Raw genomic sequence first — 288,358 nt, 5'->3', positions numbered from 1 at the left:
TTTGCTGTCAAAGCTAAATTTCGTGGAGTTGTCAGTAAGCTGAAGGCCAAGGCTGCTGTTCTGAGTGGACTTGATGGGCTGTGGGCTGAAGGGAACTTCATGGACCTTAAGAAAGGCGAATGCAAAGTCCTGCACCTGGGATGTCATAGCTCCATGCAGGAATACAGGTTGTGGGCCAACTGACTAAAGGGGAGTCAGGCAGAAAAAGGCCATGAAGGTGCTGTAGACAAGCTCAGCACAAGCCAGCAATACAACTTTGCATCAAAACCAACAGCCTCTAGACCTGTATGAGGAAGAGCATATCCAGAAGGCTGAGAGGTGATTCTTCCCTGTATTCTGCTCCAGTGAGGGACTGAGAGTGCTTGGTCCAGATCTGGGTTCCCCAGTACAGAGGAGAAACTCTAACCACAGACGTATGGAAACACACTTTGAGCACAGGGTGCAGAGCACAGGACAGAGGAGGAGAGACTGAGAGAGTTGGGTTTCTTCAGCCATGAGAAAAGTCAGAAAGATCTTACTGCTGTCTGCAAGTAGCTAAAGGAACAGTGCAGAGCAGCCAGAGCCACTCTATTCTCAGAGACGCATAGTGGCAGTACAAGAGGCAGCATTCACAAGTAGAATCAATGGGAAATTTCAATGCAATATGGAGGGGAAAGAATATCACTCTAAGAGTGTTCAAATACTGGTGCAGACTGCTCTGAAAGGCTGCGAAGGTGCTCAGAGCCTGACTGAACACAGTTTTTACCACCTGCTCTACCTAAACTGCTTTGAGAAGGATGTTGGATCAGAAGACCTCTGAGGTCCCTTCCAACCTAATGATCCTAAAGTTCTTGAGTCTGATTACAGCAATCACTACAACTGTCCCCGAATCCCTCTTTTCCTTTGGATAAGAGTAAGGCTAGTGTGCAAGATGAAATTGGAGGTTAAATGAAGTTAAGCACAACATAGGACAGGGACTGTCTCTTCTCCAAAGACACCAGGGTCTCTTCTTCTATTCCAGATCAAAGCAAGTCAGTTCATTTAAAAATATGTGCACTTGATTTTTTTTTTTTCCCCCAGGAACAAAGAGGAATAGATGCCTTATACAGCACTGACACTGGTTTTGATGTAGCAATTATAACTTGATAAAAAAGTCTCAATCCTTGTCATTAAATTCACTGTGCCAGACCATACGGTTTACAACCTACCTCACACATGTGGGCATGAAAGACTGAAAAGGAATAAAGCTGAACTGGAAAGAAGTAAGAGAGGAAATATGTGAAGAAAAGGAGAAATCTCTCCACATGGAAGCACAAAGCAATTCAAAGCATGTGATGGAAACCAAAAAAATCACTGAAAATGTCCTGTAAAGCAATGGAACTCATGGAATTTATTACCATGTACAAATTTGAGGTCAAAATCTTAATGAGATCAAATCCTAAAAAAGATGGGATAACAATACCCAGAGTTTTGGTAGTTATACAACAGGTTTTGTACAGGGTATGAATCTTCACGTTGAATTTTCCAGCTAATTATCTTGAAATATGTAAAAATCAACGCCTACTGCAAAGTTTCTTCTTTCAGATGCAGCTGATGTTTAGCTTTACCTTGATCCTCCGTGACAGTACCCATATACCAAAGGAGACAGGACTGAGAGCAGAGCATGCTGGGAAACCAAATGATTCCTGTCACTTGGATTAGTATTTACATTCAAAATAAACCAGTTAACTCTTGGGAAGGAAAAAAAGAATGTGCAGTAAAGTAGCTACAGGATAGATTTTTCAATGGAATCTGAAAGCTCACAGATGCATAGCAGAAGCTGAAGATTTGGGCATTGATGGTGAAGGAAAAACTTAGCAATAACTATTGGCATAAATCAGTGGAAATGCATACCAGTAGTCGTTCTTCCTCTAGCCTGGGAGCACTGTCACCCAACACTACCAGGACAGGCCGGTTCCTTTAGGGGTTCCTTTGGTAGAATGAGGAATGTTTACAGAGCTGTAGTTAAAATTAGAGCTTTCTTGTTGCATAAAAGTTTTAGTTTTCAGCATAGCTTATTGTTATCTGTGATTTCTTGTAGTTAATGTAGTTTACTGCCACACAATTTCAAGAAATATCATGGCTTTGAGTTAAACAAAATTTCTAGTAATCAGTGGAGCCTTTGTACCACCTAGAGTCTTCAGTTACCCAGTCACTTGTCACCTGGACCCTCTGCAGATATGGTCAGATTTTTAATAACCCACAAGAGATATGATAAAAAACCTCCCTTTTTTTTTCTTTTTTTTTTTTTTTTTTTTTGCAACAGGAGCCATTAATAATGCTGACATGTGAAAAAAACCCAGCTTGTTGTAAAGGTACCTCTCTTTTAAAGACAGGAAAATACCTAATAGCAAAAATGCTCTGTGACATTATCCAAAGATATCTGCTAATGTAGGCGAAGTGACATACTTATCTAGATCCACTACCATTGTTACATTGATAAAAATGACCATCCCAATGCTCAGAACAATTAGAAACAAAGAAAGCTATGATTTCTTCTGCAAACTAAATTAAAGCTACTAATTTTTCTTCCATTTCTGACAACAGCTTTCTACACATGGTGATTGTGGTAATCACAGTAATCAGGTTAAAAAAAGGTATCGCACATCCTTATTTTAGGCAATATTCTGAAGACTTGTTTAGCCTGGAAGTGTGGCTGCTGTACACTCTTGGTAATTGCCATATCTGGAATTTCTGGATAAGATTCATTATATTTTTACACACCTTTACTGAGCTGAAGCACAGTAAGGGTTTACAGAGTTGGAAAGAGGAACAAAGAATGTAATTTTTTTGTTATTTAATTGGTGAATTACATAAAAGTGGGAGGTTGACAGTTCTAGATACATTCTGAGTCAGTTCACAATGATGTACGTAATACCTCCAACAAATGCTGCTCATGGCCACATCAGTAAATCCTAAGAAAAGAATATTTTTAATCCTCTGTATATTCATATATACATCATATTTAAGTACGCCAATACAATCATGCATTGGCAACTCATGCATCTGTTATTTGCTAAAAGTAGGCAACTATATTTACAGTATCAAAAGGCGTTGCAAACACAGTTAAATATATTGATTACAGACATGCAGACGTCCTGCAACTTCAGAATGCCATTCTGCCAAGGAAAGAAATAGATCACCATCTGCTATTTTATTTTCTGAACTTGATTTGCAATGATATTTTTATTATTGCATTATTAATGAAATTCCTATCCAACACATGATTTTTAGAAGGTGAAGGCTGCTATAAATTCTGAGAAATTGGAGATTTCATGAGGTAAACACTACCACTTCTTTCAATAAATAAAAATTATAGACAGAAGGTTTTCAAGGCATTTTGATGTGTATTCTGGTCTCATTTATATTAGCATTTTTTAATAAAAGTATAATTCAATCATAGGAGATAATTTATTTTAAAATGCTTGTAATTCAGGAGGGTTTATCTAGAAAGATAAAATCTCTATGACACCCAGAATATCAAAGAGGATTACATAAATCTGATTGTATTGAAATAATAATTACTGTTCTATTGCTGTAGAATAATGTTTAAGGAGGTATTGAATTGTAGTCATCTGCCTTAGAAGCCCCAGAAAACACATTGCATCAATACCAAAATCATTATCTAGGTTGAGAACTTTTCCTACTTTTTATTTGAACACCATAAAATGTCAAATAAAATAAAATTATATTGATGTTTAATTAACTTTAGAAGCCTAAGTATTAGGAAAAGAAAAACAACTCAAATTATGCAAGAGGTAGAAGCAATTGGATTACAATATAAGATATGTGTATATATCTTTATAAAAACATTCAAGACAATGTTTTCACTCCCATTTTAATATTTATTGGTTATTACCTATATATATTCATTCCAGTAAAATTTTCTCTATTTTTGCTGTATTTATTGTTGCTCTTGTCCATCATTCTTCAGAACTGCCCTTGCATTATTGGTCTGAGGCTCTGCACACAGAGCTGAACAATGGCAAGGACAATGGTTTGTCTGGCATGGAGGTGTCACTGGGGTTAAGGCCTTTGTCAAAACTGTTTCCACAAAGAAAAAAAGATGGGACATTGCCATAGGACACTCCCTTCTGAGGGGACAGAAGACCCCATAAGCAAACTGGACCTATCTCCTGGGAAAGTCTGCTGCCTCCCTGAGATGCATAGATGGGAAAGACATAATGGGAAACCTTCCTGCCCTGGCACAGCCCTCAGATTACTGTTGAGTGTTAGGTTTTTCAGGTTGGCAGTGATGAACAAGATGTCTGAGGGCAATCACAAGATACTTCACTGGCTTGAGACAAACATTTAAGGGATCAGAAGCAGAAGTAGTGTTCTCCTCTGTCCTTCCAGTTATAAGGAATGACAAGGGAAGAAACAAGAAGAGCCAAGAGATCAATACGTGGCTGTGCCTGGTAGAGTTTTGGGGTTTTTAATCATGGGCTGTTTTACAGGACATCAGGGCTGCTGGCAACAGGCAGGGTGCACCCTTCTCAAAGAGGGGGAGAGGATCTTTGCAAAGGAGTCAGCTCATTGAAAGAGCTTTAAATTAGATTTGAAGGGGGAAAGGGATTAGTCCAGGCTCACTAAGTGTGAGCTAGGGCATGACAGCAAAGCCATTTGGTCTGCCATGTCAGTGGTTTCAGGGGATGAAGATCCCTGTGGCAACAAAGACACAAGGCTTATTGATGCATTAGAAATCATGGAAGAGTCTGAGAATTGTCATGTAGGAATTAGAGCTTCTTCCCCCAAAAAGATGCTGGCATCAATACTGCAACTGCAGAGCATTTACACCAATGCACATGTGGACAAGAGACAGAAAGAGCTGGTAGCCTACGTGGTCATTCTTAACTGACATAACCAGTAGACCTCCTCCAAGATGATCTTGTACCACCCCCTCAAGCTGAAGAAGGAATTTCTCTTTTCCAAGAAATGCAAGTACTTAATATTAGATAATCAAGAGTCAGCACCATCTCTACTCTCCCTACTGTTTGAAAACCTATAGCAAGATTTTCAGATACTCTGGGACTTAGTCCTTAAGTTATTGTGAGGGACTGAGGAAGGGAGTGACTGAAAGTGCTGTTTGGATGTGAAAATGCTCAGACCAGGAAAGACAGACACATACTATCATGTACAAGCTCTAAGTACATGAGAAACTTTACAATTAAAATGTAAGCACCAGGGGTGCAAGTTCTGAGTTAGGAAGTAAATCCGCTTATTCTCCCCTTTGCATCCCCAGGGGTAAGGTGTGACAGCTGTGACAGTGTATCCCCTATCTATAAGAAGATTAAGGAAAAAAAGCTCTTCACTGCAGTGAAATTGTAGTCCTGGCAGTGCTGCAGTGATACTGCCCTATACCTCTCTGCATGCAGCCATACCTTGGCAGCATTACAGTCAGCACAGTTCAGTCTCAGTAGCTACACAGGACACAAGTATTTATAATGAAACTTTTATGAGGTCTCTTTATGTTTTTCCCTTAGAGCACCCTTCTTCCCGGCACAACAACAACAGAATATGAGCACAAACATGTAATTACAGTAATGACTGCTAGCAGTAAAAAAATGTTGCTGTCAGTTAGCTGCTCAGAAACTAAAGCTATTAACTATCCCTTGTTAGAGCTTATTCTGTCAAAGAAGAAGAGATCTCAGTCATAGTGATAGAAGCAGATGGTCAGGATTATATACCTGAAGGGGGAAGGGGAAGTGATCCATCTGTAAACTAACGATAGAAGGTGAAAGGGAAAAGATTTAGTTGTATGCACAAAGAATTCTGTGACAGGAGTGTAATTCAAGTTGATCCCTATAGGGGATTTCTGACACAAATGGAGAGAGGAGTCACATGGATGGTGTCACTTTGCAGTATTTACCACTGGGTTAATTTACATAACTCCATGCTGTGTTCTGTTAGTAGTGATACAGTCTTCTTCAGTATATGTACTGTAATCATTCTTTGCTTCAGTGTTATTGGTGTAGTAAATACCAAGTGAAATAAGTGCATCGGCTTAATTATATTGGTATTTTGGAAGGTTAAATTGAACCTAAGAAAATGTATCACTATCCAAATCAGAAGACAAAGTCATCCACTACATTTGCTCCAGTTTCAAGCACTGCAGCATTGCAGAAGACAGTAAGTCAGCAGCAGTAATCAAGAAATATTTTCCAATCAATTACTCCCGTAAACATGGTGTAACAATTAGCAACTGAATATATGATGCTTCTGTGAACCAGTTACTATAAAAAATTTACAGACATTAATATGAAGTAGAATGGTCTTAGCTGAGAGCCTAGAGCCTGAGGCTGAATTAGGACTAAGGTAAGTGTCCTTAAAGACTTCCTCAGGAGACAGTTTAGATTTAGTTGCAGTGCAATCAGGAACATAAAAATCACTTAAATCCACCACCACTTGATAATCGATGTGGAGCATGAAAAGCCTGAATCAATTTAAACAGCACCATAAAACTCTGGCTAGTACCAAACTTTACCCACAGATGAGACAGAGACCTGGGCCCCACAGGGTGATCCTTTCCACCTTTTAAATTGATGACATGATACCTAGCCATTTTGGGGCCAAATTAAATTATGTTCCATTGCAAACAATTCTTATGCATAATTGAAAGGTTAGGAGGCTGAGGACCATTCTTAATATGCCAGTTTTTGATAATAGTGCCTTTCTTTTTCTTTTATTCATGTAATAACACAAAAAAAACTTATATTCAAAATGAGCATGTGCCAAGTATTCAAATAAAATATTTCAACAATATTTTTTTAAATTAAAATGTTTCTTTTGTTGCAATGTTTCTTTTTTTTTTATTGAAATACCATTAAGCAAGTTCATTTATTAAAGGTACAATAAGATTCTACTGTGTGCTTAAATTGTAATAACTAGAATGGTAAAGCAAGGAATATGTGTGTGTTCATACATATATGTTTGACACTTTCATTCATTGTTATAGTATGCAGTATGTATTGTATAATAATATGTATACATGTCATATATATAAAAATCATATCTATAAGATAAATATTATATCAAAATAGAAAATTAAGTATATAAATGATATATATACAAAATTTAAATAATATAATAATTTTAAATATTTACCTGCATTTTAGTCTTAAATTTTGAATAGTTTACATCTGGTGTTTTGCTGGTAGCATTACCATTCAATTTAAACAATTCTGATATTTTCCTGGTGTTTATGCTACACTGTATTCACAAAGAGCAATCATATCCACTTTCAGACAATTTATGTAAAGTGAAACATGAAAAACTGTTTTAATCTCCACCTGCTAGATAGGGTCTTTGTTCCTTCCTATCTTAGTAACCATTGTCTTTGTCCAGAGTTTGATTTGTTTATAACATTGTAGATGAGATCTAACAAGCCTGAGTAAAATGACACTATTATTGTCCAGAAATTAATTGTTTTAGGATCTCTTTGGCTTTTCTTTTGTCCTCTTAGTCAACCAAATACATCCTGAACCAAATAAGATTACTGGATTTTTCATCAGTTCAAACTGATGAGGTCTTCTAATTTTAAAGAAACATGTATTAGCCATAACCATACAAATATTTTTTCTTCTATTCCTCCAATTATTATACCTATGATGATTCAGTTTCCCCACTATATAAACAGTGGTCCAAGTTTGTGGACCATTATCAGTTATCAGCATATTCCTAATATTTGCACCAGTATGTTAAGGAAAACTTTGGATAAAATCTGTAGCAAAATGAATCCTTGACAAACACCAAGCACCAAACTCTGCTCTATTCAATAAGACCTGATTTTGCTGTTGTCATTTCCAATACAGAAAAATTTCTGAATACCTATCTTTATGAAGTTGAGACAATTTTTTTCTGTATAGTGCCCTATGAAACTTATCACTGAACTACCAAGATATTAGACCTATTTCTTTGCCTAGGAAATGGCTTTTGAAAGGAATTTTGAAAAAGTGCATGAGGAAGACAGAATTTTATTAACAGGTCAATAAGCCAGAAATGAGAAACAACTTCCTACATAAAATTTCTAGAACAGCTGTTTCTGACCAATGGCAGCACTGTAGGGACATAGGGGCTGACAGGCCTTTATACAGTCCTGCACCACCAAAAATCATCTCTATTTATCAGAAGATATGTGATGGCATACTGCCTGGGTCTAGTAGAAAGGAAGAAAGGAAAAACATATCTGAGTCAGCCACAGTCTCTTATTCAAATGGATCTTTCAGTTTCTGTGCAAATTGTAATAATAATTAATGGATTCAGGCTTGAGAAGGGAAATCCTTCCTCTATATAATCAATGTCAGCTTCATTACAAACAGGTTAAGTCATAAAAAACACCTGTTTGAAAGCTGTCCAGGTTGATCTCAAAAGCTTTTCTAGTCATCCAGAAAAATTATAACACACTGAATGCTGACACTGTTTGTCATTTCAAAATATTTGGCAGTGTTAAGAAATGTGTAAAATCTCTTCTTACACATTGCACCTAGCTATAAGTAATTTTATCTCCTAATGGGCATTGGCCTTTCTCCTTTGCCCCATAATGTTTGAACAATGCCTTTAGATACTCCTTTAGTTGTCTATCCTTGATTTCCATTTTTATGTTCTTTTTTTGCATTGTATTCCTCCTCTGGTACTATCTTTTTATATTGATGCATGATAATTATTTTCTTTGGTTATATACTAAGCATGAATCGAACTAACAAGAAGAATGTCAAACTTAATAGGCAATAAAAATGTCATATTTGACCAGCACTCATTTTAATCAGACTAGCATTCATTTTATTATTTCCAGCACCTCTTTAAGCATCAGATGAAATCAAAATTCTCTAGTGATAAAAGTCTGCCTCAGTCACTGTTAAATGGGAGACAAGTGGTTAGAATAAGAATGAGTCAGTACCTCTGAAGAAGTTTGATTGATGGATCTTTGAAACCACAACAAAGAATACACAAATTCAGTTGAATCTGTCTACAAGATTGCACTTTAAAAGAGACTGAAACACTAGCAATTAGGAATATTCACATACAAACATGCCTGCACAATCATTTCCCAACATGCAGACAGATATAGTGCCAGATTCTAATTCTGAATAAACTTATAAGCTGAATCATGGGATTCAAGATTGTAGTTGTCCTAGGATTCAAGAGTGCTCTTTCTGAGTCAAAATCTTTCACGTATTTATTTGTTGAGTTGCTTTCAAATAACAAGGTAAGAGAGTGTATCAACACTCTTCAAGTCACATGTCATTTCGGTAATTTTCACTAGATCATTCTCCTTCCAAGCAGGAAAAAAAAAACGTGTTTCCTGGAAAAAAATGTATTTGCTTTTAGGTGAAAAGGGGTTGAGCTTCCAAGAAGGATAGAGTTGGATATCTGACCTAGAATGGTCTGAAGAGAGCATTCACTAACACAATATTTACACAAGAATCACCACTGCAATACACTGCTTATTAATGTGACAGTTCCAACACTGCAAGTAGTAGATCTTTTGGGGAAAATAGCCTTTGGCAAATAGCAATACAAATCAGATTGGTGGGGGGGTAATTTATGAAAATCACTAGTGTATCTGTCTTATATTTCAGAGATACTGAGCATGTTTCAAGATAGTGCTGGAGATACCATTGCCTCTCATAGAAAAAAGTACTGTAACTAACTTAAATAGATATCACTACACCTGTCATAAAGATGTAGGAAATTTAATTTTAGCTTGTTTCAACTATTCTTTTGCTTTAATTGAGTATTGATTTAATTGAATTCCCTCCCACAAACACAATCCAAATCCTCTTTTACTCAGTATGTTTAATAAGGCATACTGTTTCCTTGGTTTTCCTTAGATGTTAGTGGCACTTCAGCGGTTTACTTGTGCCAGACCTCTAGATACAGGAAAAAAAAGTTATGTGCCATGATAGTCACATAACTTCCAATTCATGTGAATTTTTTGTGTTGTGTCCAATAAGCACCTTGGAAGTGATCCTGAATTGTCCACTGGGCAGAATAGGAAGCCAGCTTGAGTGGTCAGATAAAGACCAGCCTTCTCCAGAACACTTTTTTATAAAGGCATTGATTTTGCTGCTTGGTAGGACGGGCTGTATGCAAGCAGAGAAGCACTATTCAGACATGTAACAGTTCTACTTATTCTTTTCCTAGGCTAGCCAGAGCATTCTTGGATCAATTTGTGCGAAGAAAATTATGTTTCTTTTCTCAATACAGCTATTGTTAGGGCGTCAGCTTCACACACCAGTAGTTTCCTGAATGAAGCAACAATTTTTTAATTTAAAGAGTCTCATCTCCTGCAAGGTGTGACATTTAGCTTTTGTTTTTAAACATTATTTTTAATGTATTTTTAAATGTAAAATTCAGTTTTATTTTAGTTGCAAAAGAATGCAAGCTTGTATGGGAAGCAACCAGAAAAACTCAAGATATTAGTTAGAAGATCTCATATAGTACTGAAAATCTCCCACAGTCCTTGCCAGCATCAATGGCTGTCACGCTGAGCTATTATGTGTACTTACTTATGACTTTGAACATAGATCGAGATTCACATAAACCTTATATGTAAGAGTTGCAGAACGATGACTGAACAATATGTCCTGGCATGTTTTCAGCCTGGATCTTTTGTGTGGCTCAGCAGGCCTTGCGAACAGAAAGGAAAGGATGTGAGTGAAAATGGATAACTCATCAGAACTGGAGAGTGAGCCTGTCAGCTTTCAGTCAGGGATATATTGACACTGTTTACTGAATTGTACTCAAGTAGTGGCTTCCTTTTAGAAACCTTTAGAAAGCACAAATTTCATTGATATTGGACAGAACTGGACTTCTTCACAGTAGTAAGAAAAGGGCAAAACAACAACATGAATTGATTTCAGCTCATGCTGGCACAATATATTGCACACTTAAGAAAATTAGTCCTGACATTAGACAAATGGCACCACACCAACATGGTTAGAAAATGATGTTCACAGTATGGTATTTGATTTTTGCCCACTGTTTTTAGTGCTGATTGTCTTCACTTCTTTGTCATTGTTCCAAGCCTTAGCAAAGTTACCTCATTTCTACAGTGAGAAAATGAAACTGCTTGAATAGTACAATATATGTCAAGTTTAAGGAAGGTGACAAAAACTCCTGGTGTCATTGAAGGGACACTGACAAGTCATCTTACTATTCTGTTAGTTACCAGCATAAATCCAGTCATCACTCTCCCCCCCGACTCTTCCATATTAAATAAAGGTGACCCTTTTTTTACCTTTGTTGCTGCACATCAAATGACAGACGATCAGAATGCAATCAGAAGCCCTTACTGCCCCAAAAATCAACCATTCAATGCTTAATGAAATGCTGTCATCTTTATCTATCACATTTATTAATATATATCACATTTATATATCACAAATGTGATATCTATATCACATTTATTAAACAATCACTTTGATCTTAGGCACTACCAGGTGTGAGCCCTTCGAATCTGTAAGCAAGGCAGTATTGGAAAATAAAAAAGGGGATAAACATAATAGTCTAGGGCTTGCCTATCTTCTGTCACAGCTTCTGCTGCTGAGGAGGAAGTCAAACATGCTTTATAGTTCAAATCACTTATCATATTGTTCTTTCTGGGCCACATCACTTTTGTCCCTCAAAACTTTCAAATGGTAAAAAAACTCTCTTAGCTTCTGTCAGTCTTCCTTCTTTAATGAAATGCACTCTGCTTTTGACAATGTTAAACTAGATAGAATCCAACTTTGGCCTTATAAGGTTCCTATGTCCTAGATTGCTCTTCATTCCAGAATCAATGTCATAAGGTGAAGTCAAATCACATATTTTACTTTCAGATTTTGTTGAGTTTTTTCCCTTCCACTACCCTTAGCTGTTGATTTCCTCCACTCACCACCTCACACAGAGGAATTTCTTGCAGCTCTCTAGTGGGGTGGAAATACGGTGGAAATTGCTCTGGTTTTGCCTTTAGCATAAGTCCTTTATCAGTCTTTCCACAATGCTGCTGCTCTGCTGCGGAAGTACTAAAGCCTAGGGCCCCTCTCCCTCTAGTGGAACACACATCACAGTCATAGCAGAATGTGATTAATATGACCACCAAGATATTTTCCTTTTAGTAAACATCAAATCTTTTACATTTGACTGCTCCATGTTTGCATCACTCCTAGAGAGGTTTTACCAAACCAGTTGGTAACAGGATCCACGTCTTTTCTTTTATGATCCAGTTTTCTCAGATTATCTGAGGGACTGGCAAGGAGGTTTACTTGAATGTCTACTTTAGGAAGACTCCTTTTTTAGAGGCTTCCTTTCCAAGTCAATCACCAGCAAACTGGATTCTCTCTTTTCTTGAAGAGCTGGCATGATTTCCATATGTAGGGCTGCATGAATCCTAACTAAGTTTGCTGCCTTTAGGGGATATGCACTTTCATAGGGAATTCAAAGGGGTTTCCACTAACACTGCTATTTTCATAGGTCAATACAAGCCTGTGCAATTGATTTTCTTGGTTTTTCTCCCCTGTCATAGTGCTGCTGCATTTTTAGGCAGCTTGTGAGTCATGGGAACAATTCACAGCAGATACCCTTTAGTTGTAAAGAATACATGGCCTGAAGGAAGTGCAGGAAGAGAAAAGCCTCAGGACCAGGAAAGTGCATAGTAGATTTATTTGAAATTCTGTTATTATCAAATCTGTAACATAACAGAGTGTCTATTAAAAATACAATCACAGAGCAATCTTAAGGCTTCAGCTGAATCATTTCCCAGTTGCACTTAAGCAGTGACTATGCAGGCACGATCAATTAGACTAATTTTAAAAAGTTATGAGAATTAATCAAAGTTCTTCTAAAGCTTGTTAGTTATAGGAAACATACACAGAGGATAAGGATGGAGACTGGGAACTGTGTTCATTGATAAAGCTAGAATAGAAAAATATACTTACTTGTAAGTGAATTTAATCAAAATAAAGAGTGAAGGAGAAAAATCAAATCCCCACTATGTCCATAACTAGGAACTTGTGAAGATGTAGTGATATCAGTGCAGTATTTTAGACAATCCCTAGATCCCTTTACAAGTAACAGAGGCTGAGAACATGCTACAGATAAATCATATTTATTAGTGTAGAAAACTTTCCAGTTTCTCAGTGTCAAGGTATATTCATCACACATGTCTATTTTAGTTTACAATTTTGCTCTTCTATTATTTACACACTTCTGCCCCCTTTTCCCATTGTCTGTTTCATCAAACCTAATTTATATTCTAAAATTCTTGGAAAAATATAATTTATTATTTGTATTAGTGTAAAAACCCATGCCAGCATATGAGATTGTTAACGTCTCATTCTCTTCAAAAATTTCCATGTCATATGGTACAAAAACAAATTAAAGTAAGACCAAGATTACAATCAGCCCCCCCTGAAGAAAAGCAGCAATTTACTTATGAACTTCTAAGGCTTCTGGGCCACAGAAATTGTTAGATAGGAAAAAAGCAGAGCTGCTAAGGAATTAATGTTCTCTTTTCCTGTTCACACAATCTTACTCAGTCTGCAGTTTGTAATGAGGCTTCTCCAAAATAAATATTTTGGAAAGGTTTGTACCTTGAATGTCTTTGTTCATGTCTTCTTAGCTTTCTCTGTACGTTGTGTTTGTTATATTTCAGATGCTGGTAACATTTCTAACCACATGTATGTGTACACAGCAATGTATAAATTCATTCAGTTTTTTCTTGATGAGTATCTTCTCTACTTATTTTTTTATTAGCTGTTCCCTCTTCTTCAGGGGTTAGTAATATTCCGTTTATCTACTCTACTGATGTTCTTTCCATCAAAACAGAAGACAAATGTAGTGATAATATAGTATTTACTTAAATTTAAAACTACCGATTTTAAGCTGAGAGTGAAACAATGACCCAAATGAAATCAATAAAACTTGACTCTTGCTGACTTCCTTAGTACCAGCATCTCATCTATAATTTCAAAAAGAAGCATGAGAAGTTAGGTACCATATCTTTAGAAGAGTGACAGAAGGATTTGAAAGCAGACTAAACAAATTTTACTGACCTATTTTTTCCCTTATATAGTATAGATGCAGGTGCAATTCTTAGTCATGGATTTGATGAAGATACTTCTGCTATAGACATATTTACAGATTCAAAATTATGCATGCAAGAAGATCTAGATATGCAGTGATATGCAAGGTCAATACACACATTTATTTTTAAATGAGTATTTACAAACCTGTCAAAACAACTCATTTGTTTACAGTACTTACTGACTTTTGTCATGTTTTACTGATTCTTAATCAAAAAAGTAATCTTTTCCTTTTCCTTTTCCTTTTCTTCTAATTATACAAACTAAAGGAGAGGGAGACCTAAACCAAAATTATTAACGTGTTCCATCTCCTTACTGTCACTAAGTTCTTGAAAGCTTTTTTTGTTCTGATAAACCTTGACAGGTGATCCACAGAATGCTACTAAACAAGCTAGGTCTTGAGGTAAAAGGCAAAAAAAGAAAAAAAGAAAATCAGTAATTGATGACTCGGTGATGACTTAGGAATTGCTAATTAAATTAGAGGATTATATTTCCTTCTTCATTATAACATTCTGATGATGTATCTTTACCTTCTGTACCAGGTTTTATATTTAATACACATGCAAGTGATTTAGAATGTGGCAAGAGGGAATACCAAGGCAGCTGAGTTTGTAATGTGATAGAACAGTTCTGTTAGAATCAGAAAGCAGCATGAAAAACCTTCAGAAGACATGAAAAACTGCAGTGAATCATAATGACAAATGAACATCCATACCAGTAAAAACAAACATTAGAGGTGAAACACTGAAATATTTTAACCACATTTAGGGCTTAAAGTAATGATTGCAGGTCAGGAAGTAGACGTGAATGTCATTGCACTCCAGTTAATTAAGATTTTCACCCAGTGTGCAGCAGTAATTGGAGGCAAATGAAATATTTAACAAGATTACTGAAGAATGGGATAAAAATAATTCCAAAATTGTTCTAATAAAATAATAGCAGTCAGTGTTTCACACTCAGTTGGACTGCCATCACTTAGTCTCATGATTAATGGAGCAGAAGAGAGTTTTCCACGAACACACAATGCAAACTAAAAAGAGTACATGACTGAATATTTAAATGAAAATTTTAAGTCTTTTCACTAATGAGAACAGAAGTTAACATTATAAAATATGCAAAGCTAGTATTTCTACAGAGAAGATCTATCAGAAATTTCTATTTGCTTTGTTTAGAATGCAAGAATATCAGTTAGTCATAGAAATGAAAAGTTGTATAGGAAAGAGAAATTCAATACAAAAACAATTTTCTGTACAATGGACAATCGCACTGTGAAATGCATGGTCAGTCAATAGTACTGAAGACATAAATTTTAGCAAGGATAAAAAAGTATTGGAAAGCCATGTGAGTAACACCAACATCAGGCAAGTGGCAGTGTCTCACTTAGCCCTTGCGAGTGTTTTCTTCTGGTAGGCTGTAAATGGAAATGTACAGGCAATCATAGCCTGTATAGGTTGTTTTCAGGCAATGGCAATAAATTCACATTTGAGGGGCTTGTGCTGGCTACTGGCAGAAAAAAGAAAAATAGCCAACACAAACCCCTATTCTTCTTCTAGTATGAGTTAACTACTTAGTGTGTTACAATGAACAAATCCATCCACAGAACATCTAAATCTGGGACCTTGTGCTGAATTGAAGCAGAGGAATTTGCCCTTGCACTTTCTTCTCTTTCCTGCTATCATCTCATGTCATCCTTCAGATCACTGGTACAAATATATAATCCCAGCCATTTCCATTCACAGTCCTTCCTCAAAGGTACATACTGTATCCCTTGGAAAAAAGGAGAGGTCACTGATCTCAGAAAAAGCACAGTTCTTCTGAAAACTCAGTTTGTGAATTTCACTAGCCTAGCAAGTTAAAGAACAACCTCAAACAGTAACTTACTCTGACTAAAATTTCACTATAAATTCACTTTATTCCATGTTTTAAAATAATGCAAATTTAGGACGAAATATTTTGATTACTGTAAAGGCACAACAACATTAATGCAATTTCCACTCTTCTCCTTTTACCAAGACTTGGGGTGGCCTGGATTTTTCATCTCTTTTTTAATCATCTTTTAGTACAAATCTTCCTATTTCAGTTTCCCCTGTTACTGGAGAAGAGCCAAATACAAACAGAATGTAGGACTGGCCAGCTGTCCACCAGGGCAATTTCCTTTCATGCTTTGCATACATGGGGTAACCCAGAGCAAATTGTTGAGTCAGGAGAATCCCTGTCTCCTGGGCTGTCCTGGGGGTGAGATAAAGTAACAGAAAAGACACTGGTGTGATCATCAGCTCTACTTAGAAACCATCCTGTTTCCACTGAAGTGCCACCAGAGCAGACATATTCCCACATCTGCATTTTTGGGCAGAAAAACACTCCCTCAGAGAGGAGCTGAGTGAAGCCAGAATCTGGACCTAAAACTAGGTCTATGTACAATCCATCATTGTAGCTTTTGAGTTTCAAAAACACTACAAAAAGTGTTATTCTGACAGAATTAAACTTTCAGCTAAGGGGACAAATCAACTGCTGACCAAAATGAATCAGAAAATAGATTAACTTCAGGGCTTAAGCATATGTCATTTCTAAGAAGTGTGCAAATGTGTGCATAAGTATGATTTACCCTGTAAGATACAATTGTTTTTTTTAAATGCATAAAATTATTTTTTCTGATCTATTTTATATTTGCACATGAATATTTATATCCGTTCTTAGGCACCAGATACCGCTGAACTCCCATACATTTGCTACTACTATTAATTGTTCCTTTTCTTTCTCTAAAGGTGCAGATTTTTGGTTTTGTTCCATCAAAAACCATACACAGACCAAAGTTTCAGCCTGAGAGGATCTGAAAGCTAACTCCTTATTACTTGTCACAAAGGATTCATATATATATATAAAAAAGAAATAATCTCTACTATTAGTTTGCCATTTCCTGCTGGATTCATGAGGAAAAAAGGTGAAACAAATTTTTGCTCCTTTTAAACAAAACCTAAATTCAAAATGTGAAATCTTCATGCCCTTACATTTCTCAGCAAACAAGACGCAATAAAAGAACTGATAAAGAAAATCAAACTACGGTGAAAACAAAGTGTTGACAGCTTCTCTAGTTTTAGTTCCATTGTATGTATTGCCTTGGTACTCAGCTGATTAAATAGCAATTTCAAGAAAAATTCAGCTTTCACTTTGATTAGACTTTTTAAGTACCTTTCTCACTATTTTGGCTGTGGTGAAAGGCTTAAGTCAAAAGGTACATAAATAAAATTACTCCTAAAAAGGAGTGCTATTGTAAAAAAAAAGTCTTTAAAGGTAATATTTTTTTTTCTCTTTTACCAGTTGCATGGGATTTGCATGGTTAAAGGAGATAGAGAAAGTCTGAAAAGTTTGAAAAAGTCTGCAGTTCTTACTTCTTACAGTTCTTCTTCTATCTGTACTTCAGGACAAGTACATAGGTCAGAAAGACAAAACAAACTCACTTTTTCATACATTTCATAGAACAAAAATGTAGTAACTGCATTACTTCTACTCTGAGAGGAAAACAAAGCTGAGTTGCAACTGTCCTTTAGCTTTGTCTCTAATGTAATAAAAAGCCTTGGATTATATCTGGGTTGTGCAGACTTAGCCTTCAAATTTCCACGGCTAGGCTATAAAAACAAAAAGCAAAACAAAAGCTTGCATGAATGAACAGGTGTTTTTTTGACCCTGGCTCGATGCCAGGCACCTACCAAAGCCACTATATCACTCTCCTCTACAACTGGACATGGGAGAGAAAATATAACAAAGGGTTCATGAGCCCAGATAGGACCAGGAGAGATCACTCACCAAATACCTCCATGGGCAAAATAGACTGGAACTGAGGATATTAATTGAATTTATTAACAGCAAAATCAGAGCAGGATAAAAAGAAGTAAAATAAATCTTATAATCACCCTCCCCCTACCCCTCTCTCCTTCCCAGGTCTACCTCAATGTCCCCAGCAGTGCAGGGAAATAGGGAATTGAGGTTATGGTCAGTTCATCACGAGTGACAGCCATCCATGACATACCTTTTATGTTATTCTTTCTCCCACAGAATAAACCATTTTGCTTTGACCCGATCACAAATGGCCACAACCTACAGAACTTCTTACAAAGAAAAATCAAAGGGTTTTTCTCAATTAAAAAAATTCCCCCCAGTGCTTAACGGCCTCCCTTTCACATTTTGTACTTCAACATCAGACTAGAATGGTGTCTCTGTTACAAGCCAAACAGTTTCTTTTGTAAATAACACTCATAAGAATTGTAAGTCACCAGAAATCAGTTCCATGACTGTAAATGCCTTTCCTCTAGGGTAATGTCACAGGGATGGGGAAATAGGTATGAGAGGAGGATGGGACAGGCTGTGGATGTAGATCTCTGACAGAGAGTTTCATATTTCTTTCATTTCTTGAAGAGTGGTCTCCAGTTCATATTTCATGGCTCCTGTATCAGACAATCATCTATTCCAGCAATGGAGAAAAGGTGACAATGTCCTTGTCTTTCATTTCAATGGGTCTCCAGCTTCAGGGGAGGCAGGCAGGAGACACTAATGTTGCAGGTCTGCAACTCAGCTGTCAAGCTGCACTCTTGCCATCTATGACCATCTTTCCAAATTTTAGTTACTCCTCTGTGATGTGGAGTTTTCAAATCAGCCATATGGAAGAATTTTTCTCCATAGGTTGTTAGGGACAGCCAACTTCTGGTTCACCTTTATGGTAAGACACAGCCTCTTTTTTCTGACCTGTTAGCTTCTTTAAAAATCTTCTTTGCATACATCCAGAAAAGGCTACACACTGGCTTGGAATGCCATGCTTGCTTTTTAGATGCCTCTGAAACATCAGTGTTTCTGGTGGGACAACACAAGGTAAAAAGAAAAAACCTCTGCAGCAAGCTAAAGGTATTTTGTTAAAATTATATTAAACTACACTGTACCTGCAATCAAGATTTTTTATTTCCTGGAAATTAAAAAGACAGAAAACCCCCAAATGCTTCCTTTGTTGTGACAACCTATTTCCTTGCTCATTGTTCATTACCTCTCTAATATAATCAGGCTCACAAATAAGGGAGGGTGAAATACTGTAAATAGTGTTTTGCCACGCATGACATGGGTGGGAGGAAGCAGATTTTACAAACAAATATCTTGAAGGACAGACTTCATTCCCTGGAACCTGAGTACACAGACGGTGCTGCTGGGAGGAGAAAGAAAACAAGTCACAGACAACACCAAGCAAGCACTACCAAAAATTAATGAAGCACCTGCTCAGACTGATACCAAATCCTTGAAATCCCCACATGGACTCTTGACTTTCAGGCACATCTCTCTGCTTGATTCAGTATAAGCATGGGCATACCTGATTCTATGAAAGCATCATTTACAGACAAACAGCCTTGTTCCCTGTGCAGATGAATGTAAAGACTGGAAAGGAATAAAAGCAGCACGAGTTTTTCAGGCAGCTGGTTCCTGCATTACTTCCTGAGAAATTTATAAATACTCTAGGCTTAGTTAGTATTGTAATTTTTTTTATATTGTACCTTATCTGACAATGTAAAATTCAATTTGTTTCTTGTTAACAGTCAGTGGAACTAATGTCAGGGCTCTGAACTGGTTTTTTTAACATATTTTAAGCTGTTTTGTTTCAGTAATTACTGTTTTCCATTCAGTTACAAGAAATGTAGCTATGTCAACATGTTCTATTAAGTATCCATGCAATCTACGCAAAACAACTGAAAGGTCATCAACTGAGAAAACACAAAGAGTTAACCTTAAATTTATGATTTTTTTGGAAGTAAATAATCCCTTATGCTGTTAATTAATATAGTCAAGTTCAATATGTTTGGGTATCAGTTTCCTTCCAACTTAGTACGAAGATGCATTGAGCCTTAGTTCTAAAGAGCAAGGTGTTCCCTGTGAACATTCTTTTTTTCATAGTTGTAGGGATCTACAGTAATCCTCTATAGTTTTCTGCCCCAAGACCACCTTTTTGTATTTGACATGAAAACACAACTGACACATCTATCTTGTCTGTCCTGCATACTATGTTTACATCCATTGCACCCAGAATTTTACTGGATTTTTACTGGCAGCTGCAAGCATCATAAATGGTAGTCCTATACTAGAAAGACATCTTTGCAAAATAAAGAAGAAAAAATATAGTTTGACTTGTAACAACCCCAAAGCTAGAGGTATGGAAGACAGCAGCTGCTACAGTCAGAAAGAGAAGGCAAATCATCTTACACTGCCGAAATTGGAATGACTCCCCATTATCCTAGAAAGCCTGTGGAAGTACTAGTCTGGTATATGAAGAGCCAGCAATTCCAGAATAAATTAAATAGGCAGAGTCTGACGTACATAAAACAAAACAGTGTCTAAATGTGGCAGACAAGAAGGGGTACATTTGGACTGAGACAGTGATTTTGGAGTGTAGGTTCTTCACAGAAAATCCTACTCTTAGTCTCTTCTTTTACCCCCTTTTGCTCTCCAAAGCAGTATTAAAGGTGCAGAACTTAATAGCCAGCATAAACAGAACAGATGATTGGGGATACAAGAATTAGAAAGTCACCCTAGGACATGAGCCTAAATTCAGCTCACCCATTTTATGCTATCGAGCATCGGGGTGGCTGTTCTCAGCAGGCATCTAGGGCAAGATTTCTTTCAAGATTCAGATCCCTACATTTAAGCATCCACTTTAGGTGTCTGCAGGTGCACTAGGCATATACATTTACCTTGTGTAGGACTTAATTCAGTTGGTGACACCTAAAACCATGTCCAGTCTACTTCCAGACCTTCAACTTTTACTCCAGAGTGTGCAGTTCCCCAAAGGACCAGTGTCTGCCTGCCTTTTCTCCTGGATCACCTAGATGTTTTCTCCTTCCTATCTCCTCAGCTTTCTCTCTACCTGCTCCTCAGGTCCAGTTTTGACAGGGCCCCACTACGTAAGAAGAGCTCAGACTTCTGAAGATATTGCTAAGGTATGAGGAAGAAGTGGGAGAACATCCATAGACCACAGCTCAAGGGAAAATCTGTGATCAGGAAACATATAGAGGCCTTAGCAAAACACCTGGGAGTCAGAAAATGACCAGTCAGAAGCAACAAGGATCAGGGCATTCAGTGAACACCAGAGGCCCACTCTTCCCTTCCTGGCTTATGATTCCTGATCAATGAAAACTCGTTGTCAGCTTAGTGGAGATGAAAAGCATTGTAGTGCCTACCCTAGGAACTCATTAGTCCTGACTATCTATTGCACATATTCAAGAAATAAAGAACTGCTTTATGCCTTTAAACATAGTACCTTGTACTATATTAATTGCATTAAACTCACTTGAACAAGTGAACACACTGAGGGAGCATTGTACAAACCATCCAAAACAGCCCTAGAAGACCCTGTGTTCAGGCTGATGTCCACATGGTAAAACCTCAGCGCAAGCAAAGAAACCTGGGCCGATATTCCACTAGATGTTGGCTGGACCTTCACTGACTAAAAAGGAGCTTAGATGCAGAGCACCTGTGCAGATGCTGAATTTCAGGTACCTGAATCTCACCCAGCTGTGGTGTCAGAGGCAGATTTACAGTGACAGGAAGTGACAGGGCCTCTTTTGGCCTTCCTTTATCAACCCTATTCTCCAGTCTCTAGATGTAGCCCCAGCATCATCCTGGTGCACCTGCAAAAAGGCAAAGGAAAAAGAGACAAATCCTGTGGCTACAGCAAGATGGGCAAAACCATTCTCTTCAGGTCTCTTGCTCCATGTCAGGAGATGGTTTATCCCAGTCACATGGCTTCAGCCTGCTGTTGTCATGACATTCACCATATCTTCACCAGGTCTGGGCTCAATCTCATTCTGAGCTCTGTCCCAAGGTGTTCCTGTTGTTTCATGTGTATCTGTTTCCAGGTATTGTAAAACAAAAAATTATAAAACCACTAAATGCTGATAATTTAAGTCACCTTGAAAGAAATCTATGCAGTATAAATTTAAGTAAGTCTTTATGCAAGGTCTTTGTTATCCAGCCATTGTTAAATTTTTATGCCAGAAAATCTGGCATAATCTTAATTTTCTTAAAGTATGTTTTTATTCCCAGAAGACAATAAAAATAGTGACTTTTAAAAGTGTTTTTTGATATACTATTGTCATTTTCTAAATGAGTAATTTCTGTTATCTGTTATCTCATCTGAACATGCTGGCAATTACCTTGTTATATTACTGCTTTCTATAATTTAATATTCAATTTGATTTTTGGACCAAAGCCACTCTCTATATCTGAGAAATCAATTTTTTATGGTCACTATTACTGATTTTCCTAACCTCTATCTGCAGCCTCTATCTGCAAGTCATTTTTTAATCAACTGAAGCACATACTGAGGGAGAAACTATCACTCAACAATCTTTTTTTTCTTACAGTAACTTGTCTCTAAACTTTTTCTACTTTCTCTGTCAGAAACATTACACTTTCTTCAAAGGTCTAATATCATAATTCTGTTTTTCTCTTCTCTCTCCCCTCCTTCCCACTCATAACTTGTAATTTGATCTGTGACAGCTTAAGGAAAAAAAACACATCTCATTTTAGTAACTTTCTGTCATTCTGTGTTTCGCTAAGTAGTTATGCAGAACTGAGATCCAAATACTCCCAAATTTGGAAAAAATCAGATTCACATTCAAATTGTTCTGCATTATGTTATAGAAAAATCCTTCAAAATCCTCTGTAACACAGAGTGCAAGTCAACACACTTTTAGGAAGAGCTTTATTTTTTCCTAAGCAAAAAAAAGATAGTTTTCTGGTAATAGCGACTAAGGGAGAATGTAAAAGAAGGACTAACATTTCTGGTCACAGAAATACCTATCAGAAAGAAATCCAGGTTTCATAATCACTGTTAAATCTACAGCTGAGACCAATGCTACTATCTCTTTATGTGTATTATTTGCTCTAGTATCCTCATGAGAACCAAGTCACCCTCCAGCACCACCTGCTGAGAGTGCTTTGATCATGCTGTATAGAAGATGACTTCAGGTTTTTTATGGAGTCATTTTCATCTACTCTGAATGTCTTTCCCCAGAATATCACCCCCTGCTACTTGGGTTATTATGTACTTGGTAACTGGCTTCTTTTGGGACATTTTTTTTTTTTCTGTGTTACCACAACTCACTGAGATCACACTGGTGACCCATGAATGCTGTCAGAGGCAGCTCATCTTTTGTACAAAACAAAACTAAGATGTTTCTTTCAAGACCTAGGCCCTAATACAACAGTGACCCATAAGTCAAGGGTGCAGCCCTCTCCAACACACTGCAGCTGAGACATTCAGTTAAAAGAATAAGTCCATTGCAAGGCACAGAGTTTAAAACTAGAAAGTATTTGTTTTGTCTAGAAATCTCTTGGTAGCACAGAAATGGAAGCAGAATGTTGCATTTTTCTAAGGTACAAACGAATGGTGTTAGGAAGTAATGATAGGAAAACAGCTCTCTCAACAGAAATACAAGAAATATCAATGACTCAACAGTGCCATTTTTCCATTACAGGAGTAAAGATGGAATTAAAGAATGGCAGGACAAAATTCTCCAGTGTTCTTCAAAGACAGAAGTTTGAAAGAATGAATTGTGCAAGACACAATGTTTCTGAAAGGTAGATGAATCTACAGTGGGCTTCGTGTCAGATCATAGTTGAAATTCTACAACATATCTCTTTCTCATAGGTGAATTCCAAGCTGTCTGAAAACAAAGATCAAGGTAAGCATATCGATTTTAACTGCAATGTCATTTACAGTCCTCTTACCAAAAACTAAATTTGACAGGAATCTATTTTGCACTACAATCAACTGTTATTGAGATTCCTTGAGACTTTTTTATGTGCATTTATTACATATATAAGAAATTTCAATTGCTCTTTCAAGTTCACTGCATACACACTCTATTTCAGTCATTGTGTATAGAATCAATCATTTGTAGATAAAACAAGCCCACATTAAAAAACTTTTACTTATATAGTATCCTTGATTTGTCTTAGATGAAGTAAATTAAATAAACTTTGAAGTCTCCCTCAACCAAGTTGCAAGCTGAAGAGAGAAAAGGACTAAAAAAGAACATATTTTTTCTAGTTTTGCTCCAAGTTAATGTTTGGGTTTGTCCTTATTTCTTATCCTCTTTTTTCCCTTCAAATTTCAAATTATTTGTTTGCCTCACCAGAGCCAAAGTGCTTTGATCCTTTAATAACTGAATTATTTTTCTGTGTTCCTTGTTTCTCTGCCAATCATTAATTCTTCTTGTTGTGAACAGACTGCTAAAAAATTCAGGTTTTGCACAGCATAGCAATGAGGTATAATATGCTTAGCTTTTACATCCAAGAGTTTGAAGACTTCCTGATTCATCGTATGAGCCAATGAACATGTTTATCTAATGCTTTGCAAAAAGAATAATCTTGCTCTGTCTGTTGTCATTGTTTCCCTTTTGACTATCATATTCACTTGAGTACCACTGTCAAACTGACTTCTGTCAAAGCTAATCAATTCCTTGGCGATAGTATCTTTAAAAGAAACACTGCCTCTCTCTGTCATGATGATAACAATAAACTTAAGAGCTGATCCTCTTAGTGTAAACTGCCAAATCTGAGTAACTGCTCCTCAAACTTGACATGCTGGGAACACCATATGTTTCAGTCCTGTCCTGGCAGGTCTCTGCAGTTACAAGTAGTTTTCAGTTTTGTACTAGATATTTAACTCTCTTTTCTGCCCCAGTCATCGGTTTGACATCTTTCCTTTTATAGCCCTTCATCACCATTCTAAGTCTCTCACCATCTTACATTTGCTTTTTCTGTTTTGGAAAATTCCCCAGTTTCTGTACTCCTTTCTGACTCCTTTCTCAAACATAGATTCCATTTCAGATATACATGGAAGTCTCCCAGTCTCTCCCAGTCTCTAAAACCACGAGACACACTGCCTACAAGAAACGCACGAGCTTCCTCTTCTGCACGTGGTTACCTTCCAGCTTCAATTTCTGCTCCACTGAAGATCCTGCTGTCTCCAGGACCCTTTCCAAAGTCAAACATCAGGACCCTTTCTTAACAACTTTCCTTTTTTTTCTACTCTTTTTTTTCAGATATCAATTGCCATTTTAGCCTTTACTTAAATTTTATTCTGATACATATATAAAGTGAGGCCTTTTTCATTCTGCATCCTCCCATGATTTCTTCAGCAGTCTTCAAGAAGGTAATTTTTCCTGAGAAGATTCTCAAGATTCCTAAGCTGGTAATTTCCCTTTTAAAAATCCATTTTATGATCAGTCACCTGAAGCAGACCTTCAAGGACCACGAACCATCCCTTTTATAGAGATGCAAAAGCCATACAGCATGTACTTGAAAATTTGGGATCTAATATTTTTACCTGAATTTGTTATGAATCAGCAGTTTCCTCAAGGAAATTTCTATAGTTTGGGAATATTTCCCATATAATAATTATTTTTTTAAAATTTGTAGTCCTAGATGAGGAAGTCTAGAAGAGAGGAAATTTTTCCTCCTGCTTGTGTATTAAGAAAGACAAAGTTATCATGGCTGATCAGAAAGTCATTGTTTGCTATTAAGACTGAAAAAGCTGTAAGAAAAGTGTGCTCTTAGGAAAATCAAGTTACAATAGTGAAAAAATAAATGAAGGCTAGCCTAAAGAAAGAAATGTCTTTGACTTAGGGCTAAGATTTTAGGGAACATAATGTTTGTATTAGGAAGAAAATCACAGCAAGACTTTGGTTAATTCCTAAAACTGAACACAAATTCTAATGTTAAAATAAAAGAGAACAAAGAGACCATGGAAATGTTTGACAGCTCAAGGACACAAAAGCTTTGTCCAAACATGAGTCAGCTGGTATGAAAACCCACCAGTGAGGTTGGAAGCAATATAACTGCTCATGTAGAATTTACTTGGAAATATAGCTAGGAAATTGCTGTGTTTAAATTGCTTAAAGAATTAATCTTTATGTATTTACAACACTTTTATGAATTAAAGCAATCATTTCAGACATGATGCTGCAGACATACAATTAGACTACTCTGATAAATACTATTCATACACAATGATCAACTGCAGAAAAAGTGCATCTCTCAGTATATCAATCTCCATACAATTACTGTTCCACCTTTTATGTAAAAGTAATAGAAAATATCTTGATAGGGAAAGGAGGGTGATAGGTTCTAGTTGAGTATTAGACATGACATTGTTTCGAATTATTGTTTCAGTGTTTATGATACAGCTTGAAAGAAATTGGCAGACTGAATCTGCCATGCAGCTCTGTCCCTTTTAATTCAAAATAGAGAATGCCTGATGAAAAAACTTACAGTTGTTCAAGGTATTTATCAAAACCTGGAGAGTCTGACATTTTTGGTATTTTTTAATGACAGTACTAATTACAACAATGTACTTACAGAAAAAAATCCTTGGCCAGATGCTGATCTCAGGTAGTCAAGCACAAGTCTGGAGTAATCTGATTGCTCTTGAGACCATGACTCCAGATTTATGCTCACATGCCTAACAGTTCAATCCAGTCCCAAGCTGTAGTAACTAGTAAATTCCTTCTGTTTAGGTTTTTTCCCCGTTTCTGTCCATGCCTTATGGTCTGGTGTATGAAGTCCAAAAGTATGGAGGTACTTTGATGTTTTAGATGATTATCTATTTTATTATTGAATGCACTGAAAAAGGACACATCATATAAAGAAAACAAAAAATTGTCTAAGTCAAAGATTTCATTCTTATCCTTTGGGCTTGACTTCAACAAGAACAGAAGAAGACCTAGTAAACTTTGGGAATATTTTTTTTTCTTAAAACATTTTTGAAATATGTTTATTCTGCTTCAAAGACCATTTTTTTAGTTTGATATTTTAAACCAAAACATTGAATCCAATATGACTGTCCAAATACTGGAAATTTTCTGTGCTGGTAGAGAATCAGTAGAGGCAGGAATCTGGTTGTAGTCCTGTTGTTTTACAGACTCATCCTGAGTGTGTAGCCAACATCCAGCTTGCTGTGCCTGCTGCCACAATACAAATAACAAACAAGCACGGCAAAAAGAGTATAGGAAGAGATTCTTTAACACAGAGTGATTCCTCCAAAACTCATTATTTTAATAATGAACACAGCCCATCCATGACAGGCACAAGACTGAGATTTTATGCAAATAGATTAATCAGTTCTGGAACCACTCTAGCCCTGAAAATCAAATTAACAACATCCATCATGAGACATAATACAATTGCAGCAGAAAGAAAGGAGGTGTTACCTCCTTTAATAGCTGAGAAGGTTAGAAATATAGTTTATGGTTGACAATGTCCTTCTATAATACCATAGAAACAGTTGCTATTGTTTAAGTACAGACATCAAGGTTTGAGTACAAGAAGTGCTAGACAAATGTGAAAAATAATACAATTGAATAATTTAAGAAATAGCAATATTGTACATCTCACACAGTTCATCATTGATTAAGCTATAAAACTGTGTGAACAGAGACACTGAAACATTACATTTATCTTCCTAAAGATGCATCAGCTGCAAAAACTATGATTTCTGATAGAAGCATTGTAGTGAATAATTTTAACTATTCAAAGTTAAAAAGTTTAAAAAAAAAAGTTTAACTCTTTAAAAGATGTCTCTTCAGGACCTACCTGTAAGGAAGAGAAAGCCTGAATGACTCCACTGTGGTGAATAGGGATTAGACAGGCAAACTTACTTTTGGTCAGCTTATCCTAGGGATCTGCCTTACCTGGGTAGAACGGCTGCAGTTAAACAAATTCATGACTTCTAGCTAGGAAAGGGTAATAATGTCTAATTTTAGTCTAACTTCAGGTTTATGCAAATACAGCAAGCCACATAGTTACAACACACAAAAAAAAGGGATGTGCTGCCTTTTTTAAAGGCTTTCACAGATGGATGTGTGGAGATCTCTGCCTTATAATGTAGTTCTACCAGCATCAACTGCCCGTTCTTGGCATCCATTCATTTCTTAAATATTATTTTTTTCTTTTATCCCTCACCATCTAGCTGTGTTTCTGACTGAAGCAAGTCTAAGACAGCAAATCTGCCAAAAGGCTCTAGGAATTAGACAGCCATCGAGTGGACAAGACTAGTGAACCAGCATGGAAGTAGCACAGATGAAAAGAAAAAAAAATAGAAGAAGAAAAGAAAAAACAACCCCTGCTTTTCTCTCAGACTAGCGAGCCAGTCATATTCAAACTACATTTGTGGGATGACTAATGCCAGAGCAGAAGACACCATGCCTAGGCTAGAAGAGGATGAGACTGTTCAGCCTCAGTGCAGACTTATGTCAGCTTAAACGGCCCAGAAAGACCAATCTGCCTCATCTTTGCATAGCCTTTAGGAAAAATGAGCTCAACTGCCATGTCCTAGAGAAAATCATTTTTCTGTGTATAATGTAATGCCTCATAAACCGACATAACCCTTTAGGAAACCACATCAGCTGTCCCTCAGCTTCCTTTTTGTCCTTCATGTGAATGAAGACAAAACTTCTCTGTAGCAGTGGTGAGAAAATTAATATTTGAAATATCCAAATTTACTTGTTTCCCTGTATTCCAAACGTTTTATTTGGTACCACTTGCGGGAGAAGGCGGGACGGAGGGAGGGAGACAAAGAAGCAAGCTAAGGAAACAGAAGCATGTTCAGCATATTCACTCAAACTATAGGAGGCAGATGCAATTTTTTTGTTTCCTGACAGGATCTGAAGCTGTGTCTCCTCAACAACGACCTAGCTACAACATTGTAATATCTATTCTAGAGAGGTTTGTTCACAGTCTCTCCCACTGATTCTGTTCCATCTTGTATGGACTATTTAAATATTCATTAAGCCAGTGAGAAGGAAAATTACTCAGTATTAAAGCACTTTCCTGAGCACTTTCCTGGAAGGTGACAAATCTTGGCTCAAGTCCATGTTTTGATTCAGAGCAGAATTAAGAATCAAGGTCTCTCTCAGGAATGTACTCTAAGCAGGTTGCACTTACTGTTTTTTTTTTTTATTGTCTTAGAGAATATTTAGCCTCTATAAAGTGGCAGAGAGTCAGTGGAAGGTGTTGTACACAGTAGCTAAGACATCCTGAAATCTGCAAATTTAAATCTCCAGGGGAGGGGGCTTGTGTGAACATGAGATGAAAAGGCCAATTTCTTCAGCTAGAGGGCATGCAACCACAGTGTAACCAGTTTTTCCTCAGTCACAAATTCAATTTTGCAATTATATCTATACATGCTGCTTTGCAGTTTATATCAGAGTTCAGCCCTCCAACAGAAAGCAGCAAGTAATTTTCTGATGGCAGTTGAGAAAACAAGAGGTCAGGCTGCAATGCTGTTACTCGAGTGTCCAAGATTTCACAAGAAAAAAGACTTAAATTTTATCTCGTGGTGTTTGAATTTCTGAGGAAATGAGTGGTAGAAGCAGTGCAAAGAAAAGGTCCCATTTCACTTAAAGGCCTATCAAGTGGAAAGGTTGTTAATAATCTGTTTCTGCTCATCTGCAGTAAATGTTAATACAGTGCTGCTGGTAAAAGCTGACTCTGTCTGCTATCAGCAAGTGTGAGGGCAAAACTGAAGACAACACATATGTTAGTCAGAGGCTATGGAGGGATAAAAGAGCAGATTACTTGCCATAGCTACCATGTCCCTGAAAGCTAAAAGAAGACCTTAGAAAAGAACCCCAGCATTTCAGCTCACGGAAGAAATGAGATCTGTTTTTTCCTCAGTATCTTCCTTCAGAAAAAAAGACAAAATTATAAGGAACAAGAATGCACTATTTTAGATGTTGATATTCTGAAACATCAAATATTTTATTTATTTAAGTTGCAGCAATTTTTTACTATTCTAAATGTCTATGATAGTCCTGACTGAAAAGTAATTTAGGATCCCTTAGAAATTATATATTTAAAAAAAAAAAAACAAGCCCACACAGACTCTCCCCCAGAAAACCAAACAAATACAAAACCACAAAAAAAATTATCCCTTGAAATTCTATTTATCTGAACAGTAAGTCACATTTCATAGCATTCAGCCAGATTACAGCAGAAGACCTGAGGGTAAGAATCTTTGCATTCTTCCCCTTGCCTCAGTGCATAAGCTTGGAAGGCAAGGAGTTCCACTATGTCAGCAGAGGGACACTGCAGCGCCAGCCTTACAGAGACAGAAGAAGGAAAATGAGGTCAGTTATGCAGAAAACATCACCATCGCCAGGTCTAGCACTGCCCACAGGGGATTCTGCCTCCACCCGAGCTCAAAGACACCCAGACAAACACAGCCTTCCTTCCAGCCTGCCTGTCCCACTGCCCCCCCAACCTCCTCCTCCAGCACCGCAACGTATTCTGTGCCCTGAAAAAAACCTTGCAGGACATCCCTGACTTGAGGTTGCTGCTTAAGTACTGACTGCTCCAGGGTCTTGACAATGAGAATCAAGAGGTGGGACAGCAATTTGACTGGTTTCTCAACCTGTGCATAAATTAGAGAAAAAAATTGCCTTTCATTGGTGTAGAAGGCTTTGCTTTCCTAGCTAGGTTTTTTTTATACTCGATGTTCATCACTTGGTGGTAGTTTTTAGGATTTTTGCCTGTGTTTTCAAGAAAACAAAAGCATTTCTGTATCATGCATTTTAAGATTTTTTTTTTGTTCAAGAACAGCATCTCTGAATGTAAGACCTGAATTTGCTCTCTCATATATTTCTCTTGAAGAAAAAACCTCTCTGTAAATTGGAATTGTATTTACTATATCAATGATATATGATAAAAAGATTCATTATTAAAAATAAATGTTTATTCCCATCAGTTGTAAGTTCAGAAACAGCAGATCTGATGAAATATTCCTTCAATCTACTGCACATGAGCAATAGTGTGCACCCATGGACACACAGATTATATATTGCTCAGACAAAGAGCCCAAAGTCTCTGGAATGCAGACAGCACACTGGCACGGGAGAGTTCCAATCCCTACACTAAGTGCAAGATGTGTGCTTTAAATGGCTATGCTTGCCTCATGAGTTACTTAGATTTTTCTTTCTTGATGCATAAAAAAAATTATTTTGTCATCAACAGACAGAGCCTGCAGTAAATGAGCATTACAGCAATTTTACTCTTTCTTGCTGACAGGAGGTCTCTACTGAAACCTTCTGAACTGTATTAATGAGTTGGAAAAGGATGATTTGCACTTCCAGTACTCCAGCATTTTACTACTGAAGTTCCACAGAGGCTGAATCTTGCTGAGGGTTCAAAAGTGTCCAGCTGCCAGCTGGAACCCTGCTAAATGCACACCATCAGAGCAAAGTTTTACAAAAGTTGCCTTAGAACATGAATGTGTTGCAGTGAGCTCCAAACATAAATTAAATTCAAGGCAATTTTTAATAATTTATGTAAATAGGAAAATAACATCTAGTTTTAGAAGTCCTTGTCTTGCTTAGGAAAATAAATTCAGGAGAAAAGGACACATCAAATTATAATTACAGCAACATGAATTTATTTCAATGAAATCTAACCCTAGTATTTTTCTGGCACTAAGTAAAGCAAGTTTTAACTTTAGGTATTCTCTTCATAAAGTAAGCTGAATGTCAGTGCATTAACCTAGGCTAAAGAATTAGTTTAAAAGAGCCCTGACAACCACATCTACAGCGACAGGTCATGAAGACCCATACAGATCATATTCAAGGGCAGAATGCAGTTTCTGAATTATTTTTAAATTACCTTAGAAGCTAGTCACCATATAGAGAACTCACAAAAAATGACAAGTTTGGCAAATTGTTGCAAAAGTTACCCCTCTATTTTATTCTGTAGCTTATGCAGTTATCATTTCTAAAGTTCCATACTATCTAAAGGTTTTTGAAGACATAGTCCATTAACTGCACAAAATAGACTTTTGTCAACATTTAAATATTATTCTCAACGTTTATAATTATAAATATAAACCATGATATATTAATCTGTATGTACCCACACAATTAAAAATAGAGATTTGGCTTTTGTTTTGTCAAATCACTGACAACTAAATGGCATGTGGATATGCAGAGATGAATAGGATGGGATTAATGAATTTATTTATTTATAATGCAGGGGTTTTAGTTACCAAAGCACATAACCATTCTTAAAAAATGGTTTAAAAACTCCAAATATGGACAAATATGACAATTTTGTTTTCTGTTGAGGAGCACAGACAACAGAGGCAGCATGCCTTGGAAGGCTTCACTAATTAATGAGAAGACATCATTCCATTATGTCCACTCTCAAGACCCCAGGAGCAGTAGCCATAGTAGCACCACATTCAAACTCTATTGGCCATGGAGCGCATGCAACCACATCTCCAGCAGCTTCAGCCTCCAGGGCATTTGAGGGAACAGACAGAACTGATCTGTGTAGCATCTGAAGGGTGCACTCTGCAACTGATTCTTCCTTTATCCATCAAAGGTCAAAATACTGTTGACAGAACAGAGAAAGGCTGAAGGGCTTCTGACTTTATCACAGAATTATAGAATAGTTTGGGTCAGAAGGGACCTTAAACATCATCTAGCTTCATCCCTCTTGGCACAGATAGGGACACCTGCCACTAACCCAGGTTGCTCAGTGCCCCAGCCAACCTGGCCTTGACCACTTCCAGCAATGGGAAAGCCACAGCATCTCTGGGCAACCTGTGCCAGTGCCTCACTTACCTCACAGTAAAGAATTTCTTCCTAATATCTCATCTAAACCAGTCCTCTTTGAATTTCTTATTCAGTACCCTACCACTACATGCCCGTGTAAAAAATCCCTCTCCAGCTTTTTTTTTTAGCCCCCTTCAGGTACTGGAAGGCTGCTGTATGTTTTCCCTGGAGTGTTTTCTTCTCCTGGTTGAACAGCCTGAACTTTCTCATCCTGTCTTTATGGGGAAGTGCTCCAGCCCTCTGATCATCTTCATGGCCCTCCACTCGCTTCAACAGGTCCTTGTCCTTACACTGGGGTCCCAGAACTGGAAGCAGCACTGGCCGTAGGATCTCACCACAGAGGAGTAGAGGGGCAGAATCCCCTCCTTCAATCAGCTGGCCACGCTGCTTTGGATGCAGCCCAGGAAAGCCCAGCTGGCTTTCCAAACTACAAATGCACATTGCTGGGTCATGTTGAGCTCATATTGATACTTACTTTTTATTAACCAGTGATATATTTCATAAGTACTTAATCTCATTTAGACTCTGATCATTTTTACTGTCATTATAACTGAGCCACTAAAGGCAAGCTTGCATGGCAGCTAACGTCAGCAGTAGTCATGGCAGCAGTGCACTTCCATTCCAGGAAGGGAGCCCGAATCACAGTTCAAGATACCAAGCAGAACAGTGAGGGTATGCTTAAATTCCTGACACTTGGAACTTGCCTGCTATACAGGGGAAAAGAAACCATATATGTTTGGCTCCCCTGTCAAGTAATCACAACCAAAGTACAGATATCAACTTTCTAAACTCTAAACTTGTTTCTGAAATGGAAATTTCATGGTTGTATGTTTTTTGTAGACATCTGTCTATAACTATCTACATTAGCTGCTAGATAGCCCCTGATACTACAAAAATAAAGGGTCTCAGAAAAATTAGGCCACTTTTTCCATGGTTTCAGCTTTATCAGCATCATAGTCTTTGCATTTTTCCATTTTCATACAAAAGCTTAGGAAAAAAGTTGACATTGTACTGGAATATACAAAATATATACAATGTGCAAAACACTTGAAGTAATCCCTTCTCTCTGATTCACATTAGAAAGGACTCATCTCTTTAATTTCAGGCATTGTTCTTCAAGAAAGTTGTGGACCAGCTGAGCAGAATCCTTAGAACAATGAAAGCTTGTAGGGTCATTTATAAAGAAATGTTTGTAGGGTCATTTAAATTAAAGCATGCCAAAGAGCCCTGCAACATTATTCAAATACATGAAAGGCTGCTGAAAGCAGAAATAAAATAATTAACCATGCCAGTGGTGGAGTGTGGAAGAAGTAATTGATTTGAATTAGCATGAATGATTATATTAAATACAAGCAAAAATTTTCTTATGTTAAGTGTGGAATCAACCTGGATAAGCTTTTGAGGCTCTGGCAATAGAGATTCTTGAGAACTGCTTAAACAAACATCTGACAAGAATGACCAAGACTCAGTCAATCTTGTCACAGAGCAGAAGAACCCACTGAGAGTCTCATGGGCTCCTTGCTGCTCCTGTGCTGTGGCGCCCATACAGATAAGAGTGTTCCTCCACACAGCAATTTTGGGAGGAAATGCAACCTCAGCTGTCATGTTTAAATTAATTTGTAATTGTTATATGTAGTTCTTCCTTCTCTGCTGGAAGACAAAGCTTGAAAACAACTTCGTATCTTTTCTGTATTGAAAAAAATCTGCGATCACAATCAATCGGAAAGAACCATAATATTTCATCTATTTATCTATTTTATATTTTAGAGTTTTTGATTCCTATCAGCTCACTTTTGACATCTCAAAGTTAGATAAGCACTATAAGGCTCCTTCTTTAAGATGCAAGACATCTCTTAAAGTGAATTCACCCGACTCTTACTGCCCAAATTAAACAAGGTGCTTTGTTTACTGTGTATGTCTGTCTCTTGGCAGCACAGGGAGCTTCATCAACTAAACAAGTATTTCTGTGGATTGCCAAGATAAGCCTCAAAGCAAATGAAGAGATTTTGAAAGGAAAAAATAGCAATCCTAAAGTGGAAATGGCAACCGCATCTCAATTCATATCACACTACTCATTAAATAGCACCAGAGTAAATGATCAAATCTGCTTTAGGGGTCATGCGGAGAGGGTACTGCTTCTTCCATATATCTAGTTATATTTGCAATGTTTTACAACTTGACAGGGATTGTTTGAAGGAGGTTGTGATGTTATGAGTCAGTACATTCAAATCAGATGGACTGTTAAAAGAGGAGCATCCAGAAGGCAGACATGCAAAACAATTTCTCTCTAAAACCAAGATATGATTGCTTCTTTAGCTCTGGGGCTGGATTCAAAAGGCTAACCCTCCAGCCATGGCACTCCATTGTCCTCTGCAGGATGTGGTACTTCCGTGTGACTTTGACTAGAAAACATTCCTGATTTCAACAAGGTTGACAAAGTCCTTTAAATTGCTTTCAACATTTCATAACAAAACTAAGCCAATGTACATTTGAATGTAAACACTAGTTTGAAGAAAAGTTCCAAATGGTAACGCTTATGGATTACAGGGAAATCTTAGGCCTGATACCAGTAAAGAGATTTCTAATTAGGCTCTATGAAGAAGGAAGACATACATTTATATTTGTTAGATTTTTATTATAGTGCTGTAATATTAGTTACCTTACTTTAATAGTAACCTCACGTTGAAGCTGAATACATAATTTTAAAAAAACAAATTAGTACAAGTTATGTTTTGCAGCGCAGATATTATTAAATCAAATTTCATTGTGTGAGAATGTGGGCACACACACAAATCAGTCTTTCACAAGTTATAACTGATGTTACACACAATATGCAATTAACATAATTACTTTCCCTAGGGCATGGAAAAATAAAATATATTTCCTAATTTTTCTTACTGCTTTGAAAAGTTATCATAAATACTGTTAAATAAAATTTAGTTTTGGTTTGGATGCTCTAATATTTTTTATGACATGAGCTCTAAATTAATTCCAAAATCAAAACACAAACCAGCAGGGAGCTGCAGCTGATAGGCAAAGATCTGCTCAGTGCATGACAAATTAATTAACAACATTTTAAGTGTGCCCCTGCCACTGGATACAGTGTTAAATAAAGGTCCCACCCAACATAAAGGTAGAACAGATGAAAACAACTTCACCATTTGGAAGGGTCAGTGGAAGAAATTAAGTGGCTGTAAATACAGATTGTATTCCAGTAATATGTATATCCTTGAAAAAAAGCATTTCTTTCCTTCATAAAGTCTGAAGATACTCAAAATTTCACTGGAAAAGATACTGGACAATCTGCTCTTTTTAACCCTTTGTGGGCAGACTGGATGAGCCCCACAGGTGCCTTCCTACCCCAGCCATACTGTCCTTATGCCATTCTGTGAACAGGCAGGTCAACCAAGAAAGCACAGACAGTTACTGCAATGTAATAACATGAGAAAACCTCTCCTTTTTCTGGAAAGTTCACTTTCCTTTGGAAAAATATCATTAATTTGCTCAGCTATACAGTACTATCACCCCAAATCTCATGCCTGCAGATAAACTAGTTGTCCCAGAGGGGATTAAATCACAAAGAACAAAACCCAACACATCACAGACAATCCTCTCAACACTACAAGAGAAATATATATACCTGAGAAAAATGAAAGTAGAATTCTCTTCCAGTTTTATTACCTCAAAAACTGATATCTGTTATAGCCTAACCATTCAAGATCCCTCTATAAAATAGGTGGGATTAAGGCATCTGTAGTGGATGATAACTTTACCAACTTAAAAAGGCTCTTAGGAGACTGATGACTTGTTTAAACTGAACACTTAAATTTTAGATAGCAGAGGTTATGAGACACGAATGTCATTGGGAGAGAAATTTGCACAGAAAACAATAATCTTAGGTGAATGTTAGAAATGTGGTGTTAGTTGGAGAGAAGCCAGTCAAACAGATATCTTATAATAGATTTTTTATGTGTTCAAACCTCCACACAGATTTATCATCTCTCTTCATAATTAATTAGACCTGAGTAATTCTTCTGCAACAGGCGTTTTTTTAATTGAGACTAAGTCCCTGCTTGGAGAAGTACACAGTAAGAATTCCCCAGGACAATACTTTTGCAGAGTTGGAGATGCATTTTCACCATTGTATTGTTGGAATGCTTCTGTTGCTGCTCACATGTGTTCAGAGCAACAGCACAGCCTGTGTGTTCCAAGGCAGACCTGGGCAGACACAGAAGAGCACGTGCCCGTCCCCAGGAAAGCTTTAGAGAGATCAAGAAGGATTTGCTGTGAGAGCATCTCCCCAGTACACGCTGCTCTATAACACTTCTCAAGGTACAGTACCTTCCTTGTGTGTTCAGTGATTTCCTCTGAACAGATCTGGACAGCCTCATGAAATGCATCAGGCTCCCTATCTCTTTGTTCCACCATCTAGCATCTCCTTTAAATGAATGTCCCTTTCCGCCCTCTTCCTGTCATTCTTTCCAGCTGTAAAGGCAGGTCCTTCCACCACTGTCAGCCTGCAGAATATTACCCTTAGGACAAAAGAAAACCTATGAAACCTGAAGACTTTCTCTGAGGAGTGACAGCAACACTACTAGGTCTGACTCATCATTCACAATTGTGGGGATCTGGGAAGAATTTACATGCATTTGGTTATGATATTTCTGCAAATTACTACCATGTTTGTAAGTAGAGTATCAGTATTAAAATTAAAAATATATTTCTTATGTCCATCATTTCTATGTGCTGTTCACTGGAGCAGTGCTTCTAGCCCCAAAGACTGCAGTTTGAGGAGAGTCCTGGTGGAGAGGGATGTAACACCTGTGACAGTGGTGCACAGGGGATCTCAAGGAAAGCACACTAAAAACTCAGAAGCAGTCTGCAATACAAAAGAAGACATGGAGGTGTCAGTGCTTTCATACCTTTTCCTGAGACAAGTCTTGAGAAGTTTTAAGCACACTGATTAGGGGCAACTATCTGGACCTCCAGTGCCTACCTCTACTTCCCTTGAGTGCTACATTGATTTTAAGGGCCACTGTAAAGGATTAAAAGTTCTATGTGTCAAGAGTACAACCTGACCCTGCTGCACTGCATTAACTAGCAATTACAGAACACAACACACTCAATGGACAAGCAACCAAAATGTAAGAGAAAGATTTGTCTGGGTGATAAAATTCAACATTCAAATCATGCTCCAGGGATCTCTGTGGGTCATAGTCTAATAAAATGGGAAAAGTCAGCTTCACCTTTTTTTCAGTCATGTTTTGCAGGTGCCTCACAGCAGGAATGGAGAGCAAAGACTCTGGTTCCTATTAGAAACCAATCCTAAATGCAGTCTTGTGGCTGGCAGTTCTTGGGCTACATGTCAGCTGCAGCAGCTGGGCAGGAACTGGAGCACAAGGCAATAAAGGATTGATGCTGAAGGAGAGTAGTTTGCTGTCATCCACCACTGTAAGAGACAGAGCCTTTTTTTCTGATGGGTATCATCAAAACTGAACAAAATCTTCCTCAGACCCCAGGCTTTTTTCCAGAGACGTGCAGGCAAAGAATCTAGTTGCACGCCCAGTTGGGCACCTAATACTCTATAAGTGAATTTCATGCACAATAAGTTTTGATTAGGATTTCAGCAGACGTGCACAGTGTAGTACCATTCCGAATAGATACAACAATGGGGAAAAAGGAAAAAGGACTGCTTAGAAAGGGCAGAGCCAGTGCTGATTTTTCTCCTGGCTTCTGCACAGCTTGTCTTGAATAGGAACCCCTCCAGGGAGGCTGTGAACTTGCAGTATCTCCCCAACAATGGGTGCTTTCAGGTGTGGGAAAGAGTAGAGAAGGAGGGACAGAGTGAAACTAGAATGGTACTGCAGATTCCTTCTTTCACTGTGGCACAGTGAAAATTGTTCCAGAGAGAAAATGATGATGAAAAATGGAAAGTCATTCCATACAGGATTTCTGCACTTGTGAAACTTCTATCAGTTCTACTTCATTCACAAAGTGAAACGAATCACCGTGGCAAAAATGAAATTAAACCATATCAGAGTCTAATTCTGCCACGCACCATGAGTCAGTATCCATTACACATGGCACTCCTTCCCTCTGATGGTGAATGGATGCAATAGGACTGTCTCACAGAATTACTTTCCCACTGCCCAGCAAATTCTCCACTGTATCACTGAAGCTCAGGTGGGCTCTCCAGAGGTTTAAACTACTTCTCATTGCTGCACAAAACACAACAAACTGCTCGTACCATTGAGAACTTTCACCCGTTACTTCCAGCACAGAGTTTCCATTTTCTCAGAAATGACCACATTTTCCTTTGGTGTAAATATTCTTATTTTAATATCTGACCAAAAGCAAGTACAAAAATCAGGACAATTGGGAAAATATTTTCAAATGAACATGCCTTTAAAATGGATGCGCTGTTGAAAATTTTTTTTTCCTTTTTTTTTTGGTGAAACAAAGATGTTCAAGACAAGGCATTCCAAGTAGCTCTTCCAATCTGATTGCTCTTCCAGGGATCTTTAAATATGCTTCTCCTGAACTGTTCTCTTGCAGTACTGCTGGACTGCACAATACTGACAACTACAATTTCTAATAAGTCAACTAGGGTTTTTAAAATCATATTGATTGCAATTAGATTGTTTTAGAAGAAATCATTGTAAAGTGCTATTTCTAAACAGTAGAGAATATATTTTAAATATTCTTGAGTACAAGTTGTGTTGATTTACCATTGGTTACTATACTTTGTAAAACAGTCATATCCTAAGGATTTTTAATTTCTTTTTCTCTCAAGTAACAAAATTGGTAATGTTACTTACGTAATGAGTTAAATATTTTATCACCCCTTACATTTTAAATATGTACAGCCTTATTTTAAAATATCATTCACTCTCCATTGGTATAATCTTTCTGCTTTGTATTTGCCTGCCAGCTATTCATTAGCACTGTCAAAATACCCAGGTACATTTAAGTGATTTGGAGTATTTAGTGATTTGGAGAACATTGCAATTTTCTGCATCTACCTGGAGGCATTCAAAATAGATGTGACTATCAGCAGTTACAAAACTCAGTCATCTGAAAACATGCCCATGGTTAGGAATACAAGGCCAAGTGTCACTTAGCAAATTTAGAAAAAATTACCATAGCTGGCTACTTCATGTTCATATAGCATACAATTTGCTGAACATAGATAAAAAGAGGTATTTGGAATGCAAAGCATTGGACTTCTTGGTTACAGTGAAAATCAAAGGTATATCCACAGAACTTCCGCTCACTCTCCCTCTACAATTCAGTGTTTTACCCTAGTCATGCAACATGAATTTGGCTTCATATAGAAAGGATTGTTAACATCACCCAGACTTTAAGCAGAATGAGATCCACATCTCAAAAGTGAGGCTCAGAAAAGCCCGGTGTCCTCTGTTTTAGTGCAGAAGTCTCTTGCTGCCTTCTGGCTCCAGCACTTCCAATGCAAAATCGACATCATGCAGACCAGCCTACATGGTAAAGCTTACAAAACTCTAACTTCCTGAAGCACTAAACTCACTCATAATGTTCCTCACTGAAATGTAATATAGGACCAAGCCTACTCCTTATGGTGTTGAGCCTAATTGCAGACGCTCCCCAAATGCTATGTGGCATCAGGAAAAATTGATGGCATTAAAATAGATCACAATAGAACTAGGTTGAGGGGAGAGGAAAACAGAAGGAAAACAGGCCTTTTTTGAAATTTGTATCTCATTGTAAACATGGCAGGGTGTGCCAGTATGCTGGGTAATACACAATGTGATCACATTAATTCTAATTTTTATTTTCATAATCTTTATATTCTTTGATGAATTTTTAGGCAGCTTAACTTTACTACTATGAATATTTCTTGGAAAACAACATAAAATAATATTTAATTTACAGTTCTTGTGGTAGACATTCTAGTCTGTTTTGAAAAGCGAAACAATAATTCCATCTTTATTATAAAACACAAAGAACACTTAACCACAACAAAACAGCATCGTATTTCAAGTGAGGAAAAGAAAAAAGATGCCTAATAAGTTGATAAGTACTTTTGAGCAATGAATTCCTTTTGAGCAATGAATATTTTTGAAGTGTTGCAATCCATTCAAAAATCTACTTTTAAACATGAATAAGTAAAACTCAGATATAGTCTTCAATAGAAATAATTTCTGAGCTCTCGCAGTAACCATTTCAACACATAATAGGCAATCACACTTCTGACATGAGGCTTTCTCCTGAAGTGTTTTGCTAATCAAGTTGCTGTCCTGCTGAGCATGGTGAGCATTAAGGCTATAACACACTTTCCACATGTCCTGAGAATGGGACCCTGCCTTATTCTCTAAACTAGGGCAAAGCCTATACATTTTGACAAAAGTCTGAGGATTTTGTTTCATTTGTTCTCTGTTCAAATAACGTCCTCCTTCAAAAGCAATCTTGGGAACTTCTTTGTTACTATACACAAGGGTAATACTCAGCATGGTTAAGGATGGCAAAACACACTTTTAAATTCTAGTTCATGATTTTGGGAAAATGCAAGGAACATTACGTTTTAACAACTTCCACTGAGTTAGTTGAATTAACAATGACTGAAGAGGCTTAGATATGAATCTAAATCAAATTTTATCTGGTAATAATGTGATGATTGTGGCAATGAAGAATGTGCTAGAAAGTTTGCTAATAAATGTAGAAATATTTCTTCAGAGAATCTTGAAAAATTTTTGTTTCATTAAAACCATTTCAGCATCCTTGATAAAAATATGACACTATCCTTACAACATTTTAATTTTCTTACTTATGTGATTTCTGCTTTGTCTGACCAGCCATAGACAAGATATACCAAAAAAAGATAATAGCATTCAAACTTAAAACCTGACGTTTACTTAGTTTAATTAAGTATAAAAAGCAAGTTATAGTTATTTAAATTTTCTGAAAGCTTGTGCATTGTATCTCACAAAAAAAAAACCTCTACTCTCCACAGGAAAAAAAAATCTAAAATACCTACCAATAACATGTGAACCCTTGTTGCAGTTCGTGGTTATTTCATTCAGTAATTGTTAAATGGTTCATACTGTAATCCTCCCACGTTTTATCCCCCAAGTTGGTCTATATCCCCCCCAGCTGATTTTTTCCCTAAGTTGTACCCTCCCTTAAAGCTGCTCCTCAACCTATTCCCCTACCTTTATTCTAGTCCTTTCCCTGCCTAACAATGCAACCCTGCCTCTTTTTCCTGAATGTTCCCTGCCACTCATCTCCTGGGCCAATCCCTGATTTAAACACCCACTTGAAAATCACCGAATCCACGACACTCCCATTGGCCCATGTGCCTTTTCCCTTCTCCTCCCCCTATCCCGATTGGTCCCACAGTGTTGATGTAATCCCCTTGCTCCACCCTTGAAATCCTTCTATTGGTTGATTTTCTGTATCCACCCCCTGTTTTGTGACTGTATTTAACCTCTTGTAGTGAGGTGCTTGGTGTTCTTTTTCCTTATCTCTTCATGGGGATTAGCTTTCTCTGTGGAGCCTCAAGACAAAAGAGCCTCAAGACAAAAGAGCCTCCTCCGTTGCCTCGTCCTTGCTGTGGCTATGGCAGCATGCACTGTAGAGCTTGCAGCTCTTCAGGTTCAGCTGTGGGCAAACCCCAGTCCCCAGGTGTTGCCCACTCCTGTCATGGCTACCAGAGTGTACAGAGCTAGCCCAAGTTCCAGTGGGCTACGCAAGCCCTCTGGGTTCATCTTGTGTTTAGTCCATGTTTATATGTTTGGCGTTTATGTCATGATAACATCAGAAAGATTCTGAGAACTTGCCCTTAATGAAAGAAAGATTTGAAGTATTGTTTTTGGGTTTTTTTTGTTTAGATTAAAGTTTGGGGATGGGACCGGGAATTGGAAGTAGATCATCTTTAAGGTCCCCTTTCAACCCAGACCATTGTATGGTTCTATGAATTTAGAAGCAGAAACAAATAATTTTGCTAAGCTTTTCTGATGGTGGTTGGATTTCGTTTATATCAGTAAATGTTCATTAAGCGCCTCTAAAATACAGTGGAACACATTTGTGTCGAGAGTTGGAGAGATAATTACACACTTTAAACACAAACTGCCAACACAGTGATAATTGCTTGCCTTCCCAGGTTTCCAGTCAGTGGTGGCAAGAATATATATTTACCAAATAATGGTATGTTACCTGGGATTTTCATTGGTTAATGTAATGGTTGGAGACATTGCTGTGAGTTTTGTTGTCCCCAGTTCATAACCTAAGGTTCTAAATAATAATCTATGGCAATTCTTTCAAAACAAGTATATGCTTTTGTAGATTGAGGGTGGAGGTTTGATGCCAGAGGAAAAAGGGTTCTCAGTGGCATTTACATAAAAAATGAGATTCACAGTTTCTTCTAATTATATACTTTATCAAAAGCTCTAGCTCCTCTTGGTAAAACCCGGCTTCATTTTCACATTGATGTCCCTCATCTCTGTTGCTGAATACAGCTTTTTCTCTCACAAATACAAATTCTAAATTAGGGTGAACATTCTTATCTGCACAAGGGAAATTAACATGCATCACAGTTTTCCAGTTTTTTTGGAAGCTAGCAAGGTCCCTGCTGAGTTGTGTAGGCTAAAGTGGCATATTTAGCCAATCAAAGGGAATTACAAAAGTCCAAATGCACCAACGCACTCTGATTCTTTCTGGAACAAGAGATTAACATTATATGCAATGCTTATTTGTGAATGCATATTTAGAAGAAAAGGGGTTTTGTCTTTATTTTAAAAGCTGTGTTGTATTCTGGGTCCCTAAAAGTTTGCCAAGACTAAATTGCCAAGTGAGTTTCTTAGAGGTTCACCTGTGAGTAGAGGGGTGAAGGACGCAGTTCAGTTGAGCTGATTGCTATCTTGTTACATTTTATTCAGGATTCTAAGATGCTCAGAAAGCTGATGCAATCCAAGGCCTTTGGGGTATTTGCATGTTACTGGAGCTGTAGGTACAAGAGTGTGGACAGTTGTATTTGGGCCAAGGTGTCGCAGGAGTTTAAACTATAGTGCGTGAAAAAGATCACTTTTGAACCCAAGAGTTAATAGACCCTCATGTAACAAGAACCACAATAATTATTCTAGGTCATGTATTTATTGCCATGCTAACAGATTCAAAATGTCCTTCTCTTGTTTTTGTTCAGAATTGCCTCTGGCACAAAATGACAGGTTCCTCAGAATGTGCAACCATTTCTCATTTGTTCTGGCTTTACGTTTGTCCCAAAACATCCCTATTTGGACCTAGAGGCTGCAGCTAATAAATTGGATGTTTTGCCCAAACCATTCTTCACCAGTTAAGTTAGGCAACAGTCAGGCTCCTAAAACATGGTGGCCCAGAGTGGCATATGTCTATACAGTTGGATGTTTAACTCACCAAAAGTGTGAAATGATCCAAAGCATCAAATGGAAATGTTGCTTGACCTGCGATAACTCCCAGACTAAGTCGGAAATTATTTGGTGAGACCATAGGTAGTGAGGCCAAAATTATGCTAAGGGCCTGTCTAAGCCCTGTTGCAGGAGGTGTAATCCTATCCAGTGCCTGGGAATTCCTGATTCAGGTACCATTCAATTTACTGGTACACAGGGTCAGACACATTTTCTGAAGGAATTAACGATATTTGCCCAATAGGCAACTGTCAAAATCCAGTTATTAAAAGGTTATTAGAAATGTCTCTGCCCAAATTAACGTGCAAACAAGACCATATGCCAATGTCAATAGTACTGTTTTTATTTGATTGTAAATATGAGAAAGAAAGGAAAAGAGAGAATGAGAGAAATAGGAAAGAGGTATTGGGACAGAAACAGACTGACAGAGACAGAATAAAGAGAGTATCGCTGCTCCATGGATCCCACTGGCATTCTAATGATCCACTCCACCTGGTCTTGCTGGTGGTGAAGGTCCCCCAAAAGCATAGAATCTTTTGGGTCAATATACGCTCAGCTAGGTGACAGTGTCCAGGTATGTCCCTCCGGGGGGTGAGTGGAGGCAGTCTCTTGAAACAGACTCAGGATCTGTTGCATTACCAGCAATCCTGTGGTGCAAGTCCTCTGGGGAGCACTCTGGGAGGTCTTTGATGGATTGTGACACCCCCCTCAGCTGCCTCTCACATGAATGTCCTGTGGAGGTGGCCTGTGGGGTTGGGGGTTCCACAGCTGGGCCAGTCTGTGTAAGGGAGTATGGGAGACCACTGCCTCTTACCAGAGGTTGCACCTGAAACCTCCTCCCCCCTCCTTGTTTCAGGAGCGGGTAGGTGTCTGTGTAAACCTGGCTTCTGTGGGCTGTGGTCTCTGTCACCCCAAATTTACCCAGAGGCGACTCTCAGCATGGCTGCTGAGTCTGGTTCTCTTGTAGATGCATTACTTACTCCCAGCCTTGTTTGGATTTTTCCTAGGCCTGGTGATTGAATAATAGGTTTCCATTTATCTAATCGAGTAGTTTGACTTGCAGTCCAAAATTCCAGTCAGGCATCCTTCAGGGAGGGATGGCCTTCTTTCTGCAGTTTAAGCCTTTACATCAATGTTTGAGGCATGAGCTAGTTCAGTCTCTGACAGCAACTCATCTGTGCAACTCATCTGCAGCTGGCCAAGCATATTTGGCCTTTTTGGTCTGTAGGAAAGAAAGGGCATCTTTTTTGGTCTGGTTTCTTCTTCAAGATGCGTTAGAGGAGAATATCAACTCTAAATCCTACTTTAAAAATGCTGAGCCAGCAGAAATGTAGCAGTAGAGGAATTTTGCTGAGTTTTATGTGGTCTGGAAGAATTCTGAGAAAAGGTAGTCTGGGTGTTATGATGAGCATACTTAGGTTAGGCAGTTGAGCAAGCTGAGTGGGGAGCTTCTGACACCTCACTTTCCAAGGAAAGGAAAGGCAAATGTACCCCCTTGACTGTTGAATGCACCAGCAGAATTCATTGGGAGTCTGCCCTGTACAAAGACACATTCTAATTATCTTCCGTGTAAAAGATCTCAGAGAATTGTGCTCTAGTGTGCTTGAGGGAAAAGAAACACTGAGTATGACACAACCTTTGGTACAGAGCACCTCAGTCAGGCTTTTATGTCTCACAGTTTTATGCTCTCAGCCAGCTGCCACCAGCATGGAAAATGCTTCTGGTGACTTTTTGCCAGAACCTCATGGCACAAAAATGCCATGGTAAATAAGTATGGCTCATCCACAGCCATGATCCATCTGCCATGGCTTTTGCAGAAATGCAGCCAATTCATTTCAGGCCTGAAATGAGCACTGATACCCACAAGTGCCAGGAGAGTGCTTAGGAACTGCTTTTCTCTCTTTTCTGTGATGCATGGACTTGAGCAAAAAATGAAAGATTCCCTCAAAACTGCCCTCCTGCTTCTAGCCATGCTGCCCCTGCACCTTGCAGCAAGAGGCAGTGAGTTCAGCACAGCATCTGAGCAAGTCATGGCTACCAGGGCCTGGCAAAACAAGAGCACAAGTAGCACAGCCAGGCTGGGAGCAGCATGGACAGCTGGGCAGCTGAGAAGCCTGAGCTTTCTCCAGTCAAAGTGTAACATTGCTGAAATGAAATGAAACCATAGGCACACATAAAAAGTGGTAAATAGACATACAGCTTTGAAATCACAGAAAAGGTGACAAGTTCTATCTCCAATAAGATGATTCACAACAGAAATTAGTACAGCAGTGGGACCAAGGAAAAATTAATTTTCAATATAGAAAAAAGCTATGATTTCTGAAGCAACTAGATGTAAAACAAAAGCTGATTAGTAACTTGAAAGGAGTGACTAATCAAACTGCCTGAAAATGAAACTGAGCTGACTTCAGAAGTGCAGAAATATAAGCATAACTGAGAATCTGCAGAATAGCTCAGAAGAGGAAAATATGTTTTAAATAAGCAAGGCAGTCCAAAATAATTTGAAAATCATGCCAGCAACTGCTTAATAATTTACATATTAAGTCAGAGAGAGTTGTTAGAAGAAGCTTTGCCTTCACCAAGCTCAAATGAAAAATAGATGTAACCCTTCTAGGACAGCACCGGTGTACCTTGTCCCACAGACCCTCTCTGCTCATTTTTCTGTAATTTGGAAAATAAGGGGACTGAGCATAGCAGGAGATTTGACCTTAAAAGAAATCAGGTTGGTCAAGCAGGACTTGCCTTTCTTTAACCCATGCTGGCTGAGTCTGATCCCCTGGTTGTCCTGCATGTGCTGTGTGATGGCACTCAACATGATCCTCTCCTAGACCTTCCCCAGCATTCAGGTCAGCCCTACAGACCTGTAGGTCGCTAAATCCTCCTTCTGAACCGTCTTGTAAATGGCCACTGTCATGATAAGTCTGTCAACTACGCTCCTAAAGAGACTAAAGTCTGCCCCCAAGAAGTCCAAGGCAACTGTCTGTTCTGCTATCCCCACTCCATATAATGGAAAAATCTCTTTTGATGACCACTAAGAGGCATTCAACCATCACAGCATCCACCAGTCCTTCTCTGTTTTCAAGCAGCAGGTCCAGCAGGGAACCTTCACAAGCTGGCTTCTTTTCCAGCTGTGACAGAAAATTATTCCCCACACACTCCAGGAACCTCCTGAACTGTTTCCTCTCTGCAGCCTTGTGTTTCCAGCAGACATCTGCAAAGTTCCCCATAAGAACAAGAATCAGGGGTTGTGAGACTTCTCCTGGCTGCTTATAAAATACTCATCCTAACTGCATAGTCAGACTCCTACCAGAATATCTGCCTAGTTACCCTTCCCCCTGATTCTTACCTATAAATGCTCAGTTCTATCTTCACCATCATTAAGCTCCAGACGGTACAGACACTCCCTAACACATGAGGCTGACCCACCACATCTTCTTCCTCAAGTGTCCTTTCTGAGGAGTTTATAGCCATCCATTGCAGCACTCCTGTTTTGTGAGTCATCCCACCATGTTTTCATCATGACAGCTGTGTCGCAGTTTTCCTGCTGTGCCATGACTTTCCACTCCTCGTCTGTTGCCCATGCTGCGTGCATTGGCGTAGATGCACTCAGCTGGGTGATTGATCCCACCACCTTTTTGGGTGGAGAAGCCCACACAGTTCCAATGAGACCATTCTCAGGTGTATCTGTGGCTTCTAACCCTTAAATAACTCTTGCAGCTTTGCTGCCACATGGATCTCCATTTCCAGTCTCCACTGAGACAGCAGAACCAAAGGGCCTCACCAGTGCTGTCCCTCACACACTGGTGTGCCACCCCAGGCTTATCTCTAGCAAGCCTGTTTTTTTTCCTCCTTCCCCCTTCAAATCTAGTTTAAAGGTCTTTTAATGAGGCCTGCTGACTGCTGTCTTTTTCCTTTGAGAGAGGGAGAATTCACTGTGAATCCCTGTGTTACATCCTTTGCTCCTTTACTCACCTTCTCCCCATCTTCTCTTCTTTCAATTCTCTCCAACTTTTTTATTTTTTCCTTCTACTTACTCCTGTCCTACCTGACATAATTACATCATTCATTCTAAAATTAATTTGTCATTAACATAGTTAATGCTTGCAACAGGGGCAGCTCTAATGTTTATAACACACAGAATCCTTAAAAGGAAATTTCTTCATGTCTGTTTGTTGTTTTTATGTGCCCACACCTATACCACAACAGAGGTTTAAAAGAACTATATTGTACAAAAGATCAGCATGACTTAGTCACAGCCAAAGTAATAGTAACAAGACAAGAAGCCCAGAAAAAACAGAAAAATTGCCTATTGCCATGAAAAAGACCATATTATTTTGCCCTGTGTGCCTTTCTGTGCTCAGTTTTGGCTGATACATGTCCAGCTCTGTTAGCTTGGGATGACCAGTGAGATCCCAGGGCATGCTGACCTTGCAAACACAAATGTTTAAGAATTAGGTAGCACATTTAAATGCTATTTGAAATGTGCACATCTGAGGAGATGAGCTACATGCTTTAACAAGTCTGTACCAGGTTTGCAATATCCCCTGTTGCATTATGCCACTATTGCATGTCACTATTGAGAAGGACAAAAAATGTGTCTCCATCTGCAAAAAACCCTGGTTTTGATTCAGTTTCCTCTCTGAATGGTGATCACCCAATGAGGTGATGCAGAAACAGTGAATTTCTAGCCCCAAATCTTGCTTTGTCAGCCAGCTTAAGGAGATCACATGAGATCAGTTACACAGGTCACATTTGGAAGTTATTCTTCCTAATTTTAAACAGAAATACTGATTTCTGTGTAACCTGAAGAAGGCATGTGGATCACAAAAGAAAAAAGAAAAAACCAAAACAAATCAAAAAAAAAACCAACCCTAAAGTAAGAGAATGCACCTGATGCTATCAAATGGAAAGTTAAAAACAAAAACTCAGCTTCCCTTGGAACAGATTCCTTGGAACATAGTGTTTTCATGGGACTGTGAAGAGAACAAAGAACCTCTTGTCTCCAGCGAGTCACCTTGTAACAATAGAGATGAGCGCAGCTAATCTTCAGTTTTTTTCTAAAAGCTCTCCGGGCCCTTGAAATGATTTGGCAGCTTCTGTGCTGTTCATCATGCCCAAATTACGAATATTCACAATGTGCTCTCACTGGATCCCTCACCCCTTTACTGAAGGATAGTTTTGCAGATGCATATTCCCTCTGTCTCATTGAGCTAATCTGTAAATAATGGTGGATTGTGCATTGGAAGTTTGCACCAGCACTAGTTACATGATTACTGTTTTGTGGCCAGTCATTCCCTCAGTGATTAACCATTCATCCAACCATGCACTGAACTGGCACAAGCAGGGGCTCTTCAAGTCCCTTGGAATACCCTAACAGACAGATAATGAGCAGAAAGGACAAAGAAAAGTAGAATATGAGATATCCATGGCATCTGTCATTTTTAATCAAGTTTATTCTTCTCTGTCAGAAACGCAGACACATGAAAACACAGACATGAGAGTCTCCCTCCTCCTTTCCTTTGATCTGCAGTAATGGTAATAATTAAACTGTGACTGTTTGTTCCTGGTTGAAGCTTTAGTTTATGGTTAATAACTGCAGTCTTCCTTTAAAAACATCAGAACAGGCTTTTCTCCATACGATATTTTTGTGCTCTGAAACACTCCTTACTCAGACCAAAGAGAAGCACTCAGAGAGACGAAAATACGGTATCTAAATGAGAGCTATTAGCAAACACCCAGTAGAAGCAGTGTCTGAAAGGCATGTGGCACAAAGTACATAAATTTGCAACTGCACAATACTCACAGAATTCCCCTCAAGTTAAAAGAAGGGAGGGTGCTCATAATTAGCAGGCACATTGCTTGGACTTATGTACCGATGTAATGAAACAATTTATGAAATCATAGGAGGATACAATCGAGGCCAACAATGTGTAATTATTCTTCTAAAATTAGAACACGAGGGAGAAAAAGGGTAAGCATAAGGCTGGACAGCTACTGAAATTGCTACGTCTAAACAAATAGTGATGCTAAAGGTCAATCTGAGTATGACAGTTGGCAGAAGTAAAAACAAAGAGCTTGTTGAGTAGCAATAGTTGTCACAGAACTTGTAGTCTATAAAAGGTTTATTCAAAAAATCTATTTCTTTTGTTTAAACAGGTTCTTGTGTCAGCTTTAATCTTTCTAATACATGAATAATGCTTTGAAGACTGTTGTTATTTTGCCAACAGCATCAAGGCTCTACAAGGACCTTTTCTATAACCAAATTTACATATGAACAAATGTGGCAAAAGTGTCAAATATGAGAGTTTCAGATGAAGGCTAGCATCCTATTGTCAATATTTTCATAGAAGAAACTTGGTGTTTTGAAGGACGTATAATTATTAATACAAGATTTAATGGAAGCACATTAGCCAAGTCAATATCAGGAGTAAAAATGTGGATGCCATCTACTACAGAAGAAAGACATGGATTTCCTGTAAGGCTAATAGCATCTGTCAGTTTAATGTAGGTCTCTCAGATACCCTACATCCTCTAAAATGTCACTGGATGTCTGTTTTTAGGCACTTGCATTTCTTGATCATGCTCAATTCTTTCCACATTAGTTCTCCACTCTGTAAAATCCATTTCAAAGTAAAACTTCTGTTTTAGTACCAGGATTCCCTCTACACTGGTAGGTTTTTCTGTTCTTAAAAGACACATGAAGTAAAACAAAAATGGAAGTTACCATGATCTCAGTAACTGTTCTCTCACAACAAAAACCACTCAATTTAGTTTTTATGAATCTGATCTGAAAAAGGAGAGAGATCAGTTGATCAAATACAGTACTTCCCATAGTTTTAAAAATTCAATTCTATAACAATCCAGCAGTAAATTTTGTCAATTAAAAAAAGTTCCAAAATGGTATAGAGACACAGAATTTTATTGTTTTTTTAATGGTGACACAAAAAAAACTATGACTCGTTCAAGTGATGCCTTTGGTGACATGAGCAGGTCATTGTCCAGACAGGTAACAAAAAATATATCAGCTATGTGAGTTGTAACAATTCAAGCCTTTCAATGAAGCCTGTAAACATTCATATAATTAAAATCCCATTGACTTCAAGATCCTTATATCAAGCATTTGGGCTAGTGCTTTGTTGATTCATTAGATGATAAAGTCATTTCAGTCAATGTTTTAGGGGAGCAACTACATCTGCTCAGGCAGACAGAATCAAGGTATGAAATATAACTAGAGATAACGATATAAAATAAAGCTAGAGACAGTGAAATGAGAAATAGTACATACATTTTTAAATTAAGGGTCATTATGCATCAGCATCAGAATATCTGTCTTTTACCTTTTTAAAGTCACCATGTCAAGATAGATGAAGTTTAAATTCCATTTAATTGTACTGCATTTTTAATGTTGCTCAAAATCTCATAAATCTTTCTGGTATTAATGCCTATATATTATATCCTTTGACACTGATATATTATAAGCCTATGCATTAAAATCTGTGCATTATATCCCTGGATTCAAAGTTCTTGGTTTAGTTCTGAATAATTCAAAGGCATCTCTTTAAAAAAAAAAACATATTTCATTACAATTTTATTGATAAATACTGCATGTTTCTGTTCTCAAAATTACATTGTTATATTAAGGTTTCAATTTAGTAATCTGTACTCACCAATGTAGAGGTATGTGAACCATTCAGAAAGTGTATGGAATCATCAGATCTCCAAGATTTTGTGAATACAAACTGTGCAGTTTGGCCTGTGATAAAATGGTGAACTTACAGGTAATGCACTCTGTCTACCTCTTAGTCCACAACAAACTGTAGTATTTTGCAAAAGCACTTTTTTCCTAGATTAATTGGTTTTTAATAAACCTCATGCACTGTAAATGCTGTAGCTATGGCTGCAAGTAAAGCTAGCACTAAACTGGTTTGCACTCATGTACCTCCAGCTGGAGTCATCTTACTATCAGTAAAAATAACATCCTGGAAATCTTGTACAGAATTTTATATTTCATTTGTCAGAATGGAAGTCCTCATTCTGCTTTCTGTTGGCATTGGACAATCTCTCTGATGACTTCCAAGTTGAACATCAGAAAATTATTCCATCCCTTACCCTGCATTATAAATTGTTAAACTTCTTTTATTTTTTATCCACTACTCCAGCATTGAAAAGTTATCTTTTCCCTTAGCCCTGTTCCCAAAACCCATTTCGGTGTGAAAAGAGCAGAAATATGCAGGAAAATGAAGGCGCAGCAGTTGCCACCTCCATAGCCTGTGCATGAAAAGAGCAAGACATGCATAGCCAGTTTGAATCAGATTTCAGTCTTATTTTCACTAGTATTTGCCTAATATTCTTGCATTGCACCCATCCCACACTAGTTATTGTGCTTATTGACACAATATGAAATGAACTGCCTTCACACCAACAAATAAATGTAACTCTGAACTAATGAGATCTAAAATGCTGCAAGTTTCCCAACACTGTATTTTTTTTTATGCATAGTGGTAAAATACACTCAACTCTGCAAAAACAGATAATGCCTCTAGAATAATAGCATGCCTGAATGCACCAAAACAGAAAAAGTGATGGAGCAATGGGAAAAGGGATGAACTACTCAGAAAAGGAAATTTGCAAACAGGGAAATAAATTAGCAGAAAGGGGAAAACAAAAAGAAAGAAAAGGAAGCATAAAAGGCTGCAGCGTAATTCAAAACTTTTAAGGTTAAATACATAATTTAATCAGGAGAAAGTTAAGGTTCATCACAACAATTTTTATTATTTATTTCTGTATATATTGTAGACTAGTATGGTAATAACTACACTATCTTACATAAGTTTTTATGGATCCTTATACTCTTATTTTTCTAACTCAATGGATCCAATCTCTTTGGATTTGAAAAGCAATAGTGAGCTCCGTAATTTTTTGTGGTCTGAGATCCTGAAACGTTTCTTTACTCAGTGATGTACTTTCAAAACTTTACTCCTATTAGTAGAGGACATATCCTGTATTGCCCTTTCCCAAGGGCTCCCAAAGCTGGAGAAATGAGCAGCTGAAGAGGCACAATGTCTGAGACTTCTCACTGTTATTTTCACCGACAAATGAATTTGCATGCTTTATCTGTTGCTTCCCTAAGCAAAGGGAAAAAACAAACCTTTCATCTTTTTCATCCAAAGCTCAAATACTACTAATAAAAAGTATATTTCTTCCTTTTATATCAACTTTTTTTCTCCCTATCATTGTTAACATTGACGATTTCGGGTAAATTTATTTAAACAAGAAAATTCTTTTCATGCAAATCAGGTCAGCAGCAGTGACTGGGACAGAAAATCAATAGGGGAAAGGAGCAATACTTTGACAAAGGGAAAAAAGAGATTGATAAATATTTTTGCTGCCACCTTCCTTGCTTGTTACTGTCCCACATCCAAGATAAAACAGAAAATTAAATTCTAGGCATCAGTTCCCATCTTATTTTCTTTAAAATATTTTGACATATTTATCACCTAGGAAATAATGGAAGGAAAATTAGGAATTAAAGGAAGAACAAAATTAGGAATTCAAAGAAGAAAAACAATTCTCCATCCTTTTTTTTTTTCGGCAGAATGATGGAAGAATATTACTGAAAATACTGAACAGCTCTGGCTACTTTATTTCACAAAATATATGTCTAGGCACTCACACTAGAAACATGCAGTTAGTATGACTGATAACTTTAAATATAGTTCTTGAAATTGTTCATCACTTTTCTCTTCCTGTTTCAGAACACAGCATAAAGAAAATATGCAGCAAATTACTTGCAACTTTTTTGTGGTTTTTTTTGTTTTTTTTGTTTTTTGGTTTTTTTTTTTACATATGGGCACATCTGTACTGCACTGGTCTGAATGAGTCTGTTTCAAATAAACATTTAAAGCTGTCACACAGATAGGGCCTCCCCTAGACAGACACAGGGTAGGTGGCTGCCTCTGGTAGTAGACTGCTTCAAGAAAGATTTTTCCTCATTATCCAGGTGCTGGTTCTGCTCTGCCTTCTCTATTACCTTCTCCCAGCTTCCCTAAACCATGCCATCAACATAACAGTTGATTTTGCTGCCATTTTATGATGAGGAAAAAGCCTTATCTTTGTCATCCTTGAGGTGACAGATTTCAAGTTTCCTCATACTTCTGAGAAGCTGTGGGTCAGGTCTGCCTCACCATGCCTACTTAAAACAGGAGCAATAAGCTCCCAGCACATAATATTTACAGTTGCAAAAATTCCTTGTGGAATCACTCTTACTCCTTTTATCAGTCTGGTGTAAAGTCAGTAAATACAGGGCCCATGAGTTCTTACACAGTTTTTTCTACAGAGAAAGCCAAATTCTGCCTAACAATAGTAGTAGAACAATCAATACAACAGAGATTGCACTCTTTATTTACATGTCAGTTGACTTACGAGGAGAAATATGAGGGTTAACGTCTCCAGAGATTAAGATCCAGATCAAAATTACTGATTACTTTTCATAAACATTGTGTTATTATTAAATATTTTGGTTTTTACAATTGTTTCACATTTGAATATGAATATCCTAATTTTGTGTTATTCTATTTTCCCTACATCATAGAAGAAGTGTTCCTTCAAATTACTGCTGCCATAGAAATGCTTTTAAAGGTATTTTGTTTTATAAACTCATTTCTTTTTCTGTATTTGATCACGTTCAGATTATTCAGGATTAATATCATTATAACACATCCAGAATATTCATTAATTTTGATTCTTGAACATCTGGCAATCTGGCAATAAAATTACTGAAAGCAAACAAGATTTGTTAGTTAGACTCTCAGACACAGGCATTCAAACAGAAGTGAAATCCAATAAATGCAAATTGAAAAGACTGCTGGCACTTTGAAACCAAAATTATCTTCTAACATAAAGTTAGTTTTAGAACCTGTAACTGCCTTTTCATTTCTAAACTCCTCCATGAGCTCTGGGGATTTTTACAGTAACTTTTATATGTTTTAAAATTCTGCCTTTGTTGCAACATGAAAGATCTACAGAAGCTGCAAATTAAAAACATGTTACTATCCATGTATGCAAGAAATTAGAGAAGATTGGTTGCAATTATAGAGACTCCAAGCAGAGTTTAAAGTATCAATAAAAGAACTATCACTTAATTACCTTAAAACTTGTCTTTACTTCTCATGGCAAATATGCTAATATAATTATGTGATTATGTGACATTTTAATTCAAACCCTTTGCTTTTGTTCAGTCCAATGATTGGAAATGATGAACAACTTAATTCGAGAGAAATGATCAATTTGTGATTTATGTCAAGTTCCATTTGAAGTTGAAATTGGAATTGCATGTTTACATTTAAAAGAATTTTTCTGTTGAGCAGGACAAATTTTAGACTTGAAACCAGTTTTCTAATTAGGAATGTATTCACTGTAATTACACAAAATCACAGAATTAACAAGGTTGGGAAAGACTTCTGAGATTATCAAGTCTCACCTATGACCCAGCAACACTTTATCAACTAGACCATGGCACTGAGGACCACATCCAGTCCTTCCTTAAACACTCCAGGGATGGTGACTCCACCATCTCCCTGGGTAGCCCATTCCAATGCCCAGTCACTGTTTATGTGAAGAAGTATAACTAATTTATTGTCATATATTTTTAATTCAAGATTTTAATTCAACTATGTACCACCTCTCTTTCCTCAATTCATTCATATTTTTAGAAATGTCTGCCATTCCAAGTAAGTTTTTGATGTTTTCAGAGCTGCAGCTTAATGCAATGCAGACCTCCTGCATGCCCCGCTCCCAAGCTCTTTGCCTGAAGTCAGCTGGAGCTAGACTTGTGCCAGAAGACCAGCCAGCATGGGGGCACTGTGGATGAGCAGTAAGCCTGGGTTCCTTTTGCCACAAACATTGCGTGAAAAGTTGAGGCTTTTATCATTGGCAGCTAATTATCATGGGCAGGTCATCTCATGATAAGTGACTTATTATGCCACAAACATCACAACCTGGCTCTCTGCAGACTCCTGCTCAGTGCTGAGCACAGCTACCTTCTTCCACTGCCAGCTACATCTGATGAACAGTATTGCCATGTTTTCTCAGAGCAGGTCCCTTGCCAATAAACCTTGAAGAGCAAGGCTGGCTCTGTGCCACAGCACAGACTGGCATTTGTATTCACGCTGTCCCCAGATCTGTTGGGGAAAATTGTGTGCAGGGAGGCCCATAAGCATCTCTGCAGAGTCAGTTTCCACTCTGCAAGGCTGGCGCTGACTTGAAACCAGAGCACCGAGCACATTCCGACAGTTCTGGGCAGAGTCCTATGGCTAAGGCTGTGCCACACACTCACATTGCTCCAGATTCCAGCAGGGTGCATTTGCTTGGATGCAATGCCAAGCTTACAGTGCTTCCTTGTGCTTGTCGGGAGCATGATGCAGAGATGCCCAAGTGACTTTTCAGGGGCAGCTTGCAGGACAGCGCAATACTGCAGCCCACCTGGCAGCTGTAGAGTAACCAACCTTCCTGTTACCCAGGGAATCCTGTCTCCCATGGAAGTGCAGAGATGACTACAGCAAGAACAACATGTTTTTAGTAAGCGTTTCGTGACTGAACTCTCTAACTTGTTATTTATGTCATAGAATCTGTAGGCTGGGAGACACCTATGGGTGGAAATCACCCATTCCAGCTCCTGTTCTAAGCAAGCCCAGCCCCCAAAACTGAACCCTGAGCAAACTGTATCATTGGATCTGCTTTTAAGACAGTCAGTGCACCGCTGTTTCAGTTGTCTTTCATTAAATACCTATGAATATTTATCATTTCAGGATATAGTCTTTGTGATTCAAATGACTCCTGCTCTATGTACATCTAAACAGAACCTTCTTACCCCAAACTCACTGGCTCATCCTTGTACAGCCAGTGAGCTCTGTTAGAATTCTTCACCTGTATTTATTCACAGCACAGTACACTGTCATCCTCAGAACAGGGCTTCAAACTCTGCAGATTCATACAGGTTGCTGGGGTGTCTGTACAGACAAGCGCTGACCTACACAGTTTCACAAGCCATGGTGCACATGAGCCAACATACAATGTACAGACAGCAGCATCTATGACATACCAGGAACACATTTTAGAGAAGAAGGTAAGAAATCTGGTAGTACTTTAACGCAGCACAGGAAGCAGCTAATCTACAAAAAAAATTACAACACAAAACAAAAAATTAACATGACAAATGAGCAGTGGTTTAGCTGTTAGTTCTTGTTTTGTAGCATGGCTTCCTACTAATATCAGAGCAGTAAATGCAAGAGTTTCTAAAGTGGATAAGGTTCTGAAGTTCTGGATGACACAAGCACATACACAAAATGTCTAATGGACTCTGTCTTGCATAAAGCCATATGCTTTTAATCAATATTTTTAATTATTCATGCTAGACCTAATATGTTTTAGAAATCTCAGTGAATTTTAGAAAAAAAAAAAAACTTTCTAGACACAGATTTAGGAGGACAAACACTCTCCAGATCAGCTTGAGAAACCTATGGCATTCTGTACAAATTGATCAATCAATACAAGGAATACATTGTTCAACGCAGAGAGAAAAGCAACCTACCTATTCCTTCAGAAATTAAATGCCTGTGAGATAGCAAAGAATGGCACTATTTTCACTCAGATTTATTTGTAATTGTGATGTCATTTCAGTTCACTTGTTCACTGCTTCCATTAAAACAGCTGCCAGTGTTTCTGAAAATCATACAGTGTCAGCTGACATCAAGGGCACAAAAACACTGCAGCAATCTCCTTGGTGTTTTCTTGTCAGTTGAATAAGGAGCAATTTCACTTCAAGGCCAAATTGATCCAAACAAATCAAGAATAATTTTCTCAGATGTCCTATGTCTTTGAAGCATTATTTCTTTCTCACAGCTGATGCACACATATGGATTGAGAGAATTGCTGGTGCCTTTCTTCGTTTTATGTAACTGTTCCCATATATGAAGGTTTTTCAGGGAGAGGGATGGAATGTCACATATTCTAGTCTGCACACAGTGGCACTCAAGAACAGGTTGATCAACCATTTGATGGCAACAATAGGAGCACTACCCCTGCTGTGGTCTGAGGCTGCCCATGGCTCATGGGTGGTGTTACGTGCCTCAGCAGGTGGTTGGCTGCATGCAGCAGCATTGTAAACTGTCTGCACACACTTCAGCATTTCTGTTGATCCCACAACTGAAGTACAGCAAAGGTATACTCAGTGAGGCCTTCAAAAAACATGTATGGTAATCTCCTGTATTTGTTATATGCTTGTAAGATAGGCGGCTCTAACTCATCTTATTTCTGTGTTCTGAGTACTCCAAAGAGCAGTTTATTCCAACTACCATTTGGCATAGCTGCTTGCTTAGCTTAAGTAGCAGAGCTTCATGTGTGAGCTTGGAGGTTCCCAGGTTCAGGCACTGAGATGCTTTGAGCACAGAATTTTTTACTTTGTTTGAGTTTGGGTCTGTTCAAGGACAAAGGAGAGACATTACTCTCAGGACACTGTGAATCAGACCTTTGTCTAAAATTTGGTATTTTTTGTGACAAAACTGAAGTTCTGTTACTCAAGCACCCTAGCAGAAAGACATTGAGACTAAAGCACTACTTTACTGTCTTACTTGAAGTACCTACAAAAAGGTGGTACAAGGCTTACTTGGCTGCTAAACTTTGCAACCCTCATTGAATTGAAAATGGAGATTTGCAGTGCAGCTGAAAAGCACAGGCTGCAATATTTCATAGTACCAGGCTGTAATTGAGCCAGGGCAATGAGGAGAAACAAAAACTCAGTTAGCACTCTGCTTTTCCCCACTGATAAATCAGCAGCAGATTTTGCCTATAAGTTGCTCAAGTATATGCATACTACAGCAGTGTCCAAAAAGAGCATATAAAAAGAGAATATAGGTACAGCATATGGTAGGAAATACCATATGAGTGTAGAAATAACCCAACAGAAAAAGGACATGTTTTTTGTTAAATTAGCTAAGAACTAAATCAGATGCTATTTAATCAGTAAGTGAGCAATCCAACTAAACCCTTTTTATTAGGTAATTAATGATGGGAGACTTTTAATCCTGCAGTCAAGTTCTACACAACATCTGAAACATGACTTGATTCTTCTCTGGTTTAGATGTATTACACTCAGGTCATGATGAACAAAGTAAAAACTTGGAGCAAGAAAATTTATTCTTGTTCTGATGTTGGTTTAGTGACTTTACCAAGGATACCATCCTCATGGGGCCAAACTCCAAATACATCTCATCCTTTACCCTTCAGAAATTCATATACGAAGGCCAACCTAAGGCTCAAAGAAAGAAACATAGGAGAGATCTAGGTCCTTTCCTGCTCTCTCTCACTTGTAACTCTCTCAGATATAACTCTTGAGACTTAGGCTTCTTTTCTCATTTTTCTTATCAGTACCTTTCCTTTTTAACAGTGATGCTAACCCAGGATTAGGTTAGTACAGACAACATGCTTGTACTTCTTACTTGTAGGTGCACTCCCAGTTCCTAGTTAAGTTCTACTGGAAGAGCTTAGCTTTCCTAGCACCCCTAGGTAGGTTACTGGAAAAATGTTTCAAACTAAAATTACCCCTGGAAGAATCTCTACATCTTAAATCAGCTTCTAAAATTAATTTCCAGAAATGCTGACAAACAAAACCTGAGAAACAGAGCTTTAGGCCAATTAAGTTGTTTTATTTTGTTACTGTTGACTTTGATTACTTTTTAAAATAAAATAGATTAAATTTGAATACATTTTTTAAATCAAATAATTTTTAAAGTTTAATTTTTATTATCAAAACAATGAGGCATCAAGAATTTGTGAACAAAAGTGAGAGAATGTCACTGAGCAATTACATTAAACTGAGCCCTTGCCCTGAAATGACTATGGGTTTGGCAATTTAAAATTTTCAACAGAAAGGCTTCATGAAAGATTTTTCTTGGGGGCTGTACTTTACACATTTTTGTAAGCATCCTTTCCTTTGATCCTTCCAAATAAGACGCTACCAACCTACTAGTCAACAGTAAAGTTTAAAAGCAGAAAAAAAATTTCACAGAATCACATAATGATAATCACATAATGAGTTGGAAGGATCCCACAATCATCAGGTCCAAATCCTGGCCCTGCACATCACCATTCCCAAGAGTGATCCCCAAAAGGCACATCCTCATGTGCCTGAGATCATTGTCCAAATGCTTTTTCAACTCTCTCAGGCTTGGTGCTGTGACCCCTTCCCTGGGGAGCCTGTTCCAATGCCCAACCACCCTCTGGGTGAAAAACCTTTCTCTAATATCCAACCTAAACCTTCCCTGACACAACTTCAGGCCATTCCCTTGGATCCTGTCACAGGGCACCACGGAGCAGAGATCAGTGCCTGCCCCTCCTTTTCCCCTTGTGAGGAAGTTGTAACTCCTCAGTCTCCTCCAGGCTGAACAGACCCAGTGCCCTCAGCCGCTCCTCACACGGCTTCCCCTCAAGGACTTTCACCATCTTTGTTGCCCTCCTTGGACACTCTCTAATAGTTAAATGTCTTTCTTACATTGTGGTGGAAGATGTCCAGAACTGTCCCCAGCACTCGAGGTGAGGCCACCCCAGTGCAGAGCAGAGCAGGACAATCCCCTCCCTTGCCCAGCTGGTCATGCTGTGCCTGATGCCCCCAGGACAGGGTTGGCCCTCCTGGCTGCCAGGTCACTGCTGGCTCATGTTCAATTTTCCACTGTCCCAGACCTCCAAGTCCCTTTCCACGGTGCTGCTTTCCAGTGCCTCATTCCTTGTCTGTCTGTACATCAAAGGTTGTCCATCCCAGGGCAGAATTCAGCACTTTCCCTTATTCATGCTGGATTGTAGTGTTATATTCAAAAAGGCATTGCAAAACCAGTCCAGGCCATAAAAAAAAAAATGGAAACCTAAATCAGAGGGTGAGGCTGCCTGGGAAGGGTGGTGTTATCTGTACATGCTGGTGTGGGCAAGGAACTAATGCACAGAAAGATTAAGGGCATTGTGCAGCAAAACCCTTAAGCACATGTATGAGTAATCCCACTGCTGCTCAGGATGGCATTACTGCCAAAGGAAGGTCTACATCCCTTTGTGTTAATTCAGGACCCTGTTGACCTTTCCAAGGTCACACAGTAAATCACAGTAAATCTGAGATAATTCCAGGATTTGGACTCGAGCATCTTGTTTTCTACCAGCAGGCCTTGAAAAGAAACCCAGTCCCTACTTTTCAAACCACATTTGTTGTGGTTTTGTTTATAGATAGATAGATAGATACATACATACATATATAAATATATATTCAAGAAATCAAACAAGCAATTACAAACTTCAATCTCCAATCCAGTATAGCTAAAATCTAACTGACATGAATTTATTAAATCAGTGAAAAAAATTAACAAGAAATAGTATAATCATGAAGATGAAGAGAAAAATTTGTAGGAACATAGATATGCAGACAATGTTTCATGAAATTGCCATGACCCACTTTCTGTGAGGTCATCATATAAGGAAGTCTTCAGACGAAATGGAAACATTTTATATTTATACTTATATATAAAAACAAGACTTTTCTGAATAAAGTTGAGAAGCTTCTTTCAGGAGAAGAGAATTTCAGAGTAATGTATCTTACGGGTACAGCCCCCAGCAGAGAATCATCAGGTTCTACAGGCCTGTTTTATAAGAAATAATATGTCACAAAATCAGACTTTGATATTGTGAAATGGACTTTGTTGTGTAAGATGTGATTGCTTAATTTTTATATTGAGCAAAGAAAATTACAGAGTTTTAACTGAACTTCATTAAGTTATCGTTCCTAAATATGTTGTTTTCTGATGAAGATATACTGCAATGCTTTTACCTTGGTTGCATCTGGTCATTTTCCATTAACAAGCCCATGCAAATTTAGAAGGGACTTCCATGTATTCAGCCTTCCTGAACAGCTTTTAAGAGTTTAAAAAATGACCATTGCCCCAAGTAATGGAGTCCCATGGACTGTACCAAGACCATTTGATGAAGACGGCTAGAGGAGAGGTACCAATTTAGATGAAGTCATGTAAAAGTCTTCGTTTTTCTTCTCTCATCTTACATCTTTATTTCAGACAAGAGAAGTTGCATAGGAGGTGAAGTTATTCCTGATCCCTTGTCACAACTCTCAAACCAAGGTTTAGATTCAAATGAAGTGATAAATAGATTTGTGATGGATAGAGGTTTGGTCATGAAGTGGAACTTGTTCAATTTCATTTCCAGGCTGACAGTGAAGGATTAAAAACTGTGAGAGAACTGGAAATATATTCATCCTGGAGAAGAGGAGACTGAGTTACAATTTCCTTGTGAAGGGAAGAGGAAAGGCAGGCACTGATCTCTTCTCTGTGGTGACCAGTGGCAGGATCCAAGGGAATGGCCTGAAATTGTATCAGGGAAGGTTTAGATTGGTCATTAGTAAAAGGTTCTTCTTAACCCCAGAGGGTGGTTGGGCACTGGAATGGGCTCCCCAGGGAAGGGGTCACAGCACTAAGCCTGAGAGAGTTGAAGAAGCATTTGGACAATGTTCTCAGCACATGGTGTGCCTCTTGGGAATGTCCTGTGAAGGGCTAAGAGCATGATAATCCTTGTGGGTCCCTTCCAAGCCAGTATATTCTATGATTCTCTGGTTCTGAGAAACAGTTACATAGATGATGTTACCAGAACAAACCAAGAACCATGAAAAGGATGTGACTCTGTAATTTGCCATAGCTTTACTTAACATAGTTTTAGGTCTCCAAGGCCAGTAACATGAAAAAAAAAATTCCTCCTTCAGGATATGAAGACTGTCATCTTAACAGCATAGAATGAGTGATTTAGAGAGCCCCATAGGCACAGCGCAGACAGCAGGCTGCAGAGAAAACCTTCTCCAGCAAATATTGCGCATAGTGGTAAAAGCTCTCAATTTGACTTATTCAAATAGCAAGGTTTCCAATTAGGCATGCTTAAGAGTTCCTACAAATCATGTGATTGCTCCATATGGCAGTCTGCCACTGATCTTCATTTGTGTATGCATACATTTTAGAATTATTATTGACCCTTATGCACTTTGGTTGACATCACCCATTCCTAATGATGTCAGGGACTTTCCACTGTAACACCTGGTTTACTAATATTTTTAATCTTGCAAAACTAAATTAGCAGAATTTTTCAGTCCAGATGTTTGCCTGGGCTCACACTTTAATGGAGAAATTCCAGAATATTTCAGCTAGGAAACCCATCCAGAAAAAAAATTTAAATGTTAAAAAGCTTTTATCCTTTCTTACAGAAGTTCCATTGGCCTCTGGCTCTGCAAAAAGACCATGACATTTTTCAGGGCTGAACTTTTTTAGCAAGAATAGGCCTTTTGCCGCTCTGCTGAAAATCACCCCACATGCCCTCAGTCAATACCTCTGCCAAGTCAGGGTCCGCTTAGTAAGTCCAATAGAAATTTGCCAACATTTCTGAGGTTTAAAAGCAAAAGTTTCTGAAGATGTGTCTTAATTCAGAGTGCTTGAAAGATCCCTGGAGCTAAAAGAAACGAGATCTTCTGCATTCAGACAAAGAAGACATTTCACTTTCTTTGTGAAACAACAAATTCACATCAAAGAGAGATGGAACATCTCATCCAAACAGAAACATCTCATCCAAACAGAACATTTCATTCAAACAAAAAAAAATCCTTGAATTTTGGCCAAACAGGAGTGAAAAGAGGTAACAACTTTTGCTTCTGCACTATTTCCCTTCCTCCTAGCTGTTCAATTTTCTGCAGGATACTTACTCTGAATTTTTAATGTAGTTGGAAAGACATGGGTTGCTATTGATCATCAGCCTAATCAATTCATACAATCTGAACATCAGCTTGCAATACTGTCAGAATTTTGTGAAGCTCTATTAAATTAATAATACACTTATTTAGAAAATATGGATACTGTGTAGCAGCAACCATCAGTCCCTGTAGATTTTCTTCTTGGCATCCTCTTTTTCCTCTTCTAAATGAAAATACTTTTGTTTACAGAAGTAGATTTCTAGCATATCATAAATAAACATATTTAAATCCTACCATCATCCAAGCAGCAGCTGGTCCTAAGAAGGCATGGGCTGTGGGATTTGAGTGCAAATCCAATTTACTTCAGTCTCCAGCGGCCGCTGCTCATGAACCTGAGCATAATTTGTCACAATTGGCAACTTTTACAGAAAGAAACTTGCAAGTTCCCCAGTACTATAAAGTATACATCTGCTTTCTGCAGGGGTAGAGGATGGAGAAAACCAGAACCAAATACAGTTTTCCAATTCCTTCTTTGGGATCCAGGCATAATATATTATCCTTATTAGAGTTTACTGGGAAACATGAGCAATAGGAAAACCACTGGTTTAAAGTCTGGCACCACATTATTTAGGTTTTGCTTGAGAGGAAGATTTAAAATAAACACTCAATTGCTGTGTTATTGAATAAATTACGATGGCTGAATATATCTGGAGAGGTTTTTGATGAACACTTGGAAACATCTATCCAATGTAAAATAGGAGAGTTTTTTTCCACAAAACAAAATAGTTTGCAGAACTGTCTGATTCCAAAGATGCTGGTAACCTAACTCAGCTATAACAGTTGTACTATAACAGTTGCACAAAGGTAACACAGGTGCATAGTAGTAAGTAAAATGAGCTGGTGATCATCTTCTCATGCTGAGGCCAATTGGAACGGCAGAGTTGATACCCTGCAACTAAACCTTTCTCCAACCCAGCACATGGTGGTTTCATCTACATGAGCAATTAAAAGCCCTACACCATTCCCCAATAAATGCCTAAATATCCTTTGTGAAGATATTAGAAGGCAAAAGACAAACCCAAACCAAGGAGCACCCTGACATGTCATCTGGATGGAGAATTTAATATCTACCTTGTAATCTTAATATAAAAACGAGCAAAAATCCTGATGAGGATTTGGATTGCTGAATAGTCTTTCTTTTTAATATTGTGATCTCTTTTCTAATGCAAGAGCCAGCTGTCCTCCATCAGGCACCAGGTGAAGGTCTCTGCAGTTACTCCCCAATGAGACAAGGACTTTATATGACAAGAGGAACTTGGGTAATCAACACTGGTCTTGATGCTTCAAGATATGGTTCACTGTCTACCTCTGTTTTTTGAAGCCTTAGTGTCAGGAAGCCCTTCCAAACTTATTGCTCCCAAAGGAGTTCTCGGAAATAATTTCCAGAGGAATAAACCAGCAAGAAAATTTTCTACTCTATGTCATATCTTCTTCCCAAAGAGCTTAATACAAGTAACAAGAGTGCACATCAGTTATGATCAGTTAGCCCAGATGTAGCAATGTCTAACACAACTTTTCCATGCACAAACATGACTCCATGCAGTATTTCCCCAGCAAAGGTCTCTGCTAGGTAGGTGTTTCTGTACCACTTCCCATTTCGTGGTGTAGATTTTTCCTGGAGATGGCAACTTAAGTACTGCTTCCTTGTGGGCACTGGCAGGACTACAGGGAAAAATAAAAAACTCTTAAGTCATTGAAGTTGACAGTATTTCTCCACCTGTGTAGAAGGCAATTTCAGCAATTGCTGATTGATTTTCAGGCAATTGCAGCAAGTAGCTTTGACCACTGAAATCAGGAGTGCAAGGACACAGGACTGAGGACAAGCATTGCAGAGAAAGTGGAAAAAGACTTTGCATGGGAGCGATAACACAGTCCCCTGCTGGGTAAGCTTCTTTATTCCCTTATCTAAGTTCAACTGCAATGTGACTGAAAGCAGGCCTGTTCTCTGCAGGCACAGTTTTAGCTCCAGCCTGCCTCTTGTGTGATCTGCCCTGTATCTGTCAGACGACTTGATTCCCCAGCACTATCCGTACGTACCCATTTGCTGTAGATTCCTGCTTTGAGAATCTTGCTCGTAGCACTGGCCTCTATGAAAAATCTCTAAGAAGTATTTTGGTTCTTTATTGGTTTTAATGAATGCTTAAAAAACATTGTTTATACATTTTTTTTCCTGATAAACCTTTTACAGGTTGGGGCAAACAGCTTGCAGTCTTGACATTCAAGCTATTAAAGAAAAATGTGAGTTACATGCTAGCATACATTTTATTGTGAAATATAGCTATACCATATTTTTCACAAATTCTGTCTTGTCTTTTTGAAAAGAAAGCACACAATGGGTAATTTTCAGGTTTCTTATCTGTCTCTAACTAGTCTCCAAACATTCACACAGTTGGTGAGAAATGTTATCTTTCAGAAGTATCAGCTTAAAAGGCTTTGGTCTGTTTTTCTTTGACTCTTCTTCATAAGATATTTAAGGAAAGAAACCAAATTTTACTCTCATTTAAAGCAGCTGGCATGATCCACAGTGAGCATAGAAATAATGTTAAAAATGTTTTAAAACCAGTTTTGGAAGTGCTTTTCTTTATTTTCTGATGTCTGTAATAAAGATTTTGGAGATTTTCCAGAAAGTTGTCTCTTGCCATTTAAGAAAAGGGATGCCATGGAGAGAAGAAAAAAATTAAGTCCTTTAAATATATATTGACCTATTGTAGACAAAATCCACTGCTATTTATTTGAGATATTTACTTCTCATTTATTTTATTTTTTCCACGCTCTCCTCTTACTCTTCATGCTTCAGAGAATCATCTATGAAACAGTGCTTTGATGTTACCCCAAGGAATTCATATACAGCTGTGCAGAAGTTGCCTTGTAGACACACCCCCTATAGACATAAATTTCCAAAGTAGAAGTCCTCCAAGAGAACATAATGAAACTGTTAAAGACTGCTAAGAAACAAAATAATTGTGAAATTCATTTCAAAACATGAGAAAATTTGATGAAACTTGAAAAATGTGAATATACACTATTTGACCATTGTCCTATTAGGCATTCCCAGGAAGTAAAAAACCCCACTGCTTTAGCACTCTTCTAAAACCTCTCTCTCATCATAGCCTGTAAAACTCCTCCTAAAGCTTCACAGCGAACTAAAAGAACAAATCTGTTCTTCCAGGGAGAAACACATTTGTGATTTATCTAGAAGTGCTTGACAATGGCTTATTTACACTTCATTATGTATTTGGATAAATTTAGTGTCTTCGGTAGATCATAATATTACAAGCTTTCAAATTTATGCATAGTCTAAGGTATTTTAATAGTTAAAATAAAGTTGTTAGTACAAATTAAGTCATGTATTTACTTAATTTACTTAAACAGAAATCCATGGTGCTTATTGTGTTATGATATGACCAATGAAGAGCTGCAACTCACATGAAGACTTCAGGAAGGTAAAAGTAGTACCAGCCTTCAAGAGAGATTGAAGACAAAGCATCATACTGTATTCATATCTTTTTTCTCTTAATATATAAGTTTAGAAGACATTGAGATGAATTATCAGTAAGTAAGCAAAAACTAATTGAGTTGTGTTTCTTAAACTGTGCAAAATGATGATGGATAAATCCTTCCAGGAAAAAATTATTAGTTCCTATGATAAAATTAAACGTACACTTACTACTATGTGGAGCATTTTTCTAGTGATCAAAGACAGTGATTAGAGAGCAAATATTGATAGAAGAGATATAAATGGATTTGATTGTTAAATAAAGTACTGATTCTGGAGGAAAACACTTTTTCAGCATATGAGTTCATCTTAGCTGAAATTTTTATTTGCTTCAGTAGAGATTAAAGGTAAACTTCACACTTGCAAAAGGCAAAGTTTTATTGGAAAGTAATTGTGGATCTGAGCAGTCACAATGTGCGCAGAAGTTTGTCATAATCAGATGTTGAACCTATTGCAGATTTGTTTACTAATGATATAGCAACGTGATGAAATTTTGCCTTCTTTCATGAAAGCATATGTCAAGTAGGTTGTCAGCACACACAAATGGTACATGGAGTTGGTATCATCTTGGTAGACAATGCTAAAGAATTGCTACAACTAATTTATTTCCCATTTTTCTGTTTGAATTATTTTTCCAAATGATTCGGCATATTGCTTTCTGCTCTGTGAAGTTTGACCTTTGAAACTCTGAGCATGAATATTGTTTGTTTGTAATTTTTTAAAATAAATTTAATCAAGTCTTGATCATTTACACTGTAATTACCACGTATTATTAGTTCTGAGAAAATTATTATTTTCATCTGAACAGAAATTGAGGGCAAAGTTCTTGCCTATAGAACATGTATTCTAAATTTTTTTTTCTTTGTTTTACTTTCTAGAAAACTCTTGAATACTGACATCATAAAGCCTTCTGAACATGTTGGCCAGATCAATGTTCTCCCTAATACCACGTATTTTTTCCTGCTTCTTGTAGGTGGGTATTTAAATGATTAATCTTTCTGTTTTCTAGTTTGTGCCTAATCTATTAGCATACTGATCTATGAACTTCTGATTATTTGGTTTAGAGATTATTTGCTTTCAAGGTGCCTGCCATTCTGAAGAAGAAAATGCTGTTTTGACATTAAGTGCCTCTTCTGTCTTCTCTCTTGTCTGTCTATGAATTCCTTATCAGAAAAGTTTTAGAAATTTCAAGTTATATTCAAGCAATGTTCAACCATTTAGTGATAGTTAATATAATCCCTTTTATGCTAACACAATACTAACCCCTGTTTAATGATCAAGTTTTTTAATGTTTGTAAGCAAGGAAATAAAAAATGTCTTCCCTTCAGGACCATCAAAACTTTGACTTTCCTGTGACATCTTGATTTTATTCTCTAGCACTCACAGGACATGGAGAATAGCTCCATAAAATCCTCAACTTTATGTCGTGTGCCATTAGGCTATTCAGAGGCAGAATCTTCTTTCTTCTATACACTTGCTCCTAACATAATGCAAGTACTAAAGTAAAGCTGTTTAGTTTTGTGTTAATAATTGTTTTTAACTGCTTATCCATAGGTTTAATTTTCCCCTTCACTAGACGGGTATATTCCGGTGAATGCACTCGTGTCAAACAGGAACCAGAAAAGAATAAAGTAAATTTTTTTTATCCTAAATGGAGGGGCGTTTGTATGCATATCATAAGCACAGGCAGAAGCAAGGGTGAGCTAAATTTGAGTAGAAAAAATGCAGTCTGTCGTAATTGGATCCAGGCAATTATAATATTGAAAACAAGAGTACAATGAAAATAATCAAATTTGTATTCCTTCTCTGCAGCAGTCTCACTGGTTTTGGATTCCAGAAGCATTGTTTATCTATGGTCTCCAAGGTGAACCACAATGCAGCTGCAGAATCACCTGACGGACAGCTTGCAATGCAGCAGCATCAATTGCTGGTCTGTTAAATGAGATGTTGTTTTACAGTAATGGAAAGAGGCTCAAAATAAAATAAAACAACACTACAGAGAGGAATAAAGACATGTTAAAGAGCTTCTTTGAATACACAATGGTTGTGGCCATCTGATAATAAACAAAAAAGGTCTTCCAGCCACAAAATTGAAACAGGTAGGTTTTATTAGAATGCTGATCAGCAGAGAAGAAAAATCTTATAATTACAACAGCAGATTTACAACACTGCACTACATATTAATTTAAACTACTATTGCTTGTATGAAGGACTTCAACTCATACGGGCAGGAAATCAGACGGTAAGTCTCCGGGCAGGAAATCTCTCTTGTTTTCAGAAAGGCATTTTCACATCTTTCCCAATAATGTGCAATGAATATAGGCTGAAGATGATAATTTTTTGTTTGTTTTTCTCCACCATATAGTCTGTTCTTTTGCAAGACATTATTACCAAGACATAATTGAAAGACATAATTCAATTTGCTGAGAGATCCAAAGATTGAGGCTTAATTTAAATGATACACAGGCAGAATGACTTTTGAATCTAGATGCTTATGATGTGACTATCCTGGGTCTGAGTTTCCCCTGCCTTGTCAGCACTTCAGTGCAGGCTCGTATTCAGCACACCCCCTGGCTTCAGGAGGTGGTACCCTCCATACCCTGAAAGCCTGGATCAATTGGTAAACCCTCATCTCTTCAGGAGAGGCTGCATTTTGTGGCTTAGCTGTACTGTTCTATAAACAAGGAAGCCATTAATAAGATAAAGAAGCTTCTTGAGGAAAATAAATTGTGATACCCAAGTTAAGAGAAGAAATTGAGATACGTGATAGAGTGGGACAGGAAATAGGGATGAATTCTCCCAGGAACAGGAAGTAGCAAGTAATGTTGAAAATAACAGTGACCTACCTTTCTTTTATTATTACTTTTTAACTGCAATAAGAAGGTAATGTGTAACTATCATGGACTTAGAAAGTATAATCAGTAGTTATAGTGAGACTCACTATTTTTAAGAGTATCTTGGAGCTGAAAACTGAAACAAGACCAACAAAATATTCTTTACCAGGAAAACTTTCTTGACTAAGGATTTTATGTCAGAAGAAGAATTGTCACATTCTCTCATTACAGTCATCATATTCATGCTTTCAAAGATCAAATATTTTTCACAATCATGAACATTTGAAAACTTTTTCACCTTTCACTGATGATTTTTGCTGCTTGTGAATACTTCTAGATGTGTCCTTGCCCCTCAGACATCTTTTCTGTTTCTAGTCACAGTCAGATATCTGTCTTCCTTTGGATCTGACATAGCATTTTTCTTCCACAATGTTACCAGATATTTATTATTTCCTATACCTGTATTTATTATACTGATTTATTTTTCTCCTGGAATAAAATCATTTTAGGAAGAACAATCAGGCAGTCATAAATTTTGCTTCTAGTTTGCTCGTTTATACTTTCATTTGATAATGCAGTTTGCTATTTGTAAGCAAGTAAGAACAGACATTGAAAAGGAAGGTTCTTGTAGCACCTAGGAGTACCTGCTAATTGGCTTGCTTCTTAGGATCCTATTTCTTAATCAGGACATTTGCACCTACTCTACCCCTCCTATGTGGGGGGGGGGGGCGAAATTTAATTTTTTTTAATAGAATTTTTACTATGCTGGGACAATGACAAAATTATCTCCTTTTGTAAAACTTCCCATTGGAAAGTCATGTCTGGCTACTTCCCAGGAAGCAGGGCTGCAGCACATGTAGCAGTTTCTCCAGAAGACAAATGTTGTGAATAATAAAGGCTTCTCCTTCATCCTCCTTTCCTTATCTTCTACATCCCAGCTGATGTCATATGGTAAGGAATAACCCTTTGGACAGTTTTGGTGAGCTGGCCTGCTTGTGTCCCCTCCCAGAATCTTGTCCACCCCCACCCCTTGATGGGGGGTGAAGGAAAGTTGGAGAAAGAGCTCTGATGCTGTGCCAGTACTGCTCAGAAGTAGCCCAAACACTATTGGGTTATCAACACCTTTCCAGTTATCAATGCAAAGCTTAGCACAGGGAGGGCTGCAAAGAGAAAATGAGCTTCAGCTCCCCCAGACCCAGTACAACCATCTTCAAAGCTCTCCACTGGACCCTCCCCAGAAGCTCCATGTCTCTCCTGTATTGAGGAGCATACTATGCTTGAAAAAATTATAAAACAAATTTTTGAAAATCACAGAATGCAAGATTGAAATACATTGTACATACGTAAAGCATTCAAACTCATGAAAAAAAACAGGGAAGAATTTTTTTAATTTACATTTCTTTGATTTTGCAATCTGAACAGCCCATTGCTGTATGATAGTACAGAAATTTATCTACTAGGTTTGATGAACAAGTCCAGTAACTGCAGGAGATAACTCTAGCAGTCACCTGACACATAACCCAACAAGCATAGTAGTATTTGCATTTGCAATTTATACAAACAGAGTTTTTGCTTCTGTCTAAATTTATTTTTTGAGCACAAAAATATCTGAAAGCATGACTTGGATATTCTAGAAGTACAGTAAAATTGTATGGTAATTTTGAAGGAGAATAGTAAATAGTCAAGCTATTGGGCAACCATTTGAGACAATATGTGCTAAATCATCTTGTCCATCCCAGCAGTGCTGCTTTTCAGTTCCTCCAACTGCTGCAGTTAACCTGCCCCTCCTCCCCTTCTACTGGTGAGTTTCTGGACATGGCAAGATATCACAATCCAGGATGTGAAATGTCCTTTATTTATGAGCATGTCAAGTAGTCATCCAAAAAAGCACAAGTATGTAAGTTTACCTCAGTACCTTTGCTGCCATTTGGAATGAAGAATGGCTGTGTATAATTGTTAGCAGTTATTTCAGATAATTCAATTTGTGAAAATGAGTATAATTTTCTTTCTGGCTCATGTTCTTTTTCACTGCTTCTCCTTCTTACAGGACTGTTCATTTCTCTAAAGGCAGTTCATTTCTGTAACTGAGAGACTTTAAAAACTGTCACAGACATAATTTTAATTACTTTAACAACATAAAAACGAGATCAATACATCACAGTAGGCAGAAATGTTGTCTAACCTTTGAGCTTGTCTTGACAACATTTAATGTCAGCATGCAGCTGGAGAAGGACCAAGCTCTGCTGCTTTTATTCACTCTTAGCAAATGCTGGGAGAGTCTTAATGAGGGTGAATGGTGTGTGTCCTCTAATGCAGAGGGTTAAATGCACACCACGATGCCTCACCTTTATAAGCAAAAACCTTTGATGGTTTCTTTACCTAATTAATGGTGTTTTTTCTGAGAAAATCACAAGTCGAAGAATCCCAGTCATCAGCAACAACAGCACAGCAGACCACAGACACCACCCTGCTGACAAGACAAGACTGGTGCTGATGGCAATACCTGCCACTGTGAATCCAAAAGTCAATTCCAAGCTCTTCAGGTGAAGTATATGCCACAGCTGTGAGCTGGCAGACTCAACCCCTGCCTAGGAAGGAAGTCGCACTCTCCATGGCTGGAAGATTAGCTGCCACAGTCCAAAACCTCTGAAAAAGCTCTGTCCAACCAGTCTTGTAGCTAAGCTGAGAGTTTGGAAGGAGGGAAAGGATACAAGAGCGAGCAGCACTTTGACAACAAAGAATTAGCCATCTGAACTGAGACAAAGTGCAAAGAAAAGATAGCACAACTCCTTCTCTAGGAACCACAGGGATGCAACATTTAATGGATATTTGGCCTAAATCCCCCACACTTTCACCCATATATACTACATTATCCCAACTTTTAGGGGAGCTCATAACTCCTATACCTATTTCCGTTTCTTAGAAGGAAAACAGTGTAATGAAATTCCTATTTGCAGATGAATATTTGCTTAAGTATTACAAAAAACCCCACGCTCCAAGGCTCAGAATGATGTAAAGCTACAGGAGGCTTATTTTGTCCCTTTAACAAAATTAATATAATTTTCAGCTCTTCTTGCGCTACATGCCAATTTCTTCTTTTTTTCATTGCTCAAATAATTTCCCAAATCAAAACTAGGACACAGATTGTTACAATGCTAAACATGTCAACATATTTCTGCAAAATTTACATTTCTAAGGCAAAACAAATCCTCATCATATCTAATTGTTTTGCAGAGCAAAAGATTCACTCTGAATCATTGCATCTACATAAAATATTCCTGAAATACAAATGAATTATTGTTGCAGGTTAGATTTTCTTAAAATTAATTACCAAAATACTTTAAGAAAAAAGACATATGGATATATTTTTTACCTCAAAGCAAGAGGATTTTGACTCGTTTCTAGGATTTCTTGACTCAAAAAGGATCCTTGGTAACTTGCAAGCCATTATGTGGAAGCCCCAGAGGTGCTCTGATGTAATGCTGTGCACACTCTCAACCATCTCCCAGATAGAAGAAAGGTCTGTATTTTCTTCTGGATATTCAACTGAATCATTTGGTTGTGTAATTAGTCAGGGTTTATTTGAATGACAGAAGTAGCCAAAAGTACTTATATTTACTGGATACTTCGTTCCAGCCATTTGGTTTTCACCTCTAACCAATGACACAGCGTGACTGTGGTTCCAGGAGGGAAGAAAAGATAAAAAGCACTTGTCAGTCATTTTGTTAATAATAACTCTGAGTTTTTATGCACATTTTTCTACATAAAATTTACCACATTGTCTTTATGAGATGATGATTGCTTCCCCTGCAGACATTTTTAGGTTTTTTGTGACACTACAGCAAGCTGTGCTGTGTCAGGCTCTTGTTTTAGCAGGGTCATCACCTGAAATTACTTCAGACAGAAATTATTCACTATCAGTTCTCAGTGATTCCAGGTTTTCAAATGTATTTTACTGGTATCATTTCTGCAGTACTCTGAGCAAGTCAAATATGAAAGTGTTTGTTTTTGCTTTTGTAATGCAGAAATATCAGGTTTTTACTCTCACTCAATGCATGTCCAAAGTCTTATACAATTAACAGACAGAAAACCGGTCACATATTTGTCAAAAGCTTTGATGGTTGAAGGTGAAATATATCTTGCAGTCATATAAATCTCCACGTACTCAGTTTTCACCAGTAATAACTATATGCACAATTACCTGTCACCTTCAACATCTGGCTGGAACAAGGATAAAAATACTTTACTGAGTGATATCAATTACCCTTAGTTTTTTTGTTTAACATGACTTAGCTTTTCCTTAATTCAATAGGGTGGAGACTTGATGCTTCCATTAAATAATGTAAAATCCATTCATGGAGACATTCTGGTTTGTTGATCCATCTTAAATCAGCATTTGCCTTCTTTGTTAGACCACATTTAGGGTGCAGAATTTGACAGCTTGAAAAACAAGACAGTGGAAAACAGTGTCTACGTTAGTTATCAAGAAGCATATGCCCAGTGGCTTCAAGACAGACACTAGGACAGAAAAAAACTACTTCAAAAACACCCACTGGAATGAAAGTTATTTGTCTTCTGCTTTTCATCAACGTTTTTTCCTTTCAGGCAATTTTTTAAAAGATGCTGTAAGCTCAAGTGACCTACTGAAAAGTTCTAAACCACCTTCAGCGGGAAGATTTGATCAGGCTCATGATTGACAGATGGTAACAAGTCTCAAAAGGATTTATGGAGCATGAGACCCTTTGGTCTCCAAGAGATCCTTATATTATGTCTAATGTGTCAAGGGTGCACAATCTAAGGCAGGAAAATCTTTGAAGATTTTAATAAAAACCTAAATTGGACCACTGAATGAATGAGCATGGACAACACTGCAAAGCAACAAGGAAAGAAAGAGCACACAGAAAGAACTTTTGTGTTCACTGCTCCAATGTCCAACTTACAACATTTTGCCTTTGCAGACGAATCTGCAGATGCTATGAAGATACACTCTAAATTTTATCACAGGACAGGAGCCACAGAGAGTGAAACTTAAAAGGGTGTGTTCCACTAATCCTGGATCTCTCCAGGCAGTAGATTCCTGAGGCTTCCCAGACCTGAAACAGGATGTGTAAGTATCCTCTTCACAAAGTGAGTCAGCTCTTTAACTCAATGTCTCCCTTTACCTATCTGCTTTTATTCATCTCATGTGTATGCAAGCTTTAGCTTTCTACTGATATCAAGCAGATATTGTCAAGCATTTTGTCTTTCTGAAGGGTGCAATAATACTAATTTGTTGACTCATGGAAACAATTTCCACCCTCACACTAAGGAAATTATTAAATGCTGCTACCCCACAATTCATGCAGAAGGCTCTCTTAAAGTCAGTAATTCTGGTAGATATCAAATACATTGTAGGTGGACATCTCACCTAACTTCAGTGCATGAGAATTAATATTTTTATTTGAAAATATCATGAATATGACATGGTACAACTTACCAGCAGTACAGTGTTCTACAGTGTACTGAGTGTAGTACAGTGTAGTACAGTGTACTACAGTCTTCACTGAGTATCAGAGACAGATTTCTTTGGTCTTCTGTCAGCAATTGTAAATACAAAACATGAGAATGTGAATCATGTTTTCTCTCTCTTCTTCCACTCTTATCAAGGATATATCTTTAGGATTTGATGCACTCTCACAGAGCAATTTCCTAGGGGCCAGAATCAAGAGGTAGGAAGTGGTCATCAACTCTTTGCATCTGCAGCCAATGAATCCTAGCCAACCTCCCAGTACAAAACCCATTAATTTTCAGCAAGGATTGAATTCCAAAGTGTCTAGAGAATTACAAAGAGGTGTTACCAGTACTACATTTTCTACAAGCGTTCCACTGATTTCTGTCTTTTTCCTAGCTCTCTCTTGCCAGATAGCATAGAAACTCTTTGTCCATGAGTAAAGAAAATACATAAACTGAGAACAGGTGGGTTTTTTAAATGAAAGAGGCAAAATCCCTGCAGATTTAATTTTTTTTTCTCTGTGTGCTGGTATCAAAGCATAAATATACAGGCAGAAAAGCATAATTATGTATGACTGTTTCAATCTTTTTAAAGGTCTTTGTTGCTTCCAAGGCAGTGATTTTTGTTAAAAGCTAGTGACTGAACTAGAAGCCAAAGGCCATGTAAACTGCTTATCTATTGATTAGCTAGTAGAAAATGCACAATTACAAAGACTGAATTGGTTTTGTAAGGAGGCACCTTGAGTTTAACAATAAATGTCAAGTGTAATTTGGGGCTAAAAACAGAGAATTGAATGGCTGCCTATAGACACAATCTGACAGCTGAAACACATTTTTCAAACCAGAGGGAGCCCAATAATAACTTATTCAGGCGAATATGACATTATCCAGAACAGAAATATGCTGGAAATTGTTCACTTTGTTTCTATATGCAAGTGTTTTCTGTACTTCACTGATAGTCACTGGCAAATAATGTGGCAAACCTCTCCTTTATTCATATTTCTGATTTTTTTTTTCTAGAATTGAAGTTATATTCCCTTCTTGATATTATGAAATGGTTCTTACTTTGCAATTGAAATATCCATAATATTACAGTACATCTTATTATACAGATATTTACTATATAAAATTACAGCAGCCAAAAATTAAGGCTTAGATGTGTATAATCTTTTTTCTTTAAAAGAGTTCATTTTTTTATATATGTTTCCAGTTTAATGGCTGATCAAAATAATTATGTTGCTAATTAATTTCAGAGGGCATCTACTCTTTATCTCCTGCCACATATTGTTTATTCCCATGTCTTTCCAGTCACCTCTGTCAAAATGGACAGATGTTCCTTCTGATTGATAAGTATTATGACACATACGTGCTATCCCTGTGGTCCTCATATTCCACAAATCATGTTGGAGCTGTACAACCTGTCTTATCCACTCTTGGTACTCTAAGTTAATATATCTGTAGCTTGGGGCTATGGGAATGGTTGTGACAGCTACAGGGCTAAGAAATACCACTTATAACTCAATAGAGCACATAATGTTATATGTTTTGACATGTCATTTTGCACTATTCTGTTATAATGAGACCGTTGAAAACTTAGGTAATCAGCTTTTGCTTGACCCTGTGTAAACCTCAACCATACATACCTTGATTTTGCCTTGTTGGAAGCGCTGCTTATGGCAGTTGCTTGTGTGGAAATTATGGCTGTTGCATGCCTGCACTAGTTCAGGTTTCCATTGTGAGAAAGAAATGCCTGGGTTTGGTAAGACACTTTACAAATACAAAGCATCATTTCAGGTACCTAGAAACCTCCTTGCCATTATTAGATGTTCAAGTACCTAATTTTTAATTTCAGCTCTGTTCAGTCTCAATGTCAATGTATCTCCCTCCATTATGAACTGAGGGACAGCCAACTGAAAACTCCTGTTTATCAGCTGGATGCAAAGCAAGAGAACTCTCACTTCCATCGCAGAGATTCATGCCACTAGTTACTTTCAGATCCTGTCTAGTCCTTTGCTATTTGCCCAGGTGACCCTTCACTTCCTCCCTCCCTCCCTCCCACCAGGTGCTGCTGGAACTGCCTGCTCCTACTGCAAGGCCCGGTCCTGCCTCTCCTGGAGGAAATGGTTAATAAGGTGATGGGAAATCAAGAGGCTGTGATAGGGCCAGTGCAGGTCGGAGGCAAAGTGACAGTTTCCAAAGCAGCATTTGTAAGCCTCCTGCTGCATTGCTTTACAGCTACAAGGTTGAAGTTGAAAAACTGGAACTATGGCCTCATCCTGCTCCATGACGAGGACTACAGAATGCCTTACAGCATCAGGAATTTTTCTCCTCTTGTGCTCAGGAGCCTAAAATTCCAGCATCCATGGACTTGGTTTGGAAGACATCAAGCACCCCTAGTCCTACCAAGTCCTTAAGAGCTGTGACCATTACCCTATCTCTCCTCAGATGTCCTTGTTAGTACAGATGGGCAAAATAAAAAGTTAGTTTTAAGAGCAAGCATGGAAGAAGGAAGAAGGATTCAGGGTTTAGCTGCTATAACTGCCCATCTCATGCCTCTTTTGCATGGTAATACTCTCTTATTTCTTTCTGATCTCAAGGCTAAAGGCAGAGATTTCAGAAGCAGCAGTAGAAGAAAATGATCTCCTGGAGGAGTCCAGCTACTGAATTTGTGCGGGCTCAAATCACGAATTGCTGTGGAAAGGCTATACAGCAACAAGGATAGGTGTAATAAAAGACATTTGCTAGGCTGATATTGATCACCACCATCATTCCTTCTTGCTTTTGTTTCTATTCAAATGAATTCTAGTAATTTCAAGCATATAGACTTGATTTCTCTCTGGATTTATTCTTTCTCCTTCCACTCAGATGGTTTTATTATGCAATAACACTGCAATGAGTGCTAGGTGGGAAGTAATGATTCATTTAATTATTTGTTTGGCTTTGATATAATAGCTTTCTAGAATTCGCTTTGGAACACAACATTTCTCAAGAGTCTTAGCAATTATTTTAAGATTGTAATCCAGCGGGTGCTCAGATGGGCTGGACTAGTAACAGATGAACTAGAGCTTGGAAATAATGAATAACCATTCCTATTGTTTAAACATTAAAAAAATATATAAGCAGCTCTTTCTGTCCTTCTACCCCTATGGAAAAAAATAAAGATCATTATTTATCTAAGTTAAAAGCAAAAAAAAAAAAGCTGAGTACATAAAATTTTAAAATCCTAGAATCATAGAATAATTTGAGTTAGAAGTGACCTTTAAAGGTTGTCTAGTCCAGTCTCCCTGCAATGACCAAAAAAGTAACAGGCTTTTCATATGTCAGCTCTTGATTTCAGTGTTAGAGCTGATTTTACATAGGAAGTTTCCATCGCAGTCTTTTGGAAGCAGCAGCAGAAAAGCACTGTGCCACTCCTGTGCAATTCTGACTAGAACTTTTAGCAGCCTCATGGCGAAGCTAGCAGAAAGGTGATAAAGCCCGCTGTGTTGAAACCATGAACAAAATGAAAAGCAGAATCCTTCTTACCTGGATTTCTAGTCCTTCCAGCAAGAAGCAGACAACCTCTTAAAATACAAAATAACAGCACTGCTCTTTGCAGAGCCAGCACTGCATCTTCCTGGGGTCATCCTTGGTTACTGTACTCACTGGGGTGTGAGAAACCCAATTGGGACCCAACTTCTTGTGGGGTTTCACCCCCGGATTGGGATGACCCCGAAAGATGGAAAAGTCCCTCCTCCAACCCGTGCCTTCGAAGAAAGACTCAGTAGTCTTCTGTTGTCCAGTCTCAAGGTTGTTTATTGTTGGTTATCTACAAGATTCTTCTCCCTGAGCTGCTGTGGCCCGTTCAGCAGCTCAGACAAAGGCACTCAGTCCTCCCAGGAGGCTGGTGCCATCTTTTATATCATATATTACGTACTACATGTTTATGCTTTTTCTCCAATACCTACTATCTATATTGAATGGTGACTTTCTACTCTAAACCAATCTGTGAGTGACAACATCACCAAAGACATGGAGGCTAGGAAGGAGAAAGAAAGAGGACAGGGCACACCCAAGTCCCTCCATCTTAGAACTCCTGACCCCCATGTACAAAACCTGGACCCCTGCGTACAAGGCTTAAAACCCCCCTGTACAGCACTCAAAAATCCTTCCTTTCACTTCGTGACTATCTCTACTATGCTATCTAAACTTGTGTGTGTGTGGCTTGTAATTCTTCATACAGAGTTAGTAACTTGCTCCATGGGCTAAGATCGAAACCCCAAGAGTGTCTTTGGCTGCATGCCAGGGTCTCAGAGCCCCCTGCCAGCGGCTCTGGCCATCCAGGACACCCAGAGGAGAATCCTGGGTTCCGACAACTTCTGATTGCCCATTTTGGCAAGGAGATCCCAGTCCCACTGTGTGTCAGATGTGAACATGTTAATATTCAGATGAATTGGCACAAAGTGCTGAGACTCTTTGCAGAGACAGTCATATGTGTGAGGTTTTTGCTGATAATTACTGTGGCAGGAGAACATCACACTAAAAATGTCCTTTTTAAAACATTTTTCATTTTTTGTTCATGATACTTAACACTTTATTTGCTTTGGAACAGTGAGGATGCCTCAGATCTCCTCAGAAGATCCCCAGACTCTCTCTCTATTCAAGACAGAAAGCAGACTGTATTGTATTACGCAAATACAATAAGCATTATTCAAAATTGAATTGTTAAAACAGATCCATATGTGGGTTTAGATACAAAGAAAACTGGTTTTTCCCAATAAAATAGCATGGATGATGGAAGCTATAACAATTTTAAAGTGGACTAAGAATCAATACACTTGAAAAATTATGTGCCAGAGAACAGGTAATAAAAAATGGTAATTTTGCTTGGGTATCTTTTTGACCAAGTACTGAAGTTTTAGAGACATAGGTTTGAAATAGCTTAAAATAGCTTTTAATTTAGAGTAAGTCAGATCTATATTCATTACATTTTCTTCAGTACAAGAGATCATTATTTTAAAAAGACTGCAATTGTTTTTCATTATGGAAAGAGAATAAGCTTCAGCAAGTGGAAAAGCTCTTGTGAACCCCAGGTAAAAGTCATGTCAGAATTTTTTATACAGGAACTATGAATATAATTGGTATTTGAAAGTGATAAAATAAGAGGGTAAAATTTTAAGAAGGTAAAATTATTCCACTCTCATCTGAAGAAAATAAATGTGTATAGGAGAAACACATGCAATATCTTTGAGGATAACCTACTCTAAGGAGTCAATTCTGTCAAGACCTTGTTATTCACAGTGTAGTACCTTGGTGAACATGAACGTTTTTTGCAGTTCCTGCTTGAAAATCTGTGTGGACTTTCACTACTTAAAGGACACTTGATGAAGCACTGGAAACAGAGGACCATCTCCTTCCTGTTGTGAACAATTTGATGTTTGGCTACAACAGAGGCAGAGATCTCCACACTGATTTTTTTTTTTTTTTTTAAACAAGGTTTGGAAGTGGAAGTAATAATTTTATGACACAAACTGGCATATTTTTTTGAAGTAAGGGTCTTTCAGCCTCACAATCCCTCCTTGAGGTCTTCATCACATTACAGCTTTCAGTTGAGTATGTGGTTATCAGTAATTTAAAAAACCCAAAACTCACAATACAGTTCTTTTTAAATTTCTTCACAGTTTACTAATAAAAAGTATAAAACTTGAATAAGCAGTATTATCAATATATTGCTTTTTAATTAGTTCTTTTGCCAAAGAATCATGCAAAACAATTTTTTAAAGAAGAAAAAAGTAGGTGAAGAATCTAAATGCAAAACTTGATAGTCCCTCTAGGGCATAAACTGTGATGTGAACTAAGCTGGACTTCACAGCTCTAAGAACACAAAACAACTCCAAAATGAAGGCTGAAGTAGTTGGTTCCCTTTGCATGGTGATACATTTGTTTAAGATAAGGGTACCACTCAGATTTGTAAACCTTATAAAAGCGTTTTAATTCTAAATAATCAATTTTATTTTTTAAACCTCCTATAAAAATATGTTTAAGAGAATCTGTTTTAATTAAAGAATTTAATTTAATTTTAAATTAAATTAAATTAATAATTTAATTTTCTCCAGGAAGAAAAATTAAAATAAATGCCTAAGTATTTCCATCAAAAAAGAAATGTATACTTAACATTTTAAAATTGATAAAATGGTTTTACAATGAAACATATTACAAATTCCTGTCTCAACCCATTCATTTAAATCATTTTCAGCTAGCAATATTTTCAATAAGTTCCATGGATCACACAAAGGCAATAACAGTACTTGATGAGACCTGTAGCCTTCACGTGAATAAAAGCAATAATATTGAAGAAAATCTGCTGTTGGTTTACCTAAACCTATTTACAAATTCTCCTTTAAGTACTTTTAATATAAACAATCCCATTTCCAGACAGACAGATCTCAGTCCATCCACCACTCCTCTGATGGGAGCAAAAGGCCACTAAAAGCCTTGGCCAATCTCAGGCCAGGAACTAAATCCACCTAACACAAATTGGAATAATATATAACATCTAGCCCAGCACCTCTCACTGCAGAACTGCGCAGAGCACTGCGCTCTGCAAGGCTGCCTCTTGAGACATTCCCTAGATCAGGCTTCCTTTTTTTGGGCATGAATATTAAACTGTTCTCTAGTTCTGAGAAGCAGCTCTGCAAAAACCACACCACTTCCACCCTGGACCTTAAACCAGAAAAACCCCACACTTAAATACATGCTTAAATGTCCTTATTTTAGGAAGATATCCTAGCAAGCATTTAACTACTTGCTCAAGATGTGTACAGACAACTAAAGGTTTCAGTATTTTCAGGGAATACCTGGAGCTGAAGTCAATAAGATCTAATCTGAAGAAGCTAAAGGTCCTTTTCATGATGAGTGGGTAAAATGATACGATAATGATATGATTTTGATATTGAATACTGCTGATCTTCCTCCAGTAGACAGCAGGGTCTTCTCTCCTGTGATGCTCTGATTCAGGTGATGATGATGGAGGCAAACTGTTCCATCCATTACCTAAATTTGCTCAGTCACAGGATGTGCCTTGTCAAGAAGGCACTTAGCTATAAGATGGCTGAACTAGGTGAAACTAATTTTTTTCCCTAAACAATGTGGGAAATGTGTACTTTCTATTTTCAGGTTTATCTGTTAAACTATGAAAGCCAGAGTAGCCAATCAAAACTCAGAGGTTATTAATTTTAAACTGTAATTATGCAGCCATGGGGGAGTAAGTATACAAAAGACTTTAAAACACTAATTAACTCTCGGAAGTAAAAAATGAAATGTGACTGAATGCACATTATAATAAATGCAGGATAAATTATACTGCAGTGACGTCTCAAACAAAAGACTCCTTTTTAAGTTAAAAAAAGGGGATTTCACATTTAACTGAACTCTCACTTTTTGAATACTAGGTTTGCAAAGGGAAATCAATATAGGGATATGTAAGCTAGTAGTGAAATGTCCAGAGATTTCTTTATTATTTTCTTCAGTTCAACACCCTCAAAATATCGTGAATCTTTCAGCTGACATAAGTTTACTCACCTCTCAATATCAACACGGGAAATTGTTTGGAGAATTTCAAGGTTTTCAGCTGCAGTAGAACAGCTCACCCTTATTCCTATTGTCTCATCTACCTACTCTGATCCCCACCTCCAACTACACCTGAATTTGACTGTTTTTTTAATTTTTTTTTATTGAAATAAAAGGCATTGCTCTGAACTCCACCTCCAACACCAAGAAAAATTTCCCTTTACAATAGTTCTCCCATTATTCATCATCCACTTTCCTATCTCCTGGTTATGGAGGTTTCAGTTTTTTACCATAGCATTCCTGCTTCAATCCATGCACCTATGAACAGCATCCAGGGAAAGAAGCAAGATAAACTACAGCAATTTGGAAATGTTTCTGACTTGCATTGATACTAAACACAGATTTTTAAAAAATTCTTATGACTCACAGCAACATCTGAATTCAATGTGAAAAGAACTTTAATTTAACCTAAACCACCAAAATTCAAGTCCTAGGAACCACAAAGCAGGACAAAAATTTAATATAATATAGTCTTCTGAACCACATAATTTTCCTATAAAATAGATATGTTTACTTTCTGGAGTGGTGTCAACATGAAATACTCATTGAACACTCAGATTGTATATGACAAACCATAAAGGCACTGAGAATTTTTTTTTTCATTTATGAGTTTCATTAGCATAGAATAAATAATATATATGAATTTGCATTGTCAATATGCAAATTCAAACATAGTTTCAGCCTGTTTGACACTGGTTTATATGTGTGTGTTATATATATATATATATATATATATATATATATATATATATATATATACATGTAGGTACTTTGTAATACACATACAGATACACCCTTAAGGTAAAAAAGTAGGGGGTTTTGATCAAATACCTCATCACTATAATTTTTTGAGAGGAGCATTACCTGCTTGGGAATTCTGCAGACAGTCCCAGAAAGCATTAAAAATTCTGGTACTGCACTATTTTACATGTTTTGGTAGAGAGGGGAGGCGAGGGGAGGGGAGGTAAACCTATGCTCAAATGCTGGAATATTTTGGAGACAAAATGATTTATCAAAATTATTAGTTTTTTTTAACTGGAAGGAGGTTTGAGGAAAAGAAAATTACAGATGTATTTCACATGTTTCTTATTAAAAGAAAAAGGCACCCAACTGGTATTTTTCCTATCAAAACCAATACTGCTTACTTTTCCATCTTTCAGACAGTTAAAGATTAAGAAGCTGAGTTGCACGGCCCTGCTGGACATCCAGGACATTATATTGTCAAGAGATATGAAGTCCACATTTTTTACCCTGCAGTGCTAATAAATAGGTTTTAAGCCATCCCTTGTGCATGACTGAACAATGTCCCCCTGTGCTAAGAGCAGCTTGTTTTGAAGGTAAAATTCCTTAGCTGAGGAACAATCAAGTTTCATTTTATAAAGACAAGGCAGATATTTAAAGAATTTATATAAGCAGATATTTAAAGCTTAGAGGCTTGGAGCATTAAATTTTTTCCAGCCAAGGTTCTGAGGTTTGTAGACAAAAGAGTGATGAAGTAGTTAACATATTAGAGGCATAAAAATTACAATTAATGACCTGATCCTGCAACTTAGTGTATATTTATTACACTGCCAATATTCACTGTATCTGTAGAGACAGAAGTAGTTATCAGGCCAAAATCATAAGTTGTTAATCTGTGTTCACAGATTATTTTAATGAACAGTCTTAAGATGAAAACACCGAGAATGAGGTTGAACCACAATGTAACAAAGATAGTCCAACAAGTCTAAAAAGAACAGCTCCTGTTAGCACAGGAAAAGTCAATCTGGATAGCTGATATTCCTATTTGTAGTTTTTAAAAGAACACCTGCTAACCCTCACTGGCTGCCAGGTGCCCACCAAAACCAAACCCCACTATCCTTCCCATCCTCAGCTGGTCAGAGAAGAGAAAATACAACAAAATGCTTGTGGATTGAAATAAGGATAGGAAGAGATCACTCCAGTTACTGCCACAGGCAAAACAGACTGGACTTGTTGAAAAATTAATTTACTACCAATAAAATCAGAGTAGGATAATGACAAATAAAACAAAACCTCAAAACATCATCTCCCCACCCCTCCCTTCTTCCCAGGCTCAACTTCACCCCTGAATTTGTTCTACCTCTTCACCAGGGAAAGAAGGAAACATGGGCAACAGGGGCTGTGGTCAGTTTTTCAGGTTGTCTCTTCCACTCCTCACATTCTTCTCCTGCTCCCCTGTGGATCCCTTCCACAGGGTGCAATCCTTGAGGAACAAACTGCTCCAGGGTGGGGTCCCCCATGGGGTCACAAGTCCTGCCAGCAAACCTGTTCCAGTGTGGGCTCCTCTCTCCATGAGTCTGCAGGTCCTGCCAAGAGCCTGCTCCAGTGCAGGCTTCCCACATGGTCACAGCATCTTTTGAGCATCCAACTGCTCTGGGATGAGACCCTCCAGGGGGATCTCTGCTCCACTGTGGACGTCTGTGGGCTGCAGAGGCACAGCTGCCTCACCACAATCTTCCCCATGGGCTGCCAAGGGATCTCTGCTCTGGCACCTGGAGCAGCTCCTTCCCTTCCTTCTGCACTGACTTCGGTGTCCACAGGCTGTTACACTCACATGCTCTTACTCCTCTCTCTTCTCCTTCTTGAATCTGTTATACCAGAGGCTCTGCCACCTTGGCCAGCAGCTTATCTTGGAGCCAGCTGGCGCTGGCGCTGGCTCCCCCAAGCATGGGGAAAACTTCTGGCAGATTCTTCTCTACAGAGGAGTCATTCCTGTAGCACCCCACTACCAAAAACATGCCACAAAAATCCAATACACACCCTGAGTCTCGTTTTTCCTGCTGAAATAAAGACCAGGCAACCCCCACAATCTTAGCTGATGGCATATTCATTATTGGAAGTGCTGATTAAAAAGGGAATGAACACAGCATTTGAAAGAGAAGATAAGATATAGCAAAACATAATTAAACCAGAAAAAAATAAAAAAGAGAAAAACAAAGAAAAACAACACCATGTTGAAAGGCTCTTCAAAATTGCCTTCAAAACTTCCTCCATTTTCTTTTATATTGTTCATTTAAATAGAGTAAGCTTAATTCTGTAATCCTGAAGTTCTCAAAAAATCTCTTCCCATACACCTATGCCCATTTTTGTCTCATAAAAGATCAGTTAAGATGAAAAACATGGCAGCATTGGGAAAAGAGCAGCAGAAGAGATGCTTCTCACAGTGCTAAAAAAGCTGCTAGGAATAAGGCAGTGAAGAAAGTGGACAGGAGTCAGCTGGGGAAAAGAAAGTCCAGCTAAAACCTGTAAGAGCAGAAAATAGAGGCTACACACTTAGGGCAGCTGCCATCTGAAAACATGAAAAATAAGCATTCTGTTGGCAAAAATTGAGCTTGAATTTCAGTTTCTTTTTAAGAGCTCCATTTTCCTTCCCTGACCCCTATTGTGGTACTGCAGGAACCCTAAAAAAAAAAGATAATGTCTTTTGAGTAGGATGGCAAAAATCAAGCTTAAGTTTGTTCAGATGATTTTAATTTTTGTACTTGCTTTATGTCTAAATGCAGAGTTCCAGCTGATGCACAACATCAAAACATCAATTGATATTTGCCATGCATATCTCTACACAGATTTATATTTAACATTTCTTTTTTTTTAACAGGAACACCATCAGTAACACAGTAACACAGTTCATTTGAAATATGCCCCTGCTACAGACATGATGTTATTTATGGGCCAATAACTTTTTCCAGTGTATCTTCTGCACAAGGCAACCCTCCCTGTCTCATGCCATGCAAGAGTGGAATGAAAGCTGTTAGCATCCTGACAGCAAAACACAAGGCTGTCACACCACTTTAAGAGGCATTTGTCTGGGCGAACAGCAAGCAACAAATTTCCATAAAGGCCTTCATAAAGCTAAACATTATGTTAAGAACCATAACTTTTAATTCAAAATAAAAATATCACAGACTATGCAATCTGTGTGCATTTTTAATTCGTCAAGGCTTACCAGCTCCTGCAGCTCCTTGGCATCATTACCAACTGCATCATGTCTCTGCAAGGGTGTGTGAGAAACTTCCCTTTGCCTTCTTCCACAGAGAGTTTTCAACTATTTAGCTTTCCCAACCTCCAGACTCACAGATTAGTTTGAAAATATGCCTCCTTCTGTTATTTGGCCTCTCACATACTGTTGCTTCTCTTGTCTCTCTCACTTCATGAAAGAAAATGTAATACCATATTCAATAATTTCACTTCACAGCCAACACCATATGAAGTATTCATAAACCCAGTACAAAATGTTTTGCATTGCATGGTTCTTCACATGTTCATGACCTTCTTTTCTCCTCTTGCAGAGCATAGTCAACTTTCCCAAATAAGGAGGATGGTGGGTCAAAGCCTTGTGCTTATTCAGTATGAAAATTTATATTTGACACCACTACTGCTGTGCTTTTAAACAAAGGTCGCCACAAGACATTCTCCAGAGAAAGGACTCTCAGCTTAGCTCTTCCCACTGCTGAGCCACTGAGATCATGCAATAGTCAGCATGAAAATATCTGGCAAATGGGATTGCAAACAGAACAATAAAAAAACTACATGAAAAAGCACAAGATAAATTTATGCTTGAAAACTCAAGTGTGCTAGTCCAGGAAGGGTATTGTTTTCAATTCAGTTTGAGATAGGTCATTTACAGATTGAATGAGTTTTAAAAGCTCATTCCTAAATAAGGGAATGTGAAGCGTTTTCCTCTGGGAAGAATGTGTATATGTCAGCATTCTACTTGATCCATTTTAATAGTCAGGGGAAAAAATACTGTATCAGTGGGTAAGGCAAGTAGAGGCTATAGCAGATAGCAGTAGTTAGTGAAGAGTGATTTTTCCTAAAAGTTGATGCAACACATCAATAAGAGATGGAAGACCCATGAAAGCATGTATACTGCTAGAATGTCTCATTAAAACACCCAACAAACCAACAAAACATTTCCCTAGCATCTTTTCAATATCTTCTTTTATTTAGCCTTTTATTATTGCAATTACTTTTTCATAAATAACTTTTTTAATTGTTTACATTTTATTAGTGAAAACCAAATGAGATTGGGAAAAAATACCTCAGCCTGTTTACCAAGAATCACCAGAAAAGATGTTGATAATTTATTTACTAGTGCAAACAAAAATATTTTGGCTTAAACTCAGATCTTATAAAACAGCTGTAAACAAACTGCAACATCAGTACTACATCAGATAGGTATTGCATTAAAAAGAACCTTTAAAATGTTGTGCAAATTAATAGTGTCATCTACATGGTAATAATGTTAGACATTATTCAGTTGTTGTTTTAAAGAGACATCTTTATTATGTCATGAAATCATAATATACATGGGTATGTGAATAAATTAATCTCAATTCACTGAAGGCACGCAGCTTTATATGGCATATTTATTCTAATATTTTTATGTATATATTTGCAATCGGTTATCACGATTGTTGGTCACCAGCGTTCTAAATTGGGCTTTATCCAGCTGCACAGTTTCAAAATATTATTTCTGAGTAGAAAATCTTCATTTTCTTATTTTGAAGTTCACTATTTAATATTCCAAGTACTGGTGCACAGAATATCAAAAAATGCAGCCTATAGGTCACATGGGCTGTGAGAAGCATTTGTATTCAGACACACACGATCACTTAGCTTTTCTGGCCAGCCTTCCAAGGCCATGATTTTCTTATGCAACTCCATGTTACATCCTAGCAATTAAACAGTCTTTAATGAACAAAACCTTCAGGCCCAGTCCATTAGCACCTGAATGACAACACATTCAAGCAGCAAAATCCTACATTTGCGCCTGGTAGATAATGCATTATTTTTCAGGCGTGCACACTCTTTGCCTCAAATGAAACAGAAAAAGTCTTTTTGTATGCAGGGAGCATTCAAAGCCAGGTGCATTGACAGTAACGTGTTATTTTCATCCACAGAGCTCAAAAACAATCCCATGCTCTTAGCTCTTGTTCTGTCACTGTACACCAGCCATCTCCTCACAGAAACAGTTTTCTTTCTGCAGCACAACTCAACAACAAAGTCCTGAACAAGAGCATATGAAGCACTTTTATCCTCCTGCAAACTTTCCAGACAGATGGAGCATTTGTGGCGAAGGATTATCATTCCTAAAATATGGTAACTACATTACCATATTTTGCAGATATGTTTTGTGGATGTTGGTGTATCCAACTTGGCAGCAAAAAAGGCTCCTGCCACAAGATTTTCACCATATGCTTCTTGATTGCTGTTGCTAGACAGGAAGGTAGAATACCACAAAACACCATGAAGCATAGTCATGTACCCTGATACTCATTTTCAGTTGCCTTATTGTGCTTGACTGTAAGTGCTTCAGCTCAAGGACTGGTTCATGGTTGTTTCAATTCATCCTGCCATTTGTTGCAGCAAGATCTGCTACGGAACAATAGAAAGCATCAGCTGCCTCAGCCATGCAACTTTAATCCATCTGGTTTTGTCTGCGTTTCATTAATGTCTCAATAAATGTCTCCAAATTCTCCCTTACTGCTGTAAACAGTGAAGCTATCTAATATATGAACACATGGTAAATGCTATAATGCTATGCAGTCTGAAATAACATGAAAATCAGTAGTGTGCCAAGTTACAGTGTACAGAGATGCCCTGCATGGTAATCTGCTCCAAATGTATTTGTTTTGAAAATTATGAAATTTGAAAAGACAAAAGCAAGATCTAAGGGCAAAATGGGATGTGAAAGCAATCTGGTCTGGTAGATGACATCCCTCTCATGGAAGGGGAATTTGGAACACTTCTTTAAGATTCCTTCCAATCCAGAGTATCTTACAATTCTGTGAAAGTGTCGACCACATTCTGAAACATGTTTACACTGAGAAAGATCCTGGGTCATTTAGCTAATTAAGCATGAATATTCAGCAAAGTGCTGTAGATAAGAAAATGACTGTAATTCCTGGATGCTTAAGCCAGCAAATACTAAGATTACTGAAAAAGCTGGTGTTTATCTCTGTAAAGAGCATTAGTGAGACCATCACTGGAATATTATGTCATGCTGTGCAGTACACAGTTTTAAAATTACTGAGTCACAAGTTAGAAGGGATTAAAAATGTTTTCAAAATAACTTGTAACCTGAAAAACCCATCTGTAAAAGTGTTAATAAGCTCTAATTAGTTTATTAATTAGATAGCTAATCTACAGCTTCTGTAAATACATGTAAGTAAAATATTCGTGGCTTTTAGCTCAGTAAGATAATAATGTATAATGAGATTCAGTAACCAGAAAACAATGAAATATGAAGTTCAGCCTCAGGTTTACATTTCAGCTGTGAGCCTAAGGAATCACTGGGAAAATACTAGGACAGAAGTGTACTCAGTCATTTTGTATTTCTGAGTTATACCTTTTTCAACATATGCCATATCTTAAGCAGAAATAATGCACAGTTTAGGAACTGTCACTAAATGAACATAACAGTCACCTTTTATTTTAAAATTCATAGAACTTTGAGTATTCCTCAAATCATATGGTTTGGGTTTTGGGTTTTTTTAAGGAAGGGAATCCCCAGGAAACATATCTTTATTTTCCAATACATTTCAAATGGATGTCATCTAGAACAGTATCTGATTGAATTTCTTAATTCTTCACAGCCTATTCAGAGCCTATCTGCCATATTCAGTATTCAAAGATTAGTTCCTAAAGACATAATAAGAGGCAGAAAACTCAGCATCAGGACTCACCAAAGACAGCCACAGACAACAGCGAGACCTGAAGCACATGGTGTAAAGCACTCACAGGCAGAGAGAGTTCCAGCAGACTGTTTCTAATTAAACAGTCTTTTATAATGCTCTAAAACACATATCTGCTTTGACCATCTGAGAATAAAATCTTCTGCTACTATGCACAGTTTGATTTTCAAAGCTTATTCTTATAAATTCTTCTCTGTACGGGGTAGCAGCTCTCAACAGCCACTCTGCTGCCTTCTTTCAAAATGCGCCTGCATGTCTGGGATGCTTACAAAAAGCTTGAGAACATTTAGGCTGCTAATGCTCTGTAAAAAATTTCTTTTCTTGCTGAGCTCTTTTGTCCTAATATACTATACTCTTCATTTATTATACCCCCATTTTACTCCAATGGTTGAATCATATACTTTTGGGGACAAGGATGGCCTTTTTCCTGAGTTCTGTACAGGCCTGGGCCAATAGAGCGCTAGGACCCACCTATGTTCACTAGCAGTAATTAAGAATTTAATACAGTTGATTGAAAAAACCCCTGCAGTTAGCAATAACTTGATATCTCCAAAACACTGAACTGCAGATATGAACTACAGGTCACTAGTTTATATTTACCACTGCTGCTGTCCTCAGCTACTAAGTGTCCTTTCACTCATGGTGCACACAGAATGTTTCAGGATTGAGAAATCTCCCTTCAGTTCTGGAAAGTGAGTCCAGCTAACAGCATCTACAACCTTAGATAGCTTCAAAAATTACTTTTTCCCAACAGTCAATTATTGTGCAATGTTTTCAAGTACTGATGTTTCCAGCAAGCTCAGGAGTCTTATCTTTGAAAGAATATCATCCACTAATTACCACATATAATAACTCAAAGCAAATTTACATAATTTCTACAATTACTCTTCACTTTTTGTCCTGTATACCATTGTATGTACACTCTGTATAGCTGCATGACTGCCCATATTCTGCACGTAGTGGGCCTCCCTTTTACTCAGTGAAAGGTTAACTTCCTTTTAACTCTTGTATTCAATCCATCATTTGTCTTTTGTTCTTTCTTGCACAAGGAACTTTGCTACAAATGCTAAGACAAATATCAGCACACCCATGCTGTGTTTTAACATTTGATTTAACCAGATTTGATATTGATAGGCACCATTTTGAAACTGTAGTCTGCATAGGAGAGGTGCACTAATGAAGCATGATTACAAAATGTGATTTAACATCGGTCTTGTTTTGCACAAATAGAGGGCACTTTAGCCTTCCTGTTAGTTTGTTCACAAGGAGCCTTCAGTAAGATGGGCGTGTCGTGATGAAGGTTTATCACAGATAAACTGAAAGGATACAGAAGTTTTCAAGGAGAAACAACACTCTACTCTTCTTTCTGCAGCAAATAACTGTAAATGTGGTTTGACTAACTTGATAGTGCTAGAATGACAGAGGAACTTATTTATTCCTGGTCAGCTAGGAAGAGTAGCAAAAAGCAATAATTCTGAGTTCAGTTAAAAAAAACAAAATTATTTGTATATTAGTGTACATTTCAAATAAATACTGAATTTACAATCAAAATTATATCTCTTGAGCTCTTCATCTTATTAATTCAGTTCTGGTACAAGTTTTAGGACCAAATTTTGAGAACCAAGACCATCCAGACCTTAAGTTTATGTCCAGAAAGATAATTTATGACATCAAATGGGCCTGACTTGGCATGTGTCTTTACCCAACTTTTCCCAGTGCATTAAAGTCAAAATCCTGTTATTTATATTCACATCCATCCTTTTCATCAATGGATAGTGGTACAAAGTCAAGACTGCTTTTAAAACTTCCTCTACAACTATTTTCCATAAGCTGTTCTATGAAAAGAGAAGAAAAAGTGGTAAACAAACAAAAAGCAAAACACAATTCTGCTACTTAGCACAGTCTAGATGAAATTACTTTCATAAATAATTCATTAAATCTCCAGTATTAAACAGGTTAAATCATTTTTATTTGATGGGTTTTAGTGCTATTAATCCTTCAGAACAAGAATTAGAAATTGAATAATCTCACATTATTTGTAACTGTGGTGGAGATATGTGGGGTTTTTTTAATGCAGTTATAAAGGAACTTTCTGAGTTGCAAATGTACTTTATTAAATTTCTAAGTATTATCATAGCTGGATGTGATGGGAAAATCTTTTTGCCCTGGCCATTTTAAGGACACTGCAAATTTCAATGAAGGAAGAATCATGGTTCTTTTTAAGCTTCATTCCCATATTTTTCTTCCTGCTAATTCTGAAATCAGGCATCACCTGGGCTACCTGCTGAGCTATCTATTCTTCCTATTGGGAAGTTAATTTCCATACAAACTTGGAAATCTATGATTCTCTCTATTCAAGTGAAATATTTTTCATTTCAATGCCAATTAAAAATCAGGTGGGAAAAATTACGTCTTTTAATCACAAATGTAAATCTTCGTGGTTTTGAACAAAGAAAAAAGTAGGCGTTTTTATTTTAGAATGAATTAAGGGTCTCTCTTCTCTTTTTTTTGAACACCCAAATATTTACAATTTATGGAATAGACTGAGAAGAAAATTATAGAATTGATTGGGAAGGTGTGGCCTCTTTTTTTTTTTTTTTCTCCAAGTAGCTTAAAAGTAGGGCCTTTCAGTCACCTGTAAGACTCATGTTCAAACACACATCTGCTCTTTTTTGATGGTATTCAAACATTATATCCAAGGAAAGCAACTTTACTAGCAGGTTTCCGTGTATTGCTCTGTAAATTCTTCACATTCCCTCTTCTTGACTCCAATACTTTTTATAGATAGTTTAATACACTGAATTAGAAAGGGAGTAGTAACTATTATATAGCTGGTAGAAACAAATGGGGCTTGGTTTGGGTTTTTTTTCTTACTGCAAACCCCAGTTTTTAGTCTGTGCCTCATTTACAATGCATTTTCTGCAAGAGAAATCATAGGTCAGACCACGAGGGATGACATGCTCACGATTTGTCTACGGAAAATTTGGTAAAAATAGGCTACAGAAGAATATTTGGTTAAAAAGTTGTGGAAAACACTGTCCGTTTCTGATTTTTCTGAAATATTTCTTCTTCTAAATGATCAGAAAAATCCAGTTCAAAATTCACATAGTTTTTCATTAAAATAATTTTTAATATCTTAGATAAACAAAATAGCCTTAAACTATTTATATCATGGATTAAAAGGCCACCCAGACATTTCTGGAAAAAAATACTTTGACAGTTGGAGCAAAACACTTACAAAGCTAGATTTTAAGAAATGTCTGTTTCACTGTCCTCAAATCGCAAGCTGTCTCAGTACTGGCTCTGATATCTGAAAATATCAGTGGGTTTTGGTTAAATTTTGCACCTGAAAAAACTTGTAAGGGTTTGCAGATGTCTGTCTTATATTCTGCTATAATTTTTTCTTGTTTGTTTTTCCTAGTAGGCCCATATTAAACACAACAAAAACAAGAAAAATTCCCAAATCTTGGTCAACATACCAAACTAGGAAAAGATTGCAGTGCACCTCCAGCTCAATTGTATAACCACACAGGCAACCAAAAATAATCGCTTCTATTTTTCTGGTGAAGTGTTGAAAGAGCTGCTATTTCGACCAGCATGAATTAGCAGGCAATATTTTAACTATCAAAGTGAACCCTAATTCAATCTCATGATAAACCTCAGACGTCAAATTGTTTTCAAGCTGCTAAAGCAGGCCTGTGAAGGCAGAATAACCCGAGGTAGTGAAATCCCTGAAATAGCCCCAAGCCTCCCTGTATGGCAAAATGGCACTGGGCAGACACAGTGACAGAGTTTCAGCTGGTGGTCCCAAAGAAGTACAGGTTTATCCCAGTGACACTTGGTTAAATGAATTTACTGTGTTTCATTAGCAAATGAACAATGCTTAAGCTCCCTTCGGCTGCATTGTCTCTGACTCCTGTTTGGTGGAAGAAGTCAGGGGAATACTTGTTGGAGTCCTGGGTATGTTGGAATTCAGGGATGTCTCTACTGGAGTCTGACATGGGCAGCCCCTGATGAGCTGAGGGACACAGTTCCCCACAATCTTCAGTGGAGTTGCCAAAACCCACCCCTGTTTTCTAGGTCGGTGTGACTTAAAAGCAAATTTTTTTTGCTATGGTAACACATTAGATGGAACACATAAGATATGCACACCCTTTTTAATAAAGAACACTTCCCAAAGAACAGAAGCAAGTGTAAGAAAATCAAAATGTAAGCAGTACCTGTTGAAATTATTTTAGAGAATCATTCAAGAGTGCCCAAAAAACCCACAGCAACTCACCAAGACAGCCAGCTGGCAAGCCCAAAACATTTCCAAAGCAAGAGCCAGACTGTAGCAGCTGCCAGCTGATCAGATGTTGTAGCTTTTGAGATACCATTTTCCATATAGAATCATATATTTATATCAACTCCATTACTATCTAAAACACTCTTATTGTTCTGAAAAATTGAGATTATGATGGAAAACTCATCAAGAAGAAATTTAGAGGCAAAATTAGACAGTCAATACTTAAATGGCAAAGTTACATTCCATATTCTAAGAATGCACTGGGATCAGAATCTTAGTTGACCACCTCTGTCTCAAATACTTCAAGGGATATAGTATATGAATAAACTTGAACCTTCAAAGAAGCAAAACCCTTTGCTCTACAGAAAGGCCTTGTACAGTATCCACACAGAGCTCTGCAGAAGTGACTTCAAGAGCTGGTCATGGAAGCCCACTGGAGTAGATCAGGTTATATATTCAAAAGGAAACACTGGTTGGATCAGCTCTTGGCCTTGAAACAGTATTATGGGACCATCTGAGAATGGGTGCTTGAAGGTGCAAAGTCAGGAGTCTCGTAAAAACACAGGCTCTCCCCTGTGTCCCAAGCTGAAGTCCAAATTATTCCTTGCTTTCACAAAGCCACCACCACTGCCTGAAGGAAAGAGAATGAATGAAAGATGACAACTCATGTTCTAAGAATGTTGTTCTAAAATCAGATCCCTGGACTCAGCAGTGACTCGTGGCCAAGGAGTTCCATGAACCTTTACAAGGGTAAAAATAGCAATACTTGCACATTGTTAATTATATTCAGTAAACTAACTTCTTTATACCCGCTGCTGTATATCACTGCAGTGGCTCACTGGGCATTTATTTCTAGGGTTCTAGGAGGTGTACTAAGGGGAAAAAATAGAAATAATGTAAAATACTTATCCTGTCTCTCGAGGTTGTGGAATTCAAATGGCCACATATTTTTTGATGCTGATTCTCTTTTATGGGCTATGATCAGGTACCAAGGAAGTTAGCTAAAACCATGATGTCTTCAAAAAAAGCATTACATGACATCTTGACTGAAACACTAGATGTGAACAGCTCTTCTTCAAAGCTTTTTTTAAAAATCTCAGCGCTCAAAGAAAACAAATTAAAAGCATTGCTCAAAGTTTAATAAAGACAATTCGGAGAATGTGCACTTAGCTTCCCAGGCACTTGAGTGTGCAGCACTGGACAGGATACAAACTCTTCAGCATAGGAATACAAAGAGGTGAAGAATATGAAAGAAAGATCCTATTTAATTGGACCAAAAGATTATTACCATTTTCTTGAATAGCTGGTGTTCCTGATAGTACCAGCTTAATTAGGCTCTAAGTAAATTCTGTCATGGACCATTACTAAGACAATTCCCTCCCAGCCTCAGCATACCCTGAAAATCTGGGCTTCCCATCTCCAGTGCATTTGGGAATGGCTCAAACTATCGCTTCATCATGGTCTATGATATTTTCAGCTCTTCACAATCTCCATGTGTACACAATTTAAAAACACATTTCTGAATTCAAGAGGATTTTCATTTTTTTCAAGATTGAGTGCAACCCAATCTTCTTATTTCTTCCCTTTCCACACCCAAGAGCTGTTACCTTAAGGAAAGAGAGCAAGTTACATAAGGAAGAAGAAAGGAATCTGATGTATTCCTACCTGTGTTTCTTGCAAGTCTTTGATCTACTTGTACAAAGACGAATATGCTGTTTTGGCTATCAGTATTGTCAGAGCCTACAGTGGAAGAGAGAGGGCTTGGAGAAAAAGGGGGGAATACTTCCTACAGGATTAATACTCATATCACAATATCTAGAAAGATAGCAATGTACTGGAATGGGTGCAGAGAAAGAAACAAAGAATTGGGGCAAATTATACTCCTCACAGAATGAAGAAGTCAAAAGACACCACATTAAATGCAAGCAGGTTCCCGTTCTCTTGAAGCAAACTTAATAAGTACATGTTTCAAATTATAGCTAGACTGCAAAATTACAAATTAATGATACACAGAAGAATTTGTTAAAGGGACATTATTAAAGCTGCCATTCAGCTGCTGGAATTCAGACATAGTGAATGACAGAACTGTCTGTAGAGACAGCATCATTTACCCGCCATCCTCTCTAGAAATATATAAACTACTGCAACATTTTTTTGCATAATCATACTCTGAGTGCAGACTGATCAAATCTCACAGAGTAACAGGTACACAAGGAGCTCACATCTCATTCTCCCCCACTGCAGCTCTACACCTCTCAGCACAAACTGTGATCTTGCTCTTGTCCTGTGACTTCACATTAGGCTCCCAGAGCACGAGAATCTGAGTCAGTCAGTCAGTCAGCCTGTGTGCTGCTCACAGATGAAGCACTGGGATAGGAGTTGTACCTGGTAGGTGATGTGCCACCAGGTGATTCACCACTGTCGTCCACTTCATGTCATAGTGTCCAGATTTACTGGATTGAGAACAGGGAGACGGAAAAAACATGAGGCTCATCATTCTTTCAGCCTGTCTGATTTGATGTGCCGAATGGACTGGGTTCAGTTAAGGGGCTTGCCTCTCTTCTGCACACTCTTAAAACATTTTTACAGAGGCAGTATATGATTATGAGTACTCTCTCACAATTCTTTCTACAGAGCTCCTCAATAGAATTTCTGAAGACTTCATGGGCCATCTTCCCAAAACACATCTTTGGAAAAGCTCAGTGGCATTAGCTGTGTATGGCTGAATCTGAGGCAGATGCTAAAATCAGTTTTCTCACACAATTCCCAGGCCTAGGATTCTGTCTCACTCAAGAGATGCCCAACCTCTTCTGTAAACAGGTTACTGATGTTCAACCCAGATCATTCTTTTAACTCTGCAATTCTAACTCTGCTCTCATCATTCTGTTTTTGAACAATTGAGTTCCGATTTCCTATTTATTCCACCTACTCCAATCCAAATAATAGGGTATCCATTGTTCCTCACCAAACTGTCACAGCAAAATCCAGTTTTTTTTTTCCTTTCTTTTCTTTCTATTTCATTACCAAATGCTTTCACCAGGTCCTTCTCCAGTTTTCTGACTCTCACCCAGTCTCTGTCTAACCACACTTTGAATTTATTCCATTTTCCCTTTCTGCTTTTCCTCTACTCCCCACAACAAGAAAAGATTACTTGTTCTTCTTCAAGAGACCACGCTTACCAGAAATCAATTAAGGGAAAGCTACTGAAACTTCTGTAGCCATGAGCTCAAGCATACGCAAGTAATTTCTAGCAGCAACAGTAATTCAGCATGGTTATTTCTGAGCTATGAGGCCCACATTGAATTATTCTATAGGAATGGGACAGGTGTAGCCTGAGCATCAGTTTGGGATCTGTCTGAGGAAAACCAGCTTGAAGAAAAATGGCATTTGAATTTCTTTGCCCATTTTAACTATGGAAATTTAAAAATTCTCTGCCTAGTACTCACTAGTTTCCGTTTTCACAGAGATTGAAAAAGGTTGCCCATGACAAAAACCCCACCAAAAAAAAATCTCCAAGCTGTAGTCACATTTCTCTTCACAGAGAAAAGCAAGGCACAATTCTTCCCAAGAATATTTCTGGGTTTCATATTCTCTGAACCTCAGAGAAAGAAAAAACAATTCTTGTCTCATTTACTGCTCCTGTGTTGTTCACAAGTGGAATGCATCATGGATGATTGTTTACCTGAAGGGAATTGATACTTGGATTCTGGTGTGAGTGTTTTGATTCACTGACCAATCGATCCCAGGAGTATCGGGCCTGTTGGCTGACAGTCACGAGATTCAGTGCAGTGGAGTGCAGTTGAGTGCTTGGCAGATTCAGTTTAGATGTAATGTAATATAGTGTAATATAGTATAGAATAATGTAGTATAATAAAGTAATTAATTAGCCTTCTGATAGGATGGAGTCTTCCTCATCATTCCTCCCTTCATCGGGGGCAAAAATATCTACTATACCAAGCAAAAAAATAAAAGACCTCACAACTTTTCAAACATCTTTGAAGACTAGGGACTTTTAAAGATATGATCTCAGAACATTATAGAATGGGAAAAAAAAAATCTTTCCCCTGATGGTACTACTGTTTGTGAGGAGCAAAGGAGAGACAACGATGTAAGGAAATGACTGAAAAAAAATTGCTGGATCACTTTGGCTGAAATTTTCCAAAAGAAATTTCAAACATGCAAAAATTTAAAAGCTGCATACCCATTAAGGCATCCTATTCCAAAAAGTTTCCAATTGCCACTTATTATAAGGAAATGCTGCAAAAGGATTTATGTAACTCTGCTTATGTATCTTTTAACTCCTGTGCTTCTGGGGAAATTAAATCATTTATTAGGAAAAAAAATATGTAACATTTTGCATACTGTGTTTACAATTTTAATTATAGAATAGAAAGTCTAGGTCTTTCTAGGTTCCACAAATACTGACCAGGAATGGTTAGCATGCAGTCATTCTTGATTTGGGACAAGAGGATGGGTTCATGCTTTCCTAACTTTTCTTTCAAACCTATTTTCTCAGATTAACATAACCCTTTTTTACAAGTCCTACACCTACACACTCTTAGAACTACAATTATGGGCATTCACATCATCAGTAGCCTAAAAAATCCCTTTTACATCAGCAACATATAAAGAGAAGCAGTAATTGCTTATGTTAACTGCTGCTAAATTTATCAAACTGAGTATTTTGCCTCTAGCCATTTTAGTTACAACAAGTCACACAAAGATAGCACAGAAGTTAAAACATTGGAGGGCTGTTGAGACTGCATTTCCATTAGCAAGAGGTAGAGGTGCCAATAGAAGCAGTTTTATAGGTAAAGCAATCAGTTCTGAGGACCTACTCTAGGTAGCAATACAAAAATATACATATTTTGGGTGTTTTACTATAGTCTAGCCCTAGTCTGGTCCCATGGACTGTTGGACTAGAGCAGGTGAGTTCCTGGATTGATTTTATCAGGAGGAATATAATTCATCTCTGGTGTCTCTAACTGAGACACTCACTTCAGAAAAGCATTCTTGCCCCAGACCAGGACCCTAATGTAGGCACATCCTGTCAATGAGGTTTATGAAGCTATAGTACAAACCAAGAGTGGCCTTTTTGAAATTTGTGTTGCAAAGGGAAGCCATCAAGATCCAAATCAGGACCCTGGAACAATATTACTGAGCTTTAAAGCTGAATTACAAATGCTTGCATAAAGGTTCATGTTTGCCTACAAGGGAAAGGGAGGCAAGACAGCATGAGGTCTCAGCAGGTGAATTAGAGATGATGCTCATTACCAATTGAAAGAATTGCCAGGAACTGTTACATTAGCTGGATAAGCTAGGTAGCCTGTAAATTCCTTGCAATCTTAGCTGAACAGATAGACTACAGGAAAAGAAAACTTGCTTTGCTTTTTGTTGGGGTCATGCAGGGCTAGATGCAGAGAATCTGTGTGGATTGTGTGACATGAGGAATTTGCAGACTCTTACAGAGTAGGCAGAAGTTACCAATTTCTAGATTCCCAGAAGTCCCTTTTATAGCTGAATTCTAAAAATTTAAGAGGGAACTCGATGTAAACATATGTATTGTTTTAGTTATAATGCCTTCAGGCCAAGTAATTCTTATCCAAATGAGGCATATAAATTAATTCATCTGATGAGCAAAGGAGATTCTTTGCTTATTTATCCGGTGTGGGTAAGGGGACCTGTGTGTGCATGAAATGGTTTGGGGAGTTGTTTGTTTGATTTAATGAGTAAAATTTCTGTGTTGAATTTTCTAGCATACATTAAATTTTAAGCAGATCATTATTTCTATGCAGAACCTCATTGAAGTATGCCCTTACAGACCTAACAAAGAAAAGCACACTATATGATTTCAGAGAGTTCTTCTGTCTGCTTTTGCATAGAATGAAATAAAATAATTAAAAATCCCATATCAAAACCTGTAATTTTATAAAACAGTATTCAGAAAATATGAAAAATATGGAGAAGATTCAGGTTTTTTCTCCATGACCAGGTTTTCTACCTTCCAGATTCAGCAAGCTAAGGCCAGTTCAGCAAAAAGAAATCAATTATTCCTCCAGATCTCAGGCTCAGTCTTATTTCTTTGGCATATTTCTTCTCTGCCACAAAGGTTTGAAAGATTTGTAAGGTAGGACCACATGAACCTCATGAAGATAAACAAGGCCAAGTGCAAAGTCCCTCACCTGAGTCCAGGCCATCTCAAGCAGAAGTACAGGTTGGGTGGAGAGGGGATTGAGAGCAACCCTGAGAAGAAGGACTTGGAGCTGTGGATGAACGAGAGCCTCAACATGACCTGGCAACAAGCATTTGCAGCCCAAAAGCCACCCATACCCTGGGCTGCATCACAAGAAGGGTGACCAGCAGGTTGAGAGAAGTGCTCCTATGACTTCACTCTCATGAGACCCTCATCTGGAGTCCTGCACCCAGCTGTGGATCCCCCAGATGGCAAATCTGTTTCTCTACTAAACATTGCCCAGCTTTTCAAATCATTTTTAAGTATGAGCTCCAAAGCTACACTTTAAACCAGAAGTTTAAATTAAAGGTTTCAGAAATGTAGGCAAAATGTTGCTTGCCTTTAGGAAATAGGCAAAATGTAGTTATGTGAAGGCTGATCACCTAAGCTGTCAAACTAGAAAAGAAAATCTGTCGCCACTAAGGAGAATAGGTTCATAGAAGTCAACCAAAGCCCGAGTGAAACAGAATGGTACAAACTATATTGTTTAAAAGCTTTCTGACAAAAGGGTCTCGGAAGCAGAGAGAGGTCTCTTGGTATGGTTCTAGGTCGGCATGACTCTAGTCTGAAGGATCCTCTGAGCAGAAGGAGATGTTTAATATTGGGGGCAGTTACAAATACATTCCATGTACATTCTAATAGGCTGTGACTGGTTATTCCTCATGAAACCAGTCATAAGGCACACTCCTGTGTGTAAACACAGACTGGGATTTACTGTGAACTCTGTCACCATAGTTACCATAACTATTCTTTCTCATCTCATTTTAGTAAAAATTATTTTCTTTTGTCTTTGTAACAGCCTTTCAGTCAAAAAGCAACAGAAAATAATGGGATTATTATCTTTGCAAGATACCATTTCTTGTTTCACACCTAAACCTCAATAACTACGGAGAACTCATCCTTTTGGGAACTTGTCAGGGTCTTGTATCTACTGCAAGATCTGTTTGGTGTATGAATTAGACAAGCAAAGTGTTACACAAAATGGCACAGTATAAACTTGCATTACATGAACACAGTTTAAGTAACCCTAAGATAGTCAGAAAGTGAAGAAGGCCTCACCGAGTAGAAGAAAGAGAAGATAAATGGATAACTGAATTATCCAAATGGGAACCTATTCAAATGGGAACTTATTCAGTAAGCAAAACAGTGCTTAATGCCTATTAGTCTGCTGGATCTCATTCCTATCCCATGGCAGATCCCATGGCTTCATTTTTCATTTCCTTTTGTTGTAACCTCTATATTCCCCACTTCCTTCCAAAACCTAACTTCTCCTAAACCTGTTGGCTCACCTACAGCCAACCTTTGCTCCCTCTCACCTCCCTCTACACCTTTAGGCTCAGCCACGTGCTCTCAGACACGATGATTGCACATATGCTTGTGATTTCTGCTTTGTTTGCAGGAGAGGTCAGCCACATGCTAGAAACCCTCAGCAGGACCCTGAACCACTGGATCCACTATTCCCAGTTGGCAGAGAGTGCTGCTGGAGTGCTTCAGGATGTGTCAGCAAGGGGCAATGGTCTGCACAGCACGGTATGAAGGGGAAGAAAACCTCTCCCTTTTCGAAGATTTCTTTAGCCTGGATTACTCCAGCACAGCTGGCAAAGCAATGGGGACTGAGTTAAGGCATGGGAATGGGATTGAAGCAGGACAAAAGGCAAGAACAAAGCCCCCTCAGTTGTTTTTGCTGCCAGAGACAGATGGAACTACCCATCTAACTCGCCTGGGTGTTGTTCTGGAGAATGGAGCAGTTACATCAGGATTGGGGTAGTGGCTGGAGAGAGCTACAGCCTGAGCTGCCCCCTCAGCTTTGTCAAGAGCATTCACAGGAAGGATATCTGGCTCCCAGAGCTGTGTGCCTCCTGTTCCAAGGAAAGGGCCTTACAGACACATAAGAATTTTGAAATGTATGGAAAAACCAGTCCTGAGGCCTGCCGGTTTCTGACACTACGCAGCCTTGCATTTTATATATCCAGAGAGAAAGTCCTGTCAGAAAGATTTGTTATAACAGGAGTTGTTTCGTGAGGAAGAACATGGAAGCCCCATTTGAAGCACTCTTCTTCCTTTTATCTTTGTCTCAAGTACACTGACATGAAATTAATCTCATCTGAGAGTTTAAAGGGCTTAATTCCATATTCTTTTGTGATTGTTAAAAGAAAGAAGCAGGAGGCAAATTTAACTACAATGTAAAGTTCAATTATTTCAATTACCACCTCCTGCCTAAGTGAAGTCTGTTCCTTCAAAGACATCTGCAATTTTACACTCATTTGCTCTTAAAATAGCATTAATTATGATAGTTTAACTGGAAATTCTAAAAGAACACATGAACAAATTAAATAATTACTTACATACATTAAAAAGTTGCATACATGTTTAATTTATAAATTAGTTATTTACCTTACATAATTAATCATGCAGCTAAGAATAATCCTTAACAAGTATCTCAAGAGTGTAAAATAAAATTTTGGTTCAGTTTAGAAGTCATATTAATATGGGATTCTACTCTGCAGGCCATTTCACAAAACAGAGTGAACAGATCTTAAGTAGCAGATACTTACAAAAAGCACAATAAAATGGAATAAATTGCAGGGGAAACCATCATATTATCACTTTAGTGCTTTTTCTGTACTGGGGAGGATAGGTGTTGGCAGTACTGTTTCTCTGTGTGGGAGCTTGCTACATTGTGGATCAATGAAATGACAGAACAAAGAGCAAACAAAAAAGACAGAAAAACCACAAGGCAAAGATAAGACAAGGAAAGATTTTTGCACAGTAGGAAAGGGAGTGAAGTGACTGTAAAGCTGACAGTGGTGCTCTAGGCAGCATCCCAGGGTGTCCACTGCAAAAAGTCTGCAAGGAAAAAAGATGCATGGAAAAAGACCCATAACAGAAAGAAAACAGGATTTCATCACATTTTCTGTAGTATTTGTCAGTCTCTATGCAAGGAATTTATTTCAGTTATGCCAAATGGTACTGAATAGACACCTTACATGAAGAAAACTTCAGTGTTGCAGGTACACAGGAATGAAGTGCACTTACTACTCTGGTTACAGACTGCCCTGTGCATGGTTGTTACTGAATTTAGTCAGAACTGCCACAAATGAGATCCATTTTAAATCCTTATCATATTTTGTGTCTAATCCTGGGAATTCTTTTCCGCTCCCAGAAAAGGCAGGTGCTGTAATTTTGCAGTGAATGACCAATAAAGTAATTTAAATTCTGCTTAGATTACCAGGTTCCATTCTACCTAACCTATGGCAACCACCCTCTACATATCCAGAGAGAAGTGGAATGAAAGATTCATAATACCCCACATGAACAATCTGAATATCAAAAATTTTATTACCAGACTTCAGCCAGAAAAGCTACAGTGGGCATTGATAACAAAACAGTGCAAGAATTTTTTATATCTCTGCTCTTTTTACTGGTCTACACAACAGAGATTGATACCAATTCTTTTCTGGGATCAAAGACACCCATACTTATTTTCAGACTACTTCTGTGCAACATACTTAGTGACTTCCCAACCCATGTGCAGACCTAAGGACACACTGATTCTGCATTATTACCTTGCAAGACTGAGTCAGAAAGACAAGAAAGAATCTGCTTTTTTTTTTTTTTTTTTTTTTAACTGTATTAATTGTCTGATTTAGATCTAAAGATGGAGTTTGTCCTGATTCTGCAGTGGTGAATATTAATGGCACCAGACCAATTGAAATTCTCTGGCCAACACTGACAGACCTGCTGTCCATCATTATTTTTTTCTATATTTTCATTATTATTAACATTTTACTAAGCACAATGGCTTTGGAATAAATCAAGCAAGACTCCATTTTCTTCATGAGGGAAAAGACAAATCTTTATTTATTCACATAACTTATTTAATACAGTTTTCACAGACCTCGTGTCCAACATCTGTTGGCTGGTGGTTTTCTTACTACTTCATTTATTGGTCAGAAGGTGATTTGTGTGTACATGCTAGCGTTCAGGTTGTTTACTTTTATTTTTTTTGTGGGTTCTCATGGATCAGATCCAATGTTTATGTAGGTGCACTTATTTTTCACCCAAGAATTAGTTGTTAAGTTAATGAACTATTCATACCAAGATTGTTTTCACATGGGAACTTGCAAGGTATTAGTTGCACTTAGAAGAAATGACAGGCTAGCTATTGATTTAACAGAGCAGGCCTGATTTTATGAGGCCTTTCTTTTATAATTTCTCTACGTGTCTGCAACACAATGGCATCATTCAGCAAATAATATTGCGTCAGATCCCAGCTGACTGCTCATCTCTAAAACAAAAGAGATGCAGAAGTGCACAATTTTATTGATCTTCTGTAGAAAAAATATCACAAGAATTTTTTCTGGAGTCACAGTGTCTGTGTTTAGTTACAACTCAGTAATTCTCTGTAGGACACATGTAAGCAGAGTATGGACTTTAAAGAGTGAGCACTGAATACTGTCAGAGACACCATGGGCAAAGAAACTGTACACACATAATAACATGAGTTAAAACAAAACAACAAGCATCTCTTCCCTCTTGTTTCAAGAAGTTAACTAGTAAAGGAGGAAGAAAATCTTAACCTTGGGGACTCGCTAAAGGCATATTTTCTCATTAGGAACTTGCTGAAAGAGGAGATTTAGTGTACCAGGGCCAGGGGCAGGAGATAACCCTTTCTGATTGAGAAGTGATTAATTTTTGATACAAAAAGTGGGTGGAAGCACGGTCAAAATTTTTGCTCCTCAGAGATGTTCTATCTGAATAATGAGATTACTAGATAATAAAAACTGCTGGCTACTTGTTCCTTTCCATCTCAAATTATTCAAGAAGTAAATCTGATAAACAATTGCTCCCACTATCTGACCTCTGATCCTGCAATCCTTCTCTCTGTGTCTCTGTATTCTACTTCGTCATTCCTTGGTTTTTCTCCTCAGCCATACATGTCACATTTGCTAAAATTCTCAAAGGGTAGCATGGAAAAATACCTAGACAAACAGCTGGAGTATATTTAAACCTCAAAAACTGCTATATTAAAAACATAATTCTTTTGTTCACTGAATTTTATATCCCTCTGCTTAATCAGACATTGGCAGAAAAAGAGAACGGTTCCCAGAAAAAGAAAGAAGCTAATACTTTATGCAAAAATATTTTTATACACATATAAGGTAAAATTTGGGGGAGGAAAAAATGCTTATCCCAAATCACCCTCATTCATTCTCCACAGTAGTAAAAATAGTTCCCTGTATGACCTCAGTCGTAGAATATAATTTAAATAGGTTTAATGCTAAAAGGGAGCTTGCACAAGTGGGGAAAAATTTTAGAAATTGATGGTAGTTTTATTTTCTGTTTTACTTTAAAGTTACAACCAGCATACCTCATGATGTCCTCAAGTGTGATCAAGAGCCTAGATGATCTTCACAGTCTGGACACAGGCCTCATGACAGTTCTGGAGTGCCTGTGACAGGAATCACCAAGTCTGGAGATAAAGCAACTAATCACTACAGTAGTCTAATATAGTGAGCATGAGCATATATGGTCATTCATAATACAAATAGAAAATACTGACATTACTCAGCACAACCCAAGTTATTTAATAAATTAAAAAAAAAAATCATTAAAAAATTGAACACTGCTGAAGATGGACCGGCCATAATTCTGCATATTGGATCCATGTTTCAAAGTCCCCATACAAATGCTAGGCCTTCCTCAGAAAAGAGAGCATTGAGTCTCATTTCCAGTTTTCTGGTGAATTCCAACCATTAGGCAGGTCTATACCAGATAGGCACCACATCTATGCTGTTAGAGAGTATTGACATAGAGTACGGTTATTATGTTCCAGGATTCCTACTCACTTCTAAGCTTTTAAAAAAGATGAGACATGAGATTCAAAGAACTCAAACACAGTATTTTGATATTAAATTTTTTGTATATTCTATATGCAGTGTTTGCATTCATCTAACTCAATTTGTGGCTTTTTGAGATTGTCCTAAAATAACCATAATTTCCTAACTGCTCAAATAGGGAACCTAGCCACCTGTTGATGCTGCTGGGCTCAAAACCTAGCTCTTAGGTACTGCAAAATTTAGGAGTAACTTCAGCAGGCAGAACAAATTTTAGACATAGTTCTTTTTTTTCTAGGTATTTTATCTACCAAATTTTGTATTAATATGTGATCACTAGCTAAAGAACAATCAGATACTAGGAAAATGAGGCCAAAAAATGCTTTAAATAAATATGTACATTTTTAATGAAAGCTGCAGCCTCACACACCTGTAATTCACCTGGCCTCATCTTTACTTTTTTATAATTCTTCATCATTCAAATGAGATTTTATGAAAATATCCATAATGATACTTTTCCTGATGACCTTTCTGTCAAGAGAGATGTTGACATTTTTAAAAGAAGCAGTTGCCCCTCAAAACAGCATCTCTTATTATGTCATTATAAAACAGGTAGATTTTCCCCCCCACTCACTTTCCATCTTAGTGAAAATATTTAATGTCCTTTATATCTAGGGGAGAAGCCTGGAGAAACACAGAGTTGTTTTTGGTTTTTTTTTTTATAATTGCCACTGAATTATTTTGCAACCAAATAGCAGATGCCTGATGAATGGTTTATCATGGCATGTTACAGGAAAGAGCATTACTTTGATCAAGTGTTCAGTTGCTTTACTAAGAATTTTTAGTAGACAGCAAAGGCTAAATAAAGGAAACATAAATAATACAGGTGTATGATGTACAGGTATTATTCTGTAAATGCAAACAGTACACATACACTACTGTCTTTTGACATGGCTTCATGCCTCCTAACCTAGTCCAGAACAGGAGAATAGGACCTAAGAAGGAAAAGTCATGCAGTCAGACATGTCATCCAAATGCATTACAGAAGAGAAGACTCCCTATATGTCCGTCTGTTCCTGGGTAAAACAATTAAGATGGGAAGCTAAGTAACAATAAATGGCAATTTATTGTTGCAATTGCAATTGCAATTGTATTTTCTATACAATTAGCTGTTCCTGTATTTCTGTCTGTAGGAAAAACCTCCAAGCTGTAATGTTTTTCACTGACCCCTTTTTTATATCCATCCAGTGTTATAATTTCTTCCAGCTTCTTTTTGTCTTTGCTATCACAGGCGTTCAGCATCTCCTTCAAGGCAAAGTAAAACTAAAATTCTAATTAAAGGTCAACACTGAAGTATTCTTGGTGGACAGATTAGGAAAAGAAGAAGAAACTAAAAATATTTTTTTTAATATTCTGCAGTACTTTCTCGTTCCATATGAAATTTCTCAGCTAAATGCAATTGTAAAAACACTTCAGCAGAGTATAAGAAAACAATGTTAATATTTTACGCTATAACTATTTCTAGATCTTATGACTTTCTACCAATACTTAAGCTCAGCTTTATGTTTACTGCAGGGAAGTCTTTGAAAGAAGCAGCTGTATGGAGCAATCCTGCCAGCCAGAAAAGCCGCACGGATTCCTGGCTAGGTAAAAACCACATGTTTGAACACAATTAAGTGGAAAGCTCCTTAGCCCAACAGGCTCTATCTGCCCATGGGACAGTGGCTTAAGAAAAGAATAGAAGGTGATTAAAGATTGATCCTTTCCTTAGAGGATTCTCCAGCTTCCTGAAAAGAGCATGTTGAGGGGCTGCTTCAGTCAGAAGTTGTAGATAAATTATCAAATTTTTCAGTTACTCCATAAATTCATCTGTTACCAAAACCTGTAAAGTATTTGATCTGCACAGCACCCCAATGCAGTAGATACCCAAGTTTAATTAAGTTTGAACGGCAGCTCTTCTTTCTGTTTATTTTGAGCATGGTGTCTGGTGGATTCACTGGATATCTTTTCCCACTTATTTGAAAAGTATTGTTTTTACAGTCTAGAGATCACCATGTTTTGTGTTTTCTCACAGCAACAATCCTGTACCTCTGACTATATCTTTATCCCTCATTGTTCCTTTTCTTTTATGTCTGGGGTGAGCAGAGTTTCACACAGCCTCTGCAGAGGGAGTATACCCTGTTACAACAAACCAAAACAGCAAAATTAATGCTTCATTTTTTTAAGCAACAATTTTCCTCATTCTAGCCCTCACCACAACTGATCTTAAGTATGAATTTCATGCATAAAGTGCACAATTAACATATTTTAAGACAGAGAAATACCTTCATAATGAAATAATAGACACTGAAATCTGCTTCCTTCCCTACCCTCCAAGTTGTAGAAATATACTTATGATTTTAAAGATTCTTGGTTTAACTATTAATTTCAGAATAAGGCGTTTGTGTTTCCTTATTTTTCAGTCAGCATCCTTTTCTAACTAATCCTGCAATGTCCCTAGCCAATCCAAGGTTATTGAAAGATACATTCTTTCCCAGTAGAAGAGTGGAATATTCTACACATAAGAATCTGCCTTTCAAGCAATAGCAAAAGGACAAGTTCTATTAAGTTGATCTAGGAGGAAAGATTCCTCATTCAAAGACACATTTCTTCAATAAGCACAAGTGGAACACAACAAAAAGTCAATTTCTTTTTCCAGCAGCTTTTTCTTGAAGTGAGAGTACCTTCATGTATAAATTCACCAAAAGAAAGAAAGGGACGCCATTAATCCTCAATAGCATGTGACACTTGACCTTCAATACAAATGTGTAAATTAACTGTTAATAAATATCTTCACACATTAACAAATTGAACAAAACTTCAAAAGCAAGTCAGTGATATAAATGAAATGGAAGATGTCTGGCTTTTTTATGAGATGAGAGGGATATGTGCCTCTCTGTTCTCTGGACAAAGTTAAACATATTCAACAGGAAGCTTTCAAACAATGCTGTATTAAATGCCAACTGCTATTACTTTCAAGTAGGTCCAGTTAAGTTCAGAATGCATTTGTATCTAGCAAAGAATAACATCACTTCTTCTGCTGTAAACCCTGACACAGAGTAGTTCACACATGAAAGGCAGAAACTCCTCCAGGTTGATCCTTCTTATCTAGAGCTCACAATTGGTAAATAATTCTGAGTGCAAGGACTTGGAAAAAAAATGACACAATGCCAGCATAAGAAACCACTGAGAACCTCCTCCCCTCTTAACATTTTTTTTAATATCTTTGGATAAAATAACTGTTGGAGAGAAATAAAACTATGCTTTTCCCATCTTGAGAGGATAACAGTAGGATTCTGTGATCACTAAGTGATCAATAAATTTATTACTCTTTTTCAATGAGCTTCCATGATTATGCAAATACCTGAAATTTGGCTTTTGTCATTTTAACACTCAGAATATCAATATGAATGTCTTCTAACATGCCCATGATTGCTTCAGAGTCAAATATATTTTATAATTGCATCATTAAATAACCATTTGAAAATAGTTCCTTCACATCTAACACAGATTAATTTATTACCAAATAATAAAACATGAGTCCTAATGAAACATAGTAATTCTATGTTATTGTCCTAGAACTGAAAAAATTGTAAGACACAGCCTATCTCATTTTTTCCTTTCTTTAGCTGCATCCCAGAACTAATTCCTCAGCAAATAGTTTCTCTGATGGCTTTGAAAAGATGTCCATGGCAGGGCTCAATCAAAAGGCATAAAATAACAAATTTGACATTACTGAGAAAAATAAATGCTAGTCCTAACTAGAAGATGAACGCCAATAGGGCTAAGCAAGTATAAAATGAAAACTCAAGCTTATTCTATGAAGAGGAAGACATAAAATTGATCCTTGTATAAAAAATGCAACCACCACTACTAAACAAGATGGTTACTCTGAATTTAGAAAATCTGAAAGTTTCTTTTACAGGTTTGCTTATCTGCCTTAGGCATTGGTTAGGTCCAGGCCATAGCAAATCACTTTGCCACTATCACTTTGTGATACTGAGTTTAGAAAAGGCCTTTCACTAGACAGTGACTTGGCTTATTTTTGTGCCAGCAAAGAGAAAGGGGAAAAATAATTATTAAAGTTAAGAATTTTCTCCAAAACTTCTAGCAATTGATGAGGTTACTGACCTAGGCTGGATGCTGATTAAGTGTTTCAGCACCATGGGATGAAAAGAGGCACGTGCAGGAGCTGTTCACCTCTAGGCTGATGTACCGCCCTGTACGGGCCAACATGAGCGCCGGCTGCCACTGAATGCTCTGGAATTTCTGTTCATGTGCAGGGCTTGTGTGACCACATGCAGCACCCTGTGTCCTCTCATGGGCTCCCAGGGCACAGGGAAAACATTAACACACTGCAGCAAGTTCAGTGAGAGCCACCAGGGTGGTCAAGGGCCAAAGCACAAGAGGCAATGAAAAATGACTGAGAGAAATTGACTTGTACAGCCCTAGGAAAAGAAGGCACAGAGGAAGTTTTTCAATGCTGGCCCTATATATGATCTGCATTATAAAGGCTTTCCAATATCAGTCAAAGGAATCTTTTTATAAAATATCTAAATTTTCCTTCTTTCATAAGAAAAACTTTAATTGACTTTGTGCTATGAATGACATCACTTTAAAATGCCAGCTGACAGGTCTACAAAAGCTAGTTATTTAAAGTAAATTTTAAGAGGTGTGAGTCAGCATTCAGAAACACACCTCATATGTCTGAAAAAACATTGGACGGTAGATTTTAGTTCTACAGCCTAACATTCATTTTCCCAGTTTATGTATTAAGTGCTAAGGTGTGTCTCTGTGTGTTTAAAGATAATTTTTTTGCCATCCAAAACGGCAAACCTGCAATCAACTTCAAATGTGGCACAAAATAAGTAGGCATTGGGTTAAATGATTTCTTTTTCTGAGGCAATTGCATACTGCTACAATTTTATCACATTTATGCATCACAGTCTCTACGTCCCTTCCATTTATTTCACAAACTTAAGTTCAGAAAAAAGACAATAATTTCCAAATGATCACTTCAACCAATCTAGAATCTCATAGAAGTAGTCCTTGCTACAACATAGATAAATGCCTCATCACCTTGGTCTTTCACAACACTCGAACATAAGAAATGCTAGACAGTGCTATTTCAGTGCTCAATTACATATCTGAGGATTTTGAAGTGTTGGCTCTGAAAAGAAAATAAGAAAGAAATAAGACAAACATGAACTAGAGTTGACAAATTTCTTCTTCCACAACATAGAGATTTTGCATGCAGCCCACAACATAATGTTGTCTTTCAAATTAAATTCCAATTGTGTTTCTTGTATTTATCAGAGTGAGTTAGAATTTACTTTCTTGGTTAAACACGGCAATTACATCAACAAAAACAACACTTTCCATATACAACTGCATAAAGGAATTTTACTCATAGAACCTTCGCTGTAAAATTATCAAATGGATTATTTTAAATGCAGTTCTCAAGCCACAAAATGTGGATAAGTACTTCACCCAACTCTCAGTTTTTCCAGAATGTGCAAATGCTTCCACTTACCTTGAATGTCTAAGAAATGTATAATGCAAAAAAATAAACAGCCTGAAGCCAAAAATTTTTCAAGGGCTTGAAACAATCTCAAAGATTGTTGAAATCATATCTACTCATGCTAGAATAGAAATATTTGCCTAATGAATTTTTCTTCAGTGGCATGAAAATAGTAGCTAGTGTATTTATATAACCCGTGTATATGTTATTGAGAGTCTCTGATTACAAGAAAAATATGCAGACTTTTTATAAATCTAACAGATGAGAGATTTCCCATAACACACTCAGATAAATTACTTCCAAGTCATATTATTCTTAAACATTCCAATATTTCAGACTAAATCCTTCTTCAACAGGAACAAAGCAACCCACTTGGACCAGTGTCTAAGCACTTCTTCAAAGCCTTAGTGCTTCTAGAGCTACTCCCCTGCTACAGTAAAACTGGGAAGTTGTTATAGGCATAGACATGATTCAGATGAAATGTAGTTCCAGAGTGTTACATCTCTGTGAGAAACTCAAGTGAAACCAGAGTGCAGCAAAGTCTTAATTCCTCTCTGGATGTGGCCTGTGAAATGCTAGAAATGCAAACAAATTTAATTAAATCAACGCAAATCCCCAGAAAAACAGATGGAACTGAGGCATTTACTTCCCAGACAGTTTCAAGAGAGGTAATTGGCCCACAAACCAACCTACAAGATAACAGTGGAAGGGAGATGGCACTGTTGGTGCTCCCTTAAGGAAGAGCAGTAAGCCAGGCCTTGCCTAAGACCTTGAAGTTCGCCAGGGCAATCAGACTCAAGGACAGTCATTTTAAAGTAGCAATAACAACATCCATGAAGTCTACTGAATGTATTTTACTTCAGCAAAGCGTCACACAGTTTCCAGAATGCTTCTGCCACACCATGGTTGAGGTCTCAGGTGTGAAATGACCTAGAATTATCTGTCTGGCCTCCACTTAGTGATTCAGGAGCTCACAGGTCTAGCAGAGGCACTGTGACACTGTGAATCCTTTGCTTAACTGTGAAAGAAGCCTTAGCTATTGGGTTTTGGTTTTTTGGGGTTTTTTTGTTGGTTCGGTTTTTTTAAAGTGGAGGCCCATAAACATAATTTAGGAGGTTCAGAAAATCCTGTGGACAATTAATCCCAGTTAAATAATTTGATCTCTCTTAATCCAAAAGTAAGATTCTTATTCTAGTCTTATGTAAACAAAATTAAAACAGTGCTTATCTTTTCTACAAATAAGTTATCACTCATGCTTCAGGAACTGCTGAAAAGATGATTCCTGATAATCCACTTTATGAGAGAAGGATACAGAGAGACTCTTCAAAGGTAGAAATTTGCTTTCGTTCCTTAGGAGGGAAACTTTCATATGAATTTTATTAAGAGAAGAAAGATTGCATGGAGAAACATCAATGACTAAAAAGCAGCAGGGAGGCCTACACAGTAAGAGAGGATGTCCCCAGAGCCCACTGGGGGGACACATTTCCAACACAGAAAAAGGAAATCTGTCATTGATTCCTTTATTTTGTTATTATTTTTGTTGAAAGTAGGAGATTTTTAAATACTAGAAAAATATTTAAGTTTAGCAGGCAATCATAACATCAGAGTACCATGAAATTTTTTATAGTAATTCACATAAAGTGTAGAATCATCTCATGATGAAAACAGAACTAACCAGCTAAAAGTTCCTTTGCTGGTGTTTTTATTCAGATTGTTAACCAAGACTTGAAGTTGTCTTGTCTGATACCTAGAGGGGAAAAAAAAAAAACCAAAAAAATCACACCACCAAAAAAAAAAACCCACCGCCAAAATACAAAACACAAGAAAAGTACTTCTCCCTTGCAAGAAAGAAAATCTATACCATTTTGAAGGCAGAGGTGTGATCAGCAGCTGTGCGCAAGAACAGCCTTCCAGTTTTGACCTGTTTGTGGTCCTTCTCCCACTACCATAAAAGCACAGTTTTTACACATTCATCCTCCCAGTACTGTCTTGAGAGAGGAAAGTTTTATGGAAATGAGCTAGACTGATCAACAAACTCCAGATCATCAAAGGCTTTAAAGTCTCTAACTCCCCCTCACTGCAGCCTTGGCGATCTGACCCAAGGACTCTGCTGAAGGTCGTTCAGTTGTCTGTAGATGAACACAGAATTCAATCCAGCTTTCTAAATTCCCAGAACACTGGTCTAATTACACTTCTCCAAATCCTACACTTCTCACAATCCTTATGCCTTAAATAGATTGCTGAGATGATTTTCCTGTATAAGCAGTACTCTGACTTCTTACATATAGATAGATCCTGTCACTTTAAAACTACACATCAGTTTTTCCAGTTGCAAAATTACAGGGGATGGGAGCTGGTTGGTTTTAGCTTGTTTCAATTAGCTTTGTTGTTGCATTGGTCCAGATTATTTCAATTAAAACCTCACTCAGCATTCCTATTCAGATGACAATTTTCTTTGTGTTTCATAAGGCGATATTTGCATGCATGTGAGGCAATTTTTTGAACACCTGCATTGCCTGCACCCACCCCAGCCTCTGCTGTGTACACCTCTTATTTCTTGTGTGCTCAGGTGGCCAAGTGTGCTGAGTTGCAGTCTCTGATTCGGTCATTAGATGTCCCTGCGTGCTTGGTAGGATTGTGCATGAGGTGCAGTCCCTGGTAAACAACACAAAGCTGAACTAGGTCAGTTCTGGGAAGTCTGCTTGCTGTATTTATGCTTGATACTATCCTGTTAACAGGTCTCCTCTTTAAGAAGGCCTGTTCTTTACCATTTTGAAGATGTAATCCAGCTGTTGACATTTCCAGAAATATCAACTAGCTAATCCCAGTTAAACAGCATTGTTCCTTCCATTCAGTAGGACAAGATGCTGTTGATTGTCCTTTAAGTTAGCTCTTGCAGTTTGTCCAGTTTAGACTAATAGCTTTACCAATGAAAATTAAAGGCCCAGTTGGCTGGTTCATGTGCCATATTTGTACTTTCCCTATCCCTCTCATTTGAGTCTGTGCCTTCGTACAGCTCTGGCATTTGCTCTCTACTCATCTTCCTTATGCAATATGCAGTCTCCAGAATAATTAAGTAATTTCTGTGGGGAAGAAAACCTTTTGGTTTTCTCATAAGTAGATTCTTTGGGGATGGAAGCCTGTTGATTTTCTCATAAGCTGTGGTTTCTCATTAGATGGGATTTCTGGACTCAGCAATTTTATAACCAATCCCCTCTCAAATTTAACTGCAAATTAGTTAAGCCTTAAAAAAATAAGCAATAAACCTTAAAATACAAACTCAGGCATAAAAAACTACACCCTGATTCCCTTGAGACTGTAAATAACTTCAACAGGAGCGCCTGCTGCACGGTTAAAGCAGAACAGTCCCGTTTGCATTACATCAAAAGAACTGATATTATCTGTTCTAGCAACAGAAGGAATGCATTTTTGTCATGCACTCAACAGGAATTTTCAGAATTGATCATCAGTATTTAAGTATCCATTCTGTATTTGTGGATGTGAAATAAGTCTCACAAAAACAGAGGTGAAAAGGTGCTTTTCTTCTCTATCAGGTGGCAAAATGAATGAGTGCTGAACAATATTGTAGTACTCCCTAGTGCTTCAGTAGCTGTCATTTAATTTCATGAAGTCCTTTCATATTATGAAGTGGAAATATACTCAGAAGCATCAGAACTCCCTGATTTTAAACATTTTTTCTCTGTAAATTTAACAAAAGCAACAACTGTAGAAACTTTTCTAATTGCTTTCCTATAGCACTGAAAGAAATTATGGCACTTTGATGGGAAGTTAATTTCTACAATTTAACAAATATGTGCATTCTTATTTTTCACTTGTACTGTTTTATGTATTGTGAACATGTAGGAAGGACTCTGTTGGTTTCCTCACCCTCAACAAGCACCTCAGTAAAAAGATTTTTAGTGAACCTTTTGCTGGTTTTTTCACTATTTTTATATTCTGTATAATATGACATAAGTATATATTATAAAAGAGGTTCTGAGAGAGTAAGTGTCATGATACATTCTCATTCTAAATTTGCACCACCATTTGTAAAGGTCAGATGCATTTTGATTCTTGTGCAAAAAATTTTAAGGCGTCTCTGAAATTACAACCTACTTTTACAATCTAGTCACGATCCAGAACAAATAAAAATTGTGAATCCCAAACAAATTGCTAGTTTGTCTTAGCATCCTATTTATACTATGTCTTGGCCACTTATTTATCATTCTAAGATTTCTACCTCTGTAAATCATAGCTGACAATCTAAAAAAATCGAATACATGTATTATGTTGAAGTGGAAAACTATAAACATAAGAAAGGAATGTACCCAGGGCTTCAGTCAGACAAACACATGCATGTAAAGCTACACTCTGCTCAAAAGTTGATTGTGTAGATTTTATGAAACTGATCATTTTACTTTAAGTCAATGATTTGGTAGAAATCAAGCCAAAAACATGATGGAATCAAGTCCTTTGCACACAAGTACACTTGGCAGACTTAGTTACAGGACCCTTCAGATTACAGCTCTCCATCTGTTGTGTGTTAATGGGAATTAGAATAAAGCTAATTTAGGAGCTGAAAGGCAATGCACTTTCACTAAAAAAGCACAAATCCAGTCTACTAAGACGGTTACAAGAAGACTCAGTAATGCAAATATAAGATCCTTATCTGCTCTTGCTGGATCTGTGCAATTTTCTGGAAGGAGAAGCTTTCTTCCCTTCCAGCAGAAGCTCTGTCTTCAGCCTCTGCAAGTTTTCAGAAGAACTGTCTGCACTCATATCTGAGCTCTATAGAAGAAAATTATTAAGTCCCATGTGGGACTTTTCAGTTAGTTTTACAAAACACTTAAACTGACAGTTATTCTACAGCACACTGTTCTTTGTGGAATGTAATATAATTTAATGAATGCAATAAAATTAAGCATGTAACATAATTCACAGCAATTTAAATTTATGTGCCATTAACTGCTTTCCTGGAGAAAAGCAAAATATAATTTGAAAACATTTCTCCTCCATTGTGAATAAAGACCCAATTTTGAAGTAATGATGATGCATTACAGAAACATTCCTGTACTTTTTTTAGGCTCTATGATATTGAATATGGAGCTCTGTATCTTTGCTTTTTGCTTCTCAATCATCCTCGTGGTGATAGCCAGTACTTTGTCTTACATAAAAGTATTATTTCTGCCCGGTATATCACTTATACTTAGGTCTAGGTGTATGCAATCAGCATTCTTCCTCACAGTGAATTCCATTTTTATCCAGTCTGCTCCCATGAGGTATGCAGTACACATGGCTCCAACACAGCTTCCACAAATCCAGTAGTGAAATGTCTTTATTCACCAATTTTCCCTATTTATTTGTTTTGCTGTGAAATTTGCTGGGTAAGCACTGTTTCCAGGGTACATCAGGAAACCAGTGTTAAAAGTCTTGCTGGCAGAATTCTAATGCATTTGAAATTTTTTAACATGGTACTTAAGCTATCCTACCTTCATTATCAGGAATGTTGTCACATATGTGATAAGACTTTGTTACTGCATTAGAAAATTGAATACTGATCAGAAGGTATTATATATGATAAATATTTGATCAGACTGTCATACTATAGCAGAACAGAAGCCAGTTTCTAAATTCAAAGAATTACATTATGTAATTACATGGAGTACACTAGCTCTCTTTCATAGCTGACGCAGGAATAGTGACAGTGGTCCTATTCATGGATTTGTAAAGTTTATGTAAGATCGAACTCAGTCCATCTCTGCATTCCTTTTTCCTGGTTTTGCAAAGTTCTAGGATATTTTAGGTAAAAATTATGTCTGTTTCCTGAGTTATTATATATAACATTATGTTCCATTGCTTTCTAGCATTTCTGTTTTTCTCATTGTTGCTATTAAATGTTTGCTACTACAGGATCTCCTACTTCTTCTCTGTCTCTGCTTCTTCTTATGATTCTTTTTATTTCATCACAATATCTGCATTCCAAATTCTTTTTACTTCGTAGGTTTGTTGGGGTTTCTACACTTGTTTGTATATTATGCTTCCGAATGAAGACCTGGTCATCATGAGGGATTTTTGCTGATCAAAGTGTGATTTTTTTCTAATCATTTCCATAACTCCAGGAACTCATTATTTTAATCTATGTAAATTAACTTCTCTTTTCTGACCTTCATGAGTCCAAATTTGTTTGGAAATTTTATCAATAGATAAGTTATACTTTATAGCACAGAGTTTAAAAAAAATATGCCATTTTTCTCAAAAGTGGGCACTGATGCCTTCATATACTAACAGTGTCAGATTTTCTGTGAAAGTGAGCATCTCACCCTTAAATTCTTTCTCTGGCATAAAAAATGTACCACATTCAGCACAAATCCTGAAACTACAGTCCTGGAAATACCAGCATGGGAAACTGCCCCTCTTGCCAGTTAGAAAGTCTAAATATCAACAATTTGTATTGCACCTGGCCCTATATATCTGACCTGAAACTCTGACCTGGAATTTGGATCATCCAGAGATATCCCACAAGCATATTCCTGAAAGCCCTTACTGCACACCAAAAGAAGTTGCTTCATAAGTACTGTTCTGTTTTAAAGTCAGCTGTCTAGCTTGTGTTACTACTAAGACACAACTATACCAGTTCAGGAATTTTAGCTTAATGATGTATTCTCTTGGATTGTTCCTAAGGTGTTGGATTTCCCAAAATAGTTAATACCTTCCAGCCAAAAACAGAGCACCAACTTCAGCACTAAGATATACAGACATTTTTTCATGAATGAAAGGGAGAAAATGGGGAAAATATATGGAAATAAATAAAGGAGTAATATTAATTTGATAACTAACATTACTAATTAATTACTAATTATTACTATCAAAAACTAATTTGATAGTCAAGGTAGGACAGAATACTGTTTTCAGTATTGATCATTGCTCTTTTAAGTTTAGACAGTAATATGCTTATCACTTTCTTTTAAGATAAAGCCAACATCCTATCAAAAGAATTGCTACAGCAAGACCATTTGACTGATGAATGCCTCAAAGGTATTTGAGCAAATGGGCCTCATGTAGAGCCTACAAATAATTTTCAGAGAAAACTCAGGTCCCAGGAAAGCAGGAACTTCTTCACATGTCATGACCACACTTACTCATGTGCACACTCAAGGGCAAGACAAGACAGCTTCTAAAATCCTGCATGGGCTCCCTGTGAGAGATGCTAAGCTGGGATTTCATGGATTCTGTGCATTAAATAAGGATGACCATGCATATTTTAAATTAGTTAATTAAATCACTGCTAAAAAGTTAATATGGAGCTTTGGAGTTCCTGGCTGCTTAATTTTTTTTTCCTTGTCTCTTTTCTGAGCAATGCTGAGTGTGTGCTGCTACAGCTTCAACATTAGCTGCACATAAACACAGATGGACTTTTGGAACTGCTACACAAGTCACAGAAGTTCTCAAAAATGCACATTCAAACTGAAAACAGAGGCATCTGTGGTAAATGGAGGAAGCACAGGACAGTGACATCTCTCCAAAGACACCATTCGTTTTCTTTCATACCAAGTTATTCAAGCTGTTTGAGCGGATAAGGTGGAGCTAACGCCGAGTCCTCACGTGTGAAGATAGGGTAAAGAGACTGTTTTAAAGTGCTGGTCTAGAAAATTCTCCTGGAACATCTCCATGGAATCTAGCAACCAGGAAATCATCTGAGCCCCAAAAAAACTTCCAGCCTGTTGAGAATGTGAGCAGTTTCACAAAAAATACCTTTTTGCAGAAGCAGAATCCCAAACAGATCTCAAACAGACAGCGGCAAAACAGCTCCCACCAACACCTTCGAGACATGGCACGATGACCTTCAAATATAGTGTGATAGTAGCATTTATTTGTTACTGGGGTGTTTATGAAAGTGGGGCTTGTACGATACACACACAACATCCCTATTCCATAACAGCTTCTTATCTAAATAGACAGGCAGATAAAAGCTAGAGAGAGGATTAAGAACACAAAAAGAGCAAGAGGAGTAAGAGCTAGCAAATGTCATATCAGCTCACCCACTTTTGTATATTTGTCCTTTGGGCAGAGTTTAATTAGCAAGGGATTACTTGACAAAAAGACAGAGGACAGGGGACATATATTAAAGATGGCCAGAGGGAGGAAGGAGAGGCGCACAGAAAGAGTCTGGAGTGAGGCTGAGCTCAGAGTCTGTAAGAAATGAAGCTCAGGGGTGCAGAAGGTGGCTGCATGGCACAGGGCAGCACTGTTCCTAACTGGAGCTGTAAAAAGCAGTCAGATGTCTATGTGTGAACTGTATGGGGACAGAGGCATTACTCTGTCTTGCCTCTAACAAGTGCATAGCTCAGAGGCAGCCCTGAATTGGTAATAAGGACACACAGCCAGCCAGAGTGTCTCACATAGGTATGAGGCTGTACAGAAAAGTTGCTGGTTTTAACTTCTTCTGTGCCAGAATCAGCCTTGAACTGGCTCCTCCAAAACCATTTTTCTGGCTGATCATCAGTGTGATGCAAAAAGCTGATGGATCCCAGAGGAGGCCTCTTCTCTGCTGTCTCAGACTAGAATGATGAGGAATCCCAGTTCACTGCTCAGTTATCTCAGGAGCAGGGTGAGAGGAACCCACATAACACATCCTCTTCCATCAGCATTGAGCAGAGCATCAAGCTTGGCTGACAAAAGAGCCTGGTTTCTGAAGCCTGCATCCTCCAGGGATGGCCCTCATTGCATTGAGGCATGAAGAAGCTGGGGCCATTGTGGAAACCTGAAGGTAGCAGTGGTGAATGAGAAATTGAAATTAAAAAGATGTCTGAAAAGGAGCTAACTAAACCCTCATGTTTACACAATCTGCTGGGAGGTAGAAATAGAGGATACACGGCAGTTGCTCATTTTTCCTAATAAAAGGTAAGCTATTTGGCCTTCTAAATTGTAATTCTCTGGTAAATTTTGAAGACAGGATGTACTTGTATATTGCTGTAGCCGTCATGCAGAGGGAAAGATGGAGGAACTGCCAGTGGATGGTGGTATTGTATAAGATAAAAAAAAGTAGCTTCTCACTTCTTACCTTGCCATTATCTACCAGGGATAGCTAATAAACACAACAATCTTTCACTTCACTCTTAGTTTTCAAAATAATATACCACAGTGGGCTGGAAAGCAACTTCAGGCTGAGACGCAGAGGAGATGAGAAAACTGCAGCAAGAAACAGAATGAAATTAGGAGATGGAATGAAATAGGAAGGTCAGAAAGCAGAGAAAGCAGATGGCAACATGGGGAAAAAAGACCACACGAGAGGCCAGATGGTGACCAGGGGAAAGAATCAAAAAATGGTACTTGGACAAATAATTGGCTCAGAAATGTGATTTTTAAAAATTGATACAAAATATCAATCAAAGACTGAGAATTTAGGGTTTATTCTGGACTGGAAGAGAAAGAAAATGGGATTTGTGTACAAAAGATTTTCTTCTCAGCTCCTCCCTTCCTGTCTACCATATGCCCCATTAGTGCATCTCAGAATGCAGGTTTTACACTGGAAGTAACTTAACCACAACTGATCCTATACTGCAAAAATATTTTTGAACTCCCATCCTATTACTTTGATCAATCCTTGCATTCATCCCTGGGAAAGGGTCATCTTTAATTGAGAATTTGTTTGTACAATGCTTTTTGAAATTTTTAAACCTATTGTAGAATCACAGAAAGAATGATGATAATAAAAATCTAAACAGGTTATTAACACCATTTCTAACCATACACAAAATTTTGCCTCATCACAGAATTCTGTTCCAGAAATGAAAAATTTCTATAATTTTTTTCTTCCTATTCAGACTAAATTTTTCCTTCTTCCTATTCAGACTAAATTTTTTCTTCCTATTCAGACTAAATTTTTCCTTCTTTGAAGTGTAATTCAGCTTCATAGACTTCTAGTTGTACACAGAATAATTCTTCCTGCTCTGTGTGTATTATATTTGTGTATGAATATATTTGCCACATCAAAGAATCTCTTTGAAAATACTATTTGGAGCTGAATGTGTCTTACAGAGCCCCTGCAGTAATCTGAAGTGCTGCTCACTATGAGAGTGTCATAGAATGGCTGAGTGAGCAAGAGGCCTGTGCTGATCACACTGTCCAACCCCCAGGAAGACCAGGGTCAGCTAGAACAGTCTGCTCAGCTGTTTTTCCAAGAATGTAGACATTACAGCCTCACTGGAGACCACTGTCCCAGTGCTCAATCATTCTTATATTTAAAAAAGTCTGTTCAAATAGATTTTTTTTTAATATTTCAGTTTGTACCCATTGCCTCATGTCCTTTCACTTGGCAACACTGAGGATCCTGGTTCTGCCTCTTTACTCCCTCTCGTCAGGTATTTTTAAATGTTGTTAAGATTCCCCCCTGAGTCATCTCTTCTGAAAACTAAACAATCCCAGCTGTATTCAGCATGCAGAGTAATACATGTATAATGCATTTGGCCTTGTAGAATAGTACCCTGAAACTGCAAACACTTCCAGACATACAAATCTGCAAGAAGGGGGGAAAAAAAGCCTGGAAGTGAGAGGTAGCTGACATCTTCATAGAAAAACAAGGTCACAACCTTATTAAATTATACATAACAACTTCTCAAGCTGCTTAATGAAAGTGAAGAGGCAATTTTGAAGTATGAGAACAACTTTACAATAACTACTTTTGGAAACAATAAAAATACACCCATCCTCACATAAAATAGCCAAGAAATATTCAAAATTTTTCTATTTGAAAGGACACCAACTAAGAACTCATCTAATTGATATTTCCCCTAAAGCTTTTCAATACCAAAATGAGAAAGAGCAACTGAGTAATAAAACCAAGAACTATAGCATGGTTTTAAAGAGAAAGTGTTTCCATACCCTTATTTTGCATCACCTACATTTCCAAAAATGCATCTACAAGATGCAGATAAAGCCCTGTTGGCTCAGAGCCCTTCAGAAATAATGGAAAATTATAATAATAATCATAATCATCATAATAATTATAAAATTCACTTAACAGTGCAAGATGAGGTAACATGGGATACAAGGAACAAAGCGTGATATGAGTAATGGCAGTGTCACACTGTTATAATGTTATAATGTTATAATAGATAAACCATAAGGGAGTTTATTGGTGGTAAGAACAACATCAAAATTAATTTTGTGAGAATCCATGGAGGGAATCAGCAGCAACAGTACTGGGAAAACCAGCTTGTGCACATACACAGGATCCATTATGTAAACAATGATAAGCATGATACTGTCGGGCACACAGGATTCCATCAAAAGCATAAAACAATCTTGTCAGACGAGAGAGAGGTCAATACTTGTACAGTTGACAGATGACCTGCTTCCCAAAGCAACTCTGTCAGAAGAGGTTTTTCACAGCATTTCTCTGAGTTCAAACACAGTAGATTACTAAAAGCAAGTGAAGCAAAAACTCCAACAGTATACATAATAGTAGTGTTTAAATTATTTAAAAATTTCCAAGCCTTGCCACATCTAATTAAAGGCAATCTCCACACTATTTCCTACTTTCCTATATTTTGTTTAAAAATATTGGAATTAAATTTTTATATTGACTTCTGCTGGACTATGAATTATGACAGCCACTAACTTTGTTGATGACATATAAATCAGGAAGTTTCGGGTCAGGTCCTTAGGGGGCCTGCTGACTGTCACCTGTCCGTTTTAGGAAACAATAGCAACACTCATCCCCTCCTGAAAAAGAAGAGTAAGAAACTCTGAAGTAAACAATATTTACTGTTTCCACAGTAAAGATAAATTTCCATACATTTGCATAAATTTTTATCTCTCTAGGTAGGTTTTTAATTTCTCTCCCTCTAACCACAGCTTCAGTGGCACAGAGCCCTGGAGCACACATTAGGGTTTTTTGCAAGACCTTTCCAGAAACTCCTGCCTACTAGATCAGTCTTGTACACAGGAAATACAGGCATTTCATACTTCACTCTCACATGGTAAATGTAGGAAGTAAAGCCCTGATGAACAAATGCAGACGCTGTGGATGACAAGCAATAGCTACAAACTGTGAAAGAAAAACATGAGCACTGCTAGGCTAAGCAGGAAAGAGGAGCTATTATCTTACACTCAAAGAGGGAAAAACTAAGCTAGCATAAAGATACAAGCACATGTGGTACTTTAGACATCTCTTTCCTTACCTTCTCTTTCACTGCTAAACATCTATTACCATTAAAAGAAACTGAGCTACCAGCTTTCCTCATCTGTTTAGAGAAAATATATGGTGAAAGATCCCATCTCTGCAGGCTTTCTTCACATAAAGAGATGTCTTGGATAGCTTCATTTTTTTAAAGCTGATGACTACAATGTTCAATTTAATTTGCTACCCTACTGAGGACAGATTTGTGACCAGTAAATCTGCCAGTTACTCTATCAGCTACATCTAGAAAGATCCTTTCCCAGCATCAAGAGAAAAGCAACGTGCCAAGCATAGGAAGAAACATGTTTCAGCTCCTTATGACTCCCTAGGATAGAAGCTTAAGGCAGCCCCATGAGTAACAGAAGGTTGTGTATTGGTATGCAAGCAGGTGAATGATAATCTCATTGGGCAGATGTGCTGTAGTCTTTATCTCCATTGACTGAAAGCTGGTGGTCAGCTTGCTGTTTTGTCAAGTACTAGAAAAAACAAATCATTTTAATTCCATTTGGATGTCAGAAAATGCCAAAGTCATAGCACTATCAACATGAGCATCATTTGTTTATCAGTGATCATCTTAAAGCAGGCTGAGGTATTTTCCTCATAATTATGCTGAATTGCTCAATTACTACTGTGCTTTTTTCATACCCTTGTCTCCCTTGTCACACTAAACAATGTCTAAGTATATTAATCCTTTTAAGAGTGTACAGTCTAAAAAAGTCTCAGAAGAAAGCAGAGGTAATGGGGTCAAGCAGTTCTGAGAGATATATTGACTGATAATTCATTGTGTAAATGTAGGCACATGATACTTTTTCCTGTTCTAAGTGATAAGGGGTTCTAGGATTTCACAAAGGTGATAGCAACAGCATAACAGCAAAGATTCTTGAAGGCCCCAGAGAAACCTGGAGATATTTTTTGATTGCAGAAGTAGTCTAGGGTTATGTCCATGAAAGGCGATGGAGAGCTGCATTCATGCATCATGTGCTTCAATTTTGTGTTCAGACAAGAATTCCACCATGGTCTCTGCAACTGCAGAACAGCAGGTCATCAGGCTTCTTGTTTTGGAGGAGAGAGGTGTCACAGAAAATAGACAAGTTTGCTTTCAGCCTGAGCAGTAAGCTAGATTTTAATGGAAAGCTAGTCTGATTTAGGGACTACAGCTCAGTGCCTGCAGGTAGTCATGGATGAGATCAAACACTCCATTAATCTACTGTCTCATCTGTGTTTATGACAAATAAATGGATAAAGAAATAACATAAAGAACAGGAAAGCAAAAGTGACCTAGTTCCCAGCTTGCCTTCAGTGCATTTGACTGACTTTGCAGAATCTAATTTTTGTTGCAACTGGAAGAGCTTGTGTATCCCATTCCCAGATCGTTTTACTGTTCAAAAATGTCTCAAAATCCTTCTCATTCTTAAAGGAAGAAAAAATTTATAATGTCATAATTAAATTGGAAATTATTTTGTCTCAGCAAACTGCCAAGACGAAAAATATAAAAGCTCAGGAAAAAAGCAGGCAATAGATGCCTGAAAATGAAATTTGGTATCTTCTTCTTCTTTCTTCAATTTTACAAGAAAAACTGAGACATTTAATAATTCTCTCAACATTTATGTCATTTATCTTTCAGGCCAAAGATTTCAAGGCTTGGTAATATTTCCTTATAGGGAAACCCTTCCATTCTTCTGATAACTTCCACCACCATCTCATTCAAATTTCTAGTCTTACTAGGCAATATTGCTGTTGCAGGACAAGAGTATGACACAACATTTCATTTTTTAAAAGCTTTTGTTTCCATTTTATCCCTGCAGATCAGGATGCTGAGACACAAGGCTTGATTTGGCCGAATTCAATAGCAGAGAAGGGACCAGAAGAATCAGGGTTTCCTCATTTTTGCAACCAAAGGAAACAGATATAGTTGTATTTAAACAGCATATCAGTGATTATTCTAGGTATGTGCAGCAATGCACTCACATCACCAGTAACAAGTTGAATTTAACCCATTTGTAAGTACTTGTTCTGGGTGAATGGATATTTTGGCTTCCAGTTTTGTCCTTCCCATGTCTTGGCCGTATATTTGTAATGCACTGTTGAGTTTCAGTAGAATGTTTTAATCACCTTTTAAACAATATATAATTATTGTTGACAGCAAACCAACTAGAAGAAACACTTCTAGATTAATTAACAGTGACCTATAATTAAACCTTGCAGTACTTAGAGATGGAGTGGTCCCTAGATAATATTGCTTTAGTTTTAATGAGTGTTTATCATTCTTGTTTGCTTCCCCTGTGGCAGTTATCAAGGTTAGTTACAAAATTTCTTAATTAAATGTAACTACATAGAAGGTACTGTCTTAGCAGAAAACAGCTTGAAATATTCATAATTTAAGTATAATCTCAAAGTGTGCAAACTCTGCCCTACAAATTTTTAATCATAGTTTGCCTATAGAGCTGAATCTTTTCCTTAAGTCATATCTTGACACTAAAAACAGTGCCGTATTTTAGGATTTTTTCTTGTTCCTTTATCTCTGAAAGATAAGAATGTGTTATTAAATGTCTGCCTTCTCCAACATGTGAATGGCTCAAAAATACACTTTTATATTAAAGCTTTGATACAGGATTTCTGATTCCTGGCTCAGGCTTCACTAACCAGTTTCTAGAGTAATTAAGTAAATCTCTTTATTGCACATTTTCAAAATGTAGTCTGACAAATTAGATTCTTAATGGAATTAAAGGATCACATTCCCACAAATTCCATATGGAGTTTGGTACCCAGAGTGCTCTGAGGAAATAATCTCCCTTTCACCAATTCCAGATTCTCAGATGACACCAGAAATGGCAGATTCCACCACCCTGAGAAAAATTCTCTTTGCTTCCAATTGTTGCAGATTGAAAACTGAAGTAACTAAAAATAAGGTAACATATGGAGGGAGCTTCATCTACCAAATAGAACACCAATATAAATGTTTGCTAAAGATTACCTGGTTCACACAGGTAATACTTCTATGATTTCACTATATACAATATGATTATTATATGTAAAACTTGTGAAGACAAGTATTGGTACTGTTAAAGAATGATCCTCATTTAATAATACATTTTTCTTCAGTAGAAATCCTAATCATCTCCACTGTTGCTTTGCAGTGTGCTACTGTCAAGGTATTCTAAATTTGTTTTGTTGGACCAACAGAACAATGTGCATGGAAGTTTATACACTAAAAAAAGGTAAATCTTATGTGGACCCAGCCCAGTCTGCACAGTAGCTGGTCTGAGTAGTTAAAATCAGGCAATCTTGGAAAGGGAGGGAGGTTACTATTGTTTAAATCCTAAGTAAAAATAGAATACTGATTGGGTTCAAATGAAGGTTGTTCTTAAAGTAACTTGTGCTTACAGATTCTTGCTGCCAGTCAAGATACTTCCACTGTTAAAGCTCTTGGACAAAAATTTTTAAGGGGGAGGGACCACTAGAAATGCCTAGCTGGTAGCATTTTCAGGTGTAATGCAACAGTAAAAAAGGTATTGGAAAATAAAAGGGTAAGTATGGAACACTTACACTTGCCAATATGTAACCAGAATAGTTATCTGTGAAACTGGAGCAGAGCTGTTTGAACAGTGTATTCAGCTGCTGCCGATTCTTGGCCTAGTTAGAGCTGTGTGCTTGAAACAGCATTTCCCACCACTTTCTCTTTTCCTCCCACCATGCAGCACTTTCCCTGCCCCAGTCACAGTTTGGCATCAGATTGTGCCAGCTCTGAACATTGCTGCAAATTACTGCTGAGTCATCACTTCACCCCTGTCACAGAACATCATCATCACTGCTCCAACAGGAATATTGCAACAGGAACTCTGTGATACAAGAAGGGAGAGAGGATAGCAAGACATGGGCGGTGGAAGAGCCCATGAGCGTTCTTTCAGGAAAAAGCTGTCTTAGGGAAGTTCCCTGGGGGTTTATGGTCACTGGTTTGGAAAAGCACCATTATCTCTCCCCGTGCTCACATGCCATACCTCCAGAATGCCCAAAGGATCAACGCTCCAAGGCAATGGGAACTAGAAGAGACTTCCGTTGTTTATCATGGTGCTGTTGAAGTCTCCTGGGGTTGACAGATGCCACTCCAGAAGGTTAATAAGATGAAGAAAGCTCTTCCAGCTGGACCGTAAGAGGGATTATGTCTGAGCAGCAGATAAACAGATTATTCCAGAAACAGACACTGCTTTTTTTTAAAACTTCGTCACTCTTGTCTTACCACTCCAGTTCCCCAGGCTAGAAGTGTGGGCGTCGGAGGGGTTCGCCCAGCTCTTGCACTCTGGCACCTGTTGCACTCTGCCCAGTTGCAATTCAATGCAGTCCAAGGCTGGAGACACCTGAAAAATAAAGACATTTGGGGATTTTAGTTCTCTAAGAAAACAGAATTCTTCTGCTTTACCAAAATATTCTTGTTTCCTGCATGACTGGTCTTGAAAACTGTGAATGATCAATAGACAGCATGCATTTGAAAACTGGATTAATATTTTTGATCATTTGCCTTGCTCTCCAAGTTCAGGGAAGCAGAGGTAAGTTCATATAATAATATATAAGGTTTAAATGAATTTTACATTGTGTATATTGAGAAACAAAATATTTGCAAGATCAAGGGCTTTCATACTACAGAATTTTTAATTTAGAATGTGGTGTTTTGACAATACTACTAGAGACACTATGGTTGCTGATACTGCTATAAAGCTGAAAAAGGAAATATTTGCATTATTTCTTATGTGTGTTTTGCAAGTTTTACAATATCTATAAGAGATGCAATTTAGCTTCATTTTACCTGAACAGGTTATGAAAAAAATATTATCTGTGAGATAAATATATGGAAAGTTAAAAAAGACTGAAAGATCATCTCACTGTTGATGTAGTTAAAGATGGTCTTTAATCACTGAAATGAAGAGAAGGTAGCAAAATATATCTGCATTTACTAGTGAAGACATTTATTCTGATTGTTAAAAACAGCTTCAAAAACTTCTACATGGACAAATTCTGGAAGACTACACCGTACTGGCAAATATACAAAAATGGCAATACCAGTGGAGATTAATGTAATAACTGTAAAATTATTTTCAAGAAAACAGAAATACAGGGAACTGCTCTGTACTTAGTACATCAGCTAACTCTTGCTCTATTTACAAACATTTAAAAGTTCACAACATTTATAAAGCTACTTCAACAACAAAAAAGAAAAGACGGTGATGTGATTTTCCCTGGTTAGTCCCATATTCAAAAGATTTAGAGCTTTGGGGAGTGTATTTAATTTTGGAGGAGATTTCTCATTAAATGTTCCATCTATGCTTTGATATTTGCATAATTGAATTAAAAGCTAACATTACAACTGCTATGTGTGCTCAAGTCAATGACCTTCTATTTTTATGTCAGGCCTGTTAATTAAATGCAAAGAATGTAAAATTATAAAAGATAAGTCTCTTTAATGTTATCTAAATATTTGTTAGGGAGACAGTATGGAATATAGTCTGCTATCAATACTAATTGGAAAATTTTATTTACACATTTGGGTTTTTTAAAGAAACTCCTGCTTTTCTTAAAGAAATACAGACCACAGTTCTTGTATCTCAGTTAAATGATGTAAATCTTCTCTAGTGGACAGTTAAAGAACTGAAAAAATCCTTGGGATAATAGATAGTTGGCACTAGACTTATGTTTTGTGGCTCTTTAATTTTACTTTTAGATTCTATGCAAATAGTTTCATTTAATCACTAATGATATTTTGGAAATGTGGCAAAAAAAGAGAGAATGATGATATTTCATGTCTGACAAGAAAACAAGTTTAATCAAGCTGTGTTGTTTTTGCAAGTCGTGCATGCTCGATGGCATTGTTGCAGCCCCTGTTTATAATTACAACATAGAAAGCAACAGTGGTAATAGTGGCGTCACATAGTTTCACCAGTTGCAAATTGTGATTGTATGTTACAATACACTTTCCATAAAAGACCAGCAAAATGGTGGGTGACTATCTTGACAGAGAGGAATACTAAATAACTAGAAATATTCCTTGCCACCAGTTCTCTAAAGTGCAGGTGGTATGCATAAATGTATATTAACAACTTTTTTTTACATTTAGTCATGTCATGCCATACATAATATTTTTAAACTATTTTATTTCAAATATATGCACACAGATCTCAAAACACTTTATGACTGTGTTAAGAAACTTCTTTTTCAGAGCAGAGATGCTTCCAGAGCTGTTATTTTATGACTGAGCATTAGGGTCAGATACTTATAAAAAATATTTTTTAAAAGTATATAGGCTCTCCCAGTAGTCTGAACATTTGCATGAATCACTCAATAGGGCTCCTAATATGCGTATTTTGAGACCTTTACAGTCACTCAAATTTGCAGTACATGTAAACTGTGACAGATTAGGAAATAAGAGACTAAGATATACAACAGCCCCATCTTAAACAAAAAAAAAAAAATAGAGATCACTTCTAAATATTTAAAGGGTTAGTAATTTGATTTTTTCCTCATGAAAAACTAAAATTCAAATTATTTTCTCACATTTATATTTAACAAAAGGCGGGTTAAGAAATATGGAGCTTGCCTAGTAGTGTTTTTTTGTCCTTCCTCCCTGTCCTTATTTAAGGACCCATAGAGTCCTTCCCCCATCCATTTGGAGGCTCTCCAGGAGCACCTCCAGTTCCACAGTAAATAAAAGGAAACTGTAGAGAGCAAAATAAGAGTTACAGTACTTAACTTCGGCCATAATTTTGCCACTGTCCTGACAAAAATTGTGTCTAGCAATGGAAAGGGAAAGTGAGAGGGATTAAAACTTTTTGACAGCGAAAAGTCTGTGCACTGAAATCTGAATAGTAAACCACTGAACAGCCAGACTAAATTCCAAAAGGGAGAGGAGTTCTGAACTCTCAAAACTATGCCTTGATGCTGAGTACATCCTATTACTTGATGCTGAGAACACAGAGGGCCAGAGCGTGTTCAAGACTGTTTTTTGGCATTTTTATTCAGCAAGCAAATAGCTGCTATTTACTCAGCCATTCCTTAGGACACAAAGGCTTTGTGCATGCTCTATGAAATCATTTTAATTCATTCTGACTCACCCCTTTCCACTAGGCTGTTCTAATTCTGCAATAAATGTTTCAGATCTTCATTACTATAATTGCCGTCAAAAAAAAAAAAAAAAAAAGAAAAAGGGTTTAAGAAAATTTGTGCCAAAGGAAAAGGAAAATCAAGGAATATAAAGCTTCAAACAAACAAAGAAAACAAGATATATCTGCTTTTTGCACTAGGATTTTCTTCTACTCTCATCCATAAAATAAGAATTACCATGTTAAAGTTGGCTTTCCTGGTTGGGCTTATAAACTTATGACAAGGCTTTTCCTTTTTTCTCTCCTTTGTCAAACAAATGTAACACTGCACTATATATGGGACTTGATCTTTTCTGTTTTCTGGCTAAAAGCCAAACTGTAATATAAATACTAGACCATTGTCACTGAATCCTAAAGATTAATTCCAGGAATAGTCACACCTGTGCCATAGGGATTGGTGAACTGCATGTGAATGAATAGCAAGATATGGGAGATTTTTCTCAGAAAACACCCGTGGACAAGATGATCAATATTAATGATCAAGTTTTTCTCCTTCTACAGGACATTAAGTTACAGGCTACAATAAAATAATTGGGAGTCCTAACCTACTAGATAATCCAGATTTTTCATGTTCATTTCTCAGCTAATTTTGGAGTCTTTGTGGTTTAAGCAGCACACTAAGTGACGTGGCCAACATCCATCACGTAGCAAACATGGTTTTCTTTCCAGAAGAGAGTTTTTCTTCCACAAAGGAAAATTCTATATGCATTCTACTGCATTTTGATGCTTTGAAATATTTTAAATATGTTTTCATTCTTTTTTTACCTCTGTCCAGCCTAGTCCCTTTGGGATTAAAATGAGTCTTCTGATCATTTTCTGTCACATAATTCTTCCATGTTAATCAGAAATTAGGTGCAGTATCTTGTCCATTCCATGAGGTTTGTACTTTGTAAGCCCAACTGTGTTTCAATTTCTTCCCCTTCCGAGTGTGTGATATTGAATAACACTCTTCTTAAAAAGAAAGAAATATCTATCTGCTTTCCTATACGTGTCTGTTGGCATTTAGTCACCATCAGCTGCTATTTACTAGAGAATTCAGAACAGTAACCTGTCTGAAAAACATAAGATTAACAATCATCCTGGGAGTACCCTGACACCCGCCACAGCGTAGGTGTGTTTATATACCCTTACATAATTGTAGCATGCCTTATCATTGTAGGCAAGCACACCACCAGTTTCACCCTCACCTGCTCTGACAGAGTAACACTATCGTCCTCGTTTCACAAAAGCATGAGGGCCTGAGGTGTGACACACAAACTGAAGTCCTGGCTTGTAAGAGGCATTGCAGTCATAAAGCAGGACAGCAGCAGAGGTTGCTGGGCTGATTCTCAGAGCACCTGCCTGGTTACACAGACATCTGCAAAGCAGTAGGACCCCAGCTCACAGCTACATAGCTAATTGTATGTAGGCCACCATGCTTGTCTTTCCATTGGTGAGATTCTACTGGCTTCTAAAGTGCTGCTTCAGTGCAAAGCCAAAATTACCTTCTTCCTGGCCGCTCAAATGTTTCAATACCTCCCTGAGACTTTACCCAACTTTATATTGACAATCTTGGTACCCCTGTTACCTGAAATACTGGTTTTAGTGGCTGTGTTGCAGATATACCTTTCTCACGTATTATTCAGCACAGATCATAGAAACCCCAGCAGTTTCAGGCAGGAAATGGCAATGCACTCCTCTTTAATTTTGTGATTAAATGGTGATGGCACAAAATAAGGACATTTCTATTCAAGTTCTTCCTTTCCCCTTCTCCTTCAAAACTAGATGAATAAGTCATCTTACTTAGGTCAAGAATTGGATTAGGTGTCCTCCAAACCAAACTTGGTCTATGCAGCTTGATGCATAACTAAGTAAAGTGCAGTCATGCTTTGTTGAAATGAGGTGGAGTCACTTAGCCAGAGACTGTAGATTGTACTGCAGAATGAGTGACACCAAACAAACAAGTGAGGAAAATCAACCAGTTCCAATTACACAAGCTGAAGTAAAGAGATGACACTGGTGCTTCTGGCACCTTTTCATGCACCAGACATCCTAATTGTTATCATATGTGAATACAGTTACCTCAAAAACCCATTCTGCACTGCAACCCTTTGACTCATCAAAACTGTTGAAATGTTGACATACGTGGCAAAGCATCACTGGAACTTGAACTTAGGCTGTCTCATTGACTTTCTCAGAGAAGACTGTACCTCTTGAGAATGACTAATCAGAAAATTAAGAGCAGAGATGCTCAGTTGAGCGTTTTATCACTGCCAATTGGATGCATCCCTCCAAGAACTACTTAAACATTTAAGGCATTTTCTTGTGTCCTTTGATATCATATCCACATCAATTAATAGAACAGCCTTTCAGGTCAAATGCTTCTAAGCTGGACAAAGAAATCTAAATAGATACATGTTTCATACATGAGCATTAAAACCAGTCACTCTTCAATGCTGTTTCTAGTCCAGGTTCTGGACTTGAAGCAGACTGTTGCAAGATTCACAATCTGGCAATGAAAGCATAGAAGGCCTTTGATATTTTTTATAAATTCCAGCAGCAGAAGTGAGCACAGCTGATGAATAAAAATTTTCACCTTTCTATCGGAAAGAGAATGTAAAGATTTCTACCTTTAATGAAACATATTACATCTATGAATACATGAGTTTCTTACTATGTTGTTGTCAGGTTGCAAGAAAAAGTGTCAAAATCATATATTGACTCAAAGATTTCAGCATGTTCAATATTTGTGGTGTGTAGAGACAGCATTTATTGAATGTGCCTTCCTCATTAGTATATGACAACTATATTCACAAAAGCAGGAAAATCTTACCAGTTGCATGTTATGCTTTCTATTCTCATCTATAATAGGTAGATAATTTGCTACAATTATTTTCCCATGAATTGTATAATTATTATAATTCAAAGAAGTTACTAAATTATCAGCTCAAGAGAGAGAGAGATTAAACTGTTTGTCTGTTATAAGGATGAATTTCATTTAAATGGTTCCAAATTCTTTGTTTCTTCCTGAAGTTGGTTTTCAAGTCTATTTCTCCATTTGGCATAGAAAACCACACAGATATGTATGAGCAGAGGAGGGCAACAGCTGAGGAATTCTGATATCTATTTCAGTTTCCTAGTGTTACTGACTTGCAGAAATTAAATTCTCCACACTTACTGAAATCCAAGAGCACATTAGCTGATGACAGTCATGATCTTTGGTACCAAAATGTATATCCAGGTTAATTTGAAGGTTCTGAAAAAGAATCATTGCCTAATGCCATCTCCTAGCTTTGAACATAAAACCATTAAAACAAAAAATTTTGGAATTTTCATTAAAATTTGAATATTTACTAATGACATTGTTTATATCATTTATTTCAGAATAATTTATCACGTTCTTCTCCAGATTTATTTCCATACATGTTCTGAGGTGTAGCTTGTTTCATTATAACCAAGCATTTAGTACTTTTAACATAAGGATTACAGTAGGAATGTATCACAAGATTCGTGGGAGACTTACCTTATTAGAGCACTGTTGACAGTACCAGATTCTTCACCTTTCATAGACATTTAAGGAAGCATTATCATGTGTTTCTGACAAGAAGCAGGATTTATGAAAACCCACCATTTTCCCAGATTCTTGAGAAGGAAACCCCTTGGTATATATCTAATTTTAAAAATTAACATAGCCTTTAAAAGGTTGAAACTTATAGAACTTGCCTCTTAAGCAGAAGCCTGGAACTCCTCTCCTGTGTCATAGACACCTTGAGTACAACTTCTGAATATGTCAAGGTGGTGTTTTGTCATGCTGAACCCGAGCAAGAGATACAGGGATCAGACATATTTTGTCTTTTGTATAAAGTCTCCATAGCACAAGCAGAGCCTGGCGCCTCCCTGACATGTAAAGGTGATACTGAGTCTTGCATAATATGAGATATTGGTAGGTACAGGAAGGGTTCTATAGTGCTGAGTGTGTAGCCATCATCTTTGTGGTTCTTGTACAGGAAGTTCATAAGTGAATTTTAGCCAGCTAGACACATGATCTGCCAAACTCGAGGCCTGGACCTGTCCCCCATAGATACAGAATTGCCAAAATTAGAGATTCAGGCCTCATTCCGCAGGAAATGCTACTGTTTAGTCACACTTAAAAATGGAATTTACAAAGCCAGCGTACAAACAGGAATTACCAAGATCATCGTTGTCCATATTCATTCTGAGAAATTAAAATTATTTACTTTTAATATATATGTCTTAGCCCACTTTCCTTTCTTGGAAATGGAGGCATTCTCGGCCACAATTCCTCTTCTACTGGAGCTAAGCATCAGTGTCAGCAGCTTATCTTTCAGCAAAACTTCCCCAGAGTAGTGGACACTGCCCTCTTGCTCAGCAGTTCACTGGCAAAGTGCACTAAACTTGAAATGAGATCCAAAGTGAGTTCCCCCCTGTGCCTCAGGTACCCCAGTTACAGACCAGGTAAACCCCACCAGGATGCAACAATCATCATGGCTGAGTCCCTCAGTAATTCCTTTCCAAGTTCTCTCCCTGTGTGCATTAAAAACATTCCAATAACATATTGGACATGTTGGAAGATAAGTTCATGCAAGCCATATAACCTTGGGTTTAAGGGCATTGAGCTCTCAGACAAGACCTGAGCACGTTAAATATTAGCATTAATTTTCCTAGTATGGAATTCCATACCCTAAACTTTTCAAAACCATGAGTCTTTATGGTTGTGAAAACACACTTGGAAATGCAAAGCAAGCACAAAGTAGCAGTATCTGACAAAGCACTGGCAAAGCAGCCCTGAACATCAGCAAGAGTAAAACCTCCACTTTCACATCTGCGTGGGAAGATAGAGATTGCTGCACAAAGGATGCAGGCAGCATTTGTTGATAAAGCCTTGCCATATTTTAATTTGTCCCTGCTCACCTAAGCCCCTTCAAATCCATTTAGACTCTTCCCAAGGAAAAAGGAGGGAAAAAAAAACATGGAAAAAAAGATTTTAAAAGGAATATGAGGAGAGGACATGTCATGGGCACGCTGTGTGCCACTGGCTAGTGCCATTAGCAGGTGGGATCATCACTGCTGCCATGAGGAGGGAGCCTCTAGGTGAAGAGTCCAGGTATTACCTCCATGTACTTTCTATGCTCCATCTGGTGTTTACATTGATCAGCTGACTAAGAAATCTTGAGATCAACTTTTCAGGACTAGTCGTTAAAAGCACCAGCCGTGCTTCTGTTACTGGCTCGATTATCAGCAAAACGTTGGCCCCACTATAAATTTAACCTCAACATGTCTATGGATCTTTGCTGAATTAACCTTCCTCGTAAGCTTTCCCCATGGTATTTCAACATTTCCCTTTACATAAGCCTGGTCTTTTAATCGTTATTTTATTGTGCAGGCAATATGTGTCATCAATCAAGCATTCCTCTCTAGCCTAAGAAGATCCACTGATTTTTCAGACTAATCTGCTTTTTCACACATTTCAAACCTTTTGATTATTTTAATGATGAATTATTCAGACTTCAACAACTTTGTCACCTTGAATTTTGCTATCAAATCCTTAGCTACCATATTTGTAGTTCTTCTCTTAGTATTCAATGGCATCTAAATTTTCTCAGGTCAAATAAAAATAAATGTTTACCTGCAAAATAATGTTGTAGATAAATGTTCCTACCCAGAGATCATCTACATTGCTGAAAAATGCAGTTTTTCAACTCCAATTCCAACTACCAATTCTAAAATTTGAGGCCTTCCAAACCTAGTACTATTAACAGAGAGAAATTAATAAAGCTATATAGAGAAGCATCCACTCCATTTACACAAAAAAGATATGAATAAGGTCCTCTTGCTCCTATGTTTATAAAAGCAAATTTAAAAAAACAACCAAAGCTGACCAATTTTCCAAAGAACTTTAAACTCTTTTTCTCTAGAATCCATTTCAAGAGTGATGTACTTTTCCTTTTTTGACATGCAGATTATTAAGAACATACAGGAACTTTTGAAATCTGCTCCTCCTGCCTTCTTGTTTTAGTTAGGGTATAAATTTGAAAATGCAGGTCTCAAGAGACGCAGAGAAGAGGCCTGGCCTAATTTCAAGAATTTCAATTTTTCAATATGTGAAATGAATACTGTTTATCTGCCTGAAACCAAAACCTGAAGAGCAGTACTATGCACATGAGAAATTGGTATGGATATCAAAGCACTTTGATTAGATCCCATATGAATTAGATTGCTGTATCATATTTGGAAAATTGCTTCATGGTGTTTTGAAAAAATTTTGTTATACTTGTCTAAGTTCAGGACTAGATGTCAGGAACTCCAGAATTTAATAACAGATGACAGTGATTCTGTAGATAACCTTGGTAAAACTGGCTCAGTATTTTTCTGGAAGTATGTTACCTGGAAAATTTGGACATGGTGTAGATTCTTTCATGTGAGAATAAAGGAGAGTTAGACCTTTGTTTAAGGCATCTTGGAGATTAGCTGGAGTAAAGCATTATCAGACTTCTACAGTTATCTGTCCTTCTGCCCTAGAACTATCAAAGAAAACTAAAAAACTTAAACATATCTTTTAAAAGTAAAACTGAGACAGTCACCTCTGTGAAACAACAGGGTTAAATAATAAAAAGTCAAATTGGACAGGGTATATTTGCACTAAAAACTGAATATTTTAATTGCATGTGCTTGTATAAAAAATTAGAAAAAAATTACAGATTTTATTTAGTTTAAGAAAAGTTAACCAACCTAGTGGTTTTTGGATTATTTAGATGATCAAATGATGTACCTGCAAAATTTGCATCACTTCAGTGTGTTCAATTACTATGTTGCATAGCAAAAAAGAAAAGGAATCAGATAATATCTGATGGATTGGATTCAATGGATTCAATTTCATATTGGCAATAGCATGTGACTTTTTGATTTTTTTTTTCAACCCAGGGCACTGAAATCAAAGCATCTGAAAAGGTATAAATGGAGGCATATTTAATAAAGTGCATGGATGAAACATCTGTGAGACTTAGGTAAAAATTTCTCAGTTCAGAATTTCCCCAGTCACAGTGGAAAACACAGATCTGAAGAATTATGAGGAAATGTTTATGCCAGAAGGCATGTTTTTATCCATTCACAATCAGCAAATATTAGGAAATTCATAGTGGATAATCATGTGGAGAGAAAGGCTGACTTTTTTTCCAATTCAAATTTTGTTTTAGTAAAAAAATTATTTCAAATAATTATGATAATAAAAGTTATTCTAGTAAGAGAAAATTACTAACCACATGATAGAAAGTAAATTAAACCTATTGCCATAGATATACTTTAGAAACTGATCCTGAAAAAAAAAACACAAACAAAAAAAAAGCAAAAAGAAAGAAAACAAAATTGAAGGGAAAGAATGAAAAGAAAAATAACTTTAAAAATTTATAATCACACTAATTAGGGTGGCAGAACAGTGCAAACCAAAAGCAGAAAACAACTGATCACTTCTCAGAATGAAAAGCCCAAAAAGGGACCCTAACACGGAGACTTAAAAATCATTACAACAATCATTTGAGAAGAATCTCGTTTGTCAGTTTTATGAATAGTATAATTCTTAATTCAAGTTAAAGACTTAGAGATAAATCCTGAAGAAGAAGCAAATCCTTCAAGAAAGGCCTCTGCTCCATACAAAAGCTATCAAAGAGCTTAGTGACAAAATCCTCTGCCCCAGTTGGTCGGGCTGCCTGGGCAGCTGGTCTATCTCAGTTAATACACCTTGTGAAAGGTAACAGACTTACAACTTGCTACTTTCCGTGTGGATTTCTGATTCTCTCTACTAGAGGATTTCAGTTATTTGAATGTAACATTCAAATAACGCTGTGTCTGAGCTGACTCAGTGTTTGGCCACTTGGGGATTCTGTTGAACCCAACATGTTTCCAGAGGGAAAATTCATTTTATGCAGTTTATGATTCGTGACCTGACATTAATGTGGGAATATTACTTCCATTTCATTTCATGTCAAACATTATATGACTGCATCATCATTTTAAATTACCTTGCAACAATTAGGCAGTTTTAGGTCTGCAGGTCACTGTTCCTAGCATGTATTAAAAATAATAACATTGACCTATTGCCTTTGTTTAACTTCCTTTCTTTCAGACAGTATTCATCACAATCAAGCAGTTGACTCTTTTTATTTCAGAGTAGCACCTATCTCAAAATATAGATGTTACTACTATGATTTCTACACAGTAAACAATGGATATTCCTTTGGAATTAAATAAGAATTGAGACATATATAGATATACATATATATGTACACATAGTAGAATGTTCTCTATTCTTCATTTCATATACTGCTCTTTTTATAAAAGTATGTTTTTCAATTATTTTTCTCTTATCATTTATCTGCCCATTTTTCTTTAAACATTTAATTAACACTACTCCAAAGTGTCAAGATAATGTGTTTTTAACCTTCCTTATTTTCTTTTAATTTGCCTAAGAACGGGATAATTAGTATTTGTTATATGCAGCATGACACTTCTTTCTCCAGAAAATTGATAATTTTTTACTCTTATTTTTCTTGCTAGTGCTACTCCTACTGAACTTACTCTTTTTAACCCTATTATTTCCCCTTATTCTTCCATTAGAATCTTTAGAACCATTTTTCAAAGTAATTTTTTCACTTGATTCATCAAGATTAAGGAACACACATACCTTGATTAAAGCTTTCCAATTCTTTCAAATTGTCTTCTGTTCTGCTTATATTTTTCTTTATTTTTCATCTGTAATTACTTTAATGACAGCAAAAAAGGGTATTTCCAAATTTGCTTTACATCTTTATTAACATGTATACAAAATTTTGGAAGATAACCTAAAAGATACTCATTTCTCCTGTCACATGATCCTGCAAAAGGTTATATTTCAGCTCATTTAAATCTGTAGTTTATACACTGTTTTTAGCATTAACTTTTTCATATTAAATTTAGCTGCTATTCATGTAGTACTGCAACACAAATACTTAGGAAGTGGAACCAGATGAGTCCTGAATTTTTGTGATGGAGATTCCTATGCTTGAGGTTATCTTGACAGCCTGGAAGAAGCTTTTCCATTTTTCAGAACTGAGTAGCTTCATAAGTAAAATTTAATCCTAGGTCTTTAATTCCTAGTTACTGATTTCATTTTTTTTTTTTCTATTGTAATTGTTGCACTTTGCCAGGAACATTTAAAATTGTATTAAAATATGATGCCAGAGCATTCACAATACCTATCATCCAGTTGCAAAGAAACAATCAAAGTCTCTTCTGGTTAATTCTTCAGTTTATGTGAGGGAAGGATAGAGGAGTGCACTGTGGAGTAAAAGAGACTGGAAACAGGTCTTTCTTTTCCCAAAGGCAATAAAACTCCTGCTCAACTTCTGAAAGTTTCAGGGCCTAGTTCTTGGGATAGCTTCAAGGTTATGAACCTGATTTGAAGGGAGATGTTCCTTGAAGCCCAAAGGAAAGATAAGATTTTAAAGACTTAAGGTACACTATTTCTCATTTTACTTATCTGCTAGTGTAGACATTACTTATCACCGAACTGTAAATTTCCCTACAGGGCGATATGCTCACAAATGAGATGCTGTAGTACAAAGTTCAAGCACTTGAAAGACACTAAGTCTTTCGTGGATCTAATCCAAAGTCACTTTTGAAAACAGGATTTAGAGCTTCTGAAACTTTTACCCTGTGTGTCCTGGGGTCACGTGTTGAAATACAAGGAAATTAGTTGCCAAGTCACTTGAGCAACAGTTCCCCTGAGTGGTCAGAGGCTGCTTCTCCTCAGCACAATTATTCAATCACTGCATTGACTACTAATGTCGCAAAAAGAATTCTCAAGTTCATGTCCATTTTCAAGACATGAACTTGCATCGAATACCTACTGCCAAGGCAAAGTATGTTTATGTACTTTCTTGGTTTTTTATTTTTTTACAGAAATCCCTGATAAAATAAACCGTGCTGAAGCCAAACATCTTGCAGTCACCTCAGGGTCAGACAAAACAGAAAGAACAACAAAGCGGTCCAGGATATCGACCATAAGGCGGATATTTGACATGGCAAAACACCGAACAAAGAGGTCATCCTTTTTCTCAACTGGTGTGAAAGTTTGCCCACAAGAATCAGTGAAGCAGATTTTAGCCAGTCACCAAGCTTACTATAGATTAAGAGGTAAGATGATTATTGTAGTATGTACTTCCTCCTTCAAATTCTTTCCTTTAATTGAGGAAACACAGTAATTTTCCAGAATCTTGCTCTTCACTTTTAGGCAGTGTATGTGCTATTGACTTTATGCTTTATATTTACATAGATAATCAAATCTTACATGTGCATTGGCAGGGTTCAAGATAGACAGTTACCAGAAGAAATAAAACAGTGCACTCAAAGGACTAATGAGCTCAGAGTAATAGCACAGTGTTCTAGCATGGCTGAACATGAAGAATAAATTGTGCTTGCATTAGTGTTGAAAGAAGCACCACCTTTCTCAAAAGAGCATCATTGCTACGGAAAATCAATAGCACCAGTTTAAGACAAGTATTGGAATCACTAAATGGTCATTGCCCAATTGTGGTGGTGTATCTGTAGTTATATTAAGTCTATGGCAGTGTTAGCATACAATGAACACTGAGATAATTGCTAGCAAGTCATGAAAAAAACGTATGGAAGAAGAAATACTTGAGACATTTTAAAAATAAGAGTTTCCCAACCAGGTCAGTCACTTCCTAGCTTTTTTTTTGAAAGCCTATCAAATTATCAAACTACCATTCCATTTTTTGGTGAAATTTTCTCTCTCTCTTCCTTCATCTAGCCCTCCCAATCTTTTATCCTGTAGCTGTTCTATTTTGTATTTGAAAAATGCGTGTATTTGCACTGCAGCTGGACGGTCCAAAGCTAATTCTAAAACCTAGTCAGCATTTCTGGGATACAAGTATCTAAGGCAACATCTACTCCCTAAATCACCTTTCCCTATCTATTTTTTCTGCTTTATCAGACACCATCCATTCACATTCATCTGTGTAACATGGCTGCTCCTCAGCTCTATTTTGGGGAACCAACTTGTTCCCTCTGAAATGAGACCTGGAGGTAAAGCTTCAAAAATTTCACTCCAGCAACCACTTGCTATAGGCAGCATGGGAGAACTACACTAATGTCTGTAGCTATTCCTATAGATATAAAAATATTTGATGTCCATTGTAGCATCCAATGGGCATTGGACAGAAATCTGAAATGCATCACAGAGGCTGATCCAAAAAGCATTTCTTAAATAGAAATTAATTCTCAAAGTCCTTGAAACTCCCTGGTTACATCTCAGATTGGGCTGAAAACAAGCTATCCTGAGACAGACAGATATCATTAATCTGAACTCAATAAACTATAACTATGACCCTTTCATTTAAAATAATGAATATGACAGTACTACCAGCTCTTTGGAGAGCAGCACATCAGCTGAGATACTGGACTTTATAAGTCTTGTAGTGCAAGAAGGTTTAAACTTAAATACTCCTTTTCCCCAGCAGTGTCCTACACTTACAACATTTTCTAAGCGCCATGCAGTTCTTCAACTGAAACTAGAGTACTTCCCAAAAAGCAAGCAACAAAACACACTCTGCAGCTGAATAATTTGTACACTTATTCATAAAAAGGTGTTTCTGCTCCCTTGAACAGTTACATATTTTCCATTACAATGTCTTCCATCAAAACCTCAAAAAAATTTCCTTCAAGGAAAGACCAGAACTTCTGGTAAAGACTTCTGCCCTCCCAGTTGAGCATGTTAATTTATCTGACAAAACTGATAAATGTAAACAAAAAAGAGCCACACTTGAAAATGTGGTGATACAAGAATCATCCTTGAATCTGTAACCACAGTACAATCTTTCATGTAAAGGCAATCTGGTAGCCATGCTGGAGCCTGAGAGCCTGTACCCATCTGGGACAGTCTTCATTTTGTTTTGCTTTCGATATATACTTTCAGGTTCTTTTATGTGTCTAAAGCCTAGGAGATGACCTCCTCCCCTTCAAGTTCCACGACACATTTGTAACTGAAAAAGCACTGTGGATCATATCAGTCCTCTAGAGAATTTTTCTGCAAGAAAATTTAGATAATTTTATTCTTTTTTCCATAGATATGTATTCTGTGCTTCCAGGGATGAGCACACAACACAAAACAGCTCAGATGTAGGAGCTCAGACAGTTGCTGTGGGATACTTCAGCCTCCTGTGACCTTATAGCAACTCTGAAGTAACACATCATAGCTTAGGTCACCATGAGGACAGCCCCTTATGTGGGGCAAACTGGGAGAACACACTACAATGCCTCCTCAACTGGTCATGTGTCACGTTTATCTGGTAACTGGATTACTTGTCATCAGATGGTGTATCTTTATTCAGCAGTAACTGCTCAGAAAAACAAATACCAGAGAGTTGCAAGAAAAAGGAGCTAGAAAGTAGCTTTAATTGCTAGCTCATAATAAATAAATCTCTTCAAAAGATAGCCTGTTCCTTTTTAATAACCTGACCACATCTGCTCCACATGCAGCTGCTCTACTGGGAGGGCAGGTCGTTCCTGAGGTATTATTGAGGGGCCCTAACACAGCTAGGTGAGTACATCCCTACAGCAAGTTTAGAGTAAACTTACTGCACTGATTTCAGAGACACCCATATTTTAGATAATGCAGATAATGAACTCACTCTAAGCCAAAGCAGGTATCAAGTACTGAAAATAAATGTCTCATCTCACAGTAATGAGCTTTGCAAAGTGCTAAAGGCAACAGCTTTTAAATTACCAGCAAGTTTTGGTTAAAATGGTCTTTCTGATAAGTTTGAAAATCCCCTTCTCTAAAAGAATTTTTAAACAACATTTTGAAGAAGTGTGTTCCTTCATCTTGAGTGATAATGTGTAAATGCCAAATCACTGTTAAAAGGCCTTCAAGTTTTCTATTTGGTACAAAGCATCTATCCCCAGCCCCTTTCTTCTTACTCAGTCTGCCAGGAAGCTGTGTGGGAAGCCTTTCGTATTTTTCTGGATCGGATTCCTGACACTTCTGAATATCAGAACTGGGTTACTGCCTGTCAGAGAGAAACCTTTTGCATATTCGACATTGGGAAAAACTTCAGCAATTCCCAAGAGCACCTGGAAATAATTCAACGGGTAAGGACTACTGACATCTGTTTAGAAACTGGGAGAGACTTCCAAGTCCCTCCCCACCTGCTTATTTAAGGGCAAAGTATTGCTCAGGAAAAAGAGGGGGCATGTCTTAGAAGGAAAACATAAAAGTGTAGTAAACAAAAGAGCTATCAGGCTCAATGGTTGGATACAGCCACTAGTAAAATGCTGTTTTTCTTAATCTTTTTGCAGCGAGTAAAACATAGAACCTTCCAGGAAAGGTAAGTAGCACAAGTAGAACCTTGCCACTTGATGTTACTGCCTCCTTTGTAAAGATATGTGTAGAAGTGTGTGGATGCGAGCAGATATTCAGATAGCACTGTGGCGTATTTGTGTGTGCTGTGAGAGATGTGTATACTGGATATATCATAGGACATAGTAATTAAATCACAAATAATGGATATGGCCCAATGGCTGAGTTACCTGTGCATTTCAAGTCACCCCTGAATGTTTTCTCAGACTAATGTGAGTATGAAACCCTGACAAAGACTTTGCATTAGGCTAGTGTGGATTGGCAGTGTGACAAAACTTACTGTAATTCTCAAAAGGAAAGTCAGCTTCATAAAAGTTTAGCTGAGAGGCCACTTTAAACAATGACATGAAAACTCTGTGCCTTCATTTTAGATTTCTCCTGTATTTTTATACATCATGACAGCATTAATTGATGTGATACTTTATTCTGTAAACTCTTTGGAAAAAGTATGCTCCTGGCAATGCTCGGAAGTTGGAGAATGGCAGGATTAAAGCTACCATACTGAACTCTGGTTCTCTGTATAATACTACAGCGCAGCCAGACAAATCATTGTCCAGAACTTCTGATTGATGGGTTTGTTGGTTTTTTTCTTTACGTTTTCTCTCACTTTCCAAAGATTTTCAGGCAAATAATCTTTTTTCCATTCAGAGGTTACACTGTCTCCTGATCACAGAGGTCTTACGTATCTTAATTCATTCTGACATGGGAGATCTGACATATTTTTAATAATGTAGGGCCTAATTGAACTCCCCTGGAAGTCCAAAGAGAGGCCTTTTCATTCATCCTGGTGCAAGCAGCAGCAGCAAGGCATTAAGCCAAGCGACTGATCTCAGAGTTCTTAGGTTCTCTGTGAACAGTACTGTTTTCCCTAGACACAACACTGAAGGTGAATTTAATTCCATGAAATTTCTTGTATTTTAGCTGGAAATACAGACAGCAATAATTATGCCTGGTTGGACTTCATATTTACTACTTTGTAGCCTAGAAAATATTTTGTATCTTCTGTAGATGTCATGTCGAGAAATCAGTCTCCATGTATAGATACAACACAAAACTAGTTAACATTGTGAAAACATTACAAATAATACTTTAGTTCTCACCACACAAGATATCCAGAGGACATGGTAAATCAGTTGTCATTCATTCATGTCCTTTATTTATGTTATTAAACATCTATGTTGTTCCTGTAACTCAGGACACCTTTTTTGTCTATGCTGGAAGCTTTATGCTGTCTCAGTTAACACCACACTACACATTTGTAGTGCCCTTATTTCTTTCATTCATACCAGTTTTCACAAATACTCCATCTCTATGCACTGTAGAAAATTTGAGGAATTCTACTTTACCCCCCAGTTTCAGGAGACCAAAATCTCAAAGTATCCCTTAGAAGATTCTTATCTAAGAACCTTAATTTTCCCAAAAGCTACAAATTAATAATAATTTTGTTTTAAGGCTATAGAATAATTTCTAGTCCAAGTAAAAGAATCTTTATTACATCTATTTATTTTAAAATGTACTTAGAGATAGATACTATTGCTGTTTTCCAAGCAAGCTAACAGTAGCTATTAAAAGTGTATCCATCACCACATGACTGCAAAACTTAAACCAGAAAGTAATTATCAACAAACCAAACTAAATCCTGTGATACATCATACCCACTATATTCTTACTTAAGTTTTTAGCTGTCCTCCTTGGGGACCATGGTAGGCATTAACCTATGAATATTACATCCAGAAGCAAACACCAGCATTCCTACACTTCAAAATAATCTGGATTCAGGAATCTGATTTGATACTATAATTATTTGGAAGCATTCTTATGGTATTATTATGCAGGCTGACAACTGAAAAATAAGCCCACCCACTATTTTCTTACACCACACCATATGAAACACACCTGAAACCTGAAATTTTCATTGGCTCTAAAATTAGAAGAATCCCAAAGCCCTCACTGAACTACCTTGATAGGATGAGAAACAGCAAAGAAGACAAAGGCTGATTTAAGTGATGTACAAGAAGCCTTTCTTCCATTTTAGACAGTGGTCAACCCTTCAATGACTTCCAAGAGTAAAAAAAACAGACCCAGTGCAGTGATTTAATCTCTGTGATCCCATCCCTCTGGTGGCATTGATAAAATCTGTCCCAAAACCTCATGAGCAGATTCATGACAGGATTGGGAGTCCTGCTGTTCCACTGCCTGTTTAATCAGGTCACAAAATGTTACATTAGAGATAATTTCTCTCATTTAAACTATGCTTAATATAGGAATCATTTCTATATGTTTTTAGTTTTTCACACTTTTGTCATTGCTGGTACCATATGCAGATAATTAAATCGCTCATTTCTATTTGATTGCTAGGAAAGATGAAATATCAGCAGAGAAAACAGGAGGCAAAAAGGTGGAAGACATTCCCTCCATTTCTACAGGTAAAATCAAATCTGCTTGTTCTGTGCCTGCCTGTTAAATAAAATTGCTAAGGCAAATGATTCTTAGGTCTTAAAAGGCTATAATTTAATGAATGTTGTAGAATGCTTCTACAACAGTTCAGTGGAGTGAAAATGTTTAAGCAAAATAATCTTTGAGAAGAAATTTTTTTATCTCTTTACAACATATTTTCTACTCAAATGTTGCATTCAAAGTTTGTCTTCAAATGTATGCATTTACCTAGTTTCAAACTTAGATAATACAGCGTTAATTTTTCTTCAGTTGAAAAATACCACATAGAATGTCAACTGCTGCATTTTGTTAGCCAAAATAAGCAAAAAAGGCAAATAAATACTGACAAGCAAGAAAGTCAGAGTGGTGCCAAGACAATAAATTGATCTGATTATTACAATTAGGCCTGTTGTGTTCTTTAAAATAATGTTAGCAATTCATGCAGTGATAAAAACCTGTAAATGTGATCATTTTGGTTCAAGGAGAAACCATCCTGAACATATATTCTTATGAAATATAATGAAATCTTATTAGGAAGGACTTCCAGCATGATAATTTGGCCTCTAGGTGGAAAACCCTGTCAACATCTCTTGTTACCCTAAATTGAGCCCTAAAGAAAAGTGGCTGTCATAGGGACAAAGATCTCAACTGGCAAAATTAAGCCTAGACACTTGGTGATATATGATGTGGCATGACAGGAACTGACCAAATATTATTAACTCACACAATTTCATTGCTCATAGCCAGTGCCATTTTTGCCTTTAGTCACACACATGCCACACTACTAATGTTTGACCTGGAAGAAAGGCTGTCCATTGTATAAAATGCAGCAGCTTTACCCACACCCTAAGTCATGGCCACCTTCCATTGGCACAGGCTTGTGCTCAAGCACACCCTCCTGAGGGAAAGCTGCTCCAGTGAGCTGACACCTGACCAACACACAAAGGGGAAGGCTTTTGATGTGCAAGCCGTTCTTTCCTGACTTTTCTTTCTTTCCCCCCTGCAGGCTCTCCTGGCACACCCCTCTCTCCGTACGCACCTAATGGGACATTGCTCAATGAAATTTTCAATGACACAAAGACTCCTGTGAAGGTGAGGGCAGCCTGTGTTCCTACCCACTTTTTCACTTACCTTTTCCTTTTGAGCTTAGCTAACAGGAAAGAGGGAGAAACCTTATAAACGGTGCTTAAAAACGAGTGCTCCCCTCTGTTTCAGCTAGCAGGACTGAAGGGGTTTATTAGCATCTGTTATATACTGGAGTAGGGCATGATGGTTTTTGAGTACATAGTAAAAAGTACAAAAGCATCGCAAACAGCTTTTAGGCTGTCTTCATTCTTTTGAGTAGGGGCCTGTTGCCTATTTTGCGCTGTTTTGTAACGTTGCTCTTCCTTAAATAATGCCAAAAAAGAATACCTACTGGGCTTGCCATGACACAGGAGATAAGACTGGGCCTTGCTTGCCTTTTTCTGCCCAGCCAGCTGCCAGAGAGTCCTCCACTGCTGTCTCCCCAGAGCAGTCGTGCATCAGGGCACTGGGGGCTGCCCCTCTGCCCACTAACAGCACCTGCTGGAAGAGGCACCCCTGAGAGAGGGGAGGGGTGCTGAGAAGGGCTGTTGTTTTCCCTGTCCTGGCTGCTGTGGTCTCAGCACAGATGTGTGGCCTCACAGTGGAGGGATAAGCTACAAATACTGTCGGGAAACAGCATACAAAGTACGACAACTTTTAATAGCAGCAAAGTCAACTGCATAAAAAAGGTGTATCATGGGTAGGGATAATTCCATTTTATTACCAGCAAAAAACCAAATGCAAACCTCTGAACATGAAACAGCTCTGTGACTTTATGATGATGGAACTAAGACTTGGTAACAGTCTCTGTGCAAGAAAGGCTTGATTCTCTTTGTCTTCATTTATGTATATCAAAGGCAACTCTCAAGTTACCTCTCAAGTAATAGAAACTTGTTTGCAAAGACAGAAGAATTAAGCCAACAAATATACCTAGGAACTTTCACCTTTTGTGGAATGTAGTTCAGAAAGTTATTTTGGGGATGGGCTTAAACAGGAACATTTCTACCTATTAAATACTGAATTGTGAGGGGGAAAAATATCTTTTAGTTTTATTTCTTCTCCTTTTGTCCTTGTCTTTTCTTTTCCAGGAGCTGGGAACAAATGCAGTCCCTGAACTGCCTGTGGAGCAAATGGTGGAATTCAGTGTGACTCTCACTGATCAGGAGTACACAGCTGAACTTAGTGACCCCAACTCCCCAGAGTACAAACAACTAGCTGCCAAATTTCAGCTACAGGTAGGGATGCTTAGTGAATGAAAAAATTGTCGACTTTGTACCTTGGCTGAGATTCATACTATGAAATTATCTCCAATAGCTTTAGTATGTACTGCCCTCACTTTAAACAGGTCATTCCTGTTTTCTCAAGACCTTCACATTTCCTTCATGTGTAGTATCTGCTTATCCCCATATTTAAGCCATCTGTTCAGCCAGCAAGCTAACAAGCCAACATCTTTGACATCAGTAGAAGCCTCAGATAATGAATGAACAAAATAACTTTAGGAATTTTGTTCAGACTTAATCAGGAATTCATGGGCAGCACTTTGTCATAATTTAATTTCTACAATAAACCTAATGAGAAAAATAATATAAAAGTTAAAAGTAATTAGCTACTGTTGTCTGAACTATTCTTCAAAGGACATACACTCACTGTGCATTACCATGGTTTATGTAAGAATTGGAACATCTGTCGTATTTTCATACAGTTAATAATATTAACTGAATGTTCAGCTATCAGTTTAACTGATAGCAGTTAATGACTTTAGGTTCCCAAAAGGTTTTCTTAGTAAAATTAACTAAAGCCTCTTATCAGTTTCATGAGCATTCCTTAGTGGAAGCTATTTCATTTTCTTGGTTCGGTTCCAGATATGTGTAGAAAAATGGTGAAGGATGCATTGGCAGAGCTGGCAAAACATGGTTTCTCTGAAGATTTTCAGTATTACCTTCAGACAGAAGAGCCTGCAGACATTGTGTAGTACACATGCAATGCCTCTTCTATTCAAAACCTTGTAATTGTACTATTGTTAACATTAGAATTTAGAATGTATTGTTATTCTGTTTGTACAAGACAGTCAAAACTGTTTAATTTCTAAATGATTTATCAGACAATCTAAACCCATCCGCAGCTGCTTAATATTACTAAATAATTAACAATTTACAGGTGACTTGAATCACAAAATTATTAATGAACCAAAACTACTGAAAATGAGAAAACCATTTTATTAATGTTGTTTTACTTGCTGTGTTATGAAATAGATTATCACTCGTTTGCATAATTATATTACTAAGAAAAGCAATATTAACAGGTAATACAACAAGTATACGCAAAGGAAATATTGTGTTTAAGCTGAGCAACAATGATACCAAAAAGAGCACAGCTGAGACTGTTTCCTAAAGCTCTTTCTGAAATACGAAAAATATTTTCTAGGTAGTCATCTTGTGGTTGCCTTTCAGTCATAGATCTTATGCTGATTTTTTTTTTTTATGTTTTTCTATAGATGAAAAAAATATTTGAGAAACTTCCAGGATTCAAAGAAATCCGCGTCTTAGGATTCAAGTAAGTAAGAAAATGGGGCTCTCTTTTTTGTTGGCTCCTAGGGTTCTCCTCTTCCTTCTTGTCCTCAAAAAGGAAGAGACCTGTAGAACAGTGGGCTGTGTATTGCTGTAAACAGAAAGCAATTTTATGGGAATATCATAGGGACAATATGACAGGAGTTGCAGACCCATTCCAGGTGAGACTATGAGGTTTTGAAGTAGCAAAAGTAGCTTTGATTCCCCTGAAGTTTGAAGGACACAATAAGTTCTTTGAATTGTTTGTTAACAAGCCTGTATTAAGGACTTTATAAAATTACAAGATAAAGAGAGTTAGTAGCGTGATTATTTAGATGACAACTGTTTTGTTGCCCTTCATAAGTCCCCGCGTAGGTGCCTTGGCAAGAGAGGGTTGCAGGAGGATACGTGTTCAGACATATAAAGCTTTTTCAGTAGTTCTTTCTCAGGCCTTTGAAACAATTGAAAAAGTTTCACTTTTTCATTAAATTTGTGTTTGTCTTGCCATTTCTTTTCATTTTAGCTTCCTTGTGTGTTTACTACTAACACAACCGCTTGTGTACTTTTTCAATAGAGAATCTATAGGGGAGGGGGAGGACATTGCATAAAGAGTCAAATGAAAAACAAATAACTAATACTAAGAAACTGCAAAAAGCAAAAAAAGAGCAGGGAAAAAAGACAAATTTATGCAATCTTATGGCACAGCATCAGGAACACTCAGTACTTCTAGCAATATTTAATACATGTTGGAAGAACACTCATATGGCAATGCAATTTTAGACAAGAACATCCTTCTTCTTAGTATTTCTCTCTGCAAAAATTGCTGGGGAAAAGGAAAGAGAAGAGCAAAATAGCCTGAAAATTAGTTCCTTATATTTTTATATTGAAATTAATAAAACAAAAAGCTGCCTACTGCAGTGCAAGCAGAGAAAATCTATAGTAGCATCTCACAGTTGCAACTTGCAATACCTAACCTCATTTAGTTGTGGCTCCAGGAGGTCTGGGATCCATTTTGGTGTCATATCTTGGACTTAGCTGGTATGAAAGAACATTCATCAGTGTGGAAAAATTGGATTGATTCCCATTATCCAGTAATTTAGTCAGCTTTGGGAGTTACAGATCAGCAAAGATGGGTGGTGCTGTCCCTTCTCCCTTCGCCATAGTGCTACATATTTTAGCAGCATTTCCCACAAGGCAGTGAAGAAAGACAACATCATAGGTGTGTTGGAGAACTCACCAGGGAAAATAACTGAGCTTTATATGTAGAAGGTCAACATGGGAATGTCTTCCAGAGGTAATGAATGGTTCAAGTTACCCCTGTGACCACAGTCTGAGTAGACATCATGGGTGGCAACTGTGATCATAGAAAGTACTGCCACGAGTGCCCATTGCCACCACAGAGTTCAGCAGTGACAGGGCTCAGACTGCAACATTTAATGACAGAAATAGGAAAGCTGATATTTCAGAGTGCCATGGTAAAGTAAAATTCCTGTTTCCCCATGCAAACCGCAGTGACTCCCATTGTTTGGAAGGGAAAAAGTGAATTGATGGAGGGTAGACTAGCAGTTTCACACAGAGATAAAAATTATAGATGATACATAGAAGATAAGATAAATTGTCAAAAGATGGCTGTGATGTGTGTGACAACGATTTACCAGTAAACATGAATCCTTGTTTTTCTTTCTTTTGCAATTCTTTCTCACATTCTTTATTCTGCGATGAAATGAAGACAGAAGAAGGAGAAAGATGGGTAATCTTTCTGTCATTCATAATTGTTTTATAGACTAATTATAATAATTATGATTATTAATAATTTTATTATGTACATAGATAAATCAGTAAATGTCCTTATCTTGATATGACAAAGTGAATTGGTTGTGTTCCACCTAAGTACAAAATCTGTGCTATAAAGTGTCAGGGATATCTTTAACTTTAATCTGAATGTTTCATGTAATCAAACTTTGTCAGGAGGTCTCTGAAGAAAAGAAAATGTTTGGCCTAAGAAAATTCACATTTATATGACTAAAGATTTATACCAACTGTATACTGAAAGTGAAAAATAACTAGGAAAACTTTATATTCGAATTTTCATTTTTGATCTGCTGTTTTCCAGCTGTATTCCCATGTACACAATATTTCCAATAAGTATGTAGAATTTGATTTGTTATCTCCATTATCAAGCCAGATAGAATAGCAAAGAGACCAGTTAGTAGCTTGATAAAATGCAGGGAGATTTTCACTGATAATACAAACAGCTACAGAGTCTATTGTTGTTGCTGCTTAAAAGTGCTACTGGGGAATAATTTGTCTAGCAGTTTCCCAGAATTTCCCTTTCGCTCATGCTTTAAAAGGAAGAATTTCCTAATGTGTTTCCTGAATTCTTGCAATGTCATATAAATGCAAATATATAGCACACACTAGATAAAAGTGAAATTCTTCTCTCTATTGTTGTTTGACATTGTAAAAAAAAGTAACATAGTGGAATAGAAATGTTTACAATGTACTCACTATTTTTCATTTAATTAGGTGAATTTAACATGTACAAAAAATGATGTATTAAAAGTGGTGAATATTTGAGACTTCTGTTAAACATGAACGTCTAGGGAGAAGCCATACACACCCATTTGCACCAGGAAAAGCTAACTCCCACTGTGAAAAAGTGATTTGCTGGCCACATTAACTGGCTGTTCTTTGAAAAAGAGCAAAAATATTTTCTCTTGTGATAAGATTTTTGCTCATCTGCAGTTTTATGAACTATCTAATCCCTTTTCATAGGTTCGTGAATAATTGATGTGTGATTATGGGTTCTAATAACCCCAGCATGCCTTCATAGCTATTTGAATCAGTAGTCAAGGACTTCAGACTATACTACCAGTTCTACAGATTTTTGACTAGTCAGATTAAATTAGATTATGTTAGAAGGTTTTTGCAATTATCTTTAATGTGGGAATTTTTATTAAAAGTTATGCATGGGAAAAAAAAGGAGTTAGGTGAAGGAAAAGTAATTTGAAGGTGACAGTCTCATTAGAAAGAAGTACAGTTGCATTACTCTAACAGAATATGTTACGGCTGCAGATTTGTTTGTGTGGAAAATCACTTCTCAGCCAGTGACTGATTTTGCTGCTCTGGGCACTTTCACCTTTCCCCCTTGCAGATCCAGCAGCACAGTAGCACGATACGTGGTGAACTTTGAGAGAGATAGTTCAGAAACCAAAGGCACAGCAGATGACATCTCAACTATTGGATCTAATAAAGTGGAAAGCGAAAAAATACCAATTTCTCCAGTTGAAGAGAGAGAAATATCAGCAACCAAACTGACAGTAACAGACCTTCAGCAGCTGGTTGCCACTGCACTCCATGAAGACCAGTCCCTGCCAGTGGACCTTGGAACACTGCAGTTTACTGATGGTCAGTAAAGCAGGTGGCAGGTGCCAGGCATAAGCCTGAATCTTGCCTTCCCAAACTGATGCAATTTCAGTAAGGTGTCCTTTGCTTCTCTAACAGATTATTTTCATCTGACATAGTCCATTCTTCTTGGTGTTGAAATAAGTTAAGCTTTGTAGTAAAGTGTGTCTTTGTACAGCCTAACTTGCAACCATATTAGATTTTTTTTTCTTGTTTTTTTTTGTTTTGTTTTGGTTTGGTTTTGTGCACTAAGATCATTAAGAAGAGAAAAATAAAATAAATACTATGAGTATTCACTGTATCATTTTAACTTCCAGTATGGACACTCTTCTTTCTTTAACAAGAAAAAAAAAAAGTGAGATCTGCCTCTAACATCAGATTAGCTTTCTGAAAGCTTTATCTTGGTTGTAAGCAAGCCATCTAACCTTTCAGCAACATCAGAGAGATCAGCACCTTAAACAACATTTGATCCCAAGATAAAATCAGTAAAGATGTGTTTCACTCACACTTTGAAACACAGAGGGAGTGTAGAAGACAAGCTGGGTGTGAAAACCTCCAGCAGAAGCTGAAGGTCTGCACCCTGTTCAGTAACCCAGCTAATAAATATCCCTTTCTAGGTCATCAATCATCTTTGCAAAGCTAGCAGTCTGCTTTTTGAGAGATGTGTTAAAAAGGGGGGGAAATAATTTGAAATAATTTTTCATATGCATATTTACTGAAACAACCTCAAAACCCATGCCGAATTTAAGCTACAGTGTTTCATTTGCAAACAGCAGCATTTCCTACCAAAAAAAGTTATTCAGTTGAACTAATACTTCCTGTAAGAGTAAAGCGTCATATTTTAATGTGGAGGAAAAGTCCAAGAAAAAATTTATATAGAACACTTCAGTAATAAATATTTTAATCCATTTTCTCCCAGTAGTTAATTCTAATAACCAATTTTAGAAAAACAGTTTGCATGCAATTACTTTTAAGATCTCCTCTGAGAGGTGAAAGGAGAAACTTGAGCACCAAAGCCAAAACACCGACATTAACAATGGTGTGGACTCGGGGTAAAACCGGAATGACTTGAGGCTTAATGAACACAATGTAATGAGTCATTTTAGTCCATGTGGTTTAAACTGAGGGATTCACACTTCAGATGATTTTAAGCATTCCTCCATGGTTCAGCTCTCTGCAGACCTATTCCATTTATGCTAAATAAAGCATATGAAGAAAAGTGCATATAAAGTTTGGTTTTCTTCATAATTGCCTTTTTGAATGGGAATTGATGCTTTTTTTGTCTGTAGATGGATTTTTAAAAGCAATTTTTTGATGGAGAACATTTTAGTACTGGTTTTTTTTTGATTGAGTTTATGTGTTTTGATCAGTTTTCAATGTGCTGGTGCTGAAGTATTCTGTGTTCTCTCTCTCTCTCTCTTTCTAATGATTTTGATTTTCTTTGCAGAAACTATTGTACCACCTAGTGATTTAGACAATGATATCCAAGGCGTGGTCACTATTCCTCTGGCAGGCCCTGATTTGGTAGGTTCATAACTTTTTTCATGTTTATTTATTTCTTCACGGGAAAAGAAATTAAACAGTGTTAGGAGGTACATAAACATACAAAAAGTTTCTTCTGCTGGAATAACATATGATGTGCCTTTTGTACATTGTGTAAGGATGTATGTTGTGTTGTTTTACTGCAACAGTGATACTGTTTGGAGCATTTACAGGTGAATATTACTGCTTGATTACACTTTCCAGATTTAATTACAAAGTAAACAGTGTCTCATCAGTTCAGTAGGACATCTTAATGACAGAAAGAGAGCAGTTTACAGGGATAGTAAAGGTCATTTTTCTTTGATCACTTTTAAAATTACAGGAACTGTGATCAGGATCAGATGCACATGTCAAATGTTTTACACATCCTACGACTTCGTAGCAGCCTTCCTGTATCTGAAGGGGGCCTGCAGGGAAGCTGGAGAGGGGCTGCCAGACAGACAGTCAGGATCCTTACTAACAGGACAAGGACAATGGGTTCAAACTGAAAGACGGGAAATTTAAGTTAGATGTGCAGTAGATGTTCTTTACTGTGAGGATGGTGAGACACTGGAACAGGGTGCCTGGGGAGGTTAAGGATGCCCTGGCAGTGTTCCAGGACAGGTTGGATGTGGCATTGAGCAATGTGGTCTAGTGGCAGATGTCATTTACCATGGCAGGGGGGGTTGTGACTAGATGAGCTCTCAGGCCACTTCCAACCCAACCCATAATATGATTCCATGTTGACTTAGCTATTTGCTAGCTCATGTGGCTAAAGATTATTGTTTTTTTAGCAATGAAACTCAAACATAATAATAAAAGCTGCTTTTAAAAACTTTTTAGGAGGAACTCCCACTAGGTTATCCCAGTCCAGCAACAGTGGATCAAAGAGGAGATGTATTTGTTGATGAATTTACAACTGAAAGCCCTGCTCTTAGTGAGGAAATCAGCATCCCTGAAGAATTTAATAATTTTATTACATCTGAACCTGATTTTCCTACCAAACCCTCCAGAGAACCATTTCAGGACAGATATCCATACACCCAAGTTATTGCCACCGACCACCCAAGTTTCACAGTGCCTTTCAGTGCTCCGGGTAGCACCAGCAGTCCTCCAAAATCAGAGGATTCCTATTTGCCTCCCCCAGCAGATGACTCTGCTGGCAAAGACTTGCTCACGGATGGCTATGAGTCTCCAGTGGAGCTGCCCACCGCAGGGAGTTTCACCACACCCCATCTCCTGCCCGCTGGAGAGGTGGACAGGGAAGCTGAAGAGGAGCAAGAACTGACTGACATAGCAGAACCTCCTTTCAAGGAAGTCGACCAAGACAGCCTGTCTGGACAAGGTAAGGCATGTGAGATTTTTGCATAAGAGAGAGTAGGAGAGGTGCAGTTGTTGTGACACATGTAGTCACATGTCAGAGCAGTAACCATTCCTTTCCATTGTGACATAAAATTCTCCCTCACAACCAAAGGTGAAAAATGTACATTTCTGATGGTGTCTTCAGCAAAATCCTAATGCACCTTAGTTCAAGGTCGTCAAACCCAACAACAATTGCCGAAGGATATGGAACACTTTGTACAGAGTATTATGGCAAAATTTCAAAAAGGCAGAGCAAAAAGGCATGTCAGGGGAAAAAAAAAAAAAAGGAAGTTCTAGATTAACATTAAAAAAAATGGTACTTAGGACATGGAAAGTAAATTAATTGTGGCTCTACTGCCAGTTGTGGATGATAGCAGAGAGAGTAACATAACATAATTTCTTCCAAGCAAAGAGTACCATGGATCAGAAAAGCGTATATATCCACAGGTCTGATTAATGTGAAATATTTTTTAAATTTCTGTTTTCTCTATTTGCTTATTCCATTTTATCCATGCAGTAGTTGTGGAGGCACCCATCTACATGAGGAAAAATACAAAATAAAAGAAAAAAAGTATATATATCATATGTGGAGAAAAGTCTGGATAATACAGCCTTTCAAATGAAATATACATGATGGACACATTTCCCACAGCTGACCCTGCAAACTAAAGAAAGTTCAGACAAAGATAGTGGGGTCAGCTTTAGGGCACAGACAATTTAGGCTTTTCCCCCAGAATAGCAAAATATCTGTAAGGTTACTGCTTCCATCACCTCCACCAGCAGCTACAAAGCCATAGAAGCCACTGTGTGCAGGTAACTGAATTATGCAGAGCAGGAGCCTCCACTGGCAAAGCAGGAATAGCCATGATTAGGAGGATCTGTCCCCGCTCTTGTCTGCTCCCTCTCCAATGCTGCTCCCTGGCCTGGCCTTGCCATCTCAGTGTTAGCTCAGTAAACTTAAATTTTATTTACACTTCAAAGCCTGTGCTTCCTGTGTAAGATGCAAGAGGTCGCTACAGGCACAAGGAAGGAATTGGTTCTTGGATGAATATTCATATGTGCCTTGTCTCGGATTTTTGACTGACTCTCTCAAAAGAAGAGCAGAGGGCAGGTAAGCACATCATGGGAGTCAGCAGGATTCTTTGATGTCCCCACACAGTCTCTAAACAATACTAAAAGAATATACAGAGGAAAACAAATAAAAAGCAAATCCAGGGCAAAGCTTCAGGGCATTAGCTCACACAACAACACTCAGCACTCTCAGTGTTTCTGTATGTCTAAGAACATGCTCAAAGCCTGTACGTTTGCTCCCTGCTGCAGGAAAGTTCCCTGTTCCCATAGGAGGTTCTACTCTGTTCCCAGCTCAACCAGCTCCCTCCTTGCCCGGGCCTTGGCCTTTCATGTCCCGCCTGTACTCTAGAAGTCTCTTGAAGTGAGAAGAGTGAGCCCTTCTCCTCCTTTCAGTATGTTCTTCCTAATCCAGCATGTCCAAAGCCAGCAGGAAGGGACCTTCATCCCTGCTGCCTGGCCACATCCTGTAAGGCAAACAGGCAGTTTGCAGAGCTGATTGGAAACACTCCCTGCATGGTGATAACATCCTTCATAATCCTTCACAATGAGCCTGCCTTGCAGAAGCGTGGGAGTGGGGAATGTCCGCTCATCCTACAGCCCGTAGGATTGTTTGTCTGGATCAATGTTTTAGAGAGTAGAGGATGTCAAAGGTGCCACTTGGGAGCACACAACCATCATCTCCTGACTGGGAAGAGTGCAGCGCTTTTCATGGTCATGTTGTAGCATGGTAGTTAATGCACTGAATATAAACATCCCATTCTACAATCTTGCCTTTATAAACAGACTTTGGAAATGAGATAAAAACAAATATGTTATGATTAGCAGAGTGACTTAAAGTTTAGAAAAATCACTTCTTACAAGAATCAGTTGTCAAATGTTCCTGAAAATAATGTTTATGATGAAAAGTCTTACATACAACTGTTTTCAAATGCATGCTGAGAAGTCTTGTAGTGCTACTGATAAAAGCATAGCATAGCTTCAAATAACATTCATTATAACTGTGGAAAAGTGTTACATTTGCAGGGAAAGGAAAGTCATGCATTTTTCATTCTATTCACTCATTGCATTGCAGACTTGATGTCATAAAAACTGCATAAAGTCACATATCTTAAACATCTCTTGCCTATGAGCTCCAAATGACTGAAGGGAAGAAGCAGAGGATCTTTCACTCACTTGCACTGACCCCTTAAGAAATTATTTGCTCCATATTTAGGTTAGAACCTGTCAAGCTGCAAAATAGAACAAAATCTAGAGCTGTAAAAAAAAGCCTACCCCAAAATAAGGCATTCTATCTTGTTTCACCTTGTTGAACAAAAGTTATGTCTGAAACAAGCACCGGAGTATAAGAATGCCATCATTATTTCTGCAGCTGAGTAGCAGGAGAAAAAAATAATTGTTCCCTGTCTAAAAAGTAGGGATGCTGTGTTAGCAATGACTCAAAGCTGCAGCTATTATATTTTCTTAAAAGCTTATAGTACACAAAGCATACTGCATGCCTAACAGTCAGGAGAGCTGTTGAAAACCTATTTATTGAGTTTTTAAAATGTATACTCTTTACTCTTTAAAACTTTTTCCCTCTTTAAAGCCTTTTTCAATTCTGGCAGTCCTGTGTGTATGATATTTCCTGGAGTCTTTTATTTCCTGATATAGTGTGTATTTCATGGGAACCGATGGAATTCAATCTGGAAATTCAGGTTTTATTAAAGTCAGCAGTGTTAGTACTATTAATTTTAATATGGCAAGCAGAACCTACCTGGTACAGAATATTTCACACTTTGTTCCTGGCTGCATTTCATAGCTGCTTTTCTCAGTAACGTTAAAGAAGAAAAAAAAAATGTTTAGACTGTTTTTGGTGTGACATGGCAGGAACTACTCAGACAGCGCTGTATAAGGTTGGACAGAGGATTAGGGTCTAAACAGTTGTCTGAAATTCTACTGCATTAGTCTTCAGCCATTTCCCCACTCTACTGTCCAGAAGATGGAGCACATTTTCTTCATCATATGTTTAGACATCTAAATTCACTGTTCTTTACCATGAAAGGAAAAGCTGGCTACCAAAAAATAACATAGTCTGAGGTTCTTTTAGGTATTAGGTCTGTTTCAGAGATGGGCTTTATTGCATTGGCTGTCACATATGTGCGCTGGGAGCTGAACATCACTACAGACTCCTGAATATGGAATGTCTACATCCTACACCAACTACTTTAACTGGGCCTGCCTGAGGTCACTGAGCAAGTAATAAAAAATTCTTTCACATCTTTTAAAAAGATAAACAGCCTCAGCCTCACACACATACATACAGGCAAAGTTCTGCATACAACACCTAGAGAAAGCTGAGCAGAAACAGGTGAGAGTTGTCCTTTGAAGCCATGGAAGAATGGGAATTGTCAGGTGTGGGCAGCCAGTGGGAGGGATGAGCCAGGAGGAGGCATAGGGCCCCTTTCAGACAGTGCTGTGGTGGTGCAGTTCTGCACAGTGAAGTTGTCTGTGGACAGCCAACAGCAGGCCAGTGGGGATTAGAGCCCCATTCTGGCCACAGGGTGATGGCAGCTGCTCCACCTCTTGCACTAGTCCAGAAACAGCAGGAAGATGCCAAGCTGTCCTTAAAGTAAGCCTAGTGTTCTGAGATTTTACTACAGAATTAGAAGAAAGCCTGTGGTACAAGTTTCCATATTTCTTATTGAAAAGTTCTGAAATGTCTGCATAAGATGTCACTATTTCAACATCTGACACCTCAGAAAGGTTTTTCTTTGCTGTAGCACCTTCAAAATATTGTCTATTTCTATTTTCCATTTACAGTCAGTGCAAAAAAAAAAAGCTTTTTCCCCCCTACTGTCTGAGATGATACCTGATCACTTTTCTCTAGCATTCTTCTTTTTTCTTTGTATTTTTCTCCTTCTGCAGTTAAAAGTCATTAACATTTCTTCTGTACAGGTAAATTTCTTCTCTTTGCAGTACTCCTGCTACTGTCTAAAACAGTATGACAATTCAAAAGGGAAGCAATTTATGTAATGTATTAGACAGATGTTATTTCAAAAACCAAGAAAATTTCAGCAGTAAAACAAACAATAATATTTCACTTCCTAAACAGTAAGAAATTTAATTTGAATGTGTTTTAATTGTCGTCACTAACAAGATGTACAGTCCAGGTAAATGTTTATCCCAAAATCCTGGCCATCATGGAGGCGGCATTATTTCTGGAGAAGTTATTGCAAAACAAAACAAAGCTAGCAGTAAAATCCTTCAACTACTCAGATGTACTGCATCTCAGTTTGAGGAGCCTGGGTCATCCTCAGGCTTTCAAGGACTCTGAGAGACAAAGACTCAGGTTTTTTTTCTGTGAGAAGAAACCACTGATAAGGAGTACATGATGGTCACATCTCTGTATGTGTAACTGATAAAAGCCTCATTAATTATTGCCATAATTAAACTCATGTTCACACAAACCTGCTGTGAGTTTTCCCATTAATATTATCCTGCTACCCAACAGTTAATTAGGTGGCATACTCAGTCTAATTTCCAAGTAATGTCTAGGGAAAAATCTCAGAGTTTTGCATATTTGTGGATTTTTTCCACCTCTGGTTCAACCTCAGCTGCCCAAGCACTGTCTTTGCTTAGCACAGCTTTCTATTTGGCATAAGCAGCATTGTCACAGAAAAGAAAGCCCCGTTGTTTCTTGCAAGAACCCCTCCGGATGTTCCCAGGATTGGAATTCACCCATTGGTTGTGCCAGGAATGCTCACCATTTTTTTCACATCGATGGATATAGAGGGTAAGAGCTTTTCTGTTCTCTTGACTATTTTTTATGTTTTCCTTATGTTTTCTTGGATCATAAACTGACAGGATTTTCTTGACATTTTTCCCCATCAGCTTCTCTCTCTGCCCTTCTACTTGTCTCTTGCTGCTTCAGATATGCAGAGTGTTTTTTGTGAAGGTTGCCTGATGTTTGGAGAAGTGATCAGGTAGGTCTAGCAATGTCATTTTCTCAAGCACCTTATACAATATTCAGTAGTCTGAAGGCTGTCTATAAATTGAAGGTGAGGGTGAATAGAAGATTTCCAGCAGGCCCGTATTAGGATATGTTGGACTGAAGGAAATGTTTTGATCAGTTAGAACTGCCTACTCACAGTATTCCTGAGGGGTCCTAAACATATTAAAATAAGTTATTAGCATCTGGTCAGAATTTAAGGACAGCATTCTGCCCAGCTGTCTCTATGCTGGGAACAGCAGGAGCAATTGGAATAGAACAAAATCTACATCACGTCTTCAAAACACACTTAGAAATGCTGAAATGAAATGACTAATCCAAGCGAAAAAGTTTGAGAGAAAGTGAACACTATCTATTTTTCCAATTTAACACATGAGTTGTTTAAATTATTAAGCTATCCAACCACTTCTGTTTTACTTTAAGGCTAAGCTTGTCTTCCCTCAAATATTATTCCTTATTCATGACCCCCCAAATACACAACACAAATGAACCAAAACAAGTGATAACTTTCTTTAAACTCAACTGGTAATTCCAATAATTCATTGAAATGACTGTGTGAAGTACTGAAAACAATTTATATTGCTGCTAAGAAAATTTGCTTACCCAGATGCAAATCTTCTCGTAAAATGAAAAAGTGTATAATAATGTATAATAATGAAAAAATGTAACACCCTGTTGTGCACCTATGAAAATAGCAGGAAGACAGACCTCAGTGCTCCACCACTTGTTCAGTCACACTTTGTAGTCAAGCCTACAAACCATCCATAAATCTTCCTCTTTGTTACAGTGCATGAAGGAGCTCTCCCTCCAGGAGGGATATATATGTGTTGCTGCCTGTGGTTCAATTCCACTTTGTTCCAGAAAATTAATTTTCTTTAGAACTAATAGGCTAAAAACTTGAGGCAGTTTACAGTTTTTAGACATAACTGCATTCATTCTAATTGTTTAATAAAGGCAAATATAAAGGGCAGAAATAAGTTCAGAATTTGAAGGGCCGGTATCACAAATACTTTTAAATGTGTATTTTAAATATATTATCATCCTGAATACGATTAATTTAAGACCCCTGGTCTTTGCAGCAATATAACCAGAAGGATCTTTTAAAACAAATAATACAGACTTCTGTGCTGGTAGTGTAAGGTTAACATTTGTCATGTCATAAATGAGTGAAACTAATGAAGCTTACATGCCATGTAGTCCAGTTGGAACAAATATTAGGCAAAGTGGCACTACTGAGACTAACATGCCCTAAATAATGCATTTCCCTCACTTATTAAAAATCCTTGGTCTTGCTACAAATGCTGGGTTTGAAAAAAAATTGTGTTATGATCAAATGGTACTAAAACTTTGACTTTCTAAATTATTTATCTCCCTTCTTTGGAGAATTCAATATTCTCCAGCATAGGAGAGTCCACTTGACCTCAGACTGGAAATTTTTTTAGTCTGTTCCTTGTTAGAGAAAAACTCATGCCTCCTGCATTGGACTATTATAAACAAGTTGTAACTTGGGTGCTCTGAATAATCTTTGCTGCATCATCTGCTCCATATCCCAAAGGAATTTTGTATCTCTGTCTATAGACAGGGCTTGGCCATCCAACTTTCATCTTCTCAGCCATCTTGAGATGCCTTACATAGATAGCACTGATGCTAATATCAATTTAAACTGCTAGTTAGTCAGTTTGAAAAACACTATAGTGTTTACAACTAACAAACAAAAATACATAAAAATCTTATATTGAGTCATATTTGCAATAATGTTTGTAATAAATTTAATGTGATTCATGTTTATCAATATTTACAACTTAAACTGCTGTCAGGGGTGTCACAGACTTTTTGGTTTTAATTGCAAATGCAAGTAATTTCTGACTTTAGCTTGAGGATAACATGCAATTTTTCTCCCATAAGTCCTTAACATTTCTTTCTCAATTAAACTTTCTATGAAGTTCTGTAGAGGAAAAAACTAAACTCAATTTCAAGCAATGACATCCAGGTGTAAATTAGAAGGACACCGAAATTTCACTTTCCTTCTGTAGAACAGTAAGATCATTACATGCATCAGTAAGAACATGATTAAGCCAAGCCTGGATGCAAAATATTTCATTTCTTCTTCATTTTACTGTATTTACATGTTTGGCCTTCTCTTTCATTCTTCCCCAGTTGGTAGACTTTTTAAAATTAAATTATTGTAGTGTACAATATTTGTAGAATAGTGGTGCCAATAACAGAGTTTTACAGTCAAAATTTTATACACAGTCAAACATTCCTCAATAACCATCTTTATTGCCATGCAGTTTGGAATAATGGGCTTTCAAGCAGCGCTGGAGCAGGGAATTGCTGGCACAGAAAAGCCTGCTGGGGTTCACTGAAAAAACAAAAAGTATTATTTGTGAATGGCATTTTCATAGCTGAGGATTTCAGTTCCTAAGGTCCATCTTCCCATAGCAATTACCATAGTTTTAATTTATCTTTCTAGAGGTTGAAAGGAATGAAGTTGGGAAAATATTTTAACACATTTCAGTCCTCTCTCCTAAATATATATGTAGCCTAGAGCAGTGGCTAAAGCCCTTGTTAAACTTGTCTTAAATAATTAAAATAAGCTCAAAGTTCCATTCTCATCCCTATTTTATACCATCTATATCTACACCTAGCTGTCCCTTTATCTTCTTCACCATTACAGAATCAGACACTGACACTTCAAAGTGAAACACCAAAATTATGCTGAATAAATCTTGAAAAACTTTATAATATGCCTACATGATACTGCAAAGCTTGAATAATAATGATAAAACAAAGTAGTGTGGCTTGAGGAGGATGCATGCCTGGAAGCATCAAGGCAGATTATTTCAATGGGGATACGTGGCAGGGCAGAAGAGAAGAGAACAGAGTCAACACCAGCTGCATTTACAAAAAGTAATTATTTTTTTTTCCCCCTGCTGGTTAAAATGAGGTTTTTTCCTCCTGTTAACAATTCCTTTAAAACCATTGGGCTGAAGGTTAGTGTTAGTAACACTTACAGGGAGTGATGAGAGTATTTTATGGACAGCTCACTTGTTTGTTTGTTTTTTTTTTTCTATTTTTAGTTTCCCAATGTACCTGTAAGTTCTGTGAGCAGTTTAAGTAACAGTGTTTCATCTTTGTGTTGTCACTGCTACTCAACAACAATTGGAAAAGTTAAATGAAGCTCGCATACCTTACTCCAGAAATGTTATATGAGAACAATCCCAAATATTAATTTAACTGTGTTTTTTTGAAAAACTAGCTTATGGCATAAGACTTCTGCACCCCAGTGTTATGTGAAGGTCTCTTGAGGGATTGCACACAAACCTGGGGCCAATGGCTGTAAGGAAAATTGTACTGCACTTTGGGTTTAACATTCAGCATCCTGCCTGCCCCCTGACAACAGTGCTCTGGCTGGCCTGGGCTGCTCAGGTCCACAATCCAAGCATGATGGACGCATTTAACAAGCCAAGTCTGCAGTAAGGCATCTGGCCCAAAGCCCTTTTCAATAGCTGTAAGATTAAAATGTAATCCTACCATGAAACATAAAGCCAGAAGGATCTTCCCACTTAAATATCTCCTTCTATCTCTCTCTCACACAGAGTTACATTATCCAATTCAAAACTTTGAGAAGAATCAGACTACATACATCCAAGGGACAATTTAGAAGACCAAAACACTCCTCATTCTGTAACTTTCATTCCATGAACTGTTTTCTCATACACGTGACTACACAGTACAAGGGGGGGAAAAAGTATGTTCAGTGTTTTCATTTTTCTTGGCGAATCTTGAAGTGCTCATCTGATAATGAAATTTCAAGAGAATCACTGGTTTTAAATTTCTAATATCATGTTTTTCTTTTCTGTTTTAGGTCCTTGGTCAACACATTACTTGAATTGTATCATGTAACTTCTATTTTGTTTTTTGTTTTTATCATTTTGTAATCTAATAAACTTTGATCCCACAAAACTGTTGGATGGTCCCATCCTCTACAAAAATTTGCTCTGATTTTTTCCTGTTGCACAGTGGAGAAAAATAGAGAAAAGGGGCAGAAATTTGGGGTGCGCTTCAAGTTCTGAAGGATAAGCATTGTTACTTGTCAGAATGTACCTGTACTGAAAATTCTGTGTGAGTTGAGTAAGACTGGCTGACTTGCACCGGTGAAATGTTTATGGACAGTCAGACTGTAGCAAGCTGCATCATTCTGCTGCTCTCAGGCAGACTTGGCCACTGTGAGGGAAAAGTTGGAGAGCAATAAAAGCAGTCAGGGCTTGGCTTTTTTCTTAATGGTTTGCTCTTAATCTTTATGCATTGGAACAAGTGAAGAGTTCTTTGCTTTTTATTTCTTCAGTCATTGCAGAAGTAAATAATACTACTGACCTCCCAGAAAGAATTCATGTAAAGATCCCAATGAGATGAGGGCAATGTCATAACACATCCCAAATCAAACACAGTCTGTGGCCTTTCACAAATTACTTAGCTAAGCAGGAAAGTCAGTAAGACAGGGTTGTCTGGTACTGAACTGAAGGTTGGCCTTGATATCTATGTGGAGATAGCTAAAGAATCATCCTTCATTCATAATGAACATAGACAGGATTAGTAAGCTTTGGTTGCTCAATGCCCTGAATTCTGTAGCGGTTTAGATTTTCAGATCTTGATTTCACAAATTCTATCTTACTCTTTAAGTTTTAGTGTCAGGTAGAAGTGGATAGTCCTGAGAATAACAAGAGAAGATTACCATTACTAAGCAGTATTTTATTAAGATAGAAAATACTCATCTTGAGACATCATGTGAGAATGACATTTACCTTTGATGCTGAGAACATTGATAATGAAGCACAACTGCAAGGTATGGAAATTTTCAAAATAAGACGTAGGCTTCTATAAGTTACACAGAACACCACAGTAATGGAGTGGGTAGCAGAGCTAGAGCCGCGCTCTCAGGCTGTCCTATGAAAAGTTAGACCAGTCAAGAGCTCCAGTGTGTATGCTAAGGAAAAAAGTTAAAAGAGAGAAGAGTTTTAAGGACTGGAGGATGGAGGAGAGATGGTGTGCATTCCCAGTGAACTCAGGCTCTCTGGAGTCAGAGGAGAAAGAGTTCTGTAGATTTAATGGACACTGAACCTTGCTTCTGGAGGATCCATACAGACAGACAGAATGACAGCCTTAGATCACTGGGGCTCTTTTGGCTTGGCTTTACAGTTAGAAAGATGTAATCAGTAATCTTGTGTTGGGAGACACTTGTTGTGACACATTAAGTTAATGATCCTCTTCTCTTAATTCTCTTAATCCTCATATTACTTGCAACCTAGTTTAAAATTAAAGGCCTCAAACATAAATTCAGCACTTTGTCTGTCTACAGCAGTCCTGTGTCCGGGGACTTAGTGATATTTCAGGCACCAACAAAATATGTAAATCTGAATGCAGCTACTTTCTGTATCCATCTGGTATTGGCATCAGCAAAGCTGCACACAAGGTGATTCTTACTCTGTATTATGAACCAGTCTCTTAACTGCACACTTTTCCCTTCTTTGGTTATTTCTTTCAGCGAGCAAGTATGCAAATATATACATGAACATCGTAGCACTGTAACTTTCATATACAGAACATGTACAGAATAGCCACCAGTGGACTTGGAAAATACGTCAGCGCTTATTATGCTCATGAATGAAAGGAAATGCCAGGACCTCTTAAAATACAACATTCTGGGCCTGCTCATTAATGCAAACCCACTAGGAAAATGTCTCATGACAATTTGACCTTTCCCTAACAATTACTCCTTATTCATGTTCAGTTAGAAGGGTTTCCCTCATTTAAGAAAATATGAGGACCAACTAATCAGATACCTAAAATAAAGTTGTTGAAATGGCATTTGATTTTTTTCTGATAAGTCAAATCTATGTATTTCATTCCTTGAGTAGGGAAAAAATGCCTACATGGAAAACTCCTTTTACAAAGATTTAATATAGCATGGGCATACGAAACTGCCTCTTAATTTAGTGTTTTCATGTCTTTGCCAAGGGGTGTTTAATTTTTGTTATAACATTCTCGGTACAATACTGTCCTGCCTTGGCTATGCAGTACAAAAAAAAAACATCTGGGGAGTTCAGCAAACAACTTTGTGGGAGGATAAGATGTGGCTGAAATTTGAGTTGCACTTTTTATTGCAGACATCAGCTTTTCATTCCATTGTATTGTTTAACCTTCAATGCAGTTACTCTGGGAGTATATTTGATTTCATTGACTTATTTTGTGCCCTCAGTAGATTCCCTACACCTGAATGATAGTTCTGTAGACTAAACTTCATGCTGAATGAAGTATGCTGAGATTGAGTGTCTAAATCTTGAGTGTCTAAATTGAGTGTCTAAATCCGAGTTTGTATTTGTAGAGGTTTTATAACATAATTGTCTTCTGGCATGAAAATCTCATCTACAAAGCAAATTGGTGACGTTTTTACAAATAATTCCTTTGTGATGAACAATGTAAGTGTATTTTGTGTTCTGTTGCAAAATTTTATACATATTTTTATGCACATATGGATTCACAGATTCTTAGAATAAGTTTGATTGGGAGGGACCTTTAAAGGCCATCTAGTTCAACCCCTTTACAATAAACAGGAACATCTTCATCTAGATTAGGTTGCCCAGAGTCCCATTCAATCTGACCTTCAACATTTCCAAGGTTGCAGCATCCACCACCTCTCTGGGCAACATGTTCCAATGTTTCACCAATCTCATAATAAAAAAAGTGTTTTCATTACATCTAGTCTGAAAATCAATATATATTGATGTTATATATAAACTCAACATTTTAAATGCAAAGGGTTGGGATTTTGTTTTTCATTTCACTGACTAGCAGGTCAAGGGAGGTAATTCAGTTCTGAACTCCACTCTTGTCACAACCTACCTGGAGTACTCTGTTCAGCTCTGGCCCCCCAACACAAAAAAGACCATGGTTTCCAGAGGAGGGACATGAAGATGGTCAGCGGGCAGGAGCCCCTCTCCTATGGAGACAGGATAACAGAGCTGGGCTTGTTGAGCCTAGAGAAGAGAAAGCTCTGAGGAGAGACTTACTGTGCATTCCAGTACCTAAAGAAGGTATACAAGTTGGACAGGGATCCTTCACAAAGTCATGTAGAGACAGGACCAGGGAGAATGGCTCTAAACAGAATGAGTGTAGATTTAGGTAAGATGTTAGGAAGAAATTCTTTACTGTGAGGGTGGTGAGGCACTGGAAGAGGTTACCCAGGCAAGTTGTGAATGCGCCATCCCTGGAAGTTCAAGAACAGGTGGGATGTAGCCTTGAGCAAGCTGGTGTAGTAGAAGGTGTACCTCCCCATGGCAGGACTAGACAATGTTTAGGTTCCTTTCCAACCCAAACCATTCTTTGATTTTATAAAATGTCTAGGTCTTCTCTGTTTCATCCATAGTTCCTAACTTCTTAGGATTGAATTTTATCAAAGCCTTGTGTAGACAGAGGAAAATCGTGGTAAAACCAGCTGCAAATCATTGTGCTGCTGATTTCAACATGTCACTTGTGTAGGCAAGTCTTGCAGCAGAAACACGACACCTGTTAGACAAAGAACAGGTCAGTGACCCCTGGGTTTGGGACTGGTGCCGCTGTAGGTGAGCCCATTTACCAACAGGGACCAACACAAACTGTTGGGTCACTTGCTGTCTGTCTCTTTCAGCTGGGGACACAGTGATTGCTAAGAACTGGCAGCTTATGAAAACAGGTGATTGATGCTCAGAGATCATCTTGGTATGCCCTCAAGGCCTTTTAAGTTACTTTGCATGTAATAAGAGGATGCCAGAAGACCTTTATAGTCTATGTATAGACCATATGTATATATATACACAGCTATATGCCAGGCATGCAATAGATATATGACTGTGTATTTCTGATTCAAATTTGCTGCAATTTCAAAGCCATTTCAGTACATCTTTCTCCTGTAGTTATCTTTCTAAAATATAATCTGCCTAACAAATGCCATCACAATGGTGTGTGCTCGAGTGTGTGCTCTCATGCTGAGAGAGATGTCTGTGGAGCTGCAGGCTCATCCCATCAGTAGATCATCCTGCATTAATGCCTCAGGCACTAATGCTAGCAAAGCTGTTCTGAGTTCTCTTAACTGATAAGTGACTCTCACTCCTTATCAGCATAACAAGTAATAGCAAGAGCTTTGTAAACAGAGAACATCACTAGGCTTTGCTTTTTTAATCTGTCCATATCCTTAATCATACAAGAAACATGAGGACATAGCAAGAGAAGAACATCTAAACTTCTATTGAAATGAGGTGGCAGGACAATTGCCACCTCATTCGGTCAATGATATTCCCAATGCAAAGCTTTGCTCTCCTTTCATATTTTCATTGGCCACTGTGAGAAAATTAGGATGTAGGGAAAGGAAGAGTTGATCAGTGAGAGAAAATTTTCTTTCATTACTGCTGATAAGTGATTTTTGCCTGAAGGGGGCTGCTAAAAGTTCCATGTGAAGAATGGTATAGCACTGGAAAAGGACAAAGGCACCAATTTGGGTAGGTGGCTTGGTGGAGGACATCATTTATTGTGAAGTCATTGTGGCCAGGTAGCTGCAAGCCAAATTTAGAGTCACATTTCTGACACTTTAGATTTGGATTTCAGCTACAGTTATCACATATCTTAGATCCACGCCAAGCCCTGATGGGAATATCATAAAAATTCTGCTTCAGGCGCAGTAGATGGCTTCTTAAGGTTTGAATATTTTTTCATTGCTGCGGTTGTCTTTTGGGTAAATTGACACAGTTTGCATCTGGAGGGACTGTATTGTTTTTGTAATCACATTTTATGATTACTGGCAAATAATAGCATTAACTTTTCACAGAGGGAAGCAGAATGACTCTGGCATACAAGTGTTCCAAGCAGAGAGCTCAGAGCTCCAATATCCCCTTTCAGACAATGTAAACTGACAGTGTGATTATGTACCTTCAGAACAAGAGTGTGCTGTAGAGGTTCAGGAAAGACTTGCCAAGCATAACTATTAAACATAGAACCTGCAGAAATCCCATCACTCAAACATGTGTATGAGGTATTTTGTTCCAGAAGACCTTCTTGGTAATGGCGTTAACATTTTCATATTTAGATAAAGTTAAACATTGTTTAAAATATTTCAGTGGAAATATCATATACATGTTTTTTTTCTGTGCTTGATGTTTTTTTATGCTTGCTTTTCAGCATAGCTAATTTGGTTTTATCGTGTTTTCCTGCAGCAGTTAAGATCATGGAAGAACCAGAATCATCAGGTGATGACATTTTTGTTACAGCCAGCACTTATGAAGAAGGATTGCCTTTCTTTACTGGTCCAAGCGATGTCTCTACCGTGCAGCCTGGAGCTGTCATGACAGATGTGCTGCCACCAATAGCACCGCTGCCTGCAGCCACCAGCCCATCCTACAGCCCCTCGGAGATCATTGAGCAGTCCCTTGAGTTACCAGGTTCCGCAGCGCCAGCCCCTGAGGGCGTTCCTGTGGATAGCACCGGGATGGGTGTGCAGGACATCGCTGCCGAGCTGGACCAGATCGGCGCGGCGAGCACGGCCACGCTGGACGAGGGGGAGCAGGGCAGTGGCTACATCCCAGTGCTCACCACAGAGCCTGCAGAAACCACCCCAGCGCCGGTGCTCAAGTATGTCACTACCAGCTCCATGACCACTGCAGCCAAAGGCAAAGAGCTTGTGGTTTTCTTCAGCCTGAGGGTAACCAACATGCACTTCTCTGATGACCTCTTCAACAGGAGCTCGTCAGAATACAAAGCACTGGAGCAACAGTTCCTGCAATTGGTGGGTGAAAATCAACTTGAACTGCAGGTGTGCTAGTTGGGTACAGTTTAAAGGAATACACTGAAGTGCACAGTATTTTAACAATACTAAACCCTACTACAGCTCAGTCTGATCAGCTGTATTTTAAAGGATCCATAAGCCTGGGATGCTCTTAGAGTCTGAAGACAGGGTTTATGAAGTCAGTGATGAAAGATTTTATTTGATGAAGAGAACCCAGATATATACCTAGCATGTAATTTATTTGGCTTTTTCTTAGATCCACGTCAACAGTATAGCGGTGCTGATTATATCTTAGACTTGTGTTTGCTTGCTGCATTTAAAAATAGGCTTTTAAAAATATATCATAGCATAGACTGTGATTAGATATGGATTTTCTCTGTTGGTACAATAGGGCACAGGTCAGCTCAGCTATAACATGCCTATTATACTATGCCCTAACCTGCCTGGATTGAATGTTTGAAAATAATTAAAGTTGGCTTTTGAGTGAGGTAATTTTTTTCTCTTCCAGATGAATACACTTCTCAGCTGCTATGCATTTCATTACAGGGGGAAATTGCTGCCCATCCATCTCAATACATTATTGAGAAAAGAGCAGAAATCCAGAAGAAGATACTGTTCTAAACAGAAAAGTTAATTTGTTCATGGAGCTTAACAATTGTATGAAACTCAGGGAAATAAATCTGTGATGTGTGTACTTGATAATGAAAATTGACTATAAGAGAAATTAATAGCAGGTAGACACTGACAGTAAGTTAAAATAAAGGCAATTTTTTGTTTTGCAGTTACTTCCATACCTTCAGTCCAACCTTACAGGTTTTAAGCACTTGGAAATTCTCAACTTCAGGAACGGAAGTGTGATTGTGAACAGCAAAATGAAATTTGCCAAGACAGTGCCATACAATATCACAGAAGCAGTACACTGTGTTTTGGAAGATTTCTGTGATGCTGCAGCCCAACACCTCAATTTGGAGATTGACAGCTATTCCCTGGATATTGAGCCAGGTAAGACTGCTTACTAATGTATCTGCTAAATCAAAACTAAGCAGACAGTCTTTTTTCAGACTGTTACAACTTCAGAAGTATGACTGTCTTGAAAATAACCGCATTAGCAATATCCTCCCAGTGATAGGGGAGGATAAAAAAGATGTTGCAAATTCTCTGCAGGTGTATTTTCGTACTGTAGTGAAAAGCTGGGTGGAGCTGTTGGGCTGTGCATGCTCACCAGCTGCTTTTCAGAGACAGAGTGATCTCTAGAATAAATTCTGGGTGAAGACAGGTATAAGAAATGCTCATGTGCAGTTTGCAGGTATGACATGCAGGTCTTGCACTGGAGTATGGAAACATAATTTCTGATGATTATTGCAATGTTGTAAGCAAACCATGGTTTAGAGCATCATTAGATCTTTTTTTAAAGGGATACAGCATTCAAAACAAAAGGAGACAATGTTTAGGAATAATTGGATTCTACAGATACTCACTAATTGGAGCATGACTTTATGTAGTAGTCCATAGATTTGTAATTCTAGAATCCCTCTGGATTTATATCTTTCAAATAAGTTTGTAGTCTTTATTAAACAGTAGAAAGTCAGTAACTACACATCTGGACGTTATTCTTACATCAAAAACTTAGAGTTTTCAAAAACTACACTATTTTATAAAATTGAAGTCTGAATCTATTTTCAGGCTCTGGTAAACATTTCAGGGTTGAATTTAATTTCATTGTCATAGAGAAGAGCAATAGCAAAGGTATGCAGATGTCTCAAGGAACTTTGGTTAAGCTGTCTTTTTATGTACAGATCTTTTTATGTCAATTCTGGAACAAAAATCCATTTACAATTTAGTTTCTAGCTAGTTTTCATTTTACATACGTCTCTGTGGCCACTAAAAGCATAGGTAGCTTGTGGTAAAGAAAGCTAACAAAATCACACTATTCTACCCTTCAAAGAAACCATGGTAAACTGATGTTTGATTAATAAAGCATCAAATTATTTAATTATAAAGAGTGAACTTTGGGCTGCCATATGTTCCCTGCTTTGGTAATAAATTTTCAATAAATAAAAATTGAAATAAGAAAGATTCTAAAATGCAAATTCAGAAAAATTTTTAAATCTTTCATCTTCATCTGATATGCTTTACTGATGTGGTATTTCGACACTAATTCAAGAAAACAGAGAGTTCATTACAGAGAGTTTGTGGAGAGAGCTGTTTTTTCGAGGCTTATAAGCTTATAAAGTAGCATAGAGTCAAAATAGAAGAAATTGTGTTTACAAAGCCAGTATATTCCAGTACAGGTGTATCAAAGCCTGATACATTTTAATTTCAGAAAACAAACAAACAAACAAACAAAAAACCCAGCCTGTGTATCAAGTTAAGGTAATATAAGCAAATTCCTCTTTACTGTGAAACTGAGAGCCATCTAGTGGTAATGATGGTCTACCGAAGTGAAACATGGGTGGGAACTGACAGTCCAAAATTTACATCAAGAGTCAGTAGCTGCAAAGAGCTGACTGCACTGGTCATAAATAATACCTTAAAGAAGGACTTTTCAAAATACCTGCACGAAATATTTCATTAGTACTTAATAATTGATAATTAATAAATAATAATTAATTTTTACAATTGATTTTTAATTTTTTCATTCATAATTAATTTCTGTGGAAACAGAACATATAACAAAGTATGCAGGCATGTGTTAAGGAAGATGAAATTTTATCACAAGAACTCAGCACAGCCAAATGCTCAAGCCAAGCTCTACTTGTTGTTGGAGTTTACCTGTGCTCACACTCCCAGTCCAGGAGCAAAGGACATATCAAGCCAACATGCACATTGCATATAGCAAAGGAAAATGGTGCACACTAAAACCCACTAGTCAAAAATTCAAAACAGGAAATTGCCATAAAATTATTGAGGGATTATAAATGATCAGCTCTGATAGATTTGTTTCTACCACTGAAGCATATCCCAGTGTGTATCTGGGATTTCCAGCACTCCTATAACAAATGCAATCCTCATTTTTCATTTAAATTAGTATTACTGAGCATCTGGTGTATAGAGCATGAATGGCTGCAGAAGAAAACTCTCATCCCAGTTGCAAGCTGCAATATCCAGTACAAACCTTCCCTTTAAACTACATAATTATAAAGGGCTGCAGAGCCCAGCTCATAGCTGTATATCTGCTCTAATTTCCTTCTCTGCTCTCTTTTCCTAGTTTTGCTCACCTTTTTCTTCTTTTCCTTTCTGGTTTCTGGTTTCATACATATTTCTGGGGCTGTTTGTTGGCAAGAACAGGATTTGAATCCCCTGATCTGCTTCTCACCTTTTGCCTTCTAAGGTTTGTGCCCCATGGTACACAGGAAACAGACTCCATGAGACAGGACAGGTGGATGCAGCCCTCCTCCTCACCACCCCATCAGTACAAGTTGGGTTGACAGAGAATGGGAAAGGAGAAGTAGACTTGTGTAACAGCTGTCTCTGATTTGGGCCTTCCCATGAACATCAGCAGGGTCCTTTTCCCTTAATCTCACAGAGGCATCCCTAACTAATATTTAAAAAACAAAAAAACCAAGCAGGCCTTCCCAGTGTTAACATACCACAAAACAAAAGAACTTACACCAAAAAAAACCCCAAAAACCCCAACAAACGAACAAACAAACAAAACCCAAAACAACAACAGCAACAACAGCACAAACAAGAAAATCCCAAACAAAACTAAACAAACAAAAAACCACCCACACACGACAACCCAACACGACAAAGCCTGTAAGCATATTCTTTGGAATATGACAGTATTTCTACATTGTAGGTCTTACTTAGCATTGTGCAATATTCAATAATCTAATTCCATCCCTCTGTCATGTCCTAAATTATGTGTTTAAGAACACATAATTAGAGTTGTAAATTATTTCTCTCACGTAAGGATGTAGCACAGGATCCATGAGTGTGATGATAGCAGTCACAGCAAAAACAGGGTAAAAACATCCAAATGTGAAAATCCTTGTCAGTGAGATGAAAATAAACTCATTGTTTAACAGTGATGGGGTAAATCAGTGCAGATGTCAACATGAACTGGCTGTGTCCTGTACAGGAAGAGGCTGTGTGTCCTTCCATGCTGGACGACATCCTCCTGTCAGCACGCCCAAGTGGCAGGCCTGTAAGCACCAGCTGTTTTCTGTTTTCTCTGGCTGCCACAAGCCCTGCCGAGGCCCTTTGGGGTAATGCTTCAGTTAATGATTTGCCCATCCTTTACAGCTGATCAGGCAGACCCCTGCAAATTCATGGCTTGTGACAAGTTTTCCGAGTGCGTACTGAACGAGTGGACGAAAGAGGCCGACTGCCTTTGCAAGCCCGGCTATGCCAGCCAGGATGGGCTGCCCTGCCGGAGCCTGTGCGAGCTGCAGCCCCAACTCTGCGTCAACGGTGGCAAATGTGAGCTGGTGCCAGGGAGAGGAGCTGTCTGCAGGTAAATAGATTGATGAATTCTGTTAACAGCCCCATAAACCATGCTAATAAGCCAAAAGCTCGACATTCAGATGCTGTAAGTCACGCTGCAAATACCCTTCTGAAGTATAAATAGTCTCACCATGGATAAATCCATTTCTGCCTGTTAGTATACACAGAACATTATGATCTAGTTATTTTTAAAGATGCTTCAGAAATTTATTGGAAATTCAGCATCATTGGCAGTGATGACACACACAAAGGCATGCATTCATTTCAGATTTCCAAACACATTTTGGAAAAAATGAAATAACACATTCACAGTTTTGCTACTGATTCCATTGTAGCGTTTTAAGAAGTTACATTTTTGTGAGATATATTAAAAAGGAAATCTTTATTCATACAGAGTGTGATTCCAGACTACCCAATAAAGCACATGAAGGCTGAAGCTGTTTTCAGGGATTTCTGGGAAAGACTTGAAGATTAGCAGCTCTTCCTTACTGCAAATATATTTCTTAAGGATTTTTAAATGGAATTATCTTAAGTCAATACTGAGAACTACACAGTACTTGAACATACTCTCTTTTCCAAAGTATCAAATTTCTTCTTGTTGTAAGACTAGACAAGACAATTCAAAGCATTGTGTGAAACTGTGTACCAGACTGGCCCACAGTAGCTGACCAGCCATGTACGTAAGCAAGAATCAAGTTACAATTCTTGCATTTGTTTATTTTCTCTCAATACTTTGACTAGATTAACAATACATCTTTTACCTTACTCTGGATTAACATCAAAAATTAAGACCACAGGACAAATTACTCAAATTATTCACTGTAACAACCCAGCTACCAAAATGAATGTTCTTCAATGGGCATCACAGGAATTATATTGAATTCACCACAGTTACTGCCAAATTCCTGACTTTCAGAGTCACAGTACAGCAGCTGCAGCATTTAGTACTGGAAATCAGCCTGTGACCTAGAAAGGTCCTCTTCAAAAGTTTGCTGAGGTAGCAAGGGGTCTGACCTACTCCTCCAAGACTGATGCACTAAGGAAAATAACTCCTCATCCAGAAAAACCCTGAATGTACACATATAACCAAACCATCATGCGGAATTATGAAAGTGCTAAAAATTATAAATTAAATTTTTTGTGAATTATAGCAAGTCACAAATTCCCACCAGTGTCAGACTGACTGCTTGTGCAAACTTGTACTGTCAGAGAGAAAAATATGGCCTACTATTTGCCCTTGCACTCCATGTAAATTCACTTTCCCCTTTACTTAAAAGAGGAGTAGAGTCCTGCTATTTGTTGTAGAACTCTTATTTCAGACTTACTCCCCAAAGTGAAATCACCTGTAAACAGAATATAAGCTTCAAAGTTGTCTTCAGACATTACCTTAAAACATACCTGAACTTCTAAAGTTCTAAACCAGAAATGTTACCTATGGAGTTAGAAATTTGTCAAAGATATTTTAAATGAATTATTTCCTTAAAATTTGTAGGTCGGCATGGAATATGTCAGTGTCTTTTTATTTAAAACTCACTCTTGAATGTAAAAATATTATCTTTCCCTATCATCAGTCACATTATTTTCATGTAGACACATAATTATTTGTAGTGGAAATAATGAGTTCATATTGCATTGCAGATTTTCCTTTCTTTTTGTTTAAAATACTCCAGTATTTTTTGCCTTGAAGTTCTGTACATTTTTTCTCTTCCTTTCCTTATTTTAGATGTCCTGTACGTAGACACCAGCTTTACCAAGGACAGCGCTGTGCAAAATTTGGTCCAGAACCCACACAACCCTTCATTTCTAAACCTCTCATTCTTGGCTTAGGAAGCCTTGGTTTTCTTTTCATCATTTTAATTATTAAGATAAGAAGAAAATGCAAAAGAAACTCTAATTTGCAGTAAGCTGCTCACAATCTTTTCCTTCACATTTCAAAATATTCCTTTTGTTTCTTTTGCAATTTAAAATCTTACCTAAACAAAAATGTTCTGCATTGTAGAAGTCCTACTCTCAGCAGCTGCAGTTCAGAAAATGCTGTAAGGATTAATCCTGCTTTCGAACACGATGAATCCCTATCTAGCTTTTGTCACACGGCTTGCAGTGTAAGTGCTTGTCTCAGTTCCTCAGAGATCCTTGATCATGAAGCATTACATGAACTTGAAAACACAATTCAGCCTGGAGGTAAACTGCATGGAAATCCCTTTCTCACCCCTAAACAAACAGCCCCACCTGAAATAACAGGTCCACTTTCATATATTAACTCCACAACTAAATCAAACTTGAAGCTACTCTTTTGCTTGGCAATTCCAGAACTGAAAGTACTAATGCATTCATTGCTTTCCACATTTACTGCAATGTAGGTTTCATAACAGGACTGTAGAACTGCTTTTCTTACAGCTCTCTTGCATGGCTCTGGCAGTCTATCCTAGCTGACTGCTTTTAGTCATTTAGTGAAATAATTAGTGGTTTGGTTTTTTTACTCTTGTAGGTCACCAGATGAGTTTACAAAACCAAGATTGACAAGTTAGTCTCCGGAATTCTTCGTTTCCAGCATCAGCTAGACAAAACCAAGGTTTGTGACTATTTTCAAGAACCTTAAAAATCTGTTGTGTCCCGTTGTTAATGTCACCAGGGAGCCTCTTTGTAGTAATTGCATACAAAGAAAAGCTCAGATTTTTTTGATGCTTGATATGACAACTACATTTTCTTCTTAAATGTTTTTATGCAACAAAGTTCTATTTCGTATAACCATGTGGTAATGTGGCAGTCACTGGAACATGTGAAGGAAGAAGAAATACCTGAAATGACAAATTAACACAAAATGCAATCCAAAGGAGAGGTTTTAATAGCACTACTAGTTCACTTAAAATCTAAGACCACTCCCTCTGGTTAAGCTACATAGAGTTTGACAAGTAGGAATTCTAATTTGAGCAGAATACTGCTCGATATCTCAAGTATTATTTCAAGTTCTGCAGCTTGAAACCCCTTGTATCTTTGTGGGGGAAAAAAAAGACAGAAAGGAGAAAAGCTGAATCAAAACTTCCTCCAAAACTGGCAGACTATTTCTGATGAATCTGAGTATGTCCTCTTGATAGGTACAAAAAAAAAGCTTTTACTTTGCCATTTTTCGTTTTTCTGAATTACAGCCCAAACAGGAATAAAAAGGTTCTGCTATAGCTGTTAGCACCCATTGTTATTGTGGGCAATATCAGTACAGGAGTGCCCTTGGCACTAGCTGGACATTTTGGAAGACAGGATATCTACTACATAAATCTTGGGCTCCTAATGTTTGCTGTTACGTAAATAAAGGAACAAGCAAAGGTACCATCTAGAAAGATTTATTGTCACTGATCTTCATCATTCCCAGGTCTGGTCCCTTCAAGTACAGTTACAGACTGAGATGAAAATGGGGGGACTGGAATGCAAAGATAGAGATGGACAAAGGTAGAGATGGACAAAGCAGCAGGGAGTAGCAGTTTGGAAAAGCTCAAGAATGAACTCGCTTCACTGGTCATAAAAGCATGAGCACAGATGTTTGCAATTAGTATTTTACACCCACCTTAAAAGAAATGTGCCTGTGGGCAATTGTAGACCAATAAACTTTCGTAATAGCTAAACTACTTAAAATTTCTACATAGAAAAGAATTAATATTTTATTAAAGTAATAAAATGGTGCATCTGTGAAAGAAAACACGGTCTGTGTCATCTAGACCATACTTGAATTGCCAAAAGTACATTGACAGAGCTCTTCTCAAGATCTAGTTAAGTAAATTAATTTACTGAGAAATGGGTTATAAAAAAACTAGGTGGCTATTTTTCACTGTTACTTAAGTTCACAGTGAATGTTTACATCACCCTTAGATGCAACGTATTTTTAATGATTTGAAAAAACTCAATGGCAGAAGAAAATGAAAGTAGAACACCTTTCATTAGCTGAAATTAAGAGGAGCACTTTGATTTAGCAGTCTATAAAACTCCTTCGGGTCTAAATTTTTTTAAATAGAATATGGCACTTGAACTGAATTTTCAGGATGCGGCTGTCTAGAGCTTGTAGGCCAAATTGAGAATTCAGTATTTAAATTCTGTAATGACAGCAGTGACAGCTTTTTAGGACATATTATCAAGAGTAAATACAGCTCTGTATTTATAAAGGCATATATGAAAATAGGCATAAAGTTCCAGTAGAAGCCAAAATAACCTTCAAATCCTTCCCAAATATGAAAAATGTCTCCAGTTTAGTTATAGAATCACTGCATGGAAAATTATTGCAAAACTTACTTATCATAGGGGATTTTGATTGGGTGGAATTTTACCCAATAAGTCACTCATGAACTAACAACCTTTAACATCTGCAGGGATGGTGCATCCACTACTTCTTTGGATAGTCTCTTCCATTGCCTCACCACCCTCACAGTTTAGAATTCCTTCCTTACATCTAATCTAAATCTCCTTCCCTTTAAAGCCATTTCCTCTTTTCCTATCACTTCCTGCCCTTGCAAAAAGTCTCTCTCCCTCTTTCTTGGGCCCCCTTAGGTACTGAAAGGCCACTAGAAGGTCTCCCAAGAGTCTTCTCTTCTCGAAGCTCGATTCTTACGATGAACTACAATTATCTTACCAGATTTTAGTGTGACCTTGCCTATTAGCTATTAGATAAATAATACACTGTCAAATTCAACAATACTTTTCAAATGTCTCATGCGACTTTCTCTTATAGGTGTTCAAGAGAGAAGGTCCGCATTATTCAAGACTGGACTTCAGGATGAGTATGAAAAAAAAATAAAGGATTCCTAAAGATACAGTATTTTGGCTCTAAAATCAGTGCACATTAAAAAATTAGTTTTACTGAAGGCAAACAAATTACCAAGTTGAGCAGCTCTTGAGCACATCTAAAATGCCTGGTAGGAAGTCCCCACTATTAAGAAGCATGCATTAAGCTTCTGGTGCTTACACATCTTAACTGTTTTATTTAAGAGCTGAGTGCTAGAAACAGATTTTGCTGAGATGTGACATTTTTCAATATTGTATGTTACAACCATTCTGGTAAAAATGTCAATGGAGTTTCAGTGCATATTTATATCTTTCTATTAACCTTCCTTACACACACTGATGCAAATGGTGAATGGAAATTAGAGCTGTCATTGACCAAAGGCCACATTAAAAGCATTTGGGAACTTCTTCATTCCCTCCCTGAATGCTCACATGGCAAATCACACAGGAGTTGGATTTAATTTTTCAAGGGTTTCTATGAACATCAGATTCCTATTTTTCTGTTAGTAAACACATCATTTTTACATACCTACATATACATTTAACTGTTTAATTCTGGTGACAGTGAAACTATCAGGTTATCCTAAGACTTCAAACTTTTTGCTGAGGTTCAATATGTGGAGTTTCATCATTTCAGAACATGAGATTTATATTCACAAGCACCCTCCTGGTAGTGAGCAGATTAGAATTGCACATGAGAACCTACACTTTAGAGTCAGTATCCACACAAATAATTTTGAGAGGTTACTGTTCATTTTCATAGGAGAAATCCAAGCAGAGAACAGGTGGCCATTAAGTATTTTATAGGCTTATTAATTTATGCACTATGAATACACAATCCTGATTCAAGTACAAGCATTATGTTATCTTGAGTATCTTTTTCTTGAGTATATATCTTTATTTATATTCTTCACCAGTGTTGTATTCAGGCACTAGTTTGCTGCTTGGTGCACACCAGAAGTCGTACTTACAGCTCAAACTGAGCTTCTACAAAGTTCATGACTATCCTGGATGACAACCCCTCATCCAGATGTGAAACTTCTGTGTATCCAGGACAGCAGCTGACTTTGGTGACAATTCTTACTTCGTGCCGTGCAGTTCACACAGCAAAGACTGTACTTTGGTTTCCCTTCTCAAGTCCGCTCAAAAGAACTGTTTACGAATTCCAAACAACTGCACGGGTTTGCCTGCAAAAAAACCACCCGAACTGGTCACTGCGTGCGGATCAAGGCAGCGCACCAAGAACACAAGGTTGAGTTTCTACAGCTGAAATAGTGTTTTTACTTACTTTATTTAAATAGGAAAGAAAAATAAAGAAGAAACCTAAGATGTGTTTTTACACAGTAACACTTCAGAATAAAATTACTTTAAAAGTACTTTTTGCAAGGAACTGGAAGTCATCCTTGCCTACAAATGTTAGCTTTTCACTATTGCTCATGTAAGCTAAGAATGCATTAAGAATGCTGATAGCATTCCATTTTTTTCCATTACAAATGTATTTTTGTATGTGTTTAGCGTATTTCAACTTATACTAGTTATCATTAGCCAGATTTAAAAATAAGTAATTTTAAAATGTGTATTTTAATGATGATTATTCATGATTGTATTTATCACTCTCAACTATTAATTACCAAATATATTTGCTGGACGTAAACCTTTTGTATTTCAATAAAACATAATAAAATTATTTACTTCAAAATTTCACAGGGAATTGAAGTGGTACCTAATATTACACTAAAGCTCATCATGTTACTTTAAAACTGATGTAAAGTTACAGTTGGTGATAAAAGCCATAAGGAAACTGAAACAAAATTACATTTCCTAGATAAAGTATGAATTACTTGAATCTTTTTTAATTAAAAAACTACCACTGTGATTTGGCCCTTAAGATGAGAAAGTTCCCTAAGACTCTAAGGGGAACACAATCAAACGAAACCCCCACAAAAGCAATACCACATCTCCATCCCAAACTTAAAGCTTCCCCCACAGCACACACATTCCAAGCAGCAGAGTTGGTGTCACCAGTCACTGACTGACACAATCTAAAATTAAAAGGCTGCAAAGCACATAGTATAGCAAATGATAGATATATTGGAAGCGATAGCAATAAATGTTTTTAAAAAGTATTGAAAGTAAAAAGATACTTGTTTCAATAAATACTGAGTAATGAAGTATGAGATTTAAGATAACAAAATCAGAATTTTCTAATATAAGAATGTTATTTTGGAGGAACATTTACCTTAGAAAGTAAAGACAAAATCTTTACCAGAATAAAGCTTTAAAAAATAGGTTTAAGCACCAGAATTATCTCATAGAAAAACAGCAGACAGAACCAGCAAAGGAATATTTTTATCTTTCTCATAACTTAATCAACCCTTATGCTTTAACTCTTAAAAGACAAAACAGTAAGAAGATACAAGCAAGATTTCACCATGGAATGTGTTTATTTTTTGTTTTTAATTTTCAGTACAGTATTAAGAGGTCATTTAAATACTTTGTAAAGATATTTGAAGAAAAACCCAGAGGATTCAACTAGGTAAAGAAAAACACAATCTTATCAGTGGATAAAAGACAAGTATTGAATGACTTTAGGATCTTCAGAGTAGCATTCTCAAGAAAATGCATATTCCTGAGTCACCTAGTCAGGAATGGGGCTTAGTGCGCTTATTCTCTTCCTATCCTTTGTTTTGTGGAACATTTTAGGCAGATCTCAACTATAATGGACAGCTTCACTGACAGGCAGGAAGAATTTTTTTTTTTAATGAAACACACAGAGAACCAAGCCAATGTGCTTTAGAAACCTCTATAATTTTCTCTATAATTATAGGCCAGATAGGCATCAGGTCATTACTACAGTCCTAATATCAACCCTCTCTCCTCCTTTTATATTTCCTCTCCAAATTAAAAAAACTATACTTATCTGACACAGTATAAGGGACCATGGAAACAAATGGTAGGCAGTTAAATATTGCCAGACATGTAAAAAAAATAAAATAATCTGAAACTAATTGAAAATTAATTTTGTTTCACAAAAAGATAAGTAAAACTAAGAGCAGAAGCTGCTTTTGGTGTGGAGTGAAAAAAAAGGGGGGAAAAAAGCAGCCTGCTACTGTGCAAACTGGAATACCCTGATTCCTGGAATGCATTCCCTCAGGCATACTTCTGGAGCAATGCTGGGAGGTGGGAACATCTCATTTAAGATGTCCAGCCACCACACCATCTTCCACTATTTCAAAGTCCATTTTATTTTCATGATACCTCATATTTGTTAGTCATTTAGTAAAGAAAAATTTCCATACACCCCATTCTGATAAATAAATTTTCTTTCCAATGCCAGTCAAGGAAATCCTGACATAAGTAAAGGAACAGAGTGGGAAAATTCAGTTAATTTCAGTGATTTTTTTTTAAGTTCCCTGCAGGTATGTTTACACACATACATACTAACATATTTAAGCACATATATGTGTATATACCTACATACACGTAAGCATTTGAGGTTCTTTGCTTACAATATTCAGTCTCATAAGATCCATGGATTTTTAAAGATATATACACTGAGATGGAATGTGTAAGTCAAGCAGCTAAACCCAGACAGGAACAGACACAAGTCAGGTCAGTGATTTTTCTTCCTTGGATTGCATGAATGAGCACAGTTTCTTGCAGTGCTAAGTGTTTGGGGACTGGAAGCTGTCACATTTTGGTTCCAATGCAGTAATACATTAAACCAATAATCTAAATTTCATAAACTGCACCTTTAAACTCACACAACATTGTACAGGTTTGCACACGACTTTCCAGCCAGCAGCCACCTCTCCTTTCATCTTCCAGACAAAAATGACTATTTCAGTGAAGAATTCGGATAAAATGAAAACAATTTTCTCATATGCAATCACATGACCAGGAAGGAGGGTGGGTCTACAGCAGAAGCTGAGATTCCCTGACGCCGTGGGTGTGTAGAGAGTTAAATACCACTTGAATATCTCCGCATTATTTCCATAAGGAGTGCATTTGTAACAACAAGCAGAGTGGGGCAGGCAACCACAGTCAAAGGTCAGCAAGGAGCTTTCTCTGTGCTACAGAACCACCCCTCTTGAAAATTAAGTATATTTACACATTTAAAAATGAAAGTTTCCAAGAGGTTTCATGCTCAGTAAGGAGTGCAGAAATTATTTCATACTGAATAATTTCAGTATGAAATTATTTCATACTGAAAGGAAATTGTCAATTAAAAAGGGAAAAAATTCATTTTTAAATCAGGCTGTGTAACTGGACATCAAGCTACTTATATTTTGGATTTGTGTTAGAGAGATAACAAATGGTCATGTTTAATTTGTTGAAATAATAGCCAGCAAGGTAAAGCAATGTTACATAAGTGAAAGAGATCCATCCTAAAACTGTATGAAATTAATGACTCCCACCCACAAAAACTCCCCAAACAAATAGCTTAATAAGGGAACTGTTACAAGCAATGAAACTTGATAGAGATTATACAGCTCAGCATCCAAATCACTATGATATTCCAGTACACTAAAAATTGTAGCTATTTCATCAGCACATAGTATTGAGATACATTATGTTATTGGACCAATTTTTTACACAGTCTAACAAAAGGTACAGACCTTGTATATCTTGTTACAATTAAAATAAAGAGGATTTCTGAGACACAGGCCTCAATATTCAGTTAAGTTATACTGCCAGCAAAAAGCTGAACATATTTCCCTTAATGCTATCCTTAATCTTATATACCTTCAGATACAAAGCTTGGACAATTTTGTGTAATATGTTGAAATTACACTACCTGGCTAAACAAACTGTCCAAGAATTGCTAATAGAAATGTGGTCAGAAAAATAAAGTCTAAAGCAGACTTGTACTAAAAAGAAAGAAAAAAAATCTACAAGAGAAGTGGTATAAGCCCTAAAGAGCAGTACATTCTTTGAGGACCTCCAATACTATATTATTTTGACGTATATGAATGCTTTTCTAGGAATGTACAGAAAACCGTTTCTCTTAAACCAAGACAGAGAATGAATTAAACAGGGGTTTATAGGTCTCAAGTTCAGGAGGATTTCCCATCAGGTTCTGGAAAAACAAAAATCATTAAATACAGACACTAACCAGTTTGCAAATCAGAACATAAAATGTTTCAGATTATATAAAAGTATACTCCAACTTCTCCATAACAGAAGTCAAAGCTAAGGCCTCACAATTCCAGTTATTAGAAACAGCATATTCTCTTTACTAGGCCACCACTCGAAGCCAGCTACTCAGTGTTTTAAAGAAGGAATCATAAAAAGGTGGTTGCAGTGCAGTTCTTTGCAATATGTACCCAAGTACAGACAGATTGCTTAAAAGTGTTAAGAGTTATAACAGAAACTGTTAAAGAAAATGCAACATATAAACAAAATGCAGCAAACTACACTGACTGAAGTTTCTTCAGGGTCCTCATACCTAGTAAAGTTCACTACACAAATTAAACATCATGAAGTACAAATTAACAAACCACATGATTAATAAAATCTGTTCACTTTATATTAAACATCTCTACTCTGATTACAGAACGTTTAGGCCCTCTGTAGCACAGAGGAACTCTTCCCTTTGTATCGCGGGCAAGGTTCTCATCTCGAACACTCCTTGGCCGACTGCCCAGTTATTTCAACAGGTTCTGCAGCATCGCCGTAGCGTAGGTAGGGCGAGCTTGTCTGCTTGCAATTGCGTTTTGGAGATACTGGATGCCTCCACAGCGTTCCCAAATTTCTTCAAACTGTCTCGGTAAAATTTCAGCACCTCGCTTTCGGGTTAAGCCAGTCTCTTCAAGATTAAGCTCACACATATCCATATCATCCTTACCTGAAATGGTAAAGGAAGAAAGAAAACACATTTGACATCATTCAAAGGTCCCATCAATAAAGATTAGATCCTTGTTAATTTAATTTCCTCTCTGTAGATCTGGTTTGCTGGTAGACTTCATAGCTTACAAAGAAGTCCTCAGATACAGGCATTTTTCAGTATCCTGGTTTTTGTTACACAGAGAACACTAAAACAGCATGAGAATAAACTAGTATCAGATGCTGCAATTGACAAAGCTGTACTTAAACAGCAAGCAAAAAGGAATAAAGGGAAGAAGCTGAAAGATGATAATCTCAATATATTCTTCTGAAACCCATTACAGGATGACAACCACATTTGGATTACATACACCTTCAGTTTCAGGCCACTTCACAGTGAACTGCTTTACTTACAGTTAAATGTAGCAAAGCAACTAAGAATTACAGACTTTGGATCAAGTAGCTAATCGCTCAGCCTAACATCCAGAACAAACAGTGCTTACCAAATGGGACCAACATAGGCAATCCAATGAAATTATATGTGTAGCTCACAAACTAAATTGTAATCTTATTTTTAACAGGTACTCACGACAGCAGTGCTACTTTTAGCTATGGGCTTTGGCACTGAACAGCAACAGTTGGTATAAGGAATTCTACTTAAAATAATTTGCAGAAAACAAACTTTTGCTGCTAGTAAAGCATAATCCTGTAGTGAAACAAATTAGCTATGGCCTTTCCTCAGTCTCTAAGTTAAATACAAAATCTCAAAACACAGACGTGTAAGCAGCATTTCTCCAGTGTTTTCTCCCACATTCCTTACCCTCCAGAAAAGGAAGATACATTTCACAACCAGATAAATCTCTACCTATCCATTGCAACATTTATTTTTAATTTTTAAGATTAGAAAGCTATTTTCCCATACTCTGTAGCATAAATAGGGTAAAAGCATCAGCTTGCTATTAGCCCCATACTATGGAAAGACAATGTAACATATGCATAAATTGTTTTGATACAAACTCCTTGTAATTCTTTATAGCTAACTAAAAAACAGTATAATCATGAGTAGACCTTTCCCAGATAAATTGTGATATTTTATCTTCACACTGTCTCCAGTTCAATGAATAATCTGAGGACTTGTAATAATAAAACCCTTTTACTTTGATTTCCCACTCGACTTCCCAAATTGAAGTATGTGTACAAGTAAAACACAGGACCAGTCTCATGTCCTAATGATATTCTGAAACATTTGGCCACCATCAACAGCAGTCCCGAGTCTTCAAATTCTGCCCAGATAAGAACTGCAGATGAAAAAAAAAAAAAAAAGAAAAAGAAAAAAAAAAAAAGACGATACAACTTGGGGAACTTGGAACCCCACTCTCTTTTTCTGAAGTTTGTTATCAACTCTGAACCTTCTCGAAGTTTCAATACCAACCTGCTACAAGCAGAATGGGTGCCTTGTCAGGGTGAAGCTCCATTTGCCGAGCAATCCAGGGCCCATCAAAGTGTGCATACCACCAGCCCTTCTTCTTGTTCTGGGGGTCTTTGTACTGGTCCGCGGGGCGGATGAAGGGAATGCGGAAGTAGCGCTGCTGTCTGTTTATTTCAATCTCTTGTTGTCTGCCTGGTAGCTGGGCTGTGGGGTTCTGTTGCGCTATCATACAAAACATCCCCCCAAAAATAAGTGAACAAAACAATTAGAAAACAAGAAAGCCATATTACTTGCTTTATTAGTCAGCAAATTAAAACAAACAAACAAAACAACAGAACACACAAGAAAACAAATAAACCCCGCAAAACCCAAGAGATTCTCTCTCAAGGTCCTCTGAAGTCTCAGCAAAAAGTACTAAAAAGTACCTAAAAAGTACCTAAAATGTAATTAAAAGTACTGAAAAAGGACTCCCATGTCATACAATGTGCATTCTGTTAATTACAACAGCTAAAACACTGGTCAGAAAAGGCTCATGTTAACTGCTGTACTACATGTTGCCCAATGTCATTTTTAAACAAAACAAAGTAAATAAAATAACATATTCTGCTTTAAATCAACATTTAAGGTAAAACTTCCCATATAAAATTTCTTACCAACCAGGAACATTTATCAGTAATTGCTTTAGTTCAGTTCATTTCTTTGTAAAAAAAAATCACAGTGCACAGAAGCATTTTCAGTTACAAACACACAAAGCATCACTTGATGTTTGATAGCCAACACAAAAGGATGTATGATACTGTTAGAAATTACTAATTTGTTAATAGAAATGTTGACAATATATACTGCTTATTGCAAAGCTGCCACCAATTTTCTGTCTAGATTTCTATATGTCAAAATCTGGCATTAGAAGTAATTTCTGGCTGCTTTCTTTTTTCAAGAAATTCTTTACTTCAGACCATTAAGATCAGCTGACAAAACTTCTAAAGGAGAAAGTTACATGAAATTTTTTCAAGTTTCATATATATTTTCAGTAAATATTTTCCACGTGCATTTTGGACTTTTTGAGTTCCCCATATTTCAGACTCTGGAGAGAAACTCGCTTTCAAATCAAAGCAGATACTCTCTATGTTAATTCATCAAATGATCAACCTTCTTAATCTTACATATACACTATCATAATTAGTTTTAAATAGCAAATGCTCTTAAAAGCATCCTTTCCTTTATTAACTGCCCCTGCAAAAGTTTGTTACTGATCTTGTTTTAGTGGTTTACACCACTGTTACAGATACCCTGCTTAAGAACTTTTACCATCTCTACAGAAGAAAATCAGCATTAACTTTTTATATGTTTCAGCATAAAAGGAATAATTAAAAGTTAATTCAATTTTTTTCCTTGTGTATTGAGCAACAAAGGCAATTTCTGGGCTAACATTTAATAATATGAAAAATGACAATTACTTTTGATAACTTACTTTTACAGTCATGAACAGGACTAATATAGACTAGCAACTGCACCTTGAAATTTCTTCTCCTTAGATTCAAGTAAAAATAATTTTTCTAAACCTGAAGAGCAGAACCTAAAAAAACCCCTATGTGTTATACATTTTGAATCTCCTGTTTTCATGTGTGCATTAACAATGAACATAGAAGAAAAAGTACCCAGATTTTAACACATAAATGCTACTTTTATACATCAACTCTGATAAAACATACACCTTACAGGGAGACAGAGTATAAAAAACTAATTTAATTTTCTGCAAATTGTCTGAACATTTATCCCCACAAATCAGTGCTTAAGTATTGTTGAATACTTTTTGCACTACAATGGTAATTGCTGAGGCTCATTTCTACCCCTAGGCATATCTAAATCCAAGAGCAAATCTAGAGAACAGGAATGCCAAGCAGCCAATGGAGCCTCTACTTGGTACTATAGAACTGTGGCTCTCTATTCAGAAGAAACCATCACCTGAATGTTAGTTTGTGTGCTAGGAAAATAGTTGTTATATTATGTTGATTCCAGAATTTTGCTACAACAAAAAGCCACGTGCAGACAATAAAAAAAAAATGCTAGAACAAGAATTTATTTGTGGACTGGGGGGCGTGGAAAAAAACAGGAGATTATACCTATGAATAATTTATGTAAGGAGGTTATTTCACTCTCCCTTCCCATGACTCCTCAAATGGGTAGGATTTAATGAAGACAAGTGCATTTTTAAATTGCTAGAGTAATGTATAATTACCATCAGATGAATAACCTTGTCAAATTATATTTTTTTTATTTTTTTTTTACAATTAACTTCTATGTACATGTGTAGCAAAACACTGGATCAATCAATGTTAGTTAGTATAGAGCTCTGAAGTGTTCCTATTCTTCAAAGTTAGCTTAAACAACTGTCTCCTCACTTACTTGAGTTGCTCAAAAATGGTGCAAAATCTGTGAACAAATATTACATGTTGAACAAAACATGAAAGTGCTGATCCCTTATAAGTTATGGTTTCATTACAACATCAACATTTTTCACCAATGCTGATAACACACAAACGGGAATTCTAGTTACAACATAAACGCAGATTTTAAGTATTTCTACTCATTTTCTACTTCTATTTTCATCAGGATTTAACCTCAAAATTAATCACCTTAATAATTTGCAATTCCTGTTACAAAGCTTCAGTGGTATATATGCTAAGCACAAATTGCTCTGACAAATCTGCTAGTTAATTATTGTAGTACTTTTCTTTTTTGACATTTCTGCTAGAAAAAAAACTTCCAGACCTCTGTCAATACCAGTAATAATATACAAACCAGTGCTTAGCTTCTATACTGAATGTATGAATTTAAACAAAGGATACTTATGAAATTACATTAAAGGATACTGTAAAACTACATTAAATCAATGAAGAGACGTAGAGAAAAAACTACATCACCTGAAGCACATATCATTGACACCACAAAAACTTCCAGCTTAAACACCTAAATCAGAATTCCTTCTTACTACCTTCTCAGATGATGTCTACAATACATATATAGATATGAAATGCCCATGTGGTATACTTATTTGCAAAGCAAATACTTATACTGGCATAACATTAAGAGTCTCTAAAGGTCACTATCAATTTCTTCTGAACTGCAAGGTCTTCTTATTCAGAAATATTATGCCATATTTCAATGAAGCTAAAAAAGTACAATGAAAAACACTGAAAAGAATGCAGCAAATGTCTCAATAAAAGTGATAAGAATATGATTATTCTCAGCTTTGTGTGCAAAAATCCAAAGATCATCTGCTCTTTGATACTTCCCATCAGCAATACCATGTATGAATATTTTACCCACTTAGCTCCAGAAAGAACGTTTAAAGCAATTTACCACTTTGCAGAAGTGCATCAAATGCCTTTTCCTGCCATTTCAGTCATAAGCTTTCTTAAGCACCTAAAACCACATTAAAGACACAAGGACCCATTCTTTGATAATGTCTTCTCCAGGGGTCCAAATTTTGCCTGCCACATATCCATACTAGAATTCCCTGAGAACCTCAAACTCAGGTAATACTCAAGCAATGCATAATTCAAGTAAATGAATCAAGGGGAAGGAGGTGCCTTTGTACATGGACTGAGATTACCTAGGGCACCTGGATTCCCTGGGACATTTATTCTCCATGTCCCAGGACAATGCCTTAATCTCAGGCTCACGTGACTTTGGGGAGAGCACTTTCTCCCCATCTTTCCTTTCCTTTGTCTCTCCCATGAACTGTGTGGCAGGAACACAAATATCAAATATAATGGAACTAAAAGACAAAAGGAATGATCTGACTAAATTATTCCATGCATTTACTGTGATTCTATAAATTTCTTGGATTCTTTTTATACAGATGATCACCAGACTTTTGAGGTGGGATGTTGGGAAAAGAGTAACAGTCCACTCTGTAAATATCACTCCGGAAATCAGGTACAGAATTTCCAGGTCTGGCAGTCTTAAACTCCCACACTTTATTGATGAATGCAAAAGAAACTTACTCTGATTAGTGTGTTGCTTTGTCAATAAACACCTGCCTGTGAAATCAGTAAAAATGAGGGGTCTAAATAGAAAACAGGGTCCATACAAAATTTGTCATCCCCATAAGCCAAAATTGCAATATCAACACTCACAGATTTTTTAAAAGAGGTTGTAACATGATGTAAACAGTGATGTAAACAACAGAATTAGTAGCACCTTTTAAAAGTATCTACATCTATGTCTACATGGCTATATATTATGAAATATTAAAGTAGCACAGCAATGAACATTTAACAAAAATGCCAGCACCTGCATCAGTAGATCAAGAACTCTTTTTAACAGATGTCAGCTGGATGTGAGAAAAGGTTTTAAGAGAGAGCTGTTCAGCATAAGTAACTGGGTCTACAGAAAGTGTTTTAATTTCTGTGAAGAATTTGCCAGTTTCAATCTTTCCAAAATATTTACCTTAAATCAACATAAAACACTCCTAAAAACTCCAAGTTTCTTCAACCTAGCAAACCCAGAATCCATTCCAGAAATGTTCTCTTTAGAATATTATCACCGAAATTACTATAAACACAAAATTATCTCTCCTCACCATAGTCTGTGACTGATTTGGGAGCACGCTGTTCTGTTTCTGCATTGCGTTTCTTATTCTTGGATTTCCAAGCATGATACACCTTTAGCCTTCGGTGGAACTCTTCTCTGCAAGCTGCCAAGAGTTCAATATCTATCCCAAAAAAAAGGGAGAAGGGGAAGGCATGGATGAGAAAAGTCCGAAAAATTATTTATTAAATACTTTTCTATATTGATATGGTATGATTTGAGATCAAGTTGTGACACTAATATGAAAAAATGTAATATAAAAACCCCTCACTCTCTGCAGCACAGGGCCTTTGTTTTGTGGCCCAAAACGTCCCTCAGAGTCTGACGAATCCTTTTCTGCTTTAGAGTAAAGGCAGTCCCCAAAGTAGCTGTTGTACTGGGACATTTGGAGCAGCAAAATGGTACAAATATTTCTGTTGACAGTATCACAACGCAAGCAGCACAGAAACAAATAGAAAAATATTAAATTGCACTGCTGAACATTATTACTGCAACTGAAAAAAAAAGAGAATAACAGAAATTTGACTGCTTAGATTTGTATTCTTTCTTCATGCATGTATTTTAATTTTTCTGAATTTCATTATGCTAAGAGACTGAATGATGACTTGGCTTTTTCATTAGTTATCTCAGAGTATCCAAGTTGGCTTCACGAGGAAAGAACTCCACTTATTACTGAACCATCTACGTAGCTGAAAAGATTGCTCCAGTCTTGCATATGCAACAGTAAAAGAGAATGAGTTAGTTTCCAATTTCTACATCCAGGAAGAAATTTTGAGTGATCTTAAATCACAAATTAACCAACTGCTTTCAATAAGAAGCAAGAAGAAACAGTAATATCTAAAAGAGGAATAATTCTTATCTGTTTCTATCTTCACAGCATTGAGGCCAAAGTGATTAATGTCCCACTGTAAGCTTCCAGAAAGAAGTTACACATTTTGAAAATTAAGAATAATAGGAATATCTAAGACAAAACATATTTTCCCTTTCTTTATGATCTGGTGACAGCAAGAAGCGATAGCAAAAAAATTCTTAGAACATGCAAATTCTAGGTAAAGCATAATAACTACTATTCCCTCTGTGGAAGTACATCAAACTGAGTGAACTTAATTAAGAAGTTATAACAAGTATTTTATGGTCCAAGGTGTTTATTATCATAAATATATAATCCCTAAAAGACATAACAATGGAAATTTTCTTTCTTTAATATGGAAATAGCTTTGTGTATTGGTCTTTTGGGGGTAAGAGAATTTTTTTAATTAATTTGTTATTCACTCAAACTCATGTAAACTTTTAATCTTTTTTATAGGAAGAAAGTAACACTTTTCATATAACTACAACTTGAACTCCTCAGAAAAAAAACACTTACCACAGGATGTGTTGATTGTATCGCGAAGCTCTGCATATTTCCACTTACTGAGATCATGCTTCTTAGTACCAGCAGCAGCTTTTGTGGCTTGCACTGCAGGACCCCTGCAATTATTTTTAAAATATATATGTATTTTTTCAAGTATTAAACAGGAATTGTTTTAAGAATAGGAAGAGATCCCATGATCAATAATGTGTCATACTTATTACCATGCAGGATTCTAAGACAAAATACCATAGTATTTTAAAGATGTTCAAATTATTAAGAGAAAATGAAAATATATTTTATGCGCAAAATCATATTGTAATCTGATTGGCCTCCTAAAGATTAAAAGGAATTGTCATTGATACTTTTCATATATGGAAAGACACATATTCTGGGTATCTCATCACACACTGATGTACATTTTACTTAGTGAGAACCAAGATGCAGAAAACAAAGACTGAGAACAGACATTTTTAGTTCCATTCAAAAAAAGACAAGGAAAAATATTCCTGAAGTAGAACAAGAAGAAAGAAAAGGCATTTCCTCTGCTATTTAAAATTGGTCTAGGACAAAATCTGTTCCAAAGTTTGAGAAAGTATTCCATCTTTGACAAAAACCTAACTTGAGAGAAGAAACCAAATTAATTCTATATTGGCTACTTAGTAACAGCAATATTTGTTCTGGGGTTGAGGGTGATGATATTGATCATCAAGAAATATTAAGGTAAAAAAGACCACTCATATGAAAGCATAGGAAAGGCTGACCAGTAAAAAAAGACTCATCAAAACCCAGTGTTTTTCAAAGGCAAAAGTTCTTCACCATGTTGGTAATACACAAGTAAGTCAACAGAAAATGCAAGTGAGAAATTATTACTAAAATCTCAATCATCTTCAGGAAAAGGTACAAGGTTTCCATGTACAAAATAAACATTAGATATAAACATAAACCTGAATTTCTTTTTTTCCCCAAGAAGTATGGTATGGATAAGTGGAAGAACCCTCCCTCAGGAACAGCAAACTTCCCATGGATTATTTGCTTATAAAATAAGTTCAAAACACCGCAGTGTTCAGTGATGATCAGCACACCTTTTAAACACTAAGGAATTCAAGAGCAGACACATGATTTTACCAGCCGCTGCTCATGACTAAGAACAAAAATTCTTTCAGGAATCTAAGGGAATTTCTTTAAAAGAAACTAGATATTTAACAAGGTAGCAAAGTTCTTGATGTAATAATTAAAAAACAGGCCTTTTCCTCGGAAGGTCTGTTTGTACAGGAATATCTTTATGGGACAGGCGCACTATTAACAGGTATAATCTAGTGAATACTATTTTAACGTTTATTTTTCTATAAAAGTCTCATATGGTACTGTGAAGTTTTATGTTTATTTTCCTTTTTTAATTAGAAGGTTATAAAAAACTATTATAACCTGAATTTTTTCTTTATGCAGATACAGCACTTTTGAAAGCAGAGATAACAAATGCAATTTAAATTTCATTAAATAAACTAACATTCTTCTTAATAACAACTGAACCATCTCTTCGATATAATTAAAACTACAGATTCTTACTGTTGGAGTAGCAGCTTAATGCCTACTCACTCTACTAATCCAAGTCCATACACAGCTTCTAGTTGGGGTGTGAGAAGTTGGACTTAAAAAATTAACTCTAACTTAGAACTACTTATGACTGTAAAAGAAATAACGGGACAAACTTCTTCAAAAGATATACTTTAATATTTTGTTACTATTGGCAAACTTGTAGGACATTAAGGATTCCTGATAAATAACTTCCAGTGCCTGGTGTCTAACCTTCTTGAACCTAATTTGACAAATCCTAAGGATTTTCCTTAATTAGCAACATTACCCACCACTCTAAGAGTCTGCTGCCTAATTTAGCACAGCAGAACTAGGCTGTACCCTCTCTGGTTAAACTAGTAATCTTTAAGAATGCTAATCCAATTGAATGGCTTAGTCTTTCTATTAGGGTACTACTCTGCACTCTGAAGATCACTTGCTTGTTTTCTACATGACTTCAAGCATAACAGTCTGGCAGTAAGAGGAGCATCACATTTGACATTCAATCTTCACTGCCCCATATGAGAGTTACGTATCATAAACAGTCTTTTCAGACTAAAAATACAAAAAATCAGTCTCATGTCAAAAGTTTCCAGGGTATGAAAAGTGAGACAAATTTAGTTAAACAAGCAGATACTGAGAGGTATTGCATGTTAAATTCAACCAGAACACAGAGCCTCTGATTTTGCTCGGAAATTTTTTCTTCTTTTTGTACATTAAAAATTGGCCACTGTCATTGGAGCTAGGTCAATACATGCAACACAATATGGCCATTTAAATTCACATGCTACCTTAATTACACAATGTGGTTTATTTCTGTTCTTAAAATAGCACTGCAGGAGAAAAATTTAGTTTCCAATCATCCATGATACCACTAGAAAATCCATCAAACATGTGAGACTGATCATCTTCAGACTATATATACATAGCTTAGCACCTTGTTAAAAAACAGATTCACTTTCAAAACCTCTAAACATTTTTTTCTTCTTCTCTAAGCTTTATAAAATCAATGTCAACGGTTATTTTTACCCTCAAGTTGCAGAAAACACTTTCTAATTACTTGCTGATATAGTAGACAATCAGAAAAATTTCTTTGAATAGAGTATTAGTATTTTACCAACTACTATATTCAAACCAAAACCTGTATTTATCTTTCCTTCTGCATTGTGCATAAAATCTTGCATTACAGTTCCAGAAATCTCAGAAGAGGATTTTGTTTGGATATCTTAAGAGGGTTTTTAATATGGTCTTACCATGGAAATTTTCAAAACTGATTTTATTTTAAGGGAACTCTAATTAGAATATTTCCTTATTAAATGCACTGATAGTTACATTACTGTTAAATTATTTCATTAACTTCGTGCTGAAGTTAATATGCCTTTAAAAGATGTGGAGCCTTGTGTTCTTTTTATCACAAAGGTGAGAGGAGAAGAAAGCTGGAGAAACATTAATGAAATTACAGAAAATTACAGGGTATGTGAACTATTCTTATTCTTTTTCAATATAATCAATTAAAATAGCAAAGAAATAACTGCTGAAAAAAAAGGTAAACGTAATTTATCTGAAAGAAATAATTTACTTATCTGCTTATCACTTTTTAAAAAACCCAGATTCCATTACTTTTAATTCCATAATAATTCAACCCATTTCATGTGTGATTTGGTTTTATGAAATGATTGATTCACTGGTGTTATACCTTCTCACCTACCTAGACAATATTTCTGACATTTCTGTGGCCATTTGTTCCCTACAAGAAAATTGGTAAATGAGCATGAACCAAATATATGGATATAAAAACAGCCTTTTAACTGTGACAGTGTCTTGACAATCAAACTGAAGTTAAATGAGTGCACAGGAACGGCTACTTATTTTAAATTATTTCCATTCAGACACACACACACACACACACACACACACACACATATATATATATATATATATATATATACACATATATATATACTCACACAATATACACACACACAGACACACAGAGTCCTGATTCTGTAAAGAGCAATAAATCACACAGGCAGGGCAGTGAAAAATGGATGGTATGTGAAAAACTTTAGAGCAATTATATAATAATTTTTGAATAGATGTTATTCAGTATATTTGATTATTACAGGATTTATTAGACCTAAGCAAAGTAGTGAATATAAGGTATTACAAACTGATTTAGACATTACAGATGCATACTAACAAAGATTACTATGGGGTATTAGTATATAAGAGGACAATATCAATTTCTTTTGATTAATTAGTGTGGCTTTTATCTATTAGAGCATTCAAATGGAAAAAAATGCCATACGCAGTCATTTGTGGCTTTGTTCCATTGGCTCTGCAAATAGAAGACATTTAATGTTAGACAGACTACTGCCTAGTTAATATTTTAATAATTTGAAGCAAGAAAAGGTCAGTCATAACATTTCCTGCTCTCTCACATCTTCTTTATTATCTTATGAATTTTTTAATTATTATTTTTAGCTGACTATATAGACCTCTTTTCTCCCCCCAAACTTTCTCATTCAATTATGACTTAAATTATAATCTGGGGGGAAAAAAATGTACAAGTGAAAGCTTCCCCCAGCCTTTCTCCCCTGTCCGATCTTTCAAAATCAGAGACCTTGAGACACGCTACTGATTTATTTCATGCTTGGATAAGCGTATCACAAGAAATAACAGCAATCCTCCTGTGGCTGCTCTGGGAACAGGATGGGTGCTTCTTCACGCAAGCTGTGAACAGACCCCAAGTCTGACTGCTGTACTGGAAACCCACAGGTGAGCACATGCAGCACTAACCACGCTACATTAGGACTTTTTTGGATGCAATGCAAAACCCAGAACAGATACACTCACAACACTCTCTAAGGCTAGCTTCTTTTGGTGTTATAAGCCATACTGTATGTCTCAATAAACCACATAAATGAAAAAATATTGCCCAGTTGAAATCAGATACCTATTACTTAAATTATTTTTTTACTTAAGTGCTAATCACTACTGTTAATTTACCCCTGGGTGCAGTAAATCACATATTACACATCCTTTCAAACTGTGGATGAGCAGTAAAATTGGGTAAAGCTAGAAGAGGTCCAGCAGATCCAGCACAGAATAAGCACAAATGAAAATGCTGGATCTGCTGCCAGAACAAACAACTTTTCTTCTTTGATAGAAGGCAACAAATATATTTTTCAAGGAAACTGCTAATACTTATGCACCTTGAAATATCTATGAAAGCTATGAAAGTGAATACAGCAAGGTATTGTGAAAAAAAGAAATTAACTACAGGCATTCATGTTCAAATATGACAACACAAAAGTGTCACATATTTCTTAAAACTGAGCACATAAAATCACCGTTTTCTTCCTCTTTTCACTCCAGTTACAACCATACAATGGAAAATACCCTTTTATTCATGCCAATATGTAAGCATGAAACCATTTTTTACAAAACTGTGTTAAAACACTGTAAAAGCAGTACACTGCATGAATTCAGTATGAAGTCACACATGCTTTATCTTATTACAGCAAAATTTAACAGGGAAGGTATACATACTTATAGAAAAGTCAGTGATTTTAGTGTTTCAGACGCTAATATGTCAGTCTCAAATGTAGAAGACCGTAGACTATAACTTCTTTAGACTCTAGCAAAATTTTGATTGGCATAATAGAAATGAAGTCCTGAGAATTTATGATTTAATTTTTAAATTACATAATTTGTTCTAACCTATAGTTTTCATTTCACTGAATTTCTTTAGCTGCTACTTTTAAGGCAACTCCTGAAATTATGTGAAAATCCTCTGATTTCAGTAGAAGATACTGGGGCCTGGGTAAGGTTTTAGTTTGATTTTAAACAAACCAAAATAAAATAAAATATACAATTAAAAGCATTCTATTCAGTTTTGAATGTGTGATTAACTATTTGAAGTAGACTTTAGAAACAAAGGAAAAAAATTTGCCAATGAGATAAAAAAGATCTCATATAAGCAGAAAAATTTATCACTTCTTTTCTAGATTTAGGTATTATCTAGATTCTATTTCTTGCTTAAGAAATATATTCCATCTCGGTGCTAACATGTTCAGACCATTCAGCCCTTTCCAATCACTCAGAAGGGTCTTCAATCTCCTACCAGCTACACAGCAAAACTGTGCTAGCTACACAGCAGAGAGAAACTAGCAAAGAGTTATGATGACAAACTAGTTCATCATCCATTCTGGGATTATACAAGAAAGACCAATGCCAAAATCACCCATGACCAGAAGGAAACACAGTGGAGATTAGAGCTTCACTGACAGAAAAGTTACTGAATTCTCTGAGCTCTTGTCTATTGCCTCCTTTCATACTTAAGAGAACTCTGCCAAGTCGCAACACTAGAACAACTTAGTCTTTACTTTCAAAGTATTGCACCAAAATCCAGACAGGGAAAGTGGTGAGGCACTGAAACAGGCTTCCCAGGGAAGCTGTGGCTGCCCCATGTCTGAAGATGTTCAAGACCATCTTGGATAGGGCTCTGAGCTACCCAGTCTAGTGGAAGTTGTCCCTGACCATGGAGGGGGTTGTAACGAGATGATCTTCAAGGTACCCTTCCAACCCAAACCATTCTGATTCTGTGAATGAAGCATGTTAGTCTCAATCAGAGACAACAGGACAGCTATTGTAGAACTGAGGGAAAAACCACAACTATCTCAGTGGACCTGTCTGAATGTTAGTATTGAACATGACAAAAAATTACCCACCTATCTCAAGCAGGCATACAGTTATTTTAAAAAAAAAGTATACATGATGAAATTTGGGTACCAAAAGAAACATATCTGGGAGCTTGAAACTCCATGGCAACATAGGGGATTTTCTTGCACTCATTTCAACAACAAACTGAGCAGAGTCATACTAATGAAATCACCAATAATGTTCATAGGTGCCTTTATGCAACCTGACTAGTAAGTACCATTTTAACTGGAACTTCTAAGTTGCTTTTAAGGCATCACCTTTTATACATGAAGAGCTCTCACCTGCAGACAGGCAGTGTGCTTCTGCGTATCCAAAGTTAAGCTCTTCTTATCACACATCAAAAACTGATACAAAACAAGACTAACACTTAACATTTGAAACCATCTATGTCAGATATTTTCATTCCACTTGAAAAAAACTTACCAGTCAGGGCCCAGAAATTACTTTTATTTCTGTAGCCAGAGAGTGCTTCTTGTTTAAAAAAAAAAATCCCACACAAATTCACTGTACAAATGGAACCATCAAGGCCTAGCAAAGATGTATTTTATTATTACTTACCATTGAAGAAATTCTATTCCCTACTTTAAATGAGTCATGAAAATCAGAATTGTTTGCCATCCTTGTTAGAACTCAAAAAAAAAGACAGAACTGCACTCATATCCACAAGCACCTACAAAATTACTGATGCTGAAAGATGCAAAATTAAGAAAGTCTAAGCAAAAGCAATCTATTTCTAACAAATTTCAAAATTTAATTTGAAAAATTCTAATACACTGACTTAGAAGCTCCATTTAATGAACACAAAGTTCCATTAACCAAACAAGAGCACAGTCTTCTCAAAGGGATCAGGACAGGGAGAAAAAAACTACAGAGAGGAAAATGTAACTCCTAACTCCATACCTGCGTAAACCTAAATCGAGCTGAGCTTCATCACTGATGAGTTCTGCCTCGCTCTGGGCAATTCTCATTGCAAGCTCATGGTCACGACGCTCCTGTTCAAGCACTGCCTGGTGCTGGGTTTCCTCCTCTCGTTCTCTAGCTAGCTGAGCCTCAATTTCAGCCTGTTTTAGAATAAGACACCTTTAGCCTTATCCAATAAAAACCAAAATGCTACATAAGCAATATTAGAAAAAAATGCTATGTTGTATATTAGATTTTGAAAACACACACAGTTTACAGAACTGAAAAATTAACAGCATTAGTATTTAGTTTGACCCAAGAAAAATGAAACAGCTACAAACTGAATCTTGGTTTTCATGTAGTTTATCAAATATTGTCCACAACTTATATTACCTTTTTTAATAAAGTGCCACATAATTATTATTTTTAAATATGAATATTTTGTTCATTATTATAAAAATTAATGTTCAGAAGTTTTCAGAATCATTAAAACTCAAATGAAACAGAGACTATGGCTACTCCTCCATAGCACTAACACAACACTTCCTTGATATTCTGCTCTTGGCATAATAGGATTTTGGAATAGGCACTACTTTGGATATAGGTCTGTATTTTATTTTGAAAAGGGATTAAGAATTCCACTGGAATTCTCTATGGAACTGATCTAACTTCGAATTTAAGCAAATGGTAAAACTTCCAATTTAGTGCAGTGCAGGAGTTTACCATCATTACTCCACAAAAAGCCTTGCACACACAGTAAATAAAACAGGACCACCCAATTCATACCTTCAAAAGGCCCATAAATCAAGTTTTAGCAATGCTCAAAAATTAACAAAGGAAACAAAGCTGCTTCCCACTCATCATTGTGAAGTTGCACCACTAAAAACTGCACAGTTACACCAGTGACTTTACCTTATGAATCTCATTTTAGATTAGCTGATAAAACCAACCACCAGGAGGACAGATAATGAGAAAGTAACTGTATATGGGAGAATGAAACACCTCACAGGATTATGTATCCACTTGGATCCAAACACAGCATTTTAAAGTAAAAGTGTAAATTACATTCTGCACTGCAGATACCCACAGCTCAGAAACCAAGTAACATTGATATAAACAATCACTATAGATGTTATTTTTCTCATAAGACAGCTATCCCAGGTCACCCAACCAATCTCCAACAAAAAAAAAGGAAAATATGGAGATAGGGGCCAAGCACATCTCAGAATGAAAGCTCATTATGAAATCAATAAGAATTGCCATATATCAAGGGGAAAGGTGGAGGAGTGGGGTTTGAGCTGCATGTATATAGTGTACATGAATGTAGCCAAAGGAGTTACCAAGGGTAGTCCTGCATCCTCTCATTATTACCAATATTCTGAAAGTGTTTGCAGTTAAGCAAGTAAACAACACGGTCCAAGCTGAGATGTGACTTTAGTAAAAGAATGCCAAACTTGCCTGACATGGACCATCCACAAAACCTTCAAAGGCTAAACTAAGATTCTCCAACATTGCATATTTTTAAAATAACTTTTAAAACCCTTTAAAAACAGATGCACCTCCACTCAAAATATCTGAAGTTGCATGGAACTAAAAATAGGTGATCTGTCTTGGAATGCCCTAAACATGACATTTGCCTTGTATTTACTAATAAAGCAACACTGGTGAATGACTCTGAGAAATGCATTTATAGAAAGAAGCCATTAGACTCAGTGGAGAACATAAGCTACAAAAAAAAATTATAAATAAGTAAATTAATACAAGAAAACAAACACACAACCCAAAAATCACCACAATAACAAGAAATCCCCCAAAGCCACACACAGCTAAAGCATTAACCTGAATACGCTTTTCTTCTTCTTCCCTCTTTTTTCTCTCTTCCTCTTCCTGTTTTCTCTTTGCCTCAATCTCAGATTTCCTATTATGTAAGAGGAAAAGAAAATGAAAATGTGTTATTATGACACAAGTGAACAAGAAATGGTAAGAAATACAAAGTATCTTTCATAAAACTGATTGGTAACCCAGAAGTTAGTACAGTCTGATTACATGTAAGTCATGAAATTCTTCAAGTTCATCTGTATTTCCAGCTACATCATATAATTTCTTCCATATGCTCTTCTGTCACTTGCCTTATAAATCACTGGGAAAGGAAATGTTTCAACACTGCACAGAAATACAATCCAAGTGACTCTCTAAGTGAAAGTGTATCAAAAACCACTTCATTAAAAAGCCTTTCCTGTTTTCTTCTCATTCTATAACCAGCAACTAATTCAAATTCAAGACTCACAGGCGTCTTTCCTCTTCTTCCTTCCTTCGTTTTTGGTCTTCCTCTTCACGTCTCTTTCTTTCTTTTTCCATTTCCTCCTGGATGCGTCGTAGCCTCTCTGCTTCATCCTCTTGCTGCTTCTTCTTTTGCAGTGCACTCAGAAGCTGCTCTGAGCTTTTAACTAAAGCATCATATTCTTTCTGTATTTGTTCTCTGGTCATTAGAGTGGTCTGCAAAAATAATAAGGAGGTAATCCTTTTTTATTTGTACTTCACTTTTGAAAGCATATACTTAAAAATATTAAGTGAAATGAGATCACTGAGCCCTATACTTAAATCATTTATACACCTCAGGGTTGGGAAGCTTGAGTCCATTCTTCCTTTTCTTTCTAAAATCCTGAGGACCCATTTCTCTTCCCTCTCCTATAAAATCATACAAAGTCATCTCCATTTCATCACTCAAATTAACTTAACTTCTTTTCAAAACATCCCTTCATATTTCAAATCTTGCAGTTTTAAGCAACAGAAATTCATACTTAACATGCTAGGATGGAAATTAAGGCCTTCCCACATGTATTTTGCATTGTGTTCTTATCTTCTTTAGTGGTTATTTATAGCTCTGCTTTTATGTCATAGCATAAAATAGTTTTTCTGAATATTTCTGCTAGCACTCAGAAAAAATATTGCATTGTGTTGTGACTAACTTTTTCTAAAAAGTTATTAGTAACAAATTACAGGTTGAAAATGCTTCAAAAATAAGACTTTGCTACACACATTTTCAAACCTTATTGACAGGTACAATTTAATTTCATTTTACAATTCACATCTTACTAATAAAATTGCAATATGGGGGGATTTCCTGACCTTTTCTGATAGTGTATCATGATGATAATCAAATTATATCATTTTTATTAGAAAAGAGGACTCTAAGTTGACAGGTCAACTCTACCATCTTTTCAACAGTGATTTTACATAGAGAAGCTTTAATATGGTACCCTAAGAAAGCTATAATATTGCATGAAACAAGAATTCAGGAAACCAAAATTTTTCTAACATTAATAAATGCCAGTGTGCTTTCATTTGGTCTTTGTGCTTCTGTGGTAAGAAAGAGAGGAGTACAGACTTAAAGCATAATTAGCAAGCTGAATTCTCTTTACTACCAAGTCTGAAAAACCTCATAACTGGAAATGTCTCTATTCCGTAATAAATGTCTTTATTCTGTGATAAATGCCTTGTTTCAGCCTTCATTAAGTTAAAATATTGGTAATGGTAATTCGTATTCTAATAATGGTAATAATGGTAATTGGCATTCCAATAATGAAAGCAACAAACAAAGTATTGACACTTACCTTGTAATATCAACATGCATTTTTCTTTAAAACCTTCAGTGCCAATTTTGACACACAGATACCAAAGTCTAGACATATGCACTTTTTTTCAGGATTCACTTCAGTTATATTTAAAAATAATTTTAAACAGGAATTACCCAATGACTGAAAATTAAGACCAGTATATTAAGGTATATTTTCTATTAAGAAAAATGCATTGGCCTTCTCCTTTAGATGAAGCTTTTAAAAGATTCCTGTACCAAGATATTATTTCTCTCATTATTATCACATACCTTAATTTTGGTCATTGAAGCATCAATAGAATCCTCCAACTCCTTGACCTGCTTGCTTGTCTCTGCTTTCCCCTCCTTCAGAGCACTCACTACTTCATTAAATTTATCAAGTCTCTTCTTCAGTGTACGTACTTTTATCAGGCCATCAATGCTGTGAAGGTAAGACAGCTTATTAAATTTGCATATTTAAAATTATTTTGGAGGGAGGTATTTTTAAAACTCCACAAGTCACTCATGTAAAAAAGGTCGATGGGAAGAGAAGTTATGCCTTCTGACAAAACTCACCCTCTTTTTTGAAATTTGAACATTACCATATCAAGTAACTAAGTAATGGAGCCTTTTCTAAGCACTAACTAGAATTACTTAGCAGACAGTGACTCAAAATGGAAAAAAATGCATTTTTATTTTGAGAATTAATTTGGGTGGTTTTTTGTTTGTTTTTTTTCACAATAATAAATCATTAGTATCCACTAGAGGATTTTAACTGGAAGGGATAAAGGCTGAGTAGTGCTACTTATTCAAAGACCAATAACAGAATTAATGAGATAAAACTCAACTACATAGCATTACACCCCAGAATGAACACAGTCATTACAACCCAAAGGAGTGAGAGAACAAGGCTGGGGAAGAGGAAGACTCAAAAGTTTTTTTAAGAACCACTATTGAAGGCCCCACACAGAAGTTACAAGTCTGCAGACAATCTTCCTAAACAGAAATCACTGTATTGGGATTTGCAAATCAACACACAAAAGCAGAAACTAAATCAAATCGTTAAAGATGAGCACCAAGTAGCTCAAAAATAAAAAAAAAACACATCAGAAATGCCAAGATTCAAAATGAAACGTAATTCTCAACGGATGAAAAAGAATTTATGAGAAGCCCACAACTAGAACAAAGTTGCATCTCTGTCAAAGAGCATTAAGGTGTCAGCAGAGCTTAATTATTGAAGCAGTTTTTACATCAGTGCTCCCAGCTAATGGAATTAATTTCAAGAGGAGACAAGACAGTTATTATTTCTAAGATAAAAATGAAAGGGAGCCTATAAAGGAAGGTGTGAATGGGTAAAGGACAATAATTAATGAGCTTAAATCAAATTAGACAGACAATATAAAATTTCTAAAAACAAGGTTGTAACTGAAAAATTTTATGAACAAAGAGCTAAAGAAACATCTTTAGGAAAGGTTTAGATTTAGTCTATTCATCGTGGGAAAGATGAAGGAACTCAGGCTCCTTCAATAGTACTTGGCATCATTCTATGATTTCAGATAGATTTAGTTAAATAAAACAGACCTCTTCTGACAGTCATAAGAAAATATTTCAAACATATTTTCTTCAACCAAGGAATATCTTCTTACCGTGGTTTGTGCTTTCTCTTGCAAAGCCACATACGAATAGTCTTTTGTATTTTAATGCAGGCACTGGCTCGATATTTTATCTTATTTTTCACTATAAACACACAGAAGATAGAATCTTAATGTTTTATACAGTTTAACACAACTTCTATCTTCTTTACACATTTGATGTCTCAAAACTGTATTCAGACTATGTGTGCTTGAGAGCTTATTCTATATTGGAACCACAACATTTAAGAAACAGAATAGCAGAATTCACAATCTTGAGCCAGGCACAGAGGCTCCCACCCAAACCCAACAGGAACAATGAAACATGTGCACACTCACACACCCCTTCCAGATTCACAGATATCAGTAACTTTTGTTAAAAGTCACAGGCTCTAGCAAGCAGGAAACACTCAGTTTGAAGTCTTAGTCCTGTGTTGAAGAGTAAGCAAGTAGCCAGTACCTGCTAGAGATAATAAAGTGGCTGCAACTCACTCAGCATTTCTGTACAATACTGGAATAGAAAAAAACCCCACAGAACAAAACCTCTAGCTTTTGTTCTAATACAGTCTTCATCTAAAGACTTTAACTAAATGATTGAGACTAGGAGGCAAGTTAAACAGAGAATCAAGGCATTAGCACATGCATGTGTGCTGAGTAATTTAGAAGTCCAACAATAAATGAGTTTTTACAGATTTACTAGAGAAAACATAGACGCCTGTGGATCAAGACTGCCTTTAGCACACGGTTTGTGAACACAGTGATGTTTACCCACTGGACTGAGGTGGTCACAAAGATGCACGCTACTTCTTGTTTATCTGTTTCAGCTTTGTACTGGGAATAAAATTACCTTCCAGTTTCCCATAAAATACTACAAAGAAATAATAATCAACATTATTTCCTTGTGTTTCTACTTTTTTCACATGGTGGCATACTTTCTGTCCTGTATTTCTGAAAAAAATAGACTATATGGCATAAATTTCTAGGTCAAACCCAAGATTTTACAGTTACAATCTCTGATGCTTGAAATCTGTATCATCTGTATCAAGAATTCAGAAATTCCTCTTGCTCCACTACAAACAGCAACAAATAATAATCAATCAGTGACAGACTGTGCTGGCCCAAATGCACAGCCATGTGTGCTCTGGCATGAGGCCTTTATGTTTTTTTTCCCCATTCTAATGCACAGTTTTCACCCTCCATGTTATTAGAGATTGCTGACATTCTGCATCTGACTCTTCCCCATCTCTCAGATACCTTTTCTGAAGCACACCACAAGTGCCAATCTCTATTCCACACCACCTTATTCCTACTCTGCACAGTAAACTTCAAGAAAAATCCCACCCACCTTGAAATCAGTCACTCAGAGTTCAGTATATAACCGTCTGCTATACATGTCCTTGGTCACATTGCAAGGTATTAATAATTGCTTTGCTGTATTTTTAACAAACATTTTGAGTTAATAAGACATAAAACACATACATTTAATCACCGAGAGAGAACACCATTGAACTTTTTTCCAACGACTGCAGATAAGCCAGCGATTCACTCGTTTAACCAGCTCTGCTAAGTGATCCGGATCAGATTTCATTATCTGATCAAACTCTGCAAACTAAATGATAATTAAAACAAGTTTTATTTATTAGGAGAACAGAGAGAGTTAGACATTATTGTTTGAGATCATGCTGAATTAAAGTTTTTAACATAAACTGTATGTCATTATATCAGCTTTCAATTAAAGTCAGCAGATAAATTTTATTACACTTTATTGTTTAATGACAACAGAAATTACAACTGCACATTTTTCATATGTTTATTTTATGGATGTCCAACACTTGGCATTTTGAATAATATAACCATTTACTAATCACCAAAAATATTTATTGTCAAAATTTTAAAAAATCTATTGTTTTTCTACATCCTGAAAATGAACTCTGGCCTTCCACAACTTTAAGACACATCTAATTATGTATGTGTGGAAAAAAATAAAAGCTGAAAGCACTTTTCAATTTTTAACCTTTGTATAAGTTTCCCATTGATGGCAACGTTTTCTGAAAATCCTGCACTTCTGCTTTTCAGTAATTGTAAGACAGGAAGAACATTTTTCTAGGATTACAATAATTTTCCTTTCTCATCACAATAGCTCTCAACTTCATCTCCTTACTCTGAATAGAAGCAGCAATGCTCAGAATCACAGAAAGAGATTTCAGTTATAGACAGATTTTACTAGAAAATATTTCTTCTTGGGTCTGACTTCCTCTTTTTAATAGTCAGCATATTTCTTGGAATACAAACATTGCATTAGAAATACTGTAGCATCAGCAACAAGACTATAAACCCAATTGTATCCATACAAATTTTGTGGTTTATTCAAAGAAAATGAACAAAATTATTTAAACAAATCCTGGGCAACCTTATTTAGGTTGGCCACACTTTTATCAAGGTGTTAAACAATGTCACTTTCAAATGTCCTTTCAAACTGAAATTATTCTAAGATTCATAATCATGAACTCCAAGAAAAAGATTACCTTGCCAGGTCTAAAAAACACCTTGGTTAGTCCAAATTTGTAATCATTTTCATTCAGCCCCAGGGCTTTAAAAAGGGCCTGAAACACAGAAAATAGAAAGGATTAAATTCTACCTCCTTTAAAGAAACACAAAAACCAACATCACAATATATTTTCTCTTCTGGATGACACAGAAGAATTATTTTCTTACTTTGCAAAAAAGCCTAGGGTCCAGTCGAGCCAATTTTTCAGGCAAGTATTTCTTGTACATATTGTATAGTTCATGAAATGAAGCTCGTGACGGGAAACCACCTTGCATCAAATCCAGAACTGACACCATCCCTAAATTCACAGACACATACACAAAAAGCTAGGATCAGTAGCATGCAAATTAAGCAGAGAATTTTATGATAACCAGTAAGTAGGTTTATGACATAAGACTCAAAGACATTGTTCAGAGACTAAACCACAAAGTTCAGCTGGGATTTGATCAAGCCTGTAGCATTTTTTGATTATGTGATCAGTCACAAAAAGTTAATACTGAACACATGAGAAAAGCCCAGAACGTTTTCTCCCTATTTGAGAGGTAACACTCAATCATCCATAGGATTTTTCATCTAATATTTCTTCTAAAACCTTTTTTCTTTCAGCAGATTTGACATTTTCATTTTTAAAGGGAAGACAAAGAGACCCAAATCTACACCCCAAACCTCCAAATAATGCCCAACCAGGCATTCATTTTAATCATGTGAATGGTATTTGTGAGATGTGGTGCAGATACAACCTCAAATACATGTGCAGCACTAGAACATTTAGTGTACTTGAAATACAAAGTATCAGCTGCTAAGATGTAACTTCAATGTCCTGAATAATGTTATTAAATTTTGGCTGCAACTAGGACATCAGTAAATCCCAGACACTGTCAGTAAGATTCAAATTACTTCAGCAGCACAGGCTATACCAGTTTTTACCCACTATTTCACATATGCCTATCCACGGAGGCTGCAGGTAAGTTTTTAAGTCAGACCTTAACTTGTGGTCGCTGTCGTAAAACTAATCTTTTGCATACTTGCTTTCAATAGAAATTTAATTTGTTTATACTGTCTTTGTTTTTCAAAAAGTTCAGTGGGGTATGAGCAAATAAAGCTATAAATTTGGAAAGCATTGAGCATTTCAAGAATAACGAAGATGCAGCATTTCATTTATGTTAGATGCTCAGCTCCAAATCAAATTAATAGTGATATAAAGAAACTTTTGAGAAAGTAAACCAGTATAATTGAACTCAATCATAGTATCTATAAAATCAAAGAACGCTGGTGTGCTTCCATTATTAGATATCTCAGCTAGCACTGACTGCCTCTAAATGCACAGGAGTTTCTAACACTTCAGCTGCCACAGAAATTCAAAATTCTATTGTTCCAGACTGAACTGGTGCCCTATTAATACTGTGGGCAACTCTTCTTTGCAAGCAAAGTCCTAACACCAATTCAGATGAATTATTTCTAAAATGAATGCTAAGTTACTAAAAATCTAAACAGCTGTTTATAAGGCATAAATAACCTACCTTCTAGAAAACAGTTCATGCAAGAAAATACTGCTTTCATCCCACATATTTCAAACTTAGGGTAATATATAATCACCAAAGTAAAAATCAGAGGGAAAAATACCAGAGGCATGCATTACCTGAACACTGAAGCTGAGAGAGGATCTGTCCTCCTTCAAAGTGGTGACTCGTCATCTTTAGATTAGGTTTGATACAGCGAATAAAGCTCGACCCCTAAGACCAAAGCAAGAAGTTAGCAAAATACACAGATTTTTAAAACTCCTAAAATAACAGTTAATTATGTAAGACTTGGGGGGGGGGGGGGGGGGGGGAGAAGATACAAAATAATAATACTCTAAAAGAGAAATGCTGACATTTTCATAAAATCCTAAAATGTTAAGGGGTTGGAATGTGCCTTAAAGATAACCAAGTCCCAGCCCTATCCTTTTTCTCTCATATATCAGTTTTGCACTGTAACTTCGGTCTTGATGTAACTAATCTCAATGCTCAAGCTATTAATTGGATCCTCAATTCTGTTGAATTTTCACTCAATTATTCTCCTTAACATGTATACAATCTATGATTTATGACTCTAGATCCTACTACCCTCAATATCTTCCACAGTCACAATACTAAAATGCCCCACAGTTCACATCAGCATACCAGACTTTTGACTCAGAATCATGCCAGATGAACCTGACCTTCCTTAACTTTTACTTTTCACAACTTCCTTTGGCTCACAGCTTCAGTCTCCCTTCCCTGATGTTGTTCCAGTCTGCTCCTCTGTTACGACCACATGTGCTACAGTTTTGACCACAACACTCTGATCATTTCACATTCATCAAGCAGAACATTTTGCCAAGCACTATCCAATTATTCAGATTTTCCTGTAACAGGTGACTGGTAATGACAACTTTGCATACACTGAAACAAAACTGGGATTGAGAAAACATAGTATTAATCCTGATTTGTAGCATATTCTCTGTTTTTCCATCTCTCAGCTGAGAATGAGGCAGCACCTGCCAAGGGAACTCCACAAGAACAATATCTCCTCAGTCATGGATTAGCTAAACTCAACAGTACAGCAAGCCTGGCCACTCACTTTTTTCCCTGGACTGTATTTCAGTTCCAGAATGTTCTGGGTGAAATGGATCACCCTTCAGACTGGCCTCATGACTACAGTAAAATCTTATATGCTGGCTATACTCCAAGCACCTCACTGCTTTGTTTCCCTTGATTTTCCACCCTTTTTTTTTTTTTTTGACAGAGCATAACCTAATATCTATAATTGGTTAGAACATGTGGTCAAGAGAAACAACACCATGTTCCTACAGCTCCAAGTTCTAAAATAAAATGGCATGCTGTACATGGAGACTTCCACAAACAATCTAATTAATTACATCAGCCAAATTAATAAATATTTATTAGGGGACTCAGTTTCTTTGACCACCTGTGCATTTACAGCCTATCAAAAAAAGCAAAATGAAAAAAAATATTTTAATGACTTTATGGAACATTAAAACAACAATTAATAATAAATTACTTCTTAAATAACTTACTTCTAAGAAACATTTCTAAATTTTCCAAAAATTAGTCATCAATGATAACCAATGCACAGAAAGAAGTAAAAGTGACAAAAGATTGCAGCACAGACAGATTTCACATTGCTTATTCAGTTTTTATAATTTTCATTCTACAACTTTTTTGAAGGTGGTGGGTTTTCCTTTTTCCAGCAAATAAATAACCATCTCATGCACAGGAAGATGTTCCCAAAATGCCATGTACCTGCAAACTCCAAAGCAATTACAAGTTGCATTTATTTTAAGCCCTAATATTGAGATTATCTATTTTGCCTTACATCAGAAAACTGTGAACCTTCATCTGTATATATACTTACAGTACTGTGAAGCTTCTCAAGAAGCAAATTTAACTGAGTCTGTAAAAGAAAACAGGTATTTCAAGAGCCTTACCATGGCATGTACAGATATATACACACCAAACAGAGGTACAGCATTACTGCATGCATGTTCATTGTTAGTGAGACAGAACTGATAAACCAAACTTTCACTAATTTTAATAGACAAAATCATGCAAGTGCGCATGAATAGCCCTGAGGAAATTGCTTGCATTTAACTGTACAACAACACTGCATAGAGTAGTCACTTATTACAACACACTTTTCAAAAAAACCATGCAAGTCCATTTGAGAAAATAAAAACTAATGACTATGTAATAAAATTATATTTAAAAAAATTAGACCAATGAGCAATCATTTTTAAAAAACACACTGAAAATTTGTGAAATCCCAAATTTAATCTATAACAAGAATTATTTGTATGTTAAATAATTAACACAAAGTATATTCTCAGGCTTTTCTTCTGGGTCTTTTGAAGTTAGGTCAAAATTTATCTGCAATAATCTATTTTTATTTCCAAATTTCCAACTTTTTAATTCTCTATTGATGACAAAAAAATACAATTTTAAAATTACATCTGCTGAGGTTGCATTTAAATATACTGTGATGAGAAAAGACTGCAATACTACTATTATTTGGAATCAAGTCTTCAGAATAATGAGAGACTTAATGCTATCAGAGAAAACAGTTTAGAGTTGCTACGGAAAGTAATTGGTAGGGACTTAAAATATTTCAAAACCACATCAGAAAAATAGCAGTATTTTTACTTTAGAGGTGTGTCTGTTTTGCCACATAAATTACTGCTGGGCCAGCCTTTCTAATTTATTAGCAAACTTTAAGTATACAGACTGCAGCAATACAAAATTCAGTATGTCCTAACATATTCATTTTCAGCACTAGAATCAAAATTCAAAGGATCTGACTTGTGACTAAATTTTTTTTAGCCAGATCTTTCAATTACCTTGAATCCAAGAAACAAGATCTGTATGGGTAGTGTGCATCACCTACAGCTGCCAGTTGTCCCTCTGGTAGATAAAACTGGTTTGGGATTTTTTGAACTTAACATGGATATGGTTAGGAAGAGTGCCACAAGAAGCATGACAAACACTAATAACCTCTTGCTCAGTTCTGACTTGCACGTACTCTTTATATCTCAACTTGATCATAATAATTATGTTTTCTTAAGTTGGAAACACTTAAGTTTGCAACAGACAGACTAATTTCCATCAACAAAATACACTTCTGCTTGAGGAAAAATACCCCTTCCTTATACTCTGTGATTTGACAAGTATTAAGCCAGAGACATTCTCAGGTGAACTTCTCCAACAAAATGTGTATATGACTAAAAGATAGTGCTAAAACTACTGCTCTTTGAATCATCAATTCATCATTAGCATAAGATAAAATCATCTCAAATAATCTTGAAGAGATCTGATGATAAATTAATCATTATTTCCTCAACTGATTAATGAAAATTAATTTTAATTGTTTATAAGGAAGGGATGTGTGAAGGATTTCATAAAGAGAAGTCCCGGCAACATCATCTAATAATTGTTATAATTAGAAGAAGTTCTAATTTCAGTAGTTCAGAAGACTGACTTACAAATTAATGCACTAAGAATTCTTATTCTTAAAGAGATGAAATATGTAGTAAGATAAAAGACCTTATTTTGATGTCATCTGAAGTGACATTTTCAAGGCTATTAGTGTTCATCAGCATCACATGCTGTGTCTGGGAAGGTAGCACTAAATGAATTACTGGAAGTAATACATACATTCAAAATGCCATGAAACTTGAAAACACTGAAAGAATTATATATTGATGGGCCAGATCCAAGGAGGACATTAGTTGTGTTCTAGGTGGAAAGGTGAATAGCAAAGTTCCAAAAGGAAATCCAAAAAATTTCCCCACAAAATTTCTGCTTCACTTTAAAAATGCCTCCCTTTTAATTCACCTCTCCTTGGGCAGTGGTATAATGCACAAGACCACATCACCAAAGGTGGGGTACTAAATGGAGAGAAATTAAAAATCCACATGGAAGGAAGAGAAAACTACCTCAAAAGATCCCCCGGTCGATTTCATTTTTAATATACAGTTCTAAAAAATTGTGGATCCCAGCTTCATTTAAAGCAGACTCATGGCTGGAGGGTTTTCTCAGGACATGTATGCAACTTTTCAGACCACCTGATGATCATGTATTTTATATTAAACCAATTGCTACTCTTTAATTCAACAACTGCTATGGAATAGGAAGGAGTTTAAAAGAATCATCTGAGCAAAACTCAAGAGAGCAATCCGCCCAGTTCCCAGCTAAAACTACTACCTTACAAGTCAGGCTCTGTATTCTGCTCTTCCTGGCCCCATAAAAATTTAATTTCTGGTACCTAACCAAACAACTCCAGAAGGATGTAATGAGAACACCCTTTGTCAGACTGACCAATATCTTGGTGCTCACTACAGGAAATAAAATAGCCATAGAACACTGAACACAGTATAAACTTGAAGCAAAATATTATTGCTATGAAAAGCAAGTGTGCTGCTACCATATCCTTCCTGTTCTTCAGCCCCTGCACCTTTAGAGAACAGTTCCAAATGCTAGCCACAAAATATGATTATGCAAGAAGGAATTTATCTTGCAGTCCTGATCCAGTACTTAACCTTGACATGAGCAGAAATGCAGAAACACTCTTCTGCTACTGGCAGTATCTCACTCTATGTGCAGTTTTTTGGATTATCTAAGATACCTGCGTTCCCCAAGGACTGTGTAAGGAGTCTAGCTAGGAACATGAGGCGAGTTTTGGTGGCCCTAGGTAAGGTAGCATACCAAAACTGTTTCAGCACTTGACTTGAAGACATACAAATCCTTCATTGGATCTGGCCCAGATGCGTTGAAAAGAGCTCTTGCTGAAATTGCTGCAGCTCTACCAACTGTAAATCCATGAGACTGAAAATTTTACCTGCAGCCCACGATGTGCCTGCTTTTCATCTCTTAATTCCCCTATTGTTCTCTTTCTAGCCATCCTGAGCTGGAATAGTCCAGCTAAAATAAAACTGCTGAATGAGAAAAGGATGCAGAAAACATTTGGAGAAGACAAGGTTTGAAGGTCAGCTTTATAACATCAGAAGAAAGGAGAAAATGAGGAGAAGCATCAGATTCAGGTATTGAGAAAGGAAACATTCAGCACAATGCATATCTTCCTCTGTAAGCTTAGTCTAATATGACTAAGTACATATTTCAGAAAAAGAAAAACTATGGTTAGGCTAGGTACTGAATTTTGAGTTTGGCCAACTGTAGGGAATCAATACATCTTCTAGACGGTATAACTACAATAGGATGGAAGAATACATTTTGTCACATCTAGAACATTTTAAAGTCCACAGAATCCAAATTTAAATCTCAAAACCTTTTGAATAAAGACTTCTATATGACTTCGAAAGATTCCGACCTAAAAATCACTGTATAATCTCTGTAAGGACTAATATGGAAGATACTTCTGACAGAAATGCATAGCACATAGCTTAAAATGCCAGTTTCATATCATTCAACAGAAGAAAACCATCTATTTAACCAAATTTTCTTCTGAATCTCAAGTTACTTCTAGTTCTCCCAACCTTAGGTTCCACTCAATTCAAGTAACATAAAACTGGCATATATTACAAGAAGATAGGACTCTTTACTATATGATTTTACCTTGAATTTGTTACCCACGCTGATGAAACTGAGTTTCCCAGCTTTTTGTTTGGGATCCTTGTTGTTGTTAGTGTTGGCTTCAAACAACTGTCGAACAAACTTGTCCTTGGATTCACATATAAGAGATTGAAGAGACATGTGCAAAGCATCATTGTTTTTTTCCACAAATTGCATCTGAAAAGACAACCCAAGAGATAAAAGTACATTTCTTTTACTGTCCAAGTTACTTCAGTCTAATTAGAAAACTAAAGGAAACATAGTTACATACTTAATTCAAAAATCAGCAAGAATACATGGGGTAAATATTAATACATTGTTTCAAACAACTTTTCAGCCAGCTACACAAAACCCTAATGCCAGAGAGAAAAGACATTCTTAAATTTGAAGGATGTTGTTGGAACTATGAAACCCAAAGAAAGGTTTGGTGCCTTTAAAGAGATGAGTTGGTTTTTTGTCAATGACTATCCTTTCATTTCCAGCACTCAGCACATCATCACCACCTGGGAGTTCTGAGAAGCTTAATTCTTCACTGCTTGTAATATCACTTAATGATCTATTATGAAATGGGAATTAACATGCACACTTAAATCTACACAGTTTGGAAAATGAAATGAAAACAGGTTATTTTAGAAGTACTATGACTATTCATGAACACTGGATTTAATAACACATATGGTCTTCCTACAAACTTTATATCTCTGGTTTATTTGAATTGGATCACTAACTTTGAGAACAATAATGCATTACACTGAAACTCAGAGATCAATACATTAGTATCCAGTTTCACACTTACAAAATCCTCAATAGCTTTTGATGCAACTTAATAGACACTTTGATATTAATGAACAGAAGATGCCATGACTGCTTTGAAGAAAATGCCAATTTGCCAGATATCCCACAAAAGAGTGATGGGAATCAAAGGACTAACACAGGCCTCCAAAGTTTCCTTGTGCCATGAAGACACAAGAGAGGAATATGTATGCAGCCAAGTAAGTAACGCAAGTAGCGTCCTTCATACATGCTGAAGTTATACACACCAAAGCCTTACAGATCTTCATTTTACCTTAAACTTTCATTTTTGAAAATTGTTGGTCTAGATACCGGCTTCAGGTCTTACAATGTTTTTGTACAATAAGTACAAAAGTCAAAACAGCACAAGAATCTGGAATGTATTTTGAGGGTAGCAATTTCAGGTATTTTGTATTTTTACACAAATGAGTCCATTGCCAGTAGAAATGAAAAACACAAAGTATGATGGGGACTGCGTACAAGGATAATCATGCTTCCAAAGAGGTACTCTTCACTAACAATATTTTTATATCACATAGTTTATTCTTCTCCCCAGGATGTAAACACTCTTGATGCAAGATTTGCAGTAGGTTGTGAATCAATATATTTAATACTGACATCATTACCTATAGATTTGAAACAAACTTTTACACAAAACACATCATTAAAATGAGCTGTAACCCAAAAAGTCAAAAGAAACTGCCAATTCTGTCAAATACGCAAAAAATTAGTTTCAAAGTTAAGACATATCAATGTTTGAACTTCTCTTCTGATCACAAGAAATTTTGTCATTTAAGCTATATACACTGAAAAAATAGAAATGTTCTACAAAACACAATAAACATGGTATTCCATAGATAAAATTACCGTCTCGTAGCATACTGCTCCTGCAAAGTGTCGGATAATGAAGCCTTCATCATCTCTGATATTTCTGTGAACGGCCAATTTAGACTTTCTAGGAATCTGGAATTAAGAAGTTGAATTACAAAGAAGTATTGCAATGGAGACTAAGAAAAAGTTTATTCTTAGAACACCACCATGTTCTGCCAGGAGCACTAAGTGTTAAAAATCACATTTCCTGTAAGTACAATTGTGCTGATCATTACCATTCCTGTCCAAATCGTGCCTTTAATCAACACTATCATAAATTTGACAGCTGATGAATAACCTTGTTATATGAATAGGATTAGCCTGAAGCTCAAGATATGGCTTTAGATGGCATATCTTAACAAGCAAGCATCCAGCTGATCATACACATACCATCAGAATGTTTCACTGCACACCAATTGAGGCAAGCAGGATTAAGTGGAAACTTAACACAAGGTAAATGGATGACAATTTTGGTAAATGGATTATAAATGACAGCTTCCTTTGCTCGCATTTTTTCGGCATTTTTTTTTAATTTTAACACAATTAATGGATATAAATTGCAACAATTTGCCCTAATCTTCCAGACAGTGCTGTATGTTAAAAAATAAGCAACAAAAAATTTTCCTAGTATGATTCCTATATTCATCTCTGAAGTGCTAGCTAGACACTAGGCATGAGTCAAATGTTCTCCAAAGCAAAAAATTTTTTAAAAGAACAACAAAATAATTCATCTGATAGGAAACAAATCTAAATTAAAATGTGCTTATACTTCCTTTTTATGTTTTACATGTTAAAAAACTTCAAATGCAAGACAAGAATATGATTTTATTTTCAGCAGGATATTAGAATTGCTTGAAGCCTTCAGTGAACTTTTCATCGAATCTAATAACCAAACTTGTCCTTAACAAAGAGGTACAGACTGTGCAGACTGAGTGGTAGAGATTTCTTATGAAAGATTTTCATTAAATTGAAGTGTTACTATCAACTGTTCCAAGAACTGTTTCATTAAAACAAGATAGACAACAAAAATAAACCTACTGAGAGCCTGAAATGGTCCTTGTGTTTTTGATGCACAACTGAAGTAAAATGCTGATCACTTGGTTGGGGAAGACGATTTTCTTCATCCAAAATATCCAGTACACCTACTAATTTTGCTTCAATCAAATCTGTTAATTAAAAAAAACATATATTTACAGAAATTGAATATATCAACTTGTATCACCACTGAACATTACACACCTAAATGCTCCTGATCTGATTGTCTACAAAAGTACCTATGGAAAGCCATTAAAGAAAATACAAGAATTCATGGCAAATCAATTCTATATATCTTGATAGGTATGTATAGGATATCCATCAAATCTAGAAGTTCCAACTCTTGTGGAACATGGGAGAAAAAGATCAGGTTGATCAGTTGATTTTAACTCTTGGTCTCAAGCTGGAATTAGTCATCCAAAAAGTGCCTAAGTCTTCTTACAGCATGATCCTAGGTCTAGCTTCAATTGTCGGAGGAAATTTTTAAGCTTTTCATCTACATTTTACCACATGTCAAAACTAAAAGGTTAATATTTCCATTTGATAACATGATCCAGTGAGAAGCAGAAATTTGTTTTAGGAAAGGCAGACCAGAATTGAGCATACAGTGGTGGTTTCACAACTTTTAACAACCGCATTGCCTTGACCTCTCACATACATATTCCAAAGCCCTTGAAAGCTGATACAGAAATTCATGTTCTTGAAACTATTAGACACAAACTCACAGTTTTGCAACTTTTTTCCATTCTCTATGAAACTGCTCTTATAAGAGGAACTTTTACTACAAACTTTCTCCTGTGGAAAGGATGAAACTGTGAATGCTTGTACTGCAGAAATGCCTATGAACTATTAAGACTGTGAATTGAATGAGGCTATATATAAAACCATATAATTACTAGTGCTATGCATATTTCACACCTCTCCACCTCTTCTGCTTGAAGCTTTTTTCCCCATGACAGTAACAAAAAGCTTGACAATTCAAGAAGTACATACCTATACAGTCCTGATTATCTACATAACGAACTTCATTAACTCCCAGGCCTTCTTTCTGGTAAAGTTCTTGTTCCTAAAGTTACAAAAAAAAAAAAAAAAAAGTAATTGAAAAGAGAAAACAACACACATTTGAGAATCTTCTTACACAGCTTAATGTATTCCAGCTTTAACACCTTAATGATAAGCCTGCTCAAGTCAATATTTTCATTAGGTATTAGCAGTTATTCAATCTCTGGATACCTCATTGCTGGTTTTCAAAAGTCCACATTTTTTTCTGACACAACCAGTTGTCACATAATATGGAAATAGTTTATCAACTGATTTTTTTTTTTCAAACATAATGTGTAATCTTATGAAAAGCAGTGTTACTTAAAGCATCTCTTCAGCAAAAAAAAAAAAATCCACAAATATAATAGTAAAAACCAAATCCTAAAACATAACATTAAATATATCATACCTCTTTCAGAATTCTTTCATTAAAAAATTGCTGCAGTTTTTCATTACAGTAGTTTATACAGAATTGTTCAAAACTGTTGTGCTCAAAGTACTCTGAAAGACAAAAGTTAAACTTTTATGATAAAACAGTGCTTCAAGAGTTTAAATTAAATAGGAAATAAGAGAAGCTTCACAGTGCTAATATTTAAAGATGTGTTCAGATCCATAGCCATTTCTTTCAGCAAAATGAAATCTTTTACAGATTTCCAGGTTGTACACAAGCCATCTAAAAATACTGCAGCAGATAATATTTCTAAGATAAATGACAGACAGTTGGCAGCAAACCAAAGCAAGATGCTACGAGACAGTGAAATTGTACCAATACACCCTCATGCATCTATGATACAACAAGCTGGCAGTAGATATCAAACCTCTAAGACCAAAAGCTGTTCCCCTGGACAACCTTGGCAGGACTAGAGCACATCGCAAAACATGCCCTGTTTTGAATTTCAGTGAGTCAATGAAGCAAAAAGCAAAAGCTTTACAAGAACCATCAACACCAAAAAGAAAACCCTCCCATTCTTCATTACAGAATTTGTTATTGAATCTTTGGTGGAAAAAAGTGACAACTAGAAATTATTTTAGGTATACTTACCAAAACCAGCTATATCTAGAACTCCAATGAAGAAAGAAGAAGTTTCAAATGGAAAACACTGGTTTACCCTTTTCACTACATGATCAAACAGATGACTGTACACGGTTTTAGCCAAGGCATCACGAGCATTGTTTGCTTGTTCCACTTTCAAGGGTACCCTAAAAAAACAAGATACAGATCTTATTTTTCAGAATTCCTTACTGTGAAATGCTGAGATTAGACTCTAAACTTAAAAACAGCCTTTCCAATACCATAAATTAGGACCTAAACCACCCCCACCCCCGATCTCAAGGCCAAGGCAGGAAACAACCTTGCCAAGTTAGACTATCTTACCTGTAAAAAACAATAATGTTTTGCTACCATCAGAAATGAGATTCAGATGCTTTCATAATTGTTTATTAGATAATTAGAAACTCTACTGACAGTTTCCAGAGAAAGATATTTAAAATATATACATCACCATCTACAAAAAATATTTCAACTATTTACTTATGATTTGTTATGTTAGACTAAAGCCTAAAGTTCAGTTTTTGCTCTGACATCTTTTCTGCTCCCTCACCCCATCACACCAGTGAGGAGGCCAAGAGTGAACAAGAAGCTGAGAGGGGACAGAGCTGGGACAGCTGACCCCAACTGACCAAAGGGACATTCCCTATCATTTGGCATCATGCTCAGCAATAAAAGTTGAAGGAAGAAGAGGGAAAGGGGAATGATTCTATGAGTTTAAAATTTTGTCTTCCTAAGTAACCACAACACTTCATGAAGCCTCCTGTGCTTGGGAGCTGAATACTGACCTTCCAACAGAAAGTGGAGAATGAATTCCTGGTTTTGCATTGCTTGCATGTGTAGCTTTTGCTTTACCTTTTAAATTGTATTTATCAACAACCCATGTGTTTTCTCATTTTTAGCCTTCCCCTTTTCCCTTCCCTTCCACTGGCAGGGAGTAAGTGAGTGGCTACAAGGGGCTGAGTTGCCAGCTGGAGTTAAAGCACAACAACAGCTTACCCATATTGCATAATTTCCTTCACTTCCCAGAATTCATAAGCACTAAACTAACTGATAATTACTATTTTTTCATTTCTTCAAAGTTAATACTTCTGATGCAGAATAATGAGAGTGATGGAGACCACTTTCTACTGTGACTGGTAAGGCATGGAACCAGAGTCTCCATTCCCAAAGGACACTTGCAGCTACATTAAATTTGATAGTAATTAGCTTTAACACACAATCTTGTCTTCCACTAAGTACCTATCTTATCTTAAGGTAATGAGTACTGACAGAAATCTCAGCTTATAAATAGAAGGAAGGTACCTTTGCATTCTGTTCTGATACGTTTAAGAGATCAGAATACTAATTCCTGTCAGCTGCAGACCTATTACATAATACAATACATTAAAATAATTTATGTTTTTCGCTTACTTTTTTAAACAACATGACAAATAGTTGTACTGCTAGAGCATGTATTGACAAAATGGTCCCAGTGTTCAAAACAGCAAATTCTGCCACTATTAAGTGCAATTCTAAAGGCTGCACAAACCCTTGTTGTTAAATTTCTTAGTATGCACAAAACACGCATGGAAAGAAAATGTAACCCTGCAATGCATTTTGCACAGCTGGAAGTTCAGAACCCCTAAACAATGCTGAAAATGCCCTGAGACAGTAGAGCAAGAGCCCCATCACAGAACTGACGTTCAGAACAAGCAGCTTTCTTCTCATGAACTTGCTTTCCCTCAGCTCTTCCTTTCTTTGGTCTGCACAAAGACAAATGAATCTCTTTCTTTCTCTTGTTTCCAGCCTGAACAGGAAAAGATAAATTCTCCTTCCTCCATTTTACTTTCTTTCCCTCTCCTGAATTTATCAGCTACTTGAATGGAATAGAGAAAAAAATTGCCAAATCCTAAGCACTTTGGTAAGGCTGCAAGAAAAACCCTTGTTGGTCTTCATGCCAATTGCTTTAGCAAGGTTTCCATTGATCTAGAGTTTGAGACCTAGGGGAAAGCACAGATGGGGTAGATTTAGTCTGTGGACAACTCCATGCAGTTCCCAAATATATTCCAGAACAAATTAACTTTAATTAAAAACATGTATCATTTGCCCATGATTAACAACTGAAGGACAGAGCAGATGAAGCAATATCCATCAATTACTGTCATCCAATATGGTTACTGGTTCATAAAGTAGCCTGGATTAAGTAACCCTACTTAGTTAAATACTCCACATAATTAAAGAATATAAGCAGCACATTTGTAATTTGAAAAAACCTGAAGTTTAAAACAATGTAGAAAAGTATTTTTCGGAAAAGTTTTTCCAATGGACACTTCGGTAGCATCACTAAAAAAATGCATTTTGGTAGAAAGTGTACTGCAAAAGAAGCTGGAGGACCTGGAATGATGCAAGTTAATTTTCTTCACCTTGTAAAATAATTTAGTTTGCAATGATGGAGTCCTCTGTGAAAGTCTTCTCGGAAAAGAAGAAACTGAGCAAGAGAAAAGCACAGTAGCACATTTACAGTCTAAGAGAAGCACCAGATTTTGAATCCTAACACATTATTTTTCTCTGTAAATACACTTCACACGGATGGCAAAAACATCATCCAGCAAGGTAATTATTATGGGGTTTTGGGAGACAAGGACAGAAATACATAGTGCAGCTTAGTGCAGCTGTCAAGTCCCCCAGGCAACTCACTGCACATGATTATTTAATAAAATTCAGAGAGGTTGCATTTAGCATCACCCTCCTACTGTTCCTTGTTGGCTCCACTGTGCCCAGCAGAACAAAGCCTTTGTTATACTCTGAGCACAGCGATTTCAGCAGAGCTATTTATTCACTGTGACCTATTAGGACTCACATGATCTACTTGCACACAAAAGGTCCCTAAGAAAGAGAGAGAAATGACCAGCTCTTTGGGTTGCTGGAACAAAAAAAAACAATGTACTTGTCAAAACTCTAATACTGATAGCAGCCAAATAGTTTCTAAACCACACTACCATAGAAAAAAATTGCGTCTATGTAACAAATATCTAAAATAGTCCAATCCACTTTTACATGCAATGAGCCATGTGAGAAGATGACATCGGTGTATTTACTAGAGAATGTCTGCTTTTAGATGCACAAGTTTCAAAAATGCTAGCAAAAGAGGCTTAATGCATTAATCATTAAGGTGTTGTGAGGAGTCTGCTGAACTCATTTTTGATACCCCCAAAATAAAACACAGCAAAAATAAGATCTGCTGGCATAAAAACATAGTTCCTTGTGTTTGCAGACTTTTGAAACTGCACAGTGCTAATAACGCTACCGGCTTATCAGGATAAATTCACGATCAGGAAATCTTTACAGTTTTAATCCAAAGTAAACTCAAAGCTGTAACAAAAATTAAGAAACCTTACTTGACAGTGTCACTTGAGGAGTGATCACATGGTCTGCCTCATAATGGTGGTAAGTTTGATGTCCCACCAAACATTCTCAAAAGAAAAATATACAGACAAGCCTTATGTATGTGTTACATATACAACAGCCAAAACGAATCTGTTCTCAGAGGCTGAATCAGCAGCTCACTGAGAGCATTTCCAGTGGGGTGCCATCTGAATCTGACATGGATACAATTCGTTCAAAGCCCTTCGGCTTCTATTTAACACTTTCACTTAAAAGGAATGTGAAATTTAGGGTACTCTCAAAAAATGGGCTCTAACAATACTGAATTAAGAAAGCAGAAAATCTTTGTAACAAGATCAGCATACGAAATCATTTTCAAAAAATTCCTAATGTGAAAAAAATCCACAAGATATATTTCAGTAAAGGAAAGTGGGTGGTAGTAAGCTGAGAAGAATTTAAAAATGCAAATGAAAGATGAAGAATAACCAGGTAAGCAGTAAGTCAACAGAGAAAGATCAGCAGTTATTGTGCATCCCAACTTGAATTAAGTAAAAAACGTTATTGACTTTAAAACCTGCAATGTTCATACTGCCATGAATTACTATGAGTGCCATCTGTACTGTATAATAAGTAATTTTCTGCTGTAATGTTATTCATAGTACTGATAAAGCATCTCCTGGATGAATATATCAAAGATTTTGCTGTCAATTTAGACATGGTCTGGAAAAGAGCAAATAGTAAAAGCTCAGTCAATTTTTGCCACTGGAGACACTTTTTTCCTGCAAGATTGACATCTTCCTATACATTAAGCTTGTAATGAAGGGAAGAAAATTACTTGTAACACTCCATATCATCTATAGGGGAGCAAGATGACAATGACTCAAAGTCCTCAGTTTCTAGTAACTGCTGGGGGAGAGAGAGGAGGAATTTACACTGGGCAGGGAGAGAAGAATTTACTCTCCAGAAATAGACTATTGAATAGGCAATTAAGAGGTCTAGATCTTGAGCTTTTAACTGAATGCAGAGTAACACATCATCCTATCCCGCTCCCCCCAACATTACTTACCATTTGCCACTGCATTAGAAATTTTTCCATAATAATAACTTCTGTAATAAATTTACAAAGAAAAAATATACAAGGAACCTAAATAAACCCCATTAATTCAGATAATTATGAGTTTCATATACTAAACATTTGGTGTAATGTGAGTAAACTATTTCAAATTCACTAAAACAATCTGATTGTTTCTATAAGTCATTAAAAAGCACACCTGTATTCTTCCAAGGATTGAATGTTCATTAGCTTCCTAATTAAAAGATTGATACATTTAACTGAACACTGAGAATTACGTTTAATGTGCTCAAAACTGCTTAGTCCAAGTTCAGTTTTTGATGTGAACTCCAGAAAATATTCAACATAGAAATCTAAAAGGTAAAACACACAATTCAGTTGCAGGCATCTTAGCTAGCATCCCTGACAGCTTGATGCTAGGATCAACCTCAGCAAGAGAAAATTTGCAGTAGAAACTAGAGGTTTTTCATTAAAAAAAAAAGGTAACTGCATTGTCATTTTCATAAAACTCAGTTTTGCAAGGGTCATAAATTTCATGGTTTTGAAATTTTGTCACCGGTACCATATTTATACATGTTCTTTGCCCTTAATTCTTCTCCATGTGCATACAGAAAGGAACCATTATCTTGCTTCTGAGCCTAGGAAGTTACCTTGATAATAACTTTTAAAACTTTTTTTTAAAAAAAAATATCAAAAACCAAAATAACACACTTTCTATCCCTGTTTTTGTGAAACATTATTAACAGTTAAGACTAAATGTGTGTTTACCAAAGCCAGCAAAAAGCAGCACATTTCCGCATTACCATTTGCAGGGGTGTTTTTAAAGTTATAATTTGATTTCAGAAGAATTATGTATGACAAACACAAGGACACTGATCACTGGGACATTAAGAAGAGTGGATATACTGCCCTTTAATTGAAACATCCCAGCCCTAATTATTACAAGGCAGCACTCACGGGAGCACTGTGCAGCCCTAAGGAGAAAGATTCAAGCGTCTTCTGAAAGCCTTTAGGCACCGCATTAACATTCCTTGATGGAGTGTATCTGATAAATCTTTTAGCACACCAAATTTGCTGCGCAGGCTGTGGGTTTAACTGGCTGACTGCTATACTTTCTTTGGCCACACGGCGTACTCACTGACACACGAGAGATTTTATACAACACAGGAGTTACTTATTCAAAGCGCAGTAAGCCCGCTAGCCTTCAGCACCGTGATTTCTGTACGACCGAGGGGGTGCACCTGCGCTCGGCGAGCCATTAAAAGAAGCGCCTTAGACAGCGGCGCTTGGTCCGAGCGCACCTCAGCTCACCGCTGCAGCTGGTTAGGAGGAGCTGGGGCCGGACGCGCCGGTGGGTGAGCAGGGGCGGCGCGGAGCCGGCCCCCGGCGGGGCAGCAGCGCGGCCGGCCCCTCACGCCCGCCCCTCCCGCCGCTCCCGCCGGTGCCGCCGGTGCCGCCACTCACTTGATGACCGTGCCCTTGGCGCCCCCTGCCGTGGTGAGCATGACGCGCGAGGTGAGGCTCCCGCGCAGGTCGTCCTCGTCCAGGCCCAGCAGGGCCGCGCAGCGCTCCAGCGCCGCCTGGCTCCGCGCGCGCGGCGTGCAGCCCCCTGCGGACACACAGCGTCAGCGGCAGCCCTCAGGGGAGTCACCTCTGCCCTGGCACCGCCGCAGAGCAGTTCGGTGCCAAGGGGCAGTTCACGGAACCCGGGGAACACCCTCAAACACAAAAATCACTTCTCGCCCAAAAACTACGCGTGAAATTCTGTATTTCTAGAACACTGTCCGGGCTGCTTGTAGGGAAGAACTGTCCCAAAACGCAGAAGTGCTAACCCCTACAAACTATTTCTAGTGACTTAAAACTTTTGAACTTAGATGCTCTTGTAATCCTCCAAGCTCCCTTGCTATGCAGCAGAAGTGGCTGCTCGGGCAGGCTCCTGGCGCTTGGCTTTTTCAGATAAGGCTCTCTACGGGTCCCAGGTAAACTTCGGGAGGTGCACTCCCTGCTGCTCTGCACCTGCCTCGGCGCCAGCGCTCGGCCAGCAGAGATCTCCAACTGGAGCACCACCCACTTTAGTAAAATCTAGCGCTTATTTACACGTATTTCCTGTTGCTAGCAATAGAGCAGCAATAGAACTTTAGAGGGTCTCTGGTAAGAGACTGCCTGCAGCAGTTCAAATGCACACCATGTGTGTAAACACACAAGGTGAGGGAAAAACAAAACATGCATTTGGAATTTAGAAGTTCAATACATTCATTTCCATTTTAGAAGTTCCTTTACATTTTACAAAATCTATAATTTATTCCAGAAAAAAAATGGGTCTGAATTTCAGTATTTAGAGGACATAAGTTCATTCCCTTTTCTAAACTCTGACTTTGCTTACTATCTGTGGTTTGCACTCATTCATTTCCTCCTCAAACTCACATTTGAGCCTCTTTCACTGTTCAACCTTGTCAATGCCTAAGTCACAACTAACAAAAGGCCCAAACAAGGAAGCTTTCTGGAAGTTTACTGGTTTGAGCTACACGAAGCCACTACCCATCTCTACACCTGCATCTTCCCAGATTCATTGTCATTAATCATGTTCATTTCTTTCATCTTCATGAAGATGGCAACAGCATGAAGTGACACTGTGGAGGTTCTCATTTGATCCACAGTAATGAGAGGAAAAAAAAACTAAAAACAAAACAACCCACCTCTATGCCAAGCCTAAGCTACCCAGTTTGAATTCAGCACTGGCCCTGACTTGACACATGGGACTAGAGCCCAGCCATGATCTCTTCTGAACAGTATGTTTTGTACAGTACTATGCTGATTCTGTACGTGGGGTCAGGAGCTAGTGAACTTGTAAGGTTAGCACTCATTTAATTCATCATTCAGAACACTTTAAAATGTTCTTTGGTCTGGTCTTCCAAAGAACTCCACCAACAACTATATACTAACTACTTGAAGTAGGACCAGGAGGAACCAATTTCAATCTGTCTTGCAACTCAAGCTAGACCTACATACTTATGTTTTCTACTATAGTTGTATTTGTAGTACATCCAGACCCAGAAAAATCAGTCCTTCAGGAATATATGCACAGTAGTTCTCCATTTAGAGAGGCTGATTTCAGTAGTAAGGTAATAAGGAGAATTCCCAAATCATTAATTCTCCTTCATCAACCTTCATGCACATTCTGCGATTAAGTCCCAACTACACTTGTACTGCTTCATCTTGTGAGCAATGTCTTAAAATTAGGAAGTTATATTTACCTAAGTTTTTGCTGTAACTTTTTTTTTCATCTCTCAAAATACTAACATGATGTTATTTTTGGAAGCCAAAGGACATAATGCCTTTCCCTACAAATGGAGTTGCTAATTTCTAATGTCAAGATCTTTTTGTGATATTAGAGAGAAGATGGACTTTAAAGCTATAATTAAAATACAAAATGGCACTTTTCTTTATATTAAACTTTTCCCTGAATAGGTTCTTGAACAATTTCAGTGCAACCCAATTTGATTTCAGAGCAGTAAAGAAGTACAACTTTAAAACAAACAGGTAGACTTGACTTCAAAATGGGGTGAATTAAGATCGAATTACCCATGAACACAAAGAACCTTTTAAAAGCAGTAATTCACATGCAAAGGGAATGTCTGTAATCAAGAGGCATTTTCAGTATTTTCATGAAAAACAATTTCTATTTCATCTAACCTGAAGTACTCCCAGCTTCCTCAAAATCAATATTTCCAAGGTGAAGGACACCAGCCACTACTCTAAAAAGATCAAGTTTTTCTTCATCATCCAGTCCAATCTTTTTCATTGCTGTGCACATTCTGTTGAAATCTCCATGATCATCTAACAGTGGATCCTTCAAGGAACCTTCTTTAAGATACTATAAAACAAGAAAAACCAAAAAGTCTATGTAAATGCTTTAAAGTAAATGTAAGCAGATATTTCCAGTCAAGAATAAGTCATAACAAAAAGCATACAAAAGCATGCCAAAGTATGTAGATTTGAGTTCTTCATACAATGTAGGCTTCGCAAGAACCTTAATTTATTTTAAATTTTTGTTACGGGGAATCATGATCTTCAAACTTAAATTTCACAGCAAACTTCAGACTATCTTCAGAAAGCAGAAGCTAGAGAGAATGTGACTGCTAAGGACAGGGAAATATGAGATAGTGAGCAGGGGGAAGGAAGACTTTGGCTAAGGGAGCTATTGGAGCATTTAATACAAAGGAGTCCTTCGAGCCCCAGGCAGCTGAAAGAGGATGGAGGTCCTTGCAATAGGATGACAGAAGGACAGAAGTACAGGACAAATCAGAACCAGGAGAGCTATCCCTATTATAAACAGGCTTATTTAGGGAAATATACTAGTTAACTTCTTGGTGTAATTAAGAAACATAAAAATTGTTTGCAGTGGTCTATGGCTTAGAAGAATACAGGCTATGTTCTGAAATACTAATTTAACATTTTGCCGATTTTTCAAATTTAAATACATTGAAAGGTATTTTAGCTATAAACCAGTTTAAATAGTAGAAAGTAACACATCTGCATGCAATCAAAAAACTACATGAACATGCACAGACTGAGCTACGTTTTTACAGTTGTTTTTAAATGTTTTCAATTAAAAAGAGTAATTAACTCAATGAAAGCCTTGTTAATGTTAAATAAGCTAACATGATTTTTATCAAAACAAACCACCACATGCATCTGAAAAATTCACTTCACACAACATGTAGGCACATCAATAACATTAAACTACATGTTAATTATGTAAAATGATCACCTCATCTTCCTGATAAGGAAAACACAAAAATAATTGAAGTATTAATTGACTATTCCAGCTACTTTTATTCAAAAAAACAATCTTATATTTTTTTTTAAAATGACAGTAAATACTAAACTTCCAATTTAAAAACCTGAACAAGGCAATATATTTCCTGTTTAAACAGCTATACTAGGCTTAAATATAATTTAACAATGATCCTTTATTGAGCCTTCAAATGGATATGGCAGTTACATAGTAAGTATTATGGTATCATATGTTCTGCTCCTTCATGTCTCATATATATTTTCAGAACTATTCTCTGAGTGTGTTTTCATTTAGACAAATACTTATTTCAAATAAAGTCTTCTCTTATTTCAAGTCCATCAGAGGACAAGTTTTATGACAACACCCACCTGTAAATCACATCAATAACAGAAAATTGCACAGGTTCATCTTCCAGAAGGAAAAGTAAGTGAATGTTAATACTCTATGCCTACTCACTACAATTCTTCATGAAAGGCACATTGGGTAGAGTGAGGCAAACTTCCCCAATGCTAGCTCATATGCTTGACAAGAATGAAGTATCTACCAGCTTTCTGCCTCACAGTGATGTCAAATAAGTATTCTTGTATCTGATTCTCCACCATCCCTGATTATAAAAAATAGCCTACATTTAACAACAGAAGTCAGGACTACATGCTCAGTGTTACAATAAATAATACAACCACTAGAAATCCAGGGACAGACTTGACAATGTTGACTTGAGGAAAGGAACTAGCTATACAGTCTCTTGTTGTTGAGCACGAGCTTCAAGACCAAGATATGAAAGAGATGGCATGGCCACTTGGTGGAATGAGGCTCTTGAGTTATTTTTGTATTTTTATCGGATATATATGCAGCTTACCCTGCTACTGAATCACAAATATGGATTTGATTAATATTTGAAATACCTTCCAGCTACAAAAATGTGAATTTCATACTTTGAGTAGATGAAAATTTTATTAGAGAACAGAGTAGAAGTTTAATTAAGTGTTTTAACAACTTCCAATTCATCCATACTATTAATTCAGAACAAATTCTTTAGTATCCTCATGTGAACAGCTCAAAGGTTTAAATGCTACAAGTTCTGGTAATTCCAGTTTTAAAAAATGTAAACAGAGATGGAGCAAGAAGGTGTAAATGATCTGACGCTTCAGACTTTCATGCAGGAAATTCCATGTCCGGCATAACTAGCAGTTAATAGCAAGGGGAAAACAAAAACCTTTAAAGTGCACTGAGGAGGAGAATATAGTCATGGCTAGAAGTGAGGCTGCACTATTGATTTATAGAACAGTTTGGAGCGTCATTTCAAAACTCCAGGTAGTAAAAATGGCTCCAGAAAAAATATTGCTTCTGACCTATTCCTACCAGTAGTTAAGATTTTTAAAAAGAAAATTACTAAAGTATTAAATTTTTGTTTTCCACAAAAGACGAGCTGCATCAGTAAGTGTTATATTATTATAAGAATGAAGAGGAAACCATTTTATATATACTGTTCCATTTAGGATTTTATGATGCATGTTAAAATGTATTTCTAGGACTGAACTCCAAAGTAGATTTCGGAATACAGCATCTTTGAGAGTACCCTCTTAGACCTATAAAGATGTGTAAAATGAACATTTCATTCCACACTATAAAACTGTAATCACTTTCAACTCTATCCCCATTACTTAACAATATAAACTAACTGAAGATAAAAACATACCTCAGGACTCTTGCGATTTTGCAAAATCTGCTTGTCTGTTTCTTTGTTAGCAAAGAATCTGGTACAGCCTCGATTTAAGTACTGTAACAATAAAAAAGTGGAAATGCATAGTTAAAGATAGAAGTAAGGAAAACATATGCTTTTATTTAAGGCTTGCCCTACATGTCTTGATTTAACCATTTGATACAAAAAACATGATAAGTGCTCATAATTAACTCCTTGAAAATATATTTATTTACATCTACAAAATTAAAGAACTGCAATAGTACCAAACTTTTACTGAAAGTTTCTTGATTTTGACAATTAAAATACTTTTTGACACAATGGGATATTCAGTAAACCACACAAAATTTTTCTTACTTTTTGATTCTATTAAGCCTATTCAAGGAGTCCAGGATTACAGAAAAGACAACCAAAATTAGGAGCCAAAAGAATTAATTTGCTGGCCCATGTGTAATATGAAACCTAATTTTTCCTTATCAAATATTTCTATAGGTAGTAGGAGACGTATTAAAAAGCCAGAAGAATATTTAAAGTTCATAGCATGGTCTAAGCAGAAGCCTTATTTCGAACCTGGCTTCTGATATCCACCTTATGTTGTATAGTAATCTCAGATTTACTGTTCAATAAATCAGACTGAATTTAGATTTATATAATTACTGTTACTTTCAGCAAAATGGGATCACCCGCTTTTCCTTTTTGATTTGTTCATCTGAATGTAAGAACTCCATCCAAAAGCCTGGCCAGAGCCCTTTGTCTGAAGGAAGTGAACTGATTCTTTACTCTTTGATTGAACAAAGATGTTTTCTAATAGATGAACACAGACAATCCTACTCTCTGATTAAAATTTACACGCAAAATTCCAAAACCTCAAAATATTCTTCAAAGCATTCCTAACAGCAGAACAAAACTTGGTGACAAATTTTAATTTTAATTTTTGTCACTTTGTTTTAATATTAAAACAAAGTGACAACTGTTCAAAGCTAGCTTAGTGTTTAACAAAGTACAGAAGTTTCCTTTATCAGCCAATAAGAATGCAAATCACAGTGTACTTTAAGCACAATATATCCCTGCATTACAGCATTAGTAACACATTCCCAGAAACTGGGGATGGGAAGTGAAAAAGGTCATACTTTTCAAAATGAAAGCGTGGAAACTTATCTGACAGGTTGAGAATGTGAACCAGCGTGGTATTAAATGATAACCTACATAAAAGACATTTAATCACAAGATAATGGCTTTCATTGGAAAGCTAAAACCTTGAGTAAATTTACATATTATATTAGGGAGAAATTATATTTTTAAAAGAACACAAATACACAGTTTCAGGTTATCTTACAGTACATCTAAATACCATTGTTCTTGGGGTTTGGTTTGTATGGTTTGCTTGACTTTTTTTTTTAGTGAAGTACAACACACCATTGTAACTTCAGCGACCCAAACATAAGGCAATGTCACTTCTCTTCCTGAAATTTAGATGAGAAAAAAGTTCAACTTCTCATCCCCATCTACTGTTCTCCAGGTACAGAATTACTCCAGAATTACTGTGCAGCTTTACTTTCACAGCCATGTGATTTAGTCCGAGGCACAAAGACCTACAAGGTTCAGCACAGGGTTTCCTTGTGACCTTGAATTTCTGAAAACTTCTACAGGGCAACCTAAAGCACGAGCTCCCAGGACTGCATGCTTTCATGTGGGATGTGCTGGAGAATGGGTGTGTAAGAAACCTGCAGAACTGCAGGGCTATTTGCATAATCTTTGGCCAAGTAAATTCTCACTTCCCCAGGGAACCTGCAAAGGAAGGATGAACTAATATAGAGGAATGGCCATCAGTGCTGCTGCAATCCAGAGGACAGGTCAGGCAGGTGCAGCCAATGCAGTGTCTTGGTTTACATGCCCAGAGCAATGTGTCCCTATGCCATGGTGGCCAAATGGATGGAGAGGAGATTCCAAGGGATCACTGAAGTCAAAGAGAAGCAAGCCCAAGGAGTAAAGAGAATTAACTTATCCTTTATCTTTTAATAATGTTTTGCTTCTTTGAAAAAAGAAAGAAAGAAAGAAAGAAAAAAAAAAAACCTGTAAATATGAGATGGTCCTATTTCCAACAAAGTGTACTTTATGAAACCAGGCTTGAGTCTTAGAACTCAGGCTGGCCCTAATTTGGACTTTGACTTGATAAGCCATAAGACTGAAGACAAGGGGCACAATAGAGCCAATGCAAAACTGTGACTTAAGGGATGAGCTTTTCTAAATAACCAATTTTAGAGTTGAGGGTTTTTTATCAATATCTTTCTTGTAAAAAAAATAGTACTGATAGGAAAATACTGATCAATCATCAAACTTTGCCTTGTGTAATATCACAGTCTATTATCAAAAGCTTGAAAGATGGCATTTCTATGTGTTCTGTGCCAGACATGCAGTGAACAAAACATGGTAAAAAAAAAATTACACAAGTGTCTTTATTCAGAACCATTTTATGATGAAAACTGAAGTAGCAATTGAGAACAAAGAACACAAAAATCATCTTGGCAAAAGAAATGCAAATTTAGGAGGAAAATCATCTTTTACAATTTTGTTTTCCTAAAAATCTCCCATAAAATGGTACTTGAGGAAAATATAGTGCAATATGAGTAATAAACTTTAAGAATATTCATTTACAAGCTTACAAAGATGAAAAATATCCTAAGGTTTTGTTTGTTTGTTTTTTAATTAAAGATAATCTACTTTAAGGGAGAGAAAAATGCTGCATTAAACTTTTATAATTTAACATGCAGAGTGGACCTTTTATGTGCAAGAAACTCAGAATTCAAATACTAACTTATGGTAAAGGAATAAAATCCTTAATGGAAATTAAAGTGTCTGCTATAGTCTTAGTAGAAGTCAAAAAAAAGATCACAGTATGATAAGGCTGGTGTGACTACAAACTCTTTATACATGAAATATGCAAGAAAATATCCTGTGTAAAAGAACTCAGGCTGTTAAGTACTATCCTGCATCAGCCTGATTTTAAGAAGGTTTTAAGTCTGACCCTAACATCTACAACCTTGGGTTTTCTCATGAGCAGAATTCTTGATTTTAAAAAATCCCCAAGAGTGAGCAGGCAGCATATTCTAGAAATAAAATCTATTCACTTCAAGAAATAAATTTTAATGGAAAATTGGCTGCACAATAAAAACATGTACTTGAAAATCTGTTCAACATTTTAGCATTAAATCATACAAGAGAATACTGCAAGGAGTAACTGTGGAGTAAAGAAGAAAGTTTTGAAAACTAGCTCCGCATTTTACAAATATAAATGGCATTGGGTGTTCTTAAGTATTGTGTTTGTCGAGTGTTTCAAAAGAAAAACTTTCCTTCTAGGGAATGGAAGCAGTTCTTTCCTAATAAGCATCAGAACAAGTTTCCATCACACAGGTGAGTATGAATAGAAAAAATATAAAAAGATACAAACTAAGTATTTAAAGAAATAACATAAGGTCTATGAATGCCTAGAGAATGCCTAGAAAGTAGGCAAGTAAGGAAAGAAAGTAAGTAAACTTGTCCTAGAATACTGGCATGGCTTTTAGAGAGCAATATCACCTTGATACCAGAGTATAAATGTACAATGCACACAATGTGGAAGTGCAGCTCTGTGCCCATTTCCTGGCTCATCCATAAGGACAGACTGACTTGGCCAAGCCACGGGGCAGCAGCCGCTGTTTGGTGAGCAGGGTACCCCACTATCCCCACAGCGAGTGCACTGATTCAGCTCTTGCCTGTGCAACCCCTCTTTGCACAAAACTGGCAGGACATTTGTATATTTAAAGCTTCTAGCCCTCTGCTGAAATTTGATGGAACTGAGTACAAAAGGAAAAACAACATATAAACACATCCAAGTTTTATTTGGAACAAGTAGGAAGATCCACCAACAAAGAAAACAGTCAGCACAATAACTTAATTCTTTGTTTGCAGTGCTTCTCATCTCATTTAAGATCAAGGAAGTCTAAAGAGATGACAGTCATTTAGCTTATGTCCTTGTAATTCCACATTGTTGTATTAAAAAGCCCTTCAAAACCCAAGAGATTTGGTCTGTGTATTTTAAGAATACACAAAATTCCTCTTCCGTAATGTTCCAAGACAAATATAAGGCAAGAAATGGTGAGAGATGGAAACAAATGACAGAACACAAGCAAAGAACTGACTGGTATTTACCAGGAGATTTGATTTGCACTGAAGAAATTCACACTTTCCATCTCTAGAACAGCCCATACCAACATTACTAACAGCTGGGTATGCAACAGTACGTTTTCTGGAAAAGCACAGATTCCTCAATTTTAAGACAGAGAAAAAGTATAGGAATTCTTCCAGTAAAGAAAAATGTCAGGTAGCTTTATTCCAAGATCAAATAGATTTAACAAAAAGAAAATCTGGGTTTTTTAATAGTAATGAGTCTGTCAAAGATAATAAATAGAGATTTTAATATTATCTATATGAAAAATCCATATATGACGATATGACAAGCTTTACAAGTGCTGACTCTGCTACTCACCCTAAAGTTGTCAGGAGAGCTTAAATATAGCTTTTCCCTAATGTCTTCTGGAGCACCAGCACAAAGCCTGTAAAAGATATGATAATTCCTCTCTTCTTTGCCTTGCACACAGATCCTAGATTTCTCCAGAAGGTAGTGTGACACAAATCCACCAACCACCGAGTTCTAGGAAGAAGAAATATTTTTCTGATTATCTGAATATTTGTAGCATTATTTAAGATTCAGGTTTTTAATTTACCTTTGCCTGATCATGACTTGCTCAATAGAAATTGCTCCAAAAAAGATTAAAAGCTATCTATGCCTAATACATATTAAGCCTAGAAAAAAAAAAAATTATTGCCTTTACCATTACTTCTCTCCCCAGCTTATGTATTGTATATACATACACTCTTCTAAAAAAAAAGGTCTTCTCCCCAAAAAGAAGAAATCCATAGCAGAACCTCAAGAGTTACAGCAAAGAGTATTGCTACAGCCATCCTTACACTTTCTGTATGACAGTGCTATTACAACCTTCTTTAGCTGCATTTCACTGAGATTCTTGTAAAATAAAAGGGTTAAAATTATAGAGTACGTATTTGGGTAACATCTTAGGCAAATTAATTATGACAGAACATTTTATTTTCAACACTTGCACTTCTTTATTGAGAAGGAATTCTGACACAGATTTTTGAGAGCTATTTCTTATCTGGCCTACAATAAAATTCCCTGTGCCTAGATAAATCTTAATAGCAAGGAAATTCCTGAACTTAATGGCCATTACAGAAACTAAGAAAGATTAACTGACTGACAAATTTGATTGCAGTTATGCAGTCATTCCCTTATTCAGGAGGTCTCAGTCTGTACTCATGTCACTTTGAGAAACCAGACCAAAAAAGGTGACCACAAAGTGAGATGTGATGCCTTGTACAAAGGGGCTCAAGTAAACAGACTGATCTTGAAGTGGAAAGCTGAAACAAGCTTTGAAGCAGTTTCTGAAGATACTCAGAGGGCTATTTGCTTCAGCTGAAGTAATTAAACTGAAACATCATATAAGTGTTGATGGATAGATGGACAGATCATGAATCCATCATCAGATCATGAATTCATCATTTTAAGTAAAAATTTTGATCCTTTCCATAACTTCATGAAAATGAACCAGACCAACAGGTAAAGTCCCTCTCCCCACAATTTGGTTATTTACTAGGTAAACTATTAACAAAAGCTCTGAAGTTAAATTACAAACCAAGTGATGAAAACTTAAGAAAAGACCAGAAGCTCAAGACCAGACAAATGAGCTTTAAGTCTACAGGAAAATAACAAATTCTTGCAGTTGGTCTGTCCTCAGTCAGAAAGAAGAAGAAGCATGTATGTGATCTCCAGAGAACATCCACAGGAGTCTTCAATTTGGACATACTGACCAACCATACAGCCATCCTTAATTGTGAAACGTGTGTATACACATCCCACCCAAACAAAACTACACCTGAACAAAGAAAATTTTCTTTAGATGCAGAGTTGAATAGTATTTTTATCAAAAAACCAATTCCTTGACTTCTGTCACATACAGATTATTATGTAAGATCCCAAAATTTCATACAAATACATAAAAAAATTTTGAAGTCGAAATACATTTATGTCTAATACACAACTTACACTTACTTGAGCATTAAAGAATGGATGAATACCTAACAGCAAGCGAGTTAGTCTTCATATGAGAAGACTCACATATGCAATGAAGGGACCCATTTTTAATCTTTTGTTGGTGGAAGCAGTTTTCCTACTGAGTTGCCACTGCCTTCCAGTAATGAGACAGGACAGTGTGGCTCTGGTTTTTCTTTCAAGGTGACACAATACAAATCGAATCTGTAAAGTAGGACAGTGGCTATTTGCTGCAAGACTAGTAAGTGTGTTCAGCCTCCTGCCAGGCTAGCATTTCCATTATATGGCAAAAAAATCATCACTGGTTATCTGTAACAAAATTCCAGTACCTTTTCATTGAAGTGAATTTCAACAAATTTCCCAAAACGACTGCTGTTGTTGTTGCGAACAGTCTTTGCATTTCCAAAAGCTTCTAATAAGGGATTTGCTGTTTAAAAAAATTAATTTTTGTAGTGTTAAAATTCAATCAGGAAACTACCAAAAAGAAAGAGAGAACAAATATAATTAATTGGGGAACTTATTTGGAATAAGGTTTGAAAGTCAAAGGAAAAATATTACCTATTAGGAATAATATATTTTGCAAATTATACTGGATATATTGTGGTGGAACATAAAATTAAGTACTTAAGTGCCTCATAACACTGCAATGTACTTGAATCAATACTGCAAGAAATTCAGAGACAAATACCAAAAGTTATTCAGTGATGTTCTTCTACAGGAAGTAGGTAAATAACTGATACATAAACTACATGAGACAGCACAGAATTTGACACTTCCCAATAATTTATTATTCATGAAATCTGAACTACCCACTTATTCCACAGATGAAAATGCCACTTAAATGTCATGCATGCAATTTATTAGATTGACTTGGAAATTAATAAATATAATATTAGAAAAGTGTGTTGATTTCAAAAACCACTTAACTCTGTCCTTTCAAATTAGGTCAATTAAGTGACTGACTGATTTTATTTTTTACTGGCTGCTGCTTTTCAGCATGTTAAAGCCCATACAGAAAGACTGGCAGCAAGCAATCTAATTCTCATATCCATATATATATGGATACACACTCATACAAATATCTTGCACAGTTTAAACAATTTGAAACTGCTTATTAATTATGAAATAGAAGGCCTCTGAAAGACTGCTTTTTACTAGCTTTGAAGATCAAAGAAAAATAGTTTACTAAATCATGTTAACAATAAACCACTAAAAATATCAGCAAGATATTTTAAGGCTTCTAGCTAAAAATAAGCACTGGAAACTAAGTGAGCAGAAAGATTTAAAACTCCACTGACAACTATTTAAATATCTGCTCCTACAAAAATTTAAAAATGAAGGAATGACATTATTGCTTGGATAAAATGTGGGTGATAATGCATCATGTAATAGGACATGAGAATTAACTTTTTTTGGTTTGGCTGTATTTTCAATTTTTTAACAACTAAAGTTCATAAAAATGCAAATCTGACTTTTACAGGATCTTTGATAACTATTCAAGCATTTTATGTAATATGAAGTTTTAAAGAAAAGATTATGAATAAAACCGAATTTCACAAATCTTTCAGCTAGGCTGAAGGTTCCTCTAGTAATACATATGCTACAAGCATATTCATTAAAATCATGCCTAAAAACCTTCAGAATTCATGCATCAGATGCTGTTCTAAATTAAAAAGCCCAAACTCTTTGAAGAATACCTACAAGTACCAATTAATTTGCATCAGGCATTATCAAATTCTTGCCCACTTTCTGAGTTCCTTTAGCACACAGTGGCTTTCACCAAGGAACTGGTTTAAGCAGACCTATGGCAACAAGGGATTAAAGCCTGCAGTACTTCTCTTGACTAAGTGGTTCAAATTTGAAAACGGGAAAATTTAGAGCAAAAGTAAATTATTTTTTTAAGGAAAGGACACAGAGTCAAGAAATTTCAAAATAAATTTGTTCTATGCTATAGAGGTCTAAAACTGATGGATGAGGAATTATTAGGTTGGCTGAGGGTTGTTTGCTCTTTAGGTATTTCTATTTTCTCAAAAAGCTATTTTCTGTTCAGTTAGGAAGTACATGCAAAATTGAAGAGGCACAATGAGAAGGATCAACAATGAGAAGGATCTTCACCTTGTTTGGGAGTCTACTGTAAAGATAGATACAGTCAAAATGCTGTTCTGAATTATGTGATTTCTGACAAATAGTGATAAAACAGAAATATGATCCAGAATCAAAATTTAAAAGAACTTCCCTGCTTTATTTGACTTTGAGAACTTGATAGTGAGGAGGAGGAGAGGTATTTTCCTGGTACTAACAGATAGTAATGAAAAAACAATCTTGTCCTTGCACATTTTAAGCAGTTTAAAATTCCATTTTGGGTACCACCTCGAGTACATTATATGTGTAAAGTTCAATTCAAACACACAAATAAAAAATGTGAATCACAAATAAAAAATGTTTCAAAACCTAGGATCAAGATCAGCTACCTGTAAATTATGCTCTAGAAAGTCTGGTAGTATTTCTATGCTACTTTTATTCACTTGCGGTAGAGTCACATTTCTGAAAAAAAAATAATGTTGGAACCTTTAGTTAAATGAAAGAAATTTCAATACCTTCTACAATTCTATCATCAATATCCTGCCCACTGCCATAGGATTCTGTCAAATACCTGTAAAGCAAGATAAAAATATCAGTATCATTCATCTCATGTCAGGTTTCCTCACTTAAGCAGGGTTTAACATAGCTGTGCACAAATACTAACTAATTACTATAGGGAAAGCATTCTGATTTTAAGTTTCAATTACCCATGCACTTTGAAGTAAACTTTAACTCTACTTTAAACTTTTAACTTTTCTTTTTTTGTTAAAACAAAAATATGCTTGCACACTTCAATTTTTTTTTCAATTCTCCAAGCAATGCTTGCTAGAAATGTTTTTTCAACATGCATATGAAAATTACAGTTTAATAGAAATATAATCAAACTATTACTGTATTATCTGTATGTATTAACAATCTTATTAAATACATAATGTTTCCTGTCTATTTCCTGAATTTAGGACTGTTGCCATCCATACTGTTTCTGCATTCATAACTATCAGTGTTAATAAAAATCCACATGGAGATGGTGAGGATAAGAAATTATAAGTGTACAATTAAGGCAAGATTCAGTTTAGCAATTGAAGAAAGAATTAGAAAATAAAACCACAATCTACTTGCTCCAAAGTTCCAGTCTTTTTAAATTTTTTTTCCCTGATCTCAGGGCATGCTTTCTGGAAATTCACAGGTGAATCTGGGACAAGTTAAAAACAGTTCTTGAAAATGGGGCTTTCCAAAAAACTTTAGTAGCACTAAAAGAGCTGTGCTAGTACCTTTTACTTTCTAAACCCACAAGGGTAAAATCTTGGAGCTTTTGAAACTCAGTTATGTTTTGTACAGGGACTCTATGGTGGAGGGTGGTGGGAAGAAGCAACAGCAACGATATTCGCCTGTTGTATAATGAGCTCTTCCTTTGCTGAGAAGTGGAAGAATAATCTCCTTTAAGAGCATCTCTTGTGAGATATTCTTCCAGTGCCTGCTGTCTTTTTCTGTTACTCTTAACAGGAATAGAGTCAGATGTCCCTTGTAAAAAATCATTGCCAGCACCTTGCAGTAATTCTTACAGCTATCTGTGAAAGGTTGCACAGGGGCAGTGCAGAGCAGTATGAAGGACAGACAGGCAGTTGTGACAATTCTTCATGGGATGTGGAAAATAATACCTCTACTGTAGAGAAATACTATAAAATACATGATTTTAGGGAAAAGGGAATTAAATATTTTTAGAGGGAAACAAGTCCAAGGCAGGGGAAGGGAGCATATTTACACTGCCCACACTGTGCTTCCCTGCATCATCAGGCCACCTATGACATAAGTGTATTTAAAGGAGCAGTTCTTTCTAGTTACAGTGTTCCAGAGTGATAAAAAGCCATTAAAAGATAATGCAGATATGGAAACAAGGCTGATATATTTCAGCAATATGGCTTTCCATGTACTTTAATACACTTGATTTAGTACTGGTCGTACATGAACATCGATAAATAAATTAATACCACTATTCAGTCTTATTCAGTAAACTAGGATAAAGTAGGTTAAAGTTAAAAAGATACTCAAGCAAAATTTAAAAAAAAAAAAAACCTCAGGGAGATCACAGAAATACACATTTATGTCAAAACCAAGTGTCTTGCAAGATACAGTTAATAAGTCTAGTTACGTTTTTTATCAACCACAATACCAGATGTGCAATACCAAAATGACTGTATCATAAACCATAATAACTACATGATGTCACTACCATTGAGTTAAAGTTTCTGTGAGTATGTAGCTATTTCTGCACATTATCATGTCAGCATTTAACTCAATTTCTGGTAATAAAGTGCACATAGAAACTAATACATATCTTACTGAATTGTATCTTAAACCCACTAATGAGCTTAGTTTGCTTTGCTTCTATGTCGACCAAATGCATAAACACAAGAGATTCACATACTAACTTTGGTGCAAACATACAAACCTCAAAACAAATTTAGTGTTTTCTGTCTTGCCAGCTCCTGATTCTCCAGACACTATGATGGATTGACTCATCTTAAGCACTTTCATGTCACGGAATGCTTTATCAGCTTAAAAAGAAGAATATAGTTAACATGACAAAAATTAATAGCAGAATTGCAAGGATAAAATTAAGCTACAATGCAGAAAATTAAAATGTATTAAATTAATTAAATTAATTCCATTTTCAGGAATAGAAACTAAATATTTACAATTAAATGAATTACAGTTTATTAAATTCTGTTTCCCTTTAATTTATACTACAGTTGTAATTCTTCCAACACTGACATGTAAGAACTCAAAGTCTTGGAAACAAAGGCCTACTCAACTATATCCAGAATAAAACAAAATAAAATCAACGATCTAAAGATAAATCTTTTTAATTAAATGTATTTACAAAATAGTAGTCAGTGGTAATTTTATATATTTTTAAAAGGGAAACTTTCAGTTGTACTTTGCAACAAGTAGCATCAAGAGGAAGCTTGGAAAAAAATCTCTCTTATTATGCAACAGGTACTAAAACTCCAGCTAATTACATTTTTTATTTCAAAATAAAATACAAAACAGTGAGAAAGCCTTTAATATGTCAAACTTTGATTATAGTTTCTAATTATTTTTTATTTTCAAAAGTGACTGAAATCAGATTTAAGCCATAAATAACATTTCAATGTACTTTCTATCTGTAACACGAGCATATAAAAGGAAACAGTGAATGTGCTCTGGCAACATAATTTAAGGCAAAAAAAATTACTACACTGAAAGACAGTGCCAATCATTATTACGCCTTTTTCACTTATAAAATTTGAATTTCTTTATTTCTTTTTTAGGTTGTTTTTAATGGTTGCAAATTATATTTGAATTGCTTAGACTTAAAACACTGGAAGTGCAGAATAACCCTAACAGAATTGTCACAGTTGCCCATTTCCAAGTTTTTCAAAAAGATGAGAAGATTTGCAATTTTAGCCATTAGTGGTTTTATTTTATAGGAGTTCCAAATTAGTTAATTACTGCTACAGGTGGCAATTTACAGATAACTCTGAAGTATTCGATGTTTGTTTTTTAGGAGACAAATACAGGCTCAACACATACCAATTGCAAAAACATGTGGTGGCAATGTTCCCAGCGATCTACCTTGGTACTTTTTAATAGTATCTGAAGAGTAAAACTTAGGTATATCAAAGTATGGATTCACTGCAATAAGAATGTTGGCTACATAGGTCTGTGAAGAAAACAAAGAACAGCAAATTACTAGGCAGTATCCAAGCAAGTGGTTAACAGCAACTGTCTATTACTATTGCAGACTTTAGCCTCCATATAACATTGCATTAATGATTCTCTCCAGCTAATGCAAACACAAGACAGCATATATTTTTACAGTTCCTTTAATTATCTTCTCAGTATTTCTATGAAATTATCCTGGGAAAATTTCCTAACCACCGAGCTGTGGAGTATGTCCTGAATCTGACCTTTCTCCCAGTCTCCTTTTAAATTATTTCCTATTGTCTGCATTACTGGATCAAGGATGGGACGCCAAAACCTCCTGCTCAAAAGCAAATAAACTAAGCTCATGGATAGCATAACACACTGTCCTCCAGTGAGGAGGATAGCTTTTCAATATCTAATGGAAGCAACTCAGCAGGAAGCACTGACAGGATCCTGCCTGGGAATGCATTCAAGCCAGGCAATAAAAGCATTCAGCCAAGAGAAAATTAGCTATAGCTGCTTCCACAGAGAGAAATACAGAATGCAAATGTTCTCTTACAGAGAAGGAATTTGAGAAGAATCTCAGACAAAGGCTGCTTTTTACCTTTCCATAGGACAAGGAAGACTGAAGAGAAGGGTTTTTTTCATGTTTCTGAAAGAAACTCTCATAGCTCAGTTAAAACTGCCAGGTTACATACAGGAAAGAAGAGGGGTCAGAATCAAATTAAAAATCAGACTTGCATGAAAAGATCTGAAGAAAATGAGGTAAACCTTCAGTTTGAATAACTTATTTGCTTTGTTGTTACTGAGAATGTCCCTAGAAAACTGAAATTTGAAAACTATTGTGTGATACATTAATAGAAAATTGGATCACACAATATATGACATTTTTAAGTAGTTCTATTTTCAGCATTTATTTCACCAAAGGAAAACTTTCCTTCAAGATTTGCAAATACTAATATTAATTTTCCTTTTAAGAACAAGATAAATTTTGTTAACCAGGATTTTTAAAAAGGCATAAAACTGTTGACAAGCAAAATGTAGCTAAATTGTAAACTGAAAAAAAGTCTTTTTTTTCCCCTTCAGAAAATACATGTGTTCTGGACAACATATTAGTGGTACCTGTTTACACTGAAGAAAGGCTTTATGAACTACAATCCTACTTTATGAAAATACTATCCTATCCCATGATCAGTTCATATTCAGAATTTTACTTCCTTGGGGGGCTTTATTGTTTGGTTGGGTTTCTTTAAGGATTATTTTTCCAGAGCAGCATTCAAATGGCCATTTTTATTTATTTATATTTTAAAGCTGGTGCTTGATCTTTAGCCATAAAAAATTTAAAGCTATGTAAATTAACTGCAACAGAAGAAAACAATTATACTTTCTTTTTACATTTATATAAAAGGGTTTAGCTAAATTAATTTTATAATATATGCTAAAAGAAAAGTTGATTATTTTAACACAGACACTTTAAAATATGTAGAAGTGTTTTGTATTATCCCTAGCCAGCTTTCTATTAGGAAAAAAAATTAAGAAAGAAAGAAAACTCTTATCTTCTGTTTCACAGCTGTCAGTATCTGGGCAGATGGCAAGGACAAAATGTAATTTAGTCAGAATTCATTAAGTACAATTAGGCAATTTGATAGCAATATAAAAGATTAAGATGGACATCTGAGCTAGGAGGTGTCAAAGACGGCACCTGTTTGCTTCGTTCAAAAATAATGAAGAAAGAAAACCATCTTTGTTAACAGTGAAATAAGTTACCTGTAGGAACATTTGTGATACAAAGCTGTGCTATGGTTGCACACAAACAGGCATGTAGAGAAAAACCTACTGCTCTGCCTGCTAAAAATCAGATGGGATTCTGATCTAAACGTATAATATAAGGGAAAAATAGAGCCTACAACCTCGACCTTTCCACGTTAGCAGTTCTGTTATAGAGAAAAAAAACCAGAAGTGGAAACACTTGGTGAATTTTTGAAAGGACATCTCTATTAGACTGGTTGTCATGACACAGAATACTTACGTAAATTCTGTCCTTACTGTACCGAACTTTGATATTGTGAAGGAGAGTGGCTTCATTTAAATACATCAGGGAACCTGCAAGTAAAAAACAATCACATACTATTAAGAGCTCAGGACTGCCTTTAAGTACAGACAAAAAACTAAATCTTGAATTAAGGAGAATTTTCTTCCCCTCTCTTTGTTTGCAGTTTAATCCTATCATTTCTTCACACTGTCTTGAGATAGGAGTACTGACTCTATATGCATTTTAAAACCACAAACCTGCTCTTTACTGTACAAGTGGAGTTACAGAAAGCTGTTGAACAAAGAATTGGACTGCAGAAGCCTCAAATACAGGCTCTGATCAGCATAAGCTTCTTTAACCAGCCTGTCAGTCAAACACAGTGTGTCTGCCTTCACACCAGCCTCTAAGCACAGAAACTGCTGCCTACCAAAATCCCTACCAATGACTATTTCCTTCCTTCCAGTTCCCCTCTACAATCTCAGCCAGAGTGTCTCCAGGGTAATGCCACCCAACTGACATTTGGAGCAACAGCTGGCTTCTGGTGATTTTCAAATTGATGAATATAAACATGTAATCTGGATCTGGAGGCAGCAACAGCAGCATCACAATACCAGACACTAACACTTCCCTGCTTCAATTCGGAGTTTTGTGAGTACTAAGCCTCCTCAGAGAAACTTAGGGGAAAAAATGCTAACACACCAAAACCTAGCTGTATTTTTCTCCTTTGTTCTTTAACATAAAAACCTGACCCTGAGATTAGCTCAGTTGGTTAGAGCATGGTGCTACTAAGACCAGTGTTGTGGGTTTGATCCCTGTATGGGCTAATATTCATTTAAGAGCTGCACTCAATGATCATTGTGAATCCTTTCCAGATCAGAACATTCTGATGTGATTCTGGAACTGTTGAAATGCCCTATGGTGGTCGCACCCACAGAAAGTTTCAGACTGTACAGGTTCACATTCTGGAAAAGCTGGTACAACTACAAAGCACTGAAAAGTGTCAGCAGCCTTAATTACAGAGGTAATTTCCAGTTCCCACTATAACTCTGTTAAAAATATTATCCCTAAACCAAATGAGGACACTACTCACACTACTCACCACACAGCCTCCATTTTCAAATACACTCAATTCTTATTATCTCACTGCTTCCAATCAAATGTACAACACTATTTTGTGTAGTGACAACTGACAGACTGCCACGCTGATGAACCTTACAGTAATACAGTATAAAAACTTGTATCCATCCAACTACTGTGGATGGAGTAAGCACTGTACCAATAATGTATTTTCTTTTTAAGGAAAGACTGGACATGGCACCTAATGCCACAGTCAAGTTGACACGGTGGTGTTAGGTCAGAGGTTGGACTCAGTGATCTCAAAGGTCTTTTCCAACCTAATTGGTTCTGTGATTCTGTAATGGTAACCACTAGTTTGCACCTCACACAAGGGTCACATACACACCTCTTATCTATAATGACCAACAAAGTTGTTTTATGTCGAACTGACACCTTTTCTCAAGGGCTGCAGCAGAAAAAAGTATTCTAACTTATTTACATAAATGTGCAAAAAGGGCTGCCAGTCTGTATGACCTAAAGTCAACCTGCCCAGCCACCTTGCCCTGCAAGGATACCTGAAGTTCAGTAAGCAGCTCTTAACATCTCTTTCAACACTCCTCCTGCTGAACCAAAATATACTGACAAAGGAAAACGGGAGCTTCTCAAAAACATCTGTGTTTCTGTTTTGCATCTTTTACTCTTCCTCCTGCAGTGGACTGAGGAGTGGAGGTGGCTCCGTCCCCTACTCATCTGCAGTAGACTAGCCTGAAGCAAAGTCAGGTTCACCAGCAAATTGCAGCCTCCCTTTGGCTTGCGTAGCTCTACTGAATAACAGCCCTTCCCTCCATTACATGACTAAATACAGCTTTGTTTCAAATATCCGGAATCATTTACACTTCTCAAAGGACCTTGTAGCTTCTGGTTTGTTCAGAAGAAACCACCTTCCTCCACAAAACCCTTTGACTCATATTCCTATGCCGGCAGAGGCACACAAGGCATGCTTTAGCTTTACTCTAGGTAAACTCTCCCTTTGGATCGTAACAGCCTTGAAATCGTGGCTGTGCACAATTCCTTCATGAAACAGCAGGCTCGCCCCCATCCCCAGAGTTCCTCCTCTGCCAGCATAGCAGACACGCATTCCCCCACAGCCACACACAGTCACCGGGAGCTGCAGCAGCCGAGCACAGACACCCGGCGCTGCACAGCAGGACTCGTCCTGCCCTCCCCAGGCATTCTCGGTTCACATGGCTGAGAAAATGGCACTGGGACCACAAATAGCAGCTCTGCCTTCACCTTTTTTATTGGGGTCATTCCTAGAGAAAGAGACATTAAAAGGAAATAGGCCAGAAACAGAAACTTCTGCTTGCTGTAATGAAAGCTGAAGTCTCCTTCTGCCCCTCTATGTGTCTGGGAGGGGACAGTGAGGTAAAAAATTAGCAAACTTGAAGTCATTTGGATCCTCAGTATTGAGATGAGAAACTATTACATAGTAATTGTCTATCAATACCCTTGATAGTGTCTTTGTAGGAGCCTCTCTGAGTTTGCAGTATTTTAAAGGAAGCAGTTTATCATCAACTTTTTATTAGGTTGCTTATCTCAAAAGCAAAGGACCCCACATTTCATTGTGTCCCCAGTGCTCTCATTGCAATTAAAGCAGCTATACCTGCAGACTCACTGTGCAATAGGAGCTTGTTCCCTAAGGGAATGCCACCACCTCAAGACATGCAAACTAAGGCTTATGTCAGCAAATTCCAAATGCATCTTCTGTAGAATAAATCCTTTAGAAGAGGCATCCGTATCCAAAGGCAAAGGAAGTCACCGGAGAGAGAGAGAATTCTGAATATTCATATGGCTCATGTCTAAATATAACTAGTATATATATGTGCATTTAGTTCTCCATATATTTACTTACACACACACATAGTTCATGTAAGTGAGGTGCTAAAAACTAGGAAATGTCAATGCCATATTTACTCACAGTGGCTCTCCTGCCCATACCACAAAGCAGAGTTTCTACTGAAAATTATTTTATTAATTGCAAGGCTCTGCATTTGTAGAACTAGGGTTTTTTTAACAGTCTCATCCAATACCTTGTCCTTATACCCACCTTTCAGTATTTTTTAGAACAGTTTTATAAGCACTCAGTATAGCTGTTTTTCTTAGAAATCAATGATACCGAACACAAATACTCTTTGACAGAGAAGGAAATTGAATTTGGGATTCATACATCCTGCAAATGAACTGCAACTTGTGAGCAGCAAGTTAGAATATACTGGAAAGTTAAAATAATGTTTGATACAGAAGGGATTATTGAACAAAGGATTTTTAAGTTTTATCTCCTCACAAAGCCAAAGAAGATAATTTGTTTGACTAACTTAGTTGAATCTCATTCTAGATTTCAATTCCCTGACCAGGACACAGAGGTGTCAGGACATCTCAGTAAAATCATTGGGACAGATGCACAGATTAAGTGCATTTCTCTAACAATCACCATGTACAGAGAATACAGCTAACAGCTTTGAAAAGTCTGAACCCACATCCTTGTTGCAAAAATATAAGCAGCTGGAAGTAAGGCTACCAGCTTGGTTCTAACCACACTGCACCATCTAAGTCAGAGTATAAGACTCAGATCTCATCTTTTTGTTTCTCATGGAGAAGCTGTAACAGCTGCATTTCCTGTCATGGGGTGTAAATACTAAACCCTATTACAGGACAGGAACTGAGGTTACATCACCTAGACCAGACCCCTAGCTTCTATTTTAAACTAAGAACAATAGAAGGTATTTTTGCCCACTATTTACAAAGTCTTCAGTATTTTCACAAGCAGTGAAACCAAACACTATAGGAAATGTTGAAAATACTTGCCTTCATCAGTATTCAAGACAGGAGAGGATCTGTGATTTGCTGATAAGTGCAGCAACAGCAAAATAACAGCAAAATATTTAACAGTTGTCTAAAAGCTGATGACAGCAATCACTCAGCTTTCTCAGTATTCTCTCCCCTCTCCCCAGATTTGACAACTGTTTCCATCCGCCTAAGTATAAAATATTTAATAAGATAAACACCCTGCAGACCAACAGTGACATTTATTACACAAGCTCACCTCAAAACTCCTTCTCCACCAGCACTCTATATCCAATTCAAGTCTATCACTTTCAGTGGTCCTGATAGGTCCAGATTCCCAACCCCAGTTTTGGAAAGGTAATTTTAAAACTTATATTCCATTACCTCTATTTCCACAGGAATGTTATCTGAGAAATTCCTTAAATGCAGGAAAATGCTATACAAATACAGGTGCTGATAAAGACATAGAGTCTTTTGTCACCCTATAAAAAGTACAGTTACACCCATAATGCTGAATGGAGTATTTCTGAAGTCAAGCAACAGTTCTGTATGGGAATTATGTAACTATCCATTCCTCTAAAGTGTTCAAATGAAAACTAAAACCCACAATAAATGATATTTTAAATGGGCTTCCTTTAAGAAGTTTAAAGGACTAGCAAAGGTCATACATAAATTCAAACAAAGACAACAAGGAAGAAAGAGGAAGCTTGTAAGGAAACAATATTAATTTCATTGCATACATTTTTTCCAAATGCATAATTTATTTTTAAATTCATAACTTACAATTATCTTCCACATCCTTTTTGCTATCCTCCTCTGCAGGAAACACTTGGTTGATAGCAGCCTGGAAAGTCTGTTAGATAAGAAACATTAACATTGTCAGAATTCCATTAAATAGAAATATAGTTCAAAGACATCTCATGCAATCATACAAGTGAGTGCACTGTAATTGTGCATGATTTCAAATGAAGGCACCAGCTTTATACGTCAGAATTGGAAATTTTACTGAGTTACTAGATGCAGACAAAAAGTGCTGCATTTATATTACTACACTACATTATAAAAATGAATTCACTGTAATATATATTTTAGTGCAATAATATTTTATTCTCAGGTGAAAAATTGCACATTATACTGTGCAATAAAAAAAATAAGACTAAAAAAGTAATGCAAAGGTAACAGCATTATAAATGACACAATTTCCTCAGTTTTGCAAGGAAGAAAATATAAAATGCAAATCATTAGGTCAGTCAAAGGACTGTGATGTCATTATGATAGGCTGTTTTAAAATATTCCCACTTAAAATATTAATGTTTAATACATAACAACCTCTGTATCACCAAATACTGTAGCTTTGGTTATTATTTTTTGGGTTTTTTTCTTCAATAAATCAATACTAAAGTAAAACAAGACTTTCCTTCAGCCCTTGTATTCCAGTTATACAAAACGACCATTTATCAAGTGTTCACATCCAACTGGAAAAATTCATAACAAAAGCATCTTTGTTTCTTTTTTCATCTCCAGAAATCATAATTTATATTGCTGTAAAAAGGAAGGAAAAACATCCAAGCAAGCATGCATTACAGCATCTGCACAAAAATACCTATTGTACAAAGGAGATTTTTAATTATATTTTTTTTGTTTCCTGTAGTAACAGCTTGTTTGAGCTAGTGATGAATGAACAAAACCCCTGTTGTACCAATTAAACACGACAGCCACCATGCCACTGCAGGCACGAGCTTCTTTTCCCCATGGAAATGGAGACAAGAAGTCTGGTCTAATATTTGAAAAGGCAACCAACTGAATCTAAAGCATGAACTTAATAAACAAAGATGTTTGCTTGTTTAACATTGTACTCAGCAAGGTAGTCCCATGAGAAACATCTCACAGGGAAATTCAGGAGAAAGACAGCAACTTGTTTCATATTTGCTTGAGCACAACAGTATGAGAGGTCCTGGGGCTTACACCATCATTAACAGCCACAAATTCCAATTCTTTGAAGTGGGAAGAGTTAAAAATGTCTCAGAGCAGAACTAATTGCTGCCAGACAAAAAGCATTAAATGCACAATATCCCTTCCCTACCAAGTTATCATAAAGTATGCAATATGTAGCCATGATAAAATATATTTTGTCATCCCCTTATCAGGATCTAATGCAAAAAAATATGTACAAGATGTTTTCCTAAGGGAAACAGAGCTGCTCGATGACACTGGAACATCTGAACATCCATCACACCAACTTCCTCCAAAATATTCTTTATCAGAGTTTGTGAGGGCCATGGAAGCCTTCAATGTCTTTACCTACCTCAGAAAGATGCCTGCTGCTATTCAGAGTTTTAGCAGGGCAGAGATTCACCACACCCTTTCCTCCCTCTCACAGTATTACCGTAACTACATATTATCATCATAATTTTCTCTACAAGTTTGTCAACAGTGAAGGTAAATCTTGTTTGGTAAAGATGTATTGGAACACAACACTTCCTTACATGATCAGTTCCCTGTGCATGAAACAGAGGGGAAGTTTAAAAATAATATGACCAGCTTCACAAAAATGTAACTTCACTTCTTGTTCTTGTCTGCTGATGTGTAAACCCATTAACTGCTAACAAAGACAGGAGAGAATGAACACAATTCCCAGCTATTCTGTGAGACTCTTCATAAATTTCTGGAGCTAAAGATAGCCATGCTAGAACTATCCCAGAAGAGGAACAGCTTTTTCAATGTCCTCGCCACTAAGCCTTCTGAGTCAAGATAAATTTAAAGGAAAAAAAACCAACCAACCAAACAAACAAAAATATAATTCAGAGAATTCATGCTGTCTTACCTCCTATCTGAAAGTTAATTTTTTTCTGCTGGGCTTTTTTAGATAAGAACATAGGTATAGTTTTAACTATGTAAAAAGAAATTCACTGCTGTACATCACCTTTGGAATACTTTATGTAAAGTAAGGTACTTGTCATGTAGATAAGTATGATAGCTAGATGTGCACAGCTCTAAGTATTAAAATCTAGTATTTTTAACAGAAAATAAGCTAATAATCTAATTTAAAAATAAGAAAATATCCAAAGAAATTATTTACTATATTGTCCCATTTTCAAATTTTTAAACAATTATTTTAAGGAAAAAACCCTTCAGATACTTGAGGGAAGACTTTTGCATTAATCATAACTTAGCACAAGTTTGTTCTAAGGGAGTGGAGAGTGTAATAATCTTATGAGGAAATAAAATGGTCTTAGGAAGCAAAACAAGGTTTAGGGCATTCTGAAGGGTTTTTTTTTTTTTGTTGTTGTCTTTGTAATGAAGCAACCCTTGAAATCAAATGGCAATCTTAACTATTCTCCCAGAAACTAGATGAGTGAAAAAAGATATCTTTCCATTCAAGCAGGATCTTCTTTCTACCATGTAATCCAATACGTGTAACCATGCCTTCCTTTATACCTTCCAGATACAGACAGGAGACATCCCTACTCTCAGCTGTAATTCACAAACCAACCTACAGCAGTACAAACCATATGTAAGACACACAGGAGCATGTCTCACTCATGCAAGCAAGTTGGTGCTCACTGTTAAAAAAAAAAAAGAAAAAAACAAACAAAACCACCTTAGCTTGAAGCACTGAACTTTGAACATTCTGATCCTTACTTCCAAAGTACATTTATTCCTTTATACTTAGCTGGGAAAAATACCTTTCTGGTTGTTCACAGCACACCAGAGCAGGTGGCCCATAAAGCCTTCCATGACCCTTCTGAAGTGGCACAGAGCCATAAGGTGTCTCTCAGTCGATGGCAGGAGGGGTGTCAGCGAGTGCTTGCAGCATCTCACACCTTCCCAGGGACTGCCAGAAACTCATGACTGCTGATGCTCTAGGAAGTGCCTGCCCCCTACTCCTCAGTGCCCCATGGTGCCCAGAATAGCATCTCAAGGTGCAAGCCCTTCCAGTACATCTCTTCCTAATCACTTTACTTACATTTGCTACCTCCAAGAAAATAGTAAATTCTCCATTTAGCAATTTCACTGTCATCTGCCTTCTCCTTGTTTCAGCCTCAAAGAACAAAAAGATATATGCAACAGGATCCAAGATTACAAATCCCAGTAGATTCAGAAAAGAACACTTTAAGGAGAAATGAAAGCACAATACTAGTTGAGTTTAACAGCTGATTCCCTCTCCACCTGCCTCCTTCCTTGTACCACCAGCATGTGACTGCTGGTGGGTCATGGGCCAGGATTCCAGCTCTGGTACAACCAATCCAGTTTGGAGCCCGTTCTCAGGCCAGGACTCCAGCTCTAGGTGGGACCATGCTTATTAGCAAAGCACTCTCCAGTTTCTCTGGCTTTTTTTCCGTGGTATTTATTTTCCAGTCCTGGCATTTATAAACCTTACAAGGCAATGATCTACTTTTTGGGAAGAGGTTCCCATCACGTAACACACGCATCCTCTGTTCCAGTAAAGCGCTCCTGCGGCTCGCTGTGCTGCTCTTCGTGCAGGGCAGCCTGGGTGACTCAGATCCCCACCTCCCTTAGACACACAGTTCTGCACAGAACTGTCAACACTTGGGGATGGGCTGTGGTGCCCAAAACCACTGCTGCTGGGGTTTAAGTGAATTGGTGTGTTGGACCTTCACAGAGTCTGGACTGGGTAACTTGGTTTCATAATGTGAAACAACCTGCCACCACAATGGCCTCAGCTCCTCTGCCCCCCTTCCACTGCTTTCTGCCATCCTGAAAACTTTCCACTTCTTCCAGTTGGATCTGTTCTCTGACCTCGTTTGGGGTGTCACGCACAGCTCGGCAGGCAGAGCTGGGAGGGTGCCACTCTGCAGTGCCAGAGCTGGCCACGGATGGGGACGGGAGGGAGGGGTTTAAGACATGGTGAAACAGCTGCCTTGCAGCATATACTGCAGTTATTGGCAACAGTGTCATAAAAGGCAATAATCAAACACATGCATACACATTTCCTTTTCAGACTGTGACCTCTGGTAGGCTACCAGTGCCAACAGAGAATACATATGACATGGTAATGACCCAGATTAAAAAATAATAATAAGTTACACTGCTGGGGTATGTTTACAAGATCAGGTTACTCCTCTCCTCCCTGTAATTATCATGGGCAACTCCAGAGCTGCTGGATCATGCATTCTTGCTGAAGAGCACTTCTGAACTACCATTTTAAGAAAACAAAGTGATAATGAGTATTAATGCTGACTACTTCAAATGAGTGTTCTAAGTGCACAAGGACAGAGTCGTCTTAAAAAGTCAAAAAGCAATGAGAAATGTTTCTCTAAAAAGAAATCAATGACACCTTGAAAAGAATAAGAAGGTAACCAAGAAAACTTTTTAGTCCACCTTTATTAATATATGGTTAAGTAATTAAGTTTGATAGTTTAAAATATAGGACCATAATCTCTATTTAGACTGTGAAGAGTTTGTTCCCTTAGATGAAGGAACATTAGGCTCTTAATTGATCTGCTTAATTCAAAACAGCCAGCAGCAGAATAACAAACTCCCTAGACAAAAGAGATATTTTTGTTGTTGAGAAAACCATGAAACAAACTATTTGTATTTTAGGATCATTTTTTGTTGTTTTTGTTAAATTATTTATGGTCCCTGAAAGGAGCACATGTTAGAAATAAATAATGACTCAGAAATATCATTATTATATTTTCTGTTTCAGTGTAAAGGCTTTTGCTCCTCATGGTATCAGGACCATTGGGGAAATAAACAGAAACAGTGCAGGGGGTGAAATTTATTTAAGTCAATTTAATATTAGACATAGATTTGGAATATTTAATATCCTTGTCTGAATAATCTTGCTCCTCCTCAAACTGACAAATGAATACTACTGCTACTACTAAACCTATACACTTTATCTCTCTCACTCAGAAATCAGTTGTTACACTTAACTTTGTATTTCTAAGGAAGGCAAAATCAACTTCCTCTCCAAGATGCACAAAAAAGAAAGCCTATAAACATTCCCCCAAAAGGAAGGACTGCTGCATAACCTTTTGACCTGTGACAAGGCATTCTCTCCTGCTGCTGACATTAAAAAAAGACAACAAAACACATTGTTGTCTTTTTCACATCCCTGAATATAAGAAAACCAAAACTATTAGAAAGGGCACAAAAATTACATTCAAAAAGACTGAAACCACAACTTTTAAGGGAGTGCTAATCTCATTCTAGCTAATACAACCCAGGAATCTGACCATTTGAATTAGGATAATTGATAGCTTCAAGGTGCTTCCTGTAAAAACTGACATTTAGTTACGACATACTGAGTCTGAAAGATGTCATGATAAATCAAGCCATTGGAACACACTAATTAGGATTAATTAGGTCTTCATTTTGAAAGTTACATTTATTTTGACTTTAATTTATGTAGCAATTCCACAGGACCTTTTTTTGACATATATTACTTCTCAAGGTACTTGAGTTAAGAGGATTCATCTCTCAGTCTTCATCAGTCTAATGGTGTCTAATCTTAGCCAGGACCCAGCACATCCCTGTAGGACCCTTCCCTTGCATGTAAGGAAAAAGAGAGAAGCTAATCTTAACAGCAGGCTCTTCATCAGTGTCTAATTAAGAAAAATAAATCATACAGTACTGAATCAAATGGCTACAGAGACGCAAACTTCCTCTATTTCATGAGCACATACTCAATGCACATGCAGATAATTGACGAAGTACACACTTCTCGTCAGTGTGAGGGGTCCATTGCAATACAAGCCAAAGCTGAACAAAGATCCTTAGCCAAATTTAGAACAGAAAGCTGATTTTCCAGGCCTTCCGGCTGCGTGCAGTTGAAGATAGTGGCAAAGACCTGGCCTACAGGTAAGGTGGTTTCTTTGTATGTTTTTTCTCTGTTCCTTTGTTTGTGACACACTTACCTTGCCTTTCTGATTCAAAGGTTCAATAGTTAAGTTGTCAGGGCCAATGTCCACAATCATCCCCATCTGAAACCCATCAGTTGGGTGTGGAGCCCAAACGGGCTTCCCATCTTCCATTGTGGGATCTATCCAGTATTTCCTGTAAGAAAAAATAAAACTAAAATTAATCAAAACACTTTGTGTATAAATTGAATAAACCAACAGGATTTATGAGACAGACTTTAGTTTATTATGTTTATTTCTATTGTTCAGTATGAAAGGAGACAACTGCTGCAGATTGGAGCCAGCCTTTCTCCAACTCGCAATGTGTCACCTACAGAGGACACCCATTGGACTACAGCATGGAGAAGATTGAAGACCAGAATCATTTTTCATAGGATACACACACTGGCCCCTGAAGCTCTTTATCCAGCTTCCCCAACTTGTAAACCAAGAAGAGAGTCTGTCTCATGATCAAAGTAGAAGTGTATGATAGATTCAAAGCCAAGACTATACTAGGAGTGTGTGTATATACACATATATGGATTCACATGTAAACACACACACATATATATGTATGTGCATGCAGTGGGTCATATAACTAATGACTACTTGTCTGTATTTGAGCTGGTGTACAAATATTTGTATTTTTACAACATCACACATTGCGACCTATGAGCAGAAATCCGGTCTCTTGGCATTTGATACAAATGAATATGTTCACTCTTTTTGTGTGGCTGAACATATGGCTTTCAAATAATCCACAAATATATTTGGTCTCAATTGATTTATCACCCTGTAAGTCTTTTAGGGCTGACCCTCCTATAACATTACAGGTCTTCCTCTTAAGGAACCTTATTTTCTGTTAAAAATGATGTGAAAATTGTTTAAAAAATATTTTTGATCTGCAAGTGAAAAAGACGCAAAGGCCAAGATATTCAAACCTTATGCTCCTCAAGTTATACAGCTAAATAAGCTCCCAATTAAAAGGGAGTGCTTGATTGCATGCAATACTCATTGAGCTCAGCAGGAAAATTGCCAAGGTTGGCACACTCTGAATGGCTAATGGTGCCATTTTAAATATGCTGAATTGGTCCCTTTTTTGGTGTTTGGTTGTTTTTGGATTTTTTTTGCTGGCTTGGTTTTGGTTTCTTTTAAACCTACTTTATAGTCCTTACCCTAACAGGAATAGAGTCCACTCAGCTTAAAAGGCTCACTTCTCCTTGCTGTTCCTTACTCCCCTCCAAAACTCTTTCACATACTAAACTGACATGTTTTAGTGATTCCAAAATTTGTAAAAAGTAATCTCATACCACCACGGTGTAACTTGCCTCTCTCAGCTTGAAAGAAATGAGTGTGCCAAGCAGCAAAGAAAACACTGGCAACAAACTCCAGAAGTCTAGGGAAAGCCCAGGAAAGTGTCCCACATTTTTCTTTTCCCATATCTGAAGGAAAAAGAAGATCCGAAATTTCTCACAAACAATGAAGGCTACTGATTCCTTTGTCATGAGCAGCAGCAAGGAAAAAGACTGATTGGCCCACCAGAAAGCTGTACAACTATGAGCAGAAAAGGACATCTTTGCCCCTCAGAGAATCTGTCAGCTTATGCCGCACATAACCTGCTTTTTACTGCCTTCAAGGACAGGTTAGAAAAGTTTCAAGGGAAGGAAAAGACTGGCTGTGATCTCTTTGAGAATGCTGCTGGTCTTAGTTAACAGCAAGCTGTCTTATTCCTTGGCAACTTTAATGTGAAATATTGATGAAAACTTGTGATTTACTATTCTCCCATGAACAGAACATAGTAACTTCTTTTAACTACACACAGAAAGTTATGTTCTAAAACCTCCAGTATCACATTTACTTCTGTTTACTTCCACCCTTTTGCCACAACCCATGAAAGCTACAAAACAGCATCTTCATCATGTGGTGCCATCACTATACGATAAATCCTGTAAACAACATCTGTATTCACTCACAACTGGCTGTTGGCCATTTTTCTTTATTTTATGATACGGAAAAAGAAATTTTTTTTCCAGCCAGACCTGACCTCTAGATCCAACTGCCATCATGGGCATAGTTGCTAAACAGCTGAGTTTATTTCTGGATATAACCAAGCCTTCATTTCTTCACAAACCTATCATTTGCTTTTAAAATACTAGTTCAAAATAGTAGTTAAACCATATGTCACACAACCACTAAAAACAAGGCTGTCTTTTACACTCCAAGTAGCATGGTCAGGGCTCTGGACATAACCATGTTTCATGAGAAACAAACCCTAAAATTACTGCCAAAACTTCAGCAAAATTAGGAATCCAACCTCCCCAGTTCACATACAGATGCTTCTGTTTTGTTCACTGACAGGGCTTTTTGCATTCTTACATATTCTTAAGGCAACTTCATTTTTCATTAATAAATTATGACAGAGGAGTGTCACAAGCTGAAAAAAATCTTCTTGAAGGACAGAGCAGTGATTGCATTCAGCCACCACCAGGAAATGCAAGTTTAAGAAATGTACCTGAGGCTTTGCAAGCATCTAAGACACCATTGGATAAAAGAATCTAAATACAAGTGAGTCAGTCATTAATGGGACAATTAATTTTAATAAATACAGTCTTCTGGCTGAGTAGTGACATAAAACCAGTTGTAACATTTTGGGTTTAGCACCACTTCATCTCTGTCAGCTGGGACTCTGGCAGGGAGCACACTGAAAGTGGGTATCAAAACCTACCATTACCTGCTCTATGATTTACACCCCCATCTGATGCATTGTGCCATTGCCTTGAGACAGGTGCAGGAAGCCTACTCCTGAACAGGCTCTTGAATAGCCAGTTTACGGACCAGTATTTTACAGGGAACAGAAACTATCAGTGGGAACAAACTTTTTTCCCGATATGCATCCATATAAATCCAATCTATAAGCAGTCCATCACACTGCCAAAAGAGCACACCATTTCTGAAAACAATGAAATCAAAGAGACTCATGCCCAGGCTAAAAGCGCTAAGGCAACAAATTTGATAACAACACCACGAAACACAAGGAGTAACCTGGACAATGCTTCCAAAAAAGGAGACAAAATAAGTTATCATCCGCATTTGTATTTGTATATATGCACTCAACATACATTAATTGATTTTAAGTTGCTGGATCACTTTATTCTCCACTATTAAGACATCTCCAAAATGAAGAAGAGAATTTGCAAAGGTTATGCTTAGAAGTGGGAAGCCAGCTGCCCTTTTCTCTTTCTACGTAGAAAGACCTTGGGAGTATTGGAGTTTTTCTCTCTGTTGAGCACAAGAGGGATAGTAATAAAATAAGCCTTTGCCTGAAGCTGGTAAACTTAATAGCACTTCCTTCAAATGTCAGATTTTATTTCTTCATAATTGGTATGCAGTAATAGACCTTTTCTTAATTATCAATAAGAGTACTTAACACATTCAGCCCTGGCTAAACACTAGAACTAGTGTTCAAACAACTTGCAAGACAAATCACCGCCCAGATTCTGAGAAAAACACCCACCAATATTTCTGTAACATTTTTTTTGCAGTATTATTCCCCCTTTTGGAGAATGTTTAATGACATTTTTTTCTCAAAAAAATTATCTACATAACACATTGTGTATGGGAAACAACTAAGAATTACTCAGTTGAAAGTTAACACACTATCCTCCTCCCACTTATGTTTACCTAAGTAGTATTGATTTTAAAAGAATGTAATACAACTACATTTGGGTGTTATAGACTGTTTAAAAGGAGTTCAAATGCTACCATCTGGTAAAGAATTCTACAAAGGCAAAATATACTAATGCAATTCTAAACCTATTGCCAGAGCCCAGAGGCAGGCATTTGCATGATCTGATCCTATTTACAATCCTATGAACAGTCTGCTATACCAAAGCACTGTACTGATTGCTCAATTAACTAATTAAAACAAATGAAACATTAGACTTCATTAAACAACCAATAGTAACTCACTAAAATGGCTAAGTCCAAGGAAAATAAACTAATTAGAATAGATATAGTAGTAAATTATCATTGTAAAACACTGGTTTTTTATACTTAAACAACCTTGCACTCGTGTGTTTAAGAGCGGCCCAAAAGTCTGCTGATTACAGCAGGCACATGAGACTGCTCTGGGAAAGGTGCTGTAAACATACAGAAGAGACTAGACAGAGAAAAGCATTCATTCATAGTGATACCTTACTGTCAGGCAAATTACTTTTGCAACCCTATTTTACTGCTCAACTGAAACTTTTCCAAATCAAAGCTCAGACAGCATGCAGCATTCTACTGCAGGTGACACAGTATTTCAAATTAACTGCAGCTATAGTAGAGATTTATTTTTATTTGAGCTAATTACAATACAGTTATAGCTCCATTGTTTAACTGAGTATTAAACCATTACAATTTTTATTCTTTACTTTTCCAATTAACTACAAAACTCCGCTCTAACACATTCAAGTTTATCTGTGTCACACTGCAGCTTTTTCATACCTAAAATAACATCAGCAAAGTAACTCTGTGAAGCAGGCACTGCTGCCAAACTGGAAAAGAAGAATATAGCAATATATGCATAGAATATATGCAATATAGCCAGCCCAGAAGTACCTTCAAAACCAACTTGCTTTGAAAATCTTAACCCCAACTTGTTAATTGTCACTACCTTTTGTAGATGTATGCAAGTAAAACAAAGAGTAATCATTCCACATCTGAGAATTACTAGATAAAAATTTATTTTAAAGCTACCTGCTCTGACTGCTTGAGACAACATGAGCACAACAGCTGACAAAATTATTCTCATGGCATGCTCATTTTCTTCCTTGTGTATTTGCATATATCAGCATGTTTTCAATACTGAGCAACCAGAAACTGATTTCTGTAGTATTTCCAGATGAACCACTCTTTTGTATTTGTATTCACTTGCATTTAGCATTCACATAGGAAATGCCTTCTCTGCTGTTGCGTTTACTATTCAATAAAAAAAGACAAGACAGCCCCTCATGCTTTAAGCAAAGGAGAAATCTTATTTTCTCTACATCAAACATGACAATTCCCATCAGTAACGCACAACTCCAATACTCCATATAATTTCTGAAAACACCTTTGCCTGGAACATCCATGGTTCTGGAAGAACAAATTTTAAGGAGCAGAAGAAGGGGTGTGGTAGGGTCAGGATTAGCCAAAGACCTGTACAGCTTCCTCTAAACCAACTCACCTTCCTGTGTGTTAACTGCTGCTTGAGCCACTTCACCCCAGCTGCCCTCCTGGCCTTGCTCCCTGCTCTGCCTCCTCCCCTCCTGACCACCTTGAGAAGTACTGATGCAGGGCAGGAGATGGTCTGAGTGAGAACATGTACTTTGAAAAAAAAATACTACTTTATCTGCAAATATTTAAATGGCTATTGCATCAAAATAAGCTGTTAAAAAGAAGGAATTCAATTAATGGTAGGAAATTTCCCCCACAGCAACTGAATTTCATGTATGTTACCATCCTGAAAATGAGGTGATATTGGCTTTGCCCAAGAACCCTCAGTTTTGAAATATATGTGTTTTATGCTTTTTCAAATGCATCATATTGAATCAATCAGCACTTCTGGATGTCTGTGCACCTTTAATATAACAAAAATGTATCCCATTAAAAAAACACCTATTGTAGGAAGTCTATCCAAAATAATTTGTACCTCAACTAAACAGATTTCTGTAAGGCCAAGTGTCTTTCAGGTGTTGTTTACTAAGTGCAAAATTCTCAGTATTGCTCAAGAAATAAAAATAAACCTCACATAGACAAGGAAATCTGCCATTGGAGATTACAGTGAAGCTTCAAAAAATCCAGAGGAAGGAGAGTTTAGGCAATTTTAACAGACATACCAACTCTGCAGATGCGGCAGAGGAAATGAGTCCGTACACAATAAAGGAGCACTTGTGGCACATCAGCAGAGAACAAACAGCAAACATTCTCAAGAACTGTACCATGTGAGAAAATGACAAGGAGTGTGGAAGATGGAAGGTCAAATGAGACTTAGCAAAGGAAGACAGCAAATTATATGGCACATTAACTAGCAAATATTTGTCCAATTCAACTGCTATTATACAAGACCAAGATGAATTTTGTACAGCTTGTAAGCTTGTAAAATTCTAACCACAGAGGTTGTGGTCTCTTAACTATGACACTGAGAAATTAAAACTCAATTTGTATTAGAATCAGTAAGATTTGATTATTTCCTCTGTGATTCCTGCTCTTCTGCCAGCTTTTTAAAATATACTCTCTCAAGAATGTTATTCTTATTTTAGTTCCTACAAAGAAAATAGAGAGTTCTTTGTCCCAATTCTTGTTCATTAAAATAACCTGAGTGAAGCTTCCTGACAAACCAAGAATTAAGTATGCCAAGGGGATCTGCATAAGCATTTTCAACCAACAGCAATGCCTACTCCAGTAATAGCAACAAGCAGAAAGAGGAAAAGTAGCAAAACACAAAAAACAGTGTCAAATTTGAGCAGCAAAGTTAAAATTAAAGAAAAACCTCCTCAGTTATTGTCTGGACACCACTTCAGAAGCATTACAAAAGAGAAATGACAAATTAAAAAATCAGAATTAACAAGACTATAAAACCACTTTTGATAGAGGTTGTTCAACTCAACACTTTCAGGCTTTACAAGTCAGCCCTAGTGAAACCAGCAGGCAGCAAAAGTGGAAGATAAGACATACCAAGGCAGAAATCACCAAACACACAAAGACATCAAAGCAAAATCAAAAGTATCTTAAGCCATCTCATAATATATAAAGAACCCATAGGATGCACTCCTGCAGATCTAGCTGGAGTAGTTCAAGCAGACAAGGTGAACTCTGGAATTAACTATCTCCATGGCAGTAGTCATGCTGTGTCACCACTGGTAGCAGTGCTAAGCATATGGCTTAAATCATATTCCATAAGCAGCCTCAACAAGGTCAAGTAACTTCAAACCCCTTCAGCTAGCACTTTAAGAATGTATTTGTTTATATCCTCATGTGACACTTTTTCCAAGTGTAAACATGAGAAAGAGCAAATACTTCTTGAAGGTTGAGGATGACTCTCTCTAAGCTAATGAACTCTAAATTCTCCTCCGGTTATGTCATTTTTCAGCCTTCCCCACCCATTCATCTCCTACATCTCATACTCTCCTACTGTCAAATTAGAGTGCCCTGTTTCCCCACCCAGCATGTGCTCCTGCCAAGCTATTGCTCATCTTCAGGTGACCTAATACAAGAACTGATATGTTTATTCTCTTTTAAGCCTATACACCCAACAGTCTCTCTTTGAGCTTCACATACAAGACAAAACAAAAGCAACCAACTAGCCTAAGTCTACCAAATACTCAGGACCTCACCTCCAGCACACAAAGTAGAAAATCTAATTATGCAAATGAAAAGAAAAAAAAAAACCACTAAGAAAGTCCCTAATTTGATTCCCAAATACTTCAAAGGAAATGGATCACTTACCATAAATATTGGTTATTTATCATATAAATAGCAATACGTGTCACTGGCTTGCATAATCTGAACCACAGAAGCTGACCGTTATGATAAGCAATCAGACACCAGAATTTTAATCCTCTGTAGACCACCATCAATGGTGGCTAAAGCACATCTTGGTGCAGCCAGCAGGGCCTTGTAGCAGTTAAAGCAAGCATATATTGCATTTTATACCAGCTTTTGTCCAGCTGATTCAAAAAGAGGCTGAGGTAGACTGAATCCCAGTAATTTATTCTAACTCATATGAACACAGATAAACCCAAAAAAGTTCATACCCTCCATACAAAATAATCAGAAGAATATTCCTAACCACCAATTTAAGCGGGGAAAATCCAAGCCAAACAGAAAAAAATATACCACAAAACAAATCCCGCTTTTGAGTGCTTTTGAATTTCTGTTAATTCACCAGCAATTCAAGAACTCTGCAAAACTTAAATATTTTTTCAGAAAAATACTTGAAGTAGAAAGCCTACACTACCTAGTGACAATACCATCTATTCTGTACTTTTAGATGAGTGATGCTAAGCCCTTGACATTCAAGCAGCCCTACAATTCTAGCAGAGAAAGTCAAGAGCTGAGTCATAAGCCAGAGCCTATCAGTAACTTGGTTCTCCACGGCTGCCTCCATGAATAATTCAGAAATACCCCAGGGGCTTCTGAGGGTGACCAACACACCTCTGACCTCTTCTCTGAACCCATGTCTTGTCAAGTTTTGAACTTCAGCTATATAACCCTCTTGCTGCAGAATAATTAAGTGAAACTAGGTAAATACAGAAATAAGCAACCAACTAACCTGCATTGAATTTTATCAGTTTGATAAATACATATGCACAAATAACTGAACAGAGACCAGACATTTGTCTGATAAGTTTTTTTAAAGAACAACTATAAAAAACATTGTCAAACTCCTGGTACATATCAATGTAAATGGGACTGATATTTTAGAAAACTAAGAATACATACTCAGCCAGGAGCCAAGTCAAGTCAAATAAACTAAGCACTTCAGATGGCAGCATCAAAGGCTGCTAGAGGATGTGCAGGAAACCTCAGATGCTTGACCTCAAACCAATATAAAGAGCCTGGGCAGGGAAAAAATATATTTGTACTTTCTGATTTACTACCAGTATAACAAATAGCAAGTAAATTAGATGTTTTCAAATGATACTAACTTTGATTTGGCCACTTTATTAGAGGAAAAAATACTAGAAACTAATGACAATCAGCATCTGCAAATTAAAAGGTATAATCCAGGAACTATTTATTGCCATCCCTCGCTGTACAGAATCCATAACTCTTTCAAAGACAGAATTAGTTCCTAAAAACACTTACATTACCTGTTTCAAACTTCTTTTTCCTCTCTCCATATCAGCTTGCACTTATTACAAAAAGTATGGGTGTAGTTTATAGGCAATGAGCTGAAACACAGACAGTCTGCAATGGACCAGTGAACTCAGGAGAAACTCTCCCTTCAAAAACACACAACTACAAAAGGAAGATTCTTGTCAAAATCTACTCAAACATTGTATACAAATAAATAACTAAATAAATAGAACCTGTTGCCAAGATCACAGGTCTCATTGATAACAGTAATTCTGAGGTGACTGAAAGCTTTCTCTTAATGTAAAAGATCATGAGCATCATTTAAGACAATTTGAAGAGCAATGACAAGAAAGCTACTCCAAGAAGTGACACAGAACATGTTTTGTCAGCAACTCCATTTGTTTCCTTGGAAAGATGAGTATAGTGGGCCCATTACTATGAGACAAAAAACCAGTAATTACAACAAAAGATAAATATCATTTACATTATCTCAATCTCAAAAAAAAATTCTAGAGCATATGATTTAGGAATAAAATACACTTAAAACCCATTAAAAATTATCAAAGGGCTAGAACATCTCTCCTATGAAGAAAGGCTAAGAGAGTTGGGGGTGTTCAGAGTAAAGAGAGGGCTCCAGGAAAGACCTTATTGTGGCCTTTCCATAAATGAAGGAAGCCTATAAGATGGAGAGACACTTTCTATCTTTCTAGTAGCAGGACAAGGGACAACAGTTTTAAACTGAAAAAGGATAGATTTAAACTGGATGTAAAAAAGAAATTCTTTGCAATGAGGTTTGCCTGAAGAAACTGTGAATGCCCCATCCCTGGAAACTTTCAAGGTCAGGTTGAATGGAGCTTTGAACAACCTAGTGAGGACAGAGGGGTAAGACTTAATCTCTTTAGAGGTCCTTTCCAACTCAAACCACTCTTTAACTCTAAAATGACCTTTAATTCTTGTACTGTTCACGAATAGTTTGTATTTTCACAGAAGGCCGAGTACTGTAAAGACTTGGCATCTGACCAGCAACAGACCAGACAAAATCTGCTATTAGCACTGACAGGATCTTGGCAGCAGGGAAAACTGCAGGCCATAACAACTTCCACATTAGCCACATCCTGACCACAGCTCAACTTTCTCATTTTTTGGCAAGACACTGCTCTCTGCCAGGTTTGAGAAAGTTCTAGGCTTCCCTAAACCTTGGTACAGGGTCATGCAGATTATAGACTCTGGACTAATCTTTGCACAGATTTTGCCACAGCCAAAGACAAACAGCTTGTTTTTCTTACTACTGATTCAGTATCTCAAACAGACTGACGCAGCTCCCATAGCTCAAATACTTTTATGAACCATGCATTACAGGAAATCCAGCTCAAGAACATCACACTCACTTCTTGTTCAGAAAATAGTTAAAAGATCAAAGTCCAACTGCATTTCACCAATTGATTTTAATCTCAAATAGCTTACCTGAATGTTACTGCCATCCCCATTACGTATAAAATGTTATTTATTAATTTAACATGCATGCTGCAAGAAAGTGCATCCCTGCTCACAATTCTGTTAGTCAACAATGAGTAAAAATTACCAACCAGCAACACTACAAAAATGGTTATAAATTTTCTGCCGAATTGTTACAAGAAACCAGGCTTAGCCAAATGCATATTTTAGAAAAAGCCTGGGATAGCTTTAAGGTTTTCAATAGCAGATGTTGTCATGCAGGCAACAGAGCAAACACTCTCTCTGCACAGGCAAGAGAAGAGAACCACCCCTGGGGCTGGGAACAGGCACACACAGTCTCAATACATCTGATGTGAAAGTAAACCGAAAACAATTTATGCAGAATCACAGCTCCCAGGACCAGCCCTTAAGCATAGTTACAAATTCTATACAGAAGCTCAAGCAGAGGACAAACCACCACAGTCACATGCTAAGATCAGCCTATTTATTTTGGCAAAGCAAGAAGTGGAGTTAAGGAAAGCTTTTAGTCAGGTTGTAAATTAAGACACAAAATGCAGCTCAGGTGTTTTTAAATTCAAAACTTCCTGAACAATTACAGCTGGGAGAATGAGCACGGTCATGCTGCCACGGCTATTTCTCAATTGAGGTCAGCAGCTCAAAGCATTTATTTGTGGCACTTGAGCCTTCATTTCAGACTATGCAAACTATTTTATACAAAAAAAATTAATCTCCAGAGGCTAGGAAACTCATCTAAGAAATAAAGCCAGGTCACCAAGTCCTGCCCATGTAGTCTTCATTTAATTCAGCTGCAATGGTTTCTATCTATACGTTCAAGAACTGTCAATCCAGTGATAATCTGATGGTTAGACATTTTTAAGGGAGTAGTGGATCTAAGATCAGACAACAGTGAAGCTCTGCTAAATAAAAATACATTGCAATTATCATGGGCACTTATTTCTTTTTCAATTACATGGATATTTAGTTTCAATTTCATTTTCCTCTCTTAACAAATATTCAATAATTTAACATTGGGATGGGATTAGGAGCATATAACAATAATTTTCACCTCAGGAACAAGATGATAAATGAAAACACCTATATTATTTTCAACTCTAAGTAACACACTTCTTTTATTTTGTTGCTTTTTAGTCCTTCCTAAAATATTTTGAATTAAACTGAACACACTGTAAGGCAAACAAAATATTATGCATTCAAAATCAAAGACATCCTAAAGAAGACTTGAATGGTCAATTGAAGATATTCCTGGCTTGATTTTTTTCTTTTTTTCTTTTTTACTAATTGTGAAGATTTTAATGATAACCATTATGTCAATAACAGAAGAATTTCAGAAACAGAGGGCATATTTATTTGCACTTTTTTTTCAAGTCATTATTTTTCCTGACATAAATCTGAATGATAAGTTTTAAACTGAAGGGATAACACCTCTAAACTCAAGGGATAACACCTTTTAAACTCAAGGGATAACACCATCTGTTAGCAAATAACACAATACAATAGGAGTAACTGCATAACAGGGAAACAGCAGCACTGAGGGACCAGTGCCCCTACGCTGCACATCTGGAGGGGTTTTCTAGTTCTAGTTTGTACCACGCATCTCTGGTCTGGTCCCCCTGAATGAATGTGAATTCACAGCTGCAGACTATCAGGTGTTTTTTCTAGGGAGCATCTTCCAGGTTGGTTTCATCCCAATAGGATCCACTTTGGTGCCTGGGCTTGCAGTGCCATAAATGCAGACAACCAGGAGGTTCAGTACAATAGTAAACTCCTAAGATGAACTAAAACACTAATGGAGACACCTCTCTACCCATTCCTTATCCAGCTGCTGATGGTTACCAGCATGAGAAAAGAGTCTTGCTCTAATATAGTGACAAACCAGCTTACGGTACTTTTTCCCTTTTTTATCTGCACTTGGACTTTATTGCCTTTTTTTATCTAGGCTTTATTCTTTAATACCGAGTATGAGTGATCATATAATATCTAGCTACCAATCACACATCATCACTTAACCAGGAAAAACAGCCTTAAACAAAGATAGTTGTTTTAAGTAACATAAACTAAGTTTTTCTTCCTTCTTTCCTTCTCAAGGACAGACTATTGCCACTACAACACAAAAATTTGGCCTTAGACCTCCAATGTTCAATACTTTAAATTTATGCTTCTTAGAGTTCAAACACCAGCGAAGCACAAGTTCAACCCTTTAGAGCTCATATAATTGTAGTGATCTCACCCTCAAAACACAAAGTATGATTAAAATTATCTTTAGTTCCACCTCAGTTGTCCCAAGATGCTTTGGCAGTCCCCATCCTGCGAGACCCCAGCAGGCAGTTCTCCCCAGCCCATCCAGGGACACTGCACCCCAAGTGCCTGTCAAGCAGCCCTCACCTCGGCTGTGGAAGGACACACAGAGATACTGTTGTCTAATCAAACAGGTCTCAAAGTAAAACATTACTTGCATGCTCAGCTGGTAACTCACCACTGGCTCCCCATCAGATGATGCTGTGGACTGGAAATGTGGAAGCAACAGGAACAGGAATGCGAGTAAGTCCTGTTCCTGCATGTTTCGACATAACCCTGTTCAGCAGTTCAAACAAAGGCTTGTACTTACTCAGCCTACAAATAACTTTAATCAGCATGTTTTGTCTAAAACTGGGGTATAGATCCCTCTTTCTGGTAACTAATCTTACAGCTGCTTGTCAGACAGGAGAGATTTGAATTAGAGCTTTAAGTCAAAAGCACAGACACATTTGCAATTGCACAGACCTGGCCATGTATCAAATTCTGTTCCAACATCACATTATAAAAAGTAAACTTTTATTTCATTTACGGACAATATATAAAACACAAATCCAAATTGTTTCAAAACCACACTGAAAGATACTATTAAAAATACTCTCAAGGGGAGTGCAAAAGGCTCACATGCAGAAGCTTATAGTTCCAAAATACAAGATTGGTGCAATGTTAACTTTTCCCCACAAAACCACAGATACTGCCACCAAAAAAAACCCAAGTAAAGCTCTCTCATCCCTCTGCCAGGACAAGAGGTACCCAGGACAAGAGACACATTTCCCATCTTTTGGTGTCCTTCTTCCCAACACAGGCAATACAAGTCCCAGCAACAACAGAAAAATATCTCTGCCAACATGTATGATCTGTACTTCTAAGCAATTCTTTACCAAGAGGGTGGGAAGGTGCTGAAACAGGTTGCCCAGAGAACTTGTGGATGCCCCATCCTGAAAGTGTGGCTTTGAACAACTTGGTCTAGAGAAATGTGTCCTTGCCCATGGCAGGGGAGTTGGAACTAGATGAGCTTTAAGGTTCCTTCCAACCCAAACCATTCCATGATTCTGTGTTAAAAATAAAGTAAGTCTGCATGAACTTTGAATTACAGGTAGACTCAAGGAGCATACAATCCTTTTGTAGACATAAAAGCTTCCCTTTATTAAAAGCAAAATATTTGATACAGCAATACAGTCATATCCAAAACGTTAAGCATATTTTCACGATTCAGGTTTAAAATTCAGACCATCCCAAACCCAAAGGTTTTTTTGGGTTAGAAAAAACTTAGAAAATTTTGTTCAGCAAGTGTTCGTATCTTCCCAACTAATATTATCCACAACATTAAAAAAAAAAAAAAAAAGAAAAAGAAAAAGAAAAAATCTTTAAAATAAGTCTAAAATACATACAAGCTTGGCCTGAATTATTTGGACACAACCTGACTTCAGATATTCAAGGCCAATATAGAAAATCCTGACTTTGATAATCAGAAAATAAATACAAATTTTTTAACATTTCAAAAAGAAGAATGTACATATAGTATTTACCAAACAACTGTATTCTTTGTTCTTGTTATTGTGCAACACAAAGGGAAAAAAAGGAAAATATAACAGAACCTCCCTTAGCAAACCTTCTGGAACTTACTACGAAAGTTTCCTTGAACTATTTCATGTCAAGGAAATGTCATGGCTCACATTCATTGTGTTTCTCAGCTGTTAAAGTAGGGCACTTTTTGTGGATCACAGAGATATGGCCCATATAAAATTTAGGATTTAAATAACACTCCTCTAGAGCAGTTAAAAATAACTGCTGGTTTGGCAGGCCCTGAAGAGAAGATTAGGAAAAAGTAATATTTCAGAGACCCCACACATATGAAATTTATGACTGAAATTCAGCAGAATGGTGCTCAGCAGAAATTTCAAGGGGTCCAGAAATCAACAAGATTAAATGATTTTTTAATAAGCAAAACTGACATCACAGGTTCAAACCATGTCTCAGCTACTTGCCTACATATACCACAGGACGTCAATACACTCAATATCAAAACCATCAAGAAAGGTAATTAAATGGATTTGTCTATATGAGTGAGGAGGACCAGAAATCAAATTGACATTCTTGAAGAAATTTCTAATTTTCTCAACACCATTTCCAAGAAACGGGCACAACCCAATTTAATGCAATCTGCTATAAATAATGAGGATTCACCCAGGTGACTCAAGAGGAAAACCCAAACTTAATTAGATCATTTCAGATCAGTTGCTATGAAATCCAGGGGTTTTGTTATTTGGTACATTTAAACCTATTATCCAGTTAATCAATTAGAGAAGAGGATAATGTGAAATAGTTCTTAAGCATGCTTCAAAGATATTTAAATCTTCTTATATTTTTTCTTTTAATTCTAACACCTTCTGTGATCAAAAGCAGCATGTTTAAAGCCTTCTTCCAATTCTAGAACAATGTAAATCAATAGTTTCAAAATCCTTCCCCCTAAAAATACATTATTAATAATTTCTAACCTCAAAGACACATTCCTTTGTTCTTCCAAGGTAAAGGCGAGATATCTCCTTGCACAACTTTCCTCTAAATGCTCAGTACCAGCCACACAAAAATTCCATCTGGTTTTCAACAACTCTTTGCCACATAAAAAATGGTAAGGGTCAGGTAATGACAGGTTAAGTACATGTAATATTTATATGGAAAACAAACTACAGAATACTTCAATCTAGCAGGAAAAGCTGTAATACACAGCCAGTGGAAAAAGAGACCACATAGACTAGAAACAGAAACTATTTTAAACACAATTTTGAAAATGTTTTGAAGATTTACTTTTAACCACTAACACAGATTTTAAATTAAGACAATTTTTTTTCTAGTTAAATATTTTTCTATCTGATTTACAAGTTGTCACACCTAGTCTGCAAAGCAACTTCTTTGGGGTTTTTTCAGTATACACAGAGACACAGCCAAAGGTAAGCACGAATGACTTCTGACAAAAACACTTGAGAACCAGGCAGATTCCTGGCTGGTTTCAGCATTTACAGATATTCCATGGACTCAGAAATGCTAATGATGTCAATCAAAAAGCCTAGAAAACAGTTCAAAAAGTCACATGCAAAGTCCTCAGATTAAAAACATTTAATTGACATATTCCTGATTACAAGCAAGACTCTTACCCTGCTGATTACAAAATAGCAAACCACAAAACAGTCCCTGTTTTTTTCATGGAAAACTAATATATAACTAGTTTTCAAAAGACAAGGAATACAATGCAAAAAGAGACTGTACTGCTATTGAAGGAAAAACTGTGAGGTCATGTGAAAATTATCATCAGTGGACCCACAACATGACAACCTGTTGCTCCCCTTCTCAAGGCTTTACAAAGCAGCCTCTTCAGCTTCCTGGACCTGTGGTCTACAGTGCAGCAAGCCAAGTTCACTCAAGCATTCTATTTAGAACTCCAGTCCGGAAGTCTTCAGCACTCCCTATATTCCACCAAATGTATTTCTTTATTTCAGACAGATACAGATTTTTTTCCCATATATTTTCTTTCACCCAAAATTTGAGCTCCATGGAAGCTTAAGCTACAATGATCAGGAATTCAACACAAAAGTTAGATATTATTAATTCAAATTCCTCCTTGCAAATAGAAATGTTTCAAATCTGCTTTCTTGATGGATATTTCTTCACAAGGTTGAATGACCTGCGCACCATCTTGGATGGGCAGGGGGAAGCTAACAGTAAACGCTTCATACATTTCCTGTATTTCCTTTATAGAGTAAAAACTCCTCCTTGGGGATGAGTTTTTGGGTTTGAATTATTCATGGGAACTAAAAAAACTAAAAGCTTTTAAGTACAGTTGTTTCTACAGTTGTTTCACATCATCATATGATTAGAGCTCTTCTAAGGTCATCTTTGAAAAAATTCAAAACAGTGTAAAAGAAACAATTGTGTAGAACGTAAGTACGATGAAGATCCTGGAGGATTATTACATGTCAGGCGCTTCCCCAGGAACACAGAAAACTCCAGTTCCTTTGGTGCTGAGACAGCGACAATCACATGGGGTTCAGCCTCCTCCCAGTGACCTGCATGAAGTCCTGAGGCAAGAACTCAAGAACAACTGAATTGAAAAAAGAGTAAAATGCAGTACAGAGCAGTCCAACGATACAATTTTCAACCCACTGTACTAAAGAAAAAGCCAAAGCAAAATACAACCAACAGACCTACTTTGCAAAATGCATCAACATATGAATCAGTACCCATCACACCACTTAGTGGAGACTCCACCCCTCTTTACAAAGAGTCCTGTTCCACCCTCCACAATAGCATACCTGTCTTCAATTACAGGGAGGTATGTGCTTCCTTTTATTGACTGAAGGACACAAAGTCTGAAGAATTCTCTTATTATTTCTATTAATAAATAAAAAACAATACAAACCATTGCATTTCGGTATCAATGTTCTGTTCAGAGGAATTTCACAGCTTCTAGAGTTCCTGCTTTACTTGGGTGATTAATGAAAAGAGCTTGCTGGCTATTACGGCTTACTCTAACTTCAAAAAAAAATGCATGCCTCTTGAATAACTCCAATAACTTGGGAACAATAAAGGAAACAAGATTAATCAAATGCCTTCTCAAATGCCTGCACGTCCAGTTTCTATGCTGCCTTCAGACACAAGGGTGAAACATGCTGGCTAACGTCCCCGTGTTATGACCTGTGAAGAATACAAATCTAAATGTCCTAAAATAAAAATATCACTGCATGTCTGTTAAGAAAAAATAAACTTTTTTTTGGAAATGACAAGGTAGCAAAAGTTGCTGACATTCAATTACAAGAGAGAAACACTATTATATTTCAAAGGTTATAAAAAAAAGCATTTGCTTTTTCAGCTTGCACTGTATAAAACTCATTCAAGTTTTAATGGATGCTGTAGTTTACCTAATTTCTCCACAGCCTGTGCTGTGGGATGAGCCTCCTTTGACACAGAAGCTTTTGACAGAATTCTGGGAACATGTCCAGCATAACAGAAAAAAACAGCATAGGAAACCTTAATACACCAGGTGTGGCTTCAGAGATAAAGGCTGAGCCACCCAGGAAGTGCTCTAATAACTACAGCAGCCTTTCTGTAAGCTTTTACCACTAAAGGTCTCTTGAACTAGATTTATACTGAAAAGCATCAGGGAGGTATAGGACCAACAACTGATTCTTTTGCCTGACCTGCTCTTCTGTTGTAGCAGTGGAATAAAAGATAGGCTTTGATTGTGGTGAATGATTTTCATCTTCTTTGATACTTGGCTTCTCCCCTTTCTCTAGGTATCCCTTAGTTTATCTTTTCTCCCAGCCTCAAAATGCCTTTAAAAAAAAAAAAAAAAGTTCCTTTCTAGAAAGAAACTCTCATTTAGAGTTAAAACTGTAATCTAAAAAACTCCTTGCAATGCTCTGGACTGCTTTTTTGTTTTGGGGAACACGACAGCTGCCCATTTTGCCAGTGGAGCTGTGCTAATCCTGCCTGTGCTCAGCCTCTGAGCCCAGCCAGCAAGGCTCTGCCTGGAAGGTCAATCACATCTGCTCAGCCTCCCCTGTCCAGCATGCACCCGGCTCAGCAGCCACTGCTCCAGATCATGCTTTCCCATGTGGCTGCTTCTGCCTACACCACCCTGATCAACACCAGCATTCATCATTTTGGATGTCCCCTTGTCGAGCCCTTCTGCTCTAAACTGCCTCCTCCTTACACATTAAGCTGCACCTAAAATTAGCCTGAAAAGCAGCTCTTCATCTCAAAGCAATGGTATTCTCCCCACTTCCGTTTTTTTTAAACAGGAAGACTGACTGCTACTTTGATCCAGGAATGTAGTGAATCCGCATTAGGATTCATTTAGGAGGTAAAAGGCATAGGGCTTTCTTTGTAAGGATGCTCTTGGCATGGTGACAAAGGGCTTTGCTGACCAGAAGAAGCTCAGCACGTTATCATCTGGTGCAAGGACCACTGTGAAAAGCCAAAGGAGTCCCCAGCAGAGCAGCAACTCACAATAGCCTGCAACAACACAAAGTATTCCTTCCTGCTGACTCGCATGGAGAGCCAGCATGCTCTGCTGCAGGGCTTCCCAGGCAGTGCTGGGCACACATGAGCAAAGCTTGCCATGACAGGAATGTTCCCTGCAGCAAATGTGTCCTCCACTTCACTCTCCAAACCTCAGCCTGATGAGCAGGGTTAACTGTAGGTTGACAGCTCTCAAGTAATTACAGCCATTCCCAATCCAGTGCTAACTGGTATGACACTGGTCATTCCCCACTAGGGAAGGCAGAAAACAAAGAAGAAAACACAGATTTTGATTAAACTCTCTTCCCAATCTTCAAATTCTGCTTCTACCAGATGTTCTGCCCTGCATCTCTCCACTACCCTTTTGACTAGACACCAAGGCTGGCTGATAAGTAAAGCAAAAGCCAGCATCTCTTTCATCCTCAGAAAACCACACTGATGCAGCCAGTTTTACTTGCTCGATTGTACAAACTCCATTTGCAATCTGATTTGGTATAGGCAGTTGACAAAGAGCCTACGAAGCTCCATGCTCATCTGTAGGATTGACGCCATGCAAATCCTTCCCATTGCCAGCAAGTTGTGAAACACAAAAGGCAGGATATCCTGGAAGTAGTGTAACATAAATGAAAAAAAAAAGCATGTGTGCTGGGAATAATTTACACAGAGATTCTTTAGGGGCAGAAGCTGATCCTGAAAAAAGAAGTCTGATCCAGAGGGAGGCACATTGTGAAGCCATCAACAAATATCAGCACCTGAAGCACCAGCAAGGATCCAGACTGCACCAGAGTAATCCAAGCAGATGAATGACGGGCAAGACACGATGCAACCCAGGAAGCCAATCCAGGTGACATGCTAACAACATCCACTGCAGCATTTATTATCTTCTACACTCTGCTGAACTCCAAATGAATGCTATCACATGCATCTGGGTCAAAATTTGACTGCCATTACATTCAACAGTGCAAAGAGGAGATATCAGCTATCACTGAACCAAGGTCTGCATCCCATTACTTGCTATAGCCTGCAGCGCCCAAGCTCCACACCATGCCATTCCTGTCCCAGTTGGATGGAAGCCTGGTACCTGAAAAAGGGGAAATTCTCCTCAGCTAAGGGAAGAGTTTTAAAAACCCTTCATTCTCCTCCCGCATTTTCTTCTGGTTAGTATTGAAACAGATGCAAAGACCTTGACAAGAGTATAATAATAGAGAAGGCACAATAGTTTTCCTTTACTTCCCTACATATTAGTACAAACTTTTAGCTCATGTTAGAAATACAGCACAGTCCGAACATTTGCAGGAAATGCTTGAGGGAAATGATTTGTCAGAAAAGGAAAAAACCTTTCTTGTTTTTCAAAAGTAGTAACTTGAAGTCTGCTAAAACACAATCTTCAAAAATAAACAGCATCCCTCACCAATCAGCAAACATTGTTCAAATGCTTGCTAATATTACTAGGCTAATTTTTCAAGACATAAAATTGCTTTTTCTTAAAAGATGGGTATTACTTCACATTCAACTCAGTTCTCCTCTGTCTTTACATGTGTGCAAGTCACACAGCTTTTCCTTACACAAAGGCCTGAAACAAAATAAAATTAAACACTTGGGAAGAAAGTCCTCACAGAGATGTGCCTCCTTCATTGTCAGACTGGAGATTACTTGTTAGAGTTTTGTGGGGTTTTCTGCCTATAAAATGTTCCACGCAAAATTAGACCATGAATTTAAAATTAAGCAGCTGATCAAACTGAACCAAACAAAGCTACAGCAGCCTCACACACAGCTGCATCTTGCCCATTCAAATTTCTCCCTTAAATATGTACAGTGGAGGAAGTAACAGCTCCTTTTGAGAAGTCTCCTGTCTTACCTAGATCCCCTAAAAACTACTTGGACATTTCCAACAAGAAGACCAGTGGAAACAAGAGGCTGCTAGAGAGAACATGCTGAGTCCTAGAAAAACATAAGCCAATTAGCTTTCATTAATTACCACTAACCACACCTTAGCACACCTTCAGATGTCACTCCAAAATCTTTACCTGTCTTGGGGTGAAATACTTAGCCCAAATTGCAAGGTCTCGTGGTCTTACACCCACAGCAGGCACACCCAAGGTCAGTGCCTGGACACGTACATGGATCAGGCAGCATCTTATGTTTGATGAGGAAAACATGGCTTCAAAGTCCTGCCCAGGCACAGTACGAAGGGCAGCCCCCGAGGCTAACCTGTTTTGCACAAAAGCAGTCATTTTTCTTCTACTACAATCTTCAAGTATATCCTCTTCCTGGGATCCCTTTGGTCCTCTCAGCTCCTCAGACTTTCCCACCTTGGCATCGCCCTTCAGCCTTCACGTGTTTCTTAAGGAGGAGCTCACTTCAAAATACTCTTCTTCTTCCCAGTAGTTTCCTGTATCCACCTCCTCCCTTGGGCTAAAGCAGCAGTCATCAGTAAACACACCAGTGACATGAAGTGCCTTTTGTCTGCCCTCTTCTCTCCCAAAGGGATTTGTAAATACACCAGGATTAATACTAAAACAACTCATCTCAAACAGTTGTTTGACTTTTTTTTTAAACCATATAAATTTCCACTTCCATCCTATGTACTCAAGCAGTCAGTACTTATTACTCACTCAAAATCCCAAGCTTTCATTAAGCAAAAACAAACAAACAAAATGTCAGGAAATAATGTAAGTGCATTTTCAAGGCATTAAAAAAAAAAAAAACCTCCAAACTCTTTCTAAAGAGGTCAGTAACTGATCCCAGACTGTAACAGAAGCTGCAAAGGGCAATTTAAACAAACAGAAAGTCTATGAACCAACTTTATATATTATAACCCTTGTTAAGCTGACTACTACATGAACAGACACAGAACTTTGTGGCAACAGAAACAAAGAAGTTAAACTCCAACAGCTGCTAAAATAAACTACTTTTACTACATTATTTATGTTTGTCACTGCTGCTTTGGTGTTGAATATATATGATTTAGCACATAACCCAGACATAGCCATAGCATCAGATGTCATATCATCAAAAGACTGCATGTTCATTGATAATAGGAAAGATGCCTACAGCTGCAAGAAAAGCAACTACTTAGACCACTGAACTGTAAAAAAATATGTTCTGTGGGTGTTGACCTTTTGAGCAAGACATGACTTGTACAGCATGATAAAAAGCTAAGAAACTTCATGGCTAACATTCCTCTCCCTGGGTTAGTAAGAAATAATCTTTTTCCTTTGAAAGGATGTAGAACTTTACAGCAAAACATAAAACAAAATATAAAATTTGTTTCAGATTACCATCAGAATATGACATTAAAGGTATTTCCAAAAACATCCTTCCCCTAAACAAAGCTTAAAATTTGTTCTTGCATAAATTATCTAAAAAATACTAAGGTGTAAGACTTTTTCAAGACTCCACAGTGCATGTCCAAACACCCAAAAGGAAAAAAATTAATAGAGGAGATTCACGCAGTGAACCAAACACTATCTCAAGATTCAAATAGTCCAAGATTAAGTATCTGACCATACTAATTTCAGGTGTTTGAGAAGATGCAAGAGTACTGTAATGGGATGACAACTGAGGTCAGAGATCATTCCACCATCTGCAAAACTGCATGTGTAGAGAAGAAACAGGAGTGCTTTGTTCCTCACAACCCCAATTCAACACAATTATGACAGCCCACCTCTCCCGTTTCCCAAGAACTTTGAAATTTGAAGCAATGCTCTTAACCACAGCCAAAAGAAGATCAGCTACTAAAATCTGTAAAAACCATTAGAGGCTCTATTTTGGAAAAAAATCGGAAGAGGAGGACTGACAGGCCCAGCAGTACACTCATTGAAAAGCAAGTCAACAAGTATGAGAGAAGGAGAAAGAGCATAATTCCTGGCATGTCCACATCAGTAACACTCCTTGCTGTACAGCAGAGAGATAGAAGCCACTGCAGATGCTGTTTGTGTACACAAGCACCTGCCATAAAGGTTGCCTGCATGAACACTGCCATGGCTTTAAAGCAATCAGCAAACACGGAAAAAATAACTATTTAGGAGCCTAGAAAATGAGACAAAGATTTATATCACCAGTTTTCCTATCTTTGTAAAGGATCTCAGGTAACAAAAAGAAAAAGAAAAAAAAAAAAAAACCACAAAAAACCACCACCCCAAAGACAAAAAAAATGAAAAAAAAAACGCACAAAAAAACCCCCATTCCCCAAACCACAAAATAATCTCATTCCCACCCCTAAAACATGCACTAAACCCAAGTGGTTTTATCATTACAGAGTAATAAAAGTCCATATTATCCTAGGGCCCTTTGAAGTCCATGATCTTTTACAATCCTCTCCCATCCTACTCTATGACTCTGTCCTTGTATGTGACTCTGCCTGGGTGTCCCTGCCCACAAGCAGGGTGTTGGAACTAGATCATCTTTAAGGTCTTTTCTGCCCCAGGTTCTGATTCTATGGTTCTATTAAACTTCCCTACATATACTCTTTATGTCTCTATTTCTCTCTGCAAAGGGCTTTGGAGGCATTTGTCTAGCTTTTGGTAGAGGCAATGCAGATTACACAGGTCTAAGAGACTGCAAAATAGGTTGTGGCTTCCTGAGAGAGGGTGAGCTGAAAGATAATGACTCGTCACACCTCGTCTGCCTCCTCTCCTCTCTGCTGCTCTACCTCTGCAGAGAGAAATGGAAATACGGATGTGGATTTTCACAGATATGGAAAAGAGAAAAGTGATGAGATTTGTTGCTTTCTGCAGAGCCAGGCGTTTGCACTAGGGTGTGAAGGAGCCCCATGACCATCCACACTGCTGGGAAGGGCAAGAAGATGCAGCCATTTCTCCTTTCAGGGTCCAGCAGTCAATTACCTCAGCCCAACTGCTTACAAAACTGCAACCCAACAGAACTGTTAAAATTGAAGTCATCAAAAATGTTTGTCAGATTCTTCATTCCTGAATGCTCTGCTCCCTGTTCTGGAAACTTTGCAGTAAATAAGCAAGGCCAACATCACAAAAGCTGACTGCACGTGGCTTAACCTTGAATTGGATGAGCAGCTACAGAGCATCCTCTCCCAAAACTCTCCAATGCCTCCCCTAAAACAAGCAGAGTGCCACAATAAGCAGGTTAGTTGTGCCTGCCCACAGCACTCACCCCGATAAGGCAAAAGGAGACACAGCAAAACTGTCTATCTTTGGCAAGGAGGACTTGGTGAAAGAGTTTTATTGCTCTCAATTCCCTCATTATAGAGCAGCTGTGATGGACTGCACTTAAAGAAATCAGGAAAGAACAAAGCACAGATGTGAACTTGGAAGGGGTGCCATCAGCTCACCACAGGCATGACCTCCTGCTCAGAGAACACCTAAGGACTGGACAAGGACATGCTGTCCTCCCACAGCCAGGCTCTTCCTAAACATGGCTACTACAGTATCACCTTATGGCTGGGCTCCTTTGGATCTGGAACACTGAGAATGCATCTGACATGATCAAAACCTTGCTGACTGCATTGCAACAAAGACAATATAGCAGATGAGAGGGATGGAGCTCTGGACCATACAAATCTGAACTTGCTCAAAATGGAAAAAGCAATAGTATTTCTGTAGCTTCAGCTCAGGCCTGAAGGATCCATAGAAACATTTAGATATAATTCAGAAGGTTGCTGATATTTTTATGAAATACAGCAAGAGATCTTGCTAATATTGAAGAGATTTTTGTGAACAACTGGCTTTGGTAAATTCTCTACTTCTCTTGTTTTTTCCTCCACGAATTTCAAATCTGTCCGCTAAATCTTGTTAATTACAAGGAAAACAAATTTGCTCGTGAAACAATTATCCACTATGTAAATAATACTCTTAATTTGTCTGTTTAACTACAGACAAAATGAATTCAGCAAGCTCTCTTAAGAGATGTTGCTAAAAAAAAAAAAAAAGAATAAATTTCTTTTATGATAAATAAGGCCTTCTGCTGAACATTTACAAAACCAGGGCTCATTCAGACGTTCAGCTCAAGACTGAGAATTTCTCTTTTATTTCTCTGAGAGTAGATCAAGCCCTGAAAGATGCACATATGGATGTGGCCACCCCAGTTCTGGTAGTGCTCGTGGCACCTCCATTCGGCACTGCCATGACGCGATCCCAGTTTGGAGACTGGCCACATTCTGCACAGCAGCAGCGCTGCAAGCTGTGCATACAAAAAGTGAAGTTTATTCCAGACGCCTCATCCATCTCTCGTTCCCCGGGGGCAAGCAGAAACTGCCCTTCATCCACACACTTGCAGAGGAAGAAGAAGCATTCACCGTACAAGGAAGGTCCCTTGGCTTGACAGAAGTGCTTCAGGAGTGACACAATGCCTGGGTATGACTCGTAGTGCAACCACAGCAGACAGACACCAACCCACACTTAATCAAGCGTTCATGCATGCCCTGCTGCTGACAGTAGCTGCAATTCAGCTCGCAGAGCTTACACATGCCTACAGGAGCAGTAGCCAGCAGTAGCCAGTATCTGCAGGTTAAATGTCATCTGGCTGCAACTCTCTTTGCAGCAGGAAGAAGTTAGGATGTGTAGGTGCACCAAGGAGTACAAAACCACCTTTTCAAGGCCAGGCTATGCTGTCCACAGATGGCAACAGGCTTTGCCTTGGAGCTGCAGCACCGTGGCACAGCAGCAGGACCAAACAGACCCAGCCCTCCCCAGCCTCATCACCCTCTGCTCTGTTTCTGCACACAGATCAACAACAACAAAACAAGAACTTGCTTTGGCTAACTCAGGTTTTTTTTTTTTTTGAATAGTTAGTCTAAGATGGTCACTTATTAAAAGACAACTTTAGCATTCTTTCCCCGATAAAATACATATATTAAATTTATATGGTCATTACTTACAGAAACCAGTCTACCAGAGACTAAAGTGCCCATGGATTTATCTGTCCTTTTCTTGACATCAGAGCTTTAGTAACAACCATTAAGGCTGCTGATGCTTGTCATTCAGCTTTGCAAAACTGCTGGTTTTGTTGTTTGTTTGTGTTTTTTGGGGCGGGTGCAGGTGGGGAGCCATCAGTTCAAAAAGTACAATTTTCTGTATTCTTTATTCAGAAACACAAGTCACTGTCACTAGTATTTACTACAAATCTGCAACAGTCATTCCAAGAAATAACAAAGTAGAAACTTAAATAGATGGCAAGCTATGTTAAAATGTTGCCATTTTAAAATGCCTTCTCATACTTTAAAAAGTGGATACAAAATGAGAGACATATGATATTTGGCTTTTTTTTTTAAGTTAGGTCTTTTGAAAGTCCTTTTTGAAAGTGTTTCAGACCCAAAGATGCAGTAACGCTAGGACACAAGTTATGGAGCCACACACAGTATATTCTAGAGTAGATGATGAATACCTCAGGTTTTATCCCTCTGATTTTCCTGGTTTAAATCACAGTATGATTGTACACCTACATTTCCTACAGTATTACAGGCTATACTCCTCAACCACAACATTTTGCTCTCAAATGCAGTAGTTTGCCTCAACACTAATTATTTTAAAACCAAATGCCTTAAGCTGTAACATGAGATGACCAGCAAGTGAAAGATTATAGGACTTTATCAGAGAAACTGTTCATCTTTTGAGGACTGGAATTACTTTTTCCCACATAAACTCAAGCCCAAATACAGATGGCACCAGAAGAAATCATGAAGCTCAAGCCCCTGCATGAGAACAAGCAAAACAGTTTTCAGGAATGTTTTTAATATATCCTTAACAAAAATACTATTTGACTTTCAAAAACCTTTGCAGAAATGAGATTGCACAACCTTAGTTTCTTTCAGTTTTCCCTAAGGCATAACAGATTTTAAGAACTTCATCAAGTCTTTGGCACAAACTAGTTTCATCTTTTTTGATACAGTCACTGACAGAAAAACACAAACCACTTCTCACTGATTTTAATACTCTAGCATCTTCCTGTTCCCTCATCTCATCTCTTTCTGCTGGAAATGAGCTGGTCTAGCTTTGTGGAACACACTTTCCAAACACACATATTCTCTGCAGATCCGTTTTCCAAAACCTTCCTAAGCCCTGGTGACAGTGTCTGGTAGATGGATACGTTTGAATTTATCTTCCTTAACAGGCTGCAGCCAAAACTGGACACAGTATTCTATTAACTTAAGCTGCACTAGTACAAAAAGCTAAAAGCTGAACTTCAGCAGTACTGCATCCTTGTGCTTCTTGTGATCCCACGAAACCCTCAGATCTGCTTCCATGGCACTGCTGCCAAGTCGACTTTACCCATCTGCATTATGGGATCTTCTTCTGGAAAACAGTATCTTGTACTCAAATACTGCCTTTGAACTTATCAGAAACCTCTATTCCTTCAAAGCAGAGCATCAAAAACACAGTCTGAAAACTCAGTCTCCTTCATACTTTGTGCTAATTCTGTTGATGAAAGATATCCATGTCAACAAGTACAAAGGTGCCAGAACTGCCCCCAGCACCACTTAAACTAATGTTTCATGGTGACTCATAATCATTTCCTGAGAATTATCACTTAAAGTTGTTATCTCTATACCTGGTCCCTTGGGTTCAGCTGTTCTCAAAAACTTTATTGAACAATTTTCCTAAGAGCAGCCCTGCTGGGTCAGACGGCAGGTCTGTTGTCTGCATTATGTCAATGCCTGCGATTAATATAAAAATTTGATAAATAATTGACAGTACTTTCCCAGTCTATTGTCTCAGGTCTGTGCTCAGCTTGGTGACTCCGTGAGCTACTTCAGGTACTCTGCACAAGTCAGCCTTAGTGGGTTTTTCTTCCATTAATTTGTCCGGCTGCTTTTCGAGTCCCTGTAAACTTTCAATATCCACATGCTTCAGAAAGGATTTCCAAAGCTTAACTAAGCACGCATTGGGTCAAAACGAAAAACACACCCCTTTTGTTCAGTTTGAACCTGCCAGCTTAATCGTATGCTTTCACATTTTGTTCTGATAAAAAGTTAGTCCCTGCTCAACTTTGCCACATCACTCATAAGACTGTCAAAATTTCTAAAACCTCAAATCTTTCCTCAGACCAGTGTTATCAAATACCACAAAAATACAAAGGTTAGACTGGGTCACAAAGCCTTCTCCACCCTGGCACACCAGGCACAAGGAAGCACTATTTCACCTTCCTTATGAGAACATTATTGTTAATGGGTCAAAATACTGACCCATTATCAAAACAAAGGCACATGGCAATGCCGGAGGCTGAAGGACACAGTACTTAGTGCAGATTATAGAGGAATGCCCCCTCTGACTAGAAATAATGGGGGTGGGAAATTAGTTCAATTTAGAATTTCGGCAAACTAATACTGACATGGTTTTATTTCAGAAAACTATTCAGCCACGCAGGAAAGTTTACTGCCTTTACGTTTGCATTGCTGGCTTTATAGCTGTACAGTCAAAGGCATAACTGTGCCTTCACTAAATAGTTTATTAACTGAGACACATTAAAAACCCATCCACTAAAAATACAGTCAAGCTAAATCTTAATTTCTACGTTATTAAAAACAACATCGCAAAGGCTTGGAACTTGTGCTCTGATAATTCTGATATTTTACTCTCCCACCTCAACAACACTGAGATCTTTCTTTTGCAGTTATTTTATAAACCATAAACTTAAGAGTTAACTTGTGTGTTAGCAGTTTTATTCTATTTAAACAAATACTGCAAGACATTTTCTTACACTTTTAAGTTTTCAAAATTAACATTTTAAAAATTAAAATATTTCTATTTTTGTTAGGCTTTTTTTTTTTCCCACTAAAAAATAAAGTTAAAGAGTGCAGATGACATTTAACTCACGAGTTCATCTCCACCCTGTTAATTTGTCACACTTGCAACAGAAGGAAGACTCGGTCCCGTGGCCAACCTTTGTACTGGGATGGCTGTGAACCCAGTCCATAGGCCGCCCCGCAGCCCGGCGATGCCAAATGAACTGTAAGGAATTAGGTCGCCTCAAAGGTCTGCTCCCTCCGGGAGCACCATAGGGCACAAGTCACGACATACTAGTTCTCTGCACCTTTGTAAAACAGGGCTGGCAGTCAGCAGTGTTCGCTGAAACAACAGATAACAAACATCCTTTCACAGAACCGGCCAACTATTAGTTCAGCTACCTCCATCCTACAGGCCCTGGTGGCATTTACTAGTTCAGAACCTGAGAGACAAGTATTAGACAAGCACCAGCAGTATATTTGCTGCACTGCAAGTCGAATTCCAGACCATTAAGGAGACGAACCCTTTTAAGCTTTCCTATTCAGTAATGGATGCAAGTTACAGGAATGGGGTATTGGTTTTTAGTTGTACATCACAGTGACACACGCTGCTCTCCAAACCGCAGCCTGCAAAAGTACTTCAAGCAGAAATACTCCAGAAGACGTCTTCCCACTGAACTACCAGTGGCACTGTGTCCAGCCAGCAAAGACTAAACAAATTTTATTTTCGCTTACAAGGACAATCCCACCGCCACAGAAATGTTTCTGAAGCAAGGAGGGGAGCTCAGCTGTAACTCCGCAGGGATGGAATTTCACAGAGGATGATACTAAAAAAAAACCAAACAAGCCCACAAAGGAAAGAATTTCCATGACAATGAATTTAAGGAAGTAAAGCACAGTCCAGGGGGATTCTAAGCTCCGGCTCTGACAGGTCGGTCCCGCGGTGCGCTGGCCGGAGCGCTCCCCCGCCGAGGGCCCGGCCCTTGCCTCGCCCGCCCCGATCGCACCTGCCCGGGCGAGAGGGGCGGCGGGGGCGGCCGAGGGGCAGCGCCGCGGCCGGGCCGGAGGGCCGGCGCCTCCCGCCGGGGGTAGGAGGGGGCGGCGGAGGCCGAGAGGCCGCGTCCTTACCTGCTGATGGAGGTGGTGCTGCTGCGCTCGGCGCCCCGCTCGCTGCCAGCCCTGCTGCTGCCGCCGCTGCTGCGCTGCTCTGCGCCGCCCCCGCCGCCCGGCACGGCCCGGCCCGGCCCGGGACGTCACCGCCACAGGGCCGGCCGGGGGCGGGGGCAGCGCCGGCGGGGCGGGGGCGGCCGGGGAGGCCGGCCCGGCCTTCTCTCCGCGCCGGGGGTGCCTGGCCGGGAGTCCCGGGCCCGCGGCGCTGCTGGGGCGCACCGAGCCCTCTGTGGCAGTGGTGGTGCTGAGGGGCTGGCCCGTAGTTATTTTGTGTGAGTTGCGCCTCTTTCTTTATTTTTTACCGACGCGGTTACATAAAGGGTCATTTTGGGAGCTGTCTTTGTCTTTACGGACCATCGCCCCACAAAGAAAGGTGTCGAGCAGGTGGCGGCTGTCCTGCTGCACAATCCTTGGAAGTCAGAGGCTGTTTCAGCCCGGCTCCTCTCCCAGGCTCGCCCTGGCCCTGTGCTGTCCGTGCCGTGTCCCCAGGGTCCTGCCTTGGCGGGTGTTACAGCGCTGGGAGCAGCCATGGGAGCAGCCGCTGCTGAGTGACAGAAGAGCACGGCCTGCCCCAGCCCTGTGCCTCCTGCGAGGCAGCCCAGGGCCAGCCTGGGCTCTGCGGGATTGCCCTGGCATGTGCCTCACCCAGCCATTCATCTCTGTGGCTGCTGCGCTGCTGTGACCTGGGGAGAGTGGCCCGACTGGGCGGCATTGCATCATGCTCAGCCAGGGTGTCACACCGCTGGTGCTACTCTCAGCCACCCCTCCCGTGCCGCAGCTCTGCGTCGCCTCCCTGTCCCTTGGCTTCACCACGATTCATTCCTGGCGTCGCCGGCTGGTTTGTCAGCTTTCCCATGGCACCATGCTCCTCTCCCCGCAATAGTTCATGAGCAGCAAAATGACCCCGAGTGTACGTGCAAACCCTCCTTGTTCTCCACCTGATGGTTCGTTCATACGTCTT

General features: G+C 37.3%; 2 protein-coding genes and 1 long non-coding RNA gene across 9 annotated transcripts; 2 read left to right on the top strand and 1 right to left on the bottom strand.

Annotated features, from left to right (window-relative positions):
• Positions 1 to 65,915: 65,915 nt before the first annotated feature.
• Positions 65,916 to 69,456, top strand: LOC119698447. Its single transcript, XR_005256158.1, has 4 exons — positions 65,916 to 65,993; positions 67,337 to 67,407; positions 68,339 to 68,433; positions 69,273 to 69,456. It is a non-coding gene; the product is annotated as an uncharacterized LOC119698447 (long non-coding RNA).
• A 59,558-nt stretch (positions 69,457 to 129,014) lies between these two features.
• IMPG1 (interphotoreceptor matrix proteoglycan 1) lies at positions 129,015 to 182,217 on the top strand. 3 transcript variants are annotated; one of them, XM_038134116.1, is made up of 19 exons: positions 129,015 to 129,749; positions 142,287 to 142,520; positions 145,330 to 145,496; positions 145,704 to 145,732; positions 148,123 to 148,190; positions 149,207 to 149,292; positions 150,354 to 150,500; positions 151,760 to 151,818; positions 153,541 to 153,561; positions 154,966 to 155,219; positions 156,664 to 156,740; positions 157,581 to 158,082; positions 172,407 to 172,972; positions 173,755 to 173,974; positions 177,221 to 177,431; positions 179,145 to 179,321; positions 179,421 to 179,602; positions 179,910 to 179,993; positions 182,136 to 182,217. In XM_038134116.1, the coding sequence occupies exons 1-18, from the start codon at positions 129,683 to 129,685 to the stop codon at positions 179,939 to 179,941; spliced, it is 3,099 nt and encodes a 1,032-aa protein (XP_037990044.1). In that variant the 5' UTR covers positions 129,015 to 129,682; the 3' UTR covers positions 179,942 to 179,993; positions 182,136 to 182,217. The 3 variants fall into 3 exon arrangements, with proteins under 3 accessions (XP_037990044.1, XP_037990043.1, XP_037990045.1); XM_038134115.1 differs by having other exon boundaries at positions 129,016 to 129,749; positions 172,404 to 172,972; XM_038134117.1 differs by lacking the exons at positions 179,145 to 179,321; positions 179,421 to 179,602 and having other exon boundaries at positions 129,019 to 129,749; positions 172,404 to 172,972.
• A 2,391-nt stretch (positions 182,218 to 184,608) lies between these two features.
• Positions 184,609 to 287,422, bottom strand: MYO6 (myosin VI). 5 transcript variants are annotated; one of them, XM_038134110.1, is made up of 35 exons: positions 287,356 to 287,422; positions 257,940 to 258,078; positions 251,839 to 251,908; positions 247,153 to 247,226; positions 245,010 to 245,139; positions 243,886 to 243,991; positions 241,952 to 242,007; positions 239,684 to 239,781; positions 237,717 to 237,881; positions 233,189 to 233,269; positions 230,385 to 230,565; positions 228,156 to 228,300; positions 222,248 to 222,405; positions 221,615 to 221,706; positions 221,158 to 221,230; positions 220,168 to 220,295; positions 219,127 to 219,222; positions 217,471 to 217,644; positions 213,761 to 213,799; positions 212,004 to 212,097; positions 210,532 to 210,662; positions 210,342 to 210,419; positions 209,296 to 209,425; positions 207,832 to 207,922; positions 206,477 to 206,627; positions 204,878 to 205,086; positions 204,430 to 204,508; positions 202,591 to 202,751; positions 199,274 to 199,303; positions 198,674 to 198,712; positions 195,406 to 195,509; positions 194,032 to 194,163; positions 191,850 to 191,876; positions 189,447 to 189,665; positions 187,837 to 188,036 (listed from the first exon to the last, which is right to left on the bottom strand). In XM_038134110.1, the coding sequence occupies exons 2-35, from the start codon at positions 258,054 to 258,056 to the stop codon at positions 187,837 to 187,839; spliced, it is 3,858 nt and encodes a 1,285-aa protein (XP_037990038.1). In that variant the 5' UTR covers positions 258,057 to 258,078; positions 287,356 to 287,422. The 5 variants fall into 5 exon arrangements, with proteins under 5 accessions (XP_037990039.1, XP_037990040.1, XP_037990038.1 ...); XM_038134111.1 differs by lacking the exon at positions 287,356 to 287,422 and having other exon boundaries at positions 184,609 to 188,036; positions 257,940 to 258,056; XM_038134112.1 differs by lacking the exons at positions 191,850 to 191,876; positions 287,356 to 287,422 and having other exon boundaries at positions 187,833 to 188,036; positions 257,940 to 258,074.
• Between the last annotated feature and the right edge of the window lie 936 nt (positions 287,423 to 288,358).

Source organism: Motacilla alba, chromosome 3, assembly GCF_015832195.1.
Source record: "Motacilla alba alba isolate MOTALB_02 chromosome 3, Motacilla_alba_V1.0_pri, whole genome shotgun sequence".
NCBI classification, from domain to species: Eukaryota; Metazoa; Chordata; class Aves; order Passeriformes; family Motacillidae; genus Motacilla; species Motacilla alba.
The sequence above is the reverse complement of the archived record's forward strand: the minus strand, read 5'-3'. Positions and strand labels throughout refer to the sequence as shown.

Coding starts and splice junctions, on each gene's coding strand:
- IMPG1 (XM_038134115.1), top strand. CDS start 129,683: ATGCATTTGAAAACTGGATTAATATTTTTGATCATTTGCCTTGCTCTC. Junction 142,521..145,329: donor AGCTTACTATAGATTAAGAG/GTAAGATGATTA, acceptor CTTCTTACTCAG/TCTGCCAGGAAGCTGTGTGG. Junction 145,497..145,703: donor ACCTGGAAATAATTCAACGG/GTAAGGACTACT, acceptor ATCTTTTTGCAG/CGAGTAAAACATAGAACCTT.
- MYO6 (XM_038134110.1), bottom strand. CDS start 258,056: ATGGAAGATGGGAAGCCCGTTTGGGCTCCACACCCAACTGATGGGTTT. Junction 220,296..221,157: donor AGATAATCAGGACTGTATAG/GTATGTACTTCT, acceptor TTTAATTAACAG/ATTTGATTGAAGCAAAATTA. Junction 209,426..210,341: donor TGTTTTTTAGACCTGGCAAG/GTAATCTTTTTC, acceptor ATTATCATTTAG/TTTGCAGAGTTTGATCAGAT.